This window comes from Serinus canaria, chromosome 26, assembly GCF_022539315.1.
Source record: "Serinus canaria isolate serCan28SL12 chromosome 26, serCan2020, whole genome shotgun sequence".
Taxonomy (NCBI): domain Eukaryota; kingdom Metazoa; phylum Chordata; class Aves; order Passeriformes; family Fringillidae; genus Serinus; species Serinus canaria.
In genome coordinates this window covers 5,800,442-6,021,234 of record NC_066339.1, presented here as the reverse complement: position 1 = coordinate 6,021,234, position 220,793 = coordinate 5,800,442, and the positions used below count along the sequence as shown (strand labels likewise).

Sequence of the window (220,793 nt, the reverse complement as noted above, 5' to 3'; positions counted from 1 at the left end):
TGAGGTAAAATGCTCATGGATAGTTGGTATTGGCTTCCAGAACTGTTGGGCTGTATCTATTTTAGGAATATGTTCATTATTGATTTGGACACTGCTACTGCAAACAGACACCAGCCTTGCCTTATTCCTTTGCCTTCAAAGGATTTGTCTTTCAGTTCTGCCAAGACATGGAATTATTCAGAGCAAATCTGGTTTACATAATATTTGTAGAATATTTTGAAAGTGAGATAATCTCATCCTCCTCTCCCAGATGTTTTCAGATTAAGACAGGGAAGTTTCTCTGTTCTCTGCAGCACGTGTGAGTCACTCTTTGGAGTGTGGGCTGTATTTGTGTTTACCCTGCCATGGAAACTGAGTTTGTTCTCTGTACAGTAGAGCCCAGGACAGTGAAAGGGCCATTGATCCAGCAGAGACAGTGACTGCACATTCACCACCAAAAACTGACTCTGAGCACCCTGCACATTCACTTGCCTCTGGAAAAGAAAGCTGCATGGCAAGTTACCAAAGAGCAGCAAGGCTTGGGAGCAGCAGAATCCTCTCTGTTCCTTCAGAAATGACAAAGCTGTGGGCTCTTCCCAGCGAGTCGGGTGCATGCAGTTGCCATAAGAAATGACGAGGAGGAGGAGGATGGTGATTTCTCACAGCCATCTAAGGCTCATTTCAGTGCCCTCCTGCAGAATGGATTGGGTTCCTTGTCAGGCCCATTCTTCAGAAGGATCAGGGAGAACTGCCCAGATTTCAGATGGAATCCCAAGTCCACGGGGGAGTCAGCACAGGCACATGCACGGGTGCAGCTGCAGATAAAAGCAAGGAGACCTAAGGGATCAGGTCAGAGCAGCAATTCCAGAGAGAAATGCCAGTATTTCACTCCTGTTGTTTTCCTCCAAATAAATAAACATCATCCCAGTTTAATCTTAGATACCAAGATTTGCTAAATTATTTTTTGAGCTCGTATGAGCAGGATCTAGGTCACGAAAACGCAGTGAGCCGAGAGGAAATCCAATAGATGTTCAGCACAAGGCAGTGCTGCACAAGGAGCTCCCTGGTCCTCACTCCTGGCACTCCAGGGCAGGCAGAGCAATGCCAGCACCTGGAATTTGGCTGGAGCAGCGTTAAAGTTTGTATTTTCAGGATGGGGCATAGTGAGGCTGGGGCATGTCAGAACTTTATATATAAAGGCCACAAGTGCAGAGACTGTATGCACTAAATTAGACTTAATGGAAGGAACAGGAATATTTTCAGGGCTATTTTATCTCTTTATGCACAAATATAAAACCAGGCAAAGTTCTGGCATTACATCCTTACCTATGGTGGCTGGGTGTTTCTGCCCCAGTGGGTTTAAACAAGGATGGATGCAATTCAGGTCACGCTGCAGCTGAAGTGGGAGGAAATTCTGAAAGGTTTGTCGTCAGTGTGCAAGAAAGTCGAAAGGAAAGAAAATTCAGCGATAACCACGCTTGTTAGTTCAGCAAAGAACAGTCACGTGGGAGCCTGGAGAAACCAGATCAATGAACTGAAAGACAACAAATGAGATGAGCCTTCAGCTGTGAAGGGATGGATGTTTCCTCAATCAGCAATGAACGAGGCAGTTCATAAAAGTGGAATACTCCACTCTGAAGGAGTATTCTAATTTTTGCCCAAGGATCTCAGTTTTTCTTTTTATCCTGAAATAAACCATGCAGCTTTCTGCTTCAGGGAGTTTTATTCTTGGCTCTGTATTTTCTCGGAGATCTGATTTTCCAGTGCACTGCACCATCTGCTCATGGTTTACACCACGACAGCGCAGAAGGAGTGCAGGGCCTGGCATGAGGTGTCGGTGCTGCTTTGAACCAGTTGTCTACACGCAAGAGAAAAATGCTGCTTAGTAAGGAGATCCTACTGAGAAAATAGTTCAGATTTTTCTCTTCTCTTGCAAGTTCCCAGGAGTTTGGAGCACATGAATATTCTGGTCTTTTCTTTATTCTCTGCTCATGAACTCCTTTGTCAGTCTCCTGGGACAGGAGCAGCCCCGGAGGCTGGAAAAGGGATCAAAAAGATGTCCTTAGCAGAGCCAAACAGAGCCTAGAAACTCTTCCTGTTCATCTGCCAGAAGATCACAGAGTTTGGTGTCTTGTAGGAGGCACAGGAGCTTGCAGCATCTGCCACTTGCCTTGTACAAGTGCAGGTGGCCTCCTGAGTCCTTGACATGCGCCGAAGGTAAAGCATTGTGTAAGTTCAGTTGGGTCCTTCCCACAGCCGTGGGTATCACTGGCACCTCTGCTGTACTGCCACAGCCAAATGGGACAGCACCAGTCAAATTCAGTGCTGGGCTGGCCCTTCTTCCCCTGTCAGGGACACTGTGAGGGACAGCATCAGTTAAATTTGGGAGGGGATCAGTGATCTGGTGCTGGGCTGGCCCTTCTTCCCCTGTCAGGGACACTGCAAGGCCTGGGGGTCACTCCTGCCCAGTCCCTGTGCCCCTGGAGCTGCCCCAGCCGGGGCCATTCCGGCTCCTGGGGCCATCCCAGCTTTCTGATCTCTCACTCCTGCCTGGCTCCCCACCCTGCCATATGCTGGGATGGGCTGTGGACATCCACACCCGACCCCGGCCCATGGGGAACAGCCAGCTGGCCAACAAATCCTGCCAGGTTTCAGGGGAAAAATCATGGCTGGGCTAGCTGGCTTAGTCTGTAAGGAAGAGCCGGGACTGGCAAGTACCCACTCACATCATGGCATGGCCTGTTGGAAGGGATTCACTTTTGGATAAGGTCATTTCTTCAATAAATTAGTATCTTTACTGCCCCACATTCTACAGAGCCTCGAAGAGAGATGCTGTTCCCATGCTGAACAGATGGGAAATGGGAACCCTGAAATGAGCGAGGAGACAGGAAATTTTGACCCATAATAACCCAGACACTGGAAGAATCAATAAACATTAACTCTGGAGTGTTTCCCAAACACATGTGAAAGGGCAGATCGCAAATTTCCCATTTAAATTGGATTTTGACACAAAGGTCAGCTTTCAAAAACACTGAAACTGATTTCTGTAAACAAACAAGCAAACAAACAAAATCCAATTAATTTCTATAAAAAATGTTTTCCTCCAGAAATGAAGACCTGGATAGGCAAAAATTTTAGCCAGTCTTTTTTAAAATTATGGAAAAAGCCCAAGTAATTACGTTTTTAATCCCAAATTTGAAAACACAAAGTAGTATTTCTCCTCCTATCAAGTTCTTTAGCATTGCAGAGCAACTCAGGCTAAAATATCACAGGGGACTCAGCATTTATCATCTAAACAACACATTTTGCCAGTAAGATGAGAATAATATTTATTTGTGAGAAACACTCAAAACTTCAAACCCTTTCAAATTCAGCGGTTATGAAGTCTGATGATCCAAAAGTGTTTGTATTTTTTTCCCTGCTCGCCCGTCCATCTGTTTGGTGTCCTGTGGTGAGAGGCAATATTAGAGGCTGTTGATCTGAGATAAAAGAATCCTGGTCTTAGAGGGGCTCATCCGTGGCTCCGACATCCCCACACCCGGAGTTCTCCAGGTGCTGCTGAGTGCGCAGAGACTGGCACGGGCTGAAACAGCGCCTGTGCGACAGCGAGGGGAAAAATAAACCCCGCTCAGGCACTGTCAACACCTGTGAACACCTGTGAACACCTGGCCCGGGGCCCTCCGTGTGCTCGCCCTGGCCAAGGGCGCTCGGACACCCCCACCAGTGCGTGTGTCCCTGTCCGGCCCGGTCCGTGTGTCCCTGTCCCGGCCCGGGGCACCGCCACGTCCCCCGCACTGGCCGGGCACAGCACGAGCAACCCGGCCCGCGGTGAGGACGAAACGGGGACACCGCAACTGGGTGGCTTTGCAATTTCTCCCGATTAAGGCCATGTAGGTTAATCCGCGCTTTTGGAGGGGTGGTCCGCGCCCGCCGAGCGACGTGCAGAGCGCAGAGCGCCACTAACTAAAGCGCCCAACTTCGGCGGGGAGCCGGGCCCGCTCGGGGCGGGCGGAGCGCTGGGCTGGCTCGGGAGGAGCGCCCGCCGCCTCCAGCAGCGCGGCGGCCGCCGGGGCCGGGCGGGGGGATGCGGCTGCCCCCGCCCCGCCGCCCGCACACGCGGCCCCGCCGCCGCCGCGCCGCGCGCCCTGCCCCGCCGGCAGCCCCGGACAGCCCCCGGACAGCCCCGGACACCGGACAGCCCCCCGGAGCCGCCCCCCGGACACCGGACAGCCCCCGGACAGCCCCCGCTCCTCCCCTCCCGCGGCGGCCCCGCGCCGAGCCGGGCCATGGAGCAGCACCTGCGGCGCCTGCGGCAGGAGCTGGTAAGGGCCGGGGGTCGGGGCACCCGCGGGGCGGCTGTGGGGGCCCGGTTAGGGGTCGGGGGTCCTGCCGCTCCCAGCGCTGTGAGAGGGGACAGGTCCTGGTTATGGGTCGGGGGTCCCGCCGCTGCCATCCCCGTGAGCGCGGGCAGGTCCCGGTTATGGGTCGGGGTCCGTCCGTCTGTCGGAGAGAAACCGCGGCGGGGACGTGCGGGGGCTTTAGGGACAAGCTGCCGGCACAGGTCAGAAATCAGGGAAGCAGCCGCAGAGATGGATAGGAGCAACTTTCTGGGAATCAAAAGGCTGTAAAGGGAGCGCGCTGGCACCTCCGGTACCCTGTGAAAATACTTCTTTAATAGGAAAGCCTTTGTCAGAAACGAGCTGTGTTTTCGCCCTCCCGCCGCTCCCGCTCGGGGGTAACCCCAGTCCCGGGGCTTGCTGGGGCTTGTCCAGCAGCCCGAAGGTGTTGCTGCTGCTCTGGGGCTGCCTGGGGTGGTGGGGAGGAGGAACTGATACTTCCCAAAACAGGGTTCCAGTGGGTCTGGCTCAGAGTCTGCGTTATCCTGATAAATAGATAATGAGAACAAAAGGGGAAGACAAGGCAGAGCAGGGACGGGTGGGTGAAGTTTCTGAATTCGAGAAGCTCCCGGTTTGCACTGGAGGGAGGTGATTTCAGCTGGGTTCGTGCTCCCTGGAGTTCTGTGCAGTGCCTGCATTGCAGGAAGCACTCTGTGTGTGACCCCGTCCCTGAGGAGCAGGCAAAGTTCCAGCTGTGCCCAGGGCAGGAGCAGGGCTGGAGAGCCCCGTGCTCCTCCAGATCCCGGTGTCTTGTGAAACACGGGCTGGGGCAGTGGCCTTTTGCTCTGGATAAATGTGGCAGCAGTGACATTTAACCTGCTGGCATTCCCAGTGTTTCCCCAGCAAACACAGGAGGTGAAAGACAAACTAAAACAAAGGAAAATGGGAGTCACTGGTGTGCTGTGCCCTGAGTGTGATGAATGAAATGCCAACTGCCAACCGGGACATGTACAGAATAATCTGACAGCCCTTGAAAATCTGAGCTGGGAGAAGGAATAGCTTCCAGAAAAACATCCTAAGAATAAGGTTCCTAAATCGGTGTTTTGTCTTCAAATCAGTTTTGTTATCTGAACAATATTTTTGTAGAGGAGCCTAAACATTGCGCCTCTGAGTCTAGAACGTACTGTTCTGTAGTATGAAATAAAACTTCTGAGGAGTCAATATATTAACAGAAAGGGAGATCCCTCACACTTAATGTGAAAGCCAGAAAAAAATACTTTAAATGAGAAAATTCTGGCTTTGTTCAGTCCTTGCTATAATGCAGGAGTTGCTTTTTTAAATTGTAAAATTGCAACAGTTTTTATTACATTAATAAACCATGACTTAGCCTGGCATAAATCTGTGTGTGCTTGGCTTAAAACGCCGGGAAGGGGCAGTTGTCACCTTCAGCTGGACAAGTTGTGACTTGGCCGAGAGCAGCCAGGTCTCCATACGTTTGGTTTTCAGCAGTCACTTTGGTTCCCCCTCCCACAGCCCGGTTTTTGTTGTTCAGAACTTCCTTTCACACGGGCCCTCGGCGATCCCAGCGCGGTGTGAGCGCGGCTTGCGGGACATCCGCAGGGTGCAGCTGGACAGAGCCCGGGCTCTCCTCCTCCTCCTCCTCCTCCTCCTCCTTCTCCCTGGCTGAGCCAGCTGCAGGGACAGTGGGAGCTGCAGCAACTGAAACAGCCCTCAGTGCTATCCTGAGCAATTCCAGCTTGTCAGAATCACTTCTGTCCCTGCAGCCTGGAATGGAAATAGAAGAGTGTTTCTGGAAAGGGCAGCGAGCAGCCCGAGGGACAGCTGGGCCCATCTGCACCGCGGGCAGTGGGAGCTGGGCTGTGCAGCTCTGCCCCTGCCTTGCTGCTGGGCAGCTCCTGCCCAGCCTTTGGCTGCTCAGAGCCACGGGGCACGGGCAGCAATGCTGAGAATGGCTTTGGCCAACTGGAGCCAGGGAGCCACCGGAGTGGGGCACAGGGGAGCCTGGCCCTGGGCATCCCCATGCTTGTAGGGGCACAGCAGGCTATGTGGTGTCCCTGGTGTGCAGGGAGCTTCTGCAGAACTCCCCTCAGTGAGGAGCCAGGCTTTTTAGGGCTGCTCAGTGTCACATGGCAAGGTTAGAGACTGTCCCATTAGCAGAAGTTCATTTTGTCTCAGTGCAAGCAGCCTCTGGTTTGGTAAACCAGACTTTGGGCCAGTTTTGAGGAGGGGATTTTCTCAAAAAATAGTGGATGTTGGCACAGCTCCCAGTTCCCAAGGAAAGGTTATCTTCCAGTGCAACTCAATCCCCCAGCAGCGTGAGACAGGAGGATTCCAGCTCTGTTTTTCCTTTCCCTTGCTTTGTTTATTAAAAACACATTTAATTGCTGGTGTGCTTGGCTGGGGCTGCCCAGGCTCCCTGTGTCACCTGTGCCCTGAGAGCTCAGCGAGCTGTGCCAGGCAAGGCAGCGGGCAGCGAGGTGGGGCATGCCTGCCCTGCTCTTCCCATTTCCTCTGGGAAAGCTGTGCCAGGGCTCCCGAGGATGAATCTGACCCCTTTCAGTCAGCGAGGAGAGATCTCCCGTTGCAGCCGCCTGTTTTCCATTGTAAGCTGATCGTTTCTGGCATGTGTGGTGTCCCTTTGATTGGAATTCATTCAGAAGCCTCCACACGCAGTGGCTGGGGAGCCTCAGCTGACACAGCCATTCATCCCCGGGGACCAGGGCAGCTCTGCTGGGGCTGGCACCCTCAGCCCGGGCAGCCTTTCCCCACGGCCTGTGCCAGCTCTTTGCACCTCACCCCGGCTGCAGGAAATGCGTGAGACTCGTTCTCCTTGGGCAGCCCCTGGAGATGTGTGCATGCACTGTGGGAGCGTGCAGCGCTGGTCTGGTGATGGAATGGGCTGTGCTTCTGCACTCCTGTCATCTGTCCTTCCCGGGGCACTTGTGAAATGTGCCCCAGAGCCTGGGAGGGTGCCATTCCTGCCATTAATCCCCATCCTCAAAGCCCTTTTCCTGCATTAGGGATCTGCAGAGGTTGTCCTGAGGCACAGCAGAACTGTTCTGCCCCAGAGTCACAGAGTTACCTCAGCTGAAAGCTCAGATTTAACAGGAGTTGTCTTCTGGGGAATTGGCAGAGAGGAGTTTCATTTCTGTGCTGCACGTGGCAGTGCCTGCCTGCGCTCTCAGACCCCAGACATGGACTGTGGGATGGGGGCTTGGGGCTCTCTGCAGGTGGAATAAATCATTGTTTTCTGTCTGGGGACTGCGGAGTCCCTGGGGCAGATTCATTTGGCACGTGGGCTTTGTGTGGCTGTAGCAGGCCAGGGGGCACAGCCACCTTAGCTGTGCCTGTAACCTTACTTGGCTGTGCTTGTAACTTCCCTTGGCATGTTTTGGTCTTGCAGAGGAATCCAGGATATATCTGGGCTTTCTGTTGCTTTCTTCTGGGAGGAAAAGTATTTCAGTCACCACTCTGACTGGAACTTTTAATGTTCTTCCTGCACATTTGTCATAAACGCATCGAATTACTGAGTTTGATAGAGTCTGACTCCCTTCTTACATTAATTTATGTCCTGGTAGACAATGTTTCTTGCTATGAATATCCTGCAGGAATAGAACATTCGGTCCGAGTGGAAATGCAGCCAATTATTTTTACTCTTTGTCTGACACTGGGTCCTATTCCGGTAACTGTGTCACGCTGGAGGGACGCGCTGTGTTTTCAGTCCTGCTCTCTCTGAAGGGGCAGCTCGGGTGCTTTGCAGTCTGCCAGGCACAAGTGACAGCCCTGAGGGTCCACTGCCCCTGCTGCAGCTCCAGCAGGTGGGAGCAGGCAGCTCCAAGTGTCTCAGCTGATGCAGGTCCCTTTGTGGGTGACTTCACCCTGGCTGCCGCGGGCAGTGCCAGGAGGGTGGGCGGTTGTCACACATCTCACTCCTGGGTGTTCTCAGGGGAAGGTGCAAGGGAGTGACTTGACAGCAGATGTCCTGTCATGTTTAACTGGGGACAGAAGGCAGTCACAGGCTTTGTCCTCTGGGTTATTTCCAGAGCAGTCACCTAAAGATGAGGATGGATTTTTCAGACTCCCAGTTTCACATAATCAGGAATGTTAAAGAGCAGATTCCCAGGACAGCAGGCCTGGGCTGAAAACTGACACTTTGAACCATCATCTTCAGTGGCCAGTCTGTCCCTCGAGGCCTGTGGTCTCTCTTATCCTTGGGTTGTGAGTGAAATCTGAAGATTGGGGTTATTTTTGGCCCATTTTTATCCTGGTTGAGGAGGACTGATTTTTCTGATTTGCCTTTAAACATGGGGAGTGTGATTGGGGAGCACAAACAATATCCTTGCAGTGGGAAGGAAGGTGGGTAGTGGAGTGGTGTGAACCACGTTAACCACCATGGTTAACATCTGCTCAGGAGCTTGAAATTGTTGTGAGGGGGAGTCTCTGGTTCAGTTTCAGCATCCTTCCTCTTTCAGATAAACTGAGCTCACAGCATCCTCATGCACACCTACCAAACCCTGGGAAGACAAGAGGTAAAAGAGACACCTGGAATTAGTGTGATGAAATGCAAGGACAGAAAGACAACTGCAGGGCCTCGGCATGCTCCAGGGGAAGGAGAAGGAAGGTGGAATGAGGGGCTGGAGAGAGCTCTGTGTGAGCTCTGTGTGCAGCAAGGCCGTGCCCAGCCACAACTGCAGGCTTGCAGGAGATTAATCCAGTTAGTGACCCAAAGGGAAACACAGAAACAATATGATCAGCTCAGCAGTTCTAAAATAATTTCAGTCTCTATTATGTCATCTGCTTTAAATACCAATTGTTTGCTGCTGGCTCTCTTGCCCATCAGAACTATTATAAAGAACTATTTGCCATTTGCACTTTCCTGTCCTCCTAGCAATAACTTCCTCTGTGTGCATTTCTCTTACCTAAGAGCTGGACATCTGTCTTCCTCCTGGTTGTGACAAACACACTCGGGGCTCTTCTTCCCAGCTCATGCTCAGCTGGAGCTGGGCTGTCTGGGCTTTTCCTTTCCATCAGCCCCAGGGAGCTGCTGGCCCTGGGCAGGCAGAGCTGGGATGGGCTGGGAATGCAGAGAGCTGTGGCTGCAGGAGATGGGCTGGAGCTGATCCTGAGAGCTCAGAGAAGGGAGATGTAACAGGAGAACATCAGTTCCCAAAGGGGCTGGGAAGAGTTACTGATTTACCTGGGAAGGGGGAAGGAAAATCTCCCTTGTTTGTGGATCTCAGGTGTTTGGGGCTGAGTTTGGTGAAATGCCAGTGACTGCTGGAGGAGGTTCCATGGGCCAGGCTGTGTTAATCAGTGGTGGAAGGTCAGTGATTTACCAGCTGTGAAAGCAGTTGTGGGTTATTGTTTGGGGGTGAGGAGATCGTGGACAGGGTGGCCTCCAAAGCAGTTGGTGCCTTTGCTGCTCAGGATGGTGCAAAAACCCCTCTGTATGTGAGCTCTGGCAGCTGTGTTTGGTTCCCCCCATGCTGAATATTCCCTGATGATCATGAGAAAGTGGAATTTTGAATTTTGCACTTCAGTTTTCAGTGCTTGGGGGGTCTCTAGTGTGAATGAGCTTTGCTTTGGAGGAGCACTGAGGCAGAGCTGCCGGGGTCACACTGCACAGGAGGGCTGAGCCAGGAATACCTCAGTGCTGCAGAAAGGAACCTCTCCCATCACACACCAGTCCCAGGCACCGAGGGGGAGCACAGCCCTGTGAGTACTTGTCTTGCTTCAAAAGGCATGAGTTGGCTTGTGCAGAATTAGACATCAAATTTTTCATGCCAATTTTTAGGGATTGCAAAAGTTTCAGGAATAATGAGATCCAATTTGAGGCATCTGATTTTTAACTGGTTTATAGAGCTAGATTTGGATATCTGCAAGTTGTTGTGGTTCTGAGAGGGCTTTTGTTTGAAGCAGAGAAGCCAAACCACCACTTCTGTGGAAGGGCTGGGTGTCTCAGATGAGATACTGGGGACACAAATCTGAGTTCCTTCTGCCTGAAGTTGTGACCCAGAGCCAGTGGGGCTAGGAGGGCTGTCCCTTCAGCCTGGAGTTCCCATCACCTCCAGCCATGCATCCATTTGATTTCCAGCCCAGTCTGCTGAATTTCTGCAGAATCCCTTTTTCTTCTCACAGACCAGGTAGTTCAGTCCTGACCCTCTGCCAGGGAGGTGATCTCTCTTCTCTGGGACATTGTTCTTTTTCTGGAGAGTCTCTGAGAAGCTAGTCTGAACTTGGGAGAGCTGAGATCTTGGCATGGAGGAGAGGCTGGCAGTTAGGCACTGGGGAAGGTTTATTTTCCCTCCAGAATTTTCTTTCCAAGGTGAGTACTCTTAATTGCAGGTGGATGGAATCCAAGCCCTGCAGGCTGTTCGGTCACCAGGCAGTGACTTCACTTTGGGCTGGGCTTCCCTCTCTCTCCAGTTCTGTAAAAGACTGAGCAGATACCAAGAAGAGCAAAAGATAAAGCAGAGGGGTTGGTTTGCTTCATTTTTAACTTGCACAACCCGAAATCACAGCAGCAGAGGTTTGCCAGCAGAGCTGAAAGTCTCAGGATGTCGAGAGCTCGGTGGCTGCTGGTGGGGTTCAGATTGCTGGAGGGACTGCAGGGTGGGGTTCCCATCACTGGGGCTGGAGGGGGAAATTGCCCCTCCCGGGGCAGGGAACCAAATGCCACAGCCCAGAGCCTCCTCTCCTCCCCTGTGCTGCCAGGGGCTCAGCCCAGGACCCCCACTCGCATTCCCAGGAGAGCCTTTCCTCCCAGGAGAACATCCCCTCTTCCTCTCCAGCGGTTCAGGCTGCCCAGGCTGGTGCTGGCCCCAGGTCTGGCAGCCCCAGGTGCTCTGTTCAGGAGGAGAGGTGCTGCCTTTGGGCTCAGCCTGTTCCTCTGGGGGCAGCTGGCTCTGCCTGTGAGCAGCGAGCCCAGCACTGCCCAGCACTGCCCAGGAAGGGTTAATGCTCCCTGGGCTGGCCTGGCTGAGCCCCCAGCCCGGGGCAGTCCCTGAGGCCAGGGGGATTGCAGGGCAGTGCCAAGGGGGCTGGGGCAGCCCAGGGGGTTGGAGGAGCCGGGTCCAGGCAGGACCCTGCGCTCCCCGGGGTGCGATTACTGCTCCAGGGGATTTGGTGGGAAGTGGCCAATGAGGGGCCAAGCTGGCTCCAAATCCAGCTTTTTCCAAAGCCCCAGATAAAACAGGCTGCCATTAATGAGGCAAGGAAGGTTAGGAGGAGCAGCATCTCAGCAGATCTGGAGAGGTAAGGTGGCAGTTCTGCCCGAGGCTGGCCCCAGCTCGGAGTGGGAACCAGGAGCGCGGTGGGGCTGCACTTGGGACATGGTTTGCACGACTGCAGCAGGAGTTTATTTGCTGATGTTAAGAAATGCCATAGCTGGAGGCTCTGGGTAGTGGAATCAGGAAGCTGAGCACAGATTTTCTGTATCTTTGTAGCTGTGTGCTCATTCTGGGTGATATACAAGTTTCTTGAGAGGAAAGCTCTGAATGTAACCTGCTGGTGAGTTCAGTTCTAGGTTCTGGGGTTTGAAATGGGATTTGTGGTCAGAAACTGTTGAGCAGTTTCCCCTTAGAGAGCTGGGTTGTCACAATTTTCTGATGGCTGCTCTTCCTCGCTGCTCAGCTCCACGTACAGAGATGGAAATAGAGCGAGTAATTGAACCAGCTAAGTTAAAATGAAGGAGATGTGGAAAATAAAGCTTGGGAATGTAAAGCTGAACATAGGAATAAAATAAAAAGCTGCCCTTTTCCACCCTAACCTTGAGATCTGCTGCTGTACAAAAAATGGTGACGAGCTTTTTAAACTGCTGGTGACAGCGTAGGCTGGAGCTTCCCAGGACGGGGTAATCTCTGCAAACCACCTCAGCCAGAGTGACATGGCCTCACCTCCAGCCCTGCCAGCCCCTTCCCACTCCCCCTCCTGCTAAAAATGACTCAGTGGCAGCTGTTGGGAAGTGGAGCCCGTTTGCTTCCTGGTGCTGCTTTGGGAATATGATCCAGATCCTGCGTGAGAGAGAGAAGGCAGCGGAGCGAAGAGAGGGGGAGTCGGGAAGCTCTGGAGAATAACTTGCTTTTTTTAAGCCTGGCGTAGAAAGTTCAATCTTTGTAGTGAGGTTCAGGGATGAAGCAGAACTGCTACTAAAGGTCCTAGCCTGGGAATCAAAGAATTCCTGGTTGAATGTAAGTAATCCTGGAGTTTGTTGGTGGTTCTGTGCAAAATTTCCAGTGCACCGAAATGTCTTTGATTGTCCTCTAGCGAGAGGTGCCCATGCTGAGGGCATTGAGAGCTGGAGATGGGTTGTGGACTAACAATTTAATTCTTCCTGGTGTTTATTTTTAATCTACTTGAGCACTTCATGTAAGGAACCAAGGCTCTGTTCTGGCTTCTGATTTCAGCTGGTGACAGGGCACAAAAGACTCAAAAGCACGAGAATATCCTAAAACTGGTGGCGGCCAAAACCATTCATAGTTCTACACCTTGGGCTTCTGCCAAGCAATTAATGGAAACACAAACTCTTTATTTTTGTTGTCAGGTCAAACAATCCACTTCCGTCAGCTCCTCTTACTCCTAGAGGCACGCTCCTAGAAAAATCTCAGGAGGATCGGGGTGCTGTTGGCTGAAGTGGATGCAGTGCAGGTGGGGTGGGTGGCAGGTGTGCTCAGGAGGGAGGGCATGGCCCAGAGAGCTGCTCAGCCCTGCCCTGCTGCCCCATCCTGCCCTGGGGACACTGCTGGGGACCCTGACCCCGGGGGACACTGCTGGGGACCCTGACCCACGGGGACCCTGACCCGCTGTGCTCTTCCCTCCGCAGCTCTCCATGAAGGAGGTGGGTGACGGGCTGCACGAGCAGATGAACTGCATGATGGGCGCCCTGCAGGAGCTGAAGCTGCTGCAGGTGCAGACGGCCCTGGAGCACCTGGACCTGTCGGGGTGCCGCAGCCCCGCGGAGCAGCGCCGCTGCTGCCGGAGCAGCGCGGAGGCCGGGCAGGAGCCGCGCCCGGGGGGGACCCAGGGACGCTGCCCCCCGTCCCTGGCGTGTCCCGGGCCACAGCCAGCCTGTGTGTCCCAGCCTGCTGCGCTCCCAGAGAGCGACCAGCCTCGAGACAGCCCCTGCTCCTCGCGGAGCCTCTGCGGGGAGCGCGTGTGCCCCCCAAAAGGACCTTGCTGGGCGCCCGGCAGCGCAGGGCACGGCCAGCCCCGGACCCTGGAGCCCAGCCAGGGCACAGCTGGGGCTTGGCTGCTGTGCCAGGAGTGCCCGGGCTGTGACGATGGCCACGACTGGACCTCGTCCCTGATGTCGCAGAGCAGGAACCGGCAGCCGCTGGTGCTGGGGGACAACATCTTCGCAGACTTGGTGGGGAACTGGCTGGACCTGCCCGAGCTGGACAAGAAGGGCGAGAAGGGCGAGGCGTCCCTGTCCACGAGCAGGTCCCAGGAGCTCTGCAGGAAGTTCTCCCTCACAGCCAACATCTTCAAGAAGTTCCTGAGGAGCGTCCGGCCGGACCGCGACAGGCTGCTCAAGGAGAAGCCCTGCTGGCTCCCTCCCGAGGACAAACAGCCCGAGATTTCCAAGAGGTCCAAAAAGATCAACAAACTCAAGGGGACGTTTTACCTGCCCCTTCATGGGAACCTGCAGAGCCATCACAGCAAAGCAGAGAGGTGCCCGAGGGCAGAGGGCCGTGGCGAGCACCCCAAAATGGGCACCAGGAAAGTGCCCGACTCAAGGGACTACAGCCAGGCAGGGTTTGACATCAACACGGCTGTCTGGGTGTGAGCCTGCCCTGCCCAGCATCTCCACACCCAGCACCAGCTGGAGGCCACTCACCTGCTCAGGGCACTCCGAGCTCTCCACAGGGATCCTGCAGAACGTGCTGCAGGCTTCACTGGCCTGCACACGGAATTTTCTGGAGAACTGCGACCGCCTGAGCAGCAGCTCCACGTGGGGAGACCTTGGGGACCAATATTGGTGAAAATAATGCAGATCTTTAGCAGTTTTAGGGTGCCACAGGTGAGCAGCTCCTGGGGCCAGGCCCATTCCATCATCTCCGGCTCTATGTTGCAGCACAAAATCCACGGTGTGCACGTGTGTGTATGAGTGTGCAGATATATATATATATAGTTTTGTTAAAAAAATCTATTCCTGCTTGTGTGCACTTGAAACTGAGTTACAAACCAGGCATCCCAAGCCTAGTACCTGAAGCACTTGTTATTTAAATGGAAAGAAATAAGTTTGAATTTATAAGACTTGAACAATTGCTGAGAGGGGGCAGACCCCCAGCTTTGGGGGGTTTCCCTTAGCCTGTATCCCTGGTGCCCTGCCAGCATCTCTCCCTCCCCTGCCAGTCAAACCAGAGGGGCACAAGGCTCCTTACGGGGTGTTGTGACCCGGGGGTCTCGGTGGGTTTGCCCCCTCCCCTCCCCTTGTCCCTGTGATCTCCCCAGGTACAGCACTGCTGAAGTTTATTGTTGGATTTTCACCCAGATGCAAAGTTCAGTCCCCCACCTCCTGTTGTGTTCCCTGTTGCTGTTGTACAAACCCTGCTTTGACAGAACCAAGTTCTTCAGTGTCCGACTCTCCGAGAGTTTCCAATAAAGTGGGATTGTCTCCCTCTGCTCTGGGACACCCTGGCTCTGTTCTCTCACTCGGGGGGTTCCCTGGCTGTTCCCACCTGGGGCTGGGCAGTCTGGGGGCAGCCAGAAGAGTTTCCATTCAAGGAGAGGCTGTGAATCACAGCAGAGCTCCCTGCCAAGGTGCCAGCCCTGCTCCAGAGGCACAGCCCCTGCTCCAGCCCTGCTCCAGAGGCACAGCCCCTGCTCAGCCCTGCTCCAGAGGCACAGCCCCTGCTCCAGCCCTGCTCCAGAGGCACAGCCCCTGCTCCAGCCCTGCTCCAGAGGCACAGCCCCTGCTCCAGCCCTGCTCCAGAGGCACAGCCCCTGCTCCAGCCCTGCTCCAGAGGCACAGCCCCTGCTCAGCCCTGCACCTCCAGGGCTGCTGCAGCCTCCCCATCCATCCTGCCTCCCCCAGCAGTGACACGGGCAGGGGGACAGGGCTAGGGCTAGGGCTAGGATTAGGGTTAGGGTTAGGGTTAGGGCTAGGATTAGGGCTAGGGTTAGGGTTAGGGTTAGGGAAGAGCCTCAGAGCCTGCCAGTCCCTGGCTGGAGGAGAGGGACAGGGACAGGGACAGGGACAGGGGTCCTGCCACAGCCACGGGGAGCTGAGCCTGCTGCTGGCCCTGCTGTTCTCTCAGCCCAGAGCCCCAGCAGGTGCCCTGTGCCCCAGCAGGGCTGTGCTCCCAAACCTGTTCCCCTCACTCCAGCTGAGCAGGGGCTCGTGTGAGAGCAGGGCCATTCTATTTTTTAAGCAGCCGTCTCTGCTCCTGCTGTAACTTCCCGGGGCTGAGAGGCCGCTGGGGCAGAGGCGTGGAGGCAGAATTCTTTTTCTCCTTTGCAAATTAAATATAGGCACAAGGCAGGCCCTGCTCGTGCCCATACAAGGAGAGGAGCGGGGCAGCACCCGAGCTCAGCACTTCTGCAGGAACCTGAGCAAGCCTTTGTCCTTCCTCCTCCGGGGCTTCAGGGCTGCTGCTTCCCCCTTCCCCGTTTCTCTGAATGCTGAAGGGCTGCCTCTGAAGCATTTTGTTTTCCTCCTCTTTTTCAGTGGTTCATCCTGTTAGTTACCTCCCCTCTCCTTTCCAGAGGGTCACCAAAGAGAAGGAGTTTTCCAGAGAGAGGAGCAGCTTTACATTAAAATAGGATTTTCCAGGGTGTTTGCGGCGACAAATCCAGTGTGGGCTAGGCTTCAAAAGCTTGGAAATAGCCAGAAAATGCAGCTGCATCTCAAAGTTCTTAAGAGAAAAAATATTTAATAAATATTCTTTATAGACATTCAAATAATGAAGAATATCACCCAAGCCAGACATCCTCCCTAATTTAGTCTCCAGAGCAGGATCTGCTAATAGATCAGAGCTGGATTTGTGAATTACCATTTCACTTCTCCAGGGACTTCTCCTGAAATCATAATGGCTTTTGCTCCTCTTTTTTCCTTTATGAAACTGCCACGAAATTGTTCTCCGTTATTAAGTATGAAACCCACCTAATTAGCAGAATGGCAGTGTCTGAGGAGGCCCTGGCTGATAGGAGTGGCTAATCCCAAACACGGACCATGATTAGAGGAGGAGGCTCCCCATGAGCCTGCCTGGGAGGGCAGTGATGGCAGAGGCAGCCTGGCCTTGGGATTTATTGGAAATCTCTGGTCAGGCTCAGCCAGGGGCTGGGTGAGCAGCACAGCCCAGGCTCCCAGCCCTGAGCTGCACATCCCAGGTTCCCAGCCCTGAGCAGCACATCCCAGACTCCCAGCCCTGAGCAGCACATCCCAGGCTCCCAGCCCTGAGCAGCACATCCCAGGCTCCCAGCCCTGAGCAGCACATCCCAGACTCCCAGCCCTGAGCTGCACATCCCAGGACTCCCAGCCCTGACCTGCACATCCCAGGCTCCCAGCCCTGAGCAGCACAGCCCAGGTTCCCAGCCCTGAGCAGCACATCCCAGGTTCCCAGCCCTGAGCAGCACATCCCAGATTCCCAGCCCTGAGCAGCACATCCCAGATTCCCAGCCCTGAGCAGCACATCCCAGACTCCCAGCCCTGACCTGCACATCCCAGCTCCCAGCCCTGAGCAGCACATCCCAGGCTCCAGCCAGACCCGCGGACAGAATCCCAGCCCAGCCCAGCAGCACACCGGCTCCAGCCCTGAGCAGCACATCCCAGACTCCCAGCCCTGAGCTGCACATCCCAGGCTCCCAGCCCTGAGCTGCACAGCCCTGGGATGGATGAGGGCTGCCCTGGCCCATATGGCCTAATGGGCAGAGAGGATTTAGCTCTCAACGTTAATCGAGTGCTTTTCCAGAAGCTGCTCCTGCTCCCTGGGCTTTCCCTTCCTGGAGCCCACACCCTGCTCTCTGGGCCAGATGGCCTCCAGAAGGCTCCCAAATGTGCCTGTAATTAAAAAGCCTTGATTTTCAAAACCATTTCACAGCTTACTCTTCTGACAATGAGCTGGGGCTTCCCGGGCTGCTGGGGGCAGGAGGAGGGGGACGCAGGGCCGGCTGCCCTCGGGGGGTTTCTGTTTTCTCTTCACTCTTTGTGCAGTGGCAGGACAGGGCAGGGGCTTTACACTGGAAGAGAGCAGCGTTAGATGGGGTATTGGGAAGAAATTCCTGCCTGAGAGGGAGTGAGGCCCTGGCACAGGGTGCCCAGAGCAGCTGTGGATCCCTGGCAGTGCCCAAGGCCAGGCTGGACAGGCCCTGGGACGATGGAAGGTGTCCCTGCCCAGGGCTGGAATTAGGGCGTGTTTAAGGTGCCTTCCAACCCGTTCTGGGGTGGCTCTGCTGCAGCTCTCCCGAGGTACCTGTCAGAGCTTCCCCCTGCTCTGGGCTCTCTCTGCTCCAGCCCAACTGGGGGCTCACACCCAGGGCAGCCAGCCAGGCGCTGGTGCTGCAGCTGCCTGATCTGCATTGCTCATGCTAATGGTGTGGGAGCCATTCAGGGCCGGCTTTGTGCTGAGTTCCTGTGCCCTGAATGCAGCTCTGCTTGGAAAAACGAGGCACTGGCTCTCTGTACTGGACAGCATTCAAGAGGGGAGCTCTCTGTGTGCTGCTTACCTGGTTTGGGGCTGATGTGGTGCTGTCAGCAGCACGGTCGGAGCTGCAGGGAATTCACGCCTGAAAGAGGCAAATAACAGAGAAATTCTTATTTATTCCTAAGAGGAATGGGAGAAACATTCTATTTTCAGCTCCAGAGTATTGGGAAATTCTCTGGAGATAAGCTGCATTGCCAGGAAAGTGGAGCAAAAGTCCTCCTTAGCAGGGGTTTATGGCAGCTGTAAATCAATCAGATGGGATAAGGCACCTCAAAGAGCCAAACCTGCACCTTCCTCCCTGCAGGAGCCGCCCCAGCCGGGCTCCACCAGAGCTCTCTGTGCTGAAATCTCCCCAGGACAGCCTGTCACCCCTGCAGCCCCTCCAGGGCAGGATTCCTGTGTCCCCAGCCCAGGGGATTGTCCCCAGCAGGGGTTCAGGTCCTTTGCCAGGATGTGATTTCATGGCACAATTCGATGTGACACATCTTGGCAGCCCTGGGCAATCACAGAGGAGCTGAAGGCTCAGCAGGACGCAGAGCCCCTCGTCTCTGTGAGCATGGCAGCTGGAAAACATTCCCACCAGGTGAAGGACTTTGCAGCCTTTCCTCTGGGACACAGCAAGGTCCCCAACACCATCCTATACATTGATTAATAATAATAATCAATCCTATACATTGATTATTTGGATTCCAGCCCTGCAATGAGAGCCATCTGGCCAGATGCCTCCACCCTTCCCAGAGCCCCCAGGAGCCCTCAGCCCTCCAGGCTGGAGGAGAGAGCTCTCCTCGTGTGTCTGAATGGGCTGAGGCTCCTCCTGCCCTGCCGGGAGCACAAGTGGAACGGGAACAACTCCCAGCCCTTGGGTTCCTCAGCCATTCCATTCCCTCTGGAACTGGGGCAGCCCCTGGAGCCTGTGTGCTGTAGGGAGGTGCTGTTTGTCCCTGGGGACCTGGACACTGGGACACTGTTTGTCCCTGGGCACTGGGACCTGCCTGGACCTGCAGGGATGGCTCAGACAGTTCCCATTTCCATTTGTGAGGCTCAGGGCAGGAGGGCCCCGTTCTCCTCTGCCACTCTGGAGTAACGGGGACCCGAAGGCAGCTCTGTGCTCACTGAGGGTCAGGTGTTGGTGGCCTTCGGGCCTGGGGCACTGCCAGCGTCCCCCACGGAACCCAGGGACAGGGGCTGTGGGGAAGGGCAGCCCCGGGCTGTGAGAAGCCCCGAAGGAAGCGTGGAGGCGTTTTCCTGGCATGACCAGGGGAGCCCTGCCCGCCCTTGCCGGGAAGAGCCAAGAGGGAAAGAGTTAAAAGCTGTCTCCAGGCAGGAGAACAAAACCACCGTGGCACTCATCTCACTGCTGTGCTCATCTAATTACGTTATTTAACAGGATACCCTCTCATTGATTTTAATTACTCACATAATTTGGGAAGTAATTCACAGCACATCCCTGCAGGGTGCAGGAGTCTGAGCCGGGAACAATGCGCTGGAGCCTTCACCAGAGGAGGGAGGGAGGGAGGGAGGGAGGGGAAATGAGCCCGGCCCCAGGCCAGGGGCACCTGGGGACCTGGGGACCTGTCCCTGGGAAAGGCTTCCTGGGGAGTATGGTGACACTATCGTATCCTGTGGTATGATATTGTCACCTACGGTGTGATACTGTCACCCTTGCTATGATACTGTCACCCACGGTATGATATTGTCCCCCACAGTACAATACTGTCACCCACGGTATGATATTGTCCCCCACAGTACAATACTGTCACCCACTGTACAATACTGTCACCCACTGTACAATACTGTCACCCACAGTACAGTACTGTCACCCACTGTACAATACTGTCACCCACAGTACAATACTGTCCCCCACAGTACAATACTGTCACCCACAGTACAATACTGTCACCCATGGTCCTGGCTTCCCTCACCAAGATCCTGGAGCCGCTCCCAATCCCCAGCGCCGTTAATCAAATGGCACTGGTGGCTCTGGTCCCAGCACTGGTGGCTCTGGTCCCCAGCACTGGTGGCTCTGGCCTGGCACTGGTGGCTCTGGTCCCAGCACTGGTGGCTATAAAAATTCTTTCAGCCCCAGCCCTGCCATTTTCACGGGGTTTTTGAACCCAGTTGCACAAGGTCCAGTGAAATTGCACCCCCAGCACTTGTTTGGTTTCTTCGCCGTCTTTTGTAAGTTCCCCTGCTTAATTAGGATGCAAACAATCCCAGGGTAATGTTTAATTAATATTATAAAGCAACAATGGGATGATTAAGCAAGTCTGGGCAGCTGCTCTTTATGCACAGGACATGTGGCACTTGTTGGGGGCGAGCGTGTCGAGGAGAAATCCTTGCACAGATCTCTTGGTGCAGTTTTATTGCTGGTTTTAATTGTCTGGTTCAGGCCTTTTCTCCTCTTTGTGCTCGCTGAGGCAGAGCAGGGGAGCCGAGGTTTAACTCAGTCCCTTGTTAATTGCAGTGAAAGCTTTGGGCAGCCCTGCCCAGCCTCGAGGGCTCCCCAAAGAGCCAGGCCAAGCCTGGGGCAGTGAATGCCCCCAAACCGGGCCAGGAGCAGCCCCTGGGCACCCCTGGAGCACCCCAGGAGCAGCCCCTGGGCACCCCTGAGCCGTGCCAGGAACACCCCGGGATGGGGGCAGGCTGGGAGAGCCGTGCCAGGAGCAGCAGCACCCGCTGGGCTCCCCAGCCAGGGCAGGGCTGGGATGGGGGCAGAGATCACCTCCCACCCCTCAGAATCCAGGGAGGGGCTGGAGGGACCCTCCAGACCCCGCTGCACCCCCTGCCCTGGGCAGGGACCTGCTCTGGGCTGGGACGTGCTGCTCCAACAGCCCCAGGGCCTCGTGGGGGGTGCTGGGCTTGGGGCATTTTCTCTTTGGAAATGAATTCTCTGCAGCCTCTCCGAAGGCTGTGCACAGCCTGAAGTAATTGTGTTTGCCTTGGGTTCAACTCTTTTGGCACTTTCTAAAAATAAACACTTGATTTCTTCTCCTTCCCGTGGAGCTGCCTCTGCTGGGAGCAGAACCAAACAAACTGGTAAAAATTAAAGGAAGAGGGAAATCCAGCAGAAGGGACACGAGATGGCAACAGCACAGCCCCGAGAGTCTCAGGATTATACAACCCACAGCAGACCGTGGCAGAAAAATCCAGGGGATGGTCCTGGGCCAGCTCCACACGCTGGGCATTGCCCCTCCCTCCCTGCTCTGCCCTGGCACAGATGGGGCAGAATCCCAACCCTGAGGTGCTCCAGGGCAGCAGGAGCCCAGCCCTGAGCCAAGCACCTGCAGCAGCAGGACCTGGGGAACTCTTCACCTGGCACAGTCCCTGAGAGCTCCATCCCTGGCCCTGACCCCCAAATTCTGCAGCTCCAGGGGCTCAGTCCCACCTCGGCAGCAGGGGAGACACCCAGGAGCCTTTTCCTCCTGCCCGAGAGCAGCTTCTGCTCTGACTCATCGTGTCTCATTCACCACCTCACACTTGTTCAATTATTACTTCAGCCCGCTCTGGGAAGCTTATCTCACACAAAATCCTTCTCAGTCAAGCCCTAAACGCTGATTGTTTCAGAAGGAAAGGGCCACAAGCTGCCTGTTGGCTGCTAATCAGCCTCTGCAGGGTGGGGGAACACCCTGAGCTCTTCAGGCAGCAAACCCAGGTCCTGTTCCTGCCCAGGCTGGCAGGGAAGTGCCTCCAGCTGTGCCAGCTGCTCCTGGCACAGCGAGCCACAGCCTGGCCTGGATGCCCAGAGCCCAAGGGCAGCACTTGCTGGGTCAGCCAGCAGCCCTGCAGAGGGATTTGAGGGAGCCACGTCCCCTGTCCCAGGAGCTCTTTAGCCTGGATCCCTCTCCTGGGCAGGCTCTGCACTGCTGACACCCTGGGGAGAGGGGCACAAGGGTGCTCTGCTTGTTCCCACGGAAACCCCTGCACATTTCTAACCAGAGTTCAGAACACATCTGGCCTTGTTTGCTGCCAAACCTCAGTGGTTCTGCCCTGGGTGACATCGAGGGTGAGCTGACCCAGGAGCTCAGGCCAGGGCAGAAACCCCCAGGTGTGCAGGTGCTGGCCCATCACAGGATCACCGAGGCTGGAAAAGCCCTCTGAGATCAGGCCCAGCTGTCCCCCAGCACTGCCAGGGCCACCTCTGCCCCACGGCCCAGGTGCCACATGCCCTGGAGGGCTGTGGAGCTCTCCCAGGGTTGGATGCTCCATCCCCGCTGAGGCTGGGGTGGCTCCGAGGCGCTGCAGCTGCAGCTCTGCCACATCCAGCCCTGCCCTTTGCTCCCCTGTGCCTCCCCTGCTCCTGCAGATTATCTGGGGCTGGAGCCGCTGTCGGGTCTCCCTCATTTCAAACATCATTTATCACACAGGATTGTGCTGCAGGGGCTCCTGTGCAGTCATATTTAATATCATAAACTGCTTCAAACAAATGATTTCTCCCGTGAATTTAAGCCAAACTGACACAGCAGCTTGCCACTTCTCATTTCCAAAGCTAAAAGGGAGCTGGGTGGAGGATGTGGATGTCGGCAGCCCCCAGAATGTCACAGCTGGAGCCACGGGCAGGGGGAGTCAAGGTGCAAGGGAGCTGGAGCCAGTTTGCCCCAGGACTTGGAGCAGCCTGGAGGCAAGGGGCAGCAGAGCTGCAACACTGCTCCCTTTCCCTCGGCTCCCCCACCACACACCCCAAACCGGGGTAAGGAACTGGATTTCTGTGTAAAACACCTGCAGGGAAGAGGCAGCCTTAGGGATCGCCTCCGTGGGGCAGAGGACTCGGCTGGGGGCTGCTGCTCTCCTCGGGGTGGTTCTGGAGGAGAGCCAGGGGCCCCTCTGGTTTCTTGGCTGGAAAACTCCTGGAGATCAGAGCTGGGAGCCGCCGGCAGCGCCCCCGAGCCGGGCGGTCCCGATCCGGGGCACATAAAGCCCCGGTGTCCCTGCCCAGCCCGGGGGCCGGTAAAGCCCCGGTGTCCCTGCCCAGCCGGTAAAGCCCCGGTGGTCCTGCCCAGCCGGTAAAGCCCCGGTGTCGCTGCCCAGCCCGGGAGCCGCTCCCCGCTGAATCTGCGCTTTGTTGGTGCCTCTGGGCGGCGGCAGCAGCTGGCCCGGGCTGGGCACCCGGAGCATCCTCCCTCCCTCCTTCCCTCCCTCCCTGCTGCACAAGGGCTCCTTGTGCCCCGAGCCGCCTCCGTGCCAGCCCGATCGGGGCTGGGGCATCAGGGAAATGCCGGGGATGTTTGACCTCGGCCAGGGCTGGCCGTGGGCTCCTCTGAGGCACCCCCGGTCCCCATGGCTCCAGGCCAGGGCTGGCAGGGCCCAGCCAGGACAGGCACCTCCAGCTCTGCTCCCCAATGCTCCAAAATCTCGGGCAGAGGAGGAGGGTTTCAGTCTCTGAAGAGCATCCTGCTGGAGAGGGGTCAGAGGATCCAGGAGAACGTGGGTGATGGGGTCCCACCACAGCAGGAACAAGCGGAGCTCCCTTGGGCAAAGGGAGGACAAAAGGCTGCTTTCAGTCCCAGGACAGCACAAACACTGCCTCCCCATTTCCTGGGATCAGGAGAGCTCAGCCACAGGGGCAGAGCTGTGCCAGGGCTGCTGGCAGGCTGCAGCATTGGCAACTGGCCCTGGCTGGGGGCTACTGAGCCCAGAGCCCCCCACTCCTGCTCCTCTCCCTCTTCCTGCACAGGGTTTGTCTCCAAATTTGGGGAGTTTCCTTCCAGGAAGAAAGACAGAGCTGTGGCTGAAAGCCAGAGCACTGACCAGCTGCTGCAGGGAAACCAGTGCCAGGGCCCAGCCCCAAACAGGAGGGTGGGGAGGATTCTCAGCCCCAAACAGGAGGGTGGGAAGGATGCTCAGCCCCAGCCAGGAGGGTGGGAAGGATGCTCAGCCCCAGCCAGGAGGGCTAGCACGTGCTGGTTATTCATCAAGTGGCACCTGGGCCTCTGGAAAATCCAATTTCATTCCTCAGTGCCTGGTCCTGGCGAAATAAAGAACACATTCATTAGTTTTGGTGATTTTGCAAAGGTTAATGGTGACTTTAACATGAATTTTCAAGTTGCTCTGGTGGCTGCAGGATGCCCACGTCAGCCACTGCAATGGCAGGAACGCAGCTCAGAGCCAGCTGAACAAACCTGGATGGGAGCAGCCTGGAAGGTCTCCCTGTCACTTGGGTCAGCATCAGAGCCTGCACTTGAACCTTCCCAGTGGGGCAGGACGTGTGGGATCATTCCAGCCAACCCACACTGCAGGGAGGGGAAAACATGGCTTCAGATACCTTTGGAAAGTGCTGGAAGTGACCAGCACGGGCTGGAAGTGAGAGCAGCACATTGCAGGGACAGCCAGGGCTGTCTCTGGGGGAACTGAGCACATCACAGAGGAGCTGGATGGCTCCAGGGGCTCCAGGGACTTTTTAAATGTGCCCCTTTGCTCTCAGCAAAACGTTCCTGTGCTCGGCTGGGCTCTGGGAGTTTTTCTTTTCCCCTTTCTTGAGGACATTCTGCAGTGAAGTCGTTTTTAACCCGGTGAGACATTAACCACCAAGTGCTTCAGGACATTTCTGCCTGACCTGGCTCTCCGGGGCAGAGCTGCAGCTATTGTGCTAAAATCCATTAAAGAAGAACTTTTTTATTTTTTTAATCCAGTGAGAAAACGAGCGCCCCGTGGGAGGCAGAGGGGAGAGGAGAGGGCCGGGAAAGATCCCGAATTAGAGCGATGGCAGCGGAGCCCTCCCAGCCCTGCGCCTCTCCCACACTCCCATCTAGCGGCAGCCTGGGCTGGGGAGCGCTCCGCCCCTCCTCATCCTCATCCTCATCCTCATCCTCATCCTCATCCTCATCCTCATCCTCATCCTCGTCCTCGTCCTCGTCCTCGTCCTCATCCTCATCCTCACCCTCACCCAGCCCATGTGCCCCCCTCACCGCTCACTCTGTGCCCCAGTTTGTACAAGAGACATCCAGCGATCGCCGAGCTCACTGGAATTACTTTATTGCTAAAACATTTCCACATTTCAGGAAGGTAACCGAGCTGCCAGCACGGCGCTTCTGCTCCTTCTGAAAGAGGAGCTGCACAGGTGGCTGGAAGAGAAGCAGCTGAAGGAGCTGTGCTGGTGCTAGTGCTTGTCAGGAGGCAGATGTTGTCATGTCATCCAGATGTTTGCATCCAGTCCTGCTTGGGCTCTCTGTGACTCACCAGCTGCAGCAGGAACAGTTTAGGAAATGAGGAAATGCTGTTCCAGAAACGGCTCCCCTGGTTCCCCAAGAACTCTGCAGGGAGCAGGAGCACCTCTGCTCTCATTTCCATCTGAGGCAGCAGGACAGGGCCTGTGCTGAGCTCCCTGCACAGCACTGACACCCCCCTGCTCTCACCCCAGGAGGGGCTGGGGTCCCTCGGGCTCTGACCTGCACACAGAGGATGGGGCACCCACGGGCATCTCTGGATCCTGCTCCTTGAAACTTCATAAACCACAGGGGTAAAACACAAGGAACAAACCCAAATGAACAGAAAACCCCTTCAGCTGGGCAGGGACCAGCAGCCAGAGCTGGGCTTGAAACTGAGGATCGTCCTCCAGGGCAGGCAGAGCTTGGGCTGAAACCAAACCAAACCTGAGCACAGCAGAGTCACTGCACAGAGCAAACAGCACAGGAAATATCAGAGGAAACCCCTGCAGCAGCACCACCTGTGAAAGGCCAAGGGAAACCCAGGAGGTGCCTGCTGTCCTTTGGGAGGGGGGCACTGGGGCACCTCAACACAACCTCTGATCCACCAGGATGGAACTCCCAGAACAGGGAGCAAACCCAAAGGCTGGGAACGGTAACAAAAACACAGAAACCAAAATGAAAATGTACTAAAATTTAATCATTCATAAAAGCTGTAATTTAATCTGTGACAGTAAAACACGAGAAGCAATATTAGAGTTGGTTTAGTATATTATATATTTTTGCTTTTAAAGCCATAGAAATCAGTTATCCCAGTTTTTTTCCTATAAAAGACCCATTTTTCCAAAGCATTATGCACAAACATTTTTAATTAGAATACAATGGCAGAATGAAAATAATGATATTCCGTAACTTTTAAATATAAAATGAAGTCAATGACTCAAAAAGTTATTTGTTGCAGTGAGTTCAAAGGGAAATTTTGGATAATATATATCTATAGTTATAGATATAAAATATAACAGTGGAACGTTTTTAGTGCTTGATGGGGAGAAATTATGATAAAATGGTCAATATGAATTTTAATTATAGTAGCAATCTCTAACATTTGAAATGCATCCATGCTCCTTGGGATAATCATATGCTAGAGTCAATTATATTTATTTTCACATCTGTTAATTGCTATTGCAAAGGAGGAGGAATATTGGCTTTAATTTCCAAGAGATATACACAGAGCAACTGCTTTTTCCAGGGACTGTGTGCAAACCATTTTAAGATCTAAATTCTTCCCGTAGGATATAAAAAACAGGAGAAGCTTCTTCCGATATGTTACTCATTTCCATAAGGTTCTGAAGTTGGGAATGCTGGCACTTTCCACTTAGGCAACAGTTCTTCATTCCTGCAATCTGGAGAAGCAAAAGAAAACAGAAATAAAGATGATGGGGAGACGTTTCTTCCTCTGCTGGTGCCACCAGGGACCTCCGAGGCCAGAAAGCCACGGGCCCACAGGCAGCACAGGAGCTCCTTTTTCCCAGAACTCGGGGCTGTTCCTAGGCACAGAAAGCAGGAGATTGTGGAAGTGTAACTCTGTGTTTTATCAGGGCCAGAGCAGTGCCAGCCAAGTGCCAGCCTGCTGCCCCAGCCCCATACCAGCAGTGCCCGCGGCCAGGGCAGGGGCAGGGCAGGGCAGGGCTGAGCCTGAGCAGCACAGAGCACAAGGCACACAGCCCAGAGCAGAGAGCACAGAGCACAGAGCACAAGGCACACAGCACAGAGCACAGGACACAGCAGAGCACAGAGCACAGAGCACAGCCCAGAGCACAGGACACAGCACAGAGCACAGAGCCCACAGAGCACAGCACAGCCCAGACACAGCACACAGCACAGAGCCCAGAGCAGAGAGCCCAGAGCAGAGAGCACAGCACAGAGCCCAGCACACAGCACAGAGCACACAGCCCAGAGCACACAGAGCACAGCACAGAGCACAGCCCAGCACAGAGCACACAGCACAGACACACAGCCCAGAGCACAGCCCAGCACAGAGCACAGAGCACAGAGCACACAGAGCCCAGCACAGAGCACAGCACACAGCACAGAGCACAGAGCACAGAGCACACAGCACAGAGCACAGAGCACAGAGCACAGAGCACACAGCACAGCACAGAGCACAGCACAGAGCACAGAGCCCAGCACAGAGCACAGAGCCCAGAGCACACAGCACAGAGCACACAGCACACAGCACAGAGCCCAGCACAGAGCACACAGCACAGACACATCCCAGCCCAGATCTGCTGCCCCCAGGATCCCCCTGAGCTGGCACAGGCAGGAGGCAGAGCTGGGCCAGCACCCAGTGCCCCTCCTCTCTGCCCCAAATGGGGACATTTCTGTCCCAAACCTGGAGCTGCAGAGCTGCAGTTTCCCTCCAGGGCCATGACAGAACAGCTGTGAGCACACAGAGCTCCCTGCCAAGACACACAGGAAGATTATTTATAGCTGTGTCCAGTGTGCTTTTTGGTTGGGTTTGTTTTGGGGTTTTTTATGCTTGTTTTGGTCTGGGTTGTTTTATTTTTTTGATGTGCAGCCTTTTATTTCTGTGCCACTGAACCCCATGTCCCTACAAAAGCAATTTGTAACTGTCCCCAAAGGTCCCAGCACGGGGACAGCAGTGGCAGCAGCAACATTTATCAGAGGATAACCAACATTTACCAGAGGATAACCAACATTTATCAGAGGATAACCAACGTTTATCAGAGGATAACCAACGTTTACCTGGCTCAGAGCTGCTGCATGATGGGAGTCTAAAGCAGCAGACATGATTTCTTTTTAGGCTTCTTCTTTTCCACTGGTGTTTTTCTATTTATCTGTCTGACCAGGTCATAAAAGATCTGCAAATGAAAAACACAAGCTGAAAACCCCAAGTGATAAAGACACAAGCTGTCAGAACTGAGGCAGGCTGGGGAGCTGACAACGCTCTCCTGGTGGCTGCAGTTATGAAAATTCAATGAAACTGCTTGAATTTATTAAATGTTTCTCAAGCAGCTGCTTATGGAGGAAGAAACCCAAAGCTCCCATCAGTGTGCAGAACACAAGGGAGCTGGAAACTCAGTTTATCAGCAGCAAAGCCTCCAGAAGGGCCGGGCAGTGAAATGGCAGCAGTTTCCTTGCTGTGAGAAGCGGGAGAAAATCGGGATTAACAAAGGGTTTTTAAGCCAGGCACAATACCCTCGAGGATCCCTGTCTGCAGAGCCTGCCCCAGCAGGGAGGGGACAGCCCTGTCCCCTGCTGGCCCTGCCAGCACCTGCCCTGAGCTCCCATTCCCACTGGGACCACCCCAGGGCCCTCCTGCAGCTGCAGAGCTTGGTCAGTGCTGCTGCAGGGAGTTGGGTTCCCAGCAAGACTCAGCCCATTTATAGCAAAATGAGCTTTGCAAAAATGCTTGGAGCTGGGTCACAGCACTGAGGAGAAATATTTCAACCTTCAGAGGGCTCCACCCTTGTCCTTGTTTATTTTTTCCCCTTCCTGGAGTGGCTGGCAGCTCACAAATTCTTGTTGAGTCCCAAGAAATTCACAAGACAAAGAAACAGTTTATAACACACTGTAACAACTGAAATTGGAGATTTTCCTTTCTCATGGATTATTTCGGTGCTAGTACTGACTGTGAGTACAGCCATCTGCAACAAGGTTTCAGGAATGCCACCATCCCTAAAAAGAGCCTGTGTGGAGGAAGAGCATCTCAGAGGTCACCAGAAGGTCATCTGGATTAAAAGCTTATTATCTGAAAGCTTTGATTCACATGCAGCAAATGCACGTAGGAATTCATCTCTCTTTACCTGGATTTTAACAAATTTAGAAACTCCAAAAGTGGTGGGAAAGCAGGAATAAACCCCAAAAGAATGCAAATGCCCCCCCAGCCCAGGAGCCAGCAGGACAGAGTCCCAGAGCACTGAGCTGCTTCATTCACAGTTTCTCCCTTTGATTTCCTCAGCTTTTGTACTTTTCACAGCTAGGAAATATCAGCTGGCAGGAAACCAGAACACGAAGATCACAAGGAAAGCAGAAACTCATCCTCCAGATAAGCACATTCTTCCCTCTGCTCTGACCTCCCTGGAGGCTGCAGCCCCAGCAGGGACAGGCAGGATTCCCACCCCAGGCTGTGCCCCCCAGACCTGGGAATGCTCCCAGCCCGGGCTCTGGCACCTCCCTGGGCACCTGCTGCTGGCTGGGCTGCTCCTTGCCCATGCCCACCCCACTGCAGCTCAGACACAAATCCTCTGCTGCTCTGAGCCCTGGGCAGGCTAATCCCAGCCCCAGAGCTGGGGCTCCCCTCCCTCCCAGCCCATCCTGAGGCTGCCAGGGCAGCCTGGGCCCAGGCCAGGATCCCGCTGCTCCTGCTTATCCCCCAGCCCTGAACGGTCCCACTTATCAGCTGGAACCAGCCCAGCTCTGCTGCACGGGGTCACCTCAGCTTTTGTGCCTGGAAACTTGGCCTCTGGCACAGGCAGATAACTCCCAGCACAGAACAAAACCTGGAGCCTGACGTGCAGCAGAGCTGCCTCAGCCAACCCAGGGCCCCAGAGGAGGAGCACCCAGAGCACAGGGGTCTCACTTAAACTCAGGGACTGCTTAGGCCTGCGTTTAGGCATGGTTTTAGCAAGCTGGGGGCTGTGAAGAGGCATCTGCAGCCAGAAATGCAAATGCTTCTAAGCCAACCCCACACCAGACAAGGAGCACAAAGGGGCATCACCCACGCTGGGAACGGCAGCAGTTATTGTGACAAACATTCTCTCCAGATAAACTTTATCTGAGCTAAAAGTCACCCGGCTCAGGGCCCTCTGCTGCTCATGGCCCCTGGGAGGGAATGTAAAACACCAACCTGGGAAGTCACCCTGGCCCTGCAGAGAAAAGGGAGCACATCCCTGAGGCAGGCAGAGTGCCTGGTGCACGGCATGGCTCCCTTCCCCGGGCTGGGAGCCCAGCTCACCTGGAGCTGCCCCTCACCTGGAGCTGCCCAGCTCACCTGGAGCTGCCCCTCACCTGGAGCTGCCCCTCACCTGGAGCTGCCCCTCACCTGGAGCTGCCCAGCTCACCTGGAGCTGCCCCTCACCTGGAGCTGCCCCGCTCACCTGGAGCTGCCCAGGCTCACCTGGAGCTGCCCCTCACCTGGAGCTGCCCCGCTCACCTGGAGCTGCCCTGCTCACCTGGAGCGCCCTCACCTGGAGCTGCCCGCTCACCTGGAGCTGCCCGCTCACCTGGAGCTGCCCCGCTCACCTGGAGCTGCCCCTCACCTGGAGCTGCCCCGCTCACCTGGAGCTGCCCCTCACCTGGAGCTGCCCCTCACCTGGAGCTGCCCCGCTCACCTGGAGCTGCCCCTCACCTGGAGCTGCCCAGCTCACCTGGAGCTGCCCCTCACCTGGAGCTGCCCCGCTCACCTGGAGCTGCCTGACTCACCTGGAGCTGCCCCGCTCATCTGGAGCTGCCCCGCTCACCTGGAGCTGCCTGACTCACCTGGAGCTGCCCTGCTCACCTGGAGCTGCCCCGCTCACCTGGAGCTGCCTGACTCACCTGGAGCTGCCCCGCTCATCTGGAGCTGCCCCTCATCTGGAGCTGCCCAGCTCACCTGGAGCTGCCCCTCACCTGGAGCTGCCCCGCTCACCTGGAGCTGCCCCTCACCTGGAGCTGCCTGACTCACCTGGAGCTGCCCCTCACCTGGAGCTGCCCCGCTCACCTGGAGCTGCCCAGCTCACCTGGAGCTGCCCTGCTCACCTGGAGCTGTCTGACTCACCTGGAGCTGCCTGACTCACCTGGAGCTGCCCTGCCACCTGGAGCTGCCCCTCACCTGGAGCTGCCCCTCACCTGGAGCTGCCTGACTCACCTGGAGCTGCCCCTCACCTGGAGCTGCCCAGCTCACCTGGAGCTGCCCAGCTCACCTGGAGCTGCCCCTCACCTGGAGCTGCCCCTCACCTGGAGCTGCCCAGCTCACCTGGAGCTGCCCCTCACCTGGAGCTGCCCCTCACCTGGAGCTGCCCCACTCACCTGGAGCTGTCTGACTCACCTGGAGCTGCCCCGCTCACCTGGAGCTGCCCAGCTCACCTGGAGCTGCCCCTCACCTGGAGCTGTCTGACTCACCTGGAGCTGCCCCGCTCACCTGGAGCTGCCCAGCTCACCTGGAGCTGCCCCGCTCACCTGGAGCTGCCCAGCTCACCTGAAGCTGCCCCTCACCTGGAGCTGCCCCGCTCACCTGGAGCTGCCCCGCTCACCTGGAGCTGCCTGACTCACCTGGAGCTGCCCAGCTCACCTGGAGCTGCCCCGCTCACCTGGAGCTGCCCCGCTCACCTGGAGCTGCCCTGCTCACCTGGAGCTGCCCAGCTCAGACACACAGGGCTCAACGCCTCACTCGTGGGAACACAGAACAGGAGGTGCTCACCTCATTTACGTTGATTTTCGACTTTGCAGATGATTCTAGAAAGGCACAGTTACACCACTGTCGTGCTAAGTTCTGCCCCTGCTCTTTGCCCACGACTCGCTCTTCCTCCAGGTCACATTTATTGCCAACCAGAATCATGGGAACCTGGAGAGGAGCAACAGGAGGAGAGACCCATCAGCAAGGCCATGGCAGGGAGCTCTGTGCTGCTGAGGAGGGGAAATGCAGGGGGGAAATGCAGGGGGGGAATGCAGGGGGGAAAATGCAGGGGGGAAAATGCAGGGGGGAAAATGCAGGGGGGAAATGCAGGGGGAATGCAGGGGGGAAATGCAGGGGGGGGAAATGCAGAATGAACAATGAACCCAATAAAAACCAGGAGACAATGATGAAGCGGCTCTGCCCCTCTCCAGTGCCTGGCACAGCTGTGGCCCTCTGAGGTGTCCCCAGCAGGGACAGAAGGAGGTGTCCCAGGCCAGCCTGGACAGGCTTGGAGCTCCCTGGGCTACTGGAGCTGTCCCTGCCCATGGATGAGCCCTGAGGACCCTCCAACCCACGCCACTCTGGGATTCTCCAACGCCTTCAACAAGGGAACAAAACCCCCCAGAATCTCTCCTGGCAGCCCAGGTGCCCCTGCAGGGTGCCAGGAGCTGCCCCAGGGCTGTGCCCTGCAGAGCCCAGGGCTGGCACACCTGGGGCTCTCTCCCCTGCTGGGCCAGCTGCAGCTGTGGCTGGCAGGGCTGCTGCAGGGCAGCACCAGGAGTGCCAGAGCCCAGCAGCATTTCCTGCTTCCTCACACCCAGGGGAAGCAGAAAAACCCCCAGAGCTGCTGAGAAGGGAGTGCACCCCCTCCATTTCCTCCAGCAGTTCATTCTGGGAGCAGAAACTGAGTCCTGTCCAGCTGGAAAATAAATCACTGCCCCATTCACTTGGTGAGTAACAACACTCTGGGTGGGTTTAATCTGCTTCAGTGTTAATATTTGTGGTCTCTTCTGACACAACTACACTCCAGATTAATTTTTCTCTCTAAAACTCCCAGCCATACCCATTAGAGAATGATCATATTTTTATTTTTGAGACATAAATTTTCCTTATTACATCAGGAACCTGAAGTCAGAGTACAGATGAAGCGAATGCAAAAAAAGCTCATTTGAAAAAAAAAATCTACAGGCTCTATCAGCTCAGATTGTAAATATCCTGTTCTTAAGAGTTTTCTAGACAGTTAAGAGAAATTTTCTCATACTGAAACATGAAAATGTGCTACGAACATGTTCAGCAAAAACCAAAGGGTATGAAAATGTGAAATAACAGGGCAAAAAGCGATACTGGATGAGTCAGCAGTACAGGTTTGAAAGACATGAAACTGTGTGAGATTCTTGCAGAAGGTATTAATGGTTCATCCAAAAACAGAGTTTGGTGAGACACCACCTTTGATCATCTACTGTTAGGTGCAGGAAACTGGAATTTAAACTCTTCCAGGTGCAGATAATGTAATGATTGAGGCACTGGGGCTTTAGGCATGCTCTGGTACCAAAGACAGAAAGGAGAACGTCTCTAGCTCAGCAAAGCGCGGCCTAAACCCTCAAAAGGGGCTCAAGCTTGGGCTCAACAGGTAACACACAAAGCAAATAAAGGCATTTTAACCATGCACTCAGCTCCTGAAGCCCAAAGGAAAGCAGCAGTGTCTGCTGAGGGATGAACCTGGCCAGCTTAGGGCACAAATAATCCCCCTGTGAGCACAGCCAAGCCCAGCTCAGGGCCCTGCCAGCAGGGATTTACCCCACAGGAACCCCTGCCCCAAGGAAAAGCAGTTTTGCACAAATAAAAGCTCAGCTTGTTAAAGGCAGGAGGGCCCAGGGCCATGATCCAGGGGACACAGCCACCCTCAGCCGAGCTGGCCCATCTTCTGTCCCACCCCACGCTCCCACAGCTGCTCTGTCCTGCCTTAAAAAGGGCTCTGAACTACCAAAACAACAACCCAAGGCTCTGCCAGGCCCCTGATGGCTTCATGCCACCGTGTGACCTCCTCGGGTGACAGATTTTGCCACAGCTTTGAACTTCCCTTCCCACATCTGGAAGCAGCCCTGCCAGTCTCCAGTGCCAGGCAGCTGCAGAGCTGCTGGAACATCCCTACCATGGCTTCCCCCACTCTGAGGGAAATAAAGCACAGGGAAAGCACAGGGAAAGAGGAAAATGCAAATCCTGGAAAGGAGCTTAAAGGAGAAAAAGTGAAGTCATGCTGCTTTCAACCCACTCCCAGCATTTCAAAAGACTGTGGCTTCCAGGACTCAGGAAAATCACTTTGTGATGTCCCTCAGCAGGTGCTGTGCCTCAAACACCACTGAAAACCACGAGGCTCTGCAAACTCCCTCAGCACTCCCCAAGGAGACCCTCTGCAGGGTTTGGATGTACACACGGGGCTGTGGTGGTTGTGAGGGCAGAGCAGAGCCCCCCAAGCCCCCACAGAAACCCCCCAAAGGTGCCCGACTCACATCCTCGGTGTCCTTCACCCGGAGGATCTGTTCCCGCAGGTCCTGGAGGTCGTTGAACGTGGACTGTGCTGTGATAGAATATACTAGTGCAAACCCCTGCCCATTCTTCATGTACAGATCCCTCATGGCTGTGAATTGCTCCTGCAAGCAAATGGGTTTCACAGTGATTAGCTGGAGAACGCACTAATGAACAGTTCCAAAGGAATACTCCCATTGTACTGCAGACAAGAATGCAGTGCCACCAGATGGATTTACATATTCACCCCTCACAGAAACCCACTGAAGCATGGAAATTGAACAAAAGCATCAACACTCTCTCTCCCTTCGGTTTGGTTTTTTGGGTTTTTTTTGGTTGGTTTTTTTTTTCCTTAATAAAGGCTTTCTTGGAAAAATGGGGAGAAGATGAAGAGCAGCAATAGAACCATCTCTGCAGGCAGACTGAAATGCCAGAGCAGGCTGGACAGGGCCAGCTCAGAGCTGCCTCTGCCCCAGCAGGGCCAGGACTTCCACCAGACCCACCCAGCAACAACCCCTGCTCCTGCTGCTGAGGATTTCCAGGGCTTCCTCAACAAAACCAACTTCCAGGGAGCACCAGGTGCCTGGCATGTGCTGCCAGCCCCCCAGGGTTGGTTTGTTGGGGCCAGGGCTGTGCCAGCTGCAGGTGCCACCGGGAGGACAGCAGGGCAGTGCCAGGGAGGTGCCAGGCCAGCTCTGCTGGTGGCACCTGCTGGGAGCAGCCCCTTGCCTGGCTCTGCCTGCAGCCCGTGTCCCCGTGGCCACTGGCAAATTCAGGTTTCAGACCCTCCCAGAGCAGAACGCTGATGTGGGGATGGCACAGGAGGCACCAGCCCCTGTGTGCCAGCTCTGGGACAGAGCCCAGCAGGCACTGACACCCACCCCACTGCTGAGGTCACCTAACAAAATCCTCCCCTGAAATGACTGCAGCTGGTTCCCTGCCCTTGCTCGGGCAGGACTGTGCTCCCAAGGATGGAGCTGCCAGCAATGAGATAAAGAAATGTCACTTACTGTCCCTGCTGTGTCGAGGATCTCCAGCATGCACTGCTGGCAGTCGACTTCCACTTGCTGGGGAGAAAGGGAACAGAAGCTCAGACAGAGTGGTCTGCAGTGGGGCAGCAAGAGGAGCCCCAGCCCTCGCTGCAGCTCTGCACAAAGGGCTCTCAGCAGAGCAGCACCTGCACACCTGGGCTGAGCAGCACCTGCACACCTGGGCTGAGCAGCACCTGCACTCTCAGCCTGAGCAGCACCTGCACACCTGGGCTGAGCAGCACCTGCACTCTCAGCCTGAGCAGCACCTGCACACCTGGGCTGAGCAGCACCTGCACACCTGGGCTGAGCAGCACCTGCACTCTCAGCCTGAGCAGCACCTGCACACCTGGGCTGAGCAGCACCTGCACACCTGGGCTGAGCAGCACCTGCACACCTGGGCTGAGCAGCACCTGCACACCTGGGCTGAGCAGCACCTGCACACCTGGGCTGAGCAGCACCTGCACACCTGGGCTGAGCAGCACCTGCACACCTGGGCAGAGCAGCATCTGCACACCTGGGCTGAGCAGCACCTGCACACCTGGGCTGAGCAGCACCTGGGCTGAGCAGCACCTGCACACCTGGGCTGAGCAGCACCTGCACCCCTGGGCTGAGCAGCACCTGCACACCTGGGCTGAGCAGCACCTGCACTCTCAGCCTGAGCAGCACCTGCACACCTGGGCTGAGCAGCACCTGGGCTGAGCAGCACCTGCACCCCTGGGCTGAGCAGCACCTGCACACCTGGGCTGAGCAGCACCTGCACACCTGGGCTGAGCAGCACCTGCACACCTGGGCTGAGCAGCACCTGCACCCCTGGGCTGAGCAGCACCTGCACACCTGGGCTGAGCAGCACCTGCACTCTCAGCCTGAGCAGCACTGCTCTTAGAGGATTAACTGTGCCCCAAGCCAGGCATTTGGGTCAGCTCACATGCTCCAGGACTCCCTTCATTAGCAAGGCTTAAATGAGCAGCTCACTGTAAACATCTCAAGTGAGATTGTAAATATCTCGACTTAATCCACTCTGACAAATCAAAGCACCTTAAAACTTGAATTTTTCTTTGCTGCCCAAAGAGAAGGGAATAAGGAAGAGAAGAAAATGCAAAACATTTCAGGATCCTCAGAGTGAGACTTTGCAAATCTTTCACTCCCTGAGAAATGTCTTGGATCCAACCAGGCTAATTCCAGGAAAGTCAAGTAAATTTACCAGCAGAACTCACACCACAATTTAATTTAATTATCACAGGCACAAATGTCACAAGTTTTTAGTGTATGTTTTGGTGCCTTCAATGTGCTGACACTTGTGCTAATCCCTGAAACAATGGCTCACTTGACATCCACCCAGGGAAGAAAGCAGCTCTGTGCCTGGATTATGCAACAGCCCAGGGACCCTGCAAGGCTTCTGCCCAGCAGCTCCAGCCCTGCACCCAAAGCAGCCCCAGGAGTTCCTGCTCCCTGTGAGACCTGGAAGAAATAAAAACAATGGTGCTTTACCTTTCTGTATGAATCTTCTATTGTTGGGTCATATTTTTCAACAAAAATTCCCTGAACGAACTGTACAGTCTGGGGAGGAAGGGAAGAGAAAACCCAGAGTGAGCTGAGCACAACCAGAAACATCCACCAAGGAGCACTTCAGGAAAAAGTAACAACAGTGGATCTGCTTTTAAATGCCAACAGTGAGGATCAGAGAAAAACACATAAAACTTCAATTTTGAAAATAAAATGTGTGGGTTTTCTGTTAAAATCACGTTATTCAAGCATGCTTTAAAACTTTTTTGCATGTTAAATGTTTGCTTGCTTGTCTCAGAAAAGAGGACACCTCAAAAATGCCTTTACTCCACTGCCTGTGACTGCAGAAGAATAAAATCCACCAAATGGGGGCCTTGAGACTTCAGCAGAAGCACAGGCAGCCTGTGCACCGTGAAAAATCCACATTTCAGTGCCAATCAGGGCTGGGCTGCAGCCCCAGGGCCGTGCAGAGCAGCAGTGCAGCCTGCAGAGCCTGCACAGAGCAGCAGTGCAGCCTGCAGAGCCTGCACAGAGCAGTGCAGAGCAGCAGTGCAGCCTGCAGAGCCTGCACAGAGCAGCAGTGCAGAGCAGCAGTGCAGCCTGCAGAGCCTGCACAGAGCAGCAGTGCAGCCTGCAGAGCCTGCACAGAGCAGCAGTGCAGCCTGCAGAGCCTGCACAGAGCAGCAGTGCAGCCAGCCCTGGCAGCCCAGCTCGGCCCTGCCTCCTGCCAGGACAGAGATTTCCTCCTCCTCTGGGAGGCAAAGCTCCTTTTTCCTTTTCCCCCACACCAAACCAGCACAGGAGTGGCTGAAGGGGTGTTTGTGTTTGTAAAACAAGGTGGTGTTGGCTTGTGAAACTCCCAGCACTTAATTTTGTCTCTTGGAAATCAGCAAACACACCAAATATCTTCTGCCAACTGAACTTTCACAAGTTTTACACACAAATTCTGCAAATCTGTGAGGAAAGTGGGACAAGAACCTCATTTCAAAGTAAATGCATTTTACACTCTGATGAACCAAGCCTCTGCTCCTGCAGTGTTTTCTTGTCCCCCCGAGCAGGGTCCCAGTGCCAGTAACAGCAAGAGAGACCCCAGGGAGGTGGGTCCCAGTGTCACAGCAGCAGTGCCCCAGCAGGCAGAGCTGCAGGTCACAGCCTGTGCTCCAGGAGGGCTCCTGGGCATGGCCCAGCTGCTCCCCAGAGTGCCAGGGTGGGCAGCTCCGTGCCAGGGGCTCCCCCAGGAGCACTGCCACATCTGGGGAGCAGCCCTGAGTGTGACAATCTGACTCACATGTGACACTCTGGGGGACTTCATCTCTTTTAGGTGAACAGAAAGGCCAAGGGGGAAGCTGCACATCTGGGGGTGGTTTTGGGTTCTGTGCAGACTTTTAGAAGTTTCCCTCTGTTTGGGTGGTGCAGCCCAGCTTTACTTTCCAGCTCTCTTTGCACCACTGGGCACCTTGTAAATTGTGTCACCCACTGCCACTCCAGAAGAGTTTTACCCTCAGAAATGGGATGGAAGTGCTGCACAGGAAACAAAAGTTACCAAACAACCGTGGCCTTGTGACTGTGCAGGTTTTGTGCTACTCCCTCACTGCCAGCAGCAGCAGCGGGCTGGCACAGAAGAGTTAAACCAAGGAGGAGTTAATCTGCAGGGGAACAGCCCCATTTTGTCATCTGCAGCCAGGGCACACAGAGCTGGACACCAACACCAGGCTCTTTGTTGCACAGGTCAGTTTGTGCAGCTGGAAGAATGAAATTTAAAGTGACCCCCAGATTATTTTAAATCCCACCTTGTAACCTCTCCTTGCCAGTGCTTGTAAATAAGTACACAAACTCTGTGAGAGCTAAATATCATCCACCCCTAGCTGCTAATGGGCAATTACTGTGTGCTGCTAGAAACATCACTGCTGCACAGGAAGGACCAAATATGCTGACTGAGCACCCAGCCTGTCAAAAAGAATTTAACTTTTGTTTACCAGACTATTTGAGTATTTGCATTTTAGCAGTTCAAAAGGTCAGGGGTGGTGCTGAGTCAGATTTCACATCAGAGAAGGAAATTCAGGGATGTCAGATGCTGAGTAATTTTTATTTGCAGCATACCAAGTGCCCCATTTCACCTAGTGAGTCTTCCAGGGTTACATGGGAAATTTAAGATGATCAGGGAAGTGCTGGTGGAAAAAGTAATACAGATTGCTTACACTGCTGTGGAAGAAGAGAGCTTGTAAAAAAATTGTAAACACCTTGTACTGCTTAGGATGGGATGGCTGGAAGAGTGCATCAATTCTGACACACAGCTGAACAATCTCTCCTCCTGGTCACTGGGATTCTGCAGGTGATTTACCAGGATTGTTACCTGGCTGTAGCAGCAGAATAAACAATGAGGCAGGACCTGAAAGCTGCTCAGCCATTATCATGCCTGTGACAAGGAACACTGCAGCTCCTTGTTGTAGATAACTCACACTTGACCAGTTCTTTGCCTCTCTGCTGGAGAGAGCTGCTTGACTGGTGAGTGACAAATGGGTGACACGAGTCCCTCTCACAGTGCTTGACTATCAGCTCTGCTGTGTGAAGCTCTCCTCAGAACAAGACAAGCACTCCAGGAGAGCAAAGTGCCTTCAGCCTGCTCCTCCTCCTCCCGGCAGGGGCTGTGGATGCTCCTCAGGGCTGGTGCTCGGAGCCAGCTGCTCCCTCAGGATGGAAACCCACAGCCTTGGAGGTTGTGGGATTGATTCTGTGATTGATTCTGTGATTGATTCTGTGATTGATTCCAGCCAGCCTTCTCCTGCTGTGCCACTGCTCTTGGGCCTGCAGCACTCACAGAGGCTCAGCTGTGTACAGCACAGCACCATGCGGGAAGCAGACATGACACGCTAATTAGCAGCAATTAATCAGCTCTCCTGAGCCACGGCACACCTCCTCAGCACTGGCACAGTGGCTAGTGGAAGCCCTGGCACATAGCAGCAGTCCCCCAGAGCCCCCCAGCAGCAGTGCCCTGGTGTGCAGGGAGCCAGGCAGCTGCAGGGCTGGGGGGGCTCAGGGCTGCCCCCAGACTCACCAGAGCAGACTTGCCCACACCTCCTGAACCAAGGACCACCAGCTTGTACTCACGCATGGTGTGGGCTGTTCAGAGAGCGACGACCTGCAGGGCAGAGAGAAGGAGCAGTCAGAGCTGGAGCTGTCCTGAGAGCAGCAGCACCTGCACCCAACCCTCCCAGAGTGAGAATGCCTTCCCTGCCAGCCTGGGGCTCCTTCTCCTGAGCACTCAGGCTGAGAAGGCCCCTCTGACAGCCCCAGGTTAGGGGAAATGGCCCCAGCTGGGTCCTGCAGTGCTCAGAGAGGAAGAGGATGGACACCCCAGGGGACAAACACAGAGGCTGTGCCGGGCACCTCGAGCTGCCTCTGCTTCCTCAGCATTTCACAGCACAAACCAGAGCACGGGACAAGAAAATTAGATCAGAAAGAAGCAAGTCAAGAGGTTTCCCTCTCCCCTCCACCCCCAGCAGGGAGGGATTTAGGTCAGTGTTTTCTCTCTGGAAAAGGTCAGGCCCAGCACACGGCTGCCAAGGCAGAGCTCTCCGCTCGCCCAGCACAGACTCTGCCTTTTTATGGAAATCTTGCAACTCCCTCAAGTCACTACGCAGCAGCAGCAAACTTCTCCTGCTCCTCGAGATTCCCTGACAAATAAGGCAAATGACAAAGGCAGTGATAAACACTTGCCAGAGTGTTTACAGAGCAGGCAGGCCGGGCTGTCCCTGCAGCAAACAATGAGCTCAGCACCGAGCCCCTTCCGCAGCGCCGCGCTTCCTTCCCAAGTAAGGCCGGGAGCCCGGGCAGCCTCCACGCCAGGCACTCCAACCAACCCTGCACAGGATCTGGGGGCTCCCAGATACAGCCTTGGAAAGAAAATCCTCCTCCCAGGAGCTTGGTGGAGAAATGTACCTGTGAAGAATGCGGTGTATTTTGTATTTTCTGTGTCTGGCGTTGATGTAATCCCTGACTCGGGACAGGGTCTCTTCCGTCACTTGGACTCCCAAGGGGAAGATGTAAAACAGTGTCCAGAGGAGCCCCACGTGCTGCTGCTCGCCCATCACCAGTCTGAGCTGAACTGGGACCAACAGGGAGCTGGGGACCCCCCCAAACATCCCCCCTCACCCCCAGCCCGTCCCACGGGCTGAATGCCACCCAGGTATGGGCTTAAACAAAAACTCAAAAATCCCATGGGCAGCTGGAGAGAGACACAGATTTCTGTGATCAGTTCAGCACAACTTTCAACTCATTTTAAGGCAGAACAACGGAAAGAAAGGACTTGCCTGTGCTGAGGCTCTGCAGGCACACAGCCCAGCTGCCCTTCCCTCCTCCAAGCCTGGGAGCAAGGCTCAAGCACTCAGGGCAGCCCCTCACTCGAAGCACCTGGAGGAGGTTTCTCTCCAGCTCTTGAGCCCCATGTGAGCTGCAGTTGCCTAACTGCAAATTGTGAAATCAAGTCAAACTGAGAGGGGTTTTCCAGACACTGCCCAAAGGCAGAGCAGGCATGGCTGTGCACTCCAGGACACTGACAGCAGTTCTGGCTGAATTCTGGGAACTGTGAGCTCTTCTGCTTGCCCATTTCCCTGGGAAGTGACATTCACTTCCTTGCTTTCTAAAATCATGATTTTGAACGGGAAGGAGAGGGGAATTCCAATTAACAATTCTTTTTCCCTTGATAATCCCTAGAAAGTAAAAGCTGATGCATTTTTTATAAAGCATAAATGCAACTTATTGATCCAGTTTGTCTTCATTTCCTACAGTCCCACAGTCAGTTCCACTACTAAAGAAAACCCAGAAAGCAATCAGGCTAAGGGTTAAATTTAGCTGTGAACTATTTCACTTCTTATTTATAGTAGAAAATACTTGTGGGAAAGTTTAAGCTGGGAGCAGTACAAGACTAACTTCTCATTTCTTCTCTACAGTATTTGCTGATTTTTTTTTTTCAGGTGCAACAGGAAACCAAGATCCTGAAAGGCACGAGCCTTATTACTGTAAACCCCACATGCCTTAATTATCTTGTAGCTCTTTCACAAGTATGTTAATGTTATCTGTTTATACAACATGAATAGAGTGCTCAAGAAATTACTATGCTGCATCCCAGCCAACTTTTCATTTGGCAACTGTTGAAGCCCACCTAAATACAGTCAGACACAGCAGCATTCATTTCCATCCAGAGCCCTCTGTAGCAGTCACACGCTGAGAAGCAACAGCTCCATTTCCAAATGGAACTGAACTAAGGCTGCTAAGTGTTCCTTTAGAGCCAAGAGTATGATCACTAAAGAGTGCAGGAAAAATTACCAGTAAATGTTGTGAAACTGGTCTCATGAGTTCAGAATGCTTAGTGCAAGAATAAAGCCAAAGCTGAGTGTGTCTCCTGGCTCTCTTTGGCCAGGCACAGCCCCTGAGCTCCAGCAGGACAAGCAGGGGCACAGAGCACGAGCACTGCCTGGGCTGCAGCCCCCTCTGCCATTCCATCCCTCTCCAAACCTGCAGGGCAGCAATGCAGAGGGTTCTGCATCTGCAATCACCAAAACCCTCTGCTTCAACACCATCAGACACCTGATCCACCAGAACCCACCTGTGCTCTCTATTCCTTCCCAGGAGCTTCTCTGCTGCTGCCATCAGTGCCCAGGAAGAGACAGAGATGGACATCCCCCCTCTGACAGCAGCAGCCCCAGCTGCTGACAGAAAAGTGAAGGGCTCTGCCCCGGGAGCAGACAGAGAGGTGGAAAAGCTGCAGGACATCAGAGGCAGTGCAGGCAGAGCAGCCTGGGAAGGAGCACGGGGGGATGCAAACACAGCTGCAGCTCCAGCCTGAAGGATGGCTGCTGCCACCAGCTCAGCCAGGCCCTCGTGCCCTCTCCAAGCTGCAGCCGTCATCCTTCCCCTCCTGCAGCCAGGGCTGCACCGGGCAGGAAGGAGCCAACTCAGAGGGCATTTCCCAAGCACGGAAGGAGCAGGGCTGGGGGAGGCCGTGGGGACAAGGGCTGAGGCCCCTCAGGACAGAAACCTGATGCAAGAGTGAGCTGCTTCTGTTTCTAGAGTTTCAGCAGCTCATCAAGAAGTTCATCATTTGGGCAGTGGGGAGAGAGAAGTGTGAACCAAGAAGAGCAAACACAGCACTGAAAGAGCGAGTGCAGGAAATTCACTTATCAATGACCCACCCCAACAATGTTCACAGAAATTCCACTTAAAATATGATGAGAACACTAAAAATCTCTTACCTTGGCATAAAAGATCTCTCATCAGTGTTAGCAGCTCTACTGAAGGTTCTTGCAGGCTCCCCACAAGGAACTGAAAAAAAGAAGAATTAAAAAGGGAGTTAATAGTTTTTCAAGTGTCAGCATTTGTGAAGCATCTCTGCAGTGCTTAAGCCAAACCACCCTGGTCCTGTGGCCTTCTCCTCCCTAGAACACTCCAAGGAAGACTTCACTTGCAAAAGACAAACTCAAACTAACCATGTTTGAGGTTGCATCAAGCTCTGCAACACCTACAAAGTGCAATTATTTTAGGGAATCCAGCAGGTTTGTGGCAGGGCTGGAACAAGATGGGCTTTAAGGTCCCTTCCAACCCAAACCATTCAGGGATTCTGTGGCAGTCCTGGACTCCAGCAGCACCACCCCCTGCCCCAGGAACCCGCTGGCTCCTTGTCCAAGAGTTGGAGAAGCTGCAGCATTTGCAGCCCCCCCAATCCTTTGTTCAGCAGCACTGAGCAGCAGCAGGGCTGAGACTCGGGGATCACAGGGACAGCCCTGCCTCTCAGAGCTTCAGCACTTCAGCCTTTCTTCTAGAGGCATAAAAATCCAGAATCAATTGTTCCTCTGCAATCACAGGAAGTTTAAATGAAAAGGTAGTACACTGGTTTTCTGAGAATATTCCTTTTTAGCAGCTCTGGAGTCACCTGGGAGTCACAGCAATCAAAACTGTCTCGAAACAGATAACGGAAGCTCTCATAATCCTTGTCAAACATTTTTCCAAGTAGAGGAGAAAGTGAGTGAGAGGGCAGGGTTAGATGGGATATTGGGAAGAAATATATCTATATATTCCCTGGAGGGTGGCAGGCCCTGGCACAGGGTGGGCAGAGCAGCTGGGGCTGCCCCTGGATCCCTGCAGTGCCAAGGCCAGGAGCAGCCTGGGGACAGTGGAAGTGTCCCTGCCATGGCAGGGGGGCACTGGGGGGGCTCTGAGGTCCCTTCCACCCCCATCCATTCTGGATTTTCTGTGAAGTGCTGCCAGTGCCAGCTCCAGCACTGCACAGACAATGGCTCATCAGCCCCTGCACCCAAAAAGCACAGCCTGAGTTTAAATGAGGGTGAGAGAAAAGGAACAGAAAGAAGCGAGGCACAGAAAGGAGCAGCACAGAAACCACAGCAGCAGTTCCTAGAGACAGTGTGAGATGGCATCTGGAGGTGCAGCTCCTACACCCCCAGCACTGAGGGCTCTGCTCTCAGCTCATCCCCAGGAAGATGCACTGGGACAGAGGAAGATGTCCCTGGCTGAGAGACAGGCAGGCAGCAAGGGCCACTCACCTGGCTTTAAGGAAGAAAAAGGGAGTAACTCCTTGCTTGCTCATCACTCACACCTCCCTTTCTCTGACTTTCACCAGGAAAGCAGAATATTGAACGTTTCCCAGGGAAAAGTGGCATCAGCACTGTGCCCACTGGGAGAGCAGCACAGATGTGTCTGAAGTGCAGCACCTCCACCCCAGCTGGCTGTGCCACCCTGGGGCCGTGCCCTTCCCACCTCCCAGAGGAGAGGCACATTCCTGGGCTGCTGCAGCCACGCGTCCTGCCTATTTTTATCCTGGCACTTCAATACTGAGTCCTGGCTACTATAAACAAACCTGTTTCATTTTCAACTTGGAAATGTTCTCCGTGCCAGTTTTTTCAGTTACTATAAACTAGGCCATGGAAAGGGCTGGATTTTCTTTTTTTAAAAGTGTCAACTAAACATTGCTCAACACTCTACCAAAACCCCTCCATTACTCAGAGCCATGTTGGCAAAACAAACCCAAACCCAGCACTTCTGCAAGGGGAAGATTTACAGTGATCAAAACCACACTCAAACTGACAGATTCCCTCCAGAGTAAAAAAAAAAGGAGTCCAAACAAACAGAGAGTGATGCAGCAGCAAGGGCTGGAAACACCAGGCCAAGGATCTCCCTTGAACCAGCCCAGCTCTGCCCAAGGACAGCTCCACTCAGCACCTGCTCCCTCATTTGTTCTACACCGTGTTCAGAGGTGTTCCATTGCTCAATAAAGCCAAATAATCAAACAGACATGTGAGAACACAGGAGAACAGCACTGGCCAGAGGTGCTACCTGAAGAGCTCCATCGGAAAAGGCAAGAGAGCAGCCTTCAAATCTCTCATCCGTTCCCAAAACCTCCCAGCCCAGGTGTGTGCAGCTCAGAGCCACATCCCAACCCCACTTTCTGCATCACTCCACATCCTCCTGGAGCCTGGGAGGCTCCTGAGCCAGGGCCATAAAGGCCTGGGCGAAGAGTAAAGTCCTCCAGCAACAGAGTTCTGCACTGTGCTGAGCTGGAGCTTCCAGCAAATTAACTGCAGCCCACACAAGCACGGCAGAGAGACAAACTCCTTGGAAAACAGCAATGATTCTGTCCCTGGAAATAGCCATTTTGGGGCACAAACACTCTGGGATTGATCCTCCCCAGCCTGTGACCTTTTGTGCAATCTGCTGCACGCTGAACCTGCAATTTCAAATAACAGAATGTTAACTCCTGTGGAAGTGGCTGTGAGTTATTCACTGGGAATTGCTTTGCTGTGAAGCTCTCCAGGCAAGGAGCAAGGGCTCTGGGCAGCCAAAGCCTGCCATGCTGAAACAGCTAATTTATTTTTTGTCCTCTTGCTCTGCACTTGCAGAAAGTTGCTAGGGACATGTGCCAGCCAGACAAAGGCAGGGGAAAGGAAGCCAGCAGCACAACTCAGAGAGCAACACACACTGCATCCCCAAATTAGAACAAAGCCCTACGTCAGGGCTGGAGCTGGCAGCTCCCCTCCAGCCAGACTGCAGCACTCTGCAAGTGAATGCCAAGAGAGCTGCAGGCAGGACACAGCCACCTGACTGGGCACACCGAGGCAAACACACTCTGCTCCATCACCAGTGCCTGGCACAGTTTGAGAGCAGGGGCTGGGAGGGCACAGCTCCTCCCAGGCAGCACCACGGCCACGTTCACCATTTCTCCTTTTCCACCCAGCCCCGCTGGAGCTGTTCAGTTTACAGCATTCAGAGGAATTCTCCACAGCTTCTTTTGGAAGAAAAAACGAAAAACCCACTTCCTTTCCCCCTTCCTCATCAGCCAGAGACGTAAACATTAAAGGGCAAATCTGCCATGAGACACAGCAGCCGCTCAGGGCACTTCCTCCATTTGCTGCCTATCACATCCACAACCTGCCACTGCTTTTTAAGCCCTATAAAGTTTTTCATTCCTCTCCATTTCCTTTAGTGGAAAAAATATCCTGCCCTTTTATAAAACAGATTAAATTCCAGACAGACCTGAGGAGGCTCAATCATAGCAAAAGACCAACTCCATTCTGCTTGGAAGGAATAATTTGTTGTGCTGATAGTAGCTTGGCAACATTCACCACTACTCTTCCTGGTTTATATAATTAAGAGTAAATAAGTGACATGAGGTAGATGGATTGCCACTGAAAGTTCAGCTTGCACTTTAATTATTTCACTTCTGCAGCAGCAGTGACGAGACATTGGCCACAAAGCCCAGTTTGAGCTTTGTTGGTCTCCAGCATAAAAAACATAATGGAGACGAAGCTTCCAGGCCACTAAGGGTTCTTTGAAACCTCTCAGTGAGGTTGGAGAGGTTCAAACTGCTCCTGCCATGCACTTCCAGCTGACATAGGTTAAGATTAGGTATTGGGAAGAAAGTCTTTACTCCAAGGGCAGGGAGGCCCTGGCACGGAGAAGCTGTGGCTGCCCCGGGAGCCCTGGCAGTGCCCAAGGCCAGGCTGGACACTGGGACAGGGGAAGGTGTCCCTGCCCAGGGCACTGGATGGGCTTTAAGGCCCTTCCAACCATTCCATGATTCTGTGCCTTACACCCACCAGGGATAAATCCCAAGACTAACACCAAGCCTCTAAATTTACATGGGGCACATCCCAGCTCTTCAGGAGACCGGGCTAACTCACAGATCCCAGAAAATACTGAGATTCTTTAAATGTCCCTGGCACAGCTGCAATAATCTGTGTTTGTACACTGGATGGGACCGTGCTGACTGTTCTAAAGGTCAGCTCTGCATGTGCAGCCCAGAGATTTTCACTTGCCACGAGCCACCAGCCCCCCCATTCCCATGCAACTGCGGCTCATTAAACGCCTCTTTTAACAACAATTTCCAGAATGAAAAGCCCCACTGACCATATGGCCACTTATTAATACCACATTTGTTTATCAGTTTAAATAAACCCCCTACAGCAATGAGTACCCGTGTAATGAGGACTTAAACACAGCTCACAAGGGATGTGCTGGCACTGCCAAGTGGGACTGCACCTCCTGAATGCTTTTCAGGGCAGATTTCAAGGCTTGATAGGAGCCTGAATAGCAGTGAGTGCACAGAATTAACTTCAATACAGGGGAAAGGAACAGTTTCATTATGTTTCGTAAAGAAATTAAGTTATTTAATGTGGTGCTTAATCCTCCAGTATTTAGCTCAGCCCCTTAATGCTGCTTCCTGGAACCTTGGGCCAGAGTGGGGGTGGAAACTGAATTTTCTTCTACAGCAAAAATGAAACTTTCTTCTGTGTGAAGGTTTTAACTGGAGGAATATTCAAGCAGTTATTAACACTTCAGTGCCAGAGCAAGAGCTTCGAGGCCAGGGGGGTTTTAACCAAACCACTGCCAGACCTGGCCTCTGCACCAGGGCTTCTCTGAAGTTTTTTAATCCTCCTGAACCTGCTTAAAAGGGCAAAACTCCTTTGACAATTCATCCTGGAATTTCCTTTATGGTGAATAAAAGGTGACATTAAAGGAAACAGCTCTGATAGTTTAATCAGTTTTATAGGAGCCATTTCAGTACTCACAGGTCAAGCTTGATTACAACCAACACAGCCAATTCTAGAGCTGCCTTTCAGCAGCAGCAAGGCCAGGGCTGGGGGCAGCTGAGTCCTGCTGGCAGCACAGGGGCTGGAAGGGAGGACACAGCCCACCCTGAGCAGCACTGGCAGCAGCCACTCCTTCCCTCCACCTCAGCAACACCACTCACACAGCAACCACACGAGGCTTCTTTTAGGAGTTTTAGGATGTGTCTTTGAAATGATAGGGCAAAAGGGAAGAAAATCCTCTCTCCCACAGGAGCATGTGGGTTTGTCAGACGCACGGGCTGGGGACAGGTTCTGCTCTCTGCAGGAGCTGGGAACACAGCTCCATCACTCCATCTGAGTGTAAATTGCCATCTCCACAAGATCTGTGCCTTGCCCGTGCTGAGGACACCTCCCACCAAAGTCAGAACTTGCACTCATCTGTTTTCTGGAGTAAATCTGCAAACAGAGCCCAAGCCATGCCCTCAGCACAGCGCTACCACCGCGGCTTTGAAAGTTCCCAAATCTATTTCAGCTTCTGCCCAGGGAGCTGCAGGGGATGTGAAGCTGGCATGGAAAGGACAAGGGCAGTTACAGCACCCAGCTGCATCCTCCTGACACCTGCAACCACCCAGCTCAAGCCTGCTGTGCTGCTAAAAGGATTTGGACTCGATGTTGTGTTTGTGACAAGGGCTTGGGCAAACAGCTCATTTAACAGAGGCTGCAAAGTACTGAAATGACAGAAAAAAGGACAAGCCCCACTTTCTCAGAATCACACCACCAGGAAAGTGCCCTGGAGCATTACAACATCTGTTTGATCATTTCAAATGGGATTCCTGAAAAAGCTCTGCCTGCGTTCTAGTGATCAATACACCAATGCAGGGTATTCACAAAACAGGGCAAAGCCATAATAGTACTGTAAGCTCCACTACTTCATAAGTGATCTGATGAGTTAAAAGCCCTAAATGCATAAATATTTCATGAGAAAGGCTGTCTGGAACCACTTCAGTCTGTATCTTTAATCTTAACGTTATTTTCAGCTACAATTAGTGCTATAATGTAAAGCAGAAAGCAACAATTGGCTGAATTTATTTTATCTTCACCCATATTTACTTCATAAATCCAGCAAGTTTTCTGTTCTTCAGGCCTGATACCCAGTAACTGTTACTCAGCACAGGACTGACAAAAACATCAAATCTCAGGGTAAAGCAAGATGTGCTGGAATGAGACTGTTACCCAAAAACAGGAGAATTGCACCAGAAATAGCCTTACCCAGTGAACTATGAGTTACTTTTAAATATCACATGGTGAGTGGCATATAAAAAGATATTATTCTGCATGTCAGCTGTCTGTAATGAAAGTTTTCCTCTTCTCAGCTACCCCTCCCTACAACTTCAAGTTTATTTGCATGAGAGAAAAGAATATTGCATAAAAATACAACATAAAAGGCACAGCATCCAATACACCCAGCTGAAGCGCTCCTCCCACGTCCTCGTGGCTTTCCAGATCAAGGGTCTATTTCCAGCTAGAAATGTGGGCAATGCCTGATGGCACAGAGATTCCTGCCTCGGACACAGAGCTGGGCAGGGCAGAGCAGCCCCAGCTGCAGGCACCAGGAGCAGACTGCACTGCCCTCAGCTCACACGCAATACCCCCACTCAAACATGACAAGTTCACATTTTTGCAGTATTAGAACACTGCAGAACACAACATCATCGAATCCAACAAATATTTCCACTAAAAAAAAAAAAAAAAAAAAAAAACCAAACATTCCAGGCAGCCTTGAATGTGCAGTCCTTGACAAGGGAAATGCAAGTGTCTGTCTCCCTGCAATGCTCCAGCAAGCAGCAGTTATGCAACACAGCCCATTGACAAACACGCTCCCAGGTGCAGAGCATTCCCAAAGAGCAGGGTTCTGACCAAGCCACAACCACCTCTCACAGGAATGCTCACCCTGCCTGTCACACTGAGCACACTGCTGAGTGCATTGTGCCTCACTGGAGCAATGAATAAAGATTTGTTTCAGCCCCAACACAGCCACGGCTGTGGGCACATCCAGACCTCTTGCTTCAGTGCCCCAGATGGATTGAAGAATTTTCCAAGTTACCAATATTCACAATAAATAACAAACCACAATGCCTCGGGCCACCTGCTCAACAGGACTGCCACTGCCTGGCTCCCCACATTTTAACCTAAAGTCAAAGAGGTGAAAGAGCCAAGGCAGCCACCTGCAGCCACGGCTGTGAGCAGCCCTGGAGATCCCTTTTTGGCTCCTGTTACCTGTTCCTTCCCTGGTACAACAGCCCAGGGCAGGGTCAGAGTCCCCCTCAGGCTGATGATTCTGTTCACCAACAGAAAGCAACTTCCAAAGCATACCAAGCCTGCTTTTGTCAGCATCTGGACTTCTCAACCAAAAAAGATGCAATGGGTGCCTTTCCCTGGGTTCAGGTGAAGCCAGGGCAGCTGCAGTGAGGAAGTGCCTGTTCAGGTATAGCAGGTATTTCCCAACTCCCAATACCGGCCTGAGCACTCGCAGCAGGGAGCAGAGCACACATCAAAACATCAAAACACAGTCTTTATGTGGCCACCCGACCTGCTCCAGCAGCTGACACGCTGAGAGAGAGCCCCAGCCCTGCCCTGGGCCCTGCTGCCACAGGAGAAACAGAACCAGGCAGTTGTGAGCTCACCTTCACCCAGGGGTGCTGCAGCACAAGGCTCTGAGCACAGCCTGCAGTGCAGAAGTTACAGACCCCAGAGACTGGAGATCCAACCAGGGGTGGGTTCTGGTGTCCCATTTTCTCCCACACACACCCCTAAGGATCTTCCCACAGCACATGAATGCAAGCTGAGTTTAAACACAGCATTTCTGATCAGGAATGTGACGCTCAGTGCCTCCTCCCTCAGCACCACCCTTCTTCCCACAGCCTCCCCATTTTAATATTGTTAAATGGCTTTCTCTACACAACCTCATTACTGCAGCATTTGCAAGGGAAGAAGGGATCTCTCAGTAACCAGTTCCTGTCCCTTTGCAGATCAAGACTTGTTTCATAGCAGACCTGGGAGTGAAATGGCCTCAGAGGTGCCACGAGTGCTTCAGTGCAAAAACCTGGTGCCAAGAGCTGAGCAGGCCCAGGTGTGCCCTGACTGATGCTCGGCTGTCACTGGGTCCCCTTTCCTTCAGAGGGGAGCTCAGAAAACAGGCATTAATTAACAAAATTACACTATCACAGGAAATAACAGGAAGCCTCTCATAATGAGCCATTTAGCTCCGAAGGGTTTCAGTCAGACATGTCAAACCAGCCCACAGAGGATGTCAACAGGCACCAGCACACAGCCAGCTGAAAAACAACCAGCAGAGACCCTCAACCTGCTGCAAGAGAGGCAGCTCCAGGTAACTCTCATGAACGCAGGCTGGTCCCTGCAAATACCAGGCTGGTACCTCTGAGACCAAATGTCACCTATCTGGAACCATTCTGGCAGCCAGAATGAGGCACAGGTCACGTTCCTGCCAGCTGTGCCAGGCCAGCAGAGCCACCACAGCCCCCCTGCTGCAGCACCAGGCTGAAGGACACTGCCCTGGTCAGAGCTGGCAGGAACTGCAGGTGCTTGCTCTCCCCTCCATCAGCAGTGCTCCTGGCACAGCTAACTGGATCTGCTTCACACCTCCCTAATCCTTAACGTGGGTCTGCTTCACACCTCCCTAATCCTTAAAGTGGGTCTGCTTCACACCTCCTCAGTCCTTAAAGTGGGTCTGCTTCACACCTCCTCAGTCCCTTCTCCTCCGGTGTCACAGTCCAACAGGTGACACTCAACCAGCACAGATGGTTCTCACTCCAATGTTCCTGCTGGAGACTCTGAACTGCAGCAGCTGGATTCCCACTGGGCTCTTGCTTCCAAGAGTTTCTGAAGGCTCCACAATGGGAAAGCAAAGGATTCAGTCTCTGCCTTGCCATCCTCACCTCCCAGGGGTGAGTAACCCAGTACAGCTCCACCCCACCACTTCCACTGAAACCTCCTGAGCCTGATCCGACCTTCCAGGACCTGCAGGGAGCCCACGGGAAGGATGGAGAGGGACTGCTCACATCTCACACAAGTTCTAACATCTGAGCAAGACAGGCTGGACCAAGTAAGAGAGCTCAGGAGGATGAACAGCTCCCTCAGAAGCCTTTGGGACATCCTTACTTCTCTCTGCCATTAGGTGTCATGTTTCCAGCAGCAGCAACTTTCCTAAAGAGCAAACACAAATGCCTACAGGAAAATTTCACCCTGGGATTTAGAAGCACCCTTTTAAGAAGATGCTTTCATTAAAATTCTGTTTAATTTCCAATTAACTATTAAATAAAAAAGAAAATAAGTAACTACTTCAGCATTCAAAATAAAATGAACTGAGGCTATATTTTAACCACCATCCTCACTACCTTCAAAAAATAACCCAACAACCCCCAAAATCAAGGTCAAAAAAACCCAAACAGCACCCTCAGACTTGACCAAGTTTTAAAAGTCGCGTCTCTCTTGAATCTGCTTCTGTAGAATTAAATACACAAAGTTATAAGAAGTGACTGATGTTCAACATTAATGTGGCTCATCAGAAATTAAAAGAAAGTGATAAAATAGTAAGTCTCCCCTATTACCCTAAAACCCAAAGTTTTGATCGGGATCCACAGCCAGAGCCAGCTAAGCTGATTTTGGCAAGGTTGAAAGTAACACTGGATCAAGGATAATTCTGAACTTCAAACAGCTACACATAAAAAACACTTCAAATATAAAGCCTAAAGGTTTGAACTTATGTATGTTCAAAAGATACACTCTGTTTTCTCTAGGAAAACAGATAACAGGTTCCTGTTGTCAGAGCATCAGGATTCCTCTTGAAGATGATTTTTTTAAGTCTGCAGAGCTGCACAGAAGCAATCTGCTCTCTAAACACTGAGCACGAGTTCAAAGTGCCACTGAGTGAGCTGTGCACGTGCAGGGCACAAGAAAAAACACTGCAATACAAAGTACAAACAAATGCTTGGAGTTGTTTATGCCTAGGACGATGATTCAATATACAATTAAAACTTTAATGTTCAAGTACATCCACATGTTACCCTCCTGCCATTTAATTACTTTTCAGTTTTTTTAAGAACAGTCCTCAGACTGGCTGAGCAGCCACGAAATGTATCACTAACAACCCATGTCTGTATATTTGCAACTTATGGCTTTAAATACAAACTGCTCCAATTCTCTGTGTAAACACGAGCCTCCAAACAAAAGCATTAACCTGTCACCGGACTTATGCTGTGCGAGTAATTCAGCCCGTTTGGCAGGAGATCCTCTCAAACCTCCAGCAAAGCTCCTTACCCTGAAAACAGCCACGCCACGGCCAGGACACGTGATGGCAGGATCCCGGGAGCCCTGGGTGCCAGCCTGGCTGGGACAGTGCTGGGCCTGGGCTGGCACCGAGGATCCCCCAGCCCTGCAGTGCTGGGCATCCCCAGGCACAGGCTGGGAGCAGGAGCTGGGCACCCCCAGCACAGGCTGGGGGAAGGAGCTGGGCACCCCCAGGCACAGGCTGGGAGCAGGAGCTGGGCACCCCCAGCACAGGCTGGGAGCAGGAGCTGGGCACCCCCAGCACAGGCTGGGAGCAGGAGCTGGGGGAAGGAGCTGGGCACCCCCAGGCACAGGCTGGGAGCAGGAGCTGGGCACCCCCAGCACAGGCTGGGAGCAGGAGCTGCTCTGGAGCTGCTCTGGGGGGGTGACTCTGCTCCCCCCCAGGATCAGGCAGTGCCAGCACTGCGCATGAAAACAGATTTTTATTTTTAGAAGCGGTGCGAGCACAGCACTTCCTGCCGGCTCCACCTTGAAGAACGACAGACGCTCTGCCACCCTCCCTTCCAAAAGCAGCATTTCACAACTTCTGCTACCTGCCACAACACACGGAGGCAAGGGACAATCTGCCGAGAGCGGCAAGTGACAATTTCCCAGTCTGTAACTTGGCACTAAGAACTTCTGTTGGAATATGTTGCCAGTCTTCGCTCACATCAATAAATCGATGCCTTTTTTCCTGCCATGGGGATGAACAGAACATTAAATGTTTTTATTTATGACACTGATTCTTTCCATAGCAACCGGATGTGAACATGGCATTCCGGGCGCAATGAAGTCACTATAGCAACGTGATAATGATGTCAGAATAATCAGCATTTCATACTTGTGAAATACATGGCTTCTGTGAATTCAGAAAGTTGCAGAGACCACAAGAGCAAGAGTGCTCCATCTGGAACTTCCCTTTAACTTGCCTGGTTTTGGAGAGCTTCTCATTAAAGGCACAGAGCTTTGCTAAAGCACCATGTTCTGTTTCTCCAAGCCTCATCCATTACTTCCTGAAAGTCTCACAAATTCCCGCATTAAAACCCGAGGATCCGCTACACCAGGGAGAATTACTGGCACACCATTTCAGCATGAAAAAAGCAATGACACAAATCACAACAGTGAAACATTTCACAGCAGACAGGCACTGTCAGCTGAACAGACGCTTTCCTCAACTCTTCAAATAATCTGGTGTCTCTTTGCGGGGAGCAACACAACTACTCAGAGAGAATTACAGCAGCAACAGAAATTACAGAGTGCCGATACAATACTCCGAAGGCAGACGGGGGTTTTCATGTCAAACAACTATTTTAAGAAATATTATCTTCCCTGTCAAGCTACTGAAAGGAAAAAAACCCAGAGTTTTCATGGTTTGCCCTTCCTGTTTGCAGCTCTTTCCAAGCTGTGCGCAAAGACCCAATTCCAGCTCTGTGTCAGTCGGAACTGGCTCGCTGTGTCCAAACCTCAACCCTCCCACTGAGGAGGCTTCGCAGGAATCCCTGTCCCAAACCCACCCGTTCTGGACCTCAAATATCTCCAGCAAAGACACCAATTAATGAGAAGTACCTAAACACCAAAGTTTCCCCACGCAGAGAACAGTTTCTCTTTAAAGCGACTGAAGGAAGTATGAGAACTCTTTTCAGAGCCGAGGTGCTCTGAGACAACCGGCCCTTGGGAGTGGAGGATGAGGATGGGCTGGGAGGGTGAGGATGGAGCGGAGGGTGAGGATGGAGCGGAGGGTGAGGATGGACCAGCCCGCTGCTCCACGTGGCTCACGGGGGCTCCCCCTTGGCTTGTCCCACCTGCCCAAACCTCCTGCCGCCCATCCGGGCCGCCGAAGCGGAGCGGCTCCTGCAGCCTGTCCTGCCGTGCCCTGTCTCTCGTCCTGCCGACCCTGTGCCAGCCCACCGCCCGTGCCTCCAGCCTCGCTGTCCCTCCTTCACCTCCGGTGCTCCTCGGGCCCCGCACCAGCCCCTGCGCCGCTTCCCCCGCGCGGAGCGGGGAGCGCGGGACGCCCCGCGCACACCTGACCGCAGGAGCACCGCGACAGTTCCGCTGATCGCCGAGCCCGCTGCCGCACAAGATGGATGTCCGGCGGGGCTGGGACGGGACCGGCCGGGCAGGACGGGGCCGGGGCCGGGGCCAAGCCGCCTCCCCCGCGCTCCGGCCGGGCCGCGGGCAGGGAGCGCCCGGCGCGGCCCCGCTGCCACCGCCCGGCCCCGCCGGACTCCGGGCCGGCCCCGGCCCCTGCCCCGCTCCGCCCTCCCCGCGGCCTCGCCAGGCCCCGCCGGGACAGCCGCGGCCGCCGCTTCCCCCGCCGCTCCCCCGGCCCGGCCCCGGCCCCCGCCGCCTTCCCCGCTCACCGCCGCCCCCGGGCCGCCTCCCGCCGCCGCTCCGCCGCCGCTGCGGGCCGGGGCTGGCGCTGGGGCTCGGCTGCTGCCGCTGCCGCTGCTGCTGCTCTGCGCGGCGGCAGCGCCGCTCCGCTCCGCCCTCCGCCCTCCGCGGCCCGGGGAGGAGCCAGCGGCGGGCGGGGACGGACGGGCCCCGCAAAAGTTCCGGGAGGCCGGGGCAGGTGCGGGGCTCCCGGCAGGGCCGGCTCCGGGCGGGAATGGGCACCCGGCGGGGCCGGGCTGGGGCCCTGGTGCGGGGCTGGAGCTCCGGGAGCGGCTGGGAAGGGGCTCAGCCTGGAGAAAAGCAGAGTCCGGGGGGACCTTGTGGCTCTGCACAGCTCCTGCCGGGAGGGGACAGCCGGGGGGATTTGGGGTCTCATCCCAGGGAACAGGGACAGGAGGAGAGGGACCGGCCCCGGGCTGGGCTGGGGAGGGCACTGGACGTGGTGGAATTTCCCCACGGGAAGGGTGGACAGCAGGCAGGGTGACTGGGCTGAGGGTGTTCCATAGGGAAATGATGCTGCACCGCTCACGCGGGACAGGACAAGAGTCACCGAGAGGTCACCGAGCACTACCACAGCACAGGGCTCAGGAACAGCACCACACCTCCTTCACCCCTTAAATAGCTTCTCTTGAAACACAACACTTCAAACACTTTGTTTATTTGTTTAGAAAAGCGTGGAAAGAAAGAACTGTGACATTGATGTGAAGTACACATGTAATTGACAAGAAACAGACAAAACGCGGGAAGAGGAAACGACACATCAATGGAAACAGCACATAAATGTCCTGATGGTGTTTTCGTCACTGAGGTTTGTCAGTGACACACAGGGAGGATCAGGTCAGGAGTCCAGCGCAGTCACTGACCTGGGAAATCACTTCATCAGCCCCAACTTCAACTATAATTCAGCTCTGCACACTCCAGAAAAGCTAATGTCAGCAGTCAATAAATTTCAGGGTTTTCTTTCCTCGTTAGGAATGTATAAATACCCCAGGAGGAGCTGTAGTCGCTTCCATGGTTGTGATGCCCGGCTCTCCATGAGGTGCCGGGGGTTTCTCTCCTGTTTCCAAGCACTGTCACCTCCTTACATAGCCAGGGACAGCACCAGGGCTGCAGCTGCTGTCCCTGGGGATCCTCCAGAGGACGGTGCCAGCAGCAGCACACACCCACGGGCCTCCCCACACTCCTCCATCACCACTTGCAAAACTTCAGGGACACGAGCAGATTCATTGAGGTCTGAGGCTACAGCAGCAATATTTTAGCAGTCATGCCGCCTTTCCAACAAAAATGCTAAATATTACTTGTCTGTCTGTACAGAAAACAAAGATTAAATGACTTTTCCAAAATCCCCAGCAAGTCAGCAGCCAGGAGACACACAGAGCTCAGAGTCCCCACTCACCCTCTGTAACTGAAACTGCTCCAGCTCTCCCTCTCACACCTTTGTGTCTGCAGCAGAAATAAACACAGAGTGCAGAATTTTGCTTCCAGGTACAATTTGTGGCTGCTGATAGGGATCTGTAAATCCCTGTTTTTATGGCTGAAGAGGTGTCTCCTTCCCTGGGGACCACTGTGAGCAGGTGAATCTCTGCTTGGTGGGGATCTCTGGAGGCAGGGCAATGTCAGCAAAGGATTTCCACACTTGGTCCCTGCAGGACTTGGCAGCCCCAGCAGGGAGAGGCTCGGGCACAGGGGGACAGTTGGGGGGGCAAAAGCATCACCTGCAAGGATGCTCAGCACTCGTGGTTGAGCAACGTGTTTCTTCAGAGTGCAGACGTTATCGTGACATCTGTGAACTCGGGAAGTTACTACTCAATGTTTAAAACCATGAGGCTGTGTCTGGAGAACAGGCAGGGGCAAAATATCAGCAGCAGCTTCTGGTTTAAAAGCTGTGTGAAAACGTATTTCTGTGGGCAGAAACTGTGAGGGATGCAATGCCTTTAGCAGGCTCAGTGCACATGGAAATGTTTGAGCATTCTGCAAGGCTTTACCCCAAATTTCCTTTGAAATTAAAGCTTTAACAACCTTTGCCCCAAATATCAACACATTTGCAGCTTTTCCCACTGAGCACTGGCTGAAGAGTTTTATTGTATCCAAGAAATCACACACTTATCTCTTTCATGGCTTGTGGACCATCTTCCAAGTTCCAGAACAATGAGGGTCCAGGCACACTGAGGGCCTGACTCAGCAGGACAGAGCTCCTATTTGATGTGAGCTCTGGCAAGGTTGACTTTTTCCCCCATTTTCTGCAGGTTTGAGTGGAAGCTGATAACATTTTTTGCTGAGTCAGACTTTGCAAGTACATGAAATTAGATCTGGATGAATGTGGACCTGGTTATGAAATGATTAGAAGAGGAGAAGCAGGTCCAAGTTCAGCTGAAATCAGAGGCACTTTTCCTTGTGACTCCAGCAGGGGATAATTGTGGATCTCCGTTCCTCCCAGCCCCACTCCTGCAGCCCCTCAGCCAGAGCTCTTTCCCCCTGCCTGCTGCTCCTTATCTCCCACCCAGCAGTGGGCAGCAGATCCGGCTGTCAGCAGGCTGTTACAGCCCATGCCCACCCCTTGTCTCTGCCGGTGCATTTCCCCATTCCTAGCAATCCCACCCTCGCAGGGATGTCCCCAGGGTGGCTGGCAGCACTGACACCTGCCTGGAGGGGCAGAGCCTGCTGACAGCCCCAAACCAGGGCTGTCCCCTCCGCACCAACAGCAACAGCACAGGGTGATGAGGCAAAGGGAATCGATCCTCTGCATCCTGTCACCTACAGGACACGGCCTGGAATGTCCTGGACACGGCCCAAGAAATCCAGTGACCCTTCACACTGCAGTTTCACTGAAAAATGGTGTAATTTATCACAGCCCATCTATTTATACAAAACAGGAGTCGCCACAATAACTTCTTTCCCACACTCTGCAGCCTAAATCCATTCACATTAAATGACACCAAGATTCCACTCCCCTTTTCCTGCCATATGGCAGCAGTAAAAGACTGAAAGGAAAACACTTATTTATCCCAGAACCTGCAACAGGATTGCAATTTTTCACCTGCTTTTGCAGCTGAGTTGCAGAGGTTGCACTGAGCCTTCTGCAGGCAAATTAATATGAAGGAGAATCCCTCAGGACTTCTTTTATTCCAAAGCAATAATTGCCCAGTTGGATAGATTATCACAAGTTCAGCTGATGTAAATATGTAGCTAAGGCCCATTTGCTGATTTAATGAAATTCAGAAACAATTTGTGATTGCATAATGACCTTGGATTCCTGGCTGATAGAATCAGAGGGCTGGAAGTAAATGAAAGTGGGTTTGACACCATGCAGGCTAATAACACATTATCCTTCTGCTCTGCTGTCAGAAGTGAAGGTGCTGCCTCCATCCTGGTCCTGTCCTCAGTGTCTGACCTGAAGCTGCACAAGGAAGGAGCTGGTGCTCTCTAAACTTGCAATAATCACTCTTTAAACTCCAGTCAGAGAAGAATCAAGAGAAAAACGCTCATTCCAAAGACCTCAACACAAGCCTTTGAAGTGCAAGCATAATATTTTCTTTACAGATGAGATTGCAGTGTATCATTATGAATAATGACTTAATGATGTAATTAACAGTGAGCACCCACATGGCTGCCAGCAGCTGCCCTGGCTGAGGGTCACGGAGCTCACAGCTCCCCTCCCACGCTGTCCTTGCCAGGGCTCTGAGCAGAAAGGACCCTTTAGCACAGCCCAAGCTCTGTAGGGCAGGAGGGCTCAGAGCCCTGAGCCTGTTCCCAGGGCAGACAGGAGCAGATCCCCTGCACTGCCCATCCCTGCTCCCACTGCAGGTTTGTTCCAAGCCCACTGCCTGCCTGGCTGCAGCTACCAGGTAATTAGGCAGATGAGCTGGGAGCTGTGGGATCTGGGGAGGGATCCCAGGTCCCAAGCAGGGCTGTGCCAAAGCTCCAGCAGGTTTCCAAAGGGAAAGCCTGGACTGGCTTTTCCATGCACTGCAGCCCTGGGCAGCCACAAGAGGCCCAAGCAGGAAAAACTGGGATAGCAGAGCTCAACATGAGCAGTAACAAGTGTTATTCCTTCAGCTGACAAACGTTGCTCACTGCTCAAAGGCAGCTGCAACCACACATTTTCTATTACCCAACTCCTTCCTGTGCAGCCCTGAGGAGCCAGGCACCCACTCACCCCACGGTGCCTCCTCCATCTCTGGGTACCAAACCTCCTCCTCCTCCTCCTCCTCTGCCAGCCGCTTTCACCCATTTCTAGGGCAGCTGCAGCTCCCTTTTTCCTACTTTTATTCTGTAAAATCCAGGCAGTGGAGTACGGGCAAGTTGGGGGAAAGGAAAGAAAAAAACAAAGATAAAATGAAAGTTAAAATGTAGCTGCAAGAGGAAGTCAGAGACATCCTTTGACTGGGTTTGTGGAACCCACACATTGACACAAACATTGCCTTGAAATTAAGTGTCATATTGAAATGAGAGAATGTCCAACTCAGTATGTACTCCTTCCCATGTCTCCTTTCACGGGGTTTCAACACTTGTTTTCTTTAAACACAGTCACACAATGACTGTGCTGTAGCCAAGGGGCAATGTTTGATTAGCAGGTGAAACAATCCAGGTATTTGTCTATCAGCTCCTGGAATCCCTGTGGGACCGTGGAGGTTCTTCATTACCTGTCCCAGTTAATGAGTGGTTCCACTCAGGGTCAGTGCCAGTCTCACCCAGGGGCCAGACCCTCCTCGTGCCCCCAGCCCAGCCCCAGGCCAGCAGCACAACGGGCACGGGGCTGCAGGACAGGGTTTATAAAGGCATCAGTGAGGGAATAATGAACTCACCTGTACCTGGAGGAGAGAAGTGTCTTTCCAGTTAGTGCTGCTCTGCTGTCCTAAGAGGATTTAATCATGCCCCAGCCTTGGAGACCCTCCAGCACCTTCATTCCTCCTGCTCCCAGGGCTTAGCGGGAGCTTGTCCAAAAGCAGCTGTGGCAGGAGAGGCAGCTCACAGCTCCCTTTAATAGCTGCTCCACCGTAATTATGACTGCAGTAACACTTAGACTTTGACAGCACTCTTTGTTTTCTGATTGCTTCCTGAGCACAAGTGAATGACCCTGGCTTTGAGCCTCTGTCTCGGGAGGAGCAGGTATTTTCCTTGGGGAGGGCTGAATAAAGCAGAGCAGACGCTGGATGGGAGGGAGCACGAGGTACCTGTGTCTGCTCCCAGCCAGGGCTGAGCTCCCCCTCCCAGCACTGTCACCCTGGGGCCCTTCGGGCAGCGGCGGAGTGCCACAGCCTGGCCCAGCTCTGCAGTCAGCTGTCGCCTCCTCAGCGGATCCTGAGTCACTTCCACTCTGCAGTGACTCAGAAGCTGAGACTGGAAGCTGCCTGGGAAAGGCTGGATGTCCTGCGTGTCTCCCACCCTGCCCTGTCCCCCCTGGGCAGGGGGCAGCGGTGCCACTGCCCCACCAGTGCCAGCCAGGTCACCCTGGGACACCTGGGCAGCACTCAGGGATCTCCTTGGGGCACCCAGGGGTGGTGGGGCTGGAAGGTCCCCACGAGCTGAGCCGTGCTGTCAGTGCGTGGCTGCAGCCCAGCTGAAATCCCGGGGACACCCTCGAGACGTCTGGGTGTGCTCTGGCTGCCAGCCCTTCCCTCTGTTGCCCTTTGAGAAGAGAGTGTTTGCATAAATAACAGCAGATGCCTTTGCAAAGCGCTCGTCTCCCAGCCCGAGCGCAGCCCTGGAAGTGAGCAGAGATGGAGCAGTTGCATCTGAAGTGAGAAATGCAGCAGATGGGATTGCAGCCGGCCCGGGCAGGGAGGGTTGTGCCTCTCGGGCTGGAGGTGTCTCAGCACTCTCGGCAGGGACTGGGAAAAGCCTGAAGCACCGAGAGCAGAGCTCTCAGCCCAGCAGTGACCTGAGCAGGGTGGGGACACAGCCCAGCCGCGGTGCCCGTGGGGCTGGGACCTGCCCGTGGGGCTGAGCCCACCAGGAGCCCCAGCGTGGGCTTGGTGGGAGGGCTGGCATGAGGCTCCCGGGCTGCTTTCCCAGGGAACAAACCCGCAGGGATGAGGGCACTTATCTGCCAGATCTCACTTCTACCCTAAGCAGACAAAAGGTGTCCCAGGAGCTGCTGCCCCGCTTGGTGAAGCAGGATGGGAGCTGAGCTCCTGGGCTGATGGGGGCCGGCTCCTAAGGTTACCTTAATGACAGAAATCTCCACTTGTCTTTCCAGAGTTACAGAAACCGCAGAGGTATCAGAGCATTTAATCGCTTGTTTTACTGCCTGGGCCGTGTGTTGTGGTGAGGAGCCGCATTCCAGACTGACGGCATCTCCCGAAGGCTCCTGTCACCGCCCGACTGCTCCTGTCACCGCCGGGCGTGCTGCGGGCACCTCCCTGCCCCGGCAGCTCCTTGGGCACCCATGGAATTCTTTGGGCACCCCGGCAGCTCCTTGGGCGCCCATGAAGCTCTTTGGGCACCCCGGCAGCTCCTTGGGCACCCATGGAGCTCTTTGGGCACCTCCCTGCCCCAGCACTTCTCTGCTCCGTGCTCCGGCCCCGGGCAGGATGCGGAGCAGCCCAGCCCAGCCCAGCCCGGCCCAGCCCGGCCCAGCCCGGCCCGGCCCAGCCCAGCCCGGCCCGGCCCAGCCCAGCCCAGCCCAGCCCAGCCCAGCCCGGCCCTCCCGGCTCTCAGCCCCGCTGGAAGCCTTGGGCGAGCGGAGCTCTCTCTCCCCGCGCGGCTGCCAAGGGAGCCGAGCCCAGCTCAGCAGTTCGGCCCCGCACGTGTTTGGGTGGGAGTGGAGGGGCCGGAGCGGAGCAGATGGAAACACTGACACTTTATCTCTGTCCGTCCTTCCCCACGGGCGGTTCCCAGGCAGCCGCTCCAGCAGAGCCCGCAGGGGCTGCGCCAGCCCGGGGGGGGCCGTGCCAGGGCTGCACAAGGGCAGAGCTGCATCCCTCAGCCCAGGAACAGGGTTCTGGGGTTATCGTTTACCTGGGAACATTCTCCCTTGAAATTCCCTTCCACTGCAGTGTTGGGATTGCTTCAGACAAACCTCAGGGGCAAACTCCAGATCTGTCGTGGTGAGGCTCCAAAACTTGCAGCAAGTGTTTCAGAATACTTCATTTCCCCCAAATCAGGGCAGCAATCCTGGCAATAAGTGTCATTAACAAAACAGTTTTCTACAGCAATGAGAGCTCAGTGTGTGTGTTTTGTTGTAAGGAAAAATAAATTCCTTTTTTTCACTAAGGAACCAAAATACATCCCTGAGTTAATTGTAGAACAAAAGAGGCCTTGATTTCTGCCATCCATCATGGAAAAGGTTGGATCCAAATATACATACATTCAAATAAAAAGGTATAAACAATGCTTCCTTCCTAAAGAGCTTCCCTGGCAAACCTGGCCCCCAGAGCCCGGCTGCCTCCAGCTCACCTTCCTGTTGGTGGAGCCGAGCTCCTGGGGACACCCCAGGCACCTCTCAGGAGCACATCCCTGGAAAATGGTTTGTTTGCAGTCCACCTTTGATCAAAGAAGGGCCCAAAGGCTTTTCCTTCCTGCCAGCACCTTTGTGTGGCTGCCCTCGGTGCTGTGTCACCCTTGGGGAGGGTGCTGAGCCTCCCTCCTTCCTTCTCTGCTCCTTCAGACACCTCTGACCTTCCCTGCAGAGCCCCAGGCAGAGGCACCTGGGGAGCCTGGTGGGATCAGGGTGGGCACTGGGACCCCTCTCCTCTCTGGTTTGGGGCCACCAGGGGCCCCTGGGCTTTCCCTGGTCCCTTTGGAATTGCTGCTCCTCAGGGGAAAGCCTCTGCTGCCACCTCCCAGGGATCAGAGCAGCCACAGGGCCAAATCCCCCTGCTCATTTCCCCGGGTCAGGCTGGGTAAATAAATCCTGTTAAGCCATTGGGGCCACTCTGGGCTTACCCAGACAGAAACGGCAGCACTATAAATAAGGTCTTGCTTTGATTAGGGAAATAAAGGCAGGAAAAAAGCACTTAAAAGATATCCAGAGGAAATATAAGCTCTCCCTCCCCCAGACATGCTGACAGAGATGAATTAGTCCACAAATGCCAGTCAGAGAGTGAGTCATGATTCATAAATAAATTACAACAAGATATTCATAGAATCATAGAATATCCTGAGCTGGGAGGGACCCACAAGCACCATCAATCCAACCCCTGGCCCTGCACAGGATGACCCAAAATCTTAGGAAATACCTTGGAAATAGGAAATACCTGTTGATTTATTCTGGGACATTTGTAGCCTGAGATGCCACTAAACACTCAAAATTCAGAGTAACTCAGTGACCCTGCATCAAGCACAGATGTTTTCTGTAGTTGATAGAGCTGATTTCTGTCCACTCAAGCCTTGCTGGAGACAAACTGATTTGGAGAAGCTGCTGAATGGGTTTTACAGCCCCCCAGGGACAGGCAGGGCAGTGGCAGTGGCTGCTGCCTGTGCCCTCCTGAGGATGCTCATCAGTGAGGTGGTGGCACTTTCCTCCCCTTCTTTCCAGAGAAAGGCTGCCTTTGCAGGGCTTTGCAGTTAAATAATTTGCTGGTGCTCAAAAAAAAGGGCTGTGAAGGGAGCTCAGGGCCTTGGCTTTGTTGTTTCACTCTGTCCTGCCTCCCCCAGCTTTGCTGCACTGAGATGCAAAATTATCAGTGAAAGAGTTTATAAAATGTCAAAACAGTTTCTCTGCTGTCAGCCAGACAATTTGTGTAAATAGAGCCTCTCTAAAGAGCCTCCTGCCAGCTCCAGCCTCCCTTTCATCTCCCCAGGATTTATTGTATGCCGCTTTCATGGAATTTTAAACCAGACTCTGACGAAGAGCGAGGATGGGGAGTTCTGTGCAGTGCTCAGAGGAGTCTGCAGTGGGATCTGCTGCCAGCTCCAGGGCCTGGCAGGGCTGGGCAGGGGCTGTGAGACACAAACCCAGGTGATTTCCTGCCCTCACATTTCCACCCCCCGGTGGCTCTCCAGAGGGCTGGCTGATGGCTCTGCATGGTCTGCACCAGGCTGGGAAGGCAGCTCTGGGGATAGAACATTCCAGGCAGTCCCCAGTGAGGCAGGGCAGCCGTGGGACCCCGTCCCTGCCAGCCCGGGGCGCTGGGGCAGGAAGAACGGGATAACCCGGGCACGCTGCTGCCCCGGGCTGGCACGGATCCCTGCCTGTGCAGGAGAGGGGCTGGCATCAAACGGGCTCCTGTGTCAGCTGCGCTGCCCCCACCCCACAGCCACACCCAGAGAGAGCTCTGAAACACTCCAGTTACAGCGCAATAACTTTAAAACACCCCAAAATGTAACTGTTCCAAGCCCCTGTCCTGCGCCCTGCCCTGTTTGTACCCGAGCCCCAGGGGCGGCCAGCGGGAGCAGGCTGGAATCCCACCCAGCAGGGGCACTGGGCCCGACTGGTTTGGCAGCCCCAGCTCCTCCCACCGGGCCCGGCAGTGCCCCACGGGCTGGGCAGGACCAGCACACCCAGCTCCCTCCAGCTGTGGGGCTTTGGGACCCAAATCCTCGGGGGAACGCGAGCCCAGCACGGCTCAGACCCGGGGAATGGGATGTGGAAGGGAAGAGCTTTCCAGATCTGATTCTCCTCTGACAATTTGCTCTTGACAGCAGCTGAAATCATCTTTGGAACCAGCCCTGCATTCTAAGGACAGTGAACTCTGCCTCTCAGCACAGCTCTGTGTGCCAGAGCAGGGGTTCCTTCAGGTTTTTGCATTTCTGAAAAAACAGCTGCAGTTTTCCAACATCACTGTGCTCCCGTTGGAGGGGCAGGGGAAAAAATCCCAAATGGGGAGTTCCAGAGGGAAAGCAAAAGGGCTCTGCTCCTGTCCAGCCCTTCCCAGCTCTGTGTAAACCAGATTAACCCTCCTTTTACCATGGATGGGGAAACTGAGGCACGGTGACAGGACACTGCCCCCACTCCAGGCTCCAGGCTCTCATTCTGGTTCATAATTCAGCAGCCCACAATCGCTCTGTCACACCAGCTGTGACTCTGCTCCACACTCACATCCTCCCTCTGCCTGGCTTTCACTTCCTTCCCAGGCAGGGAAGAGCCAGGACAGAACTCACCACTGCTTGGTTTAGGACTTGCTTGGGGTTTTTTCCTACCAAGTAAACATTAAATTTTGGAATCCAGAAAAAAACCTCCTCCACACCTCCTGGCACAGGAGCAGAAGCTGCTGGGATGTAAGGAGAGAGGGGCACAGGTGTCCCGAGGCAGGGAGGGTGGCTGTGGCTGGGACAGGCTGGCATTGTGTGAGCAGGGACCCCCGAGCCCCCCGTGCCAGGCAGGGCCTCCCGGGGGTCTTCCCTTGGGGGAGGCTGCCCTGTGCCCCCCGCCAGTGCTCCACAGCCCCCCCAGAACAAATGCAGACGTGGCTGTTGACTCACAGGATAAGATCATTGTTGTGGGACATGTTTTTTTCTGTGTGTCACTTAGACATGATTTTTTTCTAGCAAATTTGTTCTCCTCCCCTCCACCCCCAAAGTGAAAAGGGAATCTGTGCTCAAAGCCGCAGCTGAGACTGCAGAGACCTTCCCTTCCTGATCCTTATCTCACCAGGATGTAGGAGGATCCCTCGGGAATAGCTGGAAGCCTTTCGCTGGAGCCATCCAAGAAACGAGCACAGCCTTTAAATGGCAAAACCATCGAGTGCTGGGGGACGGGGATCCGAAAGCTTTAACCCCATCTCAGGGTGACATCCCCGGGACTGGCCCGGCTCCGATCCCAGCCTGCCCGGCAGGGGCTGCTCCTGGAGCCGCCTCAGCCCGATAACAAAAATACACCCTGGAACCACACCCCTGGAACCCCAACCCTGGAACCCCAACCCTGGAACCCCAACCCTGGAACCCCAACATTGGAACCCAAATCTTGGAACCCCAACCTTGGAACCCCAACCCTGGAACCCCAGCCCTGGAACCCCAACCTTGGAACCCCAACCCTGGAACCCCAACATTGGAACCCAAATCTTGGAACCCCAACCTTGGAACCCCAACCCTGGAACCCCAATCTTGGAACCCCGACCTTGGAACCCCAACCCTGGAACGCCAGCCCTGGAACCCCGACCTGCCCCGAAGCCTCCGCCTGCTGCCCCCAGCCCCGCTCCGCCCCGGGCTGGGTGGCACCGGGCTGCTCCTCTGTGCAGGGACGCTCGATCGCTTTGGCAGCTGTAAAAACCCCCGGCCCTGCGTTTCCTGAGCGGAGGGATGTGGGGGTGCAGGGCCCGAGGAAGGGATGCGGCACCGCAGGGCACAGGGAAAGCCCTGCTCGTGCGGGGCAGGGACAGCAGAGGGCACAGGCTCGTCCTCCTCCGGGGACAGAGGAGTCACAGCAGCCTGGCTCTGTCGTGGTTAGGACAGGAAACAGATGCTGCCTGCTGAGGAAGCACCTGAAGAGTATCAGAGCACCTTGTGCCTGCCCCGGCAGGAACCTGGTGGGAACAGGGGGTGCTGGGTGGAACCCCCCGATCTGGCCCCAGCTGGGCTCGGTGGCATCGCCCTCGGACACAGGACACAGTGTCCCCGCGGAAAAGCACCTGCCTTTGGAGGAAAAGGGATGGGCAGAGGCAGAGCTGTTAAATCTGAGCTGCAGGAACAGATCCATGAGCCCCCTGTGCTCCATCCTCTGGCTCCAGCTCCAGCTGTCCGGTCCAGCCGGGTCAGGGAGGAGCCTCTGCTCCAGCACCCGCCCTCTGCCTCTACGACTTGCTTTTCTTTCTCGTTATCCTGCTCTGACTTGATTGGGAATCAATTATCCCCTAGGTCATACCTGTTTTCTCCATGTAGGTAACAGCAGAGTGGCCTCTCCCTGTCCTTACCTTCGCCCTTTGGTTTTCAAATGCAGCCCCTTCACCGCCCTGCAGCCGAGCTGCCCAGAGTGACAGATGGACAGACAACTGCCGTAAGTGGCTGAGCTGCCCCAGTGTGACAGTGACAGAGAGATAACTGCCCTGATAAGCGGCCGCTTTGCAGCCAGCTGCTCTAAAAGGGCTTGAAAGAGGAAGCTGTAAAACAATTTCTTTATAAGCTGCTGCTAGGAAGGACTGTGGAAGGACGGCTCTCCCTTCCAAACGTGCTGCCTCGAGGCTGCTGAAGGGATGCAGTGAGCTTCAGGAGGGGTCTGCAGAGAGGGGAAGGCTCCTGCCTGCTGAGATATCTGCAGATGTCTGATTTGCTGCCCGAGTGCTGAGGTCAGGAGATAGCACAGAGGTGTGGATGTCGGAGAAGCCCAGACCAGGCGAGCACAGCCGCTGAGGATCCCGGCGTGGCCGTCGACGCTCTCACGTTTGCTGCAGCTGCAGAGCCCAGGATGCCCAACAGCAGCCAGGCCCTGAGCAGCCTGGACGGGATTTACATCGGCAGCGAGTGCCTGCTGGCCCTGTTTGCCACGCTGGGCAACGTCCTGGTGATCTGGGCCGTGAGGCTGAACGCGGCCTTCCAGAACACCACGCTCTACTTCATCGCGTCCCTGGCGCTGGCCGACGCCGCCATGGGGCTGCTGGTGATGCCCCTGGCCATCGTGGTGAGCCTGGGCATGGCCGTGCCCGCCTACGGCTGCCTCTTCATGTGCTGCCTGTTGCTGGTGTTCTCCAACGCCTCCATCCTGTCCCTGCTGGCCATCGCCATCGACAGGTACCTGCGCGTCAAGCTGCCCACCAGGTGAGGCTGCCCCACCCCGGCTCCTCCGCCCTGCCTCCTCTGTGCTCCTTTCTAACCTCCCATTGCTTTAATTACTTGAAGTGGACGCTTGTGCCTCAGAGCCCACCTGGGCTGGGCTTTCCAGAGAGCTGGGGGTGCTCAGGGAGCAGTTATTCACGAGTGGATGGATAAGCTCAGCTCGGTTACCCCGATCAGAGTGAGGACACAGGATGCATCTGTGGGCAGACGGCTAAATATTCAGCATTCTGATCATTGCACAGGATGTTGGGTGTGTTATAGGGCTTTTCTTAGGTTTCTGAGGCTTGTCTTTTAAATAAATTCCTTTCAGTATTTGCTGAAAATACAAAAGTAGAAACAAACTTATTGACAGTTAACTGAATTCACTCACTGTTTACATTTAAATGAAAAGTACACAAGCTAGAAAAGCAAAGCATAACCTCAAGCATCCAAAAAGTCATGTTTTATAATGGGAAAGGACCTGTAAAGCTGAAGAATGAATTTTAGCCCTACAAATGGCACAAACCAAATAAAAAGAGGAAGGTACACCCAAGGAAGGCAAGAAATAAGATAGGACTTCATCCAGCAGCACAGCAATACCCTGGCAAGAGGAGAACTAAGATCATAATGAAACAAGAAATAAAATAGGTTAAACATCCAATTTTAAACAAGGGAACTTAAGCAGAGTTCCTACTGATGCTGCAAAGAAACTGTTACAAAGAGGTGGAGCTTGTCTCAAGACAAAATTTGGGTTCCTGCAGTACCTGAACAGGTGAGTTCATCCTTAACTACCTTAAAATGCTTCTCTTTAACACGACCTGGGATTTCTTCCCCTGCAGATATAAAATAATCACCACAGAGAGGAGAGTTTGGTGGGCCCTGGGGCTGTGTTGGTCCCTGTCCCTGCTGGGAGGGCTCGTCCCCATGTTTGGCTGGAACGAGGCAGGCCCCAGGAGCTCCAGCTTCCTGAGGTGCAGCTTCATCTCCGTGATAAGGATGGATTACATGGTGTATTTCTGCTTCTTCCTGTGGACCCTCGTGCCCCTGCTCATCATGTGTGCTCTGTATGCCGAGATCTTCCTCATCATCCGCACGAAGCTCGGCCAAGGTGGGAGAGGGGCTGGGGCTTTCTATGGCCAGGAGTTCAGGACAGCCAAGTCTCTTGCACTTGTTCTCTTCCTGTTTGCAATCTCCTGGCTGCCTCTGTGCATTATAAACTGTGTTTTCTATTTTCACCCTGAGTCTCAGATCCCCCCATATTTGATTTACGTGGCAATCCTCTTATCCCATGCCAATTCTGCCATGAACCCCATTGTCTATGCCTACAAGATAAAGAAGTTCAGAACCACGTACCTTTTAATTTTAAGGACCTACATCCTGTGCAAAAAACCAGAGCCAGCTCTTGCAGAGCAAACAATAGACCCAGAGTCATAAAGAGAGGCTGAAGCAGCCAGTGAGCACCAGAGCACTGATAAAGCACCTGGCTTTGCCAAGAAACTCCTGGGACACTGCAGCAACCTGTGGGTCTGAGGCTGCTCTAAAGCCCCACGTGAATATATGGCTTTATGTAATACAAAATCTACACACAGAAGATGGAAACTTTGTCTGGTTGGGGGTTTTGAGTTTTTTTAACATGAGGATTGGTTGAGTTGGTTGAAAGACAGGATGTGTTCTTTGCTGTTCATAATGCAGCAGCTCACAAGCTCACTGACCATTCTTGTCTGTCCATTCAGACTAAACTTGTGCTTCAGCCAGTGTTGTCACGTTTTCATGAGTAATAATAAATAGCAGATGGATTTGACATGAATTCTGCCTGCTGAGTCCTCCCACGACCAAAGAGACCTGCCCAGTTTCAGCCAATGTCCTGCCTGGGAGGACACAGAAGTAGCAGTAATTGTCACACCACAGCTGACACAGCCCATGGTTAGGGAACAGGGCTCAAACTGAAAAGAGGTTGTTAAAGGCCAGGCTCTTTTTTCTCCATCTTCAAATAATAAAACTGGTCTAGGAAAAACAGAAAGGTAATGCACCTGAGGGACCCCAGCCCACAGCTCATCTTCTAGTGAGGGAAGGAGATGCTCCCCCTATTTTCTCTATTAAATAGAGCTGGAAGGAGCTGCCAGGACTGAGGTGAGAGCAGAGCACAGCAGAACAAAGAGCACAGGTTGTTCTGCTGACCCTGTGGCACCCACAGCAGTCTGTGGCCAAACCCAGCACACCAAATTTCAGAGCATCTGGCGACACTTTGCAGCGGTGCCCAGGGCTGGGCAGCTGCTGGGAGGAGCAGGCAGCGCAGCCCAGAGGGGCTGGGGGAGCCGGAGCCGGGCTGGGTGTGCGGGGCTGGGGGAGCCGGAGCCGGGCTGGGTGTGCGGGTTTGGGAGCCGGAGCCGGGCTGGGTGTGCGGGGCTGGGAGCCGGAGCCGGGCTGGGTGTGCGGGGCTGGAAGCCGGAGCCGGGCTGGGTGTGCGGGTTTGGGAGCCGGAGCCGGGCTGGGTGTGCGGGTTTGGGGAGCCGGAGCCGGGCTGGGTGTGCGGGTTTGGGAGCCGGAGCCGGGCTGGGTGTGCGGGGCTGGAGGAGCCGGAGCCGGGCTGGGTGTGCGGGGCTGGGGGAGCCGGAGCCGGGCTGGGTGTGCGGGGCTGGAGGAGCCGGAGCCGGGCTGGGTGTGCGGGTTTGGGAGCCGGAGCCGGGCTGGGTGTGCGGGGCTGGGGGAGCCGGAGCCCCGCCGGGTGCGCGGGTTTGGAGGCTGGAGCAGCGCAGGGCACCCGGGCAGCCCCAGCCCAGCCTGGTGCTGCCATCAGGTGGCACCTCCAGCCCTGCTGCTCGGAGCCTTGCTCTGACACTGCCAGCCCGGAAAATCATCCCCATCCATGCACCGGGAACCATTTTCACACTGCACTTAGAACACTGCGGGTGATAACTCCTGAATGAACATTCCCAGGGATTTTGGCTGTCACACTGTGATTGTGCATTTCTTTCATGGGAGCCAACCAGGAAGCAGAGATTTGGATCTAAACGTTTCATGATCATCACTTCAATAACAGAAAATAACTAAGCAAAGCCCTTGGCAATCAAAAAAAAAAAAAAAATACAGAAAAGTTAGAGCTGGTGTCAGAAAAGGGAAACACGAGGGCACAGATATGGATAGACACAGAGAAACATTTTCATTTCTCACTTCTCTCTGGTAGTTCTCACAAACGGAAACTTTACAAGGGCAGGGAGATTTCTACAGATGAGGAAATCCTGTATAGAAACTCTCCATTTGCCCAGAGCTGTTGGCAGCCAGTTTGAACAGCAGACAATTTCCTGCCATAGCTACAAAAAGAGCTGTGTTACAGAGGGCATGGGGGCATTCCCAGGGCATTCCCTTGGTGTAACATCCTCAGGGCTTCTGACGTCCAGAAAGTGGGATCATTTCTATTTCATTTGGAACTTCCTCATCACACAGGCAGTGGTGTCCTGCCCTGCTGGAAGACCAGAGTGCTGTAGGTCACTTCATTCTGGGGATGTGAGAGAAGCCACAGACATTAGAGAGTGCAGAGCCCTGCAGGTCAGCAGAGATTTCCCACTTGGAACCTGTCCTCAACACCACACCCCATTAACCTGGGGTTAATTAGCCTGACCCTGCATGGGGGCATTGGAAATGCTGGTTCATCCCACTGGCCAGTCTGGCTCAGGGCTCTGGGTAAAGTCTCCTTTAGGGGCTTCCAAAGAATTCATACCACAGAGGAAATCTGCAGAAATGCTTCCCCTTTAAAAAGATTTCTCCGAACCTGCCTCAGCAGTGGTTCAGCACCAGAACCCCTGAAGTTATCAAAATAACTGATGAATAACAGTTGAGTCTCAAAGGTGACTTTTCTCCCCACCACCCCAAATTAATATTTACCACACTCAAGAATGTGAAATATCTGTGTAAAGCATTACTCAGTAACATTTACCTGGGTGTTCCTAAGAGATTCCTCAGCTGCCATCTGGGAGAAAGTTTCCTCTTGTAAATTTTGGTGGGATCTTTTAGAACCTAGGAAGGAAAGGGATCCCAGTCTCAGGTGCTTGCAGGGGAGGCTGCAGAGGGTGACAGACAGGTGATGTGTAACCTCTGGCACAGTCCTGCCCAGCCAAGTGGCACTTTGGGCTGCCCAGTCCCTGCCCACCTGTTGGAAGTGGCCAGGGTGAATTCAGTGCAGCCAGGATCAGGATGAGAAAAGCCCATAACCAACAAAACCCCCCAGAACTCATCAGTGGCACAGTTAATTCTTTCCTGAAAGCACGGCTGGGACGATTCACGAGGAGTTACTGCCACGCATGAGCTGTTCAAGGCAGACATTATTTGAGCCACCTCCTAAGGAATTTCTGCAGCCACATCAGTCTGCTGCCATGCCCTCGACTGTGTCACTCACTTTTCCTGAAGAGGAAGATGATTGCAAAAACCAGGACAGTCAGGAGGATGCCAGAGATGAAGGCCAGTGACATGTACAGTATTTCATGGCTGTTGATACACAGGAAATCCTGTCAGAATCCCCAGTTTCAGCAGAGGGATTGAAGCATCAGCAGTGCTCAAATTCACCAAACTTCATGGAGTGTAACATTTATCCCCATCCCCGTGAGACTAACATGAGCATCCCTAGGAACCACCCATCCAGTGCACAGAGCAGGCAACTCTAACCAAATTTAAACCCCCCAAGATGTTAAATATGTGATACAGAAGCCTTCCCTTGCAGAAGGAGGTTGCAGTCTCAGCGAACTCTGGGTTTGAAATCAGGAAATAAAGGTGCAACATTTACTTATTAATCCAGCATCTGACTTCTGCAGCTCTGAAATCATCTGTAGGGGTGTGGGCAGATGTAGGGACAGTGACTGTAGGGTAAATGGGTTCTGGTGTAACTACAATAGAAAAAAAAAATCACAAGCTTGTTTTAAAATGTGCAAATTTCTCCAGTAGTACTACAAGCAACTAGAAGCACATGGGGGGCTGTGTCTGTGCAGTCTGTGTGAAAGTGGAACCACCAGACAGGAAAATTCTGCTGCTCAGATGATAACTGTGTCAGGCAGCCTCAGGCAGCCATGCAGCTCTTTCCCAACCACCCCAGGGCAGAGCCTCCCCAGAGCAGCCCCTGGGCAGGACATCACCTCAGTCAGCAGCACTGCAGCTAAGGAAACTCCTTAAAAAATAAAATACCTGGAGCTGCTTTTGAGGAAAAGCCTCCCATTCTCTCAGAGCGTTAACTGACAGAAGAGAAGCTGAAAGAAAGGGAAAGAGTTTTGTTTATATACACATACACATAAGCAAAACAGACTTGTTGTCCTCTTCTAACTCAAAAGACTTGATTTCGTTTTTCTCCATTTCTTGGAAATCTTGTAGAAGTGGCACAAAGCCACTCAAACCTGGCAGTTCCTCAGCACCAACCCCTGCCCAGTGTCTTGTTCCTGAGCACAAGAGTTCGCTGCTCCCTGACGGGCACGGCCCCTTCTCCACCCAGAAAATGGAGGATATTTAATAACTGAAAAGCACCTACTGAATTATTTTTGCAGCAGCTAAAATCCTATGAACGTTTTCATAAACAGAAGCAGCTTCAAAAAAGTTTCTTCCTTGATGATTTTGTTTGACTTTTCCCACCAGGACAGGAACAGTAACTCTCTCCAATTTGTGTGTGGAATCTCAGAGATAGGGAATCTAAAAGATATTCCACCACAAAATCCCTGCACTGGCATTTCTCACCACATGCTTTGCAAACTGTGGATTGTGAACAATGTGAAAATATTACAACAATATGGAAACAAACAGCCTGTTCTCTGCTGCTGCCACTTTTCCTCCTGCATCCCATTGTTGCCACATTCCAGAGGAGTCAAACCATGAAACCTCCCAGTTTCCCACACCAACCCTCACAGGCTGCTGTGTGTGCAGTAATAAAAGAAACAAGAAATGACACAGCTCCATCTTACCTCCCACCATGGAAGTGCTGCTGGAAAACTCCCCAAGTGTCAGCACACCACTTTAACCACTTGCTTTGTGAGAAGAGTCTGTCACACCAGCTGAAGGCTCAAATGCCAATAAGACGTGGCCTTACACAATGGTGGAAGTTAAGCAACTTCACTTTTTTATTTAAATTCACCAAAAACAGGAAACTGTGAAAGACACCTGCATTCTCTGGAGCTGTTAGTCTAAAAAGAGTAAGGCAGCTTCAGCTTAGGTTGGCTGAAGTCAGGTTCTTGCCTCTTAAGAACACCATTTTGGTGAACTGAGGTACTGGAAGTGTAAGAAAACTGTGTTTCTTAACCCCAGAGAAATGGGATTGCAGGCACCCCCAGTCTGCCCAGCTGGGTTTATGGACTACATAAATCACAGCACACACAGGGGGAGTTTATTTGTGTGGGGGCTTTGCTGGGATTTTTAAGAAATTCCTTTAGGGAAAAGCTTCCCATAAAGAAAACGAAGAGAGTGATGGAAGTCCAGGAAAACTCCTCTGAACAAACATGCCCATGTCCCATTTCAGGCTGGGTACACACACAGCCAGCTGAGGGCGAGCTTTTCAGGAGCTTTTGACACATTTCCTGCCCGAGCTCTTTTCCCAGAACCCAAACTCTTACAACACTTCACGAGACCTTGTGGTGAAAGGGGGTTTCCAGCTCCCTCAGAGAACAAGAACATTCACCCAGAGCCCCTCCCAGCCCGGGGCAAGGAATGGGAGCACAAACCATCCTGATTTTAGAACACGTGTACAAGGACAGCAGGTATCTGGGGCTGCTATCACTCAGAATTCTAACACAGGGATCAGCTTCAGCAGCAGGATTTTTCTCTGTGAGGTTCTGTATCTTTGGAAGTGTTCCTGACCAAAGAGGGAATCCAACAGGATCTCATACACTGGTTCCAACTCATCCCCCACCACAAACCAGCAGCAGTGGTTGCTGTGACCATCCAGTGACTTCAAACACAGAAAGGCAGGGACTGTTGCTAGTGAAAGACAGCAGAGGGTTTTTTTGTCTGTTTAATGATATTTTAGAGTCATACGGATTCCAAGAGGAGGTATTGGGACATGTCAGTGGGCTCAGACTGCTCACACAGCTGCGTGGGCACTCTTGGACAGCGCCTTCAAGTCCAGGATACACTTGGCAATGCTTTCCTTCTGCTGCAAGAGAATGGAAACAGCCTTCAGGAGACATTTCAACAAGAAAATAGACATTTAAGTGAGTTTTAGATAAACCTTTTTAGACATATAAGTTACTGATTAAGAGGGATGCAATTATAGCTCATGAAGTCAGAGATTCACATCCACTAAAGCAGATTCCTGGAATCCCAGAAGGTTTGAGTTGGAAGGAACAACAAAGCTCATCCAGTCCCACGCGTGGCCAAGGCTATCCATCACCTCATGAGCCAGGATCCCTAAACAGCAAATCTTTGTGCGGGCTAAAACGTAAAGCAGGTAAAACCCAGCAAGTACCTGCTGAGGTGTGATGCTCTGAACAACGCTCTTCTCCACCCACTGGATCATGTGGTCCTGCTCCTTCTGCCTCTTCAGGTTCTGCAGGGCCACCTGGTAGTCCAGCCTCTTCTTCACCTCGTTGTACACCATCAGCAGGCGCTCCCGGTAGTTGGCTTCCAGCAGCATTGCAATGTTGTTCTGCAAGAGAGCAGCAGACAGGAGGCTCGAGGCTGGCAGCAGAGCATGGTGTGTGGCAGGGGTGCCAGGGGCCCAGCAGGGCACGCTGCCCTGGCACTGAGCAGCAGCAGCAATGCTCACCCGCCTGGCATCGAAGAGGTAACTGCGGCCCTCCGCCCTCCACTGCTCCTTCTTCTCCTCCTCGATGGCCGTCTGCAGCGTCTGGATGGTGTCGTTCTTCATGGCCAGGGCTGAGGCCATTTTCTCCTGGAAGAAAGAAAGGACTCCAGGGTTCAGAATCAGAGGCAAGGAAAACAAGAGGTCTGCAGTTAATGCTGAAAAGCTGCACTGAGCTGTGAGAAACATCTGGGCCAACTGCCCCAGGCCAGGGCTGAGGTTATGCCAACAGGGGACAACCAGGGCTCACAAGCAGTCATGGAATCCCAGACTGGTTAGGGTTGGAAGGAGCTTAAATCCCATCCAATCCCACCCCTGCCATGGCAGGGACACTTTCCTCTGTCCCAGGTGCTCCCAGCCCCAGTGTCCAACCTTGGGCACTGCCAGGTATCCACGGGCAGCCCCAGCTGCTCTGGGCACCTGTGCCAGGTCCTGCCCACCCTGCCAGGGAACAATTCCTCATTCCCAATCTCCCATCCAGCTCTGCCCTCTGGCAGTGGGAAGCCATCTGTACTTGACAAAGCCCTTCCTTACTAACGACTGCAGTCTCTTCTTTACCTCATTAAGTTTGTCAGCAAAAGCTGCCACGTTAGGCCCAAACTTCTTGATGGCATAAACGAGGACTGTCAGTATGCAGGCAGCTGCTGCTGTCTCATGGTTCACCACGTAGATCTCCTTGGAAAGAAGGTAGAGCAGGAGGCCAGTGCCCAACATGTAGGGCCCTACAGGAGAAATGAAGCAGCACTACTTGTATAAAGCACAATGAGCACCAAAAAACTCAAGTAGCTAGGAGGGAGCTTTAAAGGCTTACAAGGTTAGGAAGAAGTGTTCTATTTTACCAGGACAAAAAGCAGAGCCACAATTCCACCTGGGAAAGGTGCCACAAGGAACCTCACTACAAGTGGAAGCAGCTTGCACCTGATGTGGGACCTGCTGCTTCTGCTCATTCAGAAACATGCAGAATTTAAATTTTTTAAGGACCACCAGACAACTAAATCATAAAATCAAGCTTGCAGAATTCTTTCAACCATTAGGTGTCCAACTTTAAAGCCAGGAGTGCTACAGTGGCTTGTTCTTCACAACCTGCTCGTGCAAAATATTAGTTTTCAGCAAGATTTTACCTTTTCAGCAGCCATAACTGGTGAACAGAACCATGTAAGCACAGCTAAAAATGGTAAAAGTCTATATTAACCTGTCACTCCTGTTTTAGGGTAGAGAAACTGGAAAAACTCCTCAGGGATCAAACCATGACGAACTTCTCCTCCCTTCTCAGGCAGAGGTGGCACAGGAGCCAAACTCTGCTGAGTTGTATGCAGTGGTCTTGTGGTGTGCAACACCCTATGAACAAGGAGAACATCTCAATTATGCCTCTTATTTAAAAATCAGATGGAAGGAGTCCCCCAAACCACCCTCAGATGAGGCTCAAGCACGTTTCCAATTAAATAAGCAGTAACTGGTGAGGCCCGGGCACAGGGTGCCCTATCCCTGGCAGTGTCCGAGGCCAGGCTGGCCCTGCTCTGGTGGAAGGGGTCCCTGTCCACGGCAGGCGGTGGAACCGGATGAGCTTTAAGGACCTTTCCGCCCCCAAGCCGCCCGTGACTCGAAGAAGGTGGCACTGGCTGGACACACCTCCTCTCACAAGTGGGTGGGACTAGATAACCTCCAGGAGCTCCCTCCACCGTCCCTGCTCCACGCTCCCCCAACATCAATGAGAAAAACGCGAGACAAAACCCCAGAATGACGCTGTTTAAGCACCAATCCCGGCCGGTGTCCCAGGGGCTCCCCGGTACTCACCCCACGGCGACGGGCGGCGGCAGCGCCCTGAGCGCGGCGGGGGCTGAGGGGACAAGAGGGCAGAGAGCGCGTCAGGGCAGGGCTCGGCCGGCACCCCCCGCCCGCCACCCGCTCCCCCCGAGCGGCGGCACTGCCCGGGCTCACCGGCGCGCAGGACGAGGCGGGACAGCATGGCAGGGCGGGGAGAAGCCGTGAGGAGCAGCGGGGCAGGAGGAGCGGCGGCGCCGAGCTCGTCCCGGTCGGTGACCGCCGCCGCCGGGCGCTGAGATGGCGGCGCGGCTCTCGCGAGAGCGCGGGGAGGGCGGGCGCGGGGCGGGCGCTCTCGCGAGAGGAGGCGGCGGCGGGAGACACGTGGGGGCACGGCCGGCCCCGCCGCCGCCGCCATGGAGGAGCCGCTACCGCCGCCGCCGCTGCCGCTGCCCCAGGCGGCCCCGCCGCCCGCCCCGTCCGACAGCGCGGCCCCCGCCGCCCCGCTGGATGGGGACCTCGCGGCAGAGGCCGCCGCCGAGTGGAACATCCCGCCCAGCGCGCCCGCCTGCATGGAGCGGCACCTGGAGCGCGCGCACTACCGCGCAGGTAGCGGGGCGGCGGCGCGGGGGGCGCGGCGGGCCCGGCACCGGGGGCCGCTCCCGGGGCGCTGCCCGCGCCTCGCCCCGCGCCTCCCCTCGTGTCTCTCCCGCAGACGGGGCCCTGCTGCTGGGCGCCTCCGGGCTGAACGGGCGCTGCTGGACCGGCTCGCTGTGGGTGTTCGCCGAGCCCCGGCGCGCCCCCAGCGAGGGCTTCTGCACCGCCGGCGTGCAGACCGAGGCGGGGGTGGCCGACCTGTGCTGGCTGGCCGACAGGGGCATCCTGGTGGCCTCCGACTCCGGTAAGCCGTGGGCATGCCCCCATCCTTCCTGGGCTGCGCCTGTCCCCTGTCCCCTCTGCTGAGCTGGGTATCCCTCCCCTGAGGTGTGCGGACCCCAAAGGTCCCTGGGGTGTCACTGGGGTGGGTGTCCCTGTCCATCACTCAGCTGGGTGTCCCTCTCATTCCCATGGGTTTCCCTGTCCATCACTCAGCTGGGTGTCCCTGTCACTCAGGTGGGTGTTGCCCTGTGTCCCCCAGGTGCAGTGGAGCTGTGGGAGCTGGAGGAGAACGAGAGCCTCATCGTGAACAAGTTCTGTAAATACGAGCACGATGACATCGTGACCTCGGTGTCGGTGCTGGCCGGCAGCAGCCAGGCTGTCAGCGGGGGCAGGGACTGCTGGTGAGTGTGCCCAACCTGCAGCCCTGTGCCCAGCCTGGCAGTTCTGTGCCCAGGCTGTGCTGGGCACTCACTGCTCACTCTCATCCACAGCGTGAAGGTCTGGGACATCCCAGAGCAAACGGTGCTGCACTCCTACAGAGGTGGGTGCCAACACACTCCTCTCTCCCTTTTACAATCCCCTTTATGTCCCACTTTGACCCTTTCTCCCTGAGCCCTTGTCTGGCTCCCTCAAGCTCAGGGCTGTCACAAGGACTGTGGCCATGGCTGGATTGGGCAGCTCATGGATCCATGCTTGGATTGGGCAGCTCATCACTTTGGTAGGAGGCAGTTGCTGTGCCTCTGGAGGGCCTTGGGAATATGTGGGAAGGTTGGATACAATCTTTGAGGCTCTTTATCCTTTTTGTGCTTTTGGTAGCTCACTCCGATGCAGTGACATGTGTGGCCTCCTGTCCTGGTAAGGACACTGTGTTCCTGTCCTGTGCTGAGGTAAAGCTCACTCCATTCTCTAAATCTACCCCATTTAAACAAGATTTAACTTTAGGTATTTACAGTTTAATACACTTAGAAACCACTTCTTGTGTTGCAACCTGCCTCCCTGTGTTATTGCATGTTCTGGTCTGATAAATTTATAATCAGTTTGCCAAACTGATTCCTACAGGTTTGTATCAAATTTTGGGAGCTCCTAGGTCTGTCCTGGGGGTGACTGAAGGCTGCACTTGGTGACAGCATCATTTTAACCCAGAGGAAAACACAGGGTCATTTTGCCTGTGAGTCAGCAGTGAATCTGAATTTATGCCACAAAGAAATTGTAAAATTCTTCTCATTCCTTTTGGATTTCTAGGACAACAGAACTTTACTCTGGGACACCAGATGCCCCAAACCAGCTACCCGAATTGGTATGTCTCTGTGTGCAGTCACTGCTTCTGCATGAGTGTGTTGGAAGAAATAAATTATTGTATGCCTTTTAACTCCAAATCTAGTGATGTGCCTGTTAAAACCTGAGGAGGTCTAACGCTGTCACAGAAGTACAATAAGCTTAGAACACTTGTCCTGCTGCAGTAGCAGTGCTGAAGGAGATGGATGAGGAATGTCTTTGAGCCTCCTTCCACTCTCACCCCAGTTTGTTCCCTTGCAGTTTGCAGTGCCTGTAATTACCTCCCTACCTCAGTCATGTGGCATCCACAGAAAAGTGACATCTTTGTCTTGGGTAAGAGCCTGCACCCTCACCAGGCAAACCAAGGTGGCTGTTTCCACAGGACAGTTTGTGCTGTAACCTCAGTGCCCCTCTCTCCCAGGTGATGAAAGTGGAACAGTTGCACTGGTGGACACAAAGAATCCTGACTCTGCCCTCAGCGCTGCCGTGCACACCCGAGGCATCACAGGCTTTGCTTTCTCTGCACACAGGTACTGGCACACAACGTGGCACTGCCTCCCCTCAAAAGCCTTAGTTCTTCTTGAGTAAAACCTATGAGAGTGCCAGTTTTGGTCTTCTCATCCAGGAGATTGTAGCAGAGAACAGAGTAAACCAGGCAATGTCTCACTTCTGAGACATGAATGTCCACAACAAGAATTCTGCAGCTCCAGAATTACTGACCCACACACTGTGGGGACTTCTCTAGTTACAGTCACCTCTGAATAAAGAAGGATCACTTGTTTTCAGACTCTAATTGAGTATTCCCACTCAGTGTACTGGCACCCTGCCAAATGCCGATGAAAACATTTTTGTAAGATTTTTGTGAGTTCATTCACTGAACCTGAGTCTGGATCACTAAGAATCCTGCTGTTCACAAGTTTATCCCTAAAAATTCTTGTATTTGCTTGCTCTAACTGTGCTCTCATCTCTCTCTAGTTCACCCTTACTGGCTTCCATCAGTGAAGACTGTTCAGTTGCTGTTCTTGACTCAGACCTCTCAGAGGTGTAAGTACAGACAGAATACTCACTGCTGTTGTCTTCTTGTCTTCTCAGTTAATTATTAATACACGGGATGGTTTGGGGTGGAAGGGACCTTAAAGATCATTCCTGCCATGGGCAGGACCACCTTCCACTATCCCAGGGTGCTCCAAGCCCCATCCAGCCTGGCCTTGGGCACTGCCAGGGCTGGGGCACCCACGGCTGCTTTGGGCAACCTGGAGGTGAAAGTGTTCCTAACTAGAGGAGCATCATCCTAACAAGCCAGCAGTTAGGGATTGCACAAGCCCACGTGGTCTCTAATGATGGCTGATGGAGTGTTGGTGTTTTCCAGGTTCAGAAACCATTCTCATCGAGACTTTGTAAAAGGCTTGTCCTGGTCTCCTTCAGATGATGCCTTGCTCACTACAGTTGGATGGGATCATCAGGTTTTACATCACACTGTCCCCCTACCAGCTGGTGAAGCTTCTGGAATCAACTGTGTAAAAGAATAGTTTTATAAACTCGTGGTCCAAGTTCCTTGCTGGCATCACTTTGATTCTGCTGAAGTCGCAGGTGTGTGAGCTGGAGTGGGGTCTGGTGTCTGCCTCCAAGCTTGTGGCTAAGAAGGTTCCTGTAGTAATTTTGAATTAGGCATACATTAGTTGTAAGCCAAGCTTTACCCTCTCCTCAGGAGTGGCTTCTCCTGTAATAAAAGACTTTGGTTTTACTCAGAAAAAATTGACTTCAGGCACAGAGGAGACTGGGAGAGACAGGGAATTAGGTGTAATGAAAAAAGAAATAAAGTCAAAAAGCCTTGATTCTTTCCTCAGTTCTCCAGACTACCTGTGGAACTCACAGAAGCTTCTGGGGGAGGTTAGCAATGTGCCTCTTGTTGGGTAGATGTGAGAGCCTCACCCTTGAGCCAAGTTCTTTGCTCTGTAAATCAGGTGGAAAGAAAAGACCTGTTGGGATCCAGGGGCTGGAAGGGTTCCAGGCTGTCCTTAATGCAGCTCATGGTTGGTGAAGGGGGTTCAGCCTCAGTTCCAGTGGGGAGCCTCTGGTAAGCACTGCTTGTGCACTGGTGTATGATCCCAGAGTTTGGTGTCAGGAGGTAAAGTGAGGATCCCAGCTGGAGCCCTGCAGTTCAACACTGGGATGGTGCTGGAATCCTGGTGTGCCAGGGGGCACTGGCAGGGGCTGGCAGCAGGAGGGAGTGGGTGCTGTGCTCTTTGACACCAGGGTTCATCTCCTCTGTGCTGAAGGCAACTCGCTCAGGATAAGAACAGAAGGTTTATGTGGGGTGAAACTGGATTAAGGACTTCAGTTGTCATTTGCTTGCTCCTGTACCAGACTGTGCTTAGTGATAGCCCAGATCCACACACTTGTGACAAGTGACTTCTTGTGCTGGCACTGAGGGGACAGGACACTGCCCCATCCCCAGGCCAGCCTGCACAGAACCCACAGAGGTGTTTTTGTCAAATACCACATACATTTCTAACTCAGCTGTTCACCTGGAGAAAGTCACTGCTCTGCATGCATTGCTGCTGCTCTAGGTATGGCTTGGTCTGGCCTAGTATTTCCTAGACAGAATTAAGCAAGTCCTGACCAATGAAACAAAAATACCATTGAAATGAATGTTACTCCTGGTTCTTTAGCATGATAGCAGCACTTAAATGTACACTGCTTCGGTTTTTATCTCTGCATCCACGTAGGTTTAGTTGTGCAAAGCCCACAATTAATTTTTAGGCAGACTAAGCTTTCCCAGGCTCTGTACTTCTCTCATACTCCTTGTAAACCTCACTTGCTGCTTTTTGAATTCCCGTGTCATACAGGTGTTCACAGCAACTGCCTGTTCTAGAGCAGTGTATGACAAGAAACGGTAAATGATGATAAAAACTGACACATTTCCTCAGCAGTACCCCTTGAACCACACAGTCCCCTCCTGGGGGGATGCTGTACTGGAACAGGTCTCGTGCTGGTTCTGAAAAGGTTGTCTTGGAAGATGGTTTTCATTTGTAACTGGGGTTGAGTTCCACTGGGCCACTTCTGTAGCACTGGAGAGCCAGCTGAGATCTGAGATCATCCACACAGTTCAAGTTGTGAATTCAGTCCCTGATATTAAAACTGTTCTTAAATAAATGTTCACCGTATTCCTGTTCAATGCCAGGGTACTACAGTTCTTCAGCACTGCTGCAAAGCAGGCTCTGGCTCCTGCTGCTTTTCAGGAAATTGTTCTTGCCAGAACTCTGAACTTGGGGTTCCATCATGCACAGCTAAAAATAAAAGTTCAGATGTCAGACATTAAACCACATTAGGTTCCTCATATTGCCACACCTGAGCAAAACACAGCAGTCCATGGCAGAAGACTCGTGGTGGGTGCTGAAGCCTGCAGGCAGAGCAGGTCATTGGTGATATATTAACTCTTTTTTACAATAAAGACCAAACCAGCCTCGATGCTTCAGCATCTGGCAGGTGTTTGTGGTGCCACAGGATGGCAGCAGTGCCCTTGACAAGGGCAAGGCACGGCCCCGGCTCTGCTCGCTGCCTGAAGGATATCTGCTTTTGGGGTGCCTGGCACTTGCACTCGGGGTGTTCCACTCATGGGCACAGAGGAGCAGCAGTTCAGGAGTCGCTGCTGGTGCAGCTCAGCTCAGAGCTGCTGTACCAGTGCTGGCAAGGCTGCAGTGAAGTCACAGGAACAGCAGCAATTCCACATCAGTCCTGGCTGCCTCTGCAGCTCCCTAAGGAATGGAGGCAATGCTGGGGGTTTGGGGCTTGCTCAGCTGTCCCTGCACCACCCACACCGTTCAGGTTTGGGGACACTTGGGGACACCCACTGTGGCTCCAGTGGAAGCTTCAAGGCACACATTGAAGCTGTAGCCAGAGCTGGCTGAAAGAGATGAGGATGTAAATCAGTTTCATTCTGAGTGCAGAGGAGCAGCCACGCTGCAGACAAACCCTTTATGCTGCCTGCCTGCATTGCTGACACCGTGCTTGCAGTTTTGGGCACAGCATTCCAGTTGGGACTTGCAGCAGGTAGGAGAGTTTCATCCCTGCTGAGCAGCTCCAGCCCAAGCACTATTTATAGAAGCTGCTCCTCTGCCAGCCTGCCCAACCAGCTGGGTGTGAGTGACAGAGCTCCTGGGGCTCAGCTGCCCCTTCCTGCCCTGCCTGGGCTTCTGAGAACACTGACATGGCCACAGGCTTTGGATCAACCACTCAGGGGAACTGGACCAAGCCCTGGCTAAGCTGAAATTCAAACCCTTGCTGAGCTACCTTTTCCCATCCTTTCAGGAATGTGCAAACTTCCCAGTCCTCCAGCAGACAGACCATGCAAGCAACACTAAAAAATGTCAGACCACACATGTCATAAAACATCCAGAAATGTTTAATGCAAGAAGGTTGGTGTTCAATGGCACTCATAAATAAGAGACTTTGTTCAATACTTTACAGCTAAAGCTCTGTTACACTCCCCTAGCAGGAACTTGTGAGGAAGAGGCAGCTGCAGGGGATAATTTCAGTTGTATCAGACTTGAATTACCACACTGCATCAGAGAGGGTGAAGTGAGAATAATTCCACACTCAGGCTTCAGGGTAGCTCTCAGCCCTGGGCTGAGGCAGGGTGCTTTGCTCCATTGATACTCCCTAGTTTTGTTTCCTCTTACTCTATTGCTAAATTTCTGTAGTGAAAGAGCTGGGAGGAGCAGGACCAGGAATGCAAGGACAGTTTATTTATCCAGTTACCTGCCCCAGGAAGGGGGGCTCGTCCCCACCCCTGCAGTCCTCACTCCTGGGACATCTCACTCTGTCCCCAAGTGCTTTGCCTGCCAACAGCTCTGACAGTGCTTCCTTTGTCACAACGGCCCCAGAATCAATGGTGAGCTGTTCCTGAAATACCAGAATTTGCTGAATGCATTCAAAAGAAGCAGGGATAGTCCAAAGTGAAGAACAGAAGAGTCCCACTGCTGAAAACCTGCATGCTAACCAGTCCTACAAGTGGGAGCAGAGTCCAACCTGATTCAGTAGCAGCTCAGTCCCCTGGGCAGTCCCTGAATGGCATTCTTGAATGAAGAGTGGCTATTGTATAAAGCTGACTTCTATTTTCACACTTCTAATAGTAAATTAAAGCAATTATGTCTGCTAGAAATGAGACACTCCGTGGTGTCTAAGACCATAATTCACCTACACGTGAATTGTGTGTCTGGGTGAAGTAGTAAACGTGACATTTAAAGCAGGTACCAACATTGGAGTGTCACATTTTTCTCTAAAAAACAAAAAAAACCAACTTGTGCTGGGCAGATTGCAATTTGGAAGAATTCTTGAGGTGGAACACTGCACACGTACCCCCCCCCCCCCGCCCTCCCCACTTCTGGGCAAAGTCAGTATCAAAAGCTGAAATTGCCCACCCAGCCTTAAAATTGTTTCTGAGAGCTCATTTGCAAATATAGCTTATTATTTTGGAAAAAAAAAAAGTATCAGGAAGAAAAACCCATTAAGTTGCAACATTATCAAAGAGACTTCTTTGTCTGCTTTCAAGTTAAACTGGTGAAACTTCATCCAGTACCAAAACACGACCCTGGAGCCCCTCCAGGAGGAGCACGGATTTACTTCTACAGATGAATAAGAATGCTCAAGATGCTCCTTGCATGGAGAAAATTCCATGTTTTGAGGCAGGTGGTATTCCACATGACACTTGGCACACTTAAATGTCCTTATAGTTACTCCACAGTCACTTCTCTCCATAAATATTTTTTTAAAACCAACACCCAGATATTAAAAGCCTATTTCAATATTGGCTGGGGTGAGCAATGGAAATCTTCTAAGTCACTATGACTTGCTGGCATAAAAATGCCCTTTGAAATAGCTATTAGACTGATTATTGTATTTGCATTTTCATTTTATTCACAGCAAAGTGAAGTTCAGAATACTTTAAAGCTGCTGCAATATCTGAAAGGGCTGTTAAATTCTTAGGTAAAGCTGGAAATAACACAAAACACAGATTGTCAATGACATGAATATGACATGACTCGAATATCAAGATAACTTTTGAGAATTCCACAGTGAAGGAAAATGTATCCCTGATTTTGAGCTGAACTGTAAAGCAAGATCTGCTTGCAGGCCACATCCAGATGTGTGCCAGGCAGGGTAAGCTGGAGTGGAACCAGTGGCATTTATAGCATTGAAAAGAGAAAAGTGCTTTCCATGAAAACAGACTCATGTCTCAAAGTGCTTTCAGTTTATCAGTGACAAGAAATAATTCTCTACAAGTTTTTACAGTTATCTTACAGTGATTTTCAGCAGGTTTACCTAGGAGGAAGAGTCTCTGTTTCTAGTTTCAGGACGTTGGCTATTCACAACTCAGGTCAGCTGTGGTGAGACCCCACTGCTCACTCTGGAACCCTCTTTAAGGCTTCTCACAGCTCCCAGCCCTGCCCAGGCACCAGCAGCTGCTCGGAGGCAGCAGTGGGGAGCAGGGCAGGGCTGCACCTGCAGCACCCGGACCAGCACTGAGGCAAACAGAGGGAGCCAGCTCCCGTCAGGGTCCCTGCAGACAGCCCACCAGCACAAACAGGCACACTGACACGGAGCTTCTCAGTCCCAGATCAGTGGAACAGCTCAGAAGGACACTTTGTGGGGCACAGGGGTGTGAATGGCAGGAGAGCCCTCGGGGAGAGCACCAGCAGCAAGGCTGGGCGAGTCGCTGGCACCCACCAGCCCAAGGAAAAGGATTGCTCCGTGTCCTACACCTCCAAAGTGCTTCACATCCTTCCAGCCAGGCCTCACAGCCTCCTTCCACGAGGAATAATTACCAACAGAAACATTTACAGTGACCAGAAGGCACAGCAAAGCAGGGCCCCTGCTCCCAAAGCTGCTCCTGGAGAAGGGGTCAGAGCCCAGCTCGGCAGGGCAGGCACTGACTGCTCAGAGCTGGGTTTAAGGCAGAACTGGTTTGCTCCAAACTCTTAAGGACAGAACGGGTCAGGATCAAGGCATCCTAAACTCTCCTCCTATCCCACTGGCCTCACATTCTTATTTCAATCCCTGACATTTAGCTATACACTGCTTTACTTCCATTCTGCTCATCTCTCAGTTGGTTTCTCCCTGCTCCCAAACATGCTGCAGTTAAACCAATTAAAAAACAAACCGAAATCAACCTTTCCAGTGGTGATGCTCTTTAAAGAGAGCTGAGGATGCTCCTTGGCTTTCCTAGACAGCCTTTCAGGCTGCAATCCTGAAAATAACCCGGGAGGGAAAGCAGGAAAAAGGGGAACCACGTTTGCTCACGTGACAGGGCAGCGGCCTGCCCTCCGCAGTAACTAATCTCCATGGCAGTCTTTGAGAAAAGTCCAGTCTCGGGCTCATTCCCCATCAGCAGTTCCAAGCCAGTGCATTTCCAGGCTGGGTTGGGACCGTCCCTGGTGCCCGTAGAGGAGGAGGGGACCGACCCAGGCACCTTCTCGCCCCTCCCAGCCGGCCGCCAGTGGGGCGGCCCTGAGCTCGGCCTACCGGTGGCTCTGGTAGGCGTAGGAGATGGGCTGGCGTGTGCCAGGCCGGACCGTGAAGGTGTTGGAGGGTCCCCTGTAGTGCGGGGTGCCATGGGCAGGCCTGCAGGGAGAACAGAGGGACAGTCACCCAAAGCAAGCCCAGGCAAGCCTTGGCGTTGGGTCAGCACCACAGGGATGCGTTTCACTGCTTCCTGTCTCCCCTCAGTGAGGCGGGGACGGGAGGGACGTGGGCATGGGGTCACAGCTGGCACCAGGGAGGAGCCATGGGCTGTCACTGCCCTCAGAATGGGGCAGCAGCACGAGCCAAGGAGCAGCGACTTCCCTGGAGCCCCAGTGCTGCTCTGGGACCATTCCAAGGGACACCGAGGACAGGGAGGGTGGGCTCAGGGAGCACGTGGGCTCAGGGGCACGTACCTGTTGGCTGTCAGCACGCTGGCGGGCGAGAAGTCCCCGTTCTGGCCCTTGTACTTGGCCTCAGCCCCGGGGCCGCCGTAGGCCGCGGCTTTCCCCGCAGCATCCATCGACGCCCGCCTGCCCTGGGTGCTCGAGGGGCCGTTCCTGTGGCCGGAGCCCGGGTGGCGAGACCCCTCCCCGGGCGTGGAGCTGAACCCCCCAGGGCCGTAGGAGGAGAGGGTGGAGGAGAGGGTGCCCGAGGCCCGGGGGGCTGCGGCCGCCCGGGGGTAGGAGCTGTCGGGCTCCGACATGTACAGGCGCTTCTTGATCAGCGGGCGCGGGTTGGGGCCGTGGCTGGGGAAGCTCCTGGAGCTGCTGTAATCCGGGTACTGCGGTGTGAAGTCACCGTTCCTCCAGCTCTTCTCCAAGGGTGGTGGAGCAGCTGGCTCTTGGTTGCCCCCGTAGCTGCGGCTGTAGCCAGCCCACCTGAAATAGCGCGGCTCTCCCAAGCCCCGGCCACTGTCAGGGACGCTGGGGCACTTGCGGTTCTCCTCCTGGCTCGGGAGGGGACCCTCGTTCACCTCGTTGCTGAATTCGGGGGGCGGGGGGATAATGCCGAAGTCCAGCGCCGTGTCCCCGTTCTCCTCCTCCCGGGGCGCTCCAGGCCGGGCCGGGCCGGGCTGGCTGGGCTGCCCCGCGTCCAGCAGGCCCCGGAGCAGGCTGGAGGCAGCAGCTCGCCGGGGCCCGGGGGGCTGCGCCTCGCCTGCCGCCCGCATGTCCCGGCCCTGCTCCGAGGAGCTGGAGAAGGAGGGGGGCTTGCTCCAGCCAGACCCCGGTGGACTGGCCGCAGACGGCCGAGGCACCACGGTGAAGGAGTAGGGCTTGGACTCATGGCGGAAGAAGCTGGTGGAGGAGGTGTCCGACGAGGCACTGCTGAGTCTCAGGGCTGGCTTTACCCTGAGCGCGGCCGCCCCATCCCCGGCCTGGCGGCCCCGCTGGGCACGCTGCCGGGCCGCCAGCAGCAGGGCCATGGGCGAGCCCCGCTCCACGCGCTCCCCCGTCACCGGGTGGATCAGCACCTCCTCCTGCCCTGCTCCCGAGCTGCCCGGGGGGCTCCTGCTCAAACTCCCAGGGCAGGAGGGCTCAGCGGAGCCCGGGGCAGAGGGCGGCTCGGCCGAGCTGGCCCCAGCCCGGTGCACTTTGTACTGGAAGATGGCCGAGCTGGGCTGTGGTGCTGGGCTCTGTGCAGGGGACACAGGGGCTGAGGGGGGGCTGGTAGCTGGGGGCTCCTCTGCCGGTCTCTGGGGTGGGTCTGGGGGACTCACACTGCTGCTGAGGGACCCAGGAGCAGGGCTCACATCCTCTGTGACCTTGCCAGCAGCAGGAGCAGGATGGTCCTCGTGGTCTGTCTCGTCCTTCTCCACAGCAGCCACCGGGGCTGGGAGCGGGCTGGGGACCGGCTTTGGCACCACTGAGTCACTCGTGTCAGGGGGGCTCTTCCTCACCTGTGGGGTGCTGATGCCATTTTCCACACCCTGCTTCTGGCTGCTGAGCCCTGAGGCAGGTTTCCCCTCTTTCTTCAGAGACAGCACAGCCTCCAGCTCGTTCCTGATCGTCATCACACTGCGGGGCTGTGTGTCAGGGTTGCTGTCCGGGGCGGTGACTGCAGTGCTGGGAGAGCCCTCACTGGTGCTGGGGGGACTGCTGGGTGCCTCTTTCTTCTCACTCTCCCCTCCCTTGGATAACCCTGTGTCCTTTCTGGCGAGCTGGGGCTCGCTGAGCCCTGGCTCACGGCTGCCAGCACGGCTGGGACCACTGTCCACAGGCTGGGGAGCAGCCGGCTTCTCCAGCGGCCTCTCCTCGCGGCGCGGGAAGCGCAGCAGGGCCGAGAGCTCATCCCGCAGCTTGTTCAGGTTGTTGGCATCCTTCCAGTCGTCCTCGCAGCTCGGGTAGTCCGGAGGGGGGAGATCCAGGTCGTTCGCAGTGAGAGGTTCAGATTTTGGAGGGGAGTCTCTCCCGGCTGTTTTCAGCTGGGGAATCCTCTCCCCCTCGGAGCCCGGCAGTGGGGAGCGGCGGCCAGTGGGATTCGCACCTTGGCTGAGCCCTGTGCCCGGCTTGGGGCTCAGTGGAGGGGGCACAGCCGGCTTCCCAAGGCCCTGTCTGAGCCCGGAGCTCCTCTGCTCGTCCTCTCCCGGCCGCGCCTTGCCCGCAGGTCTGATGGTGAAGCAGGGCGGCAGGGGCGGCCGGGCGTGAGGCTGCCTGGGCACGGGCTCCTGCCGGCCCTCCTGCACCGGGATGGACGAGGAGCGTGCCGGGGCTGGCGGTGGCACCTTGAACGACCTGGGGAAGGTGAGGTGGGGCTCGGCCTTGGGCTGCAGGCTCTCCTTGGGGCTGGGGGCCGCGGGCGCCCCGGGCTCGGCGGCGCAGAGCGGCCCCTCGGCATCAGCCTGCCTCGTGTTCAGCACCGTCTCGGATTTCCACTTGGACATGCCGGGGCCGAAGGAGTCCCGGGCGCCCGGCGGGGCTGGCGGGATGAAGTCTGGAGGAGCCGGAGTGCTGGGCGAGGACAGGGCAGAGGCGGGAGGCGGCGGCGCTGCCATGGCGGGAGGCGGTGGCACCATTTCGGGTGGCAGTGGTGGCGGCGGTGGCAGCATTTCGGGGGGTGGAGGGACCGGCGAGGCCAGAGGGGGTGACACGAGCACTGGAGGGGGTGGTGGGGGCACCGATGGAGGTGGGGGGATATCTTCATCCAGGTCATGCCCATCGAGGGCCTGCGGGCGCAGGTCCCCCACCGAGCTGTACATCCGAATATTGCCATTGAGCTGGGAGCCAGAGCCTGCAGGAGCAGAGAGCACAGCCATGTGAGCACCTCTCCATCAGAGCTGAGCCAGCCTGGCCCGTGCCAGTGGCCTGCCCAGCGAGCCAGCCCTTTGCCAGGCCGTCAAAATCCTCCTGAACTGCAACAGCCACTCTGCCTCACCCCTTAGGAATTATTTAATTTTCAATGACTTCAAAAAATAATTAATAACAGACTCTATTTTAGCATGAAAATACATGAGCAGACTGTCTGCTCCAGAGCTGGGTACACACACACATTTCCTGCCCTGAGGGCTCGGTGAGCACTCTGTGCTGGCCAGGACTCCACAGAGAACATCCCTTACCAAGAGCTGCCTTTTCCACAAAGTCTTCTGGCACCGACGGCGTTGGCACAGCCACCCCGTGGGATTCCTGGGCATTCTGCAGGAGTTGAGAAAACAGAGCCGTCAGTCTTACAGCCAGGGATCAGCACAAAGGGCTGACAAGCAGCTGGTAATTTGTCCACACAAGCCCTGATGGGATCCAGGGCAGTGTCTGTGATATGGAGGTCCCTGTGGAAGCTGCTGTTGACAGGGTTTGAGGGGATGAGTGGAGTCATCAAGGCTGCACAGGCCATGGAGGGCTGGAGAGGAATTCAGCTATTTCACATCCCCCTGGAGGAATTCACATCCCCCTCGGGGCTGCCCAGCTGCCAGCAGCAGCACCAGCCCCTCACCGTTGATGCAGCAGTGCACTGAGCAGCTCCCCTGGGTTCAGTGGGCACTTTGGTGGGTATTTCTCTGCAGCAAGCACTGCCACAGTCACAGGCAGACTTCCAGCTTTTTGGGAAACTGGCACCAGCATATCTGAGCACTCTGGGGAAGGCTGCTGCTTGTGAGGTTTGTGTTTTGCTCGCAGTTACCCCCTTCAGGCTCACGCTGAGAACTCGGCAGTGCCTTTAGCTGGTACAGGACCAGCAATTTGGCAGCCTACACACCCGGGAGGGCGCCTGCAGCCAGGGCACCGCGGTAATTGCAGCCACCCAGGTGAGCCATTGGGGCAGGTGACTCACCTGGAGCCTGCCGGGGCTCTGCCAGCAGCAAAAGCCTCTCCTGTCCCTGACTCACGGCCGGGGTGGCTCCGGGACACACCTGGGTACCCGGGACACACCTGGGCACCCGTGTGCAGGGCACAGCTGGGATGAGCAACTCGGCCGGGGGGTCTCACACCGGGTCTGGGGGCAGCTCGAGGCACAGCAATGTCAGAGAGACACAAAGCTCCGAGGGAGGAAGCATCCACGGAGGGACACACTGTCCCATTCCCAGGCTCCACGTCCATTCCTGCTCACCCCAGGCAGCTGTTTGCACTGCTAACAGCCTTTGACAAAGGAAATGTTATCCTGCCATCAGCCTGCGCCTCTCCCCCAGCCATTTCCTGCACACAAAAGCCTGGATAATGATTGAGCCCCGGCCCTTTGCCTTTCTCTGCCAGTTATCACCGTTTTTACATCAGATTGACTGGGATTCCAAAGTCTCCTGGATCAAAGGTCAGTTGGATTTGTCCATCCAGGCTCAGACAGCACATCACAGCCACACACTGCCCTGCCCGGGGAGCTCAGGAGCTGCTGGGGCAGAGCTGAGAAAACAGCAGCACCTGGGCTCCTGCGGAAGAGTCCTGGAATGCCCCAGATTTGGCCAAAATAATGGGAAAATGCACAAATTTCACTTGCTACATCCATCACCCTGCAGACGACCAAAGATCCCCTATAAGCACAAGGGAATGAGCCAGTCACAGGTGAGCCAGGAGTGAGGGAATTCCTATCCTGGGATTGCACAAAGGACCAGACAGCTCCGTGCTGATGGAGAAGCCAAAGGCTGCAAAGGATTTTGGACGTGTCATTTCAAACTGGGCAAGCCTGTTCCTCACCAAAACCTTCTGTGGCAGCTGCTCAGCATCTCTCCAAAACCACCCATCCCCACGTCATCAGCTGGCTTCTGAAATGGAAAGCATCCCCAGCACGCTGCCAGTCTGCAGAGATGGTTGGGAAGATTGCTGCCGGTGTTTGCTCGGGGTGTGGCCAGCCCAGAAAAGCTCCAGCTGATTCAGGGCCCTCTCTGGGTGCTGTGCCAGGAACCTGCATTTCCAGTTTGTGGTACCTGAATCAGATTGGTGCCTGCTGAGGATCCCGTGGGGGGGAAGCTTTCACTGCAACCACCAGGAATCGCTTTTCATCCCTGGAACAGAGTCAGCCCTCCCAGTGAAGGGAGCCTGCCTGTCCCCATGGTCCCCAGCTCTCAGGAGCCCACCCATTCAACGACTAAGGTTTGAGGCTGCCCCTTACAAAAGCCACCCAAAATACAACTGCTGAGCACCCTGGGGTCTCAGAGAGACCAAGAACTTCTCTGAATATGAGGAGCTGCCCCCAAACTCCTTGGTTTTGAGCTAGGGCAGTGTGGAGTTTGCTGCAGGAATTCATTCCCTGGGATACCTGCAGTGCTGGGGGGGGGGGGACCCCTCTCCTGCAGTCCCTGCTGGATCCCTGTGGGACAGCCCGGGCTGGGGGCAGGAAGCTGCTCCTGTGGGAAGAGCTGCCAGGTGCAGAGGCACAGGAGCTGCAGGGCAGGGCGTGAGCATCCTCCTGACTCACCGGGAGCTGCTCGGTGGGTGGGGGGAAAGGGTTAAGGCAGGAGCTGCAGAACAGCCCCGTGCAGGTGTGTACCTGGGGCAGGTATGTAGAGGCAGCAGAAGAGTCAGTGCGAATTATGATCAAATCAAATCATGATCAAACCTCACCAAAAGCGTGCAAACATCCAACACACACTGGTGCTTCAAAATGCTGCCTTTTCCTACCAGTTCCTTCAGTTAGAGCTGGTACTGGGAGGAGCAGCCCAGGTTTGTGAGGGGCCCTCGGAAGGCAAAAAGAGCCCCAGGGCCTGCTGTGCCTGTGTGGGCAGCAGCACCAGGGCTTGGGTGACAGCCCTGAGGATTGGGAATGGTTTTTCATACAGAGATTGAAAAGAATCTCCCCCAGCACAGCCACAGCATCACCTCATCCTCTGCTCAGCAGGACTCGGTGCAGCACTGCTGGCTCCAGGCACCCACCTGATCTGGGACAGATCCTGCCAGCACCAGGGAGGTAAATTGCACTGCAAGCCTGATCTATCATCCTCCGTGCTCAGCAATCAGTTTTTAATTGAAAATGCAGTCTGACAGTGCTCACACCTCTCCCCCAAAGCCTCCTCTGTGTCCCAGAGCAGCGTGAGCTGAGGTCACCCCAATCCCTCCTAGCCAGTCTCATCACACAGGGGTCCTGCTTTCATTTCTGCTCCCTCTCAGCAGGGGCTCAGAGCAGCAGCTCTGGGTCTGGGCACCGGTTCCAGCCCAGCAGGGACTGGGGCACTCACCAGGGGCAGGAAGGTCAGCAGGGGCCGCACCCTCGGCCGGGGTTTGAGCGTGGCTGTGCCCGGGTCTGTCACCGTCCCGAAGCGATTGTCACCATAATAGACCTCGATCACATCACCTGGGGGGAGAGCAGAGTGTGAGCAGCAGCACTGAGCTGGGCACTGCTGAAAACAACACAGACACCCTGGGAGTTCACAGAGAGCTGTGCAGAATTTGCTGCAGCAGCCCCAGGAGTGGGCAAAGCCCATCAGACCCTGAGGAAAAGCTGGGTGTCCTGGGGGTGAGTGGAAGATAGGAGAGGAAGGTCCCCTGTGTGCAGGACAGGCACTCACAGGCCTGTCACACACCTGCAGAGCTCAGAGAGCCTTCCCTGAGCTCTGCAGGATGAACTGGAGCAGCTCAGAAGGAACAGGAGGCAATCCTGGCTGGTCTGAGCAGCTGGAATCGAGGGCAGGCAGCAGCAGAGGAGCAGGGACAGCTCCTGCCCTGCCGAGCACTCAGTGGGCACAGCACTGACATCCCAGCCAGAGGGAATTCCAGGTGCTTCACAACCCTCCAGCCTGCTTTGGGTGACTGCCCTGCCTGGGGAGACAGCAGGGCAGGAAGTCACAGGGCCCTGCTGTGACAAGCAGGAGAAGCCGTCAGGAATTCCTGGTTCCCAGCCTTGTGCTTTCACCTTGAACCACGCCTCTTGGGCTGGTTTATTTCTGACAGTGAAGAAAGCTCATAAAATTAATTTAATTACGTTCTTTGTGTCTGATTAGCAGCATGAATTAACAAGCAGAAATACTGAAGCATGTAAACCCCACCTTGGCTGGAAGGAGATACACAAATAACTCGTAGCCAAAGAGACCGACATTAAAGAAAACCTGAGAGTTTGAGGAAGGAGGGGGAAACAACAAAATGGCTCTGATTGAAGGGAAAGCTGCAGGAGTGCTCCCAACAAGAGACCTCGATAGTGAGGAAGGGAGAGAAGAAGAAGGTTGGGCAGAAATCAGGAGGAAGCTCCCAGGGAAACAGCTTTACACCAAGTCTAGGAAAAAGAGGAGGGCAAATGCTCTGTGTGCATCCCACAGAAGGAACACCTGGAATGGAGAACCTGACCACACCAGGGGCTGGGCATGAGGCAGCACAGCCTCTGCTGAGGGACTGGAGGCAGATGGATTCCACACAACCTTCAAACACACCACAGAGCCCAGAAGCACGCCAGCTTCTCCTTTCTCCCACTCAGCACCCCCAGGTTACCCTGGGACACCCCCAGAGCATCTGCCCTGCTGTCACTGCCCCTCCAGGCAGTCACAGCTTCCCCTCCCTCACACCAAACCTCTCCCACTACAAGTGATTCTTTACACAAAGGACATTTTCTCCAGCTTTCAAATCACCACCCAGCTGTGCTTCAGCCAGCCTGGTCCTACCAAGCCTTTACCACCTCCCTGCCTGGCAGGGGCCCAGAAGCACTCAGGAGGAGCTGCTGCAGTCCCAGGGAGGACAGAGGTGTCAGCAAATTGCCTGGAAGTGTCCAAGGCCAAGTTGGATGGGGCTTGGAGCAGCCTGACCTAGTGGAAGGTGTCCCTGCCCATGAGAGGGAGCGGAATGAGATGAGTTTTAAGGTCCCTTTCCACTCAATCACGCTGTGATTCTCTGATGATTAATTCTGTGGGTGACCCCACATTCAGTGAGTAAGGAGCAGGAATTAAGGCCAAGGCAAGAGGAGAGTTTGGACTCAGACAGCCTGAGCAGCAACAGAGTAGTTCTGAGGCTTGAAAAGATGAGTTTTATATTTAACAGTCACTAGGTAAACCCAGTGAGAAACTGGATTAAAGATCACAAGGACTTTGATCCTAGATTACTAAGCATCGCTACCCTGAATGCTTTAATTAAAGGAAAATGAAGTGCTTGTAGTTGTGTTTTCTTTGCTAGATAAACAGGACTTGCCTGCTGGGAGCCCATCACCAGCAAGCCCTGAGCTCTGCCAGCTTCCTTTCCTGGAAGGAGGAATCAGGAAATGCACCCTTGGAAGCTGTGGGAAGCAGCTGGCTCAAAGCACTGGCCTTGCTTCGGCCACTTTTTGACATTCAGCCTGTCCTGGAGACATTTGTGTTTGCTCAGCCACGGGAAATTAAATAAACAATTTGCCACGCATGTAATGGAACTTCTTCCTCCCCGGGGGTTGCATCACCTGGAGGAGGTGCAGCAGGTTTGAGCCGGGGTACCCACAGCTCCCCGCAGGAGGAGGAGGAGGAGGTGCCAGCAGTCACTATATTCAGGAATCTCTGAGTCAGGGACATGCAAACCTCCACCCATTGCACATTGCCTAACTTGTGTTTACTTTGTATGAGAAACCAAGGTGGGGATCAGCAGGAGCAGGGGACTCCTCCAGGCACGGAGCCCTGCAGGAAATGTTCCAGAAACGGCCAGGGCTGAGGCAGGACCAGGGCTTGCAGTGTGTGGGTCTGGGTACAACACAGCTGGCCCCTGGGCTGCTGTCCCTTTGGGCTGCTGTGTCCCACTGCCACTGCACCCTCACCGAGCCCATTCCGGGCAGAAAGGCCAGGAGGATGCTAAGGAGCGATTCCCCAGCTGCTCCTCAGGCTCGGGTTTCAGGATTCCCGGCTCTTCCCCGGCAGTCCGACCCACACCTGAGCAGAAAGCTTTTGTACTGCCCCTGCAGAACCGCAGCCACGGAAATCAGGCTCCTAATAAGCAGACACAGCAACTTCTTTTCTTTTTTCTAATCCAAACCACATCAGAGAGAAGCTTGAATCCTCCTCAGATTTACGACAGTTAGAAATCAGCAATTTTCCTCCTAGGTTGCAGAGTTGCATGAAACTCCCTGTCACACTTTCATTTTATCTTGGTTTCAGCAGCTTGGCCTTTGGGGTGTAACCACCTCGCAGTTGCTTTCACAGACAATACTTCACCCTGCACAGCTCAGCAGGCGGCACTTCCATTTTTTTTAATCTTGGAAGAGTTTGTTGGGCTCTTACAGCCACCAAACTTCATCCACCAACTGCTATCTTCTATCTACCTGGCTCCATTACTATTAATTTGGCTCCCTCCTACATGAGCCTCCAGGGCACCGTATAGCAATTAAAACCACAAAGAAACACAAATAAATCCCGAGGAATATGCAACCCTCAGCTCCGTCCTCGCTCGCAGCCCTGCGAGAAACAGGTTTATGAGTAAATAACTCCGACCTGGGAAGGCGCAGATCAAACATGGCGTGGGAAAACGCGACGGGAAGCAACAAAGTGGATTTTCAGTCACTCATCAGCCTGTTTGAGCCGAGTTTAACTCGCCGGGAGCGGCAGCCGCCCAGCCGCGGTGCGGACCCCCAGCCCCGCTCGGGCACAGCTCCGGGACCGGCGCTGCCGCATCCCGGTGCCACCGAGCGCTCCCGGAGCTTCTCCGGCGGGCAGCAGCGGAGCCCCCGAGCCCACCTCCCCCTTCTGGCCCCGGGACCGCCCGGCCCAGCCCCACGGCCGGCGGGGGACACTGACCGGTGCCGCCCGCGCTGTCCGAGGTCACCTCCTGCGTGAAGATCCAGGGCGGGTTGGTGGCGAACAGGGACGCGGCGCTGGGGCTGGAGTGGCGCTTGCCGAAGAGGCGGCTGAAGGTGCCCTGCACCGAGTGCGGCTGGTGCTTCTTCATGCTGGCCGAGCCGAGCCGAGGCGAGCCCTGCCGGGCATCCCGCGGCACCGAGGGGACGGAGCCGAGAGCTCCGGAGGGGCGGGGACGGCCCCACCCCCGGGCCCGCCCTCCGCCAGGTGCCCCCGCTCCGAGAGCGCCGAGAGCCGGGGCACCGAGAGCCGGGGCTGCGAGGGCATCGGGGCTCCGAGAGCCGCTGCGGCCGGCGTGGACCGTCCCGGTTCGGCTGCGGGCCCCGCAGGGACACCCCGCAGCCCCGAGCCTGACCCCTCTGTCCGAGCGCTCCCTGAGCTCCGGAGAGCCGGGTCCGGTGCCCAGGCGCCCTGTGGGTGAGGAGCCTTTCCCCAGCCTCCCATTCCAAATCTCCCTGACTCAGCCGGGGCCGTTCCCTCGGCCCGAAGGCCCCAGGGCTCTGCCCTTCCTCTCCCTCCCGTGTTTCTCCGTCCTTCACCTTCTGCCGAGCCCCGGCTTCCCTGGCAAGGCCAGAAACACCCGGTGAGCCAGGGCTGCTCCGAGCCTCGGGGTGCTTTGGATGCAAAACCTTGAAGGCGATGGGATTGACCCTAAACCATTTCTACTTTTGGGTACACAAGCAAATTTCTAGCACTGGTAGCGATTTTTTGTGCCCTGCAAGTAAAAATTGAGAGTTAATGAGTAACATTGCCTACTAATAAACGTAGGGAATTCTGGAGAACTTTAAACCCAAAATAGTTGTCAAAACATTAACCATGAAACACAGCCTCCAACTTCAGGTTAAGATCTTCCACCTCTTTCTATCTCTACCAAGTTTTGGGAGTCAAAACCATACAGATTTCTTTTTTTCAGTGATAAACATCAATTAATCACTTTAAAATTATGCTTTTCTAGTGAAAAGCATCTTCTTTTTTTTTGCTTTAAAGAACAAATTAAAGCAACACATTAAATCTCCTGTGAAGAATGAAAAATGAGCACTGTTATGATATCCCAAAAGAGAAGTCCAATCGTGGCACAGATACAAGGCAGCACTTAAATAAAGTGAATTATGAATGGGAAACGGGGAAGGAAAAGGAGAATTAAAATGCTAAAATTCAATTCGGCGGCTGTGGCGGAGGAGCTCTAACACTTTAAGGGATGTCCCGGGGATTTCAGCGGGGCTGCGGCTCCGTGGCGCGGCTCGGGTGCCTCTCCCTGGCCGGGGCTGCTCCCGCTCCGCTCCGCAGGGGAGGCTCTGCTCCCTGTGCCAGCCCTGCAATTAGTGCGGCTGGCCTGACAGTTATCTTAAGTGCTGCCTGGGAGACGGAAACGCCGCTGCTGACAGACACACAGACACACAGACAGCCAGACAGCCGCCCTGGCACTCAGCAGGGACCGGCTGTAGCGGGCGGGGGGAGAAGGGATTGTCCTGCCTGCAGGGAAGAGAGGGATGGGATGGAAACTGGGAAACAGCAGCGCTGCAGCCAGATCCGGGTGGGAAACCGTGCTGGTGGGCTCCGGGCAGGGTCACAGGAGCACAGAAACACTGAAACACAGGCAAAAACTAAAACAGCTCACAACCAACAACAGCCATAATGCAGAATCATAACTGACTCTTCTGTGTTTTCTATGGAGGATAAAGCAGCAGAGGTTGTAATGAGCAACAGAATCTTCCACAAAATCAAGGGTGAACACTGTATCTTCTTTAGCCACAAACAGGAGTTTATCAGTGTTTCATCACAGCTGTTTTAGCCGGGGTAGTCTTATCTCTTAACAGAAAACAACGATATATCTTACAATGTAGAATAGTAATATTACACTGTCTTAGGTGGCAATGGAAAATGGAACCAGAAGTGTGCATTCTATCACCAGCTGTTCAAACCAGGTGGGGGAGTGCTCTTTATCTCTTCCACAGCCCATCCTCCCTCCAGGAGATCTCCTCTGTCCATGGCCACTGTGTGTCCCTGCATGGCTGATCAAATTCCACCATCCCATGGGGAGATGCTCCGCCCAGGGGAGGAGCCAAGCATTCCTACCTGGATACAATCTGAGATTTGGGAACATCACACCCAGCTTTTTCCCACTGCATTCCCAGAGGGAGAGCAGGCCCATCTCCAGCAGCCCTGGAGCTTCAGAGGAAAACTCCCCCTTTGTCCAGGATCCCTGCTCCAGCAGAACCACAGCTGGCACCGTGTGGAAATTCCCAGCTGGAATCTTCATTGAGAACCTCTCTGGTCACAGTGCCATTGCAAACACGCTGGCTGTGAATTCTGATGGTGTTCTGGTGTCAGGAGCTGGTAACGGTACCGTGCACCTCTGGGAGTGGAGAGCTGGGTACAATTTCAGAGAGTACATGCAGCTGTGCAGCCAGGTTCTTTGGGCAGGGAATCAGAAATCAGGAATATTTCCTTGTGTTTTTGACCAGTCAGAACGCAGATTGCTAACGGCTGAAGCTGATAAAACCATAAAAGTACACAAAGAGGATGATACTGCTACTGAAGAAACCCATCCTGTCAGCTGGAAACCAGAAATTATCAAGAGAAAGTGATTTTAGTGCACCAGCATACTAGTTCTGTAATTTTGTTTTGGCTTTCCTGAGAGCGTTCAGTCACATTTTGTTCTGCCTAGAACAGCAGAGCGAGAAGCCAGCAAAGTCTTTGCTATTTCAACATATAATAAATTTTATTTCTCTTTAGGAAAAAAAAAAAAAAAAAAAAAAAAAGGAACAGAGCTGCAGCGGCCAAGCCAATAAAATCCTGTGGAATGAGAGAGCCTGGGCTCGTGCACAAAGGTGTCCCACAAAATCTCATTACAGCCAGGAGACTTCAAAGGGGTGGGAGCAGCAGGGGTGACTCAGCCCCTGCTGCTGCTGGGGTGCTGCTGGGCACCCCCCGGGGCTGGGGGTGCCCCATCCCCACATCCCAGCCCTGCCACCCCCAGCACCGCTTCCGCCTCGCCCTGGGTGCCAGGCAGGAAAACATCCCCCTCACTGCAGGCAGGGCTCTGGAGGTGGATTCATTATCCCACAGAGCACAAGGTGCTGAGCAGTCCTGCCAGAGCTCCTGTGCACATTCCCATCTGGGTGTTCCGGATGAAAGATGTTTGGTTTTCACCTTCCACCTCCAGAGCTCCCCTCAGAAGGGCAGGGGAAGCTCAGGAGCAGCACGAGCAGCCGGCTGGGCACGGTGGCTTCTGTGAGGAGCAAACTCCAGAGACAAGGGAAGGTTGCCAAGCTGGGTGCCTGGGCTGTGTTCCTAAGGCAGGACCACTGTCACTCCTGCGTGATCGAGGCCACCCAGCAAAAGGGACTGCTGGGCTGGGCTGGGCACAAAGCTCAGGAAAGCACTGGGAAGATCTCCAGCAGATTTTATGGCATAGAGAGAGCCGTGTGAGCACTGCTGTGATGTAACACAGCGCAGTGTGAGGCTGCCTTTGATCCCAACACGGGTAAACACCCCAGAACAATCTGCTTTCACATCAGGGTGAGGAGCTGCACCCTCAGATGTGGATGGTTCCTGCTGCACTCGCAGGTGTCAGAGAGGTTTGTGCAGCAGGGGCAGGACCCGGGGGAGGAAGGGGTGAGAGGAGAACCCCCCCAGGTGTGCCTGCAGAACAGCAAACAGCTCCTGGGGACAGAGGAGCAGCTCGTGCCAGTGGGGCAGGGGGCCCGTGCTGCAGCTGGGGTGGCAGTGCCAGCAGTGTCCTGCAGAGCCTCAGCTGCACTGGCAGCTCCCAGGGCTGTAAATCCTTAAATCCTGTCCCCATGGCTGAGCCCCTGCACCCCTCTGCACCCCCTGTGACATCCAGCACCGCGGTGACACCCCGAGGTCACAATGGCCCCTGAGGTCACCATGGCCCTGACAGCCAGCCCTGCAGTGCTGGCTGCTGCCTCTGCCCCAGGCAGTGCCACATGCCAGGGCCTCCCTCCTGAGAACACCTCCCAGGTGGGTGTCCCAGGCTCACAGCTGGGCAGCAGGGACACTGTCCCACCGTGTCCCCTCCCTGTGGGCTGCAGGTCCTTGCCCGAGGGTGACGAGGTCACAGTGATGGCAGCAGGAGGCTTCATCCCATCCCTGCCGTGCAAATCCCACTGCTGTCAGCTGGCTGTGCCCCCACGGTGCTGAGAGCTCAGAGCAAACACACCTGGTGCTTGGGATGGCTCTGGGATGGCTCCAAGGATGATTCTGGGATGGTTCCAGGGATGGTTCCGGGATGGTTCCAGAGATGGCTCTGGGATGGTTTCAGGGATGGCTCAAGGATGGCTCTGGGATGGCTCCAGGGTGGGCAGCACTGGCAGCCAGGCTCTGGCAGCTGCCCAGGGAGCTCCTCCCCAGGGAGGTTTTCCTCTGAGCCCTTCCTCCTTCCCTGATTCCCCTAGGACCCACCTGGGGGATTTGCTGTGATGGACACCAGGCAGTTTGGGAGGGATTAGGGATCTCTCTACGTAGGAACTGGTGCAATAGGATTAGTGGGACTCTTCATTCAGGCACGGAGCCATAAATAGCACCTGGACCTTAAGCTGGTGCTTCCCCTCCCAGGCAGGGACCATGCAAGCAGGTGCATCCACCCAGGCAGGGAGGAGCTTCTGAGCTCCTGCAGAGCTCCTGCAGAGCTCCAGGTGCCCCAGAGGAGGAGCAGGAACTGTGGGGCAGCCCCAGGGCAGGAGCAGAGCCAGAGCTCAGCACTGCCCAGCACTGAGTGACTGCAGGACCTGGCCAGCCCTGCTCATCCTGAAGGCAGCTGCATGACTTAGCAATGGGGCTGCCAAGGCAGCTCCAGCCTCCCCTCCACGCCCCAAATACATGACTCGAGTGCTCCTGCTGGGTGGGTGCACAGGCACCAGCACAGTCCTGTGTGTACTTGTCTCCTCCTCCTGCAAACGGGCAGGAGCTGCCAGCACACACCTGTGTGAAAACAGCACAGAAACAACCCAAGTCCAGAAACGAGGTGCACAAACCTCACTGATATGGCTGTGGTGGTATAAAATCTGCTTTTCAGGAGTCAAAATCCCATTATTTTATCCCCTGAGGAAAATGGACTCATGTTTCCTTGCGGCAGCAGCTGCTGGAATGACTGCAGTGTGCTGAGGTCCTTCCAGGCATCTGCCCTGGAGAAATGAGGGACCAAAAGAGGTGGTGAACCTGCAGGGATCTGGTGATTCCCCTCAAAGGCTCTAAGGAGATTTCTGAACAATTTGCAGGCATTCCCTTCTTAATAGATTTAGGGGAACAGAAATAGCACCAAGCACGTCACGGAAAGTAGGAAACCTCTTTACAAGGTTAAAAATAAGCAAACAGCAAAGCATTGATTTAGGACAGGCAGGAGCAGAGTGGCTAATTGCTGAGGGAAGAGCCAGTTTCCATGTGCACAGAGGTGTCGTCAATGAAAACAAGATAACTGAGTCATGCTTAGGTAACAGCAGCAGAAACGTCTCTGCAGCCAGCACAGCCCTGCAGCAGCCGTGGGTCACAGCTCACCCTGCGTGTCCTGGGGCTCACACCCTGCCCTCCTCTGCAAAGGGCTCTTGCAAGGCTCAGGGCCCTTTCCCTGCTCCTTGTGCCCTGTGTGGGCAGGCATCCCTCACATTTCTGGGGGAAAACCCACGTGGAGATGGACTGCGAGCAGTGCCCGGAGCAGGAGGGGGCTCAGGGAGCTGGAGGGCCCCGCAGAGGCACCCAGAGCTGCTGCCCCAAAGGAGAGTGGCAGGTTCTGCCATCACTGCTACGTCCTCCTGGGTCAGATTGTGCTGAGCCCTTTTTGAGGTTTGCCATGGCTGCGGCTGCTGACATCACCAGGAGCGTGTGCTGCTGGCATTTATCACTGCTGTAACTGAGAGTCAAGAGAGAATCGAGTCCTTTGTGTCTCATCATTCCTATTCTCTCAGCATTTCTTTAAAGTCACTTCCATATTTCCAGAGCATCATTTGAGTTTAAAGCCCTTTCTCTTTAAGCTCAGATTTTTGGATGTGCAAACCCCCCAGCACTCACACTGCCTGAGTGCCCTTGCAGGAGCTGCCCAGGCTCTCCTGCTGGGGATGGTGAGGCTGGGGGCAATTGCCACCCATTTCTCTGGATCTTTTCCCTCCACAGGTGGTGAAAACACCAGAAGCAAAGACCAGGAGAGCCGAGGGAATGGAGGAGGCCAAGGCAGAGCCGGAGGTCACCCAGCCACCCCCCAGGCCAAGGAACCGGCCGCCTCCAGCCGCTCCCCTGGGCTCTCGCTTCGTGCCGGTCGTTGTCCACACTGGGGGCCGTCCCCTCAGCTCCTTCAACTTCGTGTTCTACCAGCCAGGGTGGCCCAACTCGCTGTCCCCGTTCTGCACGGCACAGAAAGCCTTCTGTGGCTTCCGCTTCCAGGAGGGCACCGCGCACGGCCGAGCACGCCTGGGGCTGCCCAGCACCGACATCCGCAGGTGGAGAGCCTGCCACGGCCCCAAGCCATAGCTGCGACTGCCCGCGGGCAATAAAGGCCTCAGACAGCACGGGGGACAGTGTCCTGTGTGTGAGAGACACGGGGGGACAGTGTCCAATGTGTGAGAGACATGGGGGACAGTGTCCTGTGTGTGAGAGACACGGGGGACAGTGTCCTGTGTGTGAGAGACACGGGGGACAGTGTCCTGTGTGTGAGAGACACGGGGGGACAGTGTCCTGTGTGTGAGAGACCTGGGGGGACAGTGTCCCGTGTGTGAGAGACACGGGGGGACAGTGTCCTGTGTGTGAGAGACACGGGGTACAGTGTCATATGGGAGTGAGAGCCACAGGCACTGTGTGTGTCCCAACAGTGTGAGTGCCATGGTGACAGTGTTCCCTTGGTGTGACACCCACGGGCATCGTGTCCCTTTGGTGTGACATCCATGGGCACTGTGTCCCTTTGGTGTGACACCCATGGGCACCGTGTCCCATCAGTGTGACACCCATGGGCACTGTGTGCCCTTGGTGTGACACCTACGGGCACCGTGTCCCCTTGGTGTGACACCGATGGGCACCGTGTCCCTTTGGTGTGACACCCATGGGCACCGTGTCCCCTTGGTGTGACACCCACGGGCAGGGCCAGCCCAGCTGGGTGGGGAGGCTCTGCCGCTGCTCCCCAGGGAAATATGCAGAGTGCATTTTGCTCTGAACCCTGCCCAGCTTGTCCTGTCCCTTCCTGCTGCTCTGGGTGTCACAGCACAGGGCACTGCCAGCCCACCCAGCCCAGCTCACCTGGCTCAGCACTGGCTGGGCTGGGCTCAGGCCATCACTGCAGGCTCACCTGGCTCAACAGGGGCCAGTACAGAATTAGCACATCCAATTAGTGTTCCTCAGCTTAATTCCTTTTCCATGAGTGTTTTTTGATTGTGTAATGCTGCTTTTTTTAGCAGAGTTATTCCTAATTTACTGTGGTGCAGAAGCAATGCTGGCCTCTGCTACTTGTTAGATAACTGCAGTTGTCAGGTACAAACTGTGTGCTGTGGATAAACTCTGTGGGACACCCTGGGCTCACATCTTTCACTTCCAGCCCAGGATCTGGCCCATGGTGCTTTCTGAGGAGATTTTGTTCCCGAGTACTTCTCAGAATGCTGTGTGACAAAGTGAAAACAACACTGGATTTTGGTTGTATTTACGTGAGAATTTTGCATGGTAACCCATCAAAAGTGAAAACTGAAGCTGCATTAAACTCCACTGGTGTGAGCTGAGTTTGTAGTGCAGCAGCCAGGACACACTGCTGGGGTGAGCAGAGAGTGGGACAATTTTGAGGAAAAACCACTCAATTAGCAGGACCAAGACTGGACACAGGACCCCTGGAGCTGGTGGGGGAGAGCCCTTCCCCTTCCTGCTGTCTGCAGTTAAAGCAGACTTAAACCCTCACCATTCAAAGCAATTACATTCCTATATTTGTCTCCTCACACCAAATTTACCCTCCTGCTGTGTCTCCTCCAGGAGCTGAAGTGGTTCTTCCCCCTCCCTGAGTTCCAGGCTCTAGAGCCCCTCTGGAATCCTCGGGCAGGGTGAGGTGAAGGGAAAGCAAAAAGCAGAAACAGCACAGAGCATTCAGAGTGGTTTTCTCTCGTTTTTCTTACTCTGGTTCTGGTCCAAAGTTGTGGCTCATGTGACACCAGCCCCCCCAAACGATAAATGAAGTGGATTAAGAGATTAGCTCATCACAGAGAAAATTCCACCCTCCTAATCCTCTGCTGGGCCTGTAATCTGCCAGACTTCCCCATTTTACCTCTTTTCTATTTTAACCTGAACTCTTAATGCCTGGCAGGAGCCCCCCACCCTCCGAGCCTCATTGGCTGGGGAGGGATTTGCTGGGTGCTTAAAACTCCCCTTCCCGACCAAGGAGGGTTTTGTGCTGTTGGGTTTCCCCAGGAAGAGGAGCCTCCTGTGCCCATCCCTGCTGGAATCTGGACAGCACCAGGGATTTCCTGATGTCCTGACCCTGCACTGCTGGGGACCTCTGGGCTGCCAAGGCCAGAAGCAGAATTGTGAGGTTTTTCCCCTCAATCTCACAAAGACTCCGTTTTTGGCTGCAAAGGGACCAGCAGTTGGTGTGGAGATGGGGAACATGGACGGGAAAACCGTGGAGGAGCTGAGCACCACCGAGTGCCACCAGTGGTACAAGAAGTTCATGACAGAGTGTCCTTCTGGCCAGCTCACCCTCTACGAGTTCAAACAGTTTTTTGGCTTGAAAAACCTGAGTCCAGCAGCGAACAAATACGTTGAGCAAATGTTTGAGACGTTTGACTTTAATAAGGTAAATATTGTCCTTCCCCCTTGGCAGGGCTGGGCCCTGCTCTGCTGGGCTGGCTGGGTGGGAGGGAGGGAGGCAGAACCTGCTCTGGGTATGTGCAGCCTGGTTCACTGCAGCCTCATAAACTGTAGAATTGGTTCTGGAACGTGAAAAATGCCAGCAGGAGCTCCTCACCCACTGCCTGCTCCGCAAGGACACAGAGACTGCTCCCAGGACTGATGTTTTCCTCCTAAAACAGTGGGGTTTTATCCCTCAGTCTTTGATCCCTTTAAAATGAAGTGCCCTTTAATCCTTAAGCACTGGATGTTGTGACAGTGGCTGTGAGGACAAGGGCTGCATTCATGCAGGGCCAGTGAGTCCCCAGCACGGGCTGGGGCTGTTTGTGCTGTGGGAAACTCTGAGTGGAAACTCCAAAGGGATTGCACTGGGCTTGGTTTTATTCCATGGGATACGGAGCTCAGGCTCCCTGGGGAGAGGCTTTGGGATTTGGGAATGCAGTCCCAGAGCAGGGATTTGGGAATGCAGTTCCAGAGCAGGGATTTGGGAATGCAGCCCCAGAGCAGGGATTTGGGAATGCAGTTCCAGAGCAGGGATTTGGGAATGCAGTTCCAGAGCAGGGATTTGGGAATGCAGTTCCAGAGCAGGGATTTGGGAATGCAGTCCTGGAGCAGGGATTTGGGAATGCAGTTCCAGAGCAGGGATTTGGGAATGCAGTTCCAGAGCAGGGATTTGGGAATGCAGTCCTGGAGCAGGGATTTGGGGGGCAGATGGATGCTGTGTCTCCAACAGGAAACTGCATCCTCCTCTGCTTGCAAATGACCTGAAATTGCACCTCCTGTGAGATGAGGAATCTATTTTATGGCAACCCAAAGGGCTTAGTGGCATTAATCCCATTGACAAAAATGCAAATCAGGCCCTAAATCCTCCAGGTGTTTGGTTTGTGCCTTGGCCTTTCCCTTGCTCACTGCTGTGTTTGAATGCCTGCCTGAAAAGGCAATTGATGCACAGGAAATCCTGCTGGGAAGGGGCTTAGCAGTTATTTGTCCCTAATCTGGCTCCTGCAGCAGGGGATAAAGCAGATGATCTCTGGAAGGTCCTGGCCCGCGGGGCCGTGCCTTTGTTCACTGACAGAACCCTGGCTCGGGCTCTGCCGAGGTCTGCAGTGGGAATCATGGAATCACTGAGGCTGGAAAGGGCCCCTGAGACCCCTGAACCCTGCTCTCCCCCAGCTCTGCTGGGCTCACCACCAACGGTGTCCCCAGTGCCACATCCACAGGAGCCCTTCCAGGGAAGTGCCACAAACCACAGCAGGGAATCCCAGGAATGCCATGGGAACGCTCTGTGGTGGGCACGGGCATTTTAACAACCTCCTGGAAGCTGTGAGGGTCACAGGCTCATCTGGGGGCAGTTTGGTGGCCTGTGAGCTCAGGCCAGCAGCTTTCAGTGGTGCCAGTCCTGGGTCCAGCTGGGCACCTCAAACCATGGCACGAGCTGGGGTGGGCAAACACCCTGCAGGAAAGTCAAAGATAAAAGTGTTTGTGCTCCAAACGTGGAGCAGGCACAGAAATGGCACAGGGGCAGAGGAACACTCCCAGCCTGAGGTGTCAGCAGCGTGCTGGGGTCACTCCTGAATTTGCTCCTCTCCTGCAAATGAGACCCCTGGCAGGAGAAAGGAGCTGTAGGTGTGTGCAGGCAGGGTGAGTTTGGGGAATTTATCAGGGCTCATCTGCATAAACCTCTCTGACCTCTGAATCCCCGCTGCTTTGGGCTGGTAATTAATGCCTGGTGTGTTAATTCCTGAGCCCAGGCCAGCTCTCAGTCCCCAGGCCAGATGCACCCAGCCAGTCCCTCCTTGCCAACCCAACGCTCCAAGGCTGGCCTCAGAAACCTTCCCCAGCCTTTAGGATTTTATAATTCTATCATCCTACAACATTTCTGCCCAGATTCAGGTGGAACCTTGGCTTTCACCACTGTGCTCCACAAGCCCCTGGTCTCAGGGCAGGGGGACCAGTTCCAGGGGGAACTTCAGAAGTGACTAAAATAATCCTTTATTGACTGACTCTGCTTTTAATCTCACCTTACTTCCAACCTTCTACTCTTAGGATGGCTACATAGATTTTATGGAGTATGTGGCAGCTCTGAGCCTGGTGCTGAAGGGGAAGGTGGACCAGAAGCTCAGGTGGTATTTCAAGCTCTACGACGTGGATGGCAACGGCTGCATCGACCGGGCTGAGCTGCTGAACATCATCAAAGTGAGTGGGCCCAGCTCCTCCTGTCCTGCCCACAGCTCCTCCTGTCCTGCCCTCCCTGGGTGCAGAGAGGCTGCAACAGCAACTTCCAGCCCATGAATCCCATGGTCAGTCACAGACACTGCCCAAACCTGCTGCTCTCCTCTGCCAGCTGTGCCTCCCACACTCTCGCACACCCAGCACCCCCTGTCCTCCCCTGGCAGCTTGATTAACCCCATGCACTGAAACTGGGGCTGAGATTAGCACTTGAATTAACTCTAAGGGTTTTCAGAGGTGAATGGCTTCTGGCTTATCCCAGCATGCCCAGTAAATCTTGTAAAGCATTGATGGCCTTTTTAGGTGATTTTAATCTCCAGCCTTTTAGTCAGGACTTACTCCTTTCCAAGCCTAACTGCCTGAAAACAAGTTTTAGCCCTGAAAAAGCATCTGGCCTTTTGTGGCCACTTGTTCTGATGGACACCCACACCTGCAGAGCACTGGTAACCCCTGTGCCCCTCGTTCCCCCCAGGCCATTCGATCCATCAACCGCTGCAACGAGAAGATGACAGCAGAGGAGTTCACAGACATGGTGTTCAACAAAATCGACATCAATGGAGATGGTGAGGCCCTTCCTGGGCAGGGCCTCTGCTCTGCCTTCCCCTCCCTGCACTCCAGCTGCCAGAGCAGCTCCAGAGCACCAGGGTGGGAGAGCTGGCAGAGGGCGGCTCCCTGTGCAGGCTGAGCTCCCCCTCTGCCCCAGCCCCGCCAGGGTGGCTCTGTGCTGGGCTCTGGGGCACGATGCAGGGGCTGAGCCCCCCATTCCAGGGTCTGTGCCAGCCCTGGGGGTGCAGGGAGCTGTGGGGTTTAACGGAGCTCTGTGGGTGTGCCCTGCAGGTGAGCTGTCCCTGGAGGAGTTCATGGAGGGCGTGCAGAAGGACGAGATGCTGCTGGACATCCTGACGCGCAGCCTGGACCTGACCCACATCGTGAGGCTGATCCAGAACGATGGCAAGAACCCTCACGAGGGTGGGCAGGATGCCCAGGCTGCCCAGTAGCTCCCTTGGCTTTCCCTTGGCCTCCCTGGGCACTGTCACCTGGGATCAGCTGGGGCTGCACTCCCTGCTGACAGAACTGTCCCCTGAGTGCGGGGACCGGGGTGTGACACCCCCGGGCACGGGAGGAGAGGCTCTGCAGGGAGGGGTGCAGAGCTAAAAAACAAAATGTCCATCCCACACGGACCTGGGATGGCCTCTGGACACTGCTGCTGAGCTCAGAGAGGGGACAGCCAGTGCTGCACGAGGCTGTGCAGGCCAAGAACTCACTGAGAACACCCCAAAATTGCCACCGAGGCCGTGGCCAACACCCCCCAGCGGGGTCCAGCCAGGGGCTGCCCAGGACTTGGCCCCGGTGAGAGGGGTCCTGGAAAAGCAGATCCAAACCTTCTCCTTCCATTTGCATTTCCAGAGTGAGCAGTCTCCAGTTCTGGTCACTCTTTCCTTCACTTGCTCTTGTTTGGCCAGCAGTGAGTAGTGATAATGTGAGTTAAAACATCTGTGAGCTAGCAAGAGGGGAGGGGTGAATGCAGTGGCTTTTATTGTTTAAAAGTATTACAAACATGGAATGGTGCCTTTCTTTAACAACCCCCTGGACTGGAAGGAAATGTTTCTCCCTGAAGCATCTGGAAGGAAGGAAGTGCTTCCCCACAAGCAGAATCAGCAGCACAGGGACCTGAGAGGGAGCTGCAGGACAATTCCTGCCCACTTCCCACCTGGCAAAGGAGCACCAGGAGGCTTTGAGTCCCTGTCTGTGTGGGTTCTGCAGGGGGGAGCTGCTGCACAGGGGGAGACCCGGCTCAGAGCAGCACCTGGGGATTCCTGCCAGGCCCAGAGCTCCGGGTGGGATCAGGGCAGTGCCCGGGGGCTCAGCCCTGGCACCCCTTGTGCAGGGTCTGTGCCAGGGCAGGGCTGCCAGCCCCCAACAGCCCGGGCTGTGCCCTGGCTGCTCCTGCAGGGAGCTCCTTACCCCTGGGAGCGCTCCCAGGCCTGGTGAGGCATCACAGGACACCAGGAAGGACTTCTTGCCCAGCTGAGAGCTCTGTTATTTGGCACTGGGTGTTTGCAATTCATAAGCAGCTTCCTGACCACTTTTCTTGGGTGTCTTTTCAGTTGACAGAGTTTTACCTGGAAGCTTTTGCACTTCCAGTCCTATGGTGAGCTAATAAAGATGTTTTACAATATTATTTCAGGTCGTGCTTCTTCTCTCTTCCAGCAGGACAGATTTAGTGGCTCACACAAGTGCAGAAACAGCTGCTCTGGGGTTGTTCTCGGGCTCACAAACCACAGCACCCTGCACAGGAGCCCTTGATGGCCACCTTGTCCACTCGCAGCCCTGCCAGAGGGAGCAGCTGCAACCTCTCATTAGAGGTGGGCTGAGCTGTTACTCACAGTGGAACTCCTTCTTGCAGCAAAACCACCTCCCCAAAGATGACCAGCACAAAACTCAGAGCCCTTTGGCTCTGCACCAGCACGGGCAGGGAGCTGAGCTCAGCGTGGGCTTTCTGAGCACCTCGCTGGGCACAGACACCGTCAGCCCTGCCCGAGCTTCCCTCAGCCTCCCCTGTGCGCCCAAGGGCCAGCAGGAAGCAGCTTTGACCAGCCAGATCTCCAGTTATAAACCAAAATTGTTCTAAAAGGGCTGTCCCTGTCCCACCCCTGTCCCATTCCCTGTCCCACCCCTGTCCCCATCCCTGTCCTATTCCCGTTCCCATCTCACTATCCCGTTCCCACTATCCCGTTATCCCACTATCCCGTTCCCATTATCCCGTTCCCGTTCCCATCCCGGTTTTTGGGTCCCCCCCGCTCCCCCCTTCTCCGCCCGTCCCGCAGCGCCCCCTGCCGGCCCCGCCGGGAGCAGCCGGAACGCGCCGGGACCCCAAACCCGAGGGCCCCCCCAGAACAGCCCCGGGACCCCAAACCCGAGGGCCCCCCCAGAACAGCCCCGGGACCCCAAACCCGAGGGCCCCCCCAGAACAGCCCCGGGACCCCAAACCCGAGGGACCCCCCCAAAACAGCCCCGGGAGCCCAAACCCGAGGGACCCCCCCCAAAACAGCCCCAGGAGCCCAAACCCGAGGGACCCCCCAAACCCGAGAGAATCCCCCAAAACAGCCCCGGGACCCCAGACCCCCCAGACCAGCCCCGAGTGCGCTCGGAGCGCCGTCTCAGAGGCGAGGAGAGGCCACCGGAGCCTTTCCCGGCCAGACCCTCCTCGGCCCCTTTCCCTTTCCGGCAGCCCCGGCGCCGCTCGGACCCAGAACAGCCTCCGGGGCAGGGTCTTTAAGGGTGATGCACCTGAGACACCTTCTAGGCTTCGGAGGTGAGCTTAACTTTGAAGAAAATAAAGAAGAGAAAAGGAGGAAGGAAGGAAAGGAAAAGCAAGGAAAAGGGAGGACAGCAGGGAAAGAAAGGAAGGAAAATAAAGGAGGAAAGGGAGGAAAAGAAGGAAAGGGAGGGAAGAACGAAAAGGAATTTTGCCATGGCACATCTGAGCACAGGTGCGGTAAGAACTAACCACTGTAAGAGGCCACAGGCAGTGCCTGCAGTGACCGGCTCGGGGCTCAGGAGGTCACTCTGGCTTTGCACAGGACATTTTCGAAGGGAACCTGCCCACAGGTGATTCGGGAATGACCTGGACACAAACCCCGGGCAGCCCCGAGCCCCGGGGAGCCGCCCCTGCCCAAAGCTCAGCTGCACCCAGAGCAGGGCAGGGATCCTCTCCCCTCTGCCTCCCATCCCCGTGCTCAGCCTTCCCCAGGGCTGCATCTCCCGGAGATTTCAGGATGTGATGCCTCCTTGGCTCCTGCTCCCTCCGCTCCATCTTTCCAGCCTGGTGACTCCGCCGCCGCTCCTGCCCATGCAGGGCACGGGGCACGGAGCAGATGGCAGCCCAGAAAAGTCAGGTGGCATTTGCCTTTTCCAAGCTCTGCTGCTTCCCCGTTTAGAGCAGAAGGAAATCCGATCAGCCCAATCCAATTGGGGCTGGGCCCTAAGTCTGGCAATGGGATTATGCAAATGCTGACATCAACAGCCCGGAGTGCTGCGAGAGATCAGGGCCTTTGTAGCCAGGGCTTTAAAATAGCACCTTGCCGTTTCTTGCCCAAAGATTACACAATTGATAAGAGGAACGATTTTCCATGGGTTCTGCCAGCTCGGACACCAAGAGAGCCCCTGCACCTCCATCCCACCCCTGCCCAGGCCCCGGGCTCAGAACCGGCCCCGGTGCTGCTCCAGCCCTGCCAGGGTCACACCGGGGTCACACCTGATTGCAGCGCTCAGCTCGCTTTATTCCAAACCCTGCTGCCAGCTCCATTGAGAAACGTTGTTTTTTTAATTCTACTCACACGGGTTTTGCTGTCATCGCAGCAAGTTAAACACGAGAGGCTCCTTCCCACCTCTGCCCCTGCAGCAGCATCGTCACCTCTGCCTTATCTCTGTCTTACCCAGCTGCTGCAGCAGCTCCTCCCCTAAATTCAATATCTCACACTCACAGGCTACAGTTTCACTCAGGTGCTTACACAGCTCTTCACCTAATTAACAAACAGGCACTGCAAAACAAAGGTTTTTAATAAATATTTCTTTATTCAATTCGTGTTTTACAAAACTTCTACCAGCAGCTGTACAGGTGCTCTCCAGGGAGGGCTGCTGGCCTGGGGGTCCCCAAACAGCCCTGCAGAGCCTGGGCTGACCAGGTGAGCAGAACTGCAGAATCTGAAGCATTTCAGTGAAGCAGCAAAACGCAATTCTAGGAACTAAACAGCTTCCCTAAATCCGTGCAAGGAGCAGGGGTGTTTCCTTGGTGGAGATGATGAAATGTAAGGAATTCTTAGAGATTTGCACCTTCCAATGAAAACATTTTTTCACAAGCTGGAAAAATCAATAAATGTGAATGTTTTCATCTGGGCTCTCAAGCCAGAAGTCAGATTTTTCTCTCAGATCTTGAGCTGATACACTATTGACCAGAGAGAGCCTTGCCCAGCTGCCTCAGGGCAGCAGAAAGCACGAGTCTAATCAGCCCTGATAAGTCAGCACAGCACAAACTGCTCAGTATTTACAGAGAACTCATAGAAAGGCTACTTCAAAGTGGAAATGTGCACAATCTGAACTCCAGCACTGATTGTGTCCAATCCTGAGCACTTCCCCATGGAATTTAAACACTGGGTAAACTGACAAGACCACGAACCAGCACACTAATCAGCTAATGACAGCTACTACAGTCCTAATTAAAGGCCACAAAAAAGGGGTTGTAAATCTTTTCATTGGTATGACCTGGCCCACTGGTCCCATAGGAAAATTCAAATGGAACAGACAAGCTCATGTTATTTTCCTGGGGGGTTTTCCTCTTCGAATGAACCAGTAAATTCAATAAAGGTGAATCAAGATACTGATTCAACCCAAATTCTCTTCCCACGTACATCTGTGTAGAAACATGGGTTAGAACAGCAGAGCTCAGCCTGCAGCTTGTGTAAATTCTGTATCTGCAGTCTGGGGATAAATTAAGTCCAGTGTAAAACCACTGTACTGGAATTTTTGTCACTTTTCAAGGCCAGTTTGGACAGGGTTTGGAGCAACCTGTTGTGGCATCCCTGCCCAGGGCAGGGGGTTTGCAAATCGAGGAGTTTAAAGGTTCCTCCCACCCCAAACAATCCATGATTTCTGATTCTGTGGTCCTGCCAAAGGAGCAGCACAAACCCTCCCATTGCAGAGACACTGCCAGGCTCAGCCCTGCTCTTCCCTCAGCTCTGCTCCCACACTAAACTTCTCCCAGGGCAGTGAAGATCCCGGAGCTCCCTGGGCTCATCCACCCTTCCCAGGGCAGGAGAAGCTGTTCCAGTGAAGATTCCTCAGGACCAGGGGCTCGAGGGAGCTGAGTCCCCCCTGGGCTGTTCTGAGCTCTGAGTGGGGCTGGGAAATGCCAGCGTTTGGAGCCAGCAGCCCTCAGCCCCTCAGGCCTCTGGGCAGGCAGAAGGAGCAGCCTCTGGTCCCAGGAGGGGGGGAAGGAGCTGCTGCTCCTCCTGCCCAGCCCTGACATTGTGTCCCTCAGTTCTGTGCTGTCCTGGCCACTGCTCAGACCCAGTTCTCATTTCTGGTGGGTTTATGTTGGACACGAGCAGCAGTAAAGGCTACAGAACACACACAGAGACCCCTGAGCATCCCCAGCTGCCTGTGCTGCCCTGAGGTGCTGTGAGTGCAGGGGTGAGCCATGCCCAGTCTGCTCTGGGACAGCACCCAGGCTCCATCCCCACTGCCAGCCCCAAACCCTGCTCAGGACCTGCAGGAAGCCACCAGGGGTTGTTCCTTGGGGTGTAACCAAAAAGCAGAGCTGGCAAACACAGAATTGTGTACACAGCCAGACTTATTCATGGGCCAGAAATAGTCCCTGGGTACCAGCAGTGCTCAGCACGTGGGTTTTACATCAGAGACGGCTCCTTACACCACTCGGGTTTGCATCTGGATGCTGAGATGGAATTAAAAAGGAAAGTCATTACCAGCTAGGGGAAGGGTCACACCTGGGACTCAGCATCACCATTGGGCCGTGCCCGAGCCGAATTCCCTCAGAACAAAGCACTCTTTCTCCTCTGCTCCGTGATCCATCCCCCGGGGTTCACATCCATTTGCAACATCTTCATCACCCACTTGTCCTTCCTGGCTCCGTCAATGAACTCGTCCAGGGACAGCTGCCCTGTGGGTGAGAGGGGGCACAGGCAGGTAAGGGAGGAGGAGGAGGAGGAGGAGGCAGGGTTCCACCCAGGTGTCTGATAAAAAGCTGATCAGGCACGATCTCAGGGGATCCCCAGCTCTGCGGCTGAAAGAGAAGCCAGGGGCTGTGACCCAGCGAGTTCCCCCTGCCCCATCCCAAGGGGACCCTCCCTGGGCCCACCCAGGCCCCTCCAGGACCCAGCCAGGTCCTGCAAGGCCCAGCCTGACTGGAACCAGGCTCTTGGTGCTGGGACTGGGACCTGCCCTGTGCCTGCTGGGGTGTCAGAGGGTGGGATCTGAGTGACACCAAAACTGCCCCAGCAGCGACTCCTCCGTGTTTTACGTTAAAGTAACAACGAAAAGGATCTCACCCTGCTCTGCAAGACACTTTTGGCTCTGTGGAGCAGGGCAGAACCAAGCCCAGCTGTCCATTGTGAGAGCACAACAGAGCCAAGGCATCTCTGGCAGCCCAGCTCAGGTGAGCTCTCAGCGGGCAGGAATGCAGCCTGGGCATCACTCACCATCGCCGTTCTCATCCACCAGCTGAAATATCCTGTCCACCACCTCCTCTGGGGTCAGCAGCGGGGTCCTGTCCTCCACGTCCGACCAGCACACCTTCTTCAGCCTGTAGATGGACTGAAAGGAGCCCCCAAATCAGGGAAAGGGCTGGGAATGGAAGCACTGAACTCTCTGTCACCCCGGGGCTGTGAAGGTCTTTCCCAAAGGCTGGGGTTTAACCTTTCTGGAAAGATCTGCCCCTCAGCAGCCTCAGATCTGGAATGGAAGCTCTGACCTCATGCCTGCACATTAATTACCCCATTTGCTCTGTGGGGCTGCTGCTCTCCTTACACACACTGGGCAGAGCTCAGGGCTCCTTTGCAGAGAGGAAAGTGAGAATTTCTCAGGTGGGAAAAGTCACAGGCCTGGAGTGGGAGCTTTGCTGACATGCAAAGCCAGGCACATCTGGACTGAGCCAGCCCTGGGGAAGCTGTGCCCAGCCTGCAGATCAAACCTGTCTCAGCTCATATTTTGAGTTTCTGCTCCCCTTTGCCACGGGAAGGGGTCAGACTTCATCTGCTGCTGCCATGGCACCACCTGTCCGTGGTTACCTTTGCTGCCCAGGCTGAAGGGTTTTGTCTCAAGTCTTCCCACACAGAGGATTAGCAGTGGCCTCACAGTTCCGGGCACTTCTTGGCTGACCTCAAAACTGCCATGGGAGGTGGCCCAGACAGGCTGCCCTGCTTTCCCAGCTGCTGCTGCAGGTGACCAGCTGCTCACCTTCCTGGCCACAGCCCTGCTGCCCCCAGAGAGGGGCACTGCCTGGCACTGCACGTCCCTGGGATGCTCACACGGGGGTGAGTGGTGCTCCTCAGCCTCACCTCAGGCAGGAACACAGGTACCCGTGCCTGGCTGCCTGCTCAGCCCCACAGCATCCTTGGAACATGATTAGCACAAAGCCCACTCAGCTCAGAGCGTTGCCAAAGAGCAGGGATGGCTGAGAGAAGGGACTGGGCAATGCCCACCTACCTCAACGATTTCCAGCAGCTCAGGTTTGTCGATGCAGCCGTTGCCATCCTTGTCATACACTTTGAACGTCCACCTCAGCTTGTGCTCCAGCTTCCCCCTCAAAACCAGATTCAGGGCAGCCACATACTCCAGGAAATCGATGGTGTTATCCTGTGCCAACACAGAACAGCAGCTGGGTGGCACTGCCTGGGCAGAGAGCTGATGGGAAAGGGCTTCACAGCTCCCAGGAAACCTGGCTGGGGCTGCAGGGCCAGGGCAGGCACAGGTGCTTGCCTGGCACTCTGAGGAAGTTCTGGCAGTCCAGGACCTGCAGCAGGCACAGCCACAGCCCTGTGCAGCCAGGCTGGGCTCCTCCTCCCCGCCCTGCATGCACCAGCAGCCCTCAAAAAGAGGCTCTGTCCTGTTAGGAAAACCCCTGTAAATTAGGAATGGGACTTCATCTTTTCTGCACAGTTTGCTCTGCTACCTTTCCCCCACAGCTTTCATAACGGAATTTGGGACCTGAACCTTTCATTTTTTGCAGGAATTTGGTTTTTCACAACTTTGAATTCTCAGGCAAGCCTGACCTGCCAACATCTTCCACCTTTTTAATCCTTTCCCACAAACTGACTTTTGCTGCCACTTCAATGAGATTTTGACCCTATTTTCAAAGGGAGCTTAAAGGAGATCAGTTGATCAGGGATGAACAGCCTGAGCCCCCTTTTCCTGTACTGATACAAGGAACAAACATCCCCACAGCTGGAATATGATCAGGAGCTTCAGGAAAAGAATAACTGAGCCATTTGGCAAGTGCTGCTCAGCCAAAGCATGCCAGGCTGCCCGTGCAGCAGGGCAGGGATGCAGGAACTGTGGCTAACCCACAAATCCCACTTTCCTCAGGTGTCCCATGACAAACATGGCAAAGGGAATCAAAATCAGAATGTCTGAATCATTTAGCCTTCCTCTGCTTTTGGAAAGCAAAGCTAAAATCAGTATTTTATTAAAAAACCACCTGCTTGTTCCTCCAACACAGAAAGAACAAGCCTGGCTAGGATTTTCCTGCACAGTGATTTCCCCTCTATCTCAACAGAGAAATATTTTTGCCATGTGGGAGTCTTGGCTATTTGAGGGTCTCAAAGTGTGACTGCCTAAGTTTCAACTTTTTAATCCACCCTTAGTCCCTTAAGGGGACACTCTGACCTTAATTTAGGTGGAGATTTGAGGAGATAAATCCAGGCCAGGCTGTACTCCTCCTCCTGCCCTCGCTGGTGCCCTGTTACATTTATAATTTATAGAATAACTGACTGTAAAACCCTCTCAGCACTTACCCCATTCTTGTCAAAAGCCCTGAACATGTTCTCCACATACTCTGCTGCCTCCTGGTTGTCCTGGACCCCGAAGAACCGCTTGAACTCGTGCATGAAGAGGGTCCCACTGGGACATTCCACCACAAACTTCTTGTACCATTCCTGCAGCTCTGCAACATCAATCTCTCCTTGCTCCCCTTCAGCATTGGTGAACTGCTGCCCCATTTTCCTCCCGAGAGCAAGATTAAAAACAGAGGGAAAAGAAGAAAAACCTTGCCAAAGTCCTTTGTTCTTTTTCTTCTCGCTGTCCTGGGCCTTCCTCTGATGTTAGTGCTGTCTTGCTATGTCACCTTCCCTTTTTTGTGCTTTCTTTTCTGTTCCTCCTCCCTGGCCAGCTCCTGGCAGCTCCGTGCACTCCCCAGGAGATCTCAGAGTGGCTCCTGTGCCCCGGAGCACTGAGCACTGGGCACGGATAAAAATAACTAAAGATCATTAGGAGATTCCCACCCGTGAGCCCCAGAGACCTTCAGATGTTCTGAGCTGTGCCCTATTTTATTTAGAAGCAAACTCCAGGGGCTCAGGGCCTTTCTACTCATTAATTCCTCCCTGTCAAAGAATTTGGGAGCAGAGGCTCCCTGTACTCACAACACACAGCCCCACTCTCTGTCCTGCAGGGTTTTCTAGGGAAAAAAGGGATTACAGGGGAAGGAACAGGAACCTTTGCAGGGCTGGCTTGTGTTACCTGCCTGTGGGGGCTGCTCAGTGCTTCAGTGAGATGGGGCACAGGAAGAACAACTACAGAGAGGGAATCCTGAGAAAACAAACACTTCCATGGAAAAACCTGCTGGTGGATTCAATTAATTGAATGCCTGCTGTAGGCTGTGAGACAATTAGTGAAGGCACACACACATTCCTCTTACTGCACACCTCCATCTTAAAGATTTAAGCCAAAAAGAGCAGGAGTTGTTTATTTCCATATTTTTGGAGCATATTCTCCTTATACCCTTCCCCTCTTTGTGTCCATGGAAATTCTCCTGCCTGCCCCTTCCCCCTGCAGCTCATTTATGGCTCTGATGACAGACACAAAGTGCAGCTCTTCCCGGGGTCACTCCTTCTGCTCAGCACACACAGAGCCCTCTCCTCTGCCTCAGCAGCCCCATTGTTCTGAACCCCACCATTATCTGGGCCAGTGGAAAGAATGACCTGAGCTATAAATGTGCCCAAGCCAGCCCAATATCTTCATTAAGAGGATTGGAGCAGCATTAATAGGAAACCATAGATTCTCTTATCCTACGTGCCAAGGCCCAGATGGATTTAAGCTGCTCATTTTTTGGAACTTTTTTGGTGCTGGTTAGGTAAGAAGAGCCTCTCTCATGGAAGAATACTGGTTAAGAGCCTGGCTGAAATTTGAGTTTGATATTGCAAAACAGTAGAGCAAGTCATGCTGCACTGTCAGAGTGGGGTTTGCTCTGAACCCACTCACAGCTGCGAGTGACCCAGCAGAGGAACTGTGTGCATATATATATTTATGTTTATATATACACACAGAGATTTGCAGGAATATAACACAACCTTACACCTTTACATGTGAGGATACCCAGGCAAGGCTTGGTTTCACTTAAAAGAGGAGCAAAGAGAGGACAGAGACAACACAGCAGAAGCCTGGGGGTGGATGGGAAGGCCCAGAGAAGTTGTCAGAAAATTTAAGACTGTTCTATTTCAGTTAAAGCATTTTTATTTAAAGGCATTCTTGTCTATCCTCGTGCCTAGAAGAACACAACACAATAATGAACTCAGCCCTTCCTTTTGGGAGTGCTTCAGCCCCTGGCTTGGAGCTGCCTCGTCCACAGCAGAGCAGCTGTGGGGCTGCCCACCAGAAAAATAACAATAAATCCACCCCCTCGACTTCCTCTTCACTAGAGCTACTGGAAAGAAGTATTTGATAACCACAGTCATGTTTGTAAATGGTTTTATATAATTTTTGGGATTATCTTGGCTGGTGAGGCCAGGAGCTCTCCCTGGGTCACAAAGAGCCCCAGGCCACAGAAGGGCTGCCAGGACAGGACAGGGTGGGAAGGATTTGTTCCTTTTCCCTGCAGCACAGCTGGGGAGTTTGGGATGTGCTGGGTGAAGCCTCTCCACCATTTTGTGCTGCTCTCCTGCACGGAGCTGCCTGCAGGAATGTGAGTGCTGAGAGCACCCTGCAAGACTCCACATGCCCAGGACATTGTCTTGATTCATTGCATAATTTTGTTTTGCCTTATGGGAACTTGGTGATCTGTTCCCAGGAGAGAAAATGGTTCCTTTTTGTTTTGATGACTGCAATCTTCTCCAGCTGGGAATAAAGGGCTGCAAGAGACCTGGAGTACAAAGCCCAGCTGCTGCTGTTGCAGGTATCATGACGTACAATCGTGTTGATAAAATAGCGATATTAATTTGGCACTGAAATAAAGTAAATCCCATAGCTCCTGGTATGAAAATTCCTCTGCACAGCCTCTGTGTGCTCTGCAGACTGCACTGGAAGAGCTGCTGTCTCTCAGCCAGGAGGATGTCACTTCATAAGGTTCAGTTTATCAGCCAAAAGACCTCTTCATTTGATTAATAAAAAATAATTATGCGGACAGAGGTAAATATAGGCAGAGAGAAGTAAAAATAAAAAGAATAATTTCTAGAAACATCCCAGTGCAGAGGCTGGGGCTGTTTGTGTGCCTGAAGGAGCAGGATCAACGCTCTGTGTGTCGTGTCCGAGTGAACACTTTGGATGATCAGTCACAGCCAGGTAACACCTGACTGCACATCCTGCCTCATGAGCTAGCCCTGCATTATCACCTCTGCAGCTCCAGAGCTGGGCAGTTTCCCAGCCAAGAGCATGGAAAAAGATGTGCAGCTGCTTTCCCGTCAGCTGCCTACCCCAACGTGCTGCCACACGCCTCAGCACGGCCTGGGAGAAACTCAAGAGGAAAAAAAACCACCAAACCCTGCAGAGGGCTGGGCAGACTCATTTGTTTGGCATCTGTGTCGGGGCTGGGAAGGCAGCAGAGGCTGTGGCAGAGGCAGCAGGCACAGCTGCCTGCCCTGACCAGCTGCAGGGACACTGCAGGCAGGACTGGACCCTTCTCCAGGCTGGAGCTCCCAAGCTCAGCAGTCCTCACCCAGCTGCTCTGCCACATTGCTCCATTTTTAAAATCCCCCAGCCCTGACCTGCCCCAGGACCCCTCCTGCAGCTTGGGCATCTGAGTGTCCTTCCAGTGGGCAGGGAAGGGCAAAACCCTGGGCAGGCACTGCCAGCCCTGCCCGGGCTGCCAGGGCAGCAGCAGCCCTGGGGTCCCCCTGCACAGCTCCCCAGCAGCCCCCCACAAGCCCAGGCAGCCCAGAGCAGGGCTGCCCTTTCCCTGCGGGACAGAGGCGTGGACAGCAGGAATGCAGGAGCTTTAGTGCTGGCCTGGCTGAGGAGAGATCAAAGATCCTGCAGAGCTTGCCCTGGAGTTCAGCCCAATACCTGCCCGAGTCTCTTCCTGGCTGCTCCCGAAATTGTCCTACCACTGCAGGCTTCACACAGCAGGAGCAGCAGGGGTGTTTTACTCCAGGAGCAGCTGTCCCCTGATTTACCTGTCAGGAATGGTCAGGTACCACTAAGGGAGCCCATCTCACCCAGCACAGAGAGTGCCGACTCCGAGTGTCACATCTGCTACTCTGCTTACTGCCAGGAAGATTTTCTTATGTGCTGACAAACTCCTGCATGTTTCCTCTGAGTGGAATTCCACGCTGAACAAAGCCTGAAATATTTACCTTGCACTTGGTATCCAGCAAGGCAAACTCAGGAAAACAGTGAATTGTTTTGTCTCTGTGTGAATATCTCCAAGGTTTTGTCCAGTTCCAGCCTCTTGGCTCGGGACTGAGCTGTGGGTGTAAGTCAGCCTTCCCAAAGCCAGGGCTCAGTATTTTCCATAGTGTTCATGGTGAGAAGGAGAAGGGAAATTCCCATTTTTTTTTCTGGTTCATTGAAACTGAAAGGTGAAGCATTGTATGATCCTTGAAACCAAGATTCACCACTGAGTCACAGTTCTCCACCTAGGAGGAAAATAAATAAGACGCGAGGCTGGAGGGCAGGAGCCTGCAGAGGGACCAGGAAGAAGCTGCTGAGCCCCTTCCCAGGGGTAGGTGTGACCCAAAGGGGGGAAGGAGCCAGGGAAGAGGGATATTTTTATGCTTTTCAGAGAAAAAACTGTGTGCCTGTGGCTTTCATCAGAGCTGACTTCAGGGTTTGGCTTCATCCTGTTCTATCATTGCCTGGATATGGATTTATATGGATGGATGGATGTGGGACAAGAGTAAATGTACTTAGGTTGTACTAGGGGAGGTATAGATTGGCAATTTGGGAGAATTTCTTCACTGGAAGGATGTACAAGCATTGGAAGAGGCTGCCCGGGGAAGCGGGGAGCCAGCGGCCCTGGAGTGTTCAGAACCCTGCGGATGTGGTGCCGAGGCACACGCTTTAGGGGTGGACCCGGCAGTGCTGGGTTAATGTTTGGACTCGATGGTTCGAGGTCTTTTCCAGCCTTAATCATGCCGTGATTCCATGACTCAGCTGAGTATGTTTTGAACTGCGAAAAAGCCCAGGAACTTAATGCTTTCTTCCCAAAATATTCCATTTAAAAGGCAAAGATATCCCGCTTTAAAGCAAACTTCCTTTCCTAAACACTCCATTTACCAGGGGAAAAAAAATTATCCCGTTTGGAAGTTCCTAAAGATTCCGTTAGACAGGGAAAGGGCCGCGGCAGAAGGGCGGGGGTGCGGGGAGCTCCGCTCGGCCCGGGTCCCGTGCGGGTTCGGGGGGATCTGCGGGAGCGGCGCGGGGCGGGGCGGGCGGCGCGGCTGCGCCGAGCGCACCTGGGCAGGTGAGGGGCGGGCCGGGCCAGGTGAGGCGGGGCGGGCGCTGCCCGAGCGCGGCCGCCGCTGCCCGAGCGCCGCTGCCCCACGCGCGGGCCTCGCGGGGCGGCCCCGAGCCCCCGCGGGACGGACCGGCCCCAGCCCCACGGACGGGCAGACGGACGGACGGACGGACAGACGGACGGGGTGAGCTGAGCGGGGCGCGGGGATCGGACGGTACCGGCCCCGGAGCCGCCCGGCCCGGGAGCCGCCGGGCGCGGCCCCGTCCCGCGTGGGGCTCCCGGGCGGAGCGGGGCAGGAGCGGGGCTCGGGGCACTGCGGGGCTCCGTGCGGGGCTCTGGAGGCTGCAGCGCCCGGGCCCGGGGCAGGGGCGGCGGTGCGGGGGCGCCGTGCGGGTCCGGGCGCAGCCGGGAGGGCAGAGCCCGCTGGAAATGCCCATTTAGCGCTCCTCGCCCCCGGCTCCGCGGGCAGCGCCGGGCTGGCCCCGGGCTACGCCTTCCTATCGCTGGAAAGCTAGGCCTAAAGTTAGGGCATGGCTGGCGTGTTCCCCCCACCCACTGCGGTCTTCGGATCGCAGCTGCTACGCCCCAAATCCCCACGGTTTGTGTAACAACTCGTGCCCCTTCCAATTGCAGGGGCTGCCCGGCCGTGGCGAGGGCTGAGGTGACCAGGTTGGGGTGTGCAAACTGGGAATTCAAAGAGTTGATCGCGTTCAGGGGTGGTGGGGAGAGCAGGGATGGAGGGAGGCAGGAGATGTAGAGAGCTCTGAAATGCGGGAGCCCCGGGTTCCCGGTGCAGGGAGGTGATTCAACGTCGGATGGCAATTCAGCCTGTTTGGAAGGTTTGCCTTTGAAAAAAATTAATACAGGTCCATGAAATCCAGGATAATATAGTCAAATAAAGGTAATGAGCAAGGAGAGGGGTCTGGGGGTTCGCAGGAGTGTACCCTGAGAAAATCCTTCCATCTTCAGAGGCTTTAATGGATGAGGTGGAGCAGGAACACTGAGTATATTTGGATCTGCAGGTGAGGAGCGAAAGCATCTATGCAGCAAAGCTGACTTGGGCTTCAGGATGGTTTTCCTGGTGCTCCGTGTGCTGTTGGACTGTCTGGGACTTCACCAGGGCCCCGAGTGTCACCACAGCTGACCAGGGCTGTCCCTGACCTTGGTCACTCCTCCACAGCCCTCCGGGGAGTGGCTGCAGGCTGTCTGCTCCTTCCTGACTTTGAGTGGCTCTTGTTGGGCTCAATGTCTCCAAGGAGAAATACGAATAATTAGGGTACAGGCAGTAATTACATCACTGACCAGAGATGCATTAGCAGCAGAGGGATGTGCTAATTATCCCTACCCAGCACCCAGATTGAGTGGGAATAAAGGGAGCTGGACAGTCCCTGAGTTTGTGCACCAAGGAGCCACTGCCTTGGCAGAGCCATAAACATGCCCAGCCATCCCCCAGGTGTCTGGCAGAGGTAGAACCCACCGTGAGTGTGCCCAGCCATCCCCCAGGTGTCTGGCAGAGGTAGAACCCACCGTGAGTGTGCCCAGCCGTCCCCCAGGTGTCTGGCAGAGGTAGAACCCACCAGATCGAAGTTGAAGGTTGTGAGAGGCTGACTCACCGTCTGAGCCCAGCAATGGGATTCAAGTTGATTTGCTCTCAGTTATTGTGTCAACAAGTCATTGGTGATAAAAGGTCATAAAGCATTGTAGTGCTGAGCGCTGACAGACGCTGTCTGCGGGCCCAGGGACAATCCCTGCCAGCACCCACCTTGTCACCCGACTCCTCTGCTGTGAGAGGGGCACACATCTCTCCTGCTCTGGGGTTTGAATTTACTCTGTGTCTCGCAAAGGTGTGTGCACAGCACATGTTATTAGCAGGGACTGCTTGTAACGTTAAGTGAGGTGTAACGTTAAAAGAAATGGTGGAAAGGAGCCGCGCTAAGGATTCTTCAAAAAGTCACTTTTTTTTTCCTTTTCAAGAGTAATCAGTATCTGATTTGGGTCTCAATTCCAGGTCCAGGATTAACCTGGACTTTGTGTCTTTGCAAGCACGCTTCAGAAGGTTTAATTCTGACAGCATTTTCAACATGGAGGACCAACACAGCAGAGTTTCAGGAACACTAAAATAATTTTGATGATTGCTTCCTGATCCTTTGCAGCTCCTGGGAAACAGTCTGGTAATGTGCCCACACATTTTCAAACTATTATTTAAAAATGGTTTGCAGTTGAAGCTGAACATTTTCTTTGCAGAAAAGATAAACAGATAAACTGAGTTGTGTTTGGATTAATTTTGTGTGAGCGCTTGCCTCTGAATGGGATCTGCAGGTATTTGAACAAATAAAACCTGTTCCTGGACTAGTTCTTGGATAGGATTTTTTTTAATCTTCTCCATCTCTGCTACCAGACACATTTTGCAATTCCTCCAGCAATATTCAAGGCTTATGGCAAAGGTTTTACTTGTCCTGTAACTTCTTTATTAATGGGAATATTTGTAATTTCTCACCTCTGTTTCAGGATTTACAAAGGAATATGGGAGATGCACCCTCTGAGCGCACGTGTAGTGCAGAAATCCCCTCCCAAAATCTAAAGATACTGAATGTGGCCTCTTCTTAGAGAGGGACACATGTTAATTTTGTTTGTTTGGCTTTGTTCTACAAGGAAAATATTGTTGGCTGGCTGCAATTGTGTGAGCAGCACACGGCTACTTAACAAAAACATTAAGTAAACAGCAGTCGATTTTTAGCAGCAGTGCAGGCAGACCTGCAGTTCATGTCCTTCTGGATAAACATCCTGGTTATTACAGGTCACTGCTGTTTGCCAGTGATTATGCTGCATTCAGGGCATTCATGGAAAAGTCATAAAATGACTTTCAGAGTCTGTGGCTGGGGTAGAGCAGCCCCTGTGCCTCAGCCTGGCCCCTGCACCTCGGCTAAAGCTCCCAGTCGGGGCCAATTTCTCCTCGCTGAGAGTCTGACAGGACTGCAGGAGCTGAGATCAGATCAGCCCCTTCTCCAAGGCGTTCATGGAGGCTTTGGAAACCCTGCTGCCTGTTCTTGCTGTGGCTTGTTGGTGCCTTTATCTCCTGTTGAGGGTTTACAGCCCAGCTCTGCTCAGGGCTCACGCTCCGTGTGCTCGCTGAGCACAAATAGCACTGAATTGTGTACCCTGGAACACTGACTGTGAGCTGCTGTCCCTGTGACAGCTCTGGGCCCCCTTTGGGATGTGTGGGACTCTCCCAGCAGAGGATTCACCCAGCTGAACCCGAATTGGTGCTTTTGGGGTGCAGTACATAAAACCCACAGCAGTTCTACGGCACAGGGCCCTTTCTCCTTACACAAATTCAGTTTCTTTGAAGCCAATGAGGCTCGAGTAACCTCCAGCAGTGGCTCTGCTCTCACCCCTTGCAGAGCATGGCCCTCCACCCGCGCAGGGTGCGCCTGAAGCCGTGGCTGGTGGCCCAGGTGGACAGTGGGATGTACCCCGGGCTGATCTGGCTGAACCGCGAGGCCAAGCGCTTCCAGATCCCCTGGAAGCACGCGACTCGGCACAGCCCCCAGCACGAGGAGGAGAACACCATCTTCAAGGTGAGGTGGGGGGAGCTCGGGCGTCCCACGGCTCTGGAACACAGACAAAGGGCTGGATTGTTGGCCCAGGAGCTGGACAGGCATCTCGGGAGCTGTTTGCGGGCACATTTTATTTATCTGACCTCAGAAAAGCCACTTTGTGCACCTGGATGCCAAGCTTGGCACTGCCTGGGATGGTGTTGAGTTCTTTAACCCTTTCCCACCACCAAAGGCCAGGTGCTGTGTGATCCTTGGTCCCCAAAGATGACTGCTGTTGGCTTCATCTGCTCAGGCTGGGATGTGGTCACTGGCTTGTTCTTGGCAGCAAACCATGAAATGCTGTTACATAAGTCTTAAGAGGTCCACCACAAGCTCATCACAAGCACTCATCGCTGCTGTCCCTAATATTCTTATCCCAAGGGATTCACTGTAACTCCCTGCACTCCTTTGAGGAATTTCTGACCTTTGTCTTGGAGGCATCTTTGACCAATAATCAGAGTTTGGGGTGAGAGAGGGAGAGGCCAGCCGGATGTCTGTGGCTGTCCTTCCACTCCATTTTAACCAAGTCCATTCCTCCTGCACAGGCTCCTTGTCGAAAATGACTTCTGGTGTTGAATCTGAGACCCACAAAACCTCTAACCCAGAACTGTGAACATTCTTTTGGAATTTGGATTTACATCTTTTTTTCTCCCCCTTCTTTCAATAGAAAAACTATTAAAGTGGGAATTTCCTTTTTTGTTATCACAAGAGCTCTTACTCAGACTTCTGCAAGAGAAGGATTTTACGGTGGATTTGTTTGGAGGTTTGGATTCTGATAAAAGCTGCTCTGTGTGGAGGGCTGGACTGAGCTGGCTGTACTTTGTCCCCAGGCATGGGCCGTGGAAACGGGAAAGTACCAGGAAGGAGTGGACGAGCCAGACCCTGCAAAGTGGAAAGCCCAGCTGCGCTGTGCGCTTAACAAGAGCCGGGAGTTTAATCTGATGTACGATGGCACCAAGGAGGTGCCCATGAACCCCATTAAAATTTATGAAGTGTGCGACATCCCGCAGTCGCAGGGATCAATCATTAATCCAGGTGAGGGCATTGCTGACACGGGCTGGCTCCTGGGCTGGCTCCTGGGCAGGCGTGGGTCCAAGGGAGCTCCTTCCCTCTCTGCATTAACTCTGCAGCTGCCCTGGTGCAGCAGGAGCAGCTGCCAGGTGAAGCCTGTACTTAAACTGCAAGGACTTTGAACTATCCTTTAGTCCTAAAATTTGAAAAGCTGCACACAGTTGTATGTTTTCCTGCTAAACAGTCTAATATTGGCAATACTGTGTCTTACTGCATCAATACTTTACCCTTCACTTTCTAGAATTATGTATTAAACTGAAAGTAGCATGTTGTATGGATCAGATTTATCCTTTACTGAAATTTGAAAAATACACAAATTAATATCCAACGTGATGATGATCTTTTTCCAGTCTTTCATGCTGATCATCCACCCACAAGAATGTTCTTGTTTGCAGGTTCCACTGGCTCAGCTCCGTGGGATGAAAAGGATAATGATCTTGATGATGAAGAGGAGGAAGAATTGAATCAATCTCAGCATGTCCCAATTCAAGAGACATTTCCATTTCTTAATATCAATGGTTGGTGGCACAGACTAATGTATTAGTGAAGGCATTTGTTTGTAAATTGCTGCTTGTGTGAAATAAAATTTTGATTTATTGAGGAGTTGTTGCCTTTTTGTAGAATCTCCGATGGCTCCAGCCAGTGCAGAAAACTGCAGCCCTGAAACTGTGTGGCCAAAGAATGAACCTCTGGATATGGAAATGCCCCCAACGGCGCTGCAGCACGACTTCTTCAGCAGCCCCGAGCTCTGGATCAGCTCCCTGCCAAGTACGTGCGTGGGCTTGTAACAGTGCTTCTGCTTTTGTACTTTAAAACCCCACAGAAAACAATGTTTTACCTTTTTTTCCCGTGGCTGTTTGTGAGTGAGGAGAACTTGTGTAGTTTAAATAGAATTGTGTGTGGTTTAAACATCCCTGTGAGGGCAGCGGGGCTTGCGTGGTGTCCCTGGTGCTGGTGCTTCAGGAAAAGGCACACTGATGGTTTCTCTCTCAGTGACAGACCTAGAAATCAAGTTTGAGTATCGAGGAAAGGAGACTGGACCCACAACGACCGTGAGCAACCCACAGGGCTGCAGACTTTTCTACGGAGAGCTGGGTCCTATGCCAGACCAGGAGGAGCTCTTTGGGCCCATCAGCTTGGAGCAAGTCAAGTTTCCAGGGACGGAGCAGATCACCAACGAAAGGCAGAAGATCTTCACGAGCCGGCTGCTGGATGTTATGGACAGGGGACTGATCCTGGAGGTCAGCGGCCACGCCATCTACGCCGTGCGGCTCTGCCAGTGCAAGGTGTACTGGTCTGGGCCCTGTGCCCCCTCCTCCACCACCCCAAACCTCATCGAAAGGCAAAAGAAGGTCAAGCTCTTCTGTCTGGAAACCTTCCTAAGCGGTAAGTAGCTTCTGCTTCTGGAGAACAGCTTTGGACACCGCTCATGGCACTGTTGGAAAGGGTGGTCTGCACTGGGCTCTGCCTGGGTGCACCAGGTGTGGACAGCGGGTCAGGGCCACTGCTCCTGGACTTCAGGGGAGCTTGGAGCAGGTGTGTGGCAGGAGAAGGGCACTGCACACTCCTTTAATGCTCTGAGAGACTTCAGAGGGCCTTGCTTTTAAAGAATGCACTTCACGTGCAAGGGGTGAGTGTAACTATGCCAGAGGTGGCAGAGGAGTGATGCAATGAGGTGGGATGTCGTGGGTGTTTCCCCTAAAGAGGACAACCCTGCAGCACTCTGCTTTTCTTCCTAGAGCTGATTGCCCATCAGAAGGGACAAATTGAGAAACAGCCTCCGTACGAGATCTACTTCTGCTTTGGAGAAGAGTGGCCCGATGGAAAACCCAGGGAGAGGAAGCTGATCGTGGTGCAGGTAGGGCACTGGGGCTCTGGGGTGACATGTGCCAGTCTTGTTTGGTTTGGGATCAATTCCCATGGATACTGAGACCTGGTATTTTCTGCTGTGGCTTCTGACACCAGGAAAATTCCAGTAAGACTGGTGGTTTGGGAGAGCAAATACAAATGTGACGTGTGCTGAATAGAACTGGTTTGTGAGAGTGTTAGGGTACTGTGGAAACCATCTCTGCATCCAGGACAGGGGCTCCTGCAGAGAAACAGGGATATTCCACATGCCTTTAGGCTAAAAAAGGGACTTCTTCACCAGGTCATCCCCGTTGTGGCACGGATGATCTACGAGATGTTCTCGGGGGACTTCACGCGCTCCTTCGACAGCGGCAGCGTGCGGCTGCAGATCTCCACGCCCGACATCAAGGACAACATCGTGGCACACCTGAAGCAACTCTACCGGCTGCTGCAGAACCACCAGGAGGGCTGGCCCATGCAGGCCCCGGCCATGCACATGGCACAGCCCCTCCCAGCACAGTGACCCACCCCGGCTTCTGGCCTTGTACATATTCAGGAGTGTTTCTTAACCAGTGCCTTCCTTGCCTCAGTCTGAGTAAATAAAATCTGTAAATCTTGTCATCTTCTACAATTTCAGCAATTTGTGGTGCTTTTGTTTTGGAAGTGGCTCAGAACAGAAAGGATTACAGGAATGCTTCTAACTCCTTCATCCTTTTCAGCTGTTTGCTTAAACAACCCCTCTGTATACATCAGATTTCAATTCTGTAATATTTTTTAATCTGCTATAATACAATGTATATAAACACTTGATCATTAGAAGAGGAGAAAGAAAATAATCTGTGCCCTATTAAATCTGCCTGGACAATATCACCTTGTCTTCTTTTTTTCTTTTTAATGGGGCTGTTAACCTCAAAGGCTGATCTCCTTTCAGTGTGGGGGGGTTAATAGGGAGGCCTATATGCCAGCATTGTAAATGCATATATAACAGAATGGGGTTGGAAGGGACCTCTGGAGCTTCTCTAGTCTCCTGGGGACTGATTGTTCAGATCTTTACAACCCTGAGCACTCAGGGACGGCACACAGCTGTCAGCGGTTCCCAGCACGGCTCGGTGCTGTCCCTGAACTGCCTGCTTTGTGCCCAGGCTGCGGGCACTGTCCCGGTGCCTTGCTTTGTGCCCAGCCTGCGGGCACTGTCCCTGTGCCCTGCTTTGTGCCCAGCCTGCGGGCACTGTCCCGGTGCCTTGCTTTGTGCCCAGCCTGCGGGCACTGTCCCTGTGCCCTGCTTTGTGCCCAGCCTGCGGGTACTGTCCCTGTGCCCTGCTTTGTGCCCAGGCTGCGGGCACTGTCCCGGTGCCCTGCTTTGAGCCCAGGCCGGCCCCGGCCCAACTCCCGGCCCTTTCCCGGGCCATGGCCCTGCCCCGGCCCTTTCCCGGCCCACAGCGATGCGGTCCCGCCCCGCAGGAGCCGCCTCCGCCGGGGCCGGGCCGAGCTCGGGCCCGCCCCGGAACCGGAGTTTCCAGCGGGTTCCGCTGATGGCGCCGGGCCTCGGGGCGCTGCCGGTGCCGCTGCTGGTGGCGGCGGCCCGGGAGGCGCAGGGGCCCGGCCGGAGGCGGCGGCTGCCCGCGGCCCGAGCGCTGCAGGCGGCCGGGGAGGTGCTGGCGGTGGCGGCCGGGCTGAAGCCGGCGCTGCTGTGGGACTGCGGCCCCGCGGGCCCGCCCGAGCTGCGGCGGTACCTGGGCCGGCTGCGGGAGGCCGGGCTGGCCGCGGGCCGCCTGCACGTGCTGGCCATGGGCGGCTCGGCGCTGGTGCTGCGGCCGGGGCTGGCCCGGGGCCGGCTCCGTTCCGCGCTCCGCGCCAGCCCCGCGCCGCTCGTGGACGTGTCGGCGGCGCGGCCGGGCCCGGCGCTCTGCGGCCCCGGCGAGGCCCGCGCCGTGCGCCGCCACCTCGCCGCCCTCCTGGGCCACCTGCGGGACGCCGAGCCCGCCGGCGCCGAGCCGGTGACCGCCAGCGAGGTTGTCGCCAGCGGCTGGAACCTGTGCACCGTAGCCGGGGTGCTGCTGGGCTACCCCGCCGTGTACACCTTCGCCGAGGGCGCCGAGAACTGCCTGGCGCTGACCCCGCTGAGGGTGTTCACGGCCCAGGCCTCCTGCCCCCGCATAAAGGATGGGCTCAGGGTCCAGATCTACTCCTTCAGCGTCCCGGAGAGCCTGTGCGCCGAGCTCAGGGACGTACTGGATGCCTGGTGCCAGGAGCTCAAGGAGGCTTTCGGTGCTCAGAGCGATTTTGTAGATCTCTGCATTTCCAGCGAGGTCGTGTCTCTTCCAGCGGTTGCCTTGTAAAACATGAACGTACTCAGACTTTTCAGCCTTCCTCACTGCATCGGGGACCAAGGCAGAAGATCCAGTTTCCTGTGTGCGTTGTCCCCTGCGTCTCTCATGGTCCTTGAGCACAGAAGGCTGAATTGTGACAGTCACCGCAGGCCGGTGGCAAAACCAAATAACATTTTCTTTAAAGAAAAAATGAGTGTGCTCCCAGATGCTCTGCTGCCTCGGTCCTGCCTGCCTGCACATTGCACCCTGCAAAGTCAGTGTGTATTCATTTGCAGTGGGCAGCTGAAGATTAATAAAATGATTTGAACACCACAGTGCTTTGAATTAGTGAAGTTTATTGTAGGCGCCATGTGTGTTTACTATGTGTGTATTATGTGTATATTTCAGGTATCTTCCCATGTGAGGTGGTGTCACGGCCTGCATTGTGTCTGAGCCTGCCCATGAATGATGGGCAAGTGCTGCTGTAAAACTTGCACGGTGCAGCTGCAAAAGGCACTTTAAATCCCTATCTCAGGTGAATTCTTGTGGTGCTGGCAGTGAAGGGGAAGCAGGTGTGGCTGTGGGGATGCTCGGCCACAAGGGAGGCTGGAGGAATGGGATAGAGCAGTGGCTGTGAGGGGAGCATGCTGAGGAGCCCCCCTGAGCTGGGTGCCTTTGTCAGGTAAGAGTAGAGATGGCCCAGGATCGAATGCCTCCTATTTAGGGAGGCAATAAATACAGGAGGACAACTCGGGGGTATAAACCCCAGGCAGGCTGGATGCCAAGGGCACAGGATGCCTGTCCCTCTCACCCTGTGTGAGCCACAGCAGCGGTGGGCACAGGGGCTCTGTCCCTCGATGCCTCAGGGCTGGGCAGGGCAGCCTTTGGCAGGAACAGAGCAACCACAGCAGCCGAGGGAAGGGGTGATGTCCCTGTGTTCATGGGAGCTGGCTGGAGTGACACCAGCAGCCGAGGGAAGGGGTGATGTCCCCGTGTTCACCTAGCTGGCTGGAGTGACACCAGCTCAGGATACGAACCCAATGTGCGCACACAAAACAGAAGGTGAGTTGAGGTGAGGCCAGCTTGCTTTTGGTGAAGCAGAGGTCAGTTCCTGCAGTGAAGTCAGTCATCAAGGAGCCCCTTCACAGCCTGTAAGTCGCCAGGAAGGTGGCGATGGCCACTGCTGCCACTGCCACCAGGAGAGGGATCCAGGGATGGTGCTGTCTCTGCCAGGAGAAGCTTGTGTTATAGGAGCGTGCTGGGGGATGCCACTTGCCATGGCAGCTCTAGCAAACATGCCCTCTGCAGGGCATAGAGGAGGGGATGTGTCCCAGGCCGGTGTGCAGTGCTGGGGTCGGGGCAGGAGCTCCCACCTGAGCCTGGCTGCCGTGGGAGCGGTTGAGCTCGTCGCGGCACTGGCGCAGCCGGGTCAGGCACGACTGGTACTCCTGGCTCAGCGCCTCCAGCTCCGAGCGCAGCTCCGAGCACTGCAAGCACAGCAAGGGGCTCTCAGCAGGAGGGGTCCCCTGGGTTCTGTGTGCCCCCAGAGCAGCTGGGCTGCTGCAGTGGCTGCAGCGCTTTGCCCGCAGCTGGGCACGGCTCTGCTGAGCATCCTCGGGTACCTGCAGGGACAGGGCACAGCTCAGCGTGCTGCTGGGTACCTGCAGGGACAGGGCACAGCTCAGCGTGCTGCTGGGTACCTGCAGGGACAGGGCACAGCTCAGCGTGCTGCTGGGTACCTGCAGGGACAGGGCACAGCTCAGCGTGCTGCTGGGTACCTGCAGGGACAGGGCACAGCTCAGTGTGCTGCTGGGGCACTGCCCGGCCTGCCAGCTTCCCACACCTGCCTGCTTTGCTGCCAGCAGTCACAGCACAAGCTCTCTTCCTGTGTGGCTCTCAGCTCTGCTACACTAAGTTATAAATTATTTTTTGTAAGCTCTTTTAATAGATCCCTGCTGGCTGAGCACTGCTGTAAGAATTGAGGGGCCGTTGGTTGGCAGAAGGCTGGTTTGATGGCAAAGTGTGTGTAAAAGGCTTTGGGTTTTTTTGCAGCCCACTTGTACAGGCATTGCTTCTGCTACAGACCCTTCCTGTTATTTTTATTGTTGTTATTATTGCAATCATTTTCTTTTCCTCCTCTCCTTCCTTTATGCTCAGGGGCTTGGTTCTCCAAGTGTGGCTTTGGCTTTTCCCTGTGGGGCTGCCGAGGCTCTCCTGTCTGTGAGAGCAGGAGGGGTTTGTACAGGGAGAGCTCTGCTCCTGCAGCCAAGGCTGCTGCAGCCCTGCCCTTGTGTGTAGGAGCTTCATCAGGGGGTTGGGCAGGAGTGGGGTCAGGATAACACTTAGGGCAGGTAATCCTTACAGGAACCGAGCCTGGGCTGCCTGCAGGAGCTTTGGTGTGTGGTGCTTCTGCTGAGTGACCTCCTCACCTCGTTCTCCTTTGCTGTGAGCTGGGATGTCCTTTTCTGCATCTCATCCTTCAGACTTTCTGTTCCCTCCTCCTCCTCCTCGGGGTGCTCTGGCAGAGCGTTTTGTTTTTCCTTGGCAGGAGTGAGAGGTGGGGTCTGTGTGGTGAAAACCTGGTCTAGAAAAGAGTCAGGCTTCTGATGAGAAACAGCTCCAGGCTCTGGGCTGGCTTTAGCTCTTGTTTACTCAGCACACTCTAGGGATAATGTTTGTGTGCTATGCACAAAGCAGAAGACACAGGAGCTGAGTTTGTTATCACTGTCTCTGCTGTAGCTACAAGTTCATCATCTTAAGAGCAGTATTTCTAAACAGTTGCCAGAAAAGGAGGGGAGGGAGAGTTAAAATGCCTTTTTTATTGCTTTCTTTTTGTCAAGTACAACTGTAATTGCAATTATAAACTGGAATGTGTTTCGTTTGGAAAAAATATGGCAGAGCCACTGAAGTAGAATTTGCAGTGAAAACCATTTATTTTTTAAAGTGTTTGCCATCATAAATACGTTTATGCTTTAATGTTAGCTAGCAAAACAACTCATTCTGTGTTTATTCTAGACCACTGCAGACTTTTCCTAGAGTCAGGGCTAGTGTTCCCATGTCCAGGGAGGGCTACGTGGGGGTTACAAAGTTTGCTGACCTGTGCTTTGCACCTTCACCTCCTGGCTCTTCTGTTGGTTGTCCAGGTTGTGAATCAAGTCTGGAAACACAAAAAGCATCATTATTGTCTACAGCACTAAAGGAGGTCTCTACCTTTGTGCATTTCTGTGTTACTTACTCTGCAAATGGCTGATTGTTGCCTCCAGTGTTACTTTCTGCTCTTGTTCTTTTTGCAATTTATCTGAAATAAGAAGATCAAGGTTTGTATAAATGTGTATCTTTATGCAAGGGTGGTACTTTACTCTTCTCCACATGTGTAGAGTGGGGCAGATGATGTTGGCTGCCCTGGACTTTTTTCTTTGAAGGAATGTGATTTTTAGCTGTTTATTGCCCTTTCTTTTTTGGCAGCTTTTCCTCTCGTGCCTCGTGTTCAAGTCATTTATGGTTTATTTGAAAGCTGTTCATGCAAGACCCGTTATGAGATTAGAACTGGAACCCGCTTTCTCTTCCCTAATTATGTTTTAAAATAGCCATGTGTGAGTTTAAAATAACGTGTGTGAGTTCCCTTGCTGTGCCTGAAGTGATGCTTCAGGACATTTCCAGCTCCTTTGTACTGCCCTCACCACCCAGCACCCGGGCTCTGTCTGATGCCCTGCCAAGGCTGGAAAGTCCTGCCTCAAGCTGAGGACACATCTTAGGTTTTTATTTCTTTTCAGGTCTCCCATTACATCCTTTCCTCTAGCAAAGCCACTTCTCTGAACGCTTTAGTCTGGCCAGGAGCAACTTTTGGAGTTGGCAATCAGCAGCTTTTGTGGCACGCCGAGTGGAGTGAGCCTGGTGTGCTCCAGCTGCTCCGAGCCCCGTGGCTTCGGGAGCGCTTTCCTGGTCCCTGCCGGTTCCCGGAGGGCACGGCGACCCCGGTACCTTGGATGTGGCGGATGTGGCCGGCCTGGCGGTCGTTGTCGCTGCGCAGGGCGCTGGCTCGCTGCAGCAGCTCCGTGCGCTCGTCCCGCAGCGCCCGCAGCTCCCGGCTCAGCCGCTCGCTCTGCGCGTCCGCTCGCTGCGCCGGGACAGACAGACAGACAGACACACAGCGGGCCTGCTTGGCAGGGCATCGCAGCTCACCTCGTCCTGCCCCAGCACCGCCTTCCGCCGGCCCAGGCTGCTCCCAGCCCAGTGTCCAGCCCGGCCCTGGGCACTGCCAGGGGTGCAGGGACAGCCACGGCTGCTCTGGGCAGCCCAGCAGCAAAATCCCGGAGCGAGCTGCTCCTGCCGGGAGCTGACATACCTGGAGCTCACTCTGTAAAGCCTGGAAGCTGTTTCTGAGCTCGGTGTGTGCTGTGGTCTCCTTGGTCAGTTCGGCTTTGAGTGTGGCGTGGTGCTCCTTCCAGAGGGCGAGGTCCTCTCGCATCTCTGCCAGACTTCTCTGGAGAGCAGAGAGGGGACCCAGGGCTGGGTGTGACCCCGGGCTGGCTGTGACCCAGGGGTCGGTGTGACCCAGGCCCTGGGGGATGCTGCCAGCCTGCCCTGGTGACACCAGCCTGGCAGCCTGCCCTGGTGACACCAGCCGGGCTGTGCGGGGCAGCGCTGGCTCCCCGAGCAGCAGCACACAAAGCCCGTGTGGGGCTGATGCCATCTGATGGACAGAGCCAAGCAGGGCAGTGCTCCCTCTGGAACACCTTCCTGTGCTGCCAGCAGGCTTGAGGATCCTGGTGGTACTTGGCATAAAGCTCACTTGTTTTTTCTGCAAATATGTTATCCTGTGGGTCAAAGCAATTTGCTGCCTCTTGGGGAAATCCTAGTTTCATATAAATGAGCAGCTCCAGAAAAAACAGCTCTGGAGACCTCGTGTCGTGGTGTCTGTTGGTGTGAGCAGGGCAGGGAATGGCCCAGAGGGATGGTGAGGGGGAAGGGTTTGCAATTCAAGCTGACAACCCGAGTACATTTCCCCAGCTGTGAGCTGTCTGTAACCTGATGTGCAGCTTGTGGAGTGAGCACAGGTTGCATTAAAGCTGCTTTGGGCTTTGCTGAGTAGCTAAAACTTCATATTTTTTTTATCTTTGCTGCTAATGGCAAGCCTGTCATCACCTTTCCCTGACATGTGTGTTTTCTTTGTCAAAGTTGGGCTAAATTAAAGCCAAGCCAGGTGTAAGACATACTGCTCACCTGAGAGTTCTGCAGCTGCTGCTCTGTTAGGAGTTTGTCCTCCAGCATCTTCTGAAGAGCCTCTTTTGCCTTCTGCTCATAGGTCTGCTTCTGGTCCTCCATCTCTATCAGGATCTTCTTCATACACTCCTTTGAGTAACTCTTTAAAGAAAGAAAGAGCTTGAGGTGCTTATCTGTCAGATCCCCACCTTGTTCAACCTGAGTGTTAGCAAACCCAGAGTGTGTAAATGCTGCTGCTAATGTGCTGTGAAGCATTGCTTCAGCCAAGAGTTGAAGTCCTTTTTGGATGGGTATCTCATCAGATTGATGTAGAAACTGAGGCCCGGCCCAGTGACAAGGCTTGGTTTTTGTTTTCCTGCCTTTCCTCACCCGTGTTTGTCAGTGAATCAGACATTACCTGGGTGCAGGCCTGCAGCTGATTTTCCAGCACCCGTAGTTTACACCTCAGTTTGTCCTCGTTCAGCTGACCCTGGGGAAAAGCAGTTGAAGTGAGATGTGAAATCAGGAACTGCACAAGGTGCCCCAATGTTTTGTTGGGTTGTGTTCTGATTCATGTTCTCCCTTCATCTGTAATCAGATCAAAGTCTCTTCAGTGCTGAGAGCTCAGGTAAACCTTCCCAGCCTCACAATAAATGGGACATGGGGAAAGTGAAACTTTTATGGATTTCAAACTTGTCCTGAGGCAGTTTCTCTGGTTCCTGGGTGCAGGTGCTGGCAGTGACATGACAAGTTAGGAGTGAGGGGATTTGGGGCTGTTCTGGCTGGCTTTGGCAGAAATGCAGCTGCTGCCTGTCCCTGTTCTCTGCCTGTGCTCCCTCCCTGCCTCCAGCTCCAGCTGCTGGAACGGTCTTGTCTGGCTGTTTTCCTTAGAAAATGGGTTGGGTCTGTGTTGCAACATCTGCAGTTGGGCAGGGGGATGGAGGGCACAGTGATGATTCATTCCCCTCACTGTCATCAGCTCCTCTCGGTGTTAGTCAGGCTGCTCAGGCTTTGTGGAAGCAGGCTGCATGCAAATTCATATAACATTTCTAGCAAAAAGTTCACGTGGGCTGGTTTCCACCAGCAATACTGAGAACACCAATATCCTGTCTGCCCACTGCTGTCTGGAGTCACGACTCTGAAAAGAAACTCCTCGGTGTGACAGGAATAGACCCAAGCAAAGCCATACTCCCTGGTGTCCCAGCACTGGTTAAATTTGCACAGAAGCACATTTACAGCCCCAAAGACTCGATCTTCCCAGTTCACTTGGGCAAAGAACTAAAGGCTCTTAGTACGTAGGTGGAATTTTGAAAAGCAATTTTAGATGTGCACTATTCTGCCTGGTTTTCCTCAGCTATCCTCCTCTGCTGTCTGCACAGACTCCAGCTGTGCACAGATGTGGCTGTGCCATCATCCATCCATCCCTCCCTCCATCCATCCATCCCTCCATGGATTCCATCCGTCCATCCATCCATCCATCCATCATCCCACCATCCATCCGTCCGTCCGTCCGTCCATCCATCCATCATCCCACCATCCATCCATCTGTCCATCCCAGCTCCATCCATCCGTCCATCCATCCAGCCATCCATCCATCCATCCATCCATCCATCCATCCATCCATCCATCCATCCATCCATCCATCCATCCCTCCATGGATTCCATCCATCCATCCATCCATCCATCCATCCATCCATCCATCCATCCATCCATCCATCCATCCATCCATCCATCCATCCATCCATCCATCCATCCATCCATCCATCCATCCATCCATCCATCCATCCATCCATCCCTCCATCCATCCATCCATCCATCCATCCATCCATCCATCCATCCATCCATCCATCCATCCATCCATCCATCCATCCATCCATCCCTCTGCCAGCCCCACCTGCCTCACGGAATCCCCTCCCAGCAGCAGCATCTGCCTGTTGGCTCCAGCACCGAGGGGATTGTCAGGCTGATGAAAAGCTGGTTTTTAGGCTGATGGAAAGCTGGTTTTTAGGCTGATGGAAAGCTGGTTTTTAGGCTGATGGAAACCTGGGTTTTAGGCTGAGGAAGAGCAGCGTGCAAGAGGCAGCAGCAAAGTCTCTCCTGTCCTGCAGCAGGGGCAGCAAGCAGCAAGGAGCACCCACCTTGGCACTCTGAGGTTTCGTGGCCACTTCCTGCACCTGTGGCTGGCTGTTTTTTCCTGCTCACGTTATATTGGAGGAGCAAGTGAAGGCGGAAGTTTCTTACCACAGGATGTCTAACACAAGTTTTTGTCCCCCCTCACCCAATCACTCGCTTCTCTGCCCCAACAGAACTTTTAAACCACTTTTTTTTAAATGCCACAACAGCATGAATTGTTTGAATTAAGGATCCTATAAGAAAGCCTCATATATTACATAAAATGTATCATCTTAATTTTGCATTCTCATGGAAGACACAAAGGGCCTTTTCTGCTGAGTCGGTCCCACCCTCCCTGAGCAGGGAGGCAGGGGAGGTGGGGGGGGTCCTGCAGCTCTCCGGTACCTGCCAGGATTTCTCTGAAGCCTGGAGCAGAGTGGACAGGAGCTCCTGTAAAATCACCATCTTCTGCTTGAGCAGCAGCTCACGGTGCAGGGCCTCCTGTGGGACAGGGACGTGGTCAGTGGGGCCAGAGCTGGGGGCACAGCCCGGAGCCCCCCTGCCCAGGGCTGGCCCTCCCTGGGGGCTCCAGGTCTTTGAGGTCTGTTGGCTTTTTTGGCTGTGTTAAAACCGAGCTTTTAACACCCCTTCATTTAGCAATATTAATAGTTTAATAAGTATTATTCTTGGTGGAAACCAGCTGTCCCAGTGGGTGCTGAGCACTGTTTGGTACCTACCTTCAGGTAGTTGGAGAGCTGCACCATTTCCTGAAAGGGAAAGGGCAGACGTTTAAAAATAGGATTGTTTCAGTTTATAAGCATGGCATGAACTTGCTCCAAAAAACTAAATATTTTTAAATAAAAGTGAATTAACAGCCTATATTTGGGTGGAGGAGGAGAGCCTGTTGGGGTCCATTGGGTTAGTTTTTCCAGGGAAGTGGAAATATTTCCACTGCAGTTTAACTTTCAGGAGTTCCAGGCTGGTCATTTACCTGCGCTTTGCTTACCTTATTTAAAACTGCTATTCCCCAGCTGAAATGAAAAACAAAGTGTGTTACTGAGAGGTCGGGGGGGTCCCCAGCTGAGCTGTGAGTGTCTGTGCAGCAAACCCTTTGTGGGAGCACTTTGGGCTTGGCAAGCTGCTGGGCATGGCCGGGGAGGGGCAGGAGCTGCTTACTCTGTCTGCTGGCTCGAGTCTGTCACTGCTGAGCTGGGGCTCGGCAGGGTCTGTGTTCCAGTGGAGGCAAAGGGGCAGGGTGGGGATGATCCCCCCGAGGGGCTGCGGGCGCTCTTCCGCCAGGGTGTCCATCTCTGTCCCGGCCGGCTCTCCCCGGCCTCGGCCGCCAGGTTTCTCCTCCGGAGGAACTCAGCCTGGCGGGGGCTGGTGGCCGTGGGCAGGCCCGGGGGGCGGCAGCAGGTGACACTGGCCCTGCAGCAGGTGACATTGACCCTGCCCCGCAGCCGCTCCCGCGCCTCCTGCCGCCGCTCGCTCCTCTCCTCGGCGCTCTCGCCCGGGCGCGGCCGTGCCCTCCTGGGCATGGTGGCCCTGTCCCCTCGGGGCCTCTGCCCTGTGAAAGCAGCCCAGACCACGGGGGATCAGTGACAATCAGCCGCTTCTAGGGCTTGTGGGCGTGGGGTGTCGGGCAGGGCTTCTGGAGTTACTTCTAGAATACTTCCGTGCTGTTTAGTTTGTATAAAATCTGCTCTGTGATTCTTTTTACTGTCCTGGGGGTAACTGTGGGATGCTCAAAGCTCTTTCCTGGTGCTATCCTTGACTGTAGGGGCCTCCTTTGAAGGCGAGCAGCATTTTTGGGGTGGTGCCTGGGTGCGGAAGGTGCCCACAAGCCCCAGCCAGGACACTGCTCCAAAAGCCGAGCGGTTTTCAACTCATTTTGCTCCGTTTTTGTGTGCTCTGCTCAGCCTCTACTCATCCATCTCTTCCCACCAGGAAAAGCTCCGTCCTCTCCCACCTGTGCTGCCTCTGGCTTTCCCAGCCCGTCCCAGGGATGTAAAAGCCTCAGTTCATCAAAAATGCACTGAAAATCAGGATAAAGCTTAAAGAAACACAGTCCATTACTCACCCCGGGCCGAGCAAATCCTGGAGGCTTTCATGACAAGCTAATGCTCTATTTCCTCCTTCTGCTACCCCAAATTACCCTCTCTAATTAAACACGTCCTCTATCTTTGCTTTCCAAGCTGTTACACCTCTTGCTTCAAGGGAAACCAGGAAAAAACCCTCTGCTTCTTGCTGGTTCACGTTACAGTTCCCCCGTGCAAGTTGTGTAGGCTGAAATTGGGGTGAAAAAGGAGGGAAAAGGTGCCTGGTGCTGCCCTCGGCCTCGGCTCCCCTGCAGCCCCAGAGCCCGGTGCTGTGGGCGCTGCAGCTCTTACCTGGTGCCAGGCTCCTGTCCTGCCCCTGGGGTGCCGTGCCCAGCCGGGTGCCACAGGGCAGAAGCACGCCCCAGCTGCCCTCCTCATGCCAAGCAGCTCATCCTGTGCTCTCCTGCTCTCTGTGGAACAGGAAACGCTGCAGCTGCGGCCGAGCCCCGGTTCCTGTCTGTGCCCGCAGCCCGGCTCAGCGGGGTCGGGCTTATCTCAGAGCCCCGAGTGCCCAGCCCGGCCCCAAGCCGAGCCCGCAGTTATCTTCTGGGCATCTCCCCGTGCTGCTCTGGGACACACAGCGTCAGCTGGAGCCGCTTGTGGCACTCGGGGACGGAGTTTCCCTGAGCGGCTTTGGGAAGTACAGTAATGCTATTATTTAAGGGCTTCCTGCAGATTGGAAAGAGGAAAAAAAGTGTGTTCTGGCAGCTGAGGAGAGGTCAGGAATGGCAGAAATTCATTAAGGTCTTTAGAGAAGTGAAAGCTTGGTTAATGCAAATCGGGAGGAGGTCGGTTTAGCCAGCTGGGCACTGATAAGGGCGCGGTGCCCTGATAAGGGCTCCCACGTGGAGCAGGAAGAGCCGGAACAGCAGAGATCTCAAAGTAACACTGGATTTATTTTTACAAAGACCGCCATGGGAGGGATGTGTGACAGAAAATCTCCAGATTCAGAGACTCTCTCGTGGCTTCAGGTGCATTGTGCTGCTTGGCCCAAAGCCTGGTGCTGGGCCAGGGCTCAGCTCAGCTGCCTCAGTGGCTCTCCAGAGGGAGCAGTGTCTGCAGGTTGAGCAGAGCCCTGCTGGTGGGCAGGGCACTGGCAGCAGATACTGCTGCAGCACTTCTCTGAAGTGCTTCCTGTTGCAAAAAGCCCTTTACAAGAGCCCAGTACTAAAAAGGACATTTTTGTGCTGCCTTACACACTCCTGGAGTGTCCTGCCCCAGGCTGCCAGGGCGTCAGCACAGGGATGCCCCAGGGTGTGAGAGGACACCGAGCAGCTGGGTTCAGAGGCAGACCTGTCCTGAGCAGCTGGGTGCACAGGCAGACCCATCCTGCACTGCCCCAGGTGTGCTGGCACGGCCCCAGGTGTGCCAGCACGGCCCCAGCTGTCCCAGCACGGCCCCAGGTGTGCCAGCACAGCCCCAGGTGCCCCAGCACAGCCCCAGCTGTCCCAGCACGGCCCCAGGTGTGCCAGCACAGCCCCAGGTGTGCCAGCACGGCCCCAGGTGTGCCAGCACGGCCCCAGGTGTCCCAGCACGGCCCCAGCTGTCCCAGCACGGCCCCAGCTGTCCCAGCACGGCCCCAGGTGTGCCAGCACGGCCCCAGGTGCCCCGGCACGGCCCCAGGTGTGCTGGCACGGCCCCAGGTGCCCCAGCATGGCCCCAGGTGTGCCAGCACAGCCCCAGGTGCCCCAGCACGGCCCCAGGTGTGCCAGCACGGCCCCAGGTGTGCTGGCACGGCCCCAGGTGCCCCAGCATGGCTCCAGGTGTGCCAGCACAGCCCCAGCTGTCCCAGCACGGCCCCAGCTGTCCCGGCACGGCCCCAGGTGTGCCAGCACGGCCCCAGCTGTCCCAGCACGGCCCCAGGTGTGCTGGCACAACCCCAGGTGCCCCAGCACGGCCCCAGGTGCCCCAGCACGGCCCCAGGTGTGCCAGCACGGCCCCAGGTGTCCCAGCACAGCCCCAGGTGTGCCAGCACGGCCCCAGGTGCCCCAGCACGGCCCCAGGTGTGCCAGCACAGCCCCAGGTGTGCCAGCACGGCCCCAGGTGTGCCAGCACGGCCCCAGGTCCCCCAGCACAGCCCCAGGTGCCCCAGCACGGCCCCAGGTGTGCCAGCACGGCCCCAGGTGCCCCAGCACAGCCCCAGGTGCCCCAGCACGGCCCCAGGTCCCCCAGCACAGCCCCAGGTGCCCCAGCACGGCCCCAGGTGTGCCAGCACGGCCCCAGGTGCCCCAGCACGGCCCCAGGGCTATGTTCTCCGGACGTTCTCCAGGCGGTAGCTGCTGCGGACCAGCGAGTCCACGAGCTCGGGGGCGAGGCTGCGGAGGAGCAGCATGCTGCTGATGGCCCGGGCGGGGTAGTGCAGCTCCCTGCGGCGCAGAGCCCCGGCCCGGATGATCTCCAGGGCGCACTCCTCCTTGGGGGCCGGGGTGTCCGGGATGACGTGGGACACGGCCCGCACGGCGCTCTCTGCAACGGGACAGGCACGTGTCGGGGGACACGGGGCCATCAGCTCGCTGCGGTGTCTGGGGCACCCCCAAACCCACAGACTCTGGGGATCAGACCTGTTTAACTGGGCTCAGAGCAGTGAAAATAACAATTATAAGGTGTCCTTCCCTTCCCTTTGCTTTCCACCTCTTCAGTGGCCACAGGGCCTCCCCTGAGTTCACTGCGAGCCTGGCAGAGTCCAAGGCCTCAGGCCACACTTTTTGAAGGGTTGGGGTCCTGTTCCATAGCTGCAGGGGCAGGGAAGGCTCCAGCAGCAGGGGCAGAGCAGGCTGGCACCAGGGACGGGGGGTGGGCTCAGCTGGGCTGAGCTGGAATGGGGGCCTGGCAGGGCTGAGCTTACCTGTGTTGATGTAGCCCAGGATGCAGAGCGTGATGGAGACGTTGACCTTGTCTATGACGAGCTCCTGCCTCAAGGAGCTGAAAAATCCATCTAAGGCGAACTTGGTGGCGGAATAGGGAGCGGTAAAAGGGCCAGCAATTTTACCTGGAGCAGAGACACAGGGCTGGGGCTCAGGTGCTGGGCAGGCACCAGGCTGCACAGCTCTCCCTTCCCCTTGCCCTGCCAGTAGCTGGTGTTGGGATTTAGGGTGTTGGAATAAGCTGTCCGGAATGCCTGAGAGATAAAGCACACTCAGGAATGTTCAAAATGTGACATATGGCACAAAGGGCCTTCCAGAGCAGCCGATACTGCCTTTGTATCCCTGCATCTATTCCCAGTGTGTGGCCATGCCTGTGAAATCACCTGCTCTGCAGCTGTGAAGGTGATCAGGGGGTGCCAAGAGCCTGAGAGAAGACAAATTTCCCAGAGGATTTGAGTTGTGCACCAGAGAGCTAAATCAGGTGCTGCTCCTGAGTGCCAGCTCTGCTTGTGGTCCTTCCTCTGCCTTTTGGAACAGAGTCTCAGCAGGGATCCATGCCAGGCAGAGGAAGGGCTGTGGGCAGGAGCTCACCTGCTATGGACGAAACCACCACGATGCTGCCCTCGCTCTCCTTCAGCATGGGCAGGGCAGCCGTGGCCAGGGCCACGTAGCTGAGGAAGTTGGTCTCCATGAGGCTGCGGACGTGCCCCACGTCCCCGCTGAAGTAGGTGAAGCTGCTCTGGCCGATGTGGTTCAGGATGAGCATGTCCAGGCCACCTGGGGGCAGAGCAGCTGTGCCACCAGCGGCCGAGCCAGCACCTCCGGGAGCTGGGCTGCCTTGGGCTGAGGAGGGAGCACCTACCCCAGGTGTTCTCAGCCTCCCTGAGCACCTCCTCGGGCAGGGCGGGGTTGTCCATGGAGCCGCTGATGTAGCGGGCGGAGGCAGCGCCGAGCTCCAGGCACCGCTCCACAACCTGGGGGCAGAACGGGCTTCGATGGACTCCCCTGCAGGGAACCCCAGCGCAGGCTGCTCCTGGCCTGGCCCAGGCAGGGCTGGTGCTGGGGGAGCCCTGGGGTGGGTCTGCAGGGTACCAAGTGTGCCCAGGCTGGGGTGAATATCACATCCAGCCCAGCACGCCCCCCTCGCCATTTACTTTCTGCAGCCTGGCCTCTGTCCGTGCTGTGAGCAGCAGGTGTGCCTCCATCCGTGCCAGGTGATATGCCATCTGCTCCCCGATGCCGCTGCTGGCTCCTGTCACGATCACCCGCTTGCCCCGGAGCAGCTCTGCCGAGGAGGGTGCAGAGCTCAGCGCTGGCACAGCCCTCACTGCCCCTCTGCTCGTGGGCACTGCAGCTCCTCCCTGTCCCTGTGGCTCCCCCGTGCCCCTGCCAGCCTCGTCAGACCCCGCTGGAGTCTGGCCCCAATCCCAGCAGGGTGGGGAGGCTTGAGCTCTGCACCCCTGGCCAGGGAGAGCTGGCCAATAAAAGGATTGAATGTTTGAAGTGGGAAAGGTGCTTGTTTCCTGAATAAGTCATTTACAGGGGTCAGACACTGTGGCCCAGCAGAACCAGTGCAGCTCCATGAGTTCTCCCCGTGCCCTGACCCCTTGCCTGGGGCAGTCTGACCTCCCCTCCTGGCTCTCAGCCCTCCCTGGCTCTGCCAGGCCCATCCAGGTCCCTGTGCTGGGCCATGCCACCCTTCTGGTGGTTCTTGTGGAGTCTCCCAGGACTTACCTTCACTAAAGTTCTCGGGTGCTGAGTAAAAATAAAAGGCCAGTGCTGCTCCCAGCAAAGGGATGAGAATCTTCAGCAGCAGCCCCATCCCTCTGCAGAGGTAAAGCCGGAACGAGACGAGCCCCAGGGGGAGGTGAAGGTGGCTGGAGCTTGCAAACGGGGCCAGGAGGTTTTGAGCTGGTTCTTATCTCACACAAGTTTGCTGTTGGAGCTTTTCTTTGCCCTGCCGGTGATTTAGCAAACATTAACCTAATGGAGCGTGTGGCGTTGGACTTTAGGCTGTCCCTTTGCACCCTTGGCCTGCCAGGAGGGCCAGGTGTGCTTTTGGAGAGAGCTGAAGGGAAGGCACTGAGCACAGCACAGGGTGTGTGGGCTGGTGGCTGCCCGGGGGCTGGGACAGCAGTGTCCCCTCAGAGCAGACATCCCTGGGACCAGTGGACATCCCTCTCTCCCCATTCCATGTCTAAACCAGGAGCAATCCTTCCCTGCCTCGCTGGCTGCACGAGGATTTACTGAGCAGCATTCTTGTGCAGGTTCACAGCCAGATCTGGGGAGAGCAGGGCTGGCAAAGGCTCCATTTTCCAGCCCCTGCTGATGACTCTGGTTTATCCTCTGGGTTATCACCATGGGTGTAACACTGGCAGTTTGCTGGGTGGCTCTAACCCCTAAAAAACATCCCTGCTGAGGAATCCATGGGCTGCAAAAGGCAGCTAAAGAGCCAAGTGGATGAACAGGAAAGACCTTCAGCTTTCCCAGGGTTGTGACACTGCTCAGTGTCTGCTGGCAGGTGGCAAATGGCTTTGAGGGTGATTTTCTGAAAGTTTAAGGGGCAGAGCCCACTCTGTGTGTGCTGGTTTGTGTGGGTGATCTTGGGGTAAGGAGAAATTAGGAAGGAATTGTGCCCTGTGAGGGTGGCAGGCCCTGGCACAGGTGCCCAGAGCAGCCGTGGCTGCCCCTGGATCCCTGGCAGTGCCCGGTGGAACTGTGCCCAAGAACAGCTGAGAGAGGCCATAAAGCCCCGCCAGCACACGCAGAGCTGTCCAGTTAATACACTTTATTGAATAATTAGCTCAATAATTAGCGTTCCGCGGCCGGGCGGGGCGAGCAGGGCACGGAGCCGCCGCCGCGGACCCCGCGCTCTCCCTGCGGGTGCCGCCAGCGCACCGCGAACCGGGCGGTGGCGGCGGCGGCCAGGAACGGGGCTGGCCGGACCCTCCCGGTGACAGGGGACCCTCCCGGGCTACGGGGACCCTCCCGGGGGTCGGGACCCTGCGGGGCCGGGGCTCAGTGCGGCGGGCGGGGGGCGGCGGGGGGCGCGGGCAGGCGGTAGCGTCTCCGCACCAGGTAATCGAGCAGCTCGGCGGCGCAGTCCCGCAGCAGCAGCGGCAGCCGCGTGGAGCTGTAGCGGTAGTAGAGCTCCCTCCGGCGCAGCGCTGCGCCCTTGAGGATCTCCAGAGCGCACTCGTCCCGCGGCGCCGGCCGCTCCTGCAGCACCTCCGCGGCAGCGCGCACTGCGCGCTCTGCGCGCCCCCGGGTCAGCGCCAGGCACCCCGGGATGGGGGAGAGTGGGGACCCCGGGGATGAGGGGAGAACGAGGACCCCCGGGGGATGCAGGGAGAACGGGGACCCCCGGGGATGAGGGGACAGTGGGCACCCGAAGGAGTGTAGGGCTGTGCCAACAGCCTGTGCCAGCCTGTAAGGGGTGCCCAGGTTTACGTGGCACGGGGAAGGAAACGGCTCTTGAGGCTGTTTTTTGGGGGCAGCCAGGTGGGATCCCCCAGAGAGGCTGAGGTGGTGGGGAGGGGAGCAGGGGAAGGAGCCGGGGTGGGGATGCTCAGCCCTGAGCAGGGCTGGCACAGCTCTGCTCTCACCTGTGTCGATGAAGCCGAGGATGCAGAGCGTGATGGAAACGTTAATGCTCTGAATGGCGAACTCCTGCCTCAGGGAGCTGAAAAATCCATCCAGGGCAAACTTAGTCGCAGAGTAGGGGGCGGTAAAGGGGAACCCGACTTTACCTGGCACAGAGCAAAGTTCTGTGTTAGCACACGGGGCTGCTCTGCCTGAGCTGCTCTTCTGCCCTTCCTCAGAGACAGGATTTTACCAGTGAAATGTCATCCTGGCACCTGAACAGCAGCCTTACAGATATTCTTGCTGGCTTCCAGCTCTTAGGGCCAAAGCTGTGGCTCACGTCTGTGCTCAGGGCACGGGCAGCCCACAGGAACCACAAAACCCTCAGAGGGGAGAGATGGAGCAAAGCTGAGACTCTTGTGCCTGGGCTGAGCTGCTCACCAGAGCACTGACCAACACAGCAGCTGTGGTTTAACTGCAGTTTTGACTGCTGGTCAAAAACCAAAATGGGGAGATTGGATTGAGCAGAAAACAAATTACATCAAGAGAACCCCAAACCCATCTGGATTTGGTGTTGGGGCTGGTTTGGGTGGGGTGTTAGTGTTAAGCAGTTGTGGCTCCTGGAGGGTGCCTGTGTGGCTGTGTGCTGCTCCTGGCAGTCAGCCCAGGCGCCTTTGAGTGAGTCCCATGTCACCAGTCTGGTGGCACTGCCACTCACCTGCCATGGATGAAACCACCACGATGCTGCCCTCGCTCTCCTTCAGCATGGGCAGGGCTGACGTGGCCATGGCCACGTAGCTGAGGAAATTGATTTCCAGGAGCTTCCGGACGTGCTCAACATCCCCGTCGAAAAAGCCAAAGTAGGATGCACCAACATGGTTCAGAATCAGCATGTCAAGGCCTCCTGCAAGCAGAAAAATGGGCATTAGTGCTGGGGGAGAGGGCTGCAAGCAGCAAAACATTATTTTCTGGGAGCAGAAGAAGTGTAATCCAAGGAAATCAGGTTTTTGGGTCAGAGCTGTGGCCTGTTATCTCCGGAGCAGGGATACAGCCTGGATGGAGGCTGCCAGTAAATATTTTGTTGTGATTTATTTTTTTAGTTCAAAACACGAATGCCATGGCCCAAGGGAGATCACCCCTGAGCTGTCTGTGGGCCGGGGAGGGACAGGGAGTGCTCCCCACGGAACTGGTGCATTTCTGAGCCGTGACCCTTGGCCGCAGTGGCCAGGGCTGCCGGATGCCCCGGACCCTGGCACTGGGCTGATGAAATCCAGGGCTGTGGCACTGCAACAGGATGCCAGGAGGCCCCAGAGCTGAAATCGAGAGCGCAGTTCAGTTTGAGAGGCAGCAGTGCAGGCAGAGGAGCAGGGCTGCAAAGGGCAGAGTTAGGGGAGAATTTTTCCCGTCTCTCCCTTTTTGCCGGGATGCTGGCACTGTGCAGAGCAGGCTCAGACGTACCCAGTGCCACCTGTGCCTCCCTCACCACGTGCTGGGCGAAGGCCGTGTCCTCCATGGAGCCGCTGACGAAGCGCGCCGAGGCTGCTCCCAGCTCCAGGCAGCGCTGCACCACCTGCACGACAGCGGGGCTCAGAAGCCTCCCTGCCTGCCCTGGGAACCCCATCCCTGCCCCAGAGCCCCATCCCTGTCCCAGAGCCCCCTCCCTGCCCCAGACCCCCATCCCTGCCCCAGAGCCCCCTCCCTGTCCCAGACCCCCATCCCTGACCCAGAGCCCCCTCCCTGCCCCAGAGCCCCCTCCCTGCCCCAGACCCCCATCCCTGACCCAGAGCCCCTCCCTGTCCCACAGCCCCATCCCTGTCCCAGAGCCCCATCCCTGCCCCAGAGCCCCATCCCTGTCCCAGAGCCCCATCCCTGTCCCAGAGCCCCCTCCCTGCCCCAGAGCCCCCTCCCTGCCCCAGACCCCCATCCCTGACCCAGAGCCCCCTCCCTGCCCCAGACCCCCATCCCTGCCCCAGACCCCCATCCCTGACCCAGAGCCCCTCCCTGTCCCACAGCCCCATCCCTGTCCCAAAGCCCGATCCCTGACCCAGAGCCCCATCCCTGTCCCAGAGCCCCATCCCTGTCCCAGAGCCCCCTCCCTGCTCCAGAGCCCCATTCCTGTCCCAGAGCCCCCTCCCTGCTCCAGAGCCCCATTCCTGTCCCAGAGCCCCCTCCCTGCCCCGAAGCCCACTGGCTCTCAGGTGTGGGTGGTGGAGCTCCCTGTGGTATGTCCCCACCTAAAACCAGTGGTTTGGACTTTTGGGAGTGTGTTTGGAGCCTTGTGAGCTTCAAAGGGAGCCTGGAAAATGATTCCTTGGGTGAGCGCGTTACCCGAGGCAGTCTGGCTCCTCCTGCATGCAGGCTGGGCTGGAATTGCAGGAGCAGGAGCAGGGACAGGGGCAGGAGCAGGGGCAGGAGCCTGCCGTGGAATGAGGGTGTGTGGGGATGTGTGTGCAGCTCAGACACTGTGGGGTGGAGTGCAGGGAGCTGTGTGTGCAGGAGAGATGGCCAAGTGTGTGTCTGTGTGTGCAGGAGGGACTGCCAGGTGTGCGTGTGCAGGAGGGCACTGCTTGCTGTGTGTGCAGGAGTTCCCAGGGCACAGGGGTCTGTCACTGTGCCTGGCCAGGACCTGTGCCTGTCCCTGTGCCCGGGTGGGATCTGTGCCTGTCTCTGTGCCCGGGTGGGACCTGTGCCTGTCCCTGTGCCCGGGTGGGACCTGTGCCTGTCCCTGTGCCCAGGTGGGACCTGTGCCTGTCCCTGTGCCCGGGTGGGACCTGTGCCTGTCCCTGTGCCCAGGTGGGACCTGTGCCTGTCCCTGTGCCCGGGTGGGACCTGTGCCTGTCCCTGTGCCTGGGTGGGACCTGTGCCTGTCCCTGTGCCCGGGTGGGACCTGTGCCTGTCCCTGTGCCTGGGTGGGACATGTGCCATGGGTGTTCCTGTGGCTGTGCTGGGAGGTCCTGGCCCCGTGTCTGGGTGAGCCCTGCCATGAACACGAGCGCTGCCCATTACACTCTGCAGCCTGGCCTCTGTCCGTGCCGTGAGGAGGACGTGGGCACCCATCCGTGCCAGGTGATATGCCATCTGCTCCCCGATGCCCGTGCTGGCTCCCGTCACGATCACCCGCTTCCCGCGCAGCATCTCTGCGACACAGGCACAGCCCCTGCAGTTAGCCTCATGCTGTCAGAAAACCTTAAAACTAAGAAATAATGAACCCCCGAGTGCCCTTCAGATCAGCAGTTAACTGGAAGGCAGACGAGCCTGTGAGTGCAAAGCATCCGGCACCAGCAGGGCTCTCCCATCTCATGGAAAAAGCTGTGGAGCTGCTGCAGCTCCCCGGGAAGTGCAGTGACACAGGGACAGCTCTGGACTCTTCCAGCAGCTTTTTCCACAAGCCAGGGCACAATTTATCAACGCCCCAACCATTCTGTAATAAAAGCAACCCACTGAGTGCGTGCTCCAGACTTTACTTTGCACTTCCAAGTCCCGTTTGCAAACCCTTTTCCTGCACTCAGGAAAATGGAGCACTCCGTGCCCCTTCCCTCTCGCCCCTGCCTCACCTGCTCCCTCAGGGGGTTTTTCTGCACAGTCTTTGTACAGTTTGGTTTTAAAGCTTTGTTAAAGCCACATTTCAGTATCCACCACCACACAAAGGCTCGGCCGTGCCTTGGTCCGAGCTCTGACCGGTTTCCATGCAAAACACCCAAATGTGGCTTTTTGTCGTTTTTTCCTTAAAGTCAGAGTGACTTTGGATACTCACCCGGTTTGAAAGTGTCCCTCGCAGAATAGAACCAGAAGGCCAAAACCAATCCCAGGAAGGGAATGAGAATCTTTTGCAACCGACCCATCCCACTGTGGAGTCAGGAAATACAGCACGAGAGAGAAGGAAGGAACAAAAATCCCTCTGCAGAGCTGCTCCTGAGGGAAGCAGCAGTGTGACCCTTTAAAAACCCATCGGCCGAGGAGCTGCAGCTTCCAAAGCCCTGGAAAATCAGGGGTGGGTGGATGGATAAGCCAAGCAAAGCCTTTGGTTTGCTGCCTGCTGCTCGGCCTGGCCAGCAGGGCTGTTTGGGTCCTGCCCGGCTCTTTTCATATTTCCTGTCCTACGTTAAAATGCAGAATTTTGCACAACACCCTGGAAGAGGTGTGTCTTTGCTGAGCAGCATCAAGTTTCACTTGGAGAACATCAGAGGGAGCTCAGTGCAGGTGGTTGAACATTCTCCTTTATTCCTGCAGGCCCTGGGCATGGATGTGGCCAGGCTCTGGCACGGGGACACCCCCAGATGGTCCTGGGCTCCCCAGGGCAGGGCTGCTCCGTGCCCCAAGGCAGCCCCTGCCCCTGGGGGCTGGCAGCAGGGACTCAGCAGCCCAAACAGCCCCAGGAAAGGCTGGGGAAGGGTTTTCTGATCCTGGCTGCTGAAAGCCTTGCAGGGGCAGAGCCCAGAGCTGTGCCCAGTGCTGTGCCCAGAGCTGTGCCCAGAGCCCAGAGCTGTGCCCAGGGCTGTGCCCAGAGCTGTGCCCAGAGCCCAGAGCTGTGCCCAGGGCTGTGCCCAGAGCTGTGCCCAGAGCCCAGAGCTCTGCTGCTCCTGGATCACCTCTCTGGGGTGACCCCGGGTGGATTCCCCTGCTGCAGGTCCCTCCTGTGCCCTGGAGCTGGGGCTGTGCTCCCGGGGGATGCTCGTGCTCTGCTGCCCACTCTGGGCAGGAACTTGTCCTGCCAGAGAGCACAGAGGGGAGCTGGGAGAGCCCTGCAGGGAGCTCCTGCCCTGCTGCCTGCTCTTGTCCTGCCAGAGAGCACAGAAGGGAGAGGGGAGAGGGGAGAGCCCTGCAGGGAGCGCGTTCCAGGGCACGGCTGGGCTCAGGCAGGTTTGTGCAGGCAGCTCCAAGGCTCAAAACACTTGGCAGGAATTTGGATTCTGCTTCTTTTTTTTTTCCTTTTTTGAGTGATATTTGGTTTTTTTCAAATTATTATCAAATCTTGGTCAAATGCAGATGATTTTCCTTTTTCTTTCTTTTTTTTTCCTTTCCCCTCTTACTTTCCTTTCTCTCATAGATATTAAAATACTAATTTTCCTACCCAGCTGTCTCAGTGCCCTTTGCCATGAACACAGCTCTAATTCCTTTCTTTACAGACAGGGCCATCACAATATCAGGGGCTGCCCTCAGTTTCTTTTCTCCTTGCACACCCTGCAGACCCCATGGCTGTCAGGCTGCACCGCTGGAGATGCACTCCCAGTCCCGAGGGAGATTGAGAGGGTTGTGGGATGGCTTTGGTTTGGTTTGACATCACATTTCTGCACACTGCTGGTTTAGAGGAAATACTGTGATGTTTAAGTCATTTCCAAGCCCTAAATTTGTGGTTTTTCCTCTGTGTGACCAAATTGGGAATTGCTGCCTTGGAATTTCATTGTTGGAACAGTGGCTGCTCACAGCCTTGGCCGCTGTCCATGTTCCCAGTGCCCTTGGAGCTGGGTGGCTGAGGCTGATGTTCTTATCTGCACCCCTAAATTTAGCCTGGCAGCCCCTGGAGTATCCAGTGTCCACACTGCAAATAGCAGCGAGGGCTCTCTGAAGACATCCAGCTCCTGCCTTTGGAGTGGCTGAGCTGTGAGGGGAGGGCTGCTGCTCAGAGTGGCCTTCAGCTCCCGGGATGAGGGCTGGGTGACAGCTCCAGGCTGAAATCAGATCCTTGAAAGATGGCTACAGACAAGAACTCACCAGGCTTTGTGCCAGGCTGAGCCCAGGCTGGCCTGGCGGGGTGAGCTGGGTGCTGTGCCCAGCCTGGGGGCAGGAGCAGGGCAGGAGCAGGAGCAGGAGCAGGGCAGGAGCAGGGCAGGAGCAGGAGCAGGGCAGGAGAAGGGCAGGAGCAGGAGCAGGAGCAGGGCAGGAGCTGGGCAGGAGCAGGAGCAGGAGCAGGAGCAGGAGCTGGGCAAGAGTAGGGCATGGGCAGGAGTAGGGCATGGGCAGGAGTAGGGCAGGAGCAGGAGCAGGAGCAGGAGCAGGAGCAGGAGCAGGAGCAGGAGCAGGAGCAGGAGCAGGAGCAGGAGCAGGGCTGTGCTTTAGCTGTCTAATCCCCTTAGCTGTCTTAGGAGCGGCTATTTTCACTGTTCCCAACCCTCTTTGCTTTAAGCTCATCACCGCGGGGCTGGAGCACTGGGAGAGGAGGAGTGGGCAGCAAACCCGGGAGTTGTAGGGGGGGGCAGCCTGGCCGGGCTCAGCTGGAGCCCCCCAGGCACCTCAGGAGCTCCCTGCCCTCCCTTTGGCAGTGCCCCTTCCCGTGGGGCAGGGTGAGACACCCGGGACTGGCAGGAGAGAGGCGATCCTGGGGACAGAGGGTGATGGACACAGCTCTGGGACGGGCTGGGACGGTCACCTGGGTGTGATTGATCCGCTTGAGCTGGCAGGACACAGCTCCGGGCTGCCCGGGACTGTCACCTGGCTGTGATCCGTGTGAGCCCTGGGAGCGCCTCCATCCACCCCTGCCACAGCCACGGCCCCAGCTCCCTGCGTGTCCCTCACCAGGTGTGCCCCAGGAATTCCAGCCCAGCCTTCCCTGGAAGTGTAAAACCTCTTTAGAGGCTGGGATGGGCAGGGCAATGGAGCCCCTCAGCTGATGGGTCCCTTCAGGCCTGAATTCCCGAGTTTTCCCATGGAACTTCCATGGTATCAGTGAGGGGTGGGATTGTTCAGCCTTGCCAGAGACCAAAGGGCATTGACTTACAGACTAAATTCATTTAGTTACAGACTAAATTCATTTAGTTACAGACTAAATGAAGTAATTCTCAAATGCTATTTTAAATAAACCAATAATTTTAATTGAGGAAAAAGTACTTTAAATTTGAAAGCTTGAGCAGAATTTTTGGGCAGATACTGGGTAGGAGTCTTTCTCCTCTCTGTGCTGCTGGGTTTGTTTTGGCAACAGAAATAAGTGTCAACAAAATGAATTGTGGGTAGTGGATTATGAAAATGAAATAGTGAACTTCAGCCGTATTCTGATATTTTCAGGTCCTGATCTTACGCTGTGCAGCTCTGGCAGGAGCTGTGCACTGGGCACTGAGGTCTGGCAGTGCCAGGCTTTTTCATTTTCCATGATCCAGTGTTTGGCTCAATTGTTTTGCTGTTAGCTGGAGAGTGGCACACTGCTGGTGCGTCTCCCTGTTTCTGTGAGGTGTGAATCCTGCTGCACCTGCCCTGAGGGTGCCTTTGAGCTGATGAAGAGGATTTTCTGCCCTGCTCAGGACTGGCAGGGCCCGTTTGCCTGCCCTCCCTCTGCAGTGTGGTCAGGATCACTCAGCTGTGGCTGCCTGGGGACTTTGACTGACATGACATAGTCCCAAATGCAAGGGATTCTTTCTAAGCCCCAGAACATTTTTAAAATAGATGAAAGTCCTCTAATGATCCTGGCAGCACTCTGAGTAGAGCCTGAACAGTTTCCACACCCTCCAGGCTGCCCATGCCATCTCTGTGTTTTTCCATCTGTGTCACCCTGTGGCTCTGGAGTCCCACGTTACCCTGCACACTCAGGTGTGTGTGGTGGCTTTGTGAAAGGTCCCAGGAAAGGTGGAAGGGTTTTGGCTTTAAGATTTTTAGCTGTGCAGCAGCTGGAGCCTGTTGGAGGGCTGCCAGGGCAAGAATGGGGTTTTGATTTATTTTAAACCAGTTCTGTGCACACGTGGCCGTGGCAGAGACAAATCTGTGCCATTGAACCCAGATAACCCCTGAAGTCCAACCCCACCTCCATCTCGGGGCATGTGGCACCCGTGTGACACAAATGCCACCTCCTCCCCAGCTGGCCCCTTGGGGAAGGAGCAGAGGGACAGACAGACAGACAGAACAGCCCCCAGAGCAGCCTCTCTGGGTTTATCTCCTCCACTGTCCCCCATGTCCCCCCCTGCCCCACAAAAGGAGCCAGAGGTGTGAGCAAAACCTCTGCAAAACAGCACGAGAAGGCTTTGAAAATAACAGCAGCAAGAGAGAGCACCAGTACCATATAAAATATTTATTGATCTTGCAAAATGGTGTAAAACGCGTCCGTAAGAAAAATAAGAAACCACGCTGTGCATCGTGCACAGGTTTATACCAACAAAAGGTATTTTTCCCCACTGCTGCACAGCAGCAAATAAAACCCTTCACTTCTGGCGAGTCTCACACGTGCAGTCTCCTTCAGCCGAGCCTTCCCTTCGCGCTGGAACCCCCCGGGCGGGCGGAGTGTCTGTGCCGTGCCTAGGACGCGTGCTGCCGGGTCACCTGAGCCCTCTGCAGCGCCGGCCCTGCCTTGCCCTTGGCCAGCGCCAAATCCTCCCTTCTCTGCGGCGGCCGCTGCTCCCGGGCCGCCGCGGGCTTGTTCTTCTCCTCCTCGTCCTCCAGGCTGGCCTGGGAGCTGAAGGGGCTGCACACGGTCTCCACCAGCCCGATGACCACCCCAAAGAAGGCCAGCACGCTGCCCAGCATGTACAGCTTGACCATCTTCCTGTTGGGCTTCTGGCTGAGCATTTCCTTGGCGAAGGGGATCAGCTCGTGCATGGTTTCCATTTCAGTTCGGCAGCAGCGGGTTCAGACGTGGCTTCTGGAAGAGAAGAGAGAGGGACGTGAGCTAAAGCCAGCTGCTGTGGTGGCAGAGCTCCCCGGGCTCCCCGCAGACCCGCAGCTGCGCTTTAAATGGGGAGCATTTGGGGCTTTTTGCTGAGGGTTTGCTTCAGGAAAACGCAGCCACCCTGTCCCCGCGGTGCCCAGGACAGAGCCAGAGCCCCCTGGCCAGGACAGAGACCCCTGCCCAGGCTGCTGTGGGGGGCACACGCTGCTGGTCCCACACGCTTTGCACAGCTCCCTGTCCCATCCCATTATCCCATCCCATCGCATCCCGTCGCTTCCATCCCCTCGCAGCCCTTACCGGCGGTGCTGCTGCGGTGTTGCTGCAGGGCTGTGCGTTGCAGTGAGCGCTGCGGTGTTGCTGCAGGGCTGCAGTGAGCGGTGCAGTGAGCGCTGCGGTGGCGCTGCGGGGCTGTGCTGCTGTCGCTTTGCTGCTGTCGCTGTCGCAGCCGCTCCGCTGCAGCCGCTGCCCGGGGCCGCCGCCGCCGCCTTTTATCGCCGGCGGGGCGGGCGGGGCGGGGGCCGGGCCGGGAGCGGGGCCGGAGCTCGGCCAGCCTGGCCCCCCCGCGCCTGGCAGCTCCTGCCCCTAATCCGGCCAGACGGAAAAAAAAAAAAACCCTTTTTTTTTTTTTTTTTAAAACCCTTTCCTCCCCCACTCTGTAATTTTTTTTAATTCTTTCTTTTCCCCATTCCATTTCTTTCTCCTTCCAATTCTCCTTATGTTTTCCCATCCTTCCTTCTATTTCTCTTTTTTCTCTTAAAAAACTTGTTTTTCCTTCCTCCAAAAAAACCCCCAAGATTGTCTCAGTCTAATTTCCAAACCAGAGATCTGATGCCTGACTTGCTGTACCTGCTTCTGCCATAAATATTTCATATATTCACAGAAGCTTTGCTGATTGCCTGGGAGGCAGGGAGAGGGTCTGTGCCCACAGCTCCCGAAACAGGGCAGCCTTTGGGTCAGGGCTTGGGGCTGCCAGCGGCCAGTTCAGCAAAATGTCCCTGCCTGGCTGCCACTCTGCAGGGAAAGGGGTGAGAAAACACCCCAGGGACACAGCGGGCCAGGGTCACCCAGCCAAGGTGTGACAGTGTCACCTGGGCTAAGGTATGCTGGTGTCACCTAGCCGAGGTGTGACCGTGTCACCCAGCCGAGGTGTGACAGTGTCACCCGGGCTGAGGTGTGACTGTGTCACCAGCTGAGGTGTGACAGTGTCACCCCAGCCGAAGTGTGACTGTGTCACTGGGTTGAGCTGTGACAGTGTCACCCAGGCTGAGGTGTGACGTGCTTGTGGAAGGTTCCTCCAGGTGCCTCATGCAAAGGGAACCATGAGCAGGTGATTGTGCAGGTGTGACAGCCCCTGACTTCCTGGGAGTGAGAGAACTTTGGGAAACTCCCAAGATGGAGAAGTTACATCAAATTCAGATACACTCTTGACTTTTCCTGCACTTGGTGCTGAATCTGTGTCACCCCCTTTGTGTCACCCTCTCTGTGCCACCTGCAGGACGGTGCTGCTCCCATGCTGGAGCAGCAGGCAGCCAAGCAGTGTTGCACCAATAACCCCCTGGCATTACTGATGATGCAAGAGCGATTGCATCATCATCATCATCACCCCCATCATCTGCTGTGGCTGCAGCTCCATCAGAGCAGACACTGCCCTGGCTGCAGGAACCCTCTGGGCTCCATGCACATCTCAGCTGAGCCCAGAGAGCTGCTAAAGCCACGAGAAGGTGCTGGGATCTCCAGGAGGTGATGGACGCTGGGACAGACTTGTGGGCAGATCCACGTGGCTGAGAGGATGGGAATTGCTCTGCTAGGCAGTGTGTAGAAATTAAAATATCAGCTGATGTTGTAGCAGCGGTTTTAGGGAGAGGTTGGTGCATGTGGAAGGAGGTGAAGCTCATGTCCTTCCTCCCTTCCTCCCCTCCTCCTCCTCAGCTTTGATGGCCCCACACTGCTCGGTTCCCTGCACAGGAGGTTGTGGGCACTGCTGGCCCTTGCAGGAGTGGGTTTCCCGTCTCTGAGCTGTGCCGGGGTGTGGGGCAGTGACTCAGCCCTGGCTCCTCACATCCCGCACGTCCCGGCCCGGCCGGGGCTGCCCCTGCCCCCGCAGCGCTCCAAGGAAACGCTCCTGCTGAAAACTTGGGGGTTTGGGTTTGCATTTTTTTTTCTGCAAGTTTTGAGTCTGCTTAGGAAATTTTATTGCAAGACTGGCTGTAAAAGTTGCTAAAGACTTGTCTATCCCTCCTCAGCGTCTGGGGTTTTCTGCTTCAAATAAAGGGTCCTTATCTTCTCTGCCAACTTGGCAGCCGAGGTTGCAGCTGATCCCTGAGTTCGGGCTGTGTTTTTTCTCTTCTGCAACACTCAAAAAAATGGCTTTTGGAGAAAAGATAGCTGCAGGAGACAGCGGCCAGACAGGGGAAGTTCAGGGTCACGGCTCCTGGCGTGGCTCTTTGGGGGTCATTGTGCTGCCCCCTCCAGCTCCAGGGAGGGGTGGGGGCGGCCCGGCCCTGCCCAGCCCCGGCAGCAGCGGCTGAGCCGCTCCCGGCCCCTGACACAAAGGGCACTGTCATTGTGACTTTTCACCTACAAAAGTGATTTTTGGGTGGTTTTGGGTTTTTCAGGCAGGGTTTTGGTTGCCTGCTGAACCTCATGTTTGCAAGTGTTTTCCTGAGGGCTGGGAAGGGCATTTTTGTTCATAAAATACAGATGGAGATGTCCGTGCGTTCCCAAAGCACTGAGAGCTGGAGCTTTTGGGCCCACACAGAGCTCAGGATGTTTTTCAGCATTAACCAATCAGCTGATAACCATCTCTGGCAAACACTTCTCGTGGCAGCCCTCAGATTGCGTTGATTTAATTTAACAACATCTAATTCAATTTTGGTTTAGATTTCAGTAACAAAGTCTATGCAAGCTCTTTGTGCGGACATTTAAATTGAATTAAGTGTGGATAAAACGATTAATGATTAACAATAAATTAGACTAATTTTAGCTGTTCTAAATCTTATTTAGGAGAGTCTGCATGAGGATGTTGTCAGGTTTAATCGCAACTTTGATTAAACCGGGCTTTGTGGCCGGGAGAGCTGCAGGAGTTTAACGTCATCGGGGGGAAGAGCTGGGCCTGAACTTCCCGAGCAGCGTCAGCAGCCACGGCTTAACCTGAATCGGCTGGGAGGGGAGGCTGGGGGGCGGCAGAGCGGGGATCTGCTCCGGCAGAGCGGGGATCTGCTCCGGCAGAGCGGGGATCTGCTCCGGCAGAGCCGGGGGGATCTGCTCCGGCAGAGTGGGGGGATCTGCTCCGGCAGAGCGGGGATCTGCTCCGGCAGAGTGGGGGGATCTGCTCCGGCAGAGTGGGGGGATCTGCTCCGGCAGAGCGGGGATCTGCTCCAGCAGAGCGGGGATCTGCTCCGGCAGAGCGGGGGGATCTGCTCCGGCAGAGCGGGGGGATCTGCTCCGGCAGAGTGGGGGGATCTGCTCCGGCAGAGCGGGGATCTGCTCCAGCAGAGCGGGGATCTGCTCCGGCAGAGCGGGGATCTGCTCCGGCAGAGCGGGGGGATCTGCTCCGGCAGAGTGGGGGATCTGCTCCGGCAGAGCGGGGGGATCTGCTCCGGCAGAGTGGGGGATCTGCTCCGGCAGAGCGGGGATCTGCTCCAGCAGAGCGGGGATCTGCTCCGGCAGAGTGGGGGGATCTGCTCCGGCAGAGCGGGGATCTGCTCCGGCAGAGCGGGGGGATCTGCTCCGGCAGAGCGGGGATCTGCTCCAGCAGAGCGGGGGGATCTGCTCCGGCAGGAGCGGGGGGATCTGCTCTGGCAGAGTGGGGGATCTGCTCCGGAGCCGCCGGCCGGGAGATCTGCCTGGAATCGCCCTGGAGGAGGGCACAGGGGATGCTGAGCACAGGGGATGCTGAGCACAGGGATGCTGAGCGGCCACACTGGGCTGCCTCTGCCAGAGCTGAGCGTTCTCCTGGCACAGCTGGCTGGGCATGGGTGACCTTGGTGCCACAGAGTGCCCTCGGTGCCACGAGGTGCCCTCGGTGCCAGGGGTGCCCTTGGTGATGCTCTCGAGATGGGAGCGCTGCCCGTGCCGGGCTGGGCACAGAGCGAGTCTTGCTCCCAGCCCCGCGGAGGCTTCCAGGGGCTCTGGTTTCATGGCCTGGGGCTGGCACACTCCCTGCTGGCAGGGGCAGGGGCACGGCTCTGGTTTCACGGCCGGGGGCTGGCACACTCCCGGCTGGCAGGGGCAGGGGCACGGCTCTGGTTTCACGGCTGGGGCTGGCACACTCCCGGCTGGCAGGGGCAGGGGCACAGCAGGCGCTGCCCATGCCGCGGGTGCGTGCTGGAGGCTCCGGGAGGAGCAGAGCTGCCCTGAAAAGGGCTGGGAGGGAAGGGGAGCTGCCCTTACTGCAGAACAGCCCCACAGCAGGCCCAGGACATTTCCAGGGTGTCTGATCTGCCCGGGCACAGGCTGCTGTAGGTGGTGTCACCCTGAAACACTCGAGGGAATTTGGATAGGAAAAGGAAAGGAAACCCTAAAGCCCAGCAAGGTGTGTTAAGGATCTGTCCTATTGAAAATGAATAGAATAATGCAGGTTTGGTTCCATAGGGCAGGGCCCAGAGGAGCCTCCCCAGGCTGTGATGGACACAGGGTGCAGACAGCTCTGGCCATGTGGCCGGGCCATGGTGACCTGGTCATTGTGGTGACCTGCTCTGCTGTGGGGCCTGAGGAGCCATCGCTGCCCTGGGCAGGTCACGGAGGCACAGGGACTCTGCTGCTGGTGCCCAGCACTGCCCTGTCCCTGCGCCCCTGGTGCCCAGCACTGTCCTGTCCCTGTGCCCCTGGTGCCCAGCTCTGCCCTGTCCCTGTGCCCCTGGTACCAGCTCTGCCCTGTCCCTGTGCCCCTGGTGCCCAGCACTGCCCTGTCCCTGTGCCCCTGGTGCCCAGCTCTGCCCTGTCCCTGTGCCCCTGGTACCAGCTCTGCCCTGTCCCTGTGCCCCTGGTGCCCAGCACTGTCCTGTCCCTTTGCCCCTGGTGCCAGCTCCTTGAGTGTGGCACAGCCAAGGTGGGCTCAGCAGCAGCACCAGAACTGCACAGAGCTGTTGCCTCATCTCCCAAATGTCCATGAGTGAGGAAGGGTTGGGCACTGCTGGATTTTTTCTGCTCCATGGGCTGTGCCCACCTTTCAGCCCAGCCAGGGAGGGCAGCTAAGGTGGGACCAGCCTCTGTTCTACCTGGGCAGCTCAAAGCTGGCAGGCAGGAGCAGCAAACAGCCTGTCCTTGGTGTCACACAGAGGGAATCTGTGCCTTAAAGGGGGCTCCTAAATGTCCCTAAATGTTAGTTTAAAAGTTTAAACTGCTGCCCTGGATGTTGCAGGTAGAGGCTTTTCAGGGGTTTGCTGGCTGACACCAGGGGTGCAGAGACCCCCCCCTTCCACCACCTGGAAAAGCCAAAACCCTCCAGAGGGGAGCTGGCCGCTTTCCTAATGGAATATTTTCCTGTTTGGAAAATGGGGACGTGACAAAAATAACGCTGTTCCCCTGCAAGGATAATTTTATCAAGGTCCCGGTGGGAAGAGGGCACAGTGCCAGCCTGTGCCCTGCCAGCTCTGCACCGTGTCCCTGGTGCCTGGGGGGCTGTGCAGCCCAGCCCACAGGGGACTCTGGGGACACTGGGGGTACTGGGGGTACTGGGGGTACTGGGCATACTGGGGACACTGGGGACACTGGGGCGTTCTGTGCCCACCCATCATGGGCCAGGCCAGAGGGAACTCCATGGGGTGGGGAAAGGAGCTGGGGGGAAAAGGAAAACCCAATTTCAGAGCAAATCCTGAGCCTTTGCTTTGCTGCAAACTGGTGTGGAAGGGATCTGGGACAAGTCTGTGCTCCTGGGCTGGGCTGGGCTGGGTGAGGAGCAGGTCCTGAGCCCTGTGCTGGCCACAGCTGTCCCCTCCCGGGCAGCACGGCCCTGCCCCAGCTGTGCCCACAGCTGGCACTGCTGCAGGGCTGCTCAGGGAGGCTGGGCTCACAGGCTTGCTGCCCTTTGGAGCCAGCTCCCAGAGTTATTGGAATTTAAACCTAAAGTAGGTCAGTGGCGTTTTGGTTCAAAGTGCTATTTGCTTACAGAGCAGGTTTTCAGAACAGGAACTGGAATTTTGTCAGGATTCCTGAAATGCTTTTAAAGGAGATCATGGTAATTAGCAAAGTCAGTGATTTAAATCATCTCTGCTGGAATAAGAGGTGGTTTGTTGGTCAGGTTTGAATTAAAATGGGAAATGAAAAGGTTAGGTGGAGGAAAACCTATTTTGTTACTGATATCATTAATCTTCCAGCCAGGAGGGTTATCAGAAAGTTACAACATGAGACATAATTCCTCACCCCTGACAAAACCCTCCCAAGTTTTCCTCTTCCCAAGCAGCTTCAGTGCTTCCAGCTCCGTGTCCTGTGACTCTTGCAGGTTTTTCCCACAAGGGTACCTGACAGGACAGGCTGTGATGGGAGGTTTCACCCCAGCTCTGGGAAGTCAGGGGCTGGAAGGAGCTCGAGTCTGGATTCTGCCCTGCCTGTGCCAAGATCCTGCTCAGCATAAGCAAATTATCCCTGGGCCTGGTTTTCTCCATTGTAAAGCAGCTGCTCGTGTGCTTTCAGGAACTGTGCTTCAGACACTGTTAATCCTTCGATGAAGAATGTAACAGCAGCATTAAGGATTGTTCAGCCTCTGTGTGCTTGAGCTATAAAACCATCCTCAAGCAGCATCCTTTTCCTTAGAGCAGGTTTTGCATTTCAAGGGATTAAACGTTCTTTCTGCGGTGCTGTGTCCCTGATTTCAGCTCCTTTTGTGTTTCTGTCAGACGGGGAGCAGCAGGCGCTGCTGATCTGCTCCTGGAGAAGAGGCTTTCCTCAGCAGTGTCCCCTGCTGCCCCCGGGCCGGGGATGTCCCGTGACTCAGAGCGCGACTTCCTGCAGCAGTTAATGGTGTTTGTTTTCCAGGGAATGTCTCGCCCAGCCCTCGGAGGGCTGTGGGCACAGCCTGGCACAGGTTAGCACAGGCTGCAGAGGAACTCGAGCCCAGTGAGCATCCCTCTGTCTGTCCCACCCACCCCAGATTGCTCCAGCGCTTGCATTTATTTGCTCTGGTGCATTTTCAGCAGCAGTTGCAATCTCCACCTGTAGCCCGCTCCCTCCCTGCCACCCAGGAGAGCACCGGAGCTGTTCCAGGGTCCGACTGCCACCAGAACCGGGACCTGGCACCCCCTGCCCTCAGGGCATTCAGGGATCCCCTGTCCCTGAGCACCCACCCGTTCCCAGCCGATTTTTCCCTCTCCCATTTTCACCGGTTTGCAGTTGATATTCTGTAAATGAGCCTTTTCCTGTTTGGATCCTGTTTGAACTTGTGGAGCTGCGGGTGATGTTTTGCCTTGCTGGGGCTCTCGGGGCTCGGTGGGAGCCCTTCACACACACGAGGGGTTCGGTGCGCGGGGCTCGCTCCCCGCAGCGTGCCGAGGCCGTGCCGGCAGCTCGGGGCACGTCTCATCCCTCCCTCCCTCTCTCCTCAGACATTCCAGGGTTCTTCTCGCTTCCCTGCAGCCGCCGGCCGGGCCGGGCGGGGCTGGGCAGGAGGAATGCAGCGTTACCGCATTGCTGAGCTCCCCAGGTGTGCCCAGGTGTGCCACACCTCAGCCCAGCTTTCACACTCCGTAGCCCGAGGGACGATATTTTTTTCCCCAGCTCTGTGTGTAGCCCTGCTCGGAGCTGCTGGCCCTCAGCTTGGCGTGCCTGTGTCCCTCGGGTGGGGATGGGACGTGGGTGACACCAACGGCAGCACAACAGGAGGAGAGACCCGGAGTCACCTGGTGGGTCCTGCTGAGCCCCTCACCAGTGTGGGAGAGGAACTTTGGGGTTATTTCACTGGAGGGCATGGAAAGGGCTCGATAAAGTTTTGCAGAGGACAAAAACCAGTTTTAGCTGGAATTCAGCGTGCGGGCAGCGCTGGGAATGGTGGCTGCGCTCTCAGCAGCCCTCACTTCAAACAGGCTCTTAGAAATTTCTGACTTCGCTGCCACAGTACAGCAATAATAAAGTCATGCTGCTGTTTCCGTTCGTGTTTAAAGGCTGGAGCTGAGGTGCTGGGAGCTGCCCTGCCCTGCCAGCCGAGGGGAGCTCAGCGTGCCAGCCCTGCCCGGGAGGGAGGGAGGGCGAGCTCTGCTGCAGCAGCCCCAGCCGGGTTAAACGGAGCCCGTTTGGGTTAAACGGAGCCCATTTGGGTTAAATGGAGCCCATTTGGGTTAAACTGAGCCCATTTGGGTTAAACGGAGCCCATTTGGGTTAAACGGAGCCCATTTGGGTTAAACGGAGCCCATTTGGGTTAAACGGAGCCCATTTGGGTTAAACGGAGCCCATTTGGGTTAAACGGAGCCCATTTGGGTTAAACGGAGCCCATTTGGGTTAAACGGAGCCCATTCAGGTTAAACGGAGCCCATTTGGGTTAAACGGAGCCCATTCAGGTTAAATGGATCTCATTTGGGTTAAACGGAGCCCATTTGGGTTAAACGGAGCCCGTTGGGGCTGTTCCCCGCCGTGCCCGCCTGGCGCTGCCCGCCTGGCGCTGCCGGGAGCTGTGCTGTGCTCACAGGGTGTGGATGTCTGGGGATCCCTGAATCACTCCTTTGTCATCGCTGCACCCACAGCACCTCTCTGCAGGTGAGGCAGCGCGCGTTAAAAGCCTGCGAGGATCGGCCGGCGCTCAGAGGCTCTGGCGGCTGCCGGGGGACGCGGGGACACCGCAGGGGACACAGGGGACAGGGCAGGTGAGGTTTCTGTTTGCTGCGGGGGCGTGCTGGCAGCATTTCCTCCCCTGGGCTGTCCCACGGGGCTCCTTTCCCTGCAGGAGACGCTCACAGGAGGTTTTATGGATTTCTCCTTTTCCTGAAATGTGAGCTCGGGGATTGAGTCTGGAAGTGCAGGGCGAGGGTGGGGCTGGGGCACCCAGAGTGCCTGGGAGGGTCCCAGGGGGCTGCAGGGGTCTGTGTGTGCACACTCCATCCCCTCCAGCCCCCATCCCACCTGGCACCAGCGGGGCTGGGGCAGGGGCTCCTTGCATTGGAGGCAAATTCAGTTTCAGCATCTGATTTTCCTTTTGTTATTCTTGATTTTCCCCCCACGTGTAGATTAATTAAAAGTATCTCCCTGTGAAGTGAGAAGGAAGGAGGACCTGGACTGAGCTTTTGAACTGACATTTTCTGCTCTTTCCAGTCTCGCTGCAGACTCCTCCCAGCTGTGCCTGTGGCCGAATGGAGCCTGGCTGCCAGCTGTGGCCATGGGCAGCGCTCGTCCTGCTGGGTAAGGCTCCCCCTGTGCTCCCAAAGAGCAGGGACAGCTGAGTAAAGAGCAGCGCTGCTGGTGGCAGCTGGGCAGCAGCAGCAGAGCCTGGGCTTGATTGTGGTGCTGGGGGGTGGCAGGAGGCTGCTCTCTGTCCTGAGCTGCAGGGCTGGCCCTGGGACCAGGGGACACCAACCAGGGCTGGCCCTGGGACCAGGGGACACCAACCAGGGCTGGCCCTGGGACCAGGGGACACCACCAGGGCTGCTCAGTTCGATGGGCAAGGCACAGAGCATCCCTGCAGCCCAAATCCTGGCGCCAGGGCAAGGAAGTGTTTTGGAAGTAACTCTTGTAAAAAGCACTGTTATTAAAAAAATAAAGGTTTCACCTCAGGGTGAAACACCCTTCTCTGTGTTGGCACATGCCCTGGGGAGGCTGTCCCAGCCATGGCTGGTTTGGTGCAGCAAGCAGCTCCTGGCTCTGAGGGGCTGTTTGGTGTCTGTGCCCCCTGGCTGTCTGAGGGGCTGTTTGGTGTCTGTGCCCCCTGGCTGTCTGAGGGGCTGCTCAGTGTCTGTGCCCCTGACACCACCCTGAGCCCTGTTCCTGCTGTTGCAGCTGCCCCATGGCTCCTGGCAGCACAGAGTTCCTGTTCCCAGGGAGCCTGCTACCCTGCCCCCGGGGACCTGCTGCTGGGACGGGCCCCTCACCTGAGAGCCTCCTCCACCTGCGGCCTCAGCAAGCCCGAGACGTACTGCACCCCCCACGGAGAGGTACAGCCCCTTCCTCCTTCCCCCCGAGCTCCCCTGGGGGTGGGAGAGCCATCCTCCCTTCCATCCTCCCTTCCATCCTCCCTTCCATCCTCCCTTCCATCCTCCCTTCCATCCTCCCTTCCATCCTCCCTTCCATCCTCCCTTCCATCCTCCCTTCCATCCTCCCTTCCATCCTCCCTTCCATCCTCCCTTCCATCCTCCCTTCCATCCTCCCTCCCATCCTCCCTTCCATCCTCCCCACCCCTCAGGGATGCTCCTGCCTGGAGGGGGCTCTGAGCTGTCCCAACTGGGATGAGCTTTAAGGTCCTTTCCAACCCAAATCATTCCATGGTGCTGGGGTTTGTCCCCTCCCAGCTGTGCTGGGGCAGTGTCCCTGGAGCCCTGCTCTGCCACCCCCCTGGGTGAGCTGGGCACCAAGGCAGCCACAGGGCATGGGCAGCAAGGCACTGAGGGCAAAACATCCCCAACCCTCTGTCCCTGGGCATTTCAGTTATAAACTGAACTCGTATTTGCTTGTCATGAATGGGAACATTCCAGCTTGGAAAAGCTGCTGAAGTTGTCTCCAGTCCCTGGTTGTGTGGGGGCAGGAGATCCTGTGGGGGGATGATGCTTCATCCAGCTGCAGGGCCAGAGGGAGAATGTAGGGATAAATCTCCTGAGCACAGAGCTGGGAGCTGCAGGGGGGATGTGTCCCTGGTGTGAGCACTTCCTGCAGCCTTTCTGTGGCTGCTGCTAGCCCCAGAAGGAGGAGCCCCGAGGCTTCAGTGCAGGACAGGCAGAAAGGGCCTTGGGAGAGATGCTCCAGAGGAAAGGAGTGGCAGCTCCCCGGTGGGGCAGAGTTTTCTGCACTGCAGCCCAGCTCCTGTGAGTCAGCCTTGTGGTTTTAATTCCCCTGCAAACTGGAGGCCAAGATGTGGCTGTGAGTGGATTTGTTGTGGAGGCAGTGGTGTCCTGGCTGGGCTGGACAGATTTCCACTCATCCCTGAGCTCAGGGAGGGGCAGCTCCCAGCCCAGAGGGGTGTGAGCATTGGATCCTCCTGGATGCTGGGCTGGCTGCAGCATCTCTCCTCCCTCAGGTCCTTTTCCAGGCTGACAGTCACAGTCAGGCATTTCCTCCACTCCCTTTTTCTGGGGCTCTTCTGCTGCTCCCAGGGATCAGGATTTGTGCTCACAAATAAGCCCTTACTGCTTCCTGTGGCTTAATTAGCTTTTCCTCCCAAATTTCTGCTTATAGATGAGGAAAAGTGCTCAAAAATGTGCCTCTGAAATTAAATCTTCATTTAACAGTGGCTTTTGGCAGAGACTTATGTTTGAAAAGGGGGCAAGGGGGCCTCGTGCTTGGGGAGTGAGTGAGGACAAAACCCTGATTAATCTGCTCATCCCAAGAGCAGCTGGAATGGGCTGGGTGCCCCCTTTGCCTGAGCCTGGGGGCTCTCTCAAAGGGCATCACTGTGACCCTGTGCATCACCTGTAATCTTTGACGAGGGGCCTGGAGCTCTCTGCTGGCTGTGCTAGCCCTGGAGCAGGAGTGACCTGGCTGCAGGATCAGGGAGGGAGGGCTCCTGGAGGAAGGCAGGAGCAGGGCTGCAGTGGTCTCTTCCAGGCTACAAATCCCAAAACTCTTTGGTTTTCATGTCCCTCGTCCCTTGCCTTACAAGTACCAGGGTTAAAGGGGGTGTGGAACAGTTAACATTGTGCTGAGCTGGATTCTCCAGTTCTGGCTCTGGGAATGGGCTCTTCTCTTCCTGACATTTTGTTCCTTTGCTTTACTGAAATGAGAGATCCAGAGCCACGGAGAGCAAATCCCCTGATTTCTGTTCTGCAGCTGTAATTGCTGATGGAGGTTTGATTATACTAGCTCTTAACTTGGGAGAAATCCCCACGGGCTCAGCATTTCCTAATTTTTCCCTCCCTTTCTCTACTTCCCTAATTTAAACCAAACTGAGCTCGATTTCCCTATTCCCATCCTATAAAAAGCAAGCCCGTTTAATTTATAGACTCCTCGAGCTCTTTTTTTGGTTACAAGCCCTGCTCTCGTTCAGTTGCCAAATAGGTGCAAATCTGGGGGTGGTTTTGCAAGCTCAGCAGAGGGCACAGGACCAGGGGTTGCTGCAGTGCCCGGCTGCTCCTGCCGGCCCCAGGGCCCTCTTTTGCAACTCTGGTGGCCACTGATCAGCCTCAGCCTCTGCTCCATTGTCTGCCCAGCTCCAGATCCCTCTAACCTTTACTCTTTGCGCTCCCGATTGCTCCATCCCTGGCCGGGCTGAAATCCGAGCAGGGTGCTCAGCATTGCCGTGGATAGCCCGGGCAGGGAAAGGGCCCGGCTGGAAACCTCTGGGGCTCGGAGCTGCTGCTGGAGCCTGAAGGGCAGGGAAAAGGGAAAGGAACCGGGAAAACCAGCCAGGCTGGCTTTGGGGTCTGGAGGGGCTGAGGGATGCTCGGTGGGACAGGCTGAGATGGACTGAGGGGTGGCTCAGCCTCAGTTAGCACTTCTTTAACTCTAGAGCAGAATAGATGTAAATAGAGATGCTATATATGTAAATATAAATGTGTGCACAGCTCTGAGGAGCACGGAGCAGCCCCCACTGCTCCTGCAGCCCGGGGGAGGCTCAGAGTGGCTTTCACAGACACCCTGAGCATCCCTGTGGGACCTTGTGCCAGAGAACAGGGAGGAGGCAGGGCAGGAGCAGAGCTGTGTCCCTGTGCTGCTGCTCCTGGAGGCTCTGAGTCCTCACCCTCCAGCCCTGGGACATTTAATGTTTAAAAGGTTTGCATGGGGTTTTCTGCCTGTCTCACTGAGCTTGTGGGCCCTTGGTGGGTGTGGAGGGGGGGCAGTCCCCTTTACCCTTTACCAGCTCTGGTGTCACGGTGACATCCAGGGGGGTGAGAGGAGAGTTCTGGAGGAACCAGGTCCCTGTGGGAGCCAGGCAGGGAGATGTGAGCCCGCTGGGGCTCCTGGCACAGCACAGGGCTCCCTGCTGCTGATGGATGGGGGCAGCTGCCTGGCAGGGCTGCTCTGGAGCCTCAGCACCGACTCCTCTTTGGCTGCTTCCAAAAATACCGGCCAATGTCTGCTGGGAGGGAAGTGCCAGACAGGTCTGGAGCTGTGCTGGTGCTGGCTGGTGCTGGCATCTGCTGGGCCACCTGCCTGAGTCCCTCAGGGAGCTGGGAGCCCACCCCAGAGGCTGGAGCTGTGCCTCCCACTCCCCCTCCTTCCCACCCACAGCCAGCTCTGCACAGAGTGGAATAACCTCGGCTGGATGGGACCAAAGCGTGGCTCTGGTTTGGGTTTTCCTTTGTCCACTCAGGGGTTTGCCCTGCAGTCTGTGCTCCCGAGGGGCTGAAGGTGAGCAGCAAGCACAGGCTGCTGCTCAGTGCTTATCTCACCCAGGCATTCAGGCACGCCCTGTCCCTGCTGCAGGGATGTGCCCCTACCTGCCAAGGAACAGCCAATTTCCCATGGTGTTCCCTCCTCCCTTCTCTGCATCCCATTTTCTTGGCCTTGGGCTGCAATTGACACATGCTGGGAGACGTCTCCTCTCTGCCTGGCACCGTGTGGGGTGTGGGATAAGCTGCTGCACTCTGGGGTTTGCAGCCTGTCAAATCATCCTGGCAGATTTGAGACGAAGTTTTGCTGATGTGAGAACAGATGGGGTGAGGAAAACAGCACCCACGAGCTTGCTTTTAAGTGAGGGAAAGGAACTCCATTTCCTTAAACCTCACCCCTGGGAGCTTTGTCCAACCTGTGCCTGTACCCCACCTGACTCTGGGGTAGAACCACGCTGGGGGCAGAGGTTTGAGCACAACTTCTGTGGTTTGAGCAAAACCTCAGAGCTCATTTCCAGTGTCATTTCCAACCAGCCAAGGTGACTCTGATGTCATGGCACAGAGAATCTCAGGCCCAGGCTGGGATTTTGGGGTGTCCTGTGTGGGCTGGGGACTGCACTCAGTGATCCCCTTGAACTCCCTGATTCTGTGCTAGATCTGTGCTCCCAAACTGAATCCCAGCCCAGTTTAGGGAATGCCAGTTGCTCCCTGGGAAGTTTAACCACGATGGCAGAGCCATGGGAGCTTCTGCTGCCTTTTCCCATGGCAAAGGAATGGATTTCTGCCCTGCTCCAGGAGCCTGGCCCAGCCGTGTGTTGCAGGGAGCAGTGCTGGAACAGAGAAGTGTCCTGCAGGAAAGGGGCTGGAATAGGGAATGGCATAACCTGGCTCTGCAGGGGCCTTTGCCCACCCCAGGGTTTGATAACCCTAATCTCTGTGTGTGTATGAATTCCCAGTGCTTCCCAGTTCTGTCTGGGAACACTCTGGAATGGTGACTGGTGTCCCTGCGGAACGCTGGTGTGCAAGGGCTGCCTGCTGGGGGCTGAGTGCCAGGAGCTGACTGGCACAGTGCTCTCCCCTGGGGCAGAGGAGGGACCCCCGAGGCCCCACAGCTGGGAGAGGTCTCTGCTCCACGGCTGCACAGCTCAGCTCCCCTCTCTGCTGATGAAGAAGTGCAGTTTATTTTGGGCTCTGCCCCTGTGCCAGGAGGTTTTTATTTCAAGGGCTCTCTGCTCATGTTAAAATGGCAGCAGGAGCTCCTGAAGTCCTGTTGCTCAGGGGCCATCAGGGTAAATTGTGTGAGCTTTGCTGCCCTGCACGAGCAGGGAACGGCTCAGGAGCTGGGTCACGAGGCCAGGCAGGAGGAGAGCAGCACAGACCTGCAGACCTGCCACTTTCAAGTGGTTCTTTGTGGACTTTTCCCCCACTTCCATTCATTTCTGAGACGTGACTGTTTATTCTGAGCACAGGAGGTTTCCCTCTCACACAACTGTGCTGTGAATTATCTTTCAGAAGTCTGGAATGAATTTCCCTTCATCCCAGAGCCTCCATAACCCCTATTTTGGGTGACTGGAGCAGCTTGGAGGCACAGAGGGCGAGGAGTGATTTCCTTGCAGACCCAGAACCTCTTTTACCTTCCTCCCCACGCATTCCAGCAGAGCCTGGCAGGGAGGGAGGCCGTGCTGGGAGCCAGCACTATCTGCCCAGAGCAGCTCCCCAAAGCTCCCCTGCCTCTGGTCACGTAGAGCTGCAGCCCTGAGTGCCCCTGGCAGCTCCCAGGGATCCCCTGAGCCTGGTCACAGAAGGAAATGGCAAAGAGCTGGGAGAGGTACGTGCTGCTAAAGCTCCCCTCACTTTGGGCAGTCACTTTTGGTAATAGCCTCTGTCCCAAGGAACTTTGAGCCACATAGTCACAGCTGGTAAGGGCAAATCCTGCTGTTGTGCAATACAGGGGTTTCACAACTCACTCCGAGGATGTGACATGAATTTGGTTTCCAGTGTTAATTTTAGTCTTAATTAAAAAACTGAAAAGAAAAAAAAAAAAAAAAAAGGAGATTTTGCAGCCAGCACAGCCCTGGGCTGCCTGGGAAGGGTTTGCCTCACACACCTGAAGCCTCATTTTGACTCAGCACCACGTCTGAGTGGGGCTGCAGCTGCACTGAGGCTGCTGGAGAGCATCGCTGTCCCTGGCTGTGTGAATGAGCTCATAAGTATGCACGAGTCACTCCTAATGAATAATTTAGCCGAGATTAACCTTTCCCCTTGCAGGAAACCTTCCTTTCTCCTTTGCTAAGCACAGTCAGGACTGGTGGGAAGTTTAATCACTGCTGGCAATTGTTCACTAGATTGTTTCTGTGTAATTCCTGCAGCTCCCTGACAATTTGCTGCTCGTGGCCATTATCTGAAATGAGTTCTGCCTAGTCCTGATTAAATTATTTGTGATTCTCACTGGTGGAGCCAGGGAAATGACATGATTATACATTTTCAGTGCATGTTTGCTTACTTTGGGATATTGTTATAAATACTGTAGCTTGCCAACTCCTGTGCTGGGGTATTTATAGACAGAGAACCTAAAGATTGTGGAAATACAGAAAATACAGAGAGAGATGGGTTCCAAGTGAGGATCTCACTGTGCACCCAGCTGGGGAAGGTTCCCAGGCCTGGGACACAGCAGATCCAGGTCTGGGCTGTGTGAGGAATGAAACCACAGATTAATTTTTGTAAACCACACATTAATTTTTAAAGGGGAAGCCAGAAATTGTGGTGTCACTGTGGCCCAGTGGCTGCCACCCTGCTGCCCTCCCGAGCCCAGACCTGCCCCTTCCCCAGCCCCATGAGGGCCCTGTTTGGGGTTTGCTTTGGGTTTGGCTCCTCTGTTTTAAGCATCCTGTGGAAGGTTTTAGTACAGGAGTGCCTGTGCAGTGCCACTTGTCACTTGTCACCCCCTGGCCCTGCTCAGACCCTGAAAGCTGATTCCCCTCTGGGGTCCCAGCATTCCCGTGCCTCTGGAGTCACCCGAAGCCACTGCAGCCCCTGCCAGCCTTGCAGAGGGTATCTCATTGCCTTCCCTGTGCCAGCTGTGCCCTTGCCAGACCCAGACCCCCTCTGCACCCAGGGTGACATTTCTGAGCCATCAGGGCTGGCTCCTGCCATCCCTGGCACGCGCTGCTCCATCCTCCCTAATCCCTGTGGGACGTGTCAGTGACAGACGTGTCCCACTGCTCCATTTGGGAGGCTCCTCTGCTGCTCAGGCCACTGACACCTCAGACTACCAGAAAGTTTGGGCTGGAGGAGATGATGCAGTTCCAGTGCCCCGTCATGGGACACCTTCCACTGCCCCAAGCTGCTCCAAGCCCCATCCAGGCTGGCCTTGGGCACTGCCAGGGCTGGGGCAGCCTCAGTTTCTCTGGATAACCTGTTTTCCACCAGGCTGGAGGTGCTGAGCCCTTAATTTCCTGGTCTGAGCAGCATCTTCCCCCTCCCAGTGGTCTCTGCAGTCCCTGGCTCCACTCCAAGGTCTTCAGCTGGGGCCTGCCTGTGTCCCCAGGGATGCTGCGGAGGGCTCTGGCACCATCTCCCCAGTTCCCCATCTCCTAATTCCCCATTCCCCATCTCCCCAGTTCCCCATCCCCCTGGCCCTGCCCTTCCCACCTTGGCCTCACCTGGCTGTCTCCAGCCCAGTTTCCTGGTGGTCCTTGCCCAACCTGCTCGCCCACCCCGAGCCTTGGCTGCTGTCCAGCCCTTCCCCGCTCCTGGCTCTTGCTCAATCCTGCTGCTCTGCCCATTCCTGAGCCGGCCCAGGAGCCCTGTGCTGGTGGCTGCTGGTGGCAGCAGGGAGCGTTGCCTGGTTAGTGACAATTTGGGTATTGTTTGCTCCCGGGGGACGCTTTTCTCCCGTCCCTGCGTTCTCCATGCCCAATCTCTGTTTACCCCTTGGATTACTTGCTCAAGTGAAGGGCTGAACTTTGAGCCACTCGACTTCCCACCCCCTGGCTTCTCACCCACTGCGAGCTCCTGCTCTGCTCCCGGGGGAGAGCCCTGGGGGCTGAGCACAGCCCGAGCCCTCGGATAGGAGAGAAAGGCCCTTCTGTTCACCAGACAGCCCCTGGGCTGTGTGGAAAGGACAAACCAGCGCTGAAAGGCTGCAAAGGGCTTTCTAGCCGGTGTTGGCATTGCAGAAACCGCGGGGGTTGCTTAAAAAAACCACAGTTTTGATGGTTCACCAAAAATCTGTGTTAGTCAAAAGCGTTTTGGGTTTAGATCTAGTCCATAAAACCTTGAGCTGTGGCTTTCAACAAAGTGTGCAGGGGAGCACTTGAGGCCTGTGTGTCATCGGTCTCACTGATTGTGGTCCTCCAGCTCTCTCTCACTGAGTTCCTTGGTCCATAATGAGCCCACCCTGCCTTTCCTCCTCACCCCCGAGTCCTCCCCGGGGGGCTGCTGGGGTCACTCCCGCTGTCCTTTCTTTGCAGTGGAGCATGAAGTGCTGCAGGTGTGACTCGAGGCTGCCCCACAGCTACAGCGGGCACCGCGTGGAGAACGTGCTGTCCTCGGCCGGCCGCGCGCGCTGGTGGCAGTCCCAGAACGGTGAGGGACACACGCTGCTGCCAGCGGCCCGCCCCGGGGGGAGGAGGGCATGCTGCTGAGCTCCGTGGGTGGGGAGGAAAGGAGGAAATGGCTGTTATTGTCCCCATGTCCCCAGCGTGTCCCTGTGACGGTGCCCTCTGTGCCCGCAGGTGTGGAGCGCGTGTCCCTGCAGCTGGACCTGGAGCAGCTGTTCCAACTGGACAGCGTGGTGCTGCACTTCAGGGTGGGTGTCTGGGGGCAGCTCCTCTGCTCGCCAGCTGTCACCCCATGGCGCCAGCCCTGGTGCCAGCCCGTGTGTCTGTCCCTGCCCGCAGGCGCCGCCCTCAGCCATGCTGATCGAGCGCTCTCTGGACGCTGGCAGGACGTGGCAGGTGCTGCAGTACCTGGCATCCGACTGTGCCAGCGCCTTCCCCAGCGTGCCCCGTGGCTCCCCTGAGGGCTGGCAGGACCCCCGGTGCCAGGAGCTCAGGGGGCACCCCGTGCATGGGGGCACGGTAGGGACGGGGGTCTTGTGGCAGGGAGACCTGCTGGGGTTGGGGTGGGCAGTGCTGCAGTAACAGGGGGTGGCCTGGGAGCCTGGCACACCTGGTGGGGGATGGGGGGGGATGGAAACCTGGCACACCTGGTGAGAGATGGGGCATGGAAGCCTGGTACACCTGGTGAGGGATGGGGGGAATGGAAGAATGGAAGCCTGGCACACCTGGCGAGGGGTGGGGCCTGTGGCACCCAGCATGCTGGGGGCAGCCCTTGGGAAGATTCCTGCTCCTCTGCAGGAATGCCTTTGCTGCTCTGTGACAGGCAGGTGTTGTGTCCTCTGCAGCTCTAAATGCTGTCCCTGTGTTTAGTGACGCTGTGCAGAGGCAAGTCCAGAGCACACAGTGCCCGCAGCAGGAGCAGAGAGCAGCTCGAGTTTCCTGCTTTTTAACCTGTTTACTTTCTCTCTAAGGTGAAATTCAGTGTCCGTGACCTGGGGTCTACAATCAGCTCCTCTTACAGCCAGGTCATCGGGAGTAAGTGATGGGCTCTTCCAGAGCTGGGAAGGGAGAGGGGAATGAGGCTCCTCGTGGTTCTCCTGCAGTGACGGGAAGAGCTGAGCTGGGGTAACCCCTGGGGGACCCTGAGCTGCGCCTCTGGCCTGTCAAGGAGCAGCATTTGGTCTTTGCTGATGGCTCTTTGTGCCACTTCCTCCTTCCTTTGCTCCAAGCCCTCCCCACCGATTGCAAGGAGCTCCTGCTGGGCACCTGCTGCCCCTCACACCCGTCCCCTGTCCCCAACAGGGCTGGGGCCCTTCACCAACCTGCGCATCAACTTCACGGAGCTGCCCCACATCCCCCGCCAGGGCTACCACTCACCCAGCACCTTCTACGCCGTGACGGAGCTGCAGGTGCTGGGGAGCTGCTTCTGCCACGGCCACGCCGAGAGCTGCGGCCCTGCGGGGGAGCAGCATGGCACGGTGAGCTCGCTGTGGGCTGCCAGGGGGCTGGGCACTGCGGGCATGGATCTGCCATGGGCTGCCAGGGGGTTGGGCACTGCAGGGATGGCTCTGCCATGGGCTGACAGGGGGCTGGGCACTGCGGGCATGGATCTGCCATGGGCTGCCAGGGGGTTGGGCACTGCAGGGATGGCTCTGCCATGGGCTGACAGGGGGCTGGGCACTGCGGGCATGGATCTGCCATGGGCTGCCGGGGGGCTGGGCACCCTGGGATGGCTCTGCCATGGGCTGACAGGGGGCTGGGCACTGCAGGGATGGCTCTGCCATGGGCTGACAGGGGGCTGGGCACTGCGGGCATGGATCTGCCATGGGCTGCCAGGGGGCTGGGCACTGCAGGGATGGCTCTGCCATGGGCTGCCGGGGGGCTGGGCACTGCAGGGATGGCTCTGCCATGGGCTGACAGGGGGCTGGGCACTGCAGGGATGGCTCTGCCATGGGCTGCCGGGGGGCTGGGCACCCTGGGATGGCTCTGCCATGGGCTGCCGGGGGGCTGGGCACTGTGGGGATGGATCTGCCATGGGCCTGGGCAGCCTGGGATGGCTCTGCCATGGGCTGCCAGGGGCCTGGGCACCACGGGATGGCTGCACAGCCTGCCTGGGGTGCTCCTTGGCCACAGTGACCAGGAATGGGCTGTGGGGGGGTCTTTGCTGGCCATGATCTGGTGAGGCTCTGTGCTGAGCTGCGGCCCCCGGGGTGGGTGACCCCTTGTCTGTGCAGCAGGTCCCCGGGCACTGCGTGTGCCAGCACAACACGGCGGGGCCGCACTGCGAGCGCTGCGCTGCCCTGTTCAACGCCCGGCCCTGGGCCCCCGCCGAGGACAGCGACCCCCACGAGTGCCAGCGTACGGCCAGCGCTCCCCCCGCCCCAAATCCCGCCCGGCCGCAGCTCCCAGCCCTTCCCGGGGCTCTGTGGGCTGCTGCTGACACGGAGTCTCGGCACCTTTGCCTCTCATGGGCGGCAGCAGTGCCCTGGTGCCACTGTGGGGCTGTCACGGGTGTCTCTGTGTCACACAGGAGCCTTGGGCACCCTCTAGTGCCACCGCTGCTGCTGCCGGGGGGGTTTGCACGGTGCCAGCTCCAACGGAGCTGTTTGCTGGGATTTTTTAGGATGTGACTGCAACGGTCACTCATCCTCATGCCACTTTGACCCCGAGCTGTACCAGGCCAGCGGCGGGGCCAGCGGGGGGGTGTGTGACAGCTGCCAGCACAACACCGAGGGCAACAACTGTGAGCACTGCCAAACTGGCTACTTCCGCAACCCACGGAGGGAGCTGAGCCACCCCGAGGCCTGTCTGCGTGAGTGACCCCCCCAAAAACCCCCCAGCACCTTCCCCAGGACCTGCCCCCTCAGCTGGGCTGTTTCTTGCCCGTTTGCAGCCTGTGAGTGTGACCCGGAGGGCACCGTGCCCGGCTCTGTCTGTGACCCGGGGACAGGGCGCTGTGTCTGCAAGGACAACGTGCAGGGTGACCGCTGCCACCTCTGCAAGCCGGGCTTTGCCCAGCTGGCCGGTGCCAACCCCGCTGGGTGCCGCAGTGAGTACCCCTGGGACACCCCTGCTCCCAGGGTGCCCCCTCCACTGTGTCCTGCCCGGCTGTGGTTTGGGATTTTCAAGCCAAGGGCCCGTTTCGTAAAGGTTTATAAAAGCTCCCTGTTCAGTCTGGGGGTGGTTTCAGGTGTCAGTTTAGCAAAAAGCATGGGGCGGGTGGGGTTTGAGGGGTGCAGCTGTGTCCTGAGTGCCCCCAGGGCTCAGGGGGTGATGCCATGCAGAGCAGGGCAGCACAGGGCAGCTGTGGGTGGGGCACTGCTGTGTCCCCCCAGTCTGGGGACACTGAGGCCCTCGGGCTCCAATCCCCACTGCAGGTTTGGGGGGTGCTGTCAGAGCCAGGGGCAGATCTCCTGTTTGGGGGGTGCTGTCAGAGCCAGGGGCAGATCTCCTGTTTGGGGGGTGCTGTCAGAGCCAGGTGCAGATCTCCTGAGCTCAGGTGAGAAGGGAGGGAGGAGACCCCCCTTGGGTGGCCGCGGGCTCCTCCCGAGGCTGCTCCTCAGCCGGCCCCTCCCTGTTGCAGGGTGCACCTGCAACGCCCTGGGGACACGGCAGGACACCGTGCCCTGCGATGGTGACACCGGGAGCTGCTCCTGCCTGCCCAACGTGGTGGGCAGCGACTGCGGGCAGTGCGCAGCCGGGCACTGGGGCCTGGGCAGCGGGCAGGGCTGCCAGCCCTGTGCCTGCCACCCCCGTGGCTCCCACAGCCCCCAGTGCAACCAGGTACCCCCAGACCGCTGGCAGCCTCCTCTTGGGGGGTTCATCCTCCTGCTGCAGCCTTTCCTCTCCATTCCTGTGCTTGCTCTGTTCTCTCCTTTCCAGTTGCTGCTGGGAGGGGCTCTTGGGAGTTGAGCTGCACGGACCAGGGTGACACTGCCATGGCTCTGTGTCCCCTCACTGTGACCTGTCAAACCCACCTGCTGGGTAGCTCCTTTGTCCTGTCCCATCCATAGGAACCCTCACAAAAAGTGCTGTGTGTTCCCCAGTGCATCCCACTCCTATTTTCCTTCTCCTAATTCTTAGAAAACACCACGACAGACTATTCAGGAAAATGAAAGAAAGTGGTAATTATTGAGGCAAGATTAAGTCACTTTAACAAGCCTGATATTTATCAAGGAAGTCCTAATAAGACATCTTCATCCAGGCGAGGGAAGTTAATTATGCTCATTTGTCAATGAAAAGCATGTGTGCCACTTCAGGCTTAAGAGGCAACTGGGAAAATTAAAGTTGAATGTAAAAAACCCCAAACCATGACAAATTCTAAGAGAGACAGAGTCTAAGATAGGCTCCAAATGAGCTCAGCATGGGGAGGAGACCTGAGATGGCAAAGCAGCTGCTCGTGGGCGATTGCTTTGTTTTTGAAACAAGGCTGAGCACCCTCCTGGTGGTGCTGGGGCTGTTTGGAGCCTGTTTGCATCCTGTGCCTGAGCTGCAGCCTGGCAGGGGCACCTCGGGCACAGACTGAGGGGAGGAAATGGTCCATGGGTGGTTTTGGTGGTCAGGAGCAGCTGGGGGAGAGCTGTCCCTCATGTGCTGCCCTCTCAGTTCACAGGACAGTGCCCGTGCAGGGACGGCTTCACAGGACAGACGTGCTCGGCCGTGGGGCAGCAGCAGTGCCCAGCCCGGCACTACAGGGATGCACGGGGAGGGTGCACAGGTACTGCTTGGGCTCGGTGCTCCTGGCTGAGATCACAGATTTACCCAGCACTGCCCTCCCAGCAAGTCCTGGGTCCCCCTGGGCTGGCCCTGTAGGGTCAGGGGCTGTGCCAGCTCCGGGGCCTGGGGGCTCTGCCCGTTCCTCTGCCTGTGCCACCTTTGTCCCAGCAGGAGGGGACAGATGTCACAGCTTGGGTTGGGAGTCGTTAACCTACTTAAGGGCTGATTTTACACAGATATAAAGTTATTCACCACCATTTTCTCTCTCCCTCCACCTTCCCTGTCCCAGAGTGTGACTGTGACTTCCAGGGCACGGAGGAGGGGGGCTGCGAGCAGGCCACGGGCCGGTGCCTGTGCCGCGCCGGGGTCACCGGGCCACGCTGTGACCGCTGCCAGCGGGGCCACTGCAGCTCCCAGCCCGGCTGCCAGCCCTGCCACCCCTGCTTCCACACCCTCGACGGGGACATCGAGCGCCTGCGCCAGCGCCAGGCTGGCCTGGCCAACGCCTCGGCACGGCTGCCCGTGGGCACAGGGGGATCCCAGCTCGGCCCCCGCCTCTCGCGGGCACAGGGCAACCTGCAGCAGGCACTGGGCATCCTCGGCCACCCCGCTGGCATGCAGCAGGGCCTGGCCCAGGCGGGCAGCATGCTCGCTGCCATCAGGTGAGGGATGGGAGCTGTCCCTGGGGCAGCCCTGATCCGCGGGGAGCTGCTGGGGTTTCTCCATGAGCTGCTCACACGGTTCTGCTTTATTTCTGTCCCTGCCGTGCCTGGCTCTGCTCACGAGGGGAGCAGGGAAGCAGCAGAGCAGCACTTCCACGTGTGCCTGTCCTGTTCCCACATGTGCCTGTCCCGTGCACAATGTCCCTGAGGCAGGAGGAGCGTGGGCAGCCTGCATGGTGGCACTCTCAGGGCTGCGTGGTGGGCACTCTCAGGACTGCGTGGTGGGCACTCTCAGGACTGCGTGGTGGCACTCAGGGCTGCGTGGTGGGCACTCTCAGGGCTGCGTGGTGGGCACTCTCAGGACTGCGTGGTGGGCACTCTCAGGACTGCGTGGTGGCACTCAGGGCTGCATGGTGGGCACTCTCAGGGCACATCCATCATTCCTGGTCCCTGCGTGGGCATGGCCCTGCTGTGGAGGGGCTGCAGCCCAGCTCCTCTCAGCAAATCTCTGAGGCTCTGCCATGTCCTCGGCTGTCTCGGAGCTCAGAAGTGCCCCTTTGCCAGGTGCTGGCAGTGCCCCAGCACAGGTGGCCCTCTCAGCCCAGCTCTCTGTCTGCTTTGCTCTCTACCTAATTCCCATTTTGTTCTTGTTCTCTCCCAGGGAGCAGGTCCAAGGCATAAATCCCGACCTTCGTTTCCTGGATGACACTGCCTCTCTGTCGAGGGAGCTGGAAGCCCTCAACAGCAGCTTGTTTGTCACCAGCTCCCAGTACCAGAGCAAGAAGACCCAGTTTGAAACCAGCCGCAGCACAGACCTGTCAGGTACAGCTCTGCAGCTGCAACACCTCTTCATTTGCAGTCATTAATGTACCTCAGCCTGACTGCCTGGGGTTTTTCCCTGGCTGGTGGATGAGAGGGGGATTTTAACCCCCTGCTGTCAGCCTCAGAACAGCAAACACATCTCCTCTCCAGTGAGGGGTGCTTCCCACGCAGCCTGGCTCATGACCGGGGCTTTCACACTGCTGGGGGACTTGCTCTGGTGTTTTGGGGCTGGCAGCTCATTCTGTGTTCCTGTTCCCCCCCAGCAGAGTCCCTGCTGCCAGGCAGGGGCGGGAAGGGGACAGCCCTGCTGGGGAGAGTCACTGAGTTCATGAGGTAGCAGAGAATGGAGGCTGAGCACAAATGGAAGGGATGGAGGGTGGGGAAGAGAGCCAGGCTGCTGTCAGGCACTGGCGAGGAGAAGAGCTAAGTAAGCCCTTTGATGATGCTGTGCTTGCTGCCATGAGTCCTGCTCCAGCTCCTTCTCTCCTAGTGATGGGCTGCTGTCCCCTCCCTGCCACAGCACACAGCTTGGGGATGTGCCAGCCATGCCCAGTGGCACCAGGACAGTCCACTCTGCACCTCTCTGTCCGCTCAGAGCTCCGTGTCCTGGCCTGTGCTGGAGGGGAATGATGGGGCTGCTCGGGAGCTGGGCAAAGGCTCTGAAATCTGTCCTGCCCTGCCAAAGGCCAGGATCAGCGGGTGTGCCTTGGCTGGCTGCAGTTTAGTTTGAGCTCAGTTTAGACTCCAGCCCTGAGTTCAGCCCTTCAGGAGACCTCGAGCTCTCTGAGGGAATGGCTGGAAGGTGTTTGGAACTAAAGGAGTTTGTGGTGATGCCTTGGTGACTAATCCTGCACCCTCTCCTATGCAGGAATCCAGCGCAGGGCAGAGGCAGTGCCTCCCCGAGGGGCCGTGCTGCATTTGTGACTCATTTGTGCCTTTTATCGCCTCGATTCCTGCAGGAGCCTTGCAGACGATCCGCTCTGCCTACCGCAGCTCCAGCAGCGCCGGCAGCCTGGCCGCGGGAGCCCCGGGGCTGCTGGCCCAGGCCAGGCAGAGCCGCCGCAGCGCCGCGGGGCTGCAGGGAGACCTGCGGGGGGACACGGCCCAGCTGCTGGCCCTGAAGGGCGAGCTGGCCTCGGGCCCCGACCTCACCCCTGTCATCAACCAGGTGAAGATGCAAAGCGTGTTTTTAACTTGCCCACGGGTGTGTCGGGTTCTCAAGGGGGCCCTGCAGAGCTCAGGAGTCCCATCCTGCAGCCCTGCACCTCTCCTGAGGGAGGGCAGGGCAAAGCTCTGTCCACACAGACTCGGCTGGAGAACTGGCCGAGCATCCCCAGCTCGGGGATCACAGATCCCACAGCTCTGCCCTCCACCCCCTCCCAGCCTGTTCTTTTCCCTGCAGGGACTCTCTCCTGTCACTTCTTGTATCTCCAAGACCCCCTTAATTTCTGGCTGAGGTTTCTCCTATTTCTCCTTCACTGCTTTGTTATTGCCATGGAGACCCATTTCGGTGTCGGTTGCTGTGGAGACCACCAGCCTCCCCTCTCTGCTGCTGGGGGCACCAGCACGTTCTGAGCCACCAGCCTGGCCTGGCTGGGCACATGGCACGTGGCATGTGCACTGTCAGCCTGGGGGCAGCTCTGCCAGGTGCCAGAGTGAGAGCTGCCGCTGCTCCCAGGGGCTGCTCGTGCAGCTCTCCCCCAGGGTGAACAGGGCAGAGGGGTGGCTCTGCAGAGAGGTTTGCTCCACACAGATGTGCTGTTACTCATCGTGAGCCACTGGGGCTGGGCTCCTGCTTTGCTCCTGTTTCTGCTGCAGCTTGGGCTGGCGATGCCATGCTGGCCAGGTGTCACTGGCTCAGGTGGAGGCATCCAGCTCTGGCTGCCCTTCTCTGACTGGCACATCTCCAGTGCTCTAGGCTGTGCCACCTGTGTCACTGCCAGCCTGCTGGGCTCCCTCCCATGCCCACACAGCTCCTGCAGCACGGGCTCAGCAGGTCCCAGCTCCCTTGGCAGGGTGTGCCATCCCTGTGGGGCTGTGTTTGCCTCCCTGCGGGCACCGAGGTGTGTCCAGCCGGGCACTGCCCAACCTCAGCTCTTCTCTCCCTGTCCAGGTGTGCGGAGGGGCCCGAGTGGAGCCGTGCACCCCTGCCCGCTGCCAGGGGCTGCTGTGCCCTCGGGACAACAGCTCTGTCTGTGGGGCTGGCCGGCCCTGCCACGGCCTCTTCCCGCTGGCCGGGGGGGCCCTGGCTGCGGCCGGGCAAGCGGCCAAGGAGTTCAGCAGCCTGAGCGTCCGGCTGCGGGACACGGCACAGCTGGTGAGTGTGGGCACTGCCCGTCCCCTCTCTGACCTCTGCTTACCACGGCAGAGAGCAAGGAATACCCACCTCAAACTCTGCTCGGGGCTTAACCCCTTGGGCAGCTTCAGAAACCCAGGAATTTTGGAGAGGGAGGCTCCCTGCTGTGTGTGGGTCCTGCCTCCCCAGCTGAAGGCACTGGACACAGCCCAAGGAAGCCTCTCTCCCTCCTGGGTTGGGATCAGTGTGGCAGAAGGGCTGGGAAAATGGAAAACTCGTGTTTGATGCATTTGGTGCAACCAGAGGGAGTTCATGGTTTAGGGCTCTTGCAGCTTCTTTCTGTGCCTTGCCAAGAGAAAGTGAGGTTTCAAAGTGATTCCAAATGCATTTCAAAGGTGTTTTTAAAAGCTGAATGGTGCTGCCTCTCTTTGAGAGCTCCTTTGCAGACCCACCCCTCAGTCTTTAACCTTTACAGCCCTTTGAAGCTCTGGCACAATGAAAACAGGGAATAGTGCCTGGCCCAGGCTAGGGCTGAGGGCTCTGAGAGGCCCCAGCAGTGATTTCTGTGTGCAGATCCAGAGGACAGAGCTGTCGGCGAGTGAGATCCAGAGCAGCACGCGGCGGCTGGCGGAGCAGCTGGGGCTCAGCAGGGCGCAGCTCCAGGGCGACGTGCGGCGCGCGCGGCAGCTCCTGCAGCGTCTGCGCGCCTTCCTGGCAGGTACCAGGGCAGGGCAGGGCTGGGCTGGGCTGCAGCCTGCCTCCTGCATGGCACAGCTGCTCTGTGGAGTGATCAGAGAATCACTGGGCTTGGGACAGGCCTCCAAGGTCACAGCCCCAGCTGTGCCCGATCCCTGCCTTGTCGCCAGCCCAGAGCCCTGAGTGCCATGTCCAGGTGTTCCCTGGGCACTCCAGGGATGGGGGTTTGCAGCCAGCAGTGAGCTGATGCACTGAGGTTTTCTGGCCACGCTCACTGGTGCAGACAGATGGACAGATGACCATTCTCTGGAGCAGGCTGTTAATCGGATGAGGATTCTTTATTGTCCTACAAACTGATGGATGACTTATTGTTCACAGACAGATTGTAATGACATAATGAGCCTCCTGAGCATTAGCTGAATAAGAAAACCAGGTCATTTGGTGCTGCCTGGTGTTAATGATGAGTGAAGATATTTCTGAGCTAATCGCGGGGCTAATGTCCCTTGGGCTCTGCCTGCTTCTGATTTATTAACTTCTATTTATGAAATGAAAAAATGCTTGTCTTGAAACACACCCTCATCTGCTCAGTGAGGGCTGCCTGACTGCTCTGGGCTCAGCCATGGTGTTAGTGTTGCCAAACTCAAGGTATCATTTCAGCTGTTTCCTGGAAGTTTTGCTGGTGTGAATGAGAAGTGCGTGGAATTCAAGGAGATGGGTTCAGAAGGGATCCTGGCAGCTGTCTGGAATGAGGAGATGTGTGTGAGACGTGCATGGGTGTCTGCCCTCCTCCTGCCTTGCGTTTGCACTCCCACCTTCCCTGACGCTGCCTGTCTGCCTGCTCTGCAGACAAGGACACGGATCCTGCCTCCATCCAGGAAATCAGTGAGTCAGTTCTCTCCCTGCGCCTCCCCACGGACGCTGCTGCAGTCCGGAGGAGAATGAGCGAGATCCAGAAGCTGGCGGCGGAGCTGCAGTGCCCCGAGGACATCCTTGCCCAGACGGCCGAGGACATGGCCAGGGCCAAGAGGCTGCAGCAGGAGGCAGAGCAGGCCAGGTGGGTGGGGGTTGAAGGCCATTGCCAGCCGAAGGTCCCTTGGCTGGGCTCAAATCTTGCTCTGCCCGAGCTGTCCTGACTTGCACAATCTGAAGTTTTAGGCTGGGATCTTCTGTGTCCATCCAGTGCCTAAAAGAATTAGTCTGCAATCTCCAGACACCTCCCAGGGGCCCCAGTGAGAATAAATCTCCCCAGAATAGATCCTGTTATAGATACCAGGACAAGAAGGGCTTTATGGAAAGCAGTGGAGGCTTTGCTCTTATCTCGAGTGCCTGTGCTGGGAGATGACAGCGTTGCCCTGGTGTTAGCTGATATTGGTGACCTACATCCTAATTGCACAAGAGAGCATGGGGAGAGTTAATGGGCTATTTGTTTTCTGGGTGAAAGTTGGGACGATTATTCCACGGTCCCTTAAAGAGTAATTACAGGGTGTCCTTGCCAATTTGGAGCATCTGCTTTGTCACAAGTTGACTTGCAGCAATACCCCAGCGAGAAGGTCAGCAGGATAAATCTGTAAACTCCTTGGCAGTGTCTGACACCTGCTTAACCTGCTGGAAGTGATGAGACAGGGGAGGCTGGCTTTCTCCAGAGCTCTGTCGCCCAGCCTGAGCAGTCCCACTGTGAGCAGAAATCTGTTCACTGGGGCTGCTTCCGTGGTTATTGCTTTCCCTTTGACACCTTGTTGTGCACCATGAAATAAACATTTCGGACTAGTTTGAAGGAAGGCATTTATCTGCCCTTCTTAGCTGGTCTCCTTTGCTTGAGGCTGTGAAGTAGAACTGATGTTCCTCTCACAGGGAGACCTGCTGGGGTCCAGATGTGTGGGTTTTGGGGGTGGGACATTGCGACCTTCCCAGCAGCAATCCTCTCCTGCTTCCCAAGCTCCCTGATTTACCTCTGTGACCTCGACTCCCAGTCTCTGCCCTTATCCACCCTCACTTCTTGCTGCTTCCCACCTCTCCCCAGGAACCGGGCAAACGCCGTGGAGGGCAGCATGGAGGAGGTGCTGGGAAACCTGCAGCGAGCCAACACGATGCTGCTGGAGGCCCAGGGGGCCCTCAGGGGCTCGGGCTCCTCGCTGCGCTTCATCCGCGAGCGTGTGGAGGAGGTGAGGGATCCCAGTGGCCTCCCAGAAACAATCCCTGTGCCCCGTCTGTGTCCTTCAGCCAGCAGGGCTGGCACAGGGAGGGCTTTGGGTGTGACTCCCCTCCTAATGGGGCTCCCTGTGCCTGCAGATCGAGGCCGTCCTGGGGCCAGCTGAGAAGAACGTGGTGGCCATGGGGGCCGGGCTGGCTGGGCTGGCCGGGCGGCTCTCGCAGCTGCAGCGCAGCACGGAGCAGAACTGCCTGCAGGCCGGGGACACGCGGGACACGGCGGGGACAGCGGCACAGCAGGCCGGCAGGGCCCAGCAGGTACCGGCCCAGAGCAGGGCCCAGAGCAGGGCTCAGCAGGTACCGGCCCAGAGCAGGGCCCAGCAGGTACCGGCCCAGAGCAGGGCCCAGAGCAGGGCTCAGCAGGTACCGGCCCAGAGCAGGGCTCAGCAGGTACCGGCCCAGAGCAGGGCCCAGCAGGTACCGGCCCAGAGCAGGCCCAGCAGGTACCGGCCCAGAGCAGGGCCCAGAGCAGGGCCCAGCAGGTACCAGCTCACAGCAGGGCCCAGAGCAGGGCCCAGCGGGTACTGGCCCAGAGCAGGGCCCAGCGGGTACTGGCCCAGAGCAGGGCCCAGCGGGTACCAGCTCAGGGTGTGCCCCCTGCCAGCACAGCACAGCCTGAGGCAGAGCAGCTCATGGAGCTGTCCGTCGGTCTGTGGGTGCATCACAAGTTGGCACACATTTGGTAACAAAGCTCTGGTGCAGCATCCATTTAACATCCAAGCAGGATCCAACACTGGAAATGCCCCCCTGGGCCTGCTGGATGTTACCTGCAGTGTGTTTGCCTTTCCCCAGGCTCTTGCCCAGGTGAAGGAGCTGTACTCGGAGCTGCAGAGTAGGGTGGGGCAGGGCCCGGCGCTGGGCGAGCGGGGCATGAGGGTGCAGAGCATCGGCCGGGAGGCGCAGGCGCTCTTCCAGGAGACCGTGGGCATCATGCTCAGGATGGAAAGTAAGGCTCTCACAAACTCAGTGTCATCGTGCCCTGGGGAGGAGCTTGGACTGCTGTGGTGTGATGAGGGAGACAGCACACTTTGGGCAGCGAGAGGGTGGGATCTGGGCTGGAGCTGGTGCTGCTGTGCCAGGAAATCGAGAGTTTTCAAGGGTGCCACCAGGAAGGGAAGCCCTGCCTGCAGTACCACTGTGCTCCTGTTTTCCTCCACACACTCATTTCCATATTTTGGCATTCAGAACTAAAGAGAGTGGTGTTTGGGGGTTGTTTGGAGGGTGGGGAGCAGAGGGAGTGCAGCATGTTGGTTTTCTTGCCCTGTCAGAGCTGTGCAGGAGTGAGGTGGAGGCTCAGCCCAACCCCACCACATAACCCTTCCCTTCCCTGCCCTCTCTCCTCAGCTCTAGAGTCAGAAATTCAGGAAGGGAACAAGGCTCTGGTGTCCAGGATGTCACGGCTGTCGGGGCTGGAGGAGAGGGTGGGCAGGATCCGGGACAGCATCAAGAGGAAAGTCGCCTACTACGAGAGCTGCTCCTGAGTAGCCCAGGGCATCACTGCCTCCCCTGCACACACCGACTGCTGCACTCAGCCCACTTTCCAGCTGGAGCTCTCCTGTGCCCAATTCCCTATTTTTAGCAAGTTAATTTTCCATACCTCTGGAAAATAGCTGCACTGAAGCGAAGGAGCACCCCTGTGGAGGGGGTTGGACTGGCCAAAGCTGCCCAGTGGTTGGAGGAAAAAGGGGGAGAGACCTCAGGCTCCCGTGCCAAATAAACACATCCCAGGTTGTTATTTCCAGAGGGCTTTATAAACCGGGAAATTATTTTTTCTTCTTTTAGCCAATTCAAGCTCTTTAAGCTGAATTTCACTGTTCAAATTAAAGCCCTCCTGTGGGGTCTTCTAAAGCTTTTTATCTGTGCTGCACTTAATTCTTCAAACATGCCTGGCTTCAGTACTTTCCTCTGAGATCTTCCTTCAAATAAGAAGATCAGAGAAATGAAGAATTTTATCTCTCTCTGTACAACATACCTACATTTATGCAAATTAGACAAACACAGGCTCATAGTCAAAGGTGAAATCAGATGTCTTGTTTGATTTTCTGCCACAATCTGCTTATTTTCCACAGAACATTTTGCCAGAAAAACACCAGTGGGAGCAGGACTGAGATGCACAGGGAAAGCTTTAGGAGGGACTTAGCAGACCATTTCCATGTCAGATTTCTATGAATAACCATGAGGCACTTTACAAAACGAATCTCAGCTTTATTCAGCAAGTGTTCATTGTGCAATTACAGCCTTGGAAGGGGAGCTCAGACCTTGCTGTGGCAATGTCACACACAGGGAGGTTTCTAGCAGGTTCTCTCTCCTGTTGAGCTGCACTGAGGGCTGGGCAGCCTGGGCAGCTGAACTCCAGAGTGCCAAAGCCTGGACTGACCAAGCCCCAGGAGAGGAGAGGGTGAGGGCTGTAAAAACAAGGGAGCTGCCCCGGGAGTGAAGCTCTGCATGGCTTTGGTTTGTGCAGGGTGTTGGTGCATTGACAGCTAAACAGGGGCAGGAAACAGAAGCTGATGATGCCCTATGAGAATGTACACTGGGTGTGGGAGCAGGAGCCTCAGACCTTCCCTCGCCTCCTCCCGGCTGGAATGATCCAGAAACACCCCGAGCTGACTGCAGGGATGGATCCTGGCACTGCTGTGCCCCCTGCCCCAGCTGCTCACTGCTCTCCAGAGCTGCTGGCAGGGCAGAGCCTCCTTTCTGCTCGCACTGCTGGCTCTGAAGTGCAGAAAAGAGTCAAAGAGCCGTTCTGGTCCTGCAAGAGAGAGAATTCCAGGTGAGGACTGGGCTTTGCTTCCCTGCCGAACGTGCTGCTAATGAGCCGCGGTGGGGCAGGGCCAGCTCGGGTCCCTTTGTGGCTCTCACAAAGGGCTGTCACAGCTCTGATGGCTGGAATGGGCCTCTCTGGAGCCTGCAGTGGCCGCGTTTGTCTGTGCTGCTAATCCGCTGTGCTTCACAGTCCTGATCAAACAACCTCATCAGCAGAGACTGGCACAGGACATGACAGGAGGGAGCTCTCTTGATGTCGCTTTTGAGGAGAGCTGTGCCAGCAGGAGCTCACCTTTGGGACATTCCTCAGAGCAAAGCTCACTGCTCACACACAAAGCCTGCAAATGATGACAGGACTGAGCCAAGCTGTGGTCAAACAGGATCCAACCTGCATTGTTTTACTCTGCTTCACAAAAGGAGCCTCTCTGGGCTCTGCTCACTGAGACACTCAAGCCTGCCTGGGCCAAACCTGGGAAAGAGGGGAGCTGCCTGTGCTCCTGTGCTGAGCCCTGGAGCTGCAGCTCTTGGCAGCCCTTTGCTCATGGCCCCAGCTGAGACCCGGCTGAGCAGCCCAATCCCAGTTGAGGGTCAGGTTTGCATCGGTGTTTTCCCCATGAATTGCTTGAAACCAGTGCAGAGCTTGGTGTGACAAACCCAAGCTTGGCTCCCTCTCTCACGTTCCTGGGCAGCCTCGTTGGGATGTAAAAGCTGGATTGTGAGGCAGGGGCCTGGCCCTGGTGGAAGCTGAGAGCTGAGTCACGGCTGGAGAGGTGCTTGGTGAAAGGCTTTTTCTCTTGAAAAACCCTGGGTTTGTTTATTTCAGGTACAGTCACTGTGCTATTTGTGCCTTTCCCTTTTGCCTGCCCTAATTGGATTAATTAAGAGCAGCTGAAGATTGGATTGCAGGGCACTCACCTCTGACCACGTGGCTGCCTCCATCACATGATCAAACAAACTCCAGTTTGCCCAGTGCCACAGTGAGACGAATGTTTACTGGTTTTCACTGGAACGAGAAGCTCTGACTTGAAATGACTGCTTGGGAATGCGTGAAAGGGAGCAGAAAGAAGAGAAATTGCAATTATTTAGGATCCTTCTGTAGGGGAATTGTGGTGTCAATGTACAGAACATCAGCTGTCAGAGCAGGGCTGGGTGCAGTCCCTGCACCAGCAGCTTGAGCCACTGGTAACTCCTGTGGAACTCCAGTGTGCTCCAGCCCATGGGAGCTGTGCCACCCAGCCTGGGCACCCTGCTCACCCGTGCAGACACCCAGCAGAGCCTGGGCTGGGCACAGCTTCCAGCCAAACAAAGCACTGGCTCATCCCTCCCCTTCTCCCTCCACCTGGCCACAGCCCCTGTGCCAGGCATCTCCATTCCCATTGCATTTGCTGGAAGTTCATGGGAAGGACCTGGATACCTACTGGGATTTTGAAGACTTTTTCAGCAGCGCTGTCTCGGAGCAGGAGGAGGCCTTTGTCTTCTCATGGCCCACACAGGAGGGGCTGCAGCCACAGGAACTCCTGCCCGGGGGGCTGTGGCTGTCGGGCAGGGCCAGGCTGTTGTCCCTGGGCAGGGGTCCCTCCTCTGGGGGGCTGGGGGTGTGTGGCAGGGCCATGCTGCTGTCCCTGGGCAGGGGTCCCTCCTCTGGAGGGCTGGGGGTGTGTGGCAGGGCCATGCTGCTGTCCCTGGGCAGGGGTCCCTCCTCTGGGGGGCTGGGGGTGTCCAGCAGGGCCATGCTCCTCTCCCTGGACAGGGGTCCCTCCTCCAGGAGGCTTGGCAGCTTTTCCTCCCCCATTCCCATCTCCTGCTGGGGCTGAGGGGGTTTGGGTGGGTTTGGGTGCCGCTGAGAGGGGCCCTGAGCTGTGTCCTTGTCGTCACTTGGTGCTGGTGGGGGGGGGGTCCCCGTGGGGCTGCTGGGCCTGGGGGGCTCGGAGGTCTCTGGGGCGGGGACAGAGCCCTCGGCCCCGCCATGGCCACTCATGTGCAGCTTCTTCATGTGGTGCACGACGGCCGCGGCGTTGAAGGCTTGCTGGGGAGGGAGACAAAAGCCCCAGTGAGCAGCTGGTGATTCCAGGACAGGCTGTCCCCCCCGGGTGACACCAGTGCTGTCAGCAGTGGCTGTTTGGGATGGGCACATTCCTGCCACAAACCCACAAACACCACCTTCCATCGGGTGCAAGCTGCGTTGGAGCTCACAGCTGCTTCCAGCCGAGGAAAGCAGGGAAACGACCCCCTGCCCTCTGCTCTGCTGGGGAGGCCCCTGCTGCTCCATGCTTGGGGTGAATCTCACTCTGCAGCAGGGAATATTGCTGCAAACACCCTGTACACATCGACTGCAGGCAATCCCAGCTTTGGAGGATCCCAGGTTCTGGGTGCTCACCCCCCCAGTTGAAGGTGGCAGCAACTGGTGGTGTTGGTGAGATGGCTCTGGGCTCCAGCAGCAGCCACTTACCCTCCATTTGCTCTTTGCAAAGTTTTTCTGGATCTGAGCACTGACAGATGGGTAGATGTCACGGTGAAGGGCTGTATTTCCATTAATCCTGCAGATGGAAGAGGAGAAAATGGGCTCGTAGGCAGATGGCATTTGTAAGGCATTCCACATTCTGCAAGCACTGAACTGCTTTGTAAGTTCAATCAGCAATAATTAAACCCAAAGGAAAAACAGCAACAAAATGTAACACAAACACACACTTCAAAGCCTGGGAAAGCTCAGGGTGGGATTTCTCCTCTGCCTCTGTTTGTGGAGGCAAATATGCACAAATTGCATCTTTAATTATTCATGGTTTGCTTTCTGTGCACACCAGAAGGAGCCAGCCCTGCGCGGGGGAGGCGGTGACGACAATGACGTTAATGACGGGGTGGGGGACACTCCTGCTGCGGGGACACTCCTGTTCCCTGCTCCCACGGAGCACAGCCAGCACACTCAGGGACACCTGGGGGCTGCAGGACCCCCTGGGCGCCCCCAGCTCACCACGGGTGCCGCAGGGCCTCCTCGCAGGTGAACCTCGCGCTTGGGTTCTTCTCCAGGAGGTGCCGGATGAAGTCCTTGGCTGTTTGGGAAAGGGGAAAGCAGAGAGGGGTTATTGTCTCCTTCCTCCAGGGCTGATCCTGACAGAACGTGGGGAATGCTGCTGGGTGAGCAGCACAGGGGTCAGCCCCGAGGAGAAGGGGTTTGTGTCGCTGCACCGGGGAGGTTCAGGTGGGGTTTTGGGAAATATTCCCTCACTGAAAGAGGGGTCAGGCACTGGAAGGGGCTGGCCAGGGCACTGGTGGAGTCACTGTCCCTGAAGGGCTCAAAAATTGAGAGGTGGCACTTGGTGATGTGGTGTGGTGGGATTCAGCCAAAGGCTGGACTTGGAGATCTTTTCCAACTTTAATAATTCTGCAATTACTCCAGTAAAGGAAGATTCTTACAGTGACAGGCTCCAGATGAAAAAATATCAAAAACTCTGGATGTACCAAACTTCACTCTTAGATTGTGTGAATTGGAGGTGAATTATTCACCTAAAAAATAACTCTAGAAACCATGAAGTGAAAACTGAGCAGATTTAGAAGTTGCCCTGAAGAGCTCTTACATCTCTCCCCTTTTTTTCCCTTTGTTTTTCTTGCAGGAAGGATTGTGATGTTTGTTATTAAACCCCAGCACACCCCCTGCTAGGTTTGTTTGTTTGTATAAAAGATTGATGTTGAAATAAGCCGTGAGGATGCTGCCTGCAGTGAGCTCCACGAGCAGCTTGGGCTGGTTAAGTGGTGGCTGACAGGACAGAGGAAAAAAATGGGGAAAAACCAGCAGAGTTTCCCTTCTTACAGAATCCCAGAATGGTTTGGGTTGGAAGGAGCCTCAAAGCTGACCCAGGGCCATCCCTGCATTACCTGACTCGGAGATATCGTCCCAAAACGGAGACTCGAACTCGTAGTAGCCTTCCTTGATCTTCTCAAAGAGTTTGGACTCGGTTTCCTCGTAGAAAGGAGGGTACCCACAGAGCCTGGAGCAGAGCAGAGACACAGGGCCCTTCAGTGCCAGCTCAGAGTGGGCACAGGCTCCTCCACAGGGAGGAGTGACAGTGGTGACAAGGTGTCACAAGGGTGCTCTGCCCCCTCCTCTGTCCCTCTCTGCTCTGGGGATCAGCAAGGCTGCACAAAAGAGTTAAAAAAGAGTTAAAAACTCCACTGCAGCAGCGAGAGGACAAAGCCACAGCTGGTACCGAGCTGAGAGTGTGGGAGGAAAGGAAACAAAAAGTCCTCGGGAAGATGGAATGGTATTTGTAGGGAACTGGAGAAAAACAAAGCAGAGGATGAGGCACAGCCAGAGCAAATGGGATTCCTTTCATCTCCTCTCCCGTGCTCGATTCCCCACATCCCTTTAATTTCTGTGTTTGGGAGGAATTCGGTGCTGTGCTCCACAGAGAAAGGGCAGGTCTGGCCTCACCCCTGCTCTGCAGAGCCTGGGGAAGTTCCCAAAGGAAGGGCAAAGGAAAAGGAGAGGGTTCCCTGAGCCAGGGCCAAGGAAAAGGAGCAGTTCCCAAAGGCAGGGCCAAGGAAAAGGAGCAGTTCCCAAAGGCAGGGCCAAGGAAAAGGAGCAGTTCCCAAAGGCAGGGCCAAGGAAAAGGAGCAGTTCCCAAAGGCAGGGCCAAGGAAAAGGAGCAGTTCCCAAAGGCAGGGCCAAGGAAAAGGAGCAGTTCCCAAAGGCAGGGCCAAGGAAAAGGAGCAGTTCCCAAAGGCAGGGCCAAGGAAAAGGAGCAGTTCCCAAAGGCAGAGCAAAGGAAAAGGAGCAGTTCCCAAAGGCAGGGCCATGGAAAAGGAGCAGTTCCCAAAGGCAGGGCCATGGAAAAGGAGCAGTTCCCAAAGGCAGGGCCATGGAAAAGGAGCAGTTCCCAAAGGCAGGGCCAAGGAAAAGGAGCAGTTCCCAAAGGCAGGGCCAAGGAAAAGGAGCAGTTCCCAAAGGCAGGGCCAAGGAAAAGGAGCAGTTCCCAAAGGCAGGGCCAAGGAAAAGGAGCAGTTCCCAAAGGCAGGGCCAAGGAAAAGGAGCAGTTCCCAAAGGCAGGGCCAAGGAAAAGGAGCAGTTCCCAAAGGCAGGGCCAAGGAAAAGGAGCAGTTCCCAAAGGCAGGGCCAAGGAAAAGGAGCGGTTCCCAAAGGCAGGGCCATGGAAAAGGAGCAGTTCCCAAAGGCAGGGCCATGGAAAAGGAGCAGTTCCCAAAGGCAGGGCCATGGAAAAGGAGCAGTTCCCAAAGGCAGGGCCAAGGAAAAGGAGCAGTTCCCAAAGGCAGGGCCATGGAAAAGGAGCAGGCTGTGCTGCCTGCAGGTACTCACAGGATGTAGGTGATGACCCCGATGGACCAGCAGTCCACGGCTTTGCTGTAGGGCTTCTGGGCCAGCACCTCGGGGGCTGCAGGACAGCAAAGCAAAGGCAGCTCTGAGCAACAGTGGATTATCCAGCACTGGGGGAAGCAGGAGTCTCAGCCAGGAGCAGCCCCATCTCCCAGCTGAATTGCTCTGCGGTTTTTGGGTCTTTTTTATGCCATTATATAGAAAGAACCACAGACAATCTCTGCCTGCATGCTGAGGTTTGACCACAGAGCTGCATCCAGCCAGTGCAGTCTGGTGGGAATTAAACAAAATCCCATTGCATTAAAATAATTTTTATAAATTTTTTCAATAAATATATTGCCCTTAAAATGACCTTTTTCTTTGCATTTTTAAACCATTGAGATTTTTCAGTCCTGCACTCGTTCACAGGGTCTGTGCAGTGCCTCTGTGAGCCCTGTGTTGTTACCAACATGCTGATGTATTTCTTTCCCTCTGCCAGGCGTGTCCTGGATGTGCACAAGCCTTTCCTCAGGAGCTCCACCAGCACAAAGTCCTGCCCCAGCTCACCCACGTATCCTGGGGTCCCACAGGCCGTGGACATGATCCCGTTCTGCTCCATTTTCGACAGGCCGAAATCCGTGATCATGATTTTGGAGTTCTCCTCGGGGGTGAGGTACAGCAGGTTCTCAGGCTGGGGACACGTTTGGGACAGGAAATGGCAAAGAGGAGTGTGGTTACCAATTGTGGTGTTGTTGAGAGGTCCCCAGGACGAGGAGAGAGATGAGAATTGACTCTAAGTTCTCAGAAGGTGGATTCATTATTTTATAATATCAAATACTAAAACTGTACTAAAAAAAGGGGAAAAAATCAGAAAGCTAAATAAAAAGATAATAAAAAACTCATGACTGACCAGAGTCCCAACACAACTAAACTAGAATTAATCATTAATTAAAAACAATCCACATAAAACCAATCAAAAATACCTGTTGGTGAGCAACCTCCAAACCACATTCCAGACAATCAAATAATTATGGTTTACATTTCTTTTCTGAGGGTTCTCAGGAGAAAAATCCTGGCGAAGGGGTTTTCATAAAATATGACAGTGACAGAGGAGCAGGAAGGGATGGGGCAGAGCAGGTGAGGTGGGCACAGGCAGGGCAGGGAGGTGGCACAGGCAGGGCAGGGCAGGGAGGTGGCCCAGGCAGAGGCAGGGCAGGGAGGTGGCACAGGCAGAGGCAGGGCAGGGAGGTGGCACAGGCAGGGCAGGGAGATGGCACAGGCAGGGCAGGGCAGGGAGGTGGCCCAGGCAGAGGCAGGGCAGGGAGGTGGCACAGGCAGAGGCAGGGCAGGGAGATGGCACAGGCAGGGCAGGGAGGTGGCACAGGCAGAGGCAGGGCAGGGAAGTGGCACAGGCAGGGCAGTCAGGCAGAGGCACAGGCACAGGTACAGGCAGAGGCAGAGGCAGGGCTCACCTTCAGGTCCCGGTGCACGATTCCATTCTCATGCAGGTATTTGACAGCTGTCAGCACCTGGTGGATCACCAGGCTCGCGTCCTTCTCGGTGTACACGCCCCGCTCCAGGATCCTGTCAAACAGCTCTCCCCCCGACACCCTGTGGAGAGAAAAGGGCTGCAATAAACACAAACAAAGCTTTTGTGTGAGCTCAGCTGAGTTTCTGCTCCTTCCTCAGCAGTTTTTGGGAGGCTGAGGCTGGTGGCTGCTCCTGGGTGCAGTGCCAGGCTGCCAGTGGGGGTTGCTGGTACACCTGGGCACTTGGGGGAGCTTTGAGGTGAGCCCTGCTGGGGCTGGCACCAGGTACCCAGCCCTGCCTCAGGCTCTCCCCACAAGTGGCTAGAGGGTTTCGTTCTGTGCTAGACCTGCAGCCCAGCAGCAGCAGCAGGGTGCTCAGAGCTGTTCCCTGCTGCTGACACCGTGCCCATTCCATTTCTAGAAACCCTGCGTGGCACAGCTTTAATTAGAAATGCTTCTGTCTCTGCCCTGCTAAACTGTCAGGAATCAATTTGCATAAATAGATCCAAATTGTGGTTCAGCAAGTTGCTGTTAGGATGGGGATGGGCCAAGGGGCCGCAGGCAGTGTCCAGGTTGGTGCTGGAGTCCCACACATCCCCCTGCTCCTCCCCTGTCCCTCTGTATGGCCCCAAAGAAAGGGCTCTGTGGCACTCACAGCTGCATGACCAGGTAGAAGTGGGTTGTGCTCTCATAAATATCCTCCAGGGTCACGATGTTTTCGTGCTTTATCCTGCAAAGGGAAATGGGGGTCAGAAACAAATCCTGGCAAGGGCAGAAGGGGGAAAACCCAGCAGTCATCTTGCTTTAATCACCAGGGAGAGGTCACTGGGGGTTCTGGCGCTGCTGTCCCTCCCCTGCATGGCAGAGGATCACTGATGTCCATCCAGTTCCTTTTGGAGCACCAGGCCCCATCAGTGGGGGCCAGAGCCTTTATTTAAAGCCCCCAGCACATCAGGAGTGCTCCTTGGACTGTCACACTCACTTTTTCAGCACTGCTATTTCATTCTCCAGGCTGCTGTCCCTGTTGAGAGGAGACTTCTTGATGCATTTCAGGGCAAAGAGCTTGCCAGTGCTTTTCTGCTTCACCAGGAAAACTTCTGAGAAGGCACCTCTGCAGAGAGGGGGAGAAGCTGCATTTCAGTGGGTGCTGCTTCTGGGCACGGGAGGGACTGGCAGAGAAGGGAAACAGCACAGGAAGCAATGTGCTGGAGCTTCATGTGGATGCTGGTTCTAAAGCTGGAACCGTCCTGGAGCAGCCCCAAACTCGGGGTGTCCAAGGCAAGGTTATGCAGTGGGAATAAAACCCCACGTTTTTTCTGTAGAGAAAATGTTAATTCTGCACAGTCCAGGAGGGAGCTGCAGTTTGGGTTGTGCCACCCAGCACCCTGCAGCTCCAAAATGCAAAGCAGCAGGAGAAGCCCAGTTAATCTTTAAATTCAGCCTCTGCTTGTTCTCCTGCCTGCAGAGGCTGCTGTCCCTGTGTCCCCTCGGGGACAAAGTGACAGTGAGTGTCTGCCCCCCCAGCACAGCAGGTATTTATAACCTGCCTAAAACCCCCAATCCAGCTTTGTCCTGGAGCTGAGCACGCGGCTGGGGCAGTGACAGTGACACTGGGCCAGTCCTCACTAATCCTCATCAAACCTTAACCACGCAGCTCCTTAACTGGGGGCCTTCAGAGGGACTTGCTGTGAGTCTCAGGGCAAGGAAGGGCAGTGCTGTGGAGCCCGGGGGAAAGTGAAAACAACTTGGAGGTGGTTTTAAGTCCCAGATCTGCATTTCAATTCTTCAGAGAGCTGAAGCGATGCACGTGGGAAAAATCCCAATTTCTAATGCTAAATTTTCCTATTAAAGCAATGGTAGGAAATGAACAACCTACAAATCAGCTGCTGGGGCATCTGTTCTACATCTTTGTCCCAAACAGTTTATAATAATTATGCTCCTTATTAAAAATGATGAATCAACAAGTGGGCTAGGAGAGAACAAAGCTTTTTCTAACCTCATTCCCTTAGCGAAAGCTGCTGGATAATTCCATTAATCTCTGAGCCTGACAAGGCAGAGAATCTGGAGGAGCTGCTTCTTTGGGAGCTTTCTCGTGGGCTCGGAAGTCACAGAAAATTTGTCCATGACAGAACTTGCTGGTGGAGGTAATTCAATTCCTCCCCCACAACCTTGGAAATGTTTTGTTGTCTCATCCCCATGAATAGGCAAATGAAGCTGTTAACGCACAGGAAAGGATTGTACAACTCCAACATCCTTGTTTTTGTTTCATTCCCCAACTGAGTCAGGGTTCCTGAGCTAAATATACAACTTGTTATTGTCGTGCTCTGCTGTGCCAGCCCCTGACCTTGCAGCAGCAGGAGTGGGGCAAGAACCTTCCCTGCAGGAGAGGCTCCCTGGGGGTCAGGGGGCTGCAGGGAGGGCAGGGGGCACCTGGGGCTGTGCCTGGGGCTGGGGGCTCTGCTGCTCTTTGGGAAGGGTGAGCCAGGAGTGGGAGCAGCAGCAGCAGCACCCTGGGCACCCCTCACCTGCTCCTGGCAGCCCTGGGACACTGACCAGGGCCAGGAGGGACCCGGGATACTGACCAGGGCCAGGAGGGACCCGGGACACTGACCAGGGCCAGGAGGGACCCAGGACACTGACCAGGGCCAGGAGGGACCCGGGACACTGACCAGAGCCAAGAGGGACCCAGGACACTGACCAGGGCCAGGAGGGACCCAGGACACTGACCAGGGCCAGGAGGGACCCAGGACACTGACCAGAGCCAAGAGGGACCCAGGACACTGACCAGGGCCAGGAGGGACCCAGGACACTGACCAGGGCCAGGAGGGACCCAGGACACTGACCAGGGCCAGGAGGGACCCAGGACACTGACCAGGGCCAGAAGGGCCTGGGGAGCTGGGGCTGGGGCTGCTCCTGCCCAGGGACACAGGGACAGCAGCCTCTGCTCCTGCTGGTACTCACGAGCCCAGGGCCTCCATGAAGATGAAGGTTTTGCGGATGTTGCTGGTCTGCTTCTTCCAGGAGCCGCTGCCTTCCTCCTCCTTGCGCCCCATCTCCTCCAGAGTGGAAGCAGGAACACTGGGAGGAAGAGGAGGAGGAGGAGAGGTCACTGGCAGTCTGTGTTTGCTGGGAGCCCAGCACTCCCCAGTCACAGCTGGGATCAGAGCTGGCCAAAGCATGGGAAATGCCCCCCAAACCCCTTGGAACTCCTTATGAGATCGGGTCTGGGGACTGGAGGGACACTGGGACCTGAGACGGGGACCTGGAGACAGGGGAAAATCGATATAAAAGTGACCCTGGGCAGCAGGGAACATCCCTGGGAGTGGGGAGCATCCCTGGGCATCAGGGGAACATCCCCTGCCCAGGGGAGGAAGGGAGCCAAGGGCTGTGGGACACAGCTGAACCTTCAGAAGACAAAGAAAAGCTCTCCTGGATGCTTTTTATCCCTTTGGAAAAGGCAGAAGTATTCAAGCAGGGAAGAAGCTGAAAGGTCTTTTTTCATGAGAGAGTGCTCAGATATTGGATTCCTCCTGAACCTACTTTATCTCCTTAATTAGCACGTTTGCAGGGTTTTCAGCTCCTTGACACAATTTTTAAAGGTTAATTTAACATTATTGAAACCAAAATTGACTCAATTGTAAACAGTTGAAGCCGTCAGTCCATAAAATCACAGAAGGCCTCATGAACTTGACCTTTATTTACCTCTTGGTTTCTGATGCCTGTGTGACTCACAGAAATCAGCTCCTTCTAGAGCCCGGCCTTATCTTGCTGTTTGAAATCAGGAAAGGTCAAAAATCCTTCCCCAAAATGCTGATCAATCAACAGAAAACTTTCTGCCAATTATTTTGAGTCCCTAAATAAAGTTTTCTTTGCAGTCCTTTGCCCATCCCAAGTGTACAGATCTGGGATATCACAGAAAGAGAATTTGCTGGCAGAACCATTCAGCTGGTGGTGGCAGGTGAGTTTTATCCACTCTAAACAAATATCAGAGCTGGCAGGGTGGTGCTGAGTGACAGGGGAAACTGAGAGGAGCTCTCCATCCCTCTCCATCCCTCTCCCTGGCTGCTGCCAGCCAGAGAATTCGAGGTGAAAAAAGAGAATTAAAAGCCCAAGTAGGTCAGCCTGGCCCTGGGGACGAGTGGCATTTTGGGCTCCTGAGCTGAAGCACGTCCTGGTTGGGAGCAGCTCATGGGACAGAGGGAACAGGGCAGAGAGACCCTGCTGCACTGGGCAGAGGTGGCTGTCCCCAGCCCTGGGGACAGGGGGTGATGGGCACTCACTCCTGAGAATTTGGCCCATCCAAGGCCAGGGGTTCAATCCTGGCTCATTTCAGCTCCATTCCCGGAGTATTTTGGTGTTTGATTCAACAAGTTCCCTATTTTAAAGGGGGTTTGCTCCCAGGGGAAGGCAGGGTGATGTCTTGCTCGCTCTCTGTGAATCATGTGCCTGTGTCAGAGCTGCTCCTGCTGTCCCCTGGTGTGAGGCAGCCGGTGCTGGGGACAGGCTGCAGGAGCAGCTCTCACTCCCCACACGTGGGGCTGATCTCCTGCTTCCTCAGTTTCCCTGTGCCATCAGCAGCAAGTCCCCTCCTGCCTGCCCTCACCTCCGTGCTGCTCTGGGAGCAAAGGATGGAATGTTTGAGCTCCTGAGGTGTAAGGCTGCCATGGCAGGGGTGCAAGGGAGTGCCCTTTGAGGTCCCCAAACCATCCTTGATCCCAGCAGGGCTCAGGGGATGGACACTTGCCCGCTCTGCTCCTGCTGGACCCCATCCTTCCCGGGGATTTTCCTCTTGGTACCAGGGCAGGAGTTTGCCCAGGGCTGGGTGCAGGACCCAGGGGCCTCTCAGCCCAGCCAGGATCATGGGCTCAGGAGAATGGGAATTCCCTGGGAGCTCCCCTTTGTCTCCCTCTGCCTGAATCACCTGTTGCACCTCGCAGCAGTTGGTCACGATGCAATGTTTGATGCATTTGTTGTTTGTCTTTTGTTATTTATTCAAGCTCTGTGCAATAATCCCCAAACCCCAGACTGGTTTGGGTGGGAAGGGACCTCAAAGTCCATCCAATCCCACCCCTGCCATGGCAGGGACAACTCCCACTGTCCCAGGCTGCTCCAGCCTGGCCTTGGGCACTGCCAGGGATCCAGGGGCAGCCACAGCTGCTCTGGGCACCCTGTGCCCTTCCCAGTGCCCAGCCCTGGGTTTGTGGATGGACTCCCTCAGCTGGAGAAACTTCCCACAGCAGTGGGACCACGGCAGAAGCTGGGCAAGCCCCTGGTGCTGGGAATGGCAGATTCCCTGCCCTGCTCTGTGCCCACCTGCACACCCCAGCCCTGCCGTGCCCTCCCTCCCTGCCAGCTCCACCCTGACCCCGTCCAGCTGGGCCTGGGGACAGATCCCAGCCCCAGCCCGGGCATGCACACAGAGGGCACCCAGGGGCACCTGGAATTCACATGATTTCAAATAATTATTTAAATAATTCCCATTATTTTAACCCCTGATCCCAGAGTGGGCTGCGGTGCCCTTGTGCCCGTTCACCTCCTGGCAGTGTGAGCACTCCGGTGTGCCACGGTTGGATAATGAGATTGAAAAGCTCATCAAGTGATGCAGGTGAGACCCTGTGGAGCTGAGAGGGAAGAGCAGAACACAGCTTTGGTTTGTGGAGCTTCCCCCTTGCCCCCATAACAAACACAGCAGCACTCAGGGCTGCACCTGAGTTTCTGTCCTGGGCAGAAGATCCCAAACAATGTGACACCAGTGTCTGACCTCTGGGCTCTCCTACAGCTGGGCCAACCTCTGCTCTGCTCTGGCTGATCCAGCACCACACTGCTCAGGGTGCAAGGGCTGTTATGATGACCTTGCTTAAATCTTTCTGAGGAAATCGGGTCTGCTTCCCCATCCACAGCCACAAATCCATCTGCAGCCAGCCCTGCTCCTGAATGGATGCTCTGCATTAGCAGAATGATTGTAAGTCATGATTAATGGTCTCGTGACAAACTTCCATGGGCAGGGAGAGCAGACATGCAGCTTTCAGGGCTTTGCCTTTGGAATTAGAAGTTCATAGGAAAAAAAGGGGAATACAAATTCAAAGGGCTTTGATTTAAAAAAAAAATACAGCAAAGTAAGCAAATCTGCAAGTGAATGAATAAATGAATGAATGAATGAATGAATGAAGTGCCAGGGCAGCCTCTGTGTTCAGGGACAAAAGAACAAGAAACTGAAGCCACGAGCTCGCCATTAAAAACAAACCCACACCAAAGCCCTGGATCCCCCCACCACACCATCCATTCCAACTTGGGAACACCTGAAAATCTCCATTTTCATTGGAGATACCCCAGATCCCCACAACACTCTGGATGGAAAATGTCAGAGACAGCTTTCTATGAAATCCTGAACACAACACCAGTGCTGGGGGTACCCCAGAGGAGGAGTCCTCTGGTGTTTCCCTGCTCTGAGATAAAACCAATTTAAAGCAAAGCAGGTGAGCAGGGACCCCACCTGCTTCACCGAGGGAGCAGGGGCAGCAAACGGCTCGGAAGGAAGGAAAATGTTGCTTACCCAAGTCAGCAGAGACAGAGCTGCTCCTGGTGGCTGCCCGCGCTCGGCGCCGTCTGCGGGGATTAGAGCCGGGAGGAGGAGGAGGAGGAGGAGGAGGAGGAGGAGATGGAGCCGAGATGGTAACCAGGGAGTCACAGGGGCACGGGCACAGCGCGGCAGGGCTGGAGCCCCAGGCTCAGGGCTGGAGCTGGGCGTGCAGCAGCCGCTCCTGCCGGAGCTGAGACATCCCCGAGGCAAACCCAGGCTGCCTTCCTCACCCCAGCGGCTCCTCAGGGCTTGGAAACCGCCCCCACTGCCTTGGCACGGGCTGGCACTGCCGTGGCACTGCCCTGGCTGTCCCAGGAGCTCCAGCACGGGCAGGGGATGCTCCTCAGCATCTCTGAATGGCACAAACGCTGCAGAACAATCACGGGGCAGAGGTTAACCTCCATGGCCCGAATTTGGGGCTGTTTCACCCCAAACCATGGCTCTGTTTTGACTTTTGAATCCTCCCTGTGGGTGCCTGCTCAAGCACAGCACATATGAATAGAGGAAATATTAATAATTCTTTGAATCTTTTCTATGGTGTGGGGTTTTAGAGCTGGCAATAACAACTTTACTGACTGCATTCTCAGTTGATTTACACTGCCATCTAGAACAATGCATGGAAAAAGTCCATATCATTGTGGAGTTTAGTTTTATGTCAGGAATAAATCAGCTCTGAGGCAATACTTGAAAATCACATTCATTTTCTGGGCATGTTTTCCCTCAGGAGCTTGGTTCCAAGGCAGAGGCTCTGGGGTGCTGCTCCTGTCTTTGCTGTGGGGTTCCATCCCTGGGAACTCCCCAGGGGTTTTGGTCAGGATTCCTGGATGTGGCTCTGAACGTGCAGGGTCCCTTCAGAGCAAGGGTTGGGTGGAATTTCCATGGATTTTACCTTGACAGTCACTTAAGGCCTCACCTGTGGAGTGAGGGGGAGCCAGTCCCACTGCAGGGGAGGCACCAGAGCCAGAGTGGTGTGGGAGGCTCTATTGGGGGTTTATAGGGTTTATTTGGGTGTTTATTGGGGTTTATAAGGGGGTTTATTTGGTTTATTAGGGAGTTTATTAGAGGGGTTTATTAGAGGAGTTTATTTAGGTTTATTTAGGGGGGTTTATTTGGGGGGTTCATTAGGGTTTTTTGGGGATTTTTTGGGGTTCCCAGCCATCCTGGGATGGTTTGGAGGAGCTCGAGGCAGAGGTGAGGAGCACAAAGGGAAGCTCTGACGTGCCAGCCCCAGGAGCTGTGTGTGGGGAGGAGGCTGTGCTGCCTTGCCTTGCCCCTACAGAACCCACTGCAAACGTGTCACAAACGTGTCACAAACGTGTCACAAACGTGTCACAAACCCACAGGCAGAGCCCCAGGGCAGCAGGGCCCTGCTGGGGCTGACCAGGAGTCAGAGGAGGGAGAAACATTCCTGGGAACACGGAGGGGAGCAGGGCTGTGCAGCTGCAGCATTCCCACACCCCTGAGTCAGAGCTGAGCCTTCAGAAACAGCCAGAGGAAACAGCAACCACCTGCAGGAGTGAGGGGAGAGCTCCCCGAGGGCTCTGCTGGGCAGCACTGACGGAGGTGGGCACTCCTGACCTTCCCTGCTGGAAACTGGGACAGCAGGAGGGAGCTGTGCTGAGCTGGAGCTGAAATAGCAGCTCTCACCCAGGGGCAGGGAAAGCTGCACTGCTGGCTGTGAATCACCCTGAGGGGTGCAGGGAAACAGCAAATGTGCAGCACAGCAGCCCCTCTGCACGGGGGGAAGGTGCTGCTGTGCCCAGCCCGGGGAGCAGCACCTGGAACACGCCTGGGAGGAGAGAAAAAATATCTCCTGAAAAAGATGGAGAGGGACTTCCAACTGAGGAGCTGGGGAGAGGACAGGGAGGATTGCTTTTAACTAAAAGAGGGAAGATTTGGAGTGGATGTTGGGAGGGAATTGCTCCCTGGGAGGGTGGCAGGCCTGTGCTGGGGCTGCCCCTGGATCCCTGGCAGTGCCCAAGGCCAGGCTGGACAGGGCTGGGAGCCCCTGGGGCAGGGGAATTTGGGAATTGATGATTTTCAATATCCCTTCCCACCCAAACCCTCAGTGAGAGGGGAACGGGGCCCTTTGGGCAGGACCTGTGTGCCCGGGGGGGTCAGGGGCAGGATTTGAGCCAGGACACCCTGAATGCAAACACAGCCAGCGAAGCCAGGGCAGGGCTGGCAGTCTGTCCAGGGCTGGCAGTCTGTCCCACAGTCCGGGGTGGCCCTTGGGGACACGGCTCCCCGGTGGCAGGGGCAGGGCTGGGTGACGCTGGGCTCCGTGTCCCGACCCAGAGTCATCCGTGGGGGTGTGCGGGGCCCGGGCCAGCCGAGCCCAGCCGGAGCAGCCCGGGAGCTGCGCTGGGCCAGCAGAGAGCACTGCAGCACAGCCCATGGAGCTGCGGCCCCGCCGCCCAGGAGAGCCGGCAGGAACAGCTCTGCTGGGAGAACACCAGTGCTGCCCTCGGGAGGCCGAGCCGCTGGCCAGGGGAAGTTCCTGGGGCAGAACTCGTGAAATAAAGCGCATTTCAATAACACATTCCATAAAGCGCATTTCAATAACAATTCCTCCCAGCCCGGCAGCGCTGTTTGCTTTTCTCTGTCCCCAAAGCAGGGAGGCTCCTGCATCCATGGTGGGAACGAGCTGAGGTGGCTCTGGATCCTCTGAGCCGACATTGCCTCAATGGGAAAGAGCTGCTCTTTCTCCAGATTTCATTTTAACCTTCAGTGGATAAATTGGTGAATGAGCTACCCAAGGAGCTCAGTCTCGGGTTCTGCACGTTCTCCTTAACCTGGGAATTCTGGTCCTGAAGGCCAGAATGGTAACATGGTAACCTTTCCTTCAAAAATGGCAAAGAATCATGTAATTAGCTGCTGATGAGCATTACTGTTAATTACCCTGTTCAGTGGCACATTTACTGCACAGCTTCATTATCTGTCCCTAAATAATTCCACCCATCTCTTGGATCTCCATCATTTCCATACAAACCTGGGACACATCCCACCCCCTGCCCAAAGCACTGCCCCAGAGCTGACCCCCCAGCCAGGCTTTGGGGCTTCGGGGCTGCATTTCCCCAACCTGAGCGAGGTTTGCTCCCAGAGCCCCCAGGAGAGGCTGATGGGCACCCTTGGCCATCCCGTGTGGAACTGCAGCCTCGCAGTCCCTGCCAGCAGAGCCCCTCCTGTGCTGGCAGCTCAGACCCAGAGCTGACAAGGGGAGCCCAATTAGGGACCTAAAGGGGCCTTTCAGGAGCCTTTTGAAAAACTCGGTGCTAATTATGCAGGTTTGAATAAATGTTTACTCAAGGGGTTAATTATGCATCCCTCAAGAGCAGAACTTCATGTGGCGCCTCTGGGGAGGCTCAGGGTGTGGAGAGGACCCTGTGCTGCTCTCCCTGCTCAAACCCTTCACAGGTTTGGGCTGCTCTGCCTCTCCCTGGGGGAACTGGAGTTGCCAGGGCTGAGTCCTGCTGCAGCCAGAGTGGAGTTTGTGCCAGCCCACAGACCTCAGCGTGGCTGCAGAACGTTTCCTCCCCGGGCAGAGGATTGGGCACAGGATGGCTTTGGCAGTGGGGAGGACAAGGGAGGCTTTCCTGGGATCTGTGGGGACCCTGCAGGGCCTGGGCTGGCCCTGGGCTCAGCCCCAGCCCCCTGCAGCACCTCCTGCCCATGAAATCCTGTTTGTCAGCACAAGTTCACTGGAACACGAACCAGCTCGGAGCCTCGGTGGTTGTTTGCTCCTCTGCCCCTTCTGCACAGACCCACCCTCGCTCTTCCCCTCAGGAAAAACCAATTAAAAGAGAAGGAAGAGAAAACCAGACTGATTTCCCGAGGCCACAGAATTTCTCAGATATCCATTTCAAGGTGTTTATTGCAGCCTTTCATCCCCCTCCCCGACTGCTGGGGCTGCATTCCCTGCCTGGCAACAGATGGGATACCAATTTATTTTTAGCAGTTTGTTTGCTTTGATTGAACCCTCCAACACCACCCTGCTTTTAAGGCCACGAAGCACCTCGGGGGCTGGCCAGGTGGGCTGAACTCTGCACCAGGGAGGTCAGCAGAGGAGCTCCTGGGCTGGGACCATCCCAGCTTTGGGGCTTTGCCTCCCATCCTGGGCCGCTCAGAACCTGCCATGAGCTCTGAAAGGTTCATTCCATTCACAGGAGGGGCCCTCGGTGAGGCTGCAGCAGTGCCTCAGCCTGACTTCTCCATCAGTCCCACAGAGGGCACAGAAATGCCCCCCCAGCCCCAAAACAGGCACGTCAGCCCCACGTGCTCAGTCCCTGCACTCGACCCAGCTCTTGGCTCAAATTCCCCTTTCAGGCACAGGGAGCTGCCCCAGACCCCTCCTCTTGTGCCTCCCCACAAATGGATTTTAATAATTGAGTGTAATGGAGGAGCTCTGGTTGGATTCCTCGCTCAGAGGGTTAATTGGGTATTCCTAAATAAGTTACAAAATGTGTTCCTTTGGACTCAGCTCCTTTTGCTTTACCCAAACTAAAATACACTGCTCTGCAGAGAGTTCTTTTTTGAGAATTGACTGAAGATAATTATTTCAGATAATTAAGATCACTGAGCAAAGTAATTTAATTTTCTTCCCTGCCTCTCCCTCCCTCCAAGAAATGTAAATGTCTGTGGAGCAGCAGATCAATAAAAGAACCATTCCAAAGGTTAACTTGGCCAGGGGTGCTTGAGCTGGGAGAGACCAGCATGGAGGGAAACCCAGCAGAGATGTTTGGGAAAGCACTGGGATTTCCAGTTTTTCCTGGCCCTGTCTGTGTGCCCAGGCTCCCCTGGCAGTGCCCCCCAGGCCCTTGGCACCCCGAGGTTCTGGGGGGCTCCGTGGGGAGGGCAGGGGGCCCCCCAGGCTCCCTGAGTGCCTGCAGGCTGTGGGAGCACTCCCTGCTCCCCACAGCACCACCCGGGAGCTGCTGGAGCTGAACCCGGGGGATTTGAGCCCAGCTCCACTTGCTGATGGCTGCAGACTCGTTTGCAGTTTGCAGCCTCCCGTGGTGGGCTCATTATGGTCTCTGTCTTACAGGGCCACTCACCCCCAGCACAAACACTTCAGGGCCTGCCAGGGCTCCTTTGAGGCTGCTGGGGAGGTGAGCACCGAGGATCTGCTGTCTTAATTGGAACAGGAGCTCACAGAGATGCTAAAGCCTGCTCTTGCAGGGCTGACAGAAAGGATTAAAGGTGCTGGGACCAGGTGTCTGTAAAGCAGAGGGTTCTGGATTCTGGGGGGGTTTCCTGAGCTCACATTCACAGATTGTGGCTCCCCTTTCTTGGCTGAGGGAGCTCCTTGGTGCTGGGCCGTGCCTGGGACAGGGGTGGGAGCAGCCAGGAGGGTCTGGATCCCCCAGGAATTCAGGTGCTGGGCCTTCCAGGGTGGGACAAGTTACACTCAACCTGTCTCAAGGAGGCAAAACTCTTGCAGCAATGAATTAACTGATTGTATTTGTGATGTTGGCTGTGCCTCCCTGGCACCCAGAGGATCTCAGCTCTTTGATCTGGGGGTGATTTATTGGGCACTTACTCATCCCCACACCATCACTCACGCTGGGAAGAGGGGCTGTGATCTCATCAGGCTGGGCCAACGTGACATGGAGGGACTTTTATCAAGTGGAGGGGGGCTGATGGATGGAGGAGCCAGGGCAGTATTGACTGGAGGCAATCTGTTATTTCTACATTAACATTGTGCAGACAGGGGCAGACAGAGCCCCTGCAGGGTCCTGCTGCTCCCTCCAGGATGAGGAATTACCCTCCTGGGCAGTTCCACTGCAGGGAGGGATGGTGCCCTGGGACCTTCAGGGACATCTCAGGAAATGTTTGGTCTTTGATTATGGAAAGGAAGAGGCAAACCACACAATTGTATTCTTGTGCCATCGGGCAGAAACCATGTGAGGGGAATCTCTGGGGATGTGGAGCTCCCTGTGAGTGCTGCTGGGCTCTGGGATGGCCCAGGAGCTGCTCAGCTGCTTCTGGGATGGCTGTGGCACTCTTGGGGTCCCTGCTGGGGTGAGCACAGCCAGGCCAGCTGGGGCTGGGGTGTCTCCCCAGGAGCACCAAACCTCAGGAGCTCCCGTGGCTCCTCCAAGGGCTCCACGTGTGGATCAAATCCCTGCAGCTCTGGGGCTGTGAAAGGTGGGATCAGGAGAGATTTCTAGTCCTGGTTTAGTGCTGGTGTCCCTCCTGACTCAGATCCAAACACCATTCCAGGACCTGGCTCTCCTCCCATTTCAAGGTGGTCCCTGTGAGTTGAGCAGGGCTTTGCTGGGTGGGACTGATGTGCTCCCCCTGCTCTCTGCTCTGCTGAGTTTAAATCAATCCTGCATTTATTGCCAGAGTTCTGCCCGTATCCATCAGGGCCAGATGGTGATGAGGACTCGTGCTTTCAAAATTACCATCCTCCTTTTCTTCCCACCAAGAACAGGAAGGAGGAGATCAATCTTGGACTAGAGGTCTTTGGCTCTTGGTGGCTCAGAAGCCATCAGGAGATTCCCAGGAACGGGACTGAGCCCTGGCTTGTGCTGACTGATGGAAGGGTGAGGAACCTGCAGGAATTTGGGGTTGGTTGGGCTCGGGCAGCTTTGTCCAAACACACAGGGAAGATTTTCACCCGAGTTTCTGCACCAGAGGGATGGGGGTGAGTTTGAGCTGTTTAAATAAAAACCGAGGGAGGTTTTCTCGCAGCCCTTGTTCTGTCTGTGCCCCCGGGGCAGGAGGGGGCAGCCCCTGCCGGAGGATCCTGCCCAGCCCAGGGTCGCTGTATTCTCGCCGCTCCCCACTGGAGGTCACTGGAACATTGGTTACCATTGTCCCCCAGAACAAAGGAGCTGCCAGAGTGACGTTTGGCGAAATTAATGTTTGAAATTTTCGGAGATTTTTATCAGTTTCACGTATGAAAATAAATCTCCAAATTGCTCATAATCCCTGTGTGCAATGGGTATTTTATAAACACTTCTTATGCCCCGAGGAGACATCAACAGAGGCTTTATTTTACAAAAGTATGACTCAACTGCCAGGAATTTTGAGCAAAGCTCCTCTAATGGGTTCTCTGTGGCCCAGCTCTCTTTGTCATACCCTGATGGATGTGTCAGAAGTTCTAAAACACACCTGAAGCCATTCCGTGGCTACCAGCAGGAAACCTAAAAGTTGCCATCGCCATCAGGGCGTTGTGTTTGTGCTGCTAGAAATGCTGGGGAGAGGAGGAGCAGCCCGAGCTCTGCAAAGCTCATTTTATAAAAATTACTTCTGATCATGGAAGCAAAGATTATTTTTCTTTCTCCCCGTGCCCTGGTGCAGGCAGCTGTCCCTGCCCACTCAGAATTTTGGGGAGCCTGCTGAGATCCCTCCTGTCTCAGGAGCAGCCTCGGTGCTGGAGCAGGAGCAGCTGATGAAGGAACAGGAGCTAATTATCAGCAATAAGAGAAGTTTGGCAACTCGTCACAGACTCATCAGTGCAAACCAAAGCTGCTTCTCAACCCGTCTATCAAAGTGCAGTTGCTATTAATGATAGACTGAATAATAATTAGTATTAACTAAAAGGATCCCTTTCTATTCCCAGTGATATTTAAAGCCAAGCAACAGACTCCTGGCTTTGGGTGAGATCCAGCTTCAGTATAGCTCTGGGATTTACATTGCAGTCTTTAGACAGAAAGGGAATTTGTGGAATTTGTGCCAGCTCATGGCAAACCCGGTGCCATGTGCTGGAAGTGTTTCCTGGGGGTGCACCCGGAGCTCAGACAGAGCCCAGACCCGAGGGAGGAGCTGGGGATTTCCATGGCAGATGTGGGTGCTCCTGGGAAGGTGCTCCCAGAGCCAGGATCCTGCAGGAGCAGGGCTCAGACACATCCAGGGAGCAGGATCCCCATGGAGCAGGGCTCAGACACATCCAGGGAGCAGGATCCTGCAGGAGCAGGGCTCAGACACATCCAGGAGCAGGATCCTGCAGGAGCAGGGCTCAGGCACATCCAGGGAGCAGGATCCCCATGGAGCAGGGCTCAGGCACACCCAGGGAGCAGGATCCCGCAGGAGCAGGGCTCAGACACATCCAGGGAGCAGGATCCTGCAGGAGCAGGGCTCAGACACATCCAGGAGCAGGATCCTGCAGGAGCAGGGCTCAGACACATCCAGGGAGCAGGATCCTGCAGGAGCAGGGCTCAGACACATCCAGGGAGCAGGATCCCCATGGAGCAGGGCTCAGGCACACCCAGGGAGCAGGATCCTGCAGGAGCAGGGCTCAGACACATCCAGGGAGCAGGATCCTGCAGGAGCAGGGCTCAGACACATCCAGGGAGCAGGATCCTGCAGGAGCAGGGCTCAGACACATCCAGGAGCAGGATCCTGCAGGAGCAGGGCACTAAAGGGATGAGAACCTCCTTGGCTGGGAGCTCTGTGTGCTGGGGAGATGCAGGATCTGTGTCAGCACCGAGGTTTGAACGTTCCCCCAGAACAGGAGGTGCTGTCTCTGTCTCTGTCCCTGTCCCTGTCTCTGTCTCTGTCTCTGTCTCTGTCTCTGTCTCTGTCCCTGTCCCTGTCCCTGTCCCTGTCTCTGTCTCTGTCTCTGTCCCTGTCTCTGTCTCTGTCTCTGTCCCTGCTCCCCCAGGACAGGAGATGCTGTCTCTGCTGTTCAGCCCTGCAGTTGATGGTGCTGCCCTCCCTGGAAGCTTCTGGCAGATGTGGGGACAAGGGAGGTGGCTTGGTGTGAGCTGCCAATAGCAGGTTATCCCAAACTGTGCCCCAAAGCGTCCCTGGATTTGTGCAGGAGGTTTGGAATGCCCTCGTGGGGTGTGCAGGTGGCTGGGGCAGCCTGGAGAGGAGCCTGGCCTGGCTCTGGTGCACAGCTACTGCTCCATTTCAAAGCTTATCCTTACATGTTTGCTCTAAAGCCCTGGAGCCCCAAGAAAAGAAGATGCAAATAACTTGACTCTTTTCCCATGGAAGCAATTAAGGAACTGTGTTAATAAGAAATGAAGTTGTTTGTAAAATTTAATGGTTTAAAAGATGCCCCAGGGAAATCACAGACAAATAGGAGCTGTTTGGTGCAGACCCTTTCTAGCCAAGCTCCACCTCCGTGGTGGATGTGATCAATTAAAAATTACCAGGAGAAAATGACACGTTCTTTTTCATGTAATGCCTTTGGCCAGAAGCATTTTCTAACAGAGTGGTTTGGGCTAGGAGGGGAGTGTTGCTTTGTTTCCTCCCCATTTCATCCAAAAATAGCCCCAAAGCAAAGAAAAAAAACAAACAAAAAACAACCAAAGAAGCAACCACTACCAAACCCCAAAGACAAGCCCATGAAAATGTCTAAATAGATGGGGTTTTTAATTCTGTGACTGCAAAGCCCATCCCATCAGTCTGAGGGCCAAGCCAGCTCTCTGGACTGGTGTTTGGGGCTGCTCTGGGGCAGGGATTGGGGCAGGGATTGCTGGCCAGGGCTGGTTTGGGGCTGGGGGAGCTGGCCAGGGCTTCTTTGGGGCTGGTTTGGGGCTGGGGGAGCTGGCCAGGGCTTCTTTGGGGCTGGTTTGGGGCTGGGGGAGCTGGCCAGGGCTTCTTTGGGGCTGGTTTGGGGCAATGAGAGCTGACCAGGGCTGATCTGGGGCAGGGATTGGGGCAGGAATTGGTGACCAGGGCCGCTTTGGGGCTGGTTTGGGGCAGAAGAACCTGACCAGGGCCGATTTGGGGCAGCTTTGGGGCAGGGATTTCTGGCCAGGGCTGGTTTGGGGCAGTGGCCCGGTGTTCCCTGGCACAGGTGGGTGGCACCGAGGGGTTCCCGGGTTCCCTGGCAGCCCCAGGAGCCCGGGCTGAGCCCATCCCCGCACTCCAGCCCCTCCCAGCCCCTCCTGTGATCAGTGCAATTTGTTTCCCCCGGAATTCCTGTACGGCTTGACAAGACACCGAAGTTCTGGGGAGTTACACGAGGGCCTCCTTTGCATATTAAAGACTCTGCGTTGTCACTTGACTAAATTTGGGAGAAACATCCGCGCTGGGAGTGTCATTAGAGCCGAGATGGATCCGGGGCTCATTAGGGGAGCCGTGACTGAGGTGGAGGGAGGGCTGGAAAGTGGCGCTGTGCTTTCTCCCAAAGCCCTGTCGAGGCTCATTTTCCCTCTCTCCATCTCCAGCACTCTCAATCCCTTGATAATAAATGCAGCTCACATAGGAACTACCCCCCGGACTGATTTCTTTCCACTGCAAGAAGTGATTTAAAAGAAGACGAAAAAAGACATTGAATGTGTTCATTATTGATAATCTTAAAGATTTACTGCAGGCTTTCAGAAAAGCTGCTGCCTTAAAGCAAACTGCTTTTATCTCCTTTTTGTTTGCTTAGTTGGCTTTTGTGGGTTTTGTGTCTTTTCCTTCAGTAGCTCATGTAGGTAGAAGCTTGAATTATTTTCTCTTTTGCTGAGGGGGAGTTTGGCAGCCCCTGGAGCAGTGGGAGAGCTCCGTGGGAGCTGCAGGAGGAGGTTCCAGGCTGGGCCAGGGCTGTGTGGGCTGCAGCCCCCTGCTCTGGGGCTGTGACCTCTGAGAGCAGCAGGGCTGTCCCTGCTGGGGGAGATTTGGGAGCAGCTCCGTGCCCAGAGCTCTGCACAGAGCTGGGATCCCACCCGAAGGCACTGGGGCTCTTTAGAGCAGTTGGAAATAGAGATTAATGGTAAATATTCAGAAAACAAGGGGAAAAGCCCCACTTGGAGCAGATTTCTCCCCGATTTGCCAGCAATTTCCAGTCTCTCCCTCCTGAGCCTGGGCTCTGCTGTTGTGGCCCCTGGCTCGGGTCAGACTGTTCTGCTGCAGGGCTGGAGGGGAGGAGAGGAGCTGGAGGAGCCAGGGGGGCTGGACTGGGGCTGGGCTGGGTCACAGGGCTCAGGTGGGAAGGGAGGGGGGCAAGGAGCTCCAGCCAGGCCTGTGCAAAGCTCACTGAGCATTTCAGAGCCACCAGCTCTGGCCGGGGTTGGATGTGACAGCTCCTTTCACCCCAGCCCTGCTGTGGCAGGGACACCTTCACTGGCCCAGGTGCTCCCAACCCTGTCCAGCCTGGCCTTGGGCACTGCCAGGGATCCAGGGGCAGCCCAGCTGCTCTGGGCACCTGTGCCAGGGCCTGCCCACCCTGCCAGGGAAGGATTTCCTGCTGATACCCAGCCTGATGTTGCCTATCTCAGTTTGAGCCCACGGCCCCTGGTCCCGTCCTGCAGCTCCCAGTGAGGAACCCCTGTCCTCACTCCCTCTGAGGATGACTTCGAGAGGGAGGACACAAACCTGCAGGTCCCTGAGGCTGAGGGATGTTGGAGCAGAGCTGAGTGAGCCTGGGTTGTGGGTTTTCCCTCGGTGTGGGGCAGGGTGTGCTCGCTGCCCCTCTCCTGGAGCAGCAGAGTGCCCAGGGCTCTGAGCAGCTGCGCTCACCCCGGGCTCACTGGACAGAAAATTCCAGAACACTGAGGATCACAGAACACTTCCCCGTGCCCTGTCATCAGCTCAGAGGTTTAACAGCATCATCCTTCACCAATCAGAATAATTAAACAGCCTCATTATTTTAAATATTCATCGAGGCCAGATTCCATGTTTGGCTTTCTTGGTCAATTTGGTTCTTGCTAATCTGGGGGAAGGAAAGAATGTTCTCTAGTGCTTAATTTGCATTAAAAACACTATAATTTGTAAGTAAATTGGAAAGCTTTTAAGTGAAGAGGGAACATCAGTGACTTGACAGTCAAAGCTCTCCTTTGTTTTTCAAGCACAATGTTCCAGAAAGATGCTCTTCCTTTCTTGGAATTACACGGCAGCGAGAAGGGGCCTTGTAATTGTTCATTAATCCGCGGTCATTAGGGACCCGGGGAAGGAGGCACAGCGCTGAACACGGATCCCAAGCAGGCGCTGCCCCACCAGAAAGGTGATTTGGGATGTCTCAGGTGGCCGAGGGGGTGAATGGTCGGGAGAGCCGAGGGAGGGAGGGGCTGGGATGCTGCTGCCTCTGTCCAGAGGGTTTCCAGGGAAAGCCTCTCCCTGTGTTGAGCCAGCCCGGCCCTGCAGCCCCCGGGGCTTCTCCCCCTCCAAGCTGAGCCTTTCCCCTCCCCGGGGAGCTGAGCAGGGCCCGGGGGGCGCTGAGACCCCAGGCTGGCTCTAAAGGATGTGAAGATCTGTCCCCAAGAGGGGCCTTTCCTTTTTATCTGACCAGCAGGAACCCAGCTGGACTGCTCTGGGCTCAGGAGATGCCCAAGGAGCCAGGCTCCACTTTTCTTCCTTTTCTGGAGCACCTGACTGTGTGGATACTCCCTTAAACCCCCTTTTCTCTCTTGTATTTAAGATGTTGCTTTCTTTGTTGCTTCCACCTCTTTATTTAGGAGGAGGAGGAGGGGAGAGGAGGGATAAAGGCAGCAGAGGAGCTGATTTCAATGCAAATCTATTGTTCATAATTGCAGTTTTAAAATCTTCTCAACCTTCAGCTGAACAATGATAAAAGAATAATGGCTGTGAATTATTAGCTGTTCCACTTACCTTCAAAATAGTTCTTACTGTTGTGATACTTGGCTATATTTATTACTGAACTTCTTCCTTTTGTAATGAGCTTGTGCTTCCTGCGGCCTTAATTTTCTTTTTGGACCTTTGCTCATGCTGCATCTGTATTTTTGTTAGGGCTAAAATCAATTAAAAATCTCTTCCATGCTTCCAGAGTAATTAGATAATTTCCCCATGACTCTGTTTCCAGGCCTGCCTGGTTAAGGTAACAAAAATTAATATAAAAATGGAGCAAGGCAGTGAGATTGGAGAGTTTTTATTGCTCTGCTGGAGGTGTCTGCACACAGGTGGGCTCGATCCTGAGCTGAGAAGTTCCTCGTGGCACTGAACTCCAAATTTCTGCCAGCTGTGGCTGTCACAGAGTGAACAGAGAGCAGCTGGACTGGGGGCAATGGTTCACCCCCTTTGTGCAGCACTGCACCCCCTTCCTGTGCTTTCTGCACAGAAATGGCCTCGGGTATGAAGGGAATCCATCCCCAGGGATTCTCACCTTATGTATGCAAATGTCTGACTCTGGGTAAACTCTCAGTGCAGAGGGAATTCTTCATTTTTATTTGATTTCTTTTCTTTTCTTTTTTTTTTTTTTATTAGAAGCATTTTGAGATTTACAGGCAGTTATGAAAACCCCTCAGGAGGAAAAGGAGAGATTTGAATTGCAGTAAATAATAAGAGAGAGAGCTGAGGCTCCTAAATCTGCTTCAAGCCCCCAAGGCCCAGGCTTTGCTCCCCCCAGGCTGGGTGTTGAAGGTGTTAAACCCTTTCCCTGAACCGTGGCTGTGTTTATCTGCTGGGGCACAGCCGGGGTGGATCTGCCTGCCCCTGTCCAGGGACCAGTTCATCTCCCTGGTTCCTGCGGGGTCCTGGAGTGGAAGAGCTTGGATGGGAAGGGTGGCTGAGTGCTGGGGGATTGCTGAGGTGCCAGCAAATCCCACATCTCCTTCTGCTGATTCCCTGAGCTTGTGACAGCGTGGGACCCGCAGGGTTAGTCAAGGACACGCAGGTGGGAGAGCTCCCAAAGGGGCAGCAGAAATCTCATCCCCATCCCGAGGGCAGCACCAGGCTGCTCAGGGATGACCAAGGGGCAAATTCATCCCTGGGTGCAGCAGGATCCTCTCCTGAGCCCCCGAGGCTCGGCTCCTTGTCCTGACTGAACCCTTAAAACCAGCCCGGGATGGGCTTGGGCCGGCGGGAGAGGAGGAAAAGCCCGACTCATCCTGGGGAGGAAAAGCCCGACTCATCCCGGGGAGGAGAAGCCCGATTCATCCTGGGGAGGAAAAGCCCGACTCATCCTGGGGAGGAAAAGCCCGACTCATCCTGGGGAGGAAAAGCCCGACTCATCCTGGAGGGAGGATCCCCAGGAAAGCCCTGCACCTCTGCACGGCTGCTGAGCACGCCCTGCCTGCTGAGGACAAACACGGACTTGTCAAGGATGTGATTGCTGTTCCTCGGCTGCCTGAGGAGTGTTAGAACCTATTGCTTGTGACAATGCACCTCAATTAGGTCTTAAAATCAGCACTACACGCTCTGTGAAACGCGAGGAGTGTGGTGGATTCCTCGGAGGACTGAGCTGCTCGACTTCAGCTTAAGGATGATGTTTCTCCACAAGGGAGTCACCAGTCACAATAATTACATTGCTGTCTTCTCATAATATGATTTATTTAGATGTTGCCGTATGAATTAATTCTCTCTAATTGCTGCTCTTCTCACTGTAAATCAAGGTTTCTTGCTTTCTGGAGAGTAGTGAACATGATCCTACACTGAAGTAATTAGTCCAATTAGAAAGGAAAGCAGATGTGGAAAACCAATTACTTTCAGGAATATGTCTGCTCCTCTGTAGTCCAAACGCTGTTCAATCAAACTGTAACAGCAGTTTAATAAAACATTGTTTTATTCATAAACTCCATCCAGCGGTGAGACTCCACCTGCTCCTCTGGAGGAGCCACTTTGGAGCAGCTTTGAGGCTGGGGAGCTTTCTTCAGAGCTGCTCCTGCTCCGCAAGCTCCAGGGAGAGAACAAAGTGGTCAGCACATGACTGTACCCCGATCCAAGTCAGTGAAGAGCTGCTGTTCCAAAGAGAAGGCAGAGGAGGAATTGTTGAGAACTCTGAGCACCAGCAGGGACTGTTCAGATTACAAACAGCAGCAGCAAGGCTCCCCCAGTCCCTCCTGGCCAGAGGAGCTGTTCAATGTGAGCTGGTGCCCAGCCTGGGGAGCTGTGAGGAGCTGCCCGTGTCTCTCTCTGAGAAGGGCCAGCCTGCAGTGCCTGAGCCAGCAGCTCTGCAGAGCTTGGTTCTGACTGAGCTTCCACAGCAGGCAGGACCGTGGGAGGCAGGAGAGGTTCTGGGCTCCCCTGTGCCTGTCCTGCTCTGAGGCAGGGCTTGGTACCAGAGGATGCTCTTTGTTAGCAGAACAGAGAAGGAATCAAACCGCGAGTGTGCTCTCTGTAATGAACTGTGCAGTGATGATGATGATGGTGAGGTGGCTGTGCCAGCCCCCAGGGCCAGAGCTGGGCACACACAGCTCCTGTGTCACCAAACCACGGCCCAGAGGCCTCTTGGGGTTTGTTTTCTGGGTTCTTCATTAAAATACCTGCAGAGGAGTTTTGCATTGGAGATTCACCCATCTATTTTCCTCTATCTGCTGCATGGAAGACAAGTGTTCTCATAATTGGGCCATTAAAGGAGGTGTTGAAATGTTACTAATTGTCAAAGGCAATTAAGTATGGCAACATGTCACAGGTAAATTAACGAGGCTCCAGGTGTTTCCAGCAAATTGCACTTCTGTGCGTGTAAAACACTTCCAGTCTCCTCTGCTCTTGTCTGTGGAGTTTTGGTGTGCCCTGATTTGGGGTTGGCATTCACCAAAACTCTCCTTGTGCTGTTGAAAGGTGCAGGAGAACACTCAGAGCTCCTGCAGCCACTTCTGCTGGCAGGCAGAGATCCCTGTCCCCTCTCCCTCGCAGGGAGCCCTGCAGTGACCCCGCAGTGCCCCTGAGGATCTGCAGGGTTTGAACCCCAAACTGAACCCCGTGGGTCTCTGTTCCTTGTTCTGCTCCCTATCCCCAGCCAGAGCTCCCCCATTTGGGGTGCCCTGCAGCTGTGGCAGCGCTGCCACCCCACTGGCACCGTGCCCTGCCTCTGTCCCTGCCGGGGATGCTCGCGGAGGGTGGCACTGTCACCAGGCTGTCATTACCAGCCTTTGTTCCTGTTCTGCTCCCAGGCTCGGCCCGGGATTGTGTGCATGTGCACAGCCTGTTGGAAGGAGGGCCGAGCCCTAATTGTATATTATTAAAATATTATGATTTTTTCCCCCTTCCAAGCTGTGGCACCTCCCCACGTCTGGTGCAGCTGGCTCCAACTGGCACTTGCAAGGTTGTCCTCCAGGTGCTGCATCAGAAATCTTTTGACACAGTGTCAGTAATTAAGTGTACAATTAAGAGAATGTCTGCAATTAAGTTCAATCAGTCAGTCAATCAAATCTACATTTGTAAAGGGTTTCTAAAGGGCCTCTCATCCAAACCTCCCCTCTGCTTCTGCGCTGGGCTAAGTTAACACCAGACAAGGCAGCGTTTATGAAGCAGCTCCAGGGGCTGGAGGGTTTGTACTGCAATGCTGTTGGAGGCCTGGCTGTCTCCTCAATCAAAACTGGCTTTAAGTGAGGCATTGAGGCACAACACTGAAATGTAACCATTAACAAAGCTGAAAACTCGTGGCTTTTCCAGCAGTGTAATTCCTCACCTTGTTTCCTTTGGGGAATACTCAGGAAGGACAGCTATTCTGCTGGAATCAGCCAGCCTGGTTCTATGCTGTTTCAGGCATCCTTCAGCTCCTGACAGCTCCGATTTTCCCAGGAGGCTGCAGTGGGTGAGCACTCACTGCTGTTGTGCTGCCCAGTCAGTGAACCTGCAGTGGGAACTGCCCTGCTTAGAGTTTATTATTTGGGTTATTCTTTGTGTGATTATTTGTGTTACTATTTGTGTTTTTCTTTGTGTTACTATTTTTGTTATTATTTGTGTGATTATTTGTGTGATTATTTTCTTCCAACAGAGCAGGGGTACCTGTGCCTGAAGGCTTTCATCACCTCAGTACAGCCAAGGACTTGCACACACCCTCCCAAGGAAACCTGCTCCAAACCCAGCCCTGTCTGGGATCCTCCAGCTCTCCCTCACCGAGCTGCAGTGGCAGAGACCGTCCAGGGTTTGGTGCCCCAGGAGCAGCAGGGGAGGGCACTGGGGGTGAGGTGCCCCAGGAGCAGCAGGGGAGGGCACTGGGGGTGAGGTGCCCCAGGAGCAGCAGGGGAGGGCACTGGGGGTGAGGTGCCCCAAGAGCAGCAGGGGAGGGCACTGGGGGTGAGGTGCCCCAGGAGCAGCAGGGGAGGGCACTGGGGGTTTGGTGCCCCAGGAGCAGCAGGGGAGGGCACTGGGGGTGAGGTGCCCCAGGAGCAGCAGGGGAGGGCACTGGGGGTGAGGTGCCCCAGGAGCAGCAGAGGAGGGCACTGGGGGTGAGGTGCCCCAGGAGCAGCAGGGGAGGGCACTGGGGGTGAGGTGCCCCAAGAGCAGCAGAGGAGGGCACTGGGGGTGAGGTGCCCCAGGAGCAGCAGAGGAGGGCACTGGGGGTGAGGTGCCCCAGGAGCAGCAGGGGAGGGCACTGGGGGTGAGGTGCCCCAGGAGCAGCAGAGGAGGGCACTGGGAGTGAGCTGCCCCAGGAGCAGCAGGGGAGGGCACTGGGGGTGAGGTGCCCCAGGAGCAGCAGGGGAGGGCACTGGGGGTTTGGTGCCCCAGGAGCAGCAGCACAAGGCACTGGGGGTTAGGTGCCCCAGGAGCTCCCTGGTGCTGGAGCAGACCCTGCTGCTGGCACTTGTTGGCTGCTGGGCACTGATGTCACTGCTGTTCCCTGAGAGGAGCCTTCCCTTGTCTGAACTGCCAGATCTGTATCACCAGCTGCTCTCCAAGGCCTGGGAATTTTCAGTCTCTAGACTGCAGACATTGCTCCAAAGAGTAACTGGAGGGTTTTTCTTGTCTCTGCTGCTCCATCAGTGTGAGCAGCAAGCCGTGGTTGCTTTGATAACGAGCTTGCATTTACACAGCACCTGTCAGCTTGAAGGGAGCTCTGCTAACTCAGCCCGAGCTGACAGAGCCTTGTCCACGCTCGGCACAGCTCTGCCAGCCTGGCTGCTGGCTCCTTGTGTGCCTTGCTCCAGTGGATGGAAAGCTGTTACCCCAAGTGTCCTTCAGACAGGGAAAAAGAACAAGTGGATGAGGAATATGTGCCTTGTGGGGCTGTAAATGTCCCCAGCACGTCTTTCATGCCCGGCTTTATTTGTGTCCTCACCCCCCGGCCTCTCCTGCCCTGCAGAGGGAGGGAAGGCACAAAGTGCCCCAATGGATCTTCAGCAGAAGCACAGAATTCTGCCCTCCACGCCTGGGGCAAGGCAGGACCCCTTGTTTTATTGATTTTAGTTGGTAAATACACAAAGCTGTGTGGTTTTCATCCACTTGTGCTTGACATGTGAGACTTACCCTGGTGCACTTGGACTCCTGGTTTTGCTGGAAGGATAACAAAGGAAGAAAGCTCCAAATTCTTCCCAGTGTCCTTATCACCCACCACCAGAGCTGCAAAGAGTGGCTTGCTGTGCTCTCAGAGGCTCTGAGGGAAAGCCCTTCAGGAAAAGGAGGTGTTAAGGGCTGGGCTGGAGGGGCTCTGAGCAGCCTGGGATGGTGGAAGGGGTTGGAAAGTACAGCCTTGAAGAACCCTTCCAAACCAAAGCACTCTGTGAAAAGCTCCCAGGACTGCTTTTGGTGGTGATTAACTTGAAGAGATGAAGGATTAGGTGGACAAGAAAGCACAGAAAACTGCAGCAGGGCAGGGCTGGCCAGAGTCCCATTTGCAAAGCTCTTGTGCTCGGGGCTGCAGCTGGAAAGGTTCGGTTGGAACTCGAGGGTGAGCTCAACACTGAGCAGGGAAACCTGGTTGGTGGGACATTGACCAGGAATGGCTCTGGGAATTACAGCAGAGACTGACACTGCTGAGAGGGAGAGCTCAGCACCAGGGCAGGGGGAGCTGGTGGCTTTGCAGGGAGCGAAGCCTCCTGTGCTTGTAGGAAAAGCCATCAGCAAGTGGCTCCTGGGTGCTTTTCCAAACAGTCAGAGAGAAGGGAGCAGCTGAGAAATAACACAGGACAATAAATTCCTGAAATCTGCCACCAAATCTATCATGGTGAATAATACATCCTGGTGGGAGCGAGACATTATTTGCTTTTTTGGTTTTAAATTTGCCAGATCTCATTTTTTTTTTTGCATTTGTCTCAGGGAGGTGAGGAGTTGGAAAAGGCAATTACAACTGGTGAATGATTAGCGTTAGATGTGACACATTTATGCATCAAATATGTTTAACTGCATTAACCTTCAAGGAATTTACACTGACACCTTGAAAGATCTATCCTGTGCTCAGCCTGAAAAATCTGAGTTGTCCCTCAACTTCCATCTTATTTACATTAATTTTATTACAAAATAAATGGATCTAAAATATTAATGGAGTTTTTACAGGTTCTGAAGGTGGTGTGGAGTTGGAGGGAAGCAGGCACGACTGGGCATTCTGTAGGGAGAGATTTTTGAGGGAATGCACTGG

At 55.4% G+C, this 220,793-nt stretch overlaps 17 protein-coding genes and 2 long non-coding RNA genes across 103 annotated transcripts; 8 read left to right on the top strand and 11 right to left on the bottom strand.

Moving 5' to 3' along the window:
* The first annotated feature begins 4,203 nt into the window (after positions 1-4,203).
* On the top strand, positions 4,204-14,968 carry INKA2 (inka box actin regulator 2). The gene is made up of 2 exons (XM_050985006.1): positions 4,204-4,301; positions 13,159-14,968. Exons 1-2 carry the CDS (start codon positions 4,266-4,268, stop codon positions 14,119-14,121), a joined length of 999 nt encoding a protein of 332 aa, XP_050840963.1. The 5' UTR covers positions 4,204-4,265; the 3' UTR covers positions 14,122-14,968.
* Positions 14,969-25,798: 10,830 nt separating this feature from the next.
* Positions 25,799-55,507, bottom strand: RAP1A (RAP1A, member of RAS oncogene family). 50 transcript variants are annotated; one of them, XM_050985049.1, is made up of 15 exons: positions 55,364-55,507; positions 42,828-42,897; positions 39,632-39,715; positions 36,562-36,630; positions 35,053-35,109; positions 34,027-34,167; positions 31,469-31,684; positions 31,262-31,299; positions 31,169-31,206; positions 31,078-31,113; positions 30,751-30,786; positions 30,641-30,678; positions 30,366-30,602; positions 27,886-30,133; positions 25,799-26,522 (listed from the first exon to the last, which is right to left on the bottom strand). In XM_050985049.1, exons 3-7 carry the CDS (start codon positions 39,686-39,688, stop codon positions 31,499-31,501), a joined length of 510 nt encoding a protein of 169 aa, XP_050841006.1. In that variant the 5' UTR covers positions 39,689-39,715; positions 42,828-42,897; positions 55,364-55,507; the 3' UTR covers positions 25,799-26,522; positions 27,886-30,133; positions 30,366-30,602; positions 30,641-30,678; positions 30,751-30,786; positions 31,078-31,113; positions 31,169-31,206; positions 31,262-31,299; positions 31,469-31,498. The 50 variants fall into 50 exon arrangements, with proteins under 50 accessions (XP_050841006.1, XP_050840984.1, XP_050840990.1 ...); XM_050985027.1 differs by lacking the exons at positions 31,169-31,206; positions 31,262-31,299 and having other exon boundaries at positions 30,366-30,490; positions 30,546-30,602; positions 30,751-30,879; positions 30,970-31,113; positions 31,336-31,684; XM_050985033.1 differs by lacking the exons at positions 31,169-31,206; positions 31,262-31,299 and having other exon boundaries at positions 30,402-30,437; positions 30,546-30,602; positions 30,751-30,879; positions 30,970-31,113; positions 31,336-31,684.
* LOC127060787 (uncharacterized) lies at positions 35,121-36,554 on the bottom strand. 4 transcript variants are annotated; one of them, XR_007780098.1, is made up of 3 exons: positions 35,628-36,554; positions 35,436-35,563; positions 35,121-35,387 (listed from the first exon to the last, which is right to left on the bottom strand). It is a non-coding gene; the product is annotated as an uncharacterized LOC127060787 (long non-coding RNA). The 4 variants fall into 4 exon arrangements; XR_007780097.1 differs by having other exon boundaries at positions 35,121-35,315; positions 35,484-35,563; XR_007780095.1 differs by lacking the exon at positions 35,436-35,563 and having other exon boundaries at positions 35,604-35,763; positions 35,804-36,554.
* An 11,857-nt stretch (positions 55,508-67,364) lies between the features above and the next one.
* Positions 67,365-69,825, top strand: ADORA3 (adenosine A3 receptor). Its single transcript, XM_009098386.4, has 2 exons — positions 67,365-68,027; positions 68,864-69,825. The coding sequence occupies exons 1-2, from the start codon at positions 67,678-67,680 to the stop codon at positions 69,456-69,458; spliced, it is 945 nt and encodes a 314-aa protein (XP_009096634.2). The 5' UTR covers positions 67,365-67,677; the 3' UTR covers positions 69,459-69,825.
* A 1,336-nt stretch (positions 69,826-71,161) lies between these two features.
* On the bottom strand, positions 71,162-75,064 carry C26H1orf162 (chromosome 26 C1orf162 homolog). Its single transcript, XM_018923371.3, has 6 exons — positions 73,961-75,064; positions 73,197-73,258; positions 72,802-72,901; positions 72,418-72,506; positions 71,959-72,038; positions 71,162-71,520 (listed from the first exon to the last, which is right to left on the bottom strand). The coding sequence occupies exons 2-6, from the start codon at positions 73,225-73,227 to the stop codon at positions 71,461-71,463; spliced, it is 360 nt and encodes a 119-aa protein (XP_018778916.3). The 5' UTR covers positions 73,228-73,258; positions 73,961-75,064; the 3' UTR covers positions 71,162-71,460.
* An 8-nt stretch (positions 75,065-75,072) lies between these two features.
* On the bottom strand, positions 75,073-77,971 carry ATP5PB (ATP synthase peripheral stalk-membrane subunit b). Its single transcript, XM_050984960.1, has 5 exons — positions 77,587-77,971; positions 76,351-76,514; positions 75,757-75,882; positions 75,457-75,636; positions 75,073-75,144 (listed from the first exon to the last, which is right to left on the bottom strand). Exons 1-5 carry the CDS (start codon positions 77,969-77,971, stop codon positions 75,073-75,075), a joined length of 927 nt encoding a protein of 308 aa, XP_050840917.1.
* On the top strand, positions 77,955-81,542 carry WDR77 (WD repeat domain 77). Its single transcript, XM_030233467.2, has 10 exons — positions 77,955-78,162; positions 78,269-78,454; positions 78,692-78,833; positions 78,924-78,973; positions 79,249-79,319; positions 79,675-79,729; positions 79,969-80,040; positions 80,129-80,237; positions 80,683-80,751; positions 81,077-81,542. Exons 1-10 carry the CDS (start codon positions 77,970-77,972, stop codon positions 81,234-81,236), a joined length of 1,107 nt encoding a protein of 368 aa, XP_030089327.1. The 5' UTR covers positions 77,955-77,969; the 3' UTR covers positions 81,237-81,542.
* Positions 81,543-84,094: 2,552 nt separating this feature from the next.
* On the bottom strand, positions 84,095-97,549 carry C26H6orf132 (chromosome 26 C6orf132 homolog). The gene is made up of 5 exons (XM_050984978.1): positions 97,322-97,549; positions 93,824-93,939; positions 90,785-90,860; positions 87,645-90,459; positions 84,095-87,330 (listed from the first exon to the last, which is right to left on the bottom strand). Exons 1-5 carry the CDS (start codon positions 97,470-97,472, stop codon positions 87,228-87,230), a joined length of 3,261 nt encoding a protein of 1,086 aa, XP_050840935.1. The 5' UTR covers positions 97,473-97,549; the 3' UTR covers positions 84,095-87,227.
* Positions 97,550-105,959: 8,410 nt separating this feature from the next.
* GUCA1A (guanylate cyclase activator 1A) lies at positions 105,960-109,437 on the top strand. The gene is made up of 4 exons (XM_030232784.2): positions 105,960-106,157; positions 108,257-108,406; positions 108,912-109,002; positions 109,277-109,437. The coding sequence occupies exons 1-4, from the start codon at positions 105,960-105,962 to the stop codon at positions 109,435-109,437; spliced, it is 600 nt and encodes a 199-aa protein (XP_030088644.1).
* Positions 109,438-114,820: 5,383 nt separating this feature from the next.
* On the bottom strand, positions 114,821-118,456 carry GUCA1B (guanylate cyclase activator 1B). Its single transcript, XM_009098322.4, has 4 exons — positions 117,970-118,456; positions 116,663-116,812; positions 115,657-115,771; positions 114,821-115,118 (listed from the first exon to the last, which is right to left on the bottom strand). The coding sequence occupies exons 1-4, from the start codon at positions 118,171-118,173 to the stop codon at positions 114,991-114,993; spliced, it is 597 nt and encodes a 198-aa protein (XP_009096570.1). The 5' UTR covers positions 118,174-118,456; the 3' UTR covers positions 114,821-114,990.
* A 4,470-nt stretch (positions 118,457-122,926) lies between these two features.
* On the top strand, positions 122,927-130,222 carry IRF6 (interferon regulatory factor 6). Its single transcript, XM_030233206.2, has 8 exons — positions 122,927-123,024; positions 126,242-126,418; positions 127,267-127,471; positions 127,903-128,025; positions 128,129-128,275; positions 128,501-128,893; positions 129,247-129,365; positions 129,657-130,222. Exons 2-8 carry the CDS (start codon positions 126,245-126,247, stop codon positions 129,876-129,878), a joined length of 1,383 nt encoding a protein of 460 aa, XP_030089066.1. The 5' UTR covers positions 122,927-123,024; positions 126,242-126,244; the 3' UTR covers positions 129,879-130,222.
* A 658-nt stretch (positions 130,223-130,880) lies between these two features.
* Positions 130,881-131,999, top strand: C26H1orf74 (chromosome 26 C1orf74 homolog). Its single transcript, XM_030233069.2, has one exon. It carries the CDS (start codon positions 130,888-130,890, stop codon positions 131,692-131,694), a length of 807 nt encoding a protein of 268 aa, XP_030088929.1. The 5' UTR covers positions 130,881-130,887; the 3' UTR covers positions 131,695-131,999.
* A 1-nt stretch (position 132,000) lies between these two features.
* On the bottom strand, positions 132,001-141,600 carry TRAF3IP3 (TRAF3 interacting protein 3). 13 transcript variants are annotated; one of them, XM_050985094.1, is made up of 16 exons: positions 141,369-141,533; positions 140,155-140,545; positions 139,985-140,009; positions 139,716-139,745; positions 139,384-139,479; positions 137,285-137,356; positions 136,888-137,028; positions 136,010-136,147; positions 135,646-135,781; positions 134,900-134,962; positions 134,762-134,821; positions 134,094-134,248; positions 133,359-133,442; positions 133,287-133,328; positions 133,038-133,151; positions 132,001-132,890 (listed from the first exon to the last, which is right to left on the bottom strand). In XM_050985094.1, the coding sequence occupies exons 2-16, from the start codon at positions 140,514-140,516 to the stop codon at positions 132,807-132,809; spliced, it is 1,602 nt and encodes a 533-aa protein (XP_050841051.1). In that variant the 5' UTR covers positions 140,517-140,545; positions 141,369-141,533; the 3' UTR covers positions 132,001-132,806. The 13 variants fall into 13 exon arrangements, with proteins under 13 accessions (XP_050841051.1, XP_050841052.1, XP_050841054.1 ...); XM_050985095.1 differs by having other exon boundaries at positions 133,326-133,367; positions 133,398-133,442; XM_050985097.1 differs by having other exon boundaries at positions 133,398-133,442.
* Positions 141,601-142,342: 742 nt separating this feature from the next.
* LOC127060790 (uncharacterized) lies at positions 142,343-143,389 on the top strand. Of its 13 annotated transcripts, none has more exons than XR_007780120.1 (6): positions 142,343-142,440; positions 142,501-142,580; positions 142,721-142,780; positions 142,821-143,080; positions 143,121-143,240; positions 143,281-143,331. It is a non-coding gene; the product is annotated as an uncharacterized LOC127060790 (long non-coding RNA). The 13 variants fall into 13 exon arrangements; XR_007780121.1 differs by having other exon boundaries at positions 142,821-143,100; positions 143,141-143,240; XR_007780113.1 differs by having other exon boundaries at positions 142,821-143,240; positions 143,321-143,389.
* On the bottom strand, positions 143,323-145,866 carry LOC103823273 (11-beta-hydroxysteroid dehydrogenase 1-like). Its single transcript, XM_030233687.2, has 6 exons — positions 145,676-145,866; positions 145,096-145,226; positions 144,804-144,915; positions 144,533-144,718; positions 143,923-144,066; positions 143,323-143,543 (listed from the first exon to the last, which is right to left on the bottom strand). The coding sequence occupies exons 1-6, from the start codon at positions 145,761-145,763 to the stop codon at positions 143,323-143,325; spliced, it is 882 nt and encodes a 293-aa protein (XP_030089547.1). The 5' UTR covers positions 145,764-145,866.
* A 1,078-nt stretch (positions 145,867-146,944) lies between these two features.
* Positions 146,945-151,659, bottom strand: LOC103823329 (11-beta-hydroxysteroid dehydrogenase 1-like). Its single transcript, XM_050985105.1, has 6 exons — positions 151,278-151,659; positions 150,530-150,660; positions 148,982-149,093; positions 148,242-148,427; positions 147,547-147,690; positions 146,945-147,195 (listed from the first exon to the last, which is right to left on the bottom strand). Exons 1-6 carry the CDS (start codon positions 151,363-151,365, stop codon positions 146,960-146,962), a joined length of 897 nt encoding a protein of 298 aa, XP_050841062.1. The 5' UTR covers positions 151,366-151,659; the 3' UTR covers positions 146,945-146,959.
* A 3,842-nt stretch (positions 151,660-155,501) lies between these two features.
* On the bottom strand, positions 155,502-156,573 carry G0S2 (G0/G1 switch 2). The gene is made up of 2 exons (XM_030232374.2): positions 156,408-156,573; positions 155,502-156,083 (listed from the first exon to the last, which is right to left on the bottom strand). Exon 2 carries the CDS (start codon positions 156,047-156,049, stop codon positions 155,741-155,743), a length of 309 nt encoding a protein of 102 aa, XP_030088234.1. The 5' UTR covers positions 156,050-156,083; positions 156,408-156,573; the 3' UTR covers positions 155,502-155,740.
* Positions 156,574-163,807: 7,234 nt separating this feature from the next.
* On the top strand, positions 163,808-187,320 carry LAMB3 (laminin subunit beta 3). 7 transcript variants are annotated; one of them, XM_050985301.1, is made up of 24 exons: positions 163,808-163,948; positions 164,783-164,902; positions 165,348-165,434; positions 166,029-166,183; positions 173,983-174,097; positions 174,247-174,320; positions 174,412-174,591; positions 175,044-175,107; positions 175,375-175,550; positions 176,307-176,430; positions 176,696-176,884; positions 176,966-177,121; positions 177,656-177,855; positions 178,678-178,789; positions 179,078-179,450; positions 180,112-180,272; positions 181,232-181,440; positions 182,386-182,589; positions 183,142-183,286; positions 184,111-184,318; positions 185,285-185,426; positions 185,554-185,730; positions 186,265-186,418; positions 186,817-187,320. In XM_050985301.1, exons 3-24 carry the CDS (start codon positions 165,386-165,388, stop codon positions 186,951-186,953), a joined length of 3,504 nt encoding a protein of 1,167 aa, XP_050841258.1. In that variant the 5' UTR covers positions 163,808-163,948; positions 164,783-164,902; positions 165,348-165,385; the 3' UTR covers positions 186,954-187,320. The 7 variants fall into 7 exon arrangements, with proteins under 7 accessions (XP_050841258.1, XP_050841257.1, XP_050841256.1 ...); XM_050985300.1 differs by lacking the exon at positions 163,808-163,948 and adding an exon at positions 164,300-164,459 and having other exon boundaries at positions 164,560-164,902; XM_050985299.1 differs by lacking the exon at positions 163,808-163,948 and adding an exon at positions 164,300-164,479 and having other exon boundaries at positions 164,560-164,902.
* Positions 187,321-187,470: 150 nt separating this feature from the next.
* CAMK1G (calcium/calmodulin dependent protein kinase IG) lies at positions 187,471-202,158 on the bottom strand. 3 transcript variants are annotated; one of them, XM_050985306.1, is made up of 13 exons: positions 201,626-202,158; positions 198,034-198,150; positions 196,055-196,183; positions 195,728-195,802; positions 195,016-195,154; positions 194,111-194,234; positions 193,547-193,622; positions 192,109-192,221; positions 191,207-191,285; positions 190,688-190,775; positions 189,657-190,264; positions 189,154-189,273; positions 187,471-188,576 (listed from the first exon to the last, which is right to left on the bottom strand). In XM_050985306.1, the coding sequence occupies exons 2-12, from the start codon at positions 198,123-198,125 to the stop codon at positions 189,177-189,179; spliced, it is 1,620 nt and encodes a 539-aa protein (XP_050841263.1). In that variant the 5' UTR covers positions 198,126-198,150; positions 201,626-202,158; the 3' UTR covers positions 187,471-188,576; positions 189,154-189,176. The 3 variants fall into 3 exon arrangements, with proteins under 3 accessions (XP_050841263.1, XP_050841262.1, XP_018778920.3); XM_050985305.1 differs by having other exon boundaries at positions 187,471-188,224; XM_018923375.3 differs by having other exon boundaries at positions 187,471-188,224; positions 189,154-189,270; positions 201,626-202,157.
* Positions 202,159-220,793: the final 18,635 nt, after the last annotated feature.

What these genes read in the sequence shown, in the direction of transcription:
- INKA2 (XM_050985006.1), top strand. Translation starts at nt 4,266, where the DNA reads ATGGAGCAGCACCTGCGGCGCCTGCGGCAGGAGCTG. An exon ending in GGCGCCTGCGGCAGGAGCTG is followed by an intron (nt 4,302 to 13,158) that starts GTAAGGGCCGGG and finishes TTCCCTCCGCAG; the next exon opens with CTCTCCATGAAGGAGGTGGG.
- RAP1A (XM_050985030.1), bottom strand. Translation starts at nt 39,688, where the DNA reads ATGCGTGAGTACAAGCTGGTGGTCCTTGGTTCAGGAGGTGTGGGCAAG. An exon ending in GTGTGGGCAAGTCTGCTCTG is followed by an intron (nt 36,631 to 39,631) that starts GTGAGTCTGGGG and finishes CTTCCTCCCCAG; the next exon opens with ACTGTACAGTTCGTTCAGGG. An exon ending in TAGAAGATTCATACAGAAAG is followed by an intron (nt 35,110 to 36,561) that starts GTAAAGCACCAT and finishes CTTTCTCCCCAG; the next exon opens with CAAGTGGAAGTCGACTGCCA.
- ADORA3 (XM_009098386.4), top strand. Translation starts at nt 67,678, where the DNA reads ATGCCCAACAGCAGCCAGGCCCTGAGCAGCCTGGACGGGATTTACATC. An exon ending in CGCGTCAAGCTGCCCACCAG is followed by an intron (nt 68,028 to 68,863) that starts GTGAGGCTGCCC and finishes CTTCCCCTGCAG; the next exon opens with ATATAAAATAATCACCACAG.
- C26H1orf162 (XM_018923371.3), bottom strand. Translation starts at nt 73,227, where the DNA reads ATGGGAGGCTTTTCCTCAAAAGCAGCTCCAG. An exon ending in CATCTTCCTCTTCAGGAAAA is followed by an intron (nt 72,039 to 72,417) that starts GTGAGTGACACA and finishes TTTCCTTCCTAG; the next exon opens with GTTCTAAAAGATCCCACCAA. An exon ending in AATCTCTTAGGAACACCCAG is followed by an intron (nt 71,521 to 71,958) that starts GTAAATGTTACT and finishes TCACATCCCCAG; the next exon opens with AATGAAGTGACCTACAGCAC.
- WDR77 (XM_030233467.2), top strand. Translation starts at nt 77,970, where the DNA reads ATGGAGGAGCCGCTACCGCCGCCGCCGCTGCCGCTGCCCCAGGCGGCC. An exon ending in TGTTCCTGTCCTGTGCTGAG is followed by an intron (nt 79,320 to 79,674) that starts GTAAAGCTCACT and finishes TTGGATTTCTAG; the next exon opens with GACAACAGAACTTTACTCTG. An exon ending in AAGTGACATCTTTGTCTTGG is followed by an intron (nt 80,041 to 80,128) that starts GTAAGAGCCTGC and finishes CCTCTCTCCCAG; the next exon opens with GTGATGAAAGTGGAACAGTT.
- ATP5PB (XM_050984960.1), bottom strand. Translation starts at nt 77,971, where the DNA reads ATGGCGGCGGCGGCGGGGCCGGCCGTGCCCCCACGTGTCTCCCGCCGC. An exon ending in TTGCTGACAAACTTAATGAG is followed by an intron (nt 75,883 to 76,350) that starts GTAAAGAAGAGA and finishes TCTTTCTTCCAG; the next exon opens with GAGAAAATGGCCTCAGCCCT. An exon ending in ACCTCTTCGATGCCAGGCGG is followed by an intron (nt 75,637 to 75,756) that starts GTGAGCATTGCT and finishes GCTCTCTTGCAG; the next exon opens with AACAACATTGCAATGCTGCT.
- C26H6orf132 (XM_050984978.1), bottom strand. Translation starts at nt 97,472, where the DNA reads ATGAAGAAGCACCAGCCGCACTCGGTGCAGGGCACCTTCAGCCGCCTC. An exon ending in GGACAGCGCGGGCGGCACCG is followed by an intron (nt 93,940 to 97,321) that starts GTCAGTGTCCCC and finishes CTCTCCCCCCAG; the next exon opens with GTGATGTGATCGAGGTCTAT. An exon ending in AGCGTGCTGACAGCCAACAG is followed by an intron (nt 87,331 to 87,644) that starts GTACGTGCCCCT and finishes TTCTCCCTGCAG; the next exon opens with GCCTGCCCATGGCACCCCGC.
- GUCA1A (XM_030232784.2), top strand. Translation starts at nt 105,960, where the DNA reads ATGGGGAACATGGACGGGAAAACCGTGGAGGAGCTGAGCACCACCGAG. An exon ending in AGCTGCTGAACATCATCAAA is followed by an intron (nt 108,407 to 108,911) that starts GTGAGTGGGCCC and finishes CGTTCCCCCCAG; the next exon opens with GCCATTCGATCCATCAACCG. An exon ending in AATCGACATCAATGGAGATG is followed by an intron (nt 109,003 to 109,276) that starts GTGAGGCCCTTC and finishes TGTGCCCTGCAG; the next exon opens with GTGAGCTGTCCCTGGAGGAG.
- GUCA1B (XM_009098322.4), bottom strand. Translation starts at nt 118,173, where the DNA reads ATGGGGCAGCAGTTCACCAATGCTGAAGGGGAGCAAGGAGAGATTGAT. An exon ending in GGGCTTTTGACAAGAATGGG is followed by an intron (nt 116,813 to 117,969) that starts GTAAGTGCTGAG and finishes GTGTTGGCACAG; the next exon opens with GATAACACCATCGATTTCCT. An exon ending in GGTGGATGAGAACGGCGATG is followed by an intron (nt 115,119 to 115,656) that starts GTGAGTGATGCC and finishes TCTCACCCACAG; the next exon opens with GGCAGCTGTCCCTGGACGAG.
- IRF6 (XM_030233206.2), top strand. Translation starts at nt 126,245, where the DNA reads ATGGCCCTCCACCCGCGCAGGGTGCGCCTGAAGCCGTGGCTGGTGGCC. An exon ending in GGGATCAATCATTAATCCAG is followed by an intron (nt 127,472 to 127,902) that starts GTGAGGGCATTG and finishes TCTTGTTTGCAG; the next exon opens with GTTCCACTGGCTCAGCTCCG. An exon ending in CTGGATCAGCTCCCTGCCAA is followed by an intron (nt 128,276 to 128,500) that starts GTACGTGCGTGG and finishes TTTCTCTCTCAG; the next exon opens with TGACAGACCTAGAAATCAAG.
- C26H1orf74 (XM_030233069.2), top strand. Translation starts at nt 130,888, where the DNA reads ATGGCGCCGGGCCTCGGGGCGCTGCCGGTGCCGCTGCTGGTGGCGGCG.
- TRAF3IP3 (XM_050985092.1), bottom strand. Translation starts at nt 140,516, where the DNA reads ATGCCCAGGAGGGCACGGCCGCGCCCGGGCGAGAGCGCCGAGGAGAGG. An exon ending in CCACATCCGCCACATCCAAG is followed by an intron (nt 134,963 to 135,645) that starts GTACCGGGGTCG and finishes TTCTTATTTCAG; the next exon opens with ATAAATTGCAAAAAGAACAA. An exon ending in TCACAGCAAAGGAGAACGAG is followed by an intron (nt 133,326 to 134,093) that starts GTGAGGAGGTCA and finishes CTGTCCCTGCAG; the next exon opens with GTACCCAGCAGCACGCTGAG.
- LOC103823273 (XM_030233687.2), bottom strand. Translation starts at nt 145,763, where the DNA reads ATGGGGCTGCTGCTGAAGATTCTCATCCCTTTGCTGGGAGCAGCACTG. An exon ending in CAGAGGCCAGGCTGCAGAAA is followed by an intron (nt 144,916 to 145,095) that starts GTAAATGGCGAG and finishes TTCTGCCCCCAG; the next exon opens with GTTGTGGAGCGGTGCCTGGA. An exon ending in GGTGGTTTCGTCCATAGCAG is followed by an intron (nt 144,067 to 144,532) that starts GTGAGCTCCTGC and finishes TCTCTGCTCCAG; the next exon opens with GTAAAATTGCTGGCCCTTTT.
- LOC103823329 (XM_050985105.1), bottom strand. Translation starts at nt 151,365, where the DNA reads ATGGGTCGGTTGCAAAAGATTCTCATTCCCTTCCTGGGATTGGTTTTG. An exon ending in CAGAGGCCAGGCTGCAGAGT is followed by an intron (nt 149,094 to 150,529) that starts GTAATGGGCAGC and finishes GCTGTCGTGCAG; the next exon opens with GTGGTGCAGCGCTGCCTGGA. An exon ending in CCTCGGCTTCATCGACACAG is followed by an intron (nt 147,196 to 147,546) that starts GTGAGAGCAGAG and finishes GGGGGCGCGCAG; the next exon opens with AGCGCGCAGTGCGCGCTGCC.
- G0S2 (XM_030232374.2), bottom strand. Translation starts at nt 156,049, where the DNA reads ATGGAAACCATGCACGAGCTGATCCCCTTCGCCAAGGAAATGCTCAGC.
- LAMB3 (XM_050985301.1), top strand. Translation starts at nt 165,386, where the DNA reads ATGGAGCCTGGCTGCCAGCTGTGGCCATGGGCAGCGCTCGTCCTGCTG. An exon ending in CGACCCCCACGAGTGCCAGC is followed by an intron (nt 176,431 to 176,695) that starts GTACGGCCAGCG and finishes GGGATTTTTTAG; the next exon opens with GATGTGACTGCAACGGTCAC. An exon ending in ACAGCCCCCAGTGCAACCAG is followed by an intron (nt 177,856 to 178,677) that starts GTACCCCCAGAC and finishes CTGCCCTCTCAG; the next exon opens with TTCACAGGACAGTGCCCGTG.
- CAMK1G (XM_050985306.1), bottom strand. Translation starts at nt 198,125, where the DNA reads ATGGGGCGCAAGGAGGAGGAAGGCAGCGGCTCCTGGAAGAAGCAGACC. An exon ending in TGGGACCCCAGGATACGTGG is followed by an intron (nt 193,623 to 194,110) that starts GTGAGCTGGGGC and finishes GCTGTCCTGCAG; the next exon opens with CCCCCGAGGTGCTGGCCCAG. An exon ending in GGACGATATCTCCGAGTCAG is followed by an intron (nt 191,286 to 192,108) that starts GTAATGCAGGGA and finishes TTTCCCAAACAG; the next exon opens with CCAAGGACTTCATCCGGCAC.